The 288,358-nt window shown below is 38.4% G+C and overlaps 8 protein-coding genes and 1 long non-coding RNA gene across 16 annotated transcripts in view; 4 read left to right on the plus strand and 5 right to left on the minus strand.

Annotated features, from left to right (window-relative positions):
• ap3b1a (adaptor related protein complex 3 subunit beta 1a) overlaps positions 1-794 on the minus strand; it is a 96,857-nt gene extending 96,063 nt beyond the window's left edge. Inside the window, exon 1 of one of the 3 annotated variants that reach the window (XM_079834310.1) lies at positions 441-794. In XM_079834310.1, coding sequence (XP_079690436.1) covers positions 441-589 — 149 coding nt within the window. In that variant the 5' untranslated portion in view covers positions 590-794. The remainder of the gene's footprint in view (positions 1-440) is intronic. The other 2 variants (XM_079834312.1, XM_079834311.1) reach the window with 2 other exon arrangements.
• Positions 795-9,844: 9,050 nt separating this feature from the next.
• LOC307137960 (uncharacterized protein) lies at positions 9,845-223,170 on the plus strand. 3 transcript variants are annotated; one of them, XM_079836013.1, is made up of 5 exons: positions 9,845-9,921; positions 12,377-12,718; positions 215,457-215,615; positions 219,130-219,233; positions 222,393-223,170. In XM_079836013.1, exons 1-5 carry the CDS (start codon positions 9,864-9,866, stop codon positions 222,450-222,452), a joined length of 723 nt encoding a protein of 240 aa, XP_079692139.1. In that variant the 5' UTR covers positions 9,845-9,863; the 3' UTR covers positions 222,453-223,170. The 3 variants fall into 3 exon arrangements, with proteins under 3 accessions (XP_079692139.1, XP_079692141.1, XP_079692140.1); XM_079836014.1 differs by lacking the exons at positions 9,845-9,921; positions 12,377-12,718 and adding exons at positions 212,953-213,151; positions 215,003-215,332; XM_079836015.1 differs by lacking the exons at positions 215,457-215,615; positions 219,130-219,233; positions 222,393-223,170 and adding an exon at positions 12,843-13,224.
• egfl7 (EGF-like-domain, multiple 7) lies at positions 49,048-68,993 on the plus strand. Its single transcript, XM_079835275.1, has 9 exons — positions 49,048-49,222; positions 55,994-56,166; positions 57,948-58,073; positions 58,154-58,266; positions 58,364-58,459; positions 59,243-59,434; positions 66,544-66,620; positions 68,279-68,453; positions 68,544-68,993. The coding sequence occupies exons 2-9, from the start codon at positions 56,087-56,089 to the stop codon at positions 68,561-68,563; spliced, it is 879 nt and encodes a 292-aa protein (XP_079691401.1). The 5' UTR covers positions 49,048-49,222; positions 55,994-56,086; the 3' UTR covers positions 68,564-68,993.
• agpat2 (1-acylglycerol-3-phosphate O-acyltransferase 2 (lysophosphatidic acid acyltransferase, beta)) lies at positions 71,572-105,045 on the minus strand. Its single transcript, XM_079834852.1, has 6 exons — positions 104,586-105,045; positions 85,114-85,247; positions 84,461-84,636; positions 84,170-84,265; positions 74,731-74,803; positions 71,572-74,019 (listed from the first exon to the last, which is right to left on the minus strand). Exons 1-6 carry the CDS (start codon positions 104,762-104,764, stop codon positions 73,862-73,864), a joined length of 816 nt encoding a protein of 271 aa, XP_079690978.1. The 5' UTR covers positions 104,765-105,045; the 3' UTR covers positions 71,572-73,861.
• dipk1b (divergent protein kinase domain 1B) lies at positions 120,213-140,268 on the plus strand. Its single transcript, XM_079835179.1, has 6 exons — positions 120,213-120,288; positions 122,277-122,442; positions 129,620-129,754; positions 130,799-130,906; positions 132,149-132,325; positions 135,221-140,268. The coding sequence occupies exons 1-6, from the start codon at positions 120,260-120,262 to the stop codon at positions 136,031-136,033; spliced, it is 1,428 nt and encodes a 475-aa protein (XP_079691305.1). The 5' UTR covers positions 120,213-120,259; the 3' UTR covers positions 136,034-140,268.
• Positions 140,281-144,781, minus strand: LOC307137502. 2 transcript variants are annotated; one of them, XR_013817919.1, is made up of 4 exons: positions 144,726-144,781; positions 143,983-144,041; positions 142,251-142,697; positions 140,281-141,746 (listed from the first exon to the last, which is right to left on the minus strand). It is a non-coding gene; the product is annotated as an uncharacterized lncRNA (long non-coding RNA). The 2 variants fall into 2 exon arrangements; XR_013817920.1 differs by lacking the exon at positions 144,726-144,781 and having other exon boundaries at positions 143,983-144,115.
• On the minus strand, positions 146,832-151,898 carry mrps2 (mitochondrial ribosomal protein S2). 2 transcript variants are annotated; one of them, XR_013817921.1, is made up of 5 exons: positions 151,843-151,898; positions 151,486-151,599; positions 150,641-150,770; positions 148,626-149,562; positions 146,832-147,303 (listed from the first exon to the last, which is right to left on the minus strand). XR_013817921.1 is itself a non-coding variant. In XM_079835182.1 (4 exons), the coding sequence occupies exons 1-4, from the start codon at positions 151,865-151,867 to the stop codon at positions 149,028-149,030; spliced, it is 804 nt and encodes a 267-aa protein (XP_079691308.1). In that variant the 5' UTR covers positions 151,868-151,898; the 3' UTR covers positions 148,150-149,027. The 2 variants fall into 2 exon arrangements, 1 of the variants encoding a protein (XP_079691308.1); XM_079835182.1 differs by lacking the exon at positions 146,832-147,303 and having other exon boundaries at positions 148,150-149,562.
• ppp1r26 (protein phosphatase 1, regulatory subunit 26) lies at positions 152,013-166,336 on the minus strand. 2 transcript variants are annotated; one of them, XM_079835180.1, is made up of 6 exons: positions 166,194-166,336; positions 155,792-159,286; positions 153,607-153,691; positions 153,112-153,229; positions 152,507-152,556; positions 152,013-152,291 (listed from the first exon to the last, which is right to left on the minus strand). In XM_079835180.1, the coding sequence occupies exons 2-6, from the start codon at positions 159,220-159,222 to the stop codon at positions 152,283-152,285; spliced, it is 3,693 nt and encodes a 1,230-aa protein (XP_079691306.1). In that variant the 5' UTR covers positions 159,223-159,286; positions 166,194-166,336; the 3' UTR covers positions 152,013-152,282. The 2 variants fall into 2 exon arrangements, with proteins under 2 accessions (XP_079691306.1, XP_079691307.1); XM_079835181.1 differs by lacking the exon at positions 153,607-153,691 and having other exon boundaries at positions 152,014-152,291.
• LOC307137663 (uncharacterized protein) lies at positions 201,677-212,857 on the plus strand. The gene is made up of 6 exons (XM_079835476.1): positions 201,677-201,797; positions 205,036-205,404; positions 205,531-205,563; positions 205,642-205,719; positions 205,971-206,093; positions 212,375-212,857. The coding sequence occupies exons 1-6, from the start codon at positions 201,740-201,742 to the stop codon at positions 212,680-212,682; spliced, it is 969 nt and encodes a 322-aa protein (XP_079691602.1). The 5' UTR covers positions 201,677-201,739; the 3' UTR covers positions 212,683-212,857.
• Positions 223,171-288,358: the final 65,188 nt, after the last annotated feature.

Consider the following 288,358-nt stretch of genomic DNA (forward strand, 5'->3'; position numbering starts at 1 on the left):
ACATTTTCAGGTGTAAAATTGTGTGTGACTGCACAATAGCCTACTTACCTGGCAAATGACAGATCTGTCAAACTTACACTGGCCTGTCAATGATAACTCCGAGACTGGCAGGCCATGCAAATGTTACAGAGGCAGTTGATCTTACCAATCAAGTATAAGAATAATCTTTCTAACCAAACATATCAATCCACAATGCATCACCTGACAGCCAAACATGCGCTATACCATAAAACACATCAAACCTTCTTCATATGCTGCCTATACTAATAATAATACGTATCTGTGGAAACTGAAAGCCACAGTAAATAAAGATGACTCCTCAATAAAACAACGTAACTACGTTTACTAGTCATTTAAGCTGCATACAACATCAGTGTGATGCATTGATTCGTGCACATCTGCATGTGAGTGTGTGTGTTCCTGGTCACAGCGGCTCTTACTTCTTGCAGTCGGCGCTGAAGAGGCTGAAGGCGGCCCCGCCGCTGCTGATGCTCCCGGGGATGTTGCTGTTCTCCTGCGCCGCGTCCACGCCGGACTCCACCGAGCCCTGGTCATTATACGACACACTGTTGGCGGACATCCCGAGCATTTACCCCGATTTACACTGGTCACTACAGCAGCACACTCGTATTTGTCCTCCGGTAAAGGCAGCTGCGTTTAAACAATGCTTCGCTGCTATATTTCCACTGAATGAAACGAAAGAAAAAAACTTTTTTACTCCTGACGTACAACTTTTCCTCTCTTCCACGCAGAGTCGGAAGTGAGCTGGAGTCACATGACCGTCACATGACGGCAGCGTGACGAAGACCAAACACACACACGTCCCTCTTCTCTCCATGTTCACAAAATTACAAATTTCTCACTTTAAAAATAATGTTAAGCGTTATCCTCCAAAGACCAAGGAAAACAAAGTCTTTAGAATTTTTTTTCATGTCATTAGCTACATTTAGAGCATAAGAAACGAATAGGCTATATGTTTTAATTTTTTTCCGATAAATTCTATATTTCATTCATTATGCTATGTCCACTGGGACTCAATTGTTTAAAAAATAAAATGATATGAAATTACATGACATGTATAGGTAAAAACAATGGGATTTTTTTTCACCAATCAATTTTAAGGTTTCAGGATTTTTTTTTAACCAAACTTTAATTAAAGATGATTCTCAACTATGTTATGAAACAGACAACGGAATGAATTGATATACCATTTGACTTTATATGTGGGTAAAATGGCCATACATGGGTTTTCCAATTCCAATATCCATTTCTAGTTATACATATAAATCATGTGAAACTATAGTTATTTTTTTACAATTGTCTTCATTTTACTGTGTCCCTGAAGTTATCTTCCACCCTGTTAGTATGTATTTCTCGACTTCCAAAAAAGACCACAATTTCATTGAGACAATTTTCAGGAAATCACATAATTAGTTTTTCCTGCTGGAATTCAACTGTACAAAATTAAGTAGGCTTCAACTCTCACCTCTACCTTTTTTTTTTTTTTTTTTGCAATGTTATCCTGCTTGTCCCACTCTTAAAGTTCCACCCTGTTAGGCTCTGTTATGAAGAATATTTGTCCGGTCAAAAATTTTTTACAACATATCTGACATAGTTATAAAAGTTCTGTTTATCTGTAGAAGGTTAGCTAGCTAAACGTTGATCCCTCAAAGAGCTACGGCTAACTTATCTTAAAAATGTCCACCCTGTTAAATTCCGCCCTGTTAGATCTATAAACCTAACAGGGTGGAAATTCTAATAGAATAAATCGTAATTTAGTGTATATTGCAAATTCTATAAACACATATATGAATATATAAATATTATATATAAAACCATGTTATATAGGTGCAGTGCCACACATTACTGATGGCAAATCATGCAGGACAATGAGGGAAAACTCATCCACTGTTATGGTCTTCCACCCTGTTAGGCAAGTCATTTTTAAATAATAATTTGACAGCAACGTTAAATGTTTTGCATACTTATGTTTTATTTTGGGAGGTGAGGATCACTAACAGCATATACAATATATGTTTTTGAACACATTTTTTTATTATTTACCATCCTGTTGGCAAAAATGGGTACAAAAAGTACCTGTTCTTAATAATCAAGACATTCTATTCATCAATAATAGTTTTGTTATTGTTTCAAGAATGAAAAAAAATACCATGATGGCATTAGGGACATATACTATCCAAGAAAAACTTGTTATTGTTTAACATTTACATTATTAACATTTTGTGATAACTATGTATATGTCCCTAACAGGGTGGAACCTTGTCCAATATGTATTCCGACTAGTTAAACATGTCACCATTTTGGTAGAATGCTAAAAACATGAAAATCATGTACTTTTTTTTCCAACATTTATGAAGCCATACCGCATACCAGGAATGACCCAGCTGTTTCTAACTGTGTTGTTATTTGATTAGAAAAAAGAAAGACAAAAGTGAACATTGGCCTGCATGGTAGCCTAATGAGGTGCCGTCAATGGTCTTGCTTTGTAAGTAAACCCTTATTGTAACAAATTATATAGTTAAACAATTACAAGAACTATATGTTAGTTCTAAGGCTGAGAACAAGTTAGAAAGAGCTTTAAAATACGGACCTTCTTGAATTATTGACTAAACAATCCCCCCATAACCACGCCCCCAACAAAGCCCCGCCCCCTCTGGTGAGTACCGGCACTTTATTTTTTCCACTTCAAGCACTGATTATAAGTAATAAATAGGTTGCTTTTAATAGCTTCTGACTAAAAAATGAACTAATGAGAAATTAAGTCACCTTTTAAAAGCAATTTAATTCTTCCCTTCATGTCATATAACGATCGTTTACAATTTTAATGGTAATGCTTATGTCATAAACACATTGTGAAACTTGTAATTGGGTTGATATAATCTCTTAAAATTTGTGACAATATCTTGCAGTTGACCATGCTTGAGTCACAGACTTCAACATTCAGCATCAAAACACAACAATGGTAACAATAATGATAGCTTAGTCAAGAGTAAATCTAAAGTAAATGATCACGTAGGCTACTCTCTACTGTACTTTTTAAGTTACTATACCAACTAAGCATTTGTTAACACAACATACTATTTCTATTTCACTTTACTTTTTTAAGGCAATCATTTGCATGCTTTTTTTTAAGTAAGTCTAACTAATCAGATTTTACAGTGTAATTTGCATAATAATGTGTTCTTGGAGAAACACGTAATGAAAAAGAAGTGTAATAATGAGAGTAATAGTTGGCAACATTTTCATAATAATATCTAATATTTTATAGGAACATTGATATGTAATGTCTTTCCCTATTCACATGTTGTCTCCCAAAATGCCTGATAGCATGCTCCTCTATTGAGGACATAATATGAAATCAATGCCCTGTTTTGTAACAGAAAGTCATATTTGATTAGAAACCCCAAAACATTTTCCTGAGATGTTGATTTATAACAAACAATTTGAAAATGAGTCAGATTTAAATGATAATTACAACATATGATCATATTTCTAAGTGCTAAATTTGATCATTCAGTCATTTTTAAAGACCAAGGATAAGTTGTTGTCCTGGTGAAACCTCAAAACAAAAGCCCTGAATGTGTTCTTTACGGGACATCCAGACTTAAAACTGTGACATGGTGTCAGAGAAATTCACTATGATATAAAGTCCTCGTACGAGGACAGTGGCACCCAGGAGGTTATTGCACTGTTTTGCATGATTGCACAAGTACGAGTGCAAGTAGCTTATTACATTGTATGATGTTGTATAAAGATTTATACACCGATGTATTATCTTTTTGTTGTTGTTGATATTATTAGTGCTGTCAAATCGATTAATTGCGATTAATCGCATCCAAAATAAAAGTTTGTGTTAGTTTATATAGACATATAGAATATACATGCAAATATTTCTTAAATATATACATCAATGAGTGTGTATTTATTATATATACATAATAATTATACACAGTACACACACATATATTATGGAAACAAACTTTTATTTTGGACGCGATTAATCACGATTAATCGATTTGACAGCACTAATTATATACAGTATATATATATATATATATATATATATATATATATATATATATATATATATATATATATATATATATATATATATATATATATATATATATATATATATATATATATATATATATATATATATATATATATATATATATATATATATATATATATAATTATTTACTTCTGAATACATATTTCTCATTTTATTGTTCTTATGGCATTATGATTCACTCCTATTCTGTGACTAAGGCTATATTTTCCATAAACATTATTTTTTATTCATTTGTTTTATTCATTTGTATTTATCCATTGCATTTGTATCGCAGGTTATTCTCATTAATTATTAATTATGTTATACAAACTTTCAACCTCTTTCTGTTTTTAGATTTTCCTTTTTTATTATTAATAATCGTGTGTTATGATCCTGATTAATTATTAAGTAACGTTCTCTCTCTCTTTGTATCTGTATATTTTTCTTTATTAATTATTTAACAGAACATTTAACTTTCTTAAAAGACCAGATAATATTTTGTCAGCCCTAACACATATAAAGTAGCTACTGTGATGGTACTATGGTATAATGATGTACCAGATGGTAATACAGTGGCTCGTTTAACCCCTTGCTTTTAATCAACGAATTTCCATAATTTTTAAAAGACTTTTCAAGATATTCAGATTACTATATTTTTAAAAAACCAACAACAATTAAGATAATATCCAGAAAATCGTATATAGCCTATAATACATTATATGTATGGTTGTTTTGGTAATACCCGTAGTGATGCTCATAATAACCAGCAGAGGGCGACACATCCTGAATGTTGGTTTGGTTTTGCTCTGAAAGCCAGTGAAGGGTTAAATCCTCCATCTGCATGTCAACATAATGGCCCTTTTTACTCATGGTTTTGTAGTAGTACATGAACAAAAACTTTCTAACTTTACTATCAGCAAGTAGACAAAACTACGGAAGCCCATTTCTACCACTTATGAAAAAAAACCATTCTTAATACGTCATAATTAAATCATAATGGGCCAGTTGTTCAAAACATTTAATCTGGATCAAAATTATCTGGATTTAGAAATCCCATGTTTTGCTATCCAGGATCAGGTAATCCATTTTATTTTTGTGCCGGGTTTTCAAAGCAAAATTGGATTGGATCACCCTGATCCAGATACACACCTTTTCAGATGACCAAATCTGGATTACTTGTGCTCTACGGAGCCCCTAAAGGGACATGGTGATGGGGGAAAAAAAAATTCACCCGAGAAAACAAACACTTTAAATGTAATATCATATTTTTGTTTGATGTTTACAGCTGTTTGGGGATTATTTTATGGCGGCTAAATCTTTTTTTACTTTGACTATAGGCTACCGAAAGGCTTAATAGGTAGCCTGATGTCTACTTCTAATTTATTACTTTAACAATTAGCCTAATCAAGAGCTAAATAAAATAGTATGTGTTTGTGTATTACATGACACAAATGTTGTATTTTTTGACCAGTTTTAAAGTTAAACTACATTTTCTCCCTGGAATCCACCTTGAAATCCTACCCCCTGTTGGGATCCTGTTTTTTTGGATCAAAGTTATCCAAATGACAAGTTTTGAACAACACAAACTGAAGGTTTGATCCAGATTAAATAGGATTGGATTCTGTGATCTAATCTGATTTCAGATTCCTTCTTTCCCTTTTGAACAGTCCATTTTCAAGATTTGATCCGATCCGATAAACAAAATCCGATCAGATTACCTTTGAACAACTGGCCCAATGTGATAGTTATGACATAGGCTACTAAATCTTAGTTATGAGATGAAAAGTCCAAATTACTTGAAAAATCAACTGACATAAAAACTCGAAATTGATGGTCGAAGATGGCTTAAAAATGCAATTGTTATATAACAAGTCAACATTATGACATAAAAAGTCATAAATATGGCATAGAAATGTTTTATCTCATAATTTCGACTATATCTCTTAATTATGTCTGTTATAATTTCGACTATCTCACTCATAATTATGTCATAATTATGACTTTTAAAGTCAGAATGTCAACTTTTTGTCATAATTTTGACTTTTTATCTCAGAATTATGACTTAATTTGTCATAATTTCGACTTTATCTTTATACATTTATTTTGACTTAAGTCCGAATTTCAACGTTTATGTCACAATTTGACTTCATGTCATAATTATGACTTTTTAAGTCATAATTTTGATTTAGTTTGTCATAATTGCGACTTTGGACAAAACTATGGAAGCCTATTTCTGCCAAATATGAAAAAAATAATGATTTGGTAAATCATTGGACTTCGGATGTCTTATTTATGTTAGATCATAATTATGAGATAAAAAGTTATGACATACTAAGTCATAGTTATGAGATGAAATTCAAAATTATGACTTAAAACATCAATTGACATAAAAAGTTGAACTTGACAGTCGAAAATAGCTTAAGTCATAATTATTATATAACAAGAAAAATTATGACAAGTCACAAATGTGGCATAGAAAGTCATCATTTCAATGTTTTATCACATAATTTCGACTTTATCTTTATAAATTTATTTTGACTTAACTCAGAATTTCAACGTTTATGTCACAATTTGACTTCATGTCATAATTATGACTTTTTAAGTCATAATTTTGATTTAGTTTGTCATAATTGTGACTTTGGACAAAACTACGGAAGCCCATTTCTGCCAAATATGAAAAAAAATCATTCTTTGGTAAATCATTAGACTTAGTATGTCTTAATTATGTCATAATTAAATCACAATTATGAGATAAAAAGTCGAAGTTATGATATACTAAGTCATAGTTATGAGATGAAATTCAAAATTATGACTTAAAATGTCAATTGACATAAAAAGTTGAAATTGACGGTCGAAAATTGCTCATAAAAGTCATACAAATTATGACATAAGTCACAAATACAGTCATCATTTCGATGTTTTATCTCATAATTTCGACTTTATCTCACTTTCAACGTTTTGTCATATTTTGACTTTTTAATATCATAATTTTTTATCTCAGAATTATGACAATGTCATAATTTGACTTCTTTATTTCATAATTATTACTTTGTCATAATTTTCATTTAGTAGGCCTATGTCATAATTGCGACTATCTCACTTTTAACTTTTATGTCATAATTATGACTTCTAATAAGTAATTTTGTGTCATAATTTCGTTTAGTGCACCATAATTATGATTTACCAACGCATTTGTTTTTCAGCTATTTTTTTTCTCTACTTCACTTCTTTCATTTCTCCTCCCTTCCACATGTCTGACTCTACAGTCACCTTTACATTGTAAAGCTTTTGGAGAAGTTGAGAGTTACTCTTTAACCCAGAGCAATCAGATCACTGTTGACCGGGGCCGTATAGTGTCTCATTCATTGTAAAGGCATATGTTTAAGGTTCTGTGTGTGTGCCGCAGGATATCTGAAACAGGTAAGGCTGGTGTGGGGGATGTTTTTGTCTTGTAATGTTTATAGAGCAGAAGGCTAGAGGTCTAACAGTCAGGGTCAGTGAACAGGCACATTTACAGTGCTTAAGGGAAGACAGCATTGAGCCTTACATCAGGTCTTCAGGTTCACATTTCAGTGTGGGTCATCATGACATCATAGATTACCTCATCATAATTACTCCTGACTGTAAAATATTGGTGGTTTAAGGGTTCACAGACACAGGTTTATGGGGACTCTCTATAGACATAATGATTTTTATAACTGTATATTCAATATCATAAACTCCCAACTACCCCTAAACACAACCCTCACAGAAAACTTTCTGCTTTTCCAATTTCATTTTCATTCCAATTTATAAGCTGTTTTCCCCATGGGGACCGAAACATTTTGTCCCCACAATGTAGGGTTGACCACACACGCACGCATTTCAGAATGACCAAAACGAGACGTCCGCTGGTTGGTCCAGTTATGCTGCCCCATCGTAAAGTCACATGACTTTTTTGGTGTGCACCGAGAAATGTATTTGGTAAATGTATTTCCATCGTAGTTTATGCACATTTTCTTATTGGATAACAAATGTATCCGACTCAAAGGAGTGCATACGGTTTGTTGTGCATTTTTAGAATTGATGGGCATCTTGCCGTTTCCATCCAGTGTTTTTTTAATGCAATATACCATAATGTGCATAAAAATAGCTAATAGTTAAACCAAAAATATCTCACTCCTGCTAAACATTTACTTTGCACCCAAGAACCAAACAAGTTGACACCATTGTGACTAAAAGTTTGCTAAGAAGTATTTCCTACTCAAGCAAGGTGCTCTTTGACTCTGGTCAAGCCTATCCAATAGGACCAGACTGGGTGTGGCCTCGGATGTCAACAGTCCCAGTGCATTATGGGTGTTGAAGTTTTCTTACCTTTTTGGCAAAAGGGAAGACAACAGCCCCCGTTTTCTTTAGTAGCACCCATATACCCCCCGCCTTTCTACCACATAGACAGCCATGTTTTATTCTGTTTTTTACTTTTGTTAAGAAAGACCACTAAACCCTTGACATTATATTCAGATTTTAAAACCACAGCAGTGATGTATAAACTTGTGGTCAAAGGGTTGGTTTGAATATAGTCAGTGTCTAATAATCCCAGGATGTCCTTCGATAAAAGAGTAGGGGTGTAACCCCGGCATTCTGGCCAAATTTGCCCTTTGGCCCCTCTCCATCATGGCCTCCTAATCATCCCCATAAACTGATTGGCTTCATCACTCTCTGTCTCCTCTCCACCAATCAGCTGGTGTGTGTGGTGGGCGTTCTGGCGCAATATGGCTGCCGTCGCATCATCCAGGTGGATGCTGCACATTGGTGGTGGTTGATGAGATTCCCCCTTCCATATGTAAAGCACTTTGAGTGCCTAGAAAAGCGCTATATAAATGTAACAAATTATTATTATTATAACATCTCGTTGTAAACATTCATGTAGTTTGTTTTCGTGCATGAGCACCAATACACATCTTTTGTCTCTTTGTTATGACTCAGTGTGGTAAGCAAATTTAAATAATAGGTTTGGTACCACAGTTGAAGTAGTTAAAGTAAGTTTATACCCTTAGATCTTGCTGAGATCTTACTGATTTTCATATATACTGTATATTCATATTTCAATCCGAAACAGTTGAACGTGCTGTAGAATCAGGAGAAGGAGCGGATGAAGACCTGGAGGCCGGAAAGACACAAAGAAATAAAACTGAAGTTTCTGAACGGGAGAAAGGGAGGGACAACACAGAGAAACCTGAAGTCGCTGCTGCTGCATTAGAAGAGGAAAAGAATGAAGATAAAGAGACGGTTGTAGTTGTGGACTTTGAACAAGGTTCATCTCCAATGCATGACAATGAAAGCAAGACCATTTCTCTGGACACTGCTGAGAAGACTAATCTAATGGCTGATGTTGAAGGCGTGACTGTTTCTGTTACAGCTCTGTGAAACAGACAGGATATGGTGATTTGGGTGTGCTGTTCTGTTCGGGTCTATGATGTCACTTCCTGTATCATAGCTTGTTTGCAGACTCCTAAGGGTTTTCAATGACTGTGGCTAAATTCTTACAGTAGATTTTATTCAGTATTGAACTAATTTGAAATTATATAAAAATATATTTTTCAACTTCATGCATGAATCTTTCTGTGTTATTTGTGTGTGTTCATGGTTGTGTTCATTGTGGTCGAGTGCAAGATAAATGTTGTGGTTTACTCTGGGCTTCGTGCTGACAAAATTAGTTGCGTGGTTGTTTGGGGGGGGGGGGATTGGGGGGTGAAAGGTTGTGATGTGGGAGTAAAGTGGAGTTCAGATTCTCAGCAGATGCTCAGAAATGAAGTGTTCCTCCAGACTCCTGTGTGGGCTCCTCGTGTCATGCCTTTGTTTCAGAGGTAAGTACAACATAAAACTCCTTCCTGAGTGGAAAACCAGGACAGACATTCAAGGATACTATTCAATATTAGAAAATTAAAATAAAGTGAATCAAATGTGTATTATGCTGTGAGATGATGCTGCCTTCCTGCATTTAGCTTGAGACCTTATTTTGTTTGCACTATTTTGCGCTTACGATTTCGACTATAGATCTCATAACTATGACTGTTATAATTTCAACTATCTCACTCATTCATAATGATTATATGGAAAATTTGGCAGATATGAGCTTACATATTTAGACCAAAATGAGTCATATATGGGTCTTTATGATTATTAATGTACCACCAAGATAAAGTAATTATATATGACAATATATGTGTCATATATTATCATGTTTATATCATGTGGAAAAATGGTACATGTTGAAACCTCAGCAAAATGTAAAACTTTACAACGCACAGCAGAAAAAGAAAAAAAAGGCAAACTCCTTGGAAAAATCTTTAAGAATATTTGTCAATGTTAGCAAAAAAGCATTAGAAGAGAAAGACTTTGGTCTTTTACACTGTAAAAAATGTATAATCTTCCCAACTCAAAATTTTCTAGTGACTGGTCACATCTAATATTTTTAATTGGCCAAATTGAATTTCTGTGAATTGAATTTTATCCATTGTGGCAACAGTCTGTTAACATGGGCTCAATTAGAAATAATATGTTGAGCCATTGGAAAAATGTAATTTACCAACACTGTAAAAAATGTCAGGCCTCTCCAATTTAAAATTTTCTAGTGACCGATCACATCTAAATTTTTCAATTTGGCCAACTAAAAAATTTAGATGTGATCAGTCACTAGAAAATGTTGAATTGGAGAAATGTTTTACAGTGAAACTGTGTGGTTGGTCCAATTCAATATTTTATTTGTAGTAACAATTGTTTATTTCTCACTGTCCCAAAAGACAAAAATGGCTAAAAACATAAATATATTAAGCAAAATACAGAAACAGACAACAGGGTTGACATTTTATCACATTACTTTATTAACAAGTAAATTCCAACACAGGATATTTGGGTGAAAATACCTTATTTTCAATAAGGAAAAACTCTGAATACATTTTGGTGAAGAAAACACGGCACTGCAGGCTAAAAACCTGCAAATAAAAATAAAAACTAACATTAATGACAAAGCTCCCCTGCATCACATCTGGCAAGAGACAGAACAGAAGTTTCTTCATTATATAATGAGGATGAGACGAATGAATGGACATAAGAAAATCACGAGCTTGACGTTTGATATTAAAAGGCAATAACTTAAGCCCAGGAAGAGGCCGACGCCAAACGCACCGTGTTCAACAGTCGCATGCCGCACATATCACACAAACGACTTAATTTCCTTATTACCTATTGTTTTAGACATATAAGATATGAGGAAAATAAAACTATTGGCTACAGGCTACCATTAGATAATTATGTGGTAAACGAGAACACACTCATGAAACCAATGAATGCATGAACTCGTGATTCTACAAAATGTCTTTTAAACTTCATTCCCGGTCATAAAGCAAAACTCTGGAGAATAATTTCAGTGCTAAATACTCACCAATGCTCGCGCGCTCCGCATTTGAAATCTCCACACGAACGGTTTTCTTCAAGTGCATTTTGCGCATGCGTATACCGTTTTTCGTACGTAGAACTTGTTCAGCCAACATGGATTTTTCGCTTCGACTTCATAGATTGACTGAGCACAATTAAATATGTTCGGTGAATATACAATTTTAATTTTGAGTGAAGACCTTAAGCTAGTACAATGCATCTTTTTGCATGGCGATAATTATTTGGAAGTAATTTATTGGGCCAATATGTAATGATCAATTTGCACAATTTTTCCCCCAAATTGTTTTTTACAGTGTATTTATTTGTTTTATAATTATATATATATGTGTGTTAATTTCTCTTTAACTTGAAACAGTTTTTTTATTTTTTTTATCAGTGCCTTTACACCATTAGGATCTTATATATATATATATAAAGATCCTAATGGTGTAAAGGCACTGATAAAAAAAATTTAAAAAATGTTTCTGTTATATATATATAACAGATATATAAAACTGTTATATATATAGTGTGAAATATATATATATTCTTTTCTTTTCTTTTTTTTTTGTCCAATCAAAGATGTGTTTCCTCGTATGCTTTAACCTGGTCTTCAAATCCAATTTAGCCAATTCAAATTCTACATAACAGTCAGGATTGCATCCTGGAAAAATAATACATTTAAAAAGCAATTTAAAAAATAAATTAACATTTTTATATATGAAGTTACGCTTTTTTATGTTTCCTGTTTTATAAGGTTAAAAGGATTTATTACTATCAGTTTTAAGTCTTAGTAATGGAGAAGTCCCTAAAGATACAAACTACAACATCAAGAACAACAGCCATAAACATTCATGTATTTCTTTGTGTGTTGTTGTTTCTCAGTCACAGGTTCAGGTGAGAAGCTGACTGTGGATCAGAGCCCACCCAACATCACAGTGAATGAGGGAGATTCTGCTCGAATCACCTGCTGCTGGAAAAGCATATATGGAGAAAAATGTAAAGTTGCTTGGTACATCAATGGGACAAAACTTTCAGTAGTAGATGAGGAACTCCATGAGCATCAAAAACAGAACTGTTCAACGCTCCGCCTCACAAACATACTTAAAAACAATGTAGGTCGTTATGTTTGTAAAGTGACTCAAGACATACCATTCCTGCTGGATGTGAATGGAACTGGAACAGATCTATCTGTCTGTGTCACTCAGCTAAAAAATGCAACAACTGGTAAGATTTTACCGTCACAGTATAATTTTTTCTACACAGTCCAATACAGTTAAAGGACTAAAAGACCACCATAATTAAACTCATACAATATTTGATCTAATTCAGTCTATTTCTTCTATTGAAGTTTCTCCCTCGACTGAAACAACCCAGACTGCAGACCATACATCCCCAATCCCACCATCACATCTCAAATTGTATTTGTCCCTGGCGGCTGCCATCGGCCTGGTGGCCCTCTGCTTGGCCTTTAGTCTGTGCAAGATGAAGAAATCCTGTAAAAAATCAGGTAAACTTCAATTTAGTACTGAGACTCATTACACTCACGGTTGTATATACAGTAGAATCTTGAAGGATTCTGTCAGGCGCTTCATATAGCTACAGAACCTTTAAGATGCGTTTCATCATGGGATCGTTTTGTGAATTTAGTTTTAAAAATTTGATTACATTTATGAATTAGCTCGTAAACATACTTTATCACTAGAAGAAACTGAAATAACCCTTAAATAAACATTAAAGTACTATGCAATAATTTAAGACATTTCTCCTTTTGGCATAAAGGGTTCTTTAAAATTGAGCCATGTGGGTTCTTTATAGAAGATTTATCTTTTTATTTCAATGTGGCGTGTTGCAACCCGTTCTCACTCCCAAGGCGTCAAATTCCGAAGCATGGTCAAGTGCCGTCCGCGTCACATCGAAGACGCTAAAGTCACCCCTAGGCGTCACTATATCGACGCGCTGGGTGCTCCATTCATTTCAGTTGTTTACCCAATGCGTCAGATCAAGACGCATGTTATTCTTTGCATTTGTAAAAGCAGACATGATTTTATTCATATTTTATTCATATTTAAAGGTTACTTTTATATTTTGGAGCTGCTAACCCAACTCCTACCCTAAACCTACCCACTTCTAAACAATATAAAACACATAACAGGCAAATACAAGTACAGTCACATCTATTTATTGCAAAAACTGACCCAAAACAGTATAAAAGTATTAACTCATGTTGCATTCCAAGTCTTCTGAAGTCCCACGATGTCTTTATGTAAAGAACAGAGTTGATCTTAATGTTTTAATCGCTGAGATGATGATCCCGCCACTCCGTGAACGCACTCATTCATATCTCATTCAAATAATACACACGCCTCTTTAACATGACGCATTAGGTCACAAGACACACGAGAACCAATGACATTTTACAATCAAAGCTGACGTAATGACGCAATTGGTCATGAGACTTACGAGAGCCAATGCAATTTCACTATGAAAACTGACGTAACGGGCGGCAATATTTGAAATTTATAATTGAATGTGTTCGTGATCTTCTGCGGATGGAGACGCTAATCGCTTTTAGGGATTTCCTTTACACAAATCAATCGCTTGGCCTCGGAATATTTTGAATATTTGTACTTTTTGAATAAATTGTGCATGCAGTCGACTCTGCCTGTTATATCTGTGTTTTATACCACACAAATGGGTAGGTTTAGGGATGTAATGGGGTTGGGTTACATGTTAAAACGTGTCTAGATAGCGTAAATAAAATGATGCTGGCTGATTAAATTGAGAATCACAGTCCAACATGTCATAATGGCAAAATCATAACCCAATATAGATCATCATGACGATAACTTTCCCATGCCCAACGCGTCTGTTTCTGACGCCAAAGGTTTCTCATTTAAATGAATGGAGCACTCAGCACGTCGATATAGTGACGCCTAGGGGTACCTTTAGCGTCTTTATTGTGACGCGAAAAGCACTTGACCATGCGTCGGAATTTGACGCCTTGGGAGTGAGAACGGGTTGCGTTAAAATACTAGAAACGCATTAAAGCAATGCAAAGGCAGATTAATAGATTAATAGACAATTTGTTGCAAAATATTTTTGAAATTCCAATTATTGGTAAAATTGATGACTTGTAAATAAATAATCATAAATTTCTCACTGTACACTGCTATGGTGGAGCCGTTGCTTAGCCTATCTGCACTTTACTAGAGCACCCTCAGTGATTTGAGTCTGTAACTGGGCCTGCTGAGCGCTCTCTTCTCACAATCATTAGTAGACACGCCCCTTACTGCTGATTGGCAACAAGTTTGTTTTGGTACTCGGCCAGAGACAATTTTATAAAGCATTTTTGAAATATCACTTACCCCACCTTTAAGAGTTTTTTTTCACGACACTCCCTACAGCTTTCTTTAACCCGGCTAGTGTGAAAGGTTTTAAAGACATCTCACAGATAACCACAAGCCCACCAGCTCTGATCTTCACTCTCTGTCGACCCTTTTCTCTTCATAGGCCATGATGGATGTCCTATTTATCAAGACGGTGTCGTAACCACTTCCTGCCAATATACCCTGTGAGAAGATGCCCTGTGAGATCAAATGGATGAAGTTGAGGTGTAGTCCATCTTTAAAAATATTAAAGTAATAATAAAAAATTAAAAAAAATAATAAAATATTGGAATGCATTCAATGCATGTACAAATGTGTAAAGCGTCTTGATTTGTAGAAGAGGTTGTTTTTAAATGCTGTCTGCAGCTATAATTGTTCACAGTATATTTATATCTGTGGCCAATGATACAGCTCATATCATTCAGGACATCATTGCGTCTGCTGTTTCTTTTAAGAAGTACAGCAGTGGTCAAACCAGCACCGGAAAACAATCATTCTGCATCACAGGTGCATCAGAGATGACAGCAGAGCTGAAGGGCTCAAAGCAACCACAGCAGCTCCCGACCCCGTAATTAACACGTGAAGTCTGCAGGCGAATGTTAGCAAAGAGACAGGAGAACATAACGTCTTTAAAGAAGTGCCCAGCATGCATTTAGATGTTCAAAAGTCATTCAAAAGGTCAACATTAATGTGCCCCTATTATGCATTGTGCCTTTCAAATAGTGTCCAGTATAGCTGTCTGTGAATGTAAAAGAACCAATGCTGAACAGAATTCCAGTTTTACTTTACTTTTTGTTTTTTAATAAATGTGCATAATGCTAGCCTATGTTGTTCATCAGAGCAGAGTAGACTGAACACAACAGACTGGGCTATCTGACCAATCAGAACAGAGCAGACCAATTAAAACAAACCGGATCATCTGACCAATCAGACCAGAGTAGGCTCTCAGAAAAGAGGGGTTTAGAGAGACTGAATCTTTAATCAAACTGTTTCAGACACTGCGACAGGGGCGTAGCCATCATTTCAGAAGTGAGGGGGACAGAATGTCAAGTGTTATACCAGTTTTTTCTGACCTTTGTCTAATTGATGGTTTTATTTTTAATCATATAGGCCTACCTTTTTCTTAACTGGCTTAATATGCTATTTTTTGACCCCAAATGACGTTTGCTGAAATCTAAATGGCATGAGACTCGACACACTACCAGTCAAAAGTTTGTAAACATTAAAGTTTTTCAATGTTTTTGAAAGTACCAAGGCTGCATTATTAATTAAATGAATGCATGACATAGCAATTGGTTATGGCAGATCCAGAGTGGCTCTGGGCAGATCCAATAGTTTTAAACTTCAACAGAGTTCCTGCCTTCAAGGAAGTAAACGCTTGTCAATGGAGGGTGGCCAGACAAATGAAGTCTCTGTACAAATGAAATGTACGAGAGTCTGGTAGGACCAGGCTATAGCACAATAGAGGCACTTTAAGAACGTCAATTAGTTCAACTGATATGTAGAACTTTACAGTGGATGCCTGAATGTCATTGCATTAGAAAACAAAAAGCCAACTACCTTTGCATCCTTTATGTGTTTGGCAGGAGTGTTCAGTCGTTTGCAGTTGCATCCATTTATTGTGTCATGCTTATTTGTGCAATGAATTGAGTTGTAAAATAAAATTAAATAAAATTAAATAAAAAAAACTGAAAACTCTAATATATAACAATTATAAGATGTTGATGTTATAGTTTATGATTTGTATTTCATTCTGATGTTTAAAATTGTACTTTATTATTTATTTTTTTGTTATTTATTTCATTTGGTCAAACCAGTCACATATTGAGGTACACAGCAAAGAATTGTGTTTATTTGGATAAAGTTAGGACCATTTTGAGAATATTGATAAAAATTAAAAAGAGTATTTGGTAAATGTTAAAACTACACGCAGAAGACCTTTGGCACACACATACAGACAGCGCAGGAAGTTATGACTGTTCGTGTGTTTTAATGTGAGCGGGTGTGTCAGTGCTTTTGTTAGTTTGCATTTGTGATCAAATTAGAAATGAAGGGGGAGTGAATAACCAGCGCTCTCTTCCACCATCAATACCACGACTGAGGTTAGACCCAACAACTTGCCAACAAAAAATGCCTTTTATTTCTAAATTATGACATTTTATGATGTAAAAATCATACTAACAATATAAGTACACCTCATACTTTATAAAATAAAATAAAAAATCCATGCCATGGGACCTTTAACTTTATTTTGATGCTTGCCAAAAGACATTCTACTAACTACAACTAACTTTGCAACTACAACTTATTCTATTAATCTGAACCCTAACACCTAACCAGTGTTAATTTTGACAGCATATTTTGATTTAGTTTTAGTCATAGTCATAGTCTAAAATGCCATTTAGTTTTAGTCATATTTTAGTCACCTGAATTGTTTTTAGTTTATATATCATAAGATTTTAGTCGACTAAATCTACAGTAGATTTAGTCTCCTAAAATCTAATGAGTTTAGTTCAATTGTAATACATTACGCATTACATAACCTACTGTCACTTGAACTGACATTTTAACATCATTTTGTTTTTACATTAAAAATACACGAAAGAGCTCAATTCACTTTTTTGTTTGTTTTTTTAAAAACATCTATATAGTTTGTATAACTTTGTATTTCTGTTTTAGCTAGTAGGCCATATCAGGTTAAGCTAAAGCTTCAAATAAGTTTGTTTATTTTATTTTATTTTTCAGTTAACATTTATTTAATTTCAAGTAATGAAGTTTTTTTTAATGGTTTTAGTAAACTATTATAACCCTGATACTTTATTTAATATGTGTCAAATACTGGTCTTTCCTCCTGACTATGAATTAAATGGGAATTAAATTAAATATAGTTTATTGTGTAAGCGAAAACGAATATATATTATGCGTGACTTTAAAAAAAATAAAAAAATTTAAAAGCTGTAAATACACCGGGACTTCTATTTTGAAAGGTCTGCGCATTACTATTGCAGTTGCAGAATGCTTCAGGGAGATAAAATATGCATTGTTACAACCGTCTAAAACATATTATTATACAAACATGGTAAAGTAAACATTGTCATTAAAGGTGAACTATGTAGGATTTTTGCAGTAAAATATCCAGAAACCACTAGGCCAGTGTTATATATTTTGTTCAGTTGAGTACTTATATCCCAAATGTTTTAAACTATTTGTAAATCGTGAGAAAATTGCTATTTTAACCAAGGAACCGGGACGTGTGAGCTATGCGTGTGAGGGAGTCGCCTGTCGATTGCGTCATATCTGCGTCACCCTCGGTCTCCGGTTTTGTTCAGTTTAACACTTTACTCTCACTGCAGTGTGAACAAGTGTCATAGCAGCCGCAGAGCGAACGTCATAACTTCCTTTTCAACACACTCAGATATATCTAATACGATAAACAGAGTTGCGTTAGTTCATAAACTATTGCCTGGCATAAACGTGCGTTTTTCAGTGATTGTGAACCGCTCTGGAGCACGTGAGCCTGTAGAATGCGCAACAACGCCGTGTTTTCCAGCTGTTAGATCAGCACGTTCTAATCAAATGTGCGAATATGTTACACAGCTCTGTCAGAGTGACCATCGGGTTCTTGGTCACCTCCCTGACTAAAGGCCAATTTATACTTCTGCGTCGAGTGTACGCCGTAGTGTACGCCGTAGGCTACCCGCGTAGCCGACGCCGTCGTGAGCATTTATACTTCTGCGCTGTTGTCTGCGTCAATGTGCTCTTCTCCCCTGATTGCTCAGTTAGGCCAGACGGCCAGCTCTAGGAAGAGTCCTGGTGGTTCCAAACTTCTTCTATTTACGGATGATGGGGGCTACTGTGCTCATTGAGATCTTCAATCCTGCAGAAATTCTTCTGTACCTTTCCCCATCTGTGCCTCGATACAATCCTGTCTCAGAGGTCTACAGACAATTCCTTGGACTTCATGGCTTGGTTTGTGTTCTGACATGCTGTGGGACCGTACATGTGATTTTTTTTCTTTTCGTTTTTTAATTTTTATTTAATTTGCAAAGATTTCAAACAAACTTTTCACGTTGTCATTATGGGGTATTGTTTGTAGAATTTTGAGGAAAATAATTAATTTAATCCATTTTGGAATAAGGCTGTAACATAAAATGTGGAAAAAAAATTTAGTGCTTTGAATACTTTCTGGATGCACTGTATCTATATATATGCACACACACAAACGCATTTATTTTATAATAATATTTTATAACATTTTAAAATTTCACACTTTTAAGATTCTTCAAAAATAATCTGTCACTGGTTAAACATCTACAAGAATTCAATGAAACATGTCAAATCTTCATCATAAAAATTCTGAAAACAAGCATTCACTCACGGACTTTTTTTTTTCTCCTCTGGAAGAAACAGGAAACTGAGATGCCATTTCCTGATATTCCCGTTAATGCTTGGCAGTTTGTGCCACAGCGATCAGACTTCAGCAGAGCTGGAAATATAAACACATCGGTTTTTTGTTCTTTTCTCTTTCCCTTCATTTTGTTCTTTTCTGAAAGCAGGGGTTTTCTAGAAAACATGTGAAAGATTTCCTGTTGTCAAAGAAATGAAGAACCTCAAACGTTTTGATAGATTTAATGGTCACCACTAAATCACTGGAAAATGTAAGACTTCTGATCTCATTTTATTCTGTGGGATATTTTAGATTCAGTGTTTAAGTTTGATTTAAAAGTCTTGTTTGCAACACGTCTTGATTTAGTCGTTGGATTGATATGTAAGGATTAGATTAGTCTGTGTATGTGTGTGTATGTTAGTGAGGGCTGGTATTGTGTGTGGTTGTGTGCGCTGAAGTGTGTTTAAACAGTGATTAGCAGCTGAATGTTCATGAATCCCTGCTCAGAGATGTGGAGAAGAGAGAGCGAGACCTCAGCATTAACTCTTTATCTGTCCCTCTGTCCTCTGACCTCTGTCCTCCCTCTCTTCCTCTGTGGAATCTCAAGATTGTCCCGTCAGTTCATTCATTCTTCACCAGTCAACCTCTAGTGCTAAAAACCACACAGTGAACACTAAACACTTCATTATGCACACTAATTTTGACTACACAAAACACACTGCATACTTCAGCTTCAAACTAAATATTTACAACACACTTCACATTGGCGACACTATTAAGCATGACTATAATGAACAATTCTTGCAGCACACTTGCTCCACACACACTCAAATAAACCACTATACCCATATGACAAAAAAATATAATTTATATTTCAATATTTATATCTTTCAAAAATATAATTGATAGGTCAACAATATATAACATATACATAAATATATTTTAAATATGTTTTCGTTACTTAAATTTCCTCATCTTTGGGCAATTTTTATATAAAAAATACATATTAAATATTCAACATAAAAAATATCTAAACATTTATACTCTCCTAAAAAAACACACTAAAAAAAATATTTTGAGAAAGGAAATGTATTTTCTTGCCCCCTCGAGTACATTTTGCAATATTTTTTAGCATTTGAAATAAAATAAAACAGACAACATACATTTTGTATGGTACATATATCTTGGCAAGAAATTATATTTATTTATTTATTTTGCTGCATTGGTATCTATAGATGTACATACAGATGGCTTTGATGGGCATTCAAAATGTTATTTATTCTGATGTAATAAAAATATAAACTCTAAAGATTTCATTATGTTATAGTAGATGGGTCCTCATCACTATTTTATTTATCTGTTTATTTTGTTCTTTTTTGAAGACTCTGTACTGCATATTTAAATTTTCCACCAACAGAGGGAGCATTGAAAGTGATAGTTCACCCATAAATGAAAATCCTGTCATCATTTACTCACCCTCAATTTTTTTCCAAACCTGTGCGAGTTTCTTTCTTCTGTTAAACACAAAAGAAGATATTTTGAGAATGTCAGTAACAGTTTCTGGTCCCCATTGATTTCCATAGTATGAAAAAAGATACTATGGAAGTCAATGGGGACCAGAAATTAATGATGAATGATGGACAGGATTTAAATAACATTTTTGGGTAAACTATCCCTTTAAAACTCCTTTAAAAATTCTATGGGAGAAATCAAATGTATCATACACTCACCTAAAGGATTATTAGGAACACCTGTTCAATTTCTCATTAATGCAATTATCTAATCAACCAATCACATGGCAGTTGCTTCAATGCATTTAGGGGTGTGGTCCTGGTCAAGACAATCTCCTGAACTCCAAACTGAATGTCAGAATGGGAAATAAAGGTGATTCAAGCATTATTTCACAATCTGCTCAGTTACTGGGATTTTCACACACAACCATTTCTAGGGTTTACAAAGAATGGTGTGACAAGGGAAAAACATCCAGTATGCGGCAGTCCTGTGGGCGAAAATGCCTTGTTGATGCTAGAGGTCAGAGGAGAATGGGCCGACTGATTCAAGCTGATAGAAGAGCAACTTTGACTGAAATAACCACACGTTACAACCGAGGTATGCAGCAAAGCATTTTCTGAAGCCACAACACGCACAACCTTGAGGTGGATGGGCTACAACAGCAGAAGACCCCACCGGGTACCACTCATCTCCACTACAAATAGGAAAAAGAGGCTACAATTTGCACAAGCTCACCAAAATTGGACAGTTGAAGACTGGAAAAATGTTGCCTGGTCTGATGAGTCTCGTTTTCTGTTGAGACATTCAGATGGTAGAGTCAGAATTTGGCGTAAACAGAATGAGAACATGGATCCATCATGCCTTGTTACCACTGTGCAGGCTGGTGGTGGTGGTGTAATGGTGTGGGGGATGTTTTCTTGGCACACTTTAGGCCCCCTAGTGCCAATTGGGCATTGTTTAAATGCCACGGCCTACCTGAGAATTGTTTCTGACCATGTCCATCCCTTTATGACCACCATGTACCCATCCTCTGATGGCTACTTCCAGCAGGATAATGCACCATGTCACGAAGCTCGAATCATTTCAAATTGGTTTCTTGAACATGACAATGAGTTCACTGTACTAAAATGGCCCCCACAGTCACCAGATCTCAACCCAATAGAGCATCTTTGGGATGTGGTGGAACGGGAGCTTCGTGCCCTGGATGTGCATCCCACAAATCTCCATCAACTGCAAGATGCTATCCTATCAATATGGGCCAACATTTCTAAAGAATGCTTTCAGCACCTTGTTGAATCAATGCCACCTAGAATTAAGGCAGTTCTGAAGGCGAAAGGGGGTCAAACACAGTATTAGTATGGTGTTCCTAATAATCCTTTAGGTGAGTGTACAATCTCAATGCCATTCAAATAGATTCGCATCATAGGCCGTAAAAAAATATGGACGACTGGTCTTCACTACCTTCCACTGAAGAAAAGTGAAGCTCCGAATATGTCACTGACATCTTGCACAGTAGTGACCTCGGGACCGGAGTCTGCGCAGTAGAGAGCAGGAAGTAGAGGCGCGATATCAAAACCCCGCCCTCACTCTCACAGAATCAGAACAATTCATTATGTTGGTGTGAAATAAACAAATGTAGAAAATAAAGCTCCTGAAAAGAGTCTGCCTCAGTGACAACTTTACTCAGAGCAGCTGTCAATCATAGCGTCACGCCCCCCGTTTTTATTGAGAATGAGATGTCGTCACGACACAGCACCCCGCCCCCAAATATCACGGCATTCTCCCCTTTCCGCCATTTTGGGAGGACACCCCCGCCAGGTAATGGATTCGGACAGAGACTGGAGAAGAGATATTCTGATGATTATTATGTACATAGTTTTCCAAACTCAACTTAACATGAAGTTTTAATCCACCCAAGCCGATCTGAGAAAGCAGCGGCTGGTAAACGTACGCCATTATTTCACCACAGGGTGTCAGTCATGGTCTAAACTAATGATCGTGATGATGAAGTGTGAGACACTTGATGAATACGAACCTTTATTTATTTGTATTAAACATGTTGATCATTATTCTGTCATTTTTCATTGTCAGTCATTTTACTGTATGTTATAAACATGTTTATGCCCAAAACGCTTAATTAATATTCAAGGTAACGTTAGGCCTAGTTGACTGACATTTTCCTCTACTGTGTGCATCACTGTTTAAGATGAATTCAATATTTAACATTGTTAACGTTACATTCATTTAAGGCACGTACCGAGCATTCATTCTACTTAAGAAGGCTGGAATAAAAGCACCAGCGCACACAAACGATCATTTTAATTTTTAGTCAAATTCATTTAAAAATGTAAACTCAACAGGTATAAAATATGACCAGTAAATGAAAAACACTGCGAATGAAGACGAGCACTGGACTGCTGCAAGATAGTGGGGAGATTTATTTATTTGTTATTCAGAATGCACAGGAAATATATTTAGTTTAGTTCTACTGCAGCAGCTCGTCAACGTTTTTGATATCAGCCAGTTTCTCTAAATACCTCAGCTTGGTGCTGGTAAGTTTCTCCCTGTAAGAGACATCATCTTCTCCATTTCTTCTAAGTTTTCTCGTAATTTCTCTGCTTAAACACCGCGATGATAATTCCTCGAACCGTCTTTCCTGCTCTGATCTCTGTATCGCTCTTACAATGTTGCCCCTGGCAACCGATAGCGTGGGATCCCAAAATGGTGGACGGGCTCAGACTCTGCCCAATTTGTCACGTGACAGCAAGCGACCATGACGTATCTCCTCGTTCTCAATAGCATCAAATAACTAACTAAAACTAAACTTATTTAAAAAACGAACACTTGAAATGAAATCATCGTGATAAAAACTGCCTAAAATTACAGAAACCAACCGTAGGAAAAAATTATTTGAAGTGTAATTTGATTGTTTAGTTTGTCTCTTGTCCATTAGAATACATGAAGGGGCGGGGCTTATGAGCCATACTGGGACCAACCACCTGGGGGCGGCCGAGACGTTTTGGCTTCAGCTTTCAACACGGGTGCGGCAGGCGTGATTCGCACAGGTTTAAAATAAACATATTGTCTTTGAATTAAGTGTGTTTGGTTTAGGAATGACAGCCTCTTCTGATCTTAAATCTGCTCCTTTGGGGAAAAAGGATTTTCCTTTGGGAAAAAGGATCCTCTGCACCTGTCCTCTCTCTCACACACACACACACACTCGCTGACAGTGATTTATTGGGGGTCGACTGCTGTGTTTGTAAACACACTGAGGGTCAGGTAACCTCAGTGAGCCAGACTTCTTATCTACACCACACACACACACACACACACACACACACACACACACACACACACACACACACACACACACACACACACACACACACACACACACACAGAAACTCAATTGTTTTACCGTCTCAAAGTGGAACACAATCGAAGGGAGTTCACAGCACATGAAGACTTCAAGACAGCGCAGAGAAGCACATGAATCAGTGTGTCCTGATGATAAATGAAGCTCCGACTGTCGGAAGTGGACATTCGCTACAGATAACCGCACACACATGTTACACATTTGCACAGAAACACACAGGCAAGATCATGAAAATCTGCCCTGAAAGACTATGTTTTAGACAAACTGAAACATAACTGATTTGTTTAAAACAGCAGTTCTCAACTGGTTTTCCTTCAGGACTTTCACATTAGACTAGAAGTGCTGATCCATCACAGTATCAGAATAGTTCATTGTAGCAGCAAACAAAAAAAATTCAACACTGAAAGAGAGACTTGGAGGTGGGCTCTTCTTGATGAATAAGAAACCATCTATAACCACCCAGAACACACAAGCAACCACATACAGAGTTCAGGATGGTCCACTGACCCGGGGCCGAGGGAAAGAGTTTCAGGGCACTGCAAACTTAAACATTTGGATTTATGTTATGTATTTATATATACATTATTTTCAGAAATAACTCTTTGCTCTGTTTCTGTTGACTGATTCAAGAGTTCACTTCATTGCAAACTCTGCACTAGGGTACAGCTGTAATGTTCTTTTAGTACGTTTTTCATATAATCATCATCATGACTGCCTGGTCATTTATGATCTTTGATATTTTGATTTTGAACAATTCTCTCTTTTTTTAAATTCTGACTGCTAATAGTCTAATAAAATCAGCATGAAATGGAATCTGTGATTGTCGTTTCTTCTCTATTGTAACATATATCTAAGGCTGTGTTTACACCTGGTATTAAGATGTGTTTTGGTTGATCGGCTCACAAGTGGATGAGGGAGACACATTCCCATTTACACCTGGTGTTTTAATCCGTCTCTTTTGTCCACTTTCAACCACTTCTGTCCTTTCTTTTCTTCTAGGGGAGGGTCTATGGGCGGGTAAATGTATGGGCTTTTTCAGATCTTCCAATCGAATGGGTAAAATAAGCTTGCGCAATTTACATATGAACATGACAGGAGACGACGGAAAAGCTTACGGAGAGCAGCAGCTTTCATTTCTGCTCTGACAGCCGCAAGACCAGCCGAACGCTGTGAGTGTGTGTTAGAAATCAGGAATGGCGAGAGAACATTGTGCTTGGTGCGTTTTTTGTCTTCAAACAAAACGTGGATCTCCAGTCGACAAATGTATACTCATTATGTCAGTAGGCGGAGAGTAGTGTCAGCCTCAGATGTCACGCCCATGGGCCGTTGGCTGAACGTCTGATGCATAATGTACACTTGTCTGGAAACACTCTCGAAGTTGTCATTTGACTGGTTGAATTCTACAGGATGAGACGTGTGTCGCGTTCTGTAACGGTCCGCCTGGAAACAAATGCCGCAATGCCAAGCTCCCTCATAGAAGAAGAACGCTGTCGTGTTTACAACTGTGACAATGAGCGCTTACCAGGATCAGCTAAACACTGAAATTTCAAAAGTATGTGAAGTTCGTGGCACCATTGTTGCAGTAAACTTGCACAACGTTCTTGAATGAATAATTTATAGATACATGTCGGTCTATTATTGCAGGGACATCGACTTTACATTTTCACGCCGCTAAACATAATGCAGAACAAAATTAACTGTGATTGGTTGCGTATCATGTCAGTCAAACGTCCTCTTGGGCGGTCCTTGACCAATGAAAGCTGTGAAAAAGTCTGAAGGTCTGGCTGCGCAAGACTAGGTGGAGAGTAGACAGTCTTTTGTGGCTGTTTGAATGCATTCGACCGCATGAGCATCTATATGAAAGCAATCCGTTCTAATGTGTTTCCGACTACCTCTGGAAGTAGTCGAAAGCTCGAAACGTTTTAGACCCTGTTTCCACCTGTATTTAGCATCGTCCACTTGTGATCGACCAAAACGCATCTTAATAACAGGTGTAAACAGGGCCTGAGTGAAACGACTTCTCAAACAAGAATAAAAAATGTAGGCTGGGAGTTGATTTTGTCCTTGGGGAATTGATTGGATGGTTGTGGTTTGCTATTGGTGGATCTCATGTGAGTGACAGGTTGCCCCGCCCTCACGCCAGTAAACACGTCATCAGTGAAGAGATGTCGCCACAAGAGGGAAGAGAAGTTATTTTGATCAAACATTACGAGGGCACATTAATTTAAAGAAAGAATATGTGCGCAGATAAATCATTCATGATAAATACTAGCCTGACATCATCATACTCAGATTCTAGTCAGAATATGAGTCTGATACTGCTCCATTGGGCTGTGATTATGAGGCGTATTTCAACCAAGCCAGGGAAGAAAATGTCTCTGCACTCAATTGGATAGACCTACAACCCAATCAGAGCAACGGCGTAAGTGACGTGTTGAGCGACACATAGTTGTCAACAGAACTGAACTGCACGCACGCTGAAGAAGTAGAAGAAGAAGATGCGTGTAAATAATCTTTGCCGGTGTTGTAAAAAGAATTTAAGGGAACACATGCCGACTTTTGGGGGCTTTAGCTTATTCACCGTATCCCCCAGAGTTAGATAAGTCCATACACACCATTCTCATCTCCGTGCGTGCCATAACTCTGTCTGACGCACCCACTGCTAGCCTAGCTTAGCACAACGATTGGATGTAAAGGGCTCCAGCTAGCCTACTGCTCAATAAGAGACTAAATAACGTCAACATTTTCATCAAGGAACTTTGCTGTCATGCCAAACAGCAGGCGCAATGATATTACGCAGCGCCTGAAAATAGTCCCCAGCACGCTCTCTGTGCAAGCAGGTTGTCAAGTTGGTTATGTTGACGGAAGTTAGCCTATTTTCAGGCGCTGTGTAATATCATTGCGCCTCTGCACTCATGGTACGGCACAAAGTTCCTTGATTATTATTACGCAGGAATGAGAGAATAGTTCCTAGCCATATCGGTCTAAAAAATCCCAACTTTTCATTATTTCACGATGTAACTATACACATCACAACATGTAAATGGAAAATGTTGGCATTATTTTGTCACGTATTGAGCAGTAGGCTAGCTGGAGCCATTTACCTTCAGTCTTTGTGCTAAGCTAGGCTAGCGGTGGGTGCATCAGACAGAGTTATGGCACGCACGGAGATGAGAACGGTATGTAAGAACTTATCTAACTCTGGGGGATACGGTGAATAAGCTAAAGTCCCAAAAAGTTGGTGTGTTCCTTTAAGGATACTTACCAACACGATAATTTTTGAGAGAAATAGTGAAGGTGAATGCATATACGAACAAGTTCTCCGTATAGGATTAGAACGAATTCAACCGAAGCGCTCTTTGGTGACTTGGATGATGACGTTACTGTTGATCATCTGTCCATCACCGTATAAAGCCCGCCCTGACAATTTGATTGGTCCGAACAGCTCTGGTTCGAACATAGTTGCTACACAACGGATCAAGACCAGACCGAACTTCCAGACATCAAATGTTGTTGGCGGGGCTAAGTTCGGCTGGCACCCAGGCTAGATAAATATAACATTTCATTTTATAACTTAATTTTAAAAAGTGGACCTTTTTTTATAAAAAAGGTCCACTGTTGGAGCAATCATTAGAAAATGGAAGAAGCTAAACATGACTGTCAATCTCCTTCGGACTGGGGCTCCATGCAAGATCTCACCTCGTGGGGTCTCAATGATCCTAAGAAAGCTGAGAAATCAGCCCAGAACTACACGGAAGGAGCTGGTCAATGACCTGAAAAGAGCTGGGACCACTGTTTCCAAGGTTACTGTTGGTAATACACTAAGACGTCATGGTTTGAAATCATGCATGGCACGGAAGGTTCCCCTGCTTAAACCAGCACATGTCCAGGCCCGTCTTAAGTTTGCCATTGACCATTTGGATGATCCAGAGGAGTCATGGGAGAAAGTCATGTGGTCAGATGAGACCAAAATATAACTTTTTGGTCATAATTCCACTAAACGTGTTTGGAGGAAGAAGAATGATGAGTACCATCCCAAGAACACCATCCCTACTGTGAAGCATGGGGGTGGTAGCATCATGCTTTGGGGGTGTTTTTCTGCACATGGGACAGGGCGACTGCACTGTATTAAGGAGAGGATGACCGGGGCCATGTATTGCGAGATTTTGGGGAACAACCTCCTTCCCTCAGTTAGAGCATTGAAGATGGGTCGAGGCTGGGTCTTCCAACATGACAATGACCCGAAGCACACAGCCAGGATAACCAAGGAGTGGCTCTGTAAGAAGCATATTAAGGTTCTGGCGTGGCCTAGCCAGTCTCCAGACCTAAACCCAATAGAGAATCTTTGGAGGGAGCTCAAACTCCGTGTTTCATGGTGATTTGATCGTGAATATATTGCAAGTATTTGCTGAAGTGCGATTGCATTTTTTGACGCATTTTCCTCAGAAAACGTAAAAATGTAGTTAAATCACATCATAAAGCGATACGAGTGATATTAGCATAAATTCTAAAACAAAATCCTCTAAACAGACATGGAAAATCATTAATGAAGCCCATGTCACTGTTCAGGGCTGACTGACGGATGACTTTGGAACGATGATGTTACAGGAAGAAGTCACGCTTCCGCTGACAACATCCATTGTTGCCACCGACAAAATGAAATACATGCGCAAAAAAATGCGCCCATAAAATACATCCCAGAGTGCAGCAGGGAAATGATGTACGGTGGACAGGATGCGAGTAAGCCTGCATAGATACTCCTGAGGAAAGCGAGAGGAAACATTAGGGAGTGAGAGAGAGAGATGCCCACCAATAACTAACATCATCAACAGCCACCGGCTAAGTTTACACCTCGGCAGGAAGTGACCTCATGGCCTGCATCCGCTCCTGTCTCGCAGCTCTTTTACCCTGGACAGGAAAGAACCACCCAGCGCACATGACCTTTGTGTGACCTCCAGCGCCCTCCGTTCTCTCTCTGTAGACGTCGTGCTCATCCAGGCCACATGACCACACAATCTCAGGGTCAAGAGTGTGTGTGTGTGTGATTAGTTTTACATCCTGAGGGCCATCAGACAGGATTTCACAGCCCTGTACATCTTAAGAATGCATTAGGAGTCTCTTTTTCTCGTGATCTCGCTTCTCTGTTGCCTCTTTTCAAAATCAGCTGTATGAAAGTCCATGTAGATATTGAATGACAGGCTGATATTAAAACCCTCATTCACAGTTAGATGATTTTGACCCTGCAGGCTTAAAAGAAGAAGAAAAAGAAGATGGATGTGACAATGTGTAGAAAGAAACTCCATAAAGCAGCAACCGGAAACTACAGGGAGAAAGAAAGAAAGACAGACTTTGATGCATTTGTTTTAATATTTCAATCTGGTAAACATAAAAAAAACAGATCGTTCTGGTTCATAACTTTCCTAAGCTGAATGTGCAGGTCAGAGTTTACTAATCTTGAACTTTGATACGCAACAGAAGGAGAAAGAGCGTGCGTTTCTAGTCTCTCATGTTCACAAGCTTATCACAGAATCTTCTAGCATAAATAATTATCATGTTTAATTTATTTGCTTAATAAAATTTTCATGAAAGTTTGTTTCCTTTATATTTGTTTATATAATAATACATAAATATTTAATAGAGTTAATATAACATAATAATACACAAAATAATTTAAATAATTTTATTGTAATATTTATGTATATATTTTTTTAAATTTCATTTTATAATTTAAAAATAATAATACATATTTTTTATTTAATTCAATAAAAATATTTATATAATAAATTGCAATTCAAATTATTAATATTAACAGCTGTAATACATGTATTATTATTTAATATAATATCAAAATATAATTTACTGTTTTTTAAACTGTATGTTTATAATAAAAAAAAAATTATATTAAAGGCTAGAATTAAAAATTAGAAAGAAAGCTAGAATTGTTTTTATATTTAATATATTTCAAAATAAATTTAAGAAAATAGATGAAAGAAAGAAAGAAATGTTACACGAAAAGAATAATATATTAATTCTATCAATAATATATAAATTCTTTTAGATTATATTATTATATGTATACTTTTATATAAAATAAATATTTCAAAATTAAATTAAGAAAAGAAAAGAAAGAAATGTTAGATGAAAATAATATATAAATTCTATATAAATAATATATAAATTATTTTAGTTTATATCATTATATGTATACTTATTTTTACATAAACGAAATAAACGAAAAAGAAAGAAAGAAAGAAAGAAAGAAAGAAGGAAGGAAAGAAATGTTACATGAAAATAACATAAATGAACAGATATTACTCAATATGTATAATAATAACACACACACACACACACACACACACATATACTGTATATATATATACAGTATATATATAAACTAAGTATATAATGTACAATAATATATCTTATTATATTTATACTTATTTTATATTTAAAATAAAAATATTTTTTCAATATAAATCTTTCACAGTATAACATAATAACACGAGTAGATAAATCAGTCCACAGTTACACTGTATATGTACACCGAGGTGATTTTATGATGACTGGCATAAGTTAAATATTTTCTCAGTCACACATTATTAGCTAATAAAGCACATGGATTCGGTTCAGAGACAGCAAGAGAGTGTGTATCTGTGGGAATATGTCTGTTTTAAGGTCTTTGCCATCTGGGTCCACATGCTGAGAGCAGGAACAAAAGGCCAAGAGAAGGAAGGACAAGGAGAGGCGACCCAAAATAACGAGTGAAAAGAAAAACAGCAGGAGGGAGAGAAAGACAAATAAATAAATCACAGGTGGAGCTGAGAGTAGACACTACGACATACACCTGACAACACAGAGTCACATAAGAACATGAACACACACCCCTGTAAGTCCAGATCTGTTTTTGTGCTACTGTCACACGTCCCGTCAACACAGAGTAAATCAACCCACTCCCACACAAATACAAGCACACTGTACGGGAACAGAGGTCATTCATCCCGGCTAAAGCATTTGGGGTGGATGTGATCGTGTACAGTGGCCGTAAAAAGCATTTGGACACTTAAGCATGTCTGAATGTCATTGCATTAGATACAACATATCAGATACCAAGAGGCATTTCATTTTCAATAAAGATTGCAGAAGTATACTATTAGACGAAAATGTTCCGTGGGGTTCTATAGGGTTCTTGACTCAATTTAAAAGCTACACTGTGTAACTTTTTTAGTTTATTCAGCTAAAAACAATTCGTTCTTTCAAAAATATATGTGCTCATTAATGTATATTTACTTCTTTCAAGTAATAAAGTATTCTCGTAAGTTTATAATATGCCATTGAAAATACATACGGGTGAGGGGTTCGAATGCGGGTCGCCATGTTGCCCCTCCATCTTGAAAGTACATTAGCCAAAGAGGGACATACCCGTGAATTCAAGCTTCGCCTTTCGCGCTTTAACACTCGATGGCACCGTGTCGAATGTGGACGAGGTCGAACTGGAAGCCATATTAATCTTGGACTAAATCGGCCACCGTAGGAGTTAAAACGAAATCGGAATTGAGAGGAACAGAAACTAATATTCACTGGATGGTCATATACCTTTTAACCGCTAGATGGGGGAAAATATCACACAGTGTAGCTTTAAAGAACCCTTTATGCCAAAAAGGTTCTATATAAGGAGTCTTAAATGACTGCAACATACTCAATAAAAAATATAGTTCCATTACATTACACATTTTAGGTAATATAATCAGACTACTTTTGGATTACTTTTAGATTACTTCTTTATCACATTGAATTGAATAGGATAATATTGTACCATAACGATATAAAAATGCAAAAAGAAAGAAATTCTATTCCATTCTCTATCAATAACATGAAGTGTGTTAAACATTACATTACATCAGGGTTTCCCAAACTATGAGTTTAATGAAAAGCTAATCCTTTTAACATTAAAATTCATTATTTATAATAAATATGTGTTTAAAAGACAAAAGCCTTCCAAAGATAATAATCTGAAAGGAATGTTTTAAATGTTAGAAAGGAACATATAAAACATGAAAAAAAGAATTAGGGAGAATCAAACATTATGAATGATTTACTGCCATTATGTGAATGTGTATTCATGTAATCAATAAAAAAGTATTTTAAAACATAATATAACTTAATTATAAATACTTAATTTTTGGAATCTGATTACATAATCCAGATTACATGTAATCAGTTGCTACCTAGCCCTGCTAATAATTTCATGTTTAACAGGATATTACATTTATTTCTAGTGAAATAATATGTTTACTAACTGATAAAATGTCATTAAAATTAAAAATGAATCCATAAATCGATCCCATTATGGGAACCCCTAAAAGATTCTATAGTAACTAACTTTATGATGTATAACAAATATAAATACTATAAAAAAGTGAAATACTGTTCATCTTTGAGAACCTTAAAGATGAACAGATCATCAGACGAACGTGATCATCTCTGAGCTCAGCCATTAAGTGAGGTCAAAATACAAGCGTGGTCATAGATGTATACGTAGATGCCTCATTAGCGCCTGCACGGATCAGTAGAATGAGGCATCTACGATTGATCGTATTTTGACCTCACTTAGCGGAAGTTATGGCGGAGCTCAGAGATTATCAGGTTTGTCTGATAAGAGGTAAAATGATAGCATAAATACTGCTCGGTTTCTCACAGAAACTGATCGTTTCGCTAGATAAGACCTTTATTCATCGTCTGGTATCGTTTAAAGCCCTTTGAAGCTGCACTGAAACTGTCATTTGGACCTTGAACCGTTTGGAGCCCATTGAAGTCCATTATATGGAGAAATATCCTGGAATGTTTTCATCAAAAACCTTCATTTCTTTTCGATTGAAGAAAGAAAGACATGAACATCTTGGATGACATGGGGGTGAGTAAATTATCAGCAAAAGTTTATCTAAAAGTGAACTAATCCTTTAAGAAAAGTGACTTCATACACTATAAATCCCCAGCCGAATACATTAAGGGAGTCTAATGCTATTTCATGCATTCTGACTTAGTTACACTGTTACAGAGTTGGATCATGCTAAACATGGCCAAAAAAAAAATGAGTTGGACGTATGACAGAGTATTTCTGTGCCAAATACACTCCTTCAGGATTCAAACAAGTTTTGTTTTTTCCAAGTATGGCCCTGTATGATGTCATAAATGGCAGAATTCCTTGTATGGCCACTTCTCCCGGATGAGTGTGTGTGAGCACATCAACCAGAGCAAGAGCACGGCCATCAACGAGCTTTGTTCGGGTTAAGGGAGCCGTCGGCAGCGCTGTCATTTAGACCACGATATCAACAATGTCACTAAAGAAGTGTGTTTCTGGTTGTGAGGGAAAGATAACCTTATTCAGCTTCCCAAATAACCCAGTGTTAAGGAAACAGTGGATGCAATTTGTTTTTCCGGAGCAGCAACGGAGTTCTGCAAGTGTGCTTGCTTGTTCCCGGTCATGAGTCGAAACCGCAGACAGTGAGTGAAACTGCATCAAATGTGTGTTTTGTTGACAATCGGCGCTTAAGTGCATATAATGTAAACAACACGAATGTAAAGTGAATCAAAAGTTATCCAGGGATAATGCCATGATGTGTGTGTGTGTGTGTGTGTGTGTGTGTATGTGTGTGCACTCGCTCGTGACTCTTTAGCTCCGCCCACTGCACGCCTGCACGAGCTTGGGTGTTTTCAGAAAAAATCTGTACAGCGTATCTGTCTTTATAAATCTGATAAAACTAAAGACTCTTAAGAGATATGAAGGATGCAATACTACTCTATAGGTACTCAAGATTAACATGAGATTGGCAGAAACTGTGTGTGTTATGTAGCCTTTAAGCACAAATGATTCAAAAAATGTGTTAGTGATGAGAACATTTGAGCAATTAATACACACACACACACACACACACACACACACACACACACACACACACACACACACACACACACACACACACACACACACACACACACACACACACACACACACACACACACACACACACACACACACACACACACACACACACACACACACACACACACACACACACAGAGTATATAATGGATAGATGGATATATTTAGAACCATATGAAGCACATTTTTAGATCTGATTAGTTTCTGATTACTATGACATCACCGTCTTTCTGTGTGTTTGACTGCACCACAGACAGTCGTTTGCTTTTTGTGTAATGTTAGAAGCTGTGTTTTTCCGTCCAGAGTGAAATTCTATCCTGTGCACGCTGTCTGCACATTACTTCTTCAAATAAACTGCCTTCAGCTTCTTCCTCTACGCCTCATTGTTGGCTTGCTTAGTTGGGGACACATAATATTCAGCAATATTATTGATTTGACTGCACTGACACTATCGGATAAGAACTCAACTCAGCTGGATGATGACATCACTGTTTTCGGCAGAGCTGCTTTATAGAACTCCTTTCATGTTAATGATCTTTCTTGAAGTGAACTGAATCAACACTGAATGGACCTCAGCTGAACAATGACACTGTTGTCTTTTTAGAGCGGCTTGAACTCTGTTCGCATCGTTGAATCATTAATTTCCTGTTTATCACTGTAAAGCTGCTTTGAAACAATCTGTATTGTATAAAGGAAAAAATCCATTGACTTGGCTATGAGCAGTGGATAATCTCTCTTTTTTTAGTTATGAGAAAGAACCATATTCATCCCCACAGTCACAGCGAGCCAAAGCACAACCAAAACATTGTTCTTCCGCAAAATGAATGCGATTCGGTAGAGGGCCAAAAGTTAGTGTACCTATAATTTTTAAATATATAGTGGTGGCCAAAATTATTAGAACACTTGGCATCTGGGAGTCGTCTTATTGGGCCTGGATTTATTTTCCAAGAGGACAATGACCCGAAACATTCTTCTTGCCGGAACTACCTGCGACGGAAGGAATCTGCTGAAACACTGATGGACTGTCCCCCTCAAAGTCCGGACCTCAACCCCATCGAGCACTTTTGGGGCGAGTTGGAAAATAAACTGGACAGATCGATTGTACAAGCCTTTGGCTTCAGTTGCAGAAGACATGGGATAACATTAGTGTTGAAGTTCTCAGAGGAAATATTTCGACAGTATGCCAGAGAGATGTGCTGCTGTAATTGCTGCAAAAGGTGGACGTAAAAGCGGCATTTTAAAAAAAACGCCTCGGGTTCTTTTTTTTCATTTTGACGTGGCACGTTAAAAACTGGCCGACCAATGAGTTCAGCGCTTTTGTTCACGTGCCTGGAGCTGCTGAAGTGACAGTAAAACACGACTTGGTGGCGCTCAAGCACAAAACAGTCTTGCCGAGCACACATTGATACGACGAAGAAGTAGTAAGTAGACAAAGAAGATGAGCTGCTAATGCTGCTTGCCAGTTAGCAAAAAAGTGCGTGAATGGTTTTGGCCATAGACATATTGCAAGCACGTAAATACTGTCTCTCTTCTTCTTCTTCTGTGTGACAAGCGAGTGTCAGAAGCGTAAAGTGCAGCAGCACCACCTTGTGTACCGGGATTACTAGCTATTGAATTTGCACGTTCACTCTGCGCATCGTCAGTGAAAAATCGCTTTGGTGTGAATACTCAAGACGCGCCAAAAAACGTCACGAAAAACGCTGGCGATAAGCGCTCGCGATATTCGTCCCGGTGTGTACAGGCCTTTAGAGTCTCTACTTTCTGGAGATATGCATCACTTTGGCATTTGTTTTACACAAAGTAACTTATTTACACTAAATTACTCTGGTACCATTTCCGTATGGATTTGCCCTACCCAAATTGAAAAGCTTCCAATATCCACAAACAGTAGTCTAAATACACAATTTTGGTGCCATTTTACAGGAAACCCTTTGAAGTTACATAAACACTGATAAACATGTACATATATGTTGTCTGAGCTGTAATAACCCCTGAAAAAAGAGACGCTTTTTGATGTTTTGGTTATAAATTCATTTTTGAACGTGTGTAACTCTAGTGCCCTGCAGACAGTTTGGGCTGTTTCCACTAAATTCCAGAAAATACTGGAAAAAAGATTTTGGTCCCACCTGAAATGACTTAAAACACTTCTGAAAGTGATAAATATTATAGTATATGCTGTCTGTGATATAATAAACATATTAAATAAATAAAAAATTGTTATGGAGGGGTTAAGGGGGGTCCTCCCTTCAGAACCATTTGAATAAATCTTGCATACAACTATTTGCATACATACAATCTTTTTTCCACTATTTTCTGGAATCTAGTGGAAACAGCCCAAACTGTCTGCAGGGTGCTAGAGCACGCAGGGCCTGAGTTACACACGATCAAAACTGAATTTATAACAAATTTTTTTTTTAAAAAGCCTCTTTTTGGGGGAGGGGGTAATTACAGCTCAGACAACATATACATACATGTTTATCACTTTTAAGGCCTGTTCACACCGGGACGATTTTCGCACGCGTTTATCGCCGGCGTTTATCGCCGACGTTTAACGCCTCGGGACTAAACAATGGGCGCCAATGTGAGTGTTCACACCGACGCGCAAAACGCCAGGCGTAAAAGCGTCATTTTTAAAAAAACGCCTCGGGTTCGTTTTTTTATTTTGACGCGGCGCGTAAAAAACTGGCCGACCAATGAGATCAGCGCTTTTGTTCACGTACCTGGAGCTGCTGAAGTGACAGTAAAACACGACTTGGTGGCGCTCAAGCACAAAACGGTCTTGCCGAGCACACATTGATACGACGAAGAAGTAGTAAGAAGACAAAGAAGAAGATGAACTGCTAATGCTGCTTGCCAGTTAGCAAAAAGTGTGTGAATGGTTTTGTCCATATACATAATATGTCTATGGTTTTGGCAAGCACGTAAATACGGTCTCTCTTCTCCTTCTGTGTGACAAGCGAGTGTCAGAGGCTTAAAGGGGCTATATGCAACTTTTTCCCCAAAATAAACGTAACAATAGCCTTTTTATTTGACCATTTATGACTCAAACATCTCCTGATGAGCATACTGACACCTTGTCCGCTCACAGTGGGTGCACCTAAGTCTGTATCCTATTTTTCCTATTTTCTGGCGGGTCGTCTTTTCCCGCGCTGTCTGCGGATGTGACGTCACCACCGCTGCGAGAGCGAGCAGAAAATGAGAGCAGTTCTGTTTTTTGGCCACAGGTGTCAGTCGCGAGTTTAAATTTCAGAAAAACGCATATAGCCCCTTTAAAGTGCCGCAGCACCATCTTGTGTACCGGGAGCGCATCTACTGAATGTGCACGTTCACTCGGCGCAGCGCCAGTGAAAATCGCTTGGGTGTGAACACTAAAGACGCGCCGAAAAACGTCACGAAAAACACTGGCGATAAGCGCGCGCGATATTCGTCCCGGTGTGTACAGGCCTTTAGCAGTGGTTTATGAAACTTCAAAGGGTTTCCTTTAAAACGACACCAAAATTGCGTATTTAGAGACCACTGTATGTGGGTATGGGAAGCTTTTTCAATTTGGGTAGGCCAAATCTGTCAGGTGTTGTAATAATTTTGGCTACCACTGTATTTTATTTTATATTTTGCCTTTATTTAATTTTAGTTAAAGTTTTAGTATCTTTGCTGTATGCTTTTGTCATTTTTATTAGTTTTTTTAGTCTATAAAGGTTTTATCAAGGTTGCATTTCTTTTGTTATTTTTATATTATTTCAGTTAATGTTTATTTATTTCAAGAAATAATTTTTTTTAATGGTTTTAGTTTTAGTTAAACAACAAATCCACTTTTTTTAAACGGATAATGTCAAGTAAAAAGTGAGTGGCAGATCAGTGTGGGTGTGGTTTAGGGTGTGGCTTGAGAGCAGGGTGCTGTATTGTTGGCCACGCATGGGAGCTGTAAAGTTGACATCACTTCCCATCTTTGTTCCTGACGCTATTTTCAGGTTTTGGAATGTAATTCCTCAGAGACTGGATGTGAAGGCCCAGAACATAAAGAGTCTATGAACATCTTGTTTCATTCTTGTCTACTTCATTCAATGCATACAGTTGTCATGTAAGCATGAAATATGGTGTTTGAGCAGTTTTGGGTCAGCATGACTCCAGGATTTTCCGTATTCATAGTCTGCATATGTGTGTGTGTGTGTGTGTGTGTGTGTGTGTGTGTGTGTGTGTGTGTGTGTGTGTGTGTGTGTGTGTGTGATAGTTCTTTGTCTGTAGGAAACTTCTGTCAGCACTGAAGAGATTTGTGGGTTACTGCACATTTTCCACCCAACATCAAAAACTGTGTGTGTGTGTGTGTGTGTGTGTGTGTGTGTGTGTGTGTGTGTATGTGTGTGTGGTCCTGGTAACCCCTACGTTATGAGGACAAAATTTCCACACAAGAGGGACAAATGTTGTCCTTAGGGACAAATGTTGGTCCTCGTGAGGAAAACAGCTTATAAATCACACTAAGTGATGTAAAATGCAGAAAGTTTTCTGTGATGGGTAGGTTTAGGGTTAGTGTTAGGAGATATACACATACACTAGTTTGTACACAGTATAAAAATCATTATGTCTATGGAACGTCCCAACAAAACATGAAAACCTAGAGAAAAAAAGGTGTCAAAATTTAGGAGTACAACAGCTTGTCACTAGGGCAAGGACATCTTTGTACCTTTTTACTCTTAAAAGGTGCATATTAGTACCTTATAGTACAAAGACGTACCTTAAGGTACTGCTATGAACCTTTTTGTGGTAAAAAAGGTACAAATATGTCATTTTAAGGACACTGCCCCAGTGACAAGCTGTTGTACCCCTAAAGATACAGTTTTGACACCTTTTTTTCTCTGTGTGAGCGTGTGTGTGTGTGTTTGTGTGTGTGTGGGTGCGTGTGGGGTCCTGGTAAACCCTTCGTTATGATGACAAAATGTCCACACAAGAGGATAATCCTAAATCCTTGGGGCCAATTTTTGGTCCTCATGATAACAGCTCATAAATCACACTATAAGTGATGTTCAAATATGTAATTTTAAGGGTACTGCCTCAGTGACAAGCTGTTGTACCCTTAAAGGTACAGTTTTGACTCCTTTTTTCTCTGTGTGAACGCGTGTTGTGTGGTGTGTGTGAAAAACAAATGCACATACAGCACATAATGTTTTCGTATTGTGCAAGTGCAACACATATGCATTTAACAAATATGTATGTACGCTTATATATTTGGCCTTTTGAAGTGCTCGACACTATTTAAAATGCACATATTGGACAAATAATATTCTGCTTTAAATGTTCTTATATGAACAGGTTTGTGTGAGAGCTTCCAGCTTTGGTTTAGCCAATATGTTTCTCTCTTTTAAAAATTCGGTCACACACAAAATATATCACGAGAGAAGACATTGAAAAATAAGTATACGCCCAGCATGAGCTAATTTGTTATAACAACATGCTATTTGCTTTATTTCTTTATACAGTGATGCTATACAAAGGTGATAATACACAGGGCAACTTTTCTGAGCAATGTTGCCAGAATGAGAATGGGCAACACATTTACTTTAGATCGGTCATGGGCCCTGTGTCTCACCTGGATGCCCGTTGACGGCAACATTGCCCAGCAACAGAGCTCAAAAAGCTGCCCTGTGTATCATCACCTTTAGACTGATGTACTATATTAAACTCAACACTGACAGCTCAAACTGAAAGCACCTTAAGACCATCAATGCTAATGTCCCTGTAAAACACCTTCACACACTGTGCACCTCATGAAGTCACACATCCAGGGTGCAAGGGTCATTAAAAACGTGTCAGAGCTGTCACTATGTGTGCCTTTCTGTCAGCAGAACTATTAACTAAAATAACACGCATGCACTCACACCTGGGGTGAATTATGGTAATACATAACATACATCATACCCAAATACACAAATGTTAATATCAGTTGTTTAACTGAATAAAATGAATGACATTACAAGTCAGGTCAGGTCAAGCAGATATTTGCATAAGAACACTGATAAACCTCTGGTTCTTTATGGAACTCACAACAGCTCAGACAGCCAATCATCTGTGAGAGTTTGAGATGAAATGCCTGACCTCTGATTGGCTGTGTCAGCACCTGAGCTGCAGTAACACGCATGAATGAAAACTGAGCAGCCAAACACCAAACATATGTCTGGAACGAACGACACTGCCAATTTTAGCTATTTGAAAGAAACTTGTAGTATATACATACACTGTGTGGAGTTAGTAAGCAAACAGTTGTGCTATTTTAAGGGATAGTTCACCCAAAAAATTAAAATTTGCCCATGATTTATTCACCATCAAGTCATCCTAGGTTAATATGACATTCTTCTTTCAGCCAAACACAATCGGAGTTATATTAAAAAAGTCCAAGCTTTATAATGGGAGTGAATTCCATTCCAGTGCATCTACCCATAACTGAAAAATATGGATATTTTTCGTACACAAATGCGCCACTTGGCTTCAGAAGGCCTTTATTAACCCCCGGAGCCATGTGGAGCAGTTATGGATAGATGCACTTGTATGGACTTCATACACTAAGCACTGCCATTATAATTGCTTCTTTTTTTCATATAATTCCGATCATATACACCTAGGATGACTTGAGGGTGAGTGGGATAATTTTCTTCGTTTAGGGGTTGCATTGGTTGTCTTCCCGGTCATAAGTGACCGGACACCTAAAAATTAAACTTTCTCCACCCCAGTAAAACCAATGCAATTTATTTTTCTTCAATAATATTTTTTCTTTTTAATTTTGTATTTTGAGATGATTTGATGATATTTTTTTATATTTATGCAATAATTATGGTCTATTTTTGTCATTGAAAATTATACAAAAAAATTGCTTTGTAATTATTATTATTTTTTTGTATTATTATTATTATTGCAGTATTTCAGGTTAAAATAGAGACTAGGCCTTCAAAAATTTTTATTGAAGGCAGATTAGCACCCTCTTTTTGAATTATTTAAGAAATCATGCAACCATGGCTGTAATCACTAGAAGTCTCTATGGAGAGGCTTGAGAATTCACTAGTTCTCTTTTGAACACATTTAATTTTTTTTTTTTAATGGATTTGAATATATATATTTAAAAAATCTCAAAGACTATATATATTTTTTTTTGTTAGAAATATAGATTTTTTTTCTGTGAATTTGTGTTTTTGCAGATTTCCCATTCATTTCCTATGGTGTCATTTTTGACCGAAGAGCACAAGTGGGAGTATTTTTTTACGACCACTTAGCATGCTCGAATCATGCCCTCAATTTTTGTGTGTGTTTACATACCTAATGCTAGAAAAGTCACTAAGTTTCATATCATTCTGATAAAGCTGTGAAATGTGGTTCATTGGTTCAGTTTTTCATAGGTGTATGTGTGTGTATGTGTATAAGTGTGCGTGTGTGTGTGAGTGGATGTGTCAATATCACACTCTTGATGTTTTAGAGTGTCACCCCTTTACTGCGGTGTACTTTTTTTCAGCATTGTGGCCGATTTGCAGATTGTACACACAAATATTTGGAGAATTGTTGAGTTTTTGCCGATTTCCCATTCATTTCCTATGGTCGGTCATTTATGACCGAAGACAATGAACGCTAGTGTTGTTTTTGGCGGCCTGTTTTCATTTTAGTTTTAGTCTAGTCTTTGTGTCAAGCTGTCATTTTAGTTTTTATTAGTTTTAGTCATAGTCATACTCTTTTTAGTCTAGTCAAGTTTTAGTCGACTAAAAGTCTGAGCATTTTAGTCTTATTTTAGTCAGAATTATCTATGACTATTTTCGTCTAGTTTTAGTCGACGAAAACTGATGACATTTTAGTCAAGTTTTAGTCAATGCAAATTGTATTTTAGTCTCTTTTTAGTAATGCAATTCTATTTAACCCAGTCAATGTAGTATAAGTACGTATTATAGACAAAACCAAAATCTTCTTTTAGCCAAACCCATTTCAAACAAGGTTATCTTATTATATTATTGTTACCTTAGACTCAAGAATACATCCATTCCAGACACGGAAGACGCTCTGATTTGAAGTTACAACATATTTATTTTACCAACTAAACATGTTTAAAGTACACACACATACATTTAAATAAAATAAATAAAAACATTGAGATGTCTCTTAAGGTTTGTGGTGTTTTTTCCTGTGATTTTTGTGGCCACATTTTTCCCCATCTATTTCCACAACACCCGTTTTATTTTCCACTTCAATGTAATAAAAGTTTTTCCAAATGTCTTAATAAGAATAAATGCATATTTAATTTAATAATAGGAAAATAATATCCAAATTATTATTTAATTATTTAAATATGTTTAAAATTAGACCCACATTATAGTTAAAATGTTTTTCTGTCTTGTATCTCAAAATAAATGATGTAATTTTATTCCACATGGAAATGAGCGGAAATAAGTGAATATAGCCTCTTATTCGCTTATGAGGTATTCATAATGCTGCGGTTATTTTAACATATATAATTGCTGCCGTTATAACGGCACATTTCAAATGTTTACGTGCTTTTCTTTCTTTCTTTTTTTGAGCGGTGATGAAATATCTTGCTCTTGTAAATACTTACCAATATTTCAGTAATACAAGTCTAGATCTTTAAAATGCATCCAGATAACAGCGAAGCACAACCGCACGGTGCTCTGCAGTGGCCAAAAAGGATATAAACCGTGAATTCTGAAGTGATTGAAAACTCAGAGATGTGGATTCAGACGGCACCCCACGACCTTGGTGTTTGTCAAACAGTAATTCAGTTAGGTAATTCGGCCGGAGATTTTTACACGGGTGGTGGGAGAAAAACACTGATATTCTGCATTAAGACGACAATAAAATCACTGACTAGCCCCTGTAAATGATGAAGACACCTTACGACCGCAGGACAGACAATTACCGTCCGAATAGGGCTTACGAACCCCGACTGGCCGGCCATAGGACCCGTTCACTCACCGGAGACGCCGCGCGAGTGGGGTTTGAAGAGAGTGATGTCACCTGCGTCTGAGACGCACAGAAATACTGCAAAATAAAAACACGACTTTTCGTCTCGTCTCATTTTCGTCAACGAAAATGAAGAGACATTTTAGCATAGTTTTTATTTTGTGAACCACATTTAGTCTCGTTTTTATTCGTCATCGTCACATGACCAGCATTTACGTTGCGTCTCGTCTCGTTTTCGTCACGTTATAAAGGTTCGTTGACGAAGATATTTAGTCATACTTTTCGTTGACGAAAACAACACTAATGAACGCTACTTTTTTTTTTTTATGACCAATTAGCATTCTCGAATCATGACCCCAATTTTTTTGTGTGTTTACATACCTAATGCTAGAAAAGTCACAAAGTTTCATATCATTCTGATGAAGCAGTGATTTTTAAAATTTCAAAACAATAAATTATCCGGTCAGAAATGACCGAAGAGCACCAGAGGGTTAATATTTTTGTGGAAACAAAATATTTTTCTTTGATGAATAGAAAGTTCAGCATTTATTTGAAATCTAAATCTTTTGTAAAATTATAAATGTCTTCACTGCACTTTTGATCAATTTAATGCATCCTTTCTGAATAAAATGATTAATTTCTATATAAAGAAAAATCATACTGACCACAAACTTTGGAAAGGTAGTACTATTTCTGACTGCATGTAATTAATCTTCTATTTTAAGTGCTATGAATCATGAATCAGAAGTGGTATCAAATATGATTTTTAACATTACACTCTAAAAAATGCTGGGTTAAAAACAACCCAAGTTGGATTGAAAATGGACAAACCCAGCAATTGGGTTGTTTTAACCCACCAATTAGGTTATTTTAAGCAAACATTTAACCCAACCGCTGGTTTAATACAACCCATTCCTGGGTTAAAACAACCCAATTGCTGGGTTTGTCCATTTTCAACCCAACTTGGGTTGTTTTTAACCCAGCATTTATTAGAGTGTAACAACTTTTCCTTAACTTATTTTATCAGACTGCCAAGAGCAAAGACATCTTTACATAAAGTTGGATTAAAATTGCCAAATAAATTCAGTAGAGGCCAAAAGTACGGAGCCCCTAAAGGGACATGGTGAAGAAGAAAAAAATGAGATGGGAGGAAAAATTATTTGGCAATGCTTTTGCTTTCTCTTGCAAAATATTTGTTTGCGTTCTCCGAGAAACTTTACGTTCTCTTGCAAAGAACGCAAAAGTTTTTTTGCAAGGGACCCCAAAGGTTTTGCTAGTGAACGCAAACGTTTTTTTGCAAAGGACCCCAAAGGTTTTGCAAGTGATGAACGCAAAGGTTTTGCGAGTGCAAAGTTTGTCAGGGAAGAGTAAACATTTTGCGAGAGAACGCAAAAGCATTGACTTTATTTTTCCTCCCATCTCATATTTGTTTCCACCACCATGTCCCCTTAGGGGCTCTGTACAGAAGTGATGTCCGGCCTAGAAAAATTGGCATGTTCACCCTTTATTCAAATATTATTCATGTTTTTTAAAGATTTTGTAATGTAAACATACAGTGGAGTTGTGCTTGCAGTCCATTGTTTTATTTGTGATAACGCAATGAAACAAGTCACATTTTGGGCCAGACTGTCATACAAAGAAATGATGAACACATGCAAAAACAAGAGAGAACCAACAAAGTATTAATAAGTGCATTTATGCATTTATTTTAGTAAATTAAACCTGAAGCTGTAGTTTTCCTTTTTTTTCCAAATCAATTTGGCATAATGCCTCACATTTTGATGGTTTAATCGAACTTGTAGGGTCATTAAAAACAAGTACCCCCTCCAGACATCACTTTTGGCCACTGCTAGACCCAAGGGACGAAAACTGAACTAAACATGCAAAATTGTGAGATCACGTGACAACAATTCAGCACACTGTCTAAACACTTCTATACTAAATATTTAGTAGGCAGTAGGGAGCATATAGTAAGCACTATGTAGTATAAAGTACAGTAAATATGATGCAAGTATTTACTTCTGATTTACTTCTAAGTGAAAGAAACAATGAGAGAGTTCAAAAACCACACTTGTCACTGTGTGTGTGTGTGTGTGTGTGTGTGTGTGTGTGTGTGTGTGTGTGTGTGTGTGTGTGTGTGTGTGTGTGTGTGTGTGTGTGTGTGTGTGTGTGTGTGTGTGTGTGTGTGTGTGTGTGTGTGTGTGTGTGTGTGTGTGGCGTGTGTGTGTTATTCAAGGGAGTCAGTGTCCAAACAATATTCAGTGTCTCTGTCCAGGAGTCAATGTGAGTTCAGGAACACTAGACGCGTGTTCTTCTGTATTCGAACTTCTAACTTAGTTTATTTCTCTTTTCTTCTCTCCATTTCTCTTTTTCTACCGTTCTCTCCCAAAGGACCATTACTCAGATCTCGCTCTTAAATTTAGATAATGTTCTCAGTTATGATTCAGTAAAGTATGAACTTTGTCCCCTAAATGAACCAAGTAGAACTAAATGAAACAATTGTTAACATATAAAAGTATAGTGAATATAATTAATATAGATAGTATATATCAAATAAATTGTCCTTAGAAGAATTTTTGACTTTTGATTCTGTACTTGTCACCAGCTTTACCTTTTACCGTAGTAAATGAATGGTCATGCTGAGTGACTGACAGCCTCTGACATTGAGGAAAGTTCTCCATTCCTCTCTGAAAATTAAAGTTCAGACAGATATTTAGGTCATAATCTGAGGGTATCAGCCCTGTGTGTGTGTGTGTGTGTGTGTGTGTGTGTGTGGCTGCTGTTCCACTGCTTCCCTCAGCACTGAAGAATTTGGTTGCTATAATGAATGAGCCAATTTGACATCTCTCCACAAACACACTTACACATGCACTTACACATAAACCATATGTGCCATCACACACACCCACACACACACACACACACACACACACACACACACACACACACACACTCACACACACACACCCACACACACACACACACACACACACACACACACACACACACACACACACACACACACACACACACACACACACACACACACACACACACACACACACACACACACACACACACACACACACACACACACACACACACACACACACACACACACACACACACACACACACACACACACACAATGTTCTCTTTTCCAGCAGTGTACGTGTGACAGCAAGTTCCTGTTTGTTTCTGTTTGACGGGATTGTGCAAATCTGCTGAATCCTGGAGGATAATTAAGGAGTTTAAACTGTCAGATAATAATAATAATTAACCAACTGAGATCTAAATGACATCTGAATGCAGTCCAAGATCTATAAACATCATTTATAGACTATACTGTTCAAATGTTTGGCGTCAGTAAGGATTTTGACGTCTCTTCTGCTCACCAAGGCTGCATTTATTGTAATAGAAATACAGTCAAATTGTGAAATATAATTACAATTTAAAACAACGGTTTTCTATAGAATATATTTGATGAAATGATTATATTTAATTCATAATACTCACTGAAATAACCACTGAAAGACATCTTGGCAGAGAAGTAAATCATTGAAAAGTAAATGTAGTTATTATAATTTACCACAGCATGATCACACTGAACATTAAAATCTTTCTCTTCAGCTCTCACTCTCTAAATCCCCGTCCGCCACTTTCCCGCCCTGCTCTCACGTTGACGCATGACTCTTTCCTTTAAGTTCTTACTCTCATTGTTCCCTGTGACCCAAAGCACAATCTTCCTCTTCCACACACTTCCTGCTTCCTGATCCACAGGAAGTGCTGTGCAGAGCCATTTCCTCCACATATTTGGATAATACATTCAGAATCAGAGTCTTTCGTTCTCCAACACACACTTACTCACAAGAATAATGTGGATCAAATGAAAGCTGAAATCTTTTTAATACCGTCTAATGTTGTCAACGTTAGATACCAATTTTGTGCGTGTGAATCAAAACACGCACATCGTAAACTGATTTCCTATAATCCTGCCAAAGTATTTCCACGTTGATGGACTGGAAGCACGAATGCAATGTCTACTGCTCGTTTCTGGACTGATTTAATCTGATGGCTGGAATCACCAACCCATAACTCATAACCCCCACCCACATCCATTTAACCAGCCTGAAAGGAAGAGCTCGCGCAAAAATGGAAATGTTGTCATCATTTACTCAGCCCGTCCAGACCGGTATGACTTTCTTTCTTCTGAGGAACACAGCAGGAGAAATATAGCAGAATCATGGGGACTTTGTGGGGAATTATGTGGTCAAGCACCAAAAAAAGATAGTCCAAATGGCTTGTACATTATTTTCTGAAGCCATAACATATAGTTTTGTGTGAGAAGCGAAGATTTCTGTCCCTCCATTGAAAACTAACACTTTAACACTTCAAAAAGTTCATAAAGAGATCGCAAAACTAACCCATTTGAATTGAGCTGTTTATGAACCAATGAGGTTCATTCTCGTGTTACGCAGTACATTTGAGCTTTCTCAAGAACCAATGAGGTTCATTCTTGTTACGCATCACGTTTGAGCTTCCTCAAGAACCAATGAGGTTCATTCTCGTGTTACGCAGCACGTTTGAGCTTCCTCAAGAACCAATGAGGTTCATTCTTGTTACGCATCACATTTACGCTTCCTCAAGAACCAATGAGGTTCATTCTCGTGTTACGCAGCACATTTGAGCTTCCTCAAGAACCAATGAGGTTCATTCTCGTGTTACACAGCACGTTTGAGCTTCCTCAAGAACCAATGAGGTTCATTCTTGTTACGCATCACGTTTACGCTTCCTCAAGAACCAATGAGGTTCATTCTCGTGTTACGCAGCACGTTTGAGCTTCCTCAAGAACCAATGAGGTTCATTCTCGTGTTACGCATCATGTTTGAGCTTCCTCTAGAACCAATGAGGTTCATTCTCGTGTTACGCAGCACGTTTGAGCTTCCTCAAGAACCAATGAGGTTCATTCTCGTGTTACGCAGCACGTTTGAGCTTCCTCAAGAACCAATGAGGTTCATTCTCGTGTTACGCATCACGTTTGAGCTTCCTCTAGAACCAATGAGGTTCATTCTCGTGTTACGCAGCACGTTTGAGCTTCCTCAAGAACCAATGAGGTTCATTCTTGTTACGCATCACGTTTGAGCTTCCTCAAGAACCAATGAGGTTCATTCTTGTTACGCATCACGTTTGAGCTTCCTCAAGAACCAATGAGGTTCATTCTCGTGTTACGCAGCACGTTTGAGCTTCCTCAAGAACCAATGAGGTTCATTCTTGTTACGCATCACGTTTGAGCTTCCTCAAGGTTCCTCGAGGTTCATTGTCATGTGTAACACTTCTGTTTACGTTCGATGAAATGTGTGAATAAAAGAATAAATTCAATCTGTTCATCATATAAAGTGAATGTGTCTCTTCAGAAGATTTGGACTTAACTGCTTGATTCATATGGGTGTTTTCCGATCTCTTTATGAACTTTTTGAAGCATCAAAGTGGTAGTTGCATAGCTGTCAATGGAGGGACAGAAAGCTCTCAGATTCCATCAAAAAGATCTTCATTTTTGATCCAAAGATGAACGAAAGTCTTACGGGTTTGGAACAACATATATTTTTGGGTGAACTAACCCTTTAATATGACTAATCTACCAGACTACATTAATCAACAATAGTCATTTAAATAGTCAGATTAGATAAAAATCTCTCTTTAGGGTGACCTGCACTGCTTCACTTTCTATTTTTAGGTAAATAATCTAACTATATCCCTTATATTATAGTAGCTTAGTTAAAATCGCAGGGCCAAACTTGCGCTGTTTTTACAGATCATCACAGTGTGTTTGCAGTCCGTGATTACCCGTATTGGGACTTGAGGGGCATGAGGGGAGTGTTTGTGCAGGCCAAAGTGGTTTATCAGCTCCAAACACTTGCAGGATTTCCGGTTTGGGATTGTCCGTCCAATTCCTGAGTTCCACAGGAAGCGCGGAATAAAAAGCAGGAGAAAAACGCCCAAAACCATCTCATTCCTCGCCAGTCGGTTCACGGGGAGCATCGAGACGCTGACCACACGGCGCTCTTTATCAGAGAGAAGAAGAGTTTATAAGAAATGCTGGCGATGGAGAAGCGCGTCAGAGCGCGCGACAGGTGGATCGAATGGCCTCGAGCTCAGCGCGAGATCACGTGATTTTATTAACTGGGTGAGTGTGAACATTACTTACATTGGCATGGCAATTTTCTTTAAACTTCTGTAATAAGCCCTTAAATATTAAATAGGCTACCGAGTACTTCCCATACAATCAATTAAAATGTCTTGACATAACTATTTGAATGATGTAAATACAAATGAAATGTGCAATGCGTTCTGTCTTTCTGGAATTTTTTTTTTTGAATAATTAATTGTTTATAATAATGTCTTTTAAAAAAACGGACAACTTTTTACTGGTAGTGTAGGCTATTTATGTACTGATTTATTAACAGCAGATAATAATTGAATCAGGGTGATTTTAATTTGAACTACGGCGCGTTAAACACACAGGGTTCAGATTCATTACACTACTCTTTTTTTTCCTGCGATCTTTCATATTTCTCGGTGCGTGACCCGGTAAACTGAGCTGCTGCGCGTGAATTCCAGTAGCGATGACGTCATGCGGAGCGAGGGTCTCCCGAGTGTTTCTCCCGGGACGTCCCGGTGAAGGAGGGGCAGTAGTGGTGTGGTTACCCCCCTGCACGCTTTGACAGTTGTGAGGGAACTCAACTGAGTGTGCAAAAAACCCTCCTAAACGCGGAGAGCAGAGCTACGGGAAGCGCGCGCAGGAGTCTCGTGCCAGCGCAACTTTGGGCACATGCGTGTTTTTTGGACTATTTATATTATTCCACGTCTGTCCTCAAAGTTTGGTGGGAAACTTCGTTTTTGGGACGCGCTCTGGGACCACTCTCTTTCTTTCTCCATTTACATCCACGCAGCGGTTAATCTCGTGAACAGTGAGTCATTGCACAAATATATATTTTATACTGTTTATGTAAAGTCATGCATGCAGCATGCGTTTAATCATAATCTATTTGCTCATGCAACATCTTAGTGCAGGTCATTATGTGTGTGTGTGTGTGTGTGTGTATTACAATATAATTGTCATTAGATTAGACTGAACTGGACCAACATTGGAATCTGTGAATGGTCGCAAATAATGTTGTATGAAAACAGCGCCGCCTGCTGGTCATTTACCGTTAAAGCGACCAGACTGCAAACTGTAATTGCACCTCAGGTTCAGAATAGCATACTTTTACTATTACTGAATTATTTAGCATGCATAGGCCTACTGCATAGTTTGCGTAAAATACTCGAATAACCTACTTAGCCAAAATTTTTGGTCTTCAATTTCCAGTGTGATGAATAAAGTGGCTATTAATTGCTTTTTGAAATGGAATAGTTTACTATATACATGGAATAGTAAGGTTTTTTTTGCGCACCAACACTTAAAAAAAACAATATGCCAAATGTATTATCACTAGACATCACTTACTAAATTAAACATAGACTTTTCATTGTGGTGATAATGTTGCAAACTACTTTTATAAATGCGTATATTGCACATTGTTTCACATACTACTCAGTAGTGTGCAGTATATAGCTACTGCACACTAGGCAGTATGCTAGTATTCCATTCCAAACATAAACACACACACACACACACACACACACACACACACACACACACACACACACACACACACACACACTAAAGGCTGGCCCTCCAAACTGCTTCCGCTTCTAATTAGTGCCATTATTTGTGATTATATGCAGTGATTTGGATCTAAATGTCGGTGTGTGTTGACATATTCACTTTGAGGCTTTTTTGTGCTATGGTTTTTAAATGTACACTTTGAACTTATATATATAAATGTACCACGCTTTGCTTTGTGATTCAATGATTATTGTTGGGCAGAAAATGCTGAAAGTTTGGCACCATAATATCCTTTCTCTTATTCTTTATTTTGTCCTTAACCATAACTAATGGCTAATTATCTTCATGCAACATCACTAGCGAGTAAACCCAAGTTTATTTGCTCGGAGACCGTGAGTCAGAGATCTGGCAGCGTTTATATAAGACACGTGCTAAGTGTTTACATATGACGGCAATCAGATGAATTGTGAGAGACGCACACATATACAGTTTCTGTAACTCAAACAGCCTGCAGGTATGGACCTGTATAAACCATTAAGAGTTTGGCAGGAGATCAGTATAAAAAAAGTCATCCAGAAGTCCTAAACCACTTTACTGCCTCATTGTGGTGTCAGACGTTCTGCGGTGGGTCGTCCGACTCAAACTGGAGACACGTGAAAACATTATCTGACCCACAATCCTGAGGTGGAGATTTCAAAGCTCTCCGGCTGCTGTAGAGGGGCTCGGAGCTGTGGAAAGTTATGTTAACAAATCTGATATTAACCACCAGACGCACATACAGAAACACAGTAACACACCTGAGATGAGGAATCGCACTCGATTAGCTTAGCCAGTTGCACACACCTCAGTGCTGGAGGAGCTAAGCTAAGCTAACAAGACAATGCTCAAACAAACATTAAAGCATAAACAAACTTTTTTTATTTTATCTACAGGTTTATTCACAAATGATATTTCTCTTGCTTGGCTCGCCATCTTGGGTGGATTTCTTCCCCCACAGATCTTGATGCAATGCATTCTGGGCTTGTTTCCTGCGTAAATGATGACATCACAGGCAGTGTTTGCGCACGAAGGCACCTCACGAAACGATCTTTAATGATCTGCGGCTAAATAGCAAAAGCTTTAATGATAACTAAGGGAATATTTAATTACTATAATAGTAATTTCTCACTAGAAATGACATCAAAAGTGGAAAACGTTGGTCAAAAACATCCATTTACACACAAACTGACCACCAACCCTAACATTTAGGTGGCATCTTTTTTTTTTAGCTTAAATGTCTTAGCTTAACAGCATTGTGGGATATCAAAGGCAGTAAAAGATACATCTATGCTGCCAAAAAAATCATCAGTTGACGGTACCTCAGGGGACAGGAAGTGAGGCTAAAGGTCCATTCACACCAAGAACGATAACTATAAAGATAGCTATATTAGCGTCCACACCAACAGACAATATGGTTCTGTTTATTCTGAGTGCATGCTTGTCTGTCACTTTAAATGCTCGAGCTCTTTACTTCACAATGGATTCTGATTGGCTGTCAATGTTTTTTATTGGAATGCATCCTTTGAAGGCCACATTTTTAATCTTTCGTATGGAATATGGAAAATGGAAATATATTTGAATTTGTTTAAACTATTAAATACCCTTGTGGAAAAGTAGTACACGACTTTACCATACTTTTATACTAATACTTAAGTGCGAACTGAATGTAATGTTCGGACACTTATTTATATTAAATGCTATTAGTTGAACTTAAGAGTGTATATTGGCATATTTAAGAAGGACTTAAGTACACCTTTATTTGTAATTTCATAATTCTATTGTCTTTGAAATATGGTTAAAGTGTACTGGCGAACATACCGGTAAACTAAAATTGAATGTAATTTCCATTGAAACCTGTATGTCATGTATATAAATATGCTAGTAATTACACATTTTCAATGATTAAGTTGCATTTTGGTGCATTTAAAGGTCCCGTTTTTCGTGTTTTTTTGAAGCTTTGATTGTGTTAACAGTGTGCAATATAACATGTGTTCATGTTTCGCGTGTAAAAAAACACAGTATTTTTCACACAATTTACTTATCTGTATACTGCTGTTTTCACTGTCCTCAAAACGGCTTGAAAGATTTCCCTGTTCTATGAAGTCCCTCCTTCAGAAACACGTAAAGAGTTCTGATTGTGCCAGCGGTTCCCGTGTTGTGATTCGACAGCAGCTTAGTGCACGCAGAGCGCACGTTACCGGAAAGGTCACGCCTCTCACCATAACGGGGATGCATGCGCTCAATGATCTCTAAGTACAGCGTCCCTGGGAAAGCCAAACAAAGGTGACTTGACTCCGGGATGAAAATAACAGCATCTCGACGACATGGCAACAAACAAACTATACGAACGCAACACTTCCTATTCTCCACGCGGGAGCAACAAGACCACGCCCCCTTTTTTCGCGCGTTCTTGTGGGCGGAGGTTAGTCGACAAACTGCTCTACTGACGTAATTAAAGCAGGAAATACCAGGATGTAGTCCTAACCAGCCGTTCGCTGTAGGCTTTGAAAGGGAACTTCTGTTAAATAAAATATCTCGCTTGGCATTGAACTTTGAGCTTTATAATTTTACAGGTATTATAAATGCTCTAACAGCAACATTACACACTAACTAAAGTTTGAAAAATGGGATCACGAAGAACAGGACCTTTAAAATATATTTACATAATGTAATATTAGAGTTAAAATGATAATCAAGCACTTTACACATGCTTTAATGTTAGTCAACATATCAAAATAAGTGTACTTCTATAAACCATGGCAAAAATAAATGATTTGAAATGTACTTTAAAGTAAAACTTGAGCTTTTGCATTTTTTAAAAGTAAACTTTTAAGAGTACACTTAAAGGTGCAGTGTGTAATATTTACGAGGATCTATTGACAGAAATGCAATATAATATACAACTATTTTTCAGTGGTGTAGACCTTACATAATGAACCATTATGTTTTTATTACCTTAGAATGAGCCATTTCCATCTGAACACACCGCGGGTCCCCTTAGAGTGAAATCGGCATTTTGCACCGTCATGTTTCTACAGTAGCCCTAAACGGACAAACTGCTCTACAAAGAGTGCTAGCTACTCTCTGCTGTCTCAGGCAACGAAATTTTTGTCCTGTGTGGGCCACCGTAGCTTCTCTATGTGCTTCGAAAGGGAGGGGTGAGCGGTTGCAGTTCGCTACCTCACCACTAGATGCTGCTAACATTTACACACTGCACCTTTAAGTTAATATTATATTATCTGCATGTACAGTTTTTAAAAAAATATATACTTTAAGATTAAGTAAACTACAAGTACACATTCAATACAATTAAGTGCATGCTTGTTTTGGTATTTAATTAATTTTTTCATGTTTTATGGGGACCTTCCATAAAGATAATGATTTTTATACTGTACAATCTTTATCTTCTACCCCCTACCCCTAAACTTACCTATCCCAGAAACACATGCAGAACACTAGATTTAAATACAAACATGTTTCGGACAATTTATTAGCCTTTTTAACAGTGAGGACCGGTAAAATGTCCTCACTAGGCGGCTGTCATAATGTTTTACTATATAAGTGAGGAAATTTGTCTCTCACAAGTATAGCCAAAACTGTACACAACACACACACACAGGTGTGGTAGGTATAATGGCTGAGGCTTTAGGGTTGTTGTCAAAAGCTCTCTAGGGAAAACTGAGACCTGTTTTACTCCGCGCTCTAAACCTGAACTCATTAAACCAGCAATAACCTAATGATTACTGTAAGCTGTTCAAGATGAGAGAACACACGTGTGTGTACATGCGCATACAAGTTCAAATGAACTTCAGGAAGAAAAATGACTTTTAATATATCTGACTTTGTAAAGTCTCAGTTTCATCTGAAGCAGAGATTTGTTCATGCATGTGCGTGGCGGGACGACATGTTAAATGCTGTTTCAGTAATCAAAGCCATGTTTTCAATAACACGCTCTTATTAAAATAATATTTAAAACCACGTTACCGATGGAAATGTATCTTCATTACACCCAAATGAAAACAGCCAGTACTGTTATAAAGCATGCGAAAATGTGCGTACTTATGTAAACGCACATTTCTCAGAACCGTGTTTGATTCAATTAACTGTGATTTGTAACAAATGCACATCTTAATGATGATTAATTTTCTCTCATTTTCTGCCTTTAAAAGTGCATTAACTCTCTCATGTTTAAACATGAAACAGGTCATAACGGTGCGCTAGCTTATGGGAAATCGTTACAAATTGTAAGTTTTTTTTATTCTTAATGTCTACCTGAAGAACAGTTCTGTGTGTTGTATGTACAGTATGATGAGATCCAGCTGTTCAATAAGAAGGCATGGCAGAAATAACATTTTGTTAAGACTATAGTTCAGATCTGAGGTAAAAACAATACTGTACTCTGATGTGGACATAACACACACAGTTTCTGCCGTTCTCATGTGAATCTTGAGTACCTCTAGAGTAGTATTGCATCCTTCATATCTCCTAAGAGTCTTTAGTTTTTGTAGGCGTGTAGTGGGCGGAGCTAAAGAGTCATGAGCGCAAGCGCACACACACGACACATCCTGGCATTAACCCTGGATAACTTTCGATTCACTAAACATTCGTGTTGTTGACATTATATGCACTTGCGCGCTGATTCCCAACAAAACACAGACATTTGATGCAGTTTCGACTCATGACCGGGAACAAACAAACACACTTGCAGAACTCCATTGCTGCTTCGGAAAAACAGCATCCACTGTTTCCTTAACGCTGGGTTATTTGGGAAGCGGAACAAGGTTGTCTTTCCCTCACAACCAGAAACACACTTCTTTTGTGACATTGTTGATTTTGTGGTCTAAACGACAGCGCTGCCGACGGCTCCCATAACCCGACGAAACTCGTTGATGGCCATGCTCTTGCTCTCGCTCTGGTTGTCGTGCTCACACACTCATCCGGGAGAAGTGGCCATACAAGGAGTTCCACCCTTTATGACGTCATACAGGGCCATACTCGGAAAAATCCTTTCCAAAATTTGTTTGAATCCTGAAGGAGTGTACAAAATACTCCTTCATATGTCCAACTCGGGTTGAAAAAAAAAATTGCCATGTTTAGCATGAGAATCCAGCTCGTTAACAGTGTAAATAAGTCAGAATGCCTGAAAGAGCATTACAGGAGTCATAACCTTTATATTATTATCACATACTATTGCTATTGTACCTTCAAGACTGTATATAATGTTTTATCTATCTCTCTCTCTCTCAGGTAACTGCTTGACTGGGTGTACCTGAGGGGGACAGACGCACCTGAAGTCTCTCTTCCTGCTGTCAGACACACCTGAGAGAGAGCGAGAGAGAGATGTACACAGCGGTCCTGCTCTCCTCCTCTCTGTTTCTCCTGCATGTGACCTGCACGCCTCAGAGTCATGGCCACCACGGGTAACGCACACAGTAGTGACTTCTCTACTATATACACTCACCTAAAGGATTATTAGGAACACCATACGAATACTGTGTTTGACCCCCTTTCGCCTTCAGAACTGCCTTAATTCTACGTGGCATTGATTCAACAAGGTGCTGAAAGCATTCTTTAGAAATGTTGGCCCATATTGATAGGATAGCATCTTGCAGTTGATGGAGATTTGTGGGATGCACATCCAGGGCACGAAGCTCCCGTTCCACCACATCCCAAAGATGCTCTATTGGGTTGAGATCTGATGACTGTGGGGGCCATTTTAGTACAGTGAACTCATTGTCATGTTCAAGAAACCAATTTGAAATGATTCGAGCTTTGTGACATGGTGCATTATCCTGCTGGAAGTAGCCATCAGAGGATGGGTACATGGTGGTCATAAAGGGATGGACATGGTCAGAAACAATGCTCAGGTAGGCCGTGGCATTTAAACGATGCCCAATTGGCACTAAGGGGCCTAAAGTGTGTCAAGAAAACATCCCCCACACCATTACACCACCACCACCAGCCTGCACAGTGGTAACAAGGCATGATGGGTCCACATTCTCATTCTGTTTACGCCAAATTCTGACTCTACCATCTGAATGTCTCAACAGAAATCGAGACTCATCAGACCAGGCAACATTTTTCCAGTCTTCAACTGTCCAATTTTGGTGATCTCGTGCAAATTGTAGCCTCTTTTTCCTATTTGTAGTGGAGATGAGTGGTAGCCGGTGGGGTCTTCTGCTGTTGTAGCCCATCCGCCTCAAGGTTGTGCGTGTTGTGGCTTCACAAATGCTTTGCTGCATACCTCGGTTGTAACGAGTGGTTATTTCAGTCAAAGTTGCTCTTCTATCAGCTTGAATCAGTCGGCCCATTCTCCTCTGACCTCTAGCATCAACAAGGCATTTTCGCCCACAGCACTGCCGCATACTGGATGTTTTTCCCTTTTCACACCATTCTTTCTAAACCCTAGAAATGGTTGTGCGTGAAAATCCCAGTAACTGAGCAGATTGTGAAATACTCAGACCGGCCCGTCTGGCACCAACAACCATGCCACGCTCAAAATTGCTTAAATCACCTTTCTTTCCCATTCTGACATTCAGTTTGGAGTTCAGGAGATTGTCTTGACCAGGACCACACCCCTAAATGCATTGAAGCAACTGCCATGTGATTGGTTGATTAGATAATTGCATTAATGAGAAATTGAACAGGTGTTCCTAATAATCCTTTAGGTGAGTGTATATTCATACTATACAACATACTTTTTTTTAACGGTGGTGAAGTAAATTCAAATGTAGTAGCTACTCAGACAGTACCCAATTTCAGACACAGTGGTAGTGTCAGGAAATGTCAATTCACATGCTCTTGGGCCTCATGGGGTCATGGGTCACTATAAGGTTAAAGGTCAACGCATATAATAGCAGCTAATTACACCAGTCAGTCAAGTCCCGTTACAACTGATGGACAGCAATACACAAACAATAATGCAAATGTATTTCCCAGCATTATATAACACACACATTTCAATGCATAATATAATAAGATTATAATAAATATAATAAGAATACAATACATATAATACAATATGTTAGTTGTTATTAGTTATTAATAAAAAAAAAATGTAATAATTTATATAAATGTATATAAATATTATATAAATATAATATATTTTTATGTGAAGATTGATAATATTCAAGATGTGATTACGCAAGCTGTACACACCTTTGGGTCAGTAAGAAGTTTTTAAAGTTTTTTTGTGTTCCAGGAGGAGAGTGTGTGTTGGAGATGCGTGGAGTCGCCGTGTGTCCTACAGCACAGAGTCGTTCCTTCAGCCTGTACACAAACCCTACATCACCATGTGCCAAAACCACCGCATGTGTAGCACATACAAGTAAGAACACACAAAAACACAAGAAATATATATTATACGCCATAATGTATCAGCATTTCACTGGAATGTGTGTTTTACAGGACCATCTACAGGGTTTCTTACAGGCAGGTGAGCAGAGCAGCTCCTAATTTACACAGTTACCCAGAATGCTGTCCAGGATGGCGACGCATACATTCACACAACTGTAACCAAGGTAACCGGAGGTCTACAAGTCATATTGGGAAACTAGAGCTCAGAATGTGTTTTCACATTTGGATTCATTCATGCATATGTGTGTGTATTTCCTGTAGCGGTGTGTGAGCAGTCTTGTGCGAATGGCGGATCGTGTATAAGGCCTAATCACTGTGAGTGTCCGAGAGGATGGACGGGACGATACTGTCAGACAGGTACTCACAAACACACACTATTCATTTACTGTTATGTTCATGGCGCATGCTTTTAAGGATACGGGTGGTTTAATAGAACAAACCCAACTAAAACATCAATACAAATAAAATAAATCAATCTATCTATCTATTTATCTCACTGTTTGTCTGTCTACCTACCTGTCTATCTGTCTATCCATCAATATCAGTCAGTCTGTCTGTCTGTCTGTCTGTCTGTCTGTCTGTCTGTCTGTCTGTCTGTCTGTCTATCTATCTATCTATCTATCTATCTATCTATCTATCTGTCTATCTGTCTATCTGTCTATCTGTCTATCTGTCTCTGTCTATCTGTCTATCTGTCTATCCGTCTATCCGTCCATCCATCCGTCCGTCCATCCATCCATCCATCCATCAGTCTGTCTGTCTACCTATCTGTCTATCTATCCATCCATCCATCCATCCATCCATCCGTCCGTCCATCCATCCATCCATCCATCCGTCCGTCTGTCTATAATTACCTAATTGTACAAAATATGTATGAAATATATAATTATAGAAAGCAGTGTAAAGGTGGCATATGGATAGAAAGCACTTGCTTTGTACACTTATTGTAAAGGGCTCATATGGAAAACCTTTTCACTGCTCCTTATAATTATATATTTACAAAATGGTTTAAGACTGGAAAGTGGTCGTGAGAAACTTAATTTGGATGCTTTTGTTGCAAGAAAGCTTTACTAACAATATAAATGGGCTTTGGGGTGAAAAGACAGTGGTTCTTTTAAAAGACGTCTCTCTCTCTCTCAGATGTGGATGAGTGTAAGGAAGGTCATCGCTGCTCACAGAAGTGTGTGAATACGCTGGGGAGTTATCGGTGCGTGTGTCAGGAGGGATTCAGTCTGGCTGAAGATGAAATAACGTGTTCAAGAATTACTCCCCCCTCCCTGCCGCCCGTCGCCCCTCCAAAACCAGACGATCCCTCATCCAGTAGCGATGCTGGTAAGACATATATACATTATAATCAGCCGCAGACATGCTGATGTAGAAACTCATCATCCTCACTGGCTTAACACTCGAACTCAGAGGATCAGATACAAGAACGATAAATCTCCAGACAGATACCAGTCACACTTTTAAATAGTAAGACCATCAAAACCATGAAATAAAAATAATTATTGCTTTGATGCTAGAAATTTAATTTAGTTTGACAAGGGACAAATTGTGATGGCTAGACGACTGGGTCAGAGCATCTCCAAAACTGCAGCTCTTGTGGGGTGTTCCCGGTCTGCAGTGGTCAGTATCTATCAAAAGTGGTCCAAGGAAGGAACAGTGGTGAACCGGCGACAGGGTCATCAAGAGTGGCCAAGGCTCATTGATGCACGTTGGGAGCGAAGGCTGGCCCGTGTGGTCCGATCAAACAGACGAGCTACTGTAGCTCAGATTGCTCAAGAAGCTAATGCTGGTTCTGATAGAAAGGTGTCAGAATACACAGTGCATCGCAGTTTGTTGTGTATGGGGTGGCATAGCCGCAGACCAGTCAGGGTGCCCAAGCTGACCCCTGTCCACCGCCGAAAGCGACAACAGTGGGCACGTGAGCATTGGAACTGGACGGCAGAGAAATGGAAGAAGGTGGCATGGTCTGATGACGTTTTCTTTTACATCACGTGGATGGCCGGGTATGTGTGTGTTGCTTACCTGGGGAACACATGGCACCAGGATGCACTATGGGAAGAAGGCAAGCCGGCGGAGGCAGTGATGCTTTGGCCAATGTTCTGCTGGGAAACCTTGGGTCCTGCCATCCATGTGGATGTTACTTTGACACGTACCACCTAAGCATTGTTGCAGGCCATGTACACCCTTTCATGGAAACGGTATTCCCTGGTGGCTGTGGCTCTTTCAGCAGGATAATGCGTCCTGCCACAAAGCAAAAATGGTTCCAGAACGGTTTGAGGAGCACAACAACGAGTTTGAGGTGTTGACTTGGCCTCTGTGGGATGTGCTGAACAAACAAGTCCGATCCATGGAGGCCCCACCTCGCAACTTACAGGACTTAAAGGTTCTGCTGCTAACATCTTGGTGCCAGATACCACAGCACACCTTTAGGTGGAGTCAATGCCTCGACGGGTCAGGGCTGTTTTGGCAGCAAAAGGGGGACCAACAATATTAGTTCATAATGTTATACCTGATCGGTGTATATATACTGTATATATAATTTCTAGCATCAAAGCATAATCCTAATCCTACATAGAACAACCATTGTTTTAAAGATCATGTCAAGTTTGTCCAAATGTTTTTCTGGTAGCGTATACTGTACGTTTCACCCCAATGTGCTTATTTCTAAAACATACTAACATGATGTACTTTTTTGTGACATCAGGACAAACTACAACATTTTGAGTATACAGTAGAAGCATTGGACCACACTACTATATATTACAATTGAATTGTAATACCACAGAGCCCTGTTCATATTCATCTAAATTATTCAGCTTATAATTCATTATAAGTTCACACATTTATAAACTACTGTGGCAGTTTTGGTCTCGCATTCCTGACCACTTTTCTGCAACTGAAAATGTGGGAAGAGAACGGTCTCAGATTCCTCTTTTCCATTGCACAAGGGGTTGTGGGCAATATTAACCAAAAAAGCATGCGCACATGCATACTTCACAAATCCACTAGAAAAACCCGACACTTTTTGCATACTGCTTGCAAAGTACTATGAATAGAGTAAACATACTATTTAGGAAGACTAGTACACAAAAGCATTTAGAAAAGAAAACAAGTGAAAATGGCCATGAGAATGAGGTCATGCAACTACAGTGTGTCAAAATATGTCATATTATACTGTTATCCCGCAGTATATAAGTGTGTTTCCCCTCTAGCGCCGCCTGCAGGTGGGACCCTGACCAGCCTCACGGTTCATTATTACTTTTGGTACGCGCTATGCCACTCTCAACTCGTACCGTGAGTAATAGTGCACTGTGACTGGTGACCACAGCGACAACATACGGACCGACCACAGACCTGGACCACATCCTTCTGCCACCAAACAGACCACCTGAACAACCTTATTCAACAGAGACACATGGTTTCTATGAAAATACAAGTCTTGGCTGCAGTAGCTCTCATTGACCTTCTTTGTTAAAGGGATAGTTCACCCAAAAAGGAAAATTCTGTCATCGTTTACTTGCCCTCATGTCATTCCAAACCGAGTGGGTTTGTCCAAATTTGTCCACGATCACGTTATGATGAACAGATTGAATTTAGGCTTTTATTAAGCGCACAATATCAGTCCAAAGATATGTTGTCTTTTATTTCTTTAACGGATCTTGACAATAAATATTTCCCCCCAGATTTTTCCCTACCCTTTTTTATTAATTTTATAGATTTTTAATGTAATGTATATTTTAATTTTAATGAATTATAAATATTTCAAGACAAATATTTCTTTAGTATTAAATTATAATAAAAAAAACATGTAACTATGACAACTAAACAAATTATATTTATTTATTTACGAAACACCACTGATTTACTTATAATTTTATCCTAGTGACTCATGTAATAGTGTTATTTGTGTATTATTTATATACTATTATTGTTTTGTATATGAATATTTTGTATTATCTTTTTTTATTTCAGTTTTCATTTTCTTTTTGGTTTAAATTTAATTAATTTTGTTTATTTTATTTTATTTTTTTAAATATTAGGATTATATTATTTCTTATTTTAAGTTTCCGTTTTAGTTTAATTTTATTCATTTTTTTCCAGTTAGTTGCCTTTAAAAATAAATAAATTAATAAATTTATTTTTTTAAATATATATATATATATATATATATATATATATATATATATATATATATATATATATATATATATATATATATATATATATATATATATATATATATATATTATATTGAAATAAAGCTAAAAAAAATAATTTAATTAAAAAAAATAATAAATAATTATATATATATATATATATATATATATATATATATATATATATATAATTTTTTTTTTTTTTTTTTTAAAGCTTTATTTCAATTAACAAAAAAAAAAATAGTTTTAATGATAATTAAATTTGCTGAAAAAACAGCAAAAAAACAGCAAAAACAGCATTAAAGTCAAAGTCCCTTTAAGGCAAGTCATTTCACTCGGCGGCCATCTTTGAAACAAAATCAAATTCTCCAAAGCTGTTTTTCAAACTTAAGATTAAAATTCTTTTTTGAAATCACCAACGAAATCTGACAACTGTCTCATAAATTTAGTTTCTAAATGCTCAAAACATGACACAAAAATCAATTTTTCAGAGGAACCAATGCGATTCCAGACCAGTCAATGTGCCAGTGTCGCCACTTTCCAAATTGCCGATTGGCTCTTTTATTTAGAAGGCGGGGCTTATTCCGCCATATTGCGAGTTGCACTTTCTCCCATTCAACACGAGTGCACCATCTTTGTATATCCAAAGTCTTTGCTAAAGTTAAAGTTTGAGTACTTCAGTGAAGTTCCTATGAGAACCCACTGAACATTAAACTCTCCCTCTGTCTGTCTGTCTCTATACTATGCCAAAACTAGCTTGTGTTTTTAAGCCTGTTGGCAGCGTCTCCTCTCTATTCCTTTGTTTCTTCATCTTTTCTCTCCCTACACTATTTCATATCTGTCTGCGATTTAAAAATAACAGCACGAACAGAACCTCCTCTGGCCCTAAATAGTCATGTTTCCTAGCGACAGGCTAAAATCATCGCCACTCGCTCTCATTGTTGGCTGGAGCTCAAACACGCATTCCTGGAGTTTGCTGACTAGAAAGTACAAGAGGGCAGTACATTTTCACATCTGAGCAATAATGTCTGAATCCAGGCAGTTGAAAGCAAGTAGTAATCTAAACCTAGGTTTGTTGGAAACTGTTTCTGTGTGGGAATGTTTCATTTCTGTATTAATTTTTAGATATCATAGGGAAAGTATTTCAAAGTTAACCTTTAAGTGACCCCACACACTAGTTTCTCTGTTCCCACACTAGTCAAATCTGTTGAGTTTGACCCTGGCCCACCCGGAGGCACACGCACACATGTGTCTGGTGGGACGTCCACTGGGACTCAAGGTGTAGAAGCTCAGTTTACTCAACCTGTCATCAGACTCACTGACCAGCAAGAGGAGTTCCCTCACAAACATGTTCCATGAGAAACACAGTTTACACCAAATATGACTCTTCCTACAGAAATAAATAATGAAAAATAAGATTAATGTACAAAATACAACTTAATAAAATATTATTTGAACTAATAATAATTTGTTTTAAACTGAAAATGTATAGTTTAAACTATACTCCAAATAATAATTTATTTAAATATTATTTAAACTATAATAAGAGATTTTAATTATTTAAATTTTTTTTATTTAATTCTCACTGACCAGCAAAAGTAATTTGCTTGCACTTACACATTTTGTAAAAAAAAAAAAAACATTGAATGGAAATTAAATAAAAATAAGATTACTGTAAAAATAATAATAATAATAATAATTAAAATATATTTTTGAGATGAGATTTCTTTCAAACACTGAAAGCATGTTTTTCTTCAGCCTGACTGACCAGCAAGAGTAATTTGCTTACACTTAAACATTTAGTAAACATTTTTAAATGAAAATTAAATAAAAAATAAGATTAATGTAACAAAATATAAAAATATGAATTGTTTAAAGTATTTTAAAAAAATTATATGAGATGTGTTTCAGGCAGTGTAAGCTTCTAAATCTGTCATCTGTCTTACTGACCCTAAAGAATAGTTTGCTTACAAACATTTAGACCAAATGTTATTCACCAATTACTGTTGCAACAGTAAAAATATTCAAAAATCAATAAAAAAATTAAATGAATGTTAAAAAACATATTTATTTAATTAAATATTTAATAAAAACCTTTTAAAAGTATTTTTATTTTTGATGACAGTGATAGCTAATACCAGATTTGTTTTTTCTGTAGTATCAAAAACAATCTGTTATTTATGATATTATTTGAGATTTTCATAAATACATTTAAAAATGTATAATTTTAAAAAGTAATGTAAACATGTTTTTCTTGCATTAACTGTTTTTTAGTTTTCCATTCATGCATTTCTATGACTTGCTGGTTTTGCATATTTTCGAGAGCTCTGATAGTTATGTCATTTCGACCTCATCAACTATTGTACAAATACTTTGTTGAGTTTATGGGGCCCTAAGTCCCAGAAAGCTTGAGTTTAAAACGACATTAGTGTCATCAGACAGACGAACAGGAAGCTGAATGTTTAGCTGTATGATGAGGGTGATTTTGCACTGCTGTACAGGACTTGTAGCTGCTGTTGGCTCAGTCCGTAGCTCGCATTCCAGATCTATCAAACTCAGACTGCTGGGGGTCACTGTTTTCCCTCACACAAATCTCCTCTCGCTCTCTCCCACGTGTCTTCATAACACGCACATCTGGGACAAATTGACTGAGCTTCAGTGTGCGTCTGTGGAAGCAGCCAAATCAAACGCTGAGGAAAATATGCGTGTGTGTGTGTGCGCACAACCCATTGACTAAAGTGATAGAGCTCACAACCCAAAACATTCAGAACAACAGCCAACGGGCGGGACTTACTGAGCTCTAAAATGATTGGGTCTTATGTCCATTTACAAAAACAACTAATCATCGGTTACTCCTTATTGAAGCTTGTGATGAAATATGTCCTCATTTCATGTGGAGTGCAAAAGTCTGAAAACACTGGGATTTCTACATTTTAACCTGGAAATGAACAAAGTTGTTGGTTTTTTAATCATTTTAAGCAAAGAGATATGATATAAGGAAGAAATGTTTCCGTTTCTGCACTCTTTCTAGGTCACAATAAACAAGTTAGTGACTCATGACTCTTTGCAAAGACGGACAGATGTTCCTTTTGGACACAATTATGCTGAAAAATAAGATTTTGATTATTAGATTTTGTTTTGGCCAATCTGAGTGCTGCTGTCATTAAAGCAAAAGGGGACAAACAAAATGTCATATAAAAAAAGAATAAATTAAAACATTATTTATTTATTAAATAAATAGATTTAATTAAATGAATAAATATTTTTTAATAAAGAATGTATCAATACATTTTTTTAAATACATAATTTATTTAATAAATAATTTAATAAACAAAATAATGTATTTAATAAATGAATAATTTAAAATAATGTAATAAAATAAAAATAAACATAAAATATATAATTACATAATTTATGTAATAAATCATTTAAAATAAGTTAATAAAATAAATGAATGGCAAATTTAATAATAAACAATACTTATTTTAATAAATAGGTTTTTAATAAATATGTAATAAATAAATAAATAAATAAAATATTGTAATAAAATAAATGAAAAAAAAACGCAAATAAATCAAATACATAATGTGTTTAATAAATAATTTAATACATAAAATACATTATTCATTTAATAAATAAATAAGTTAAAATAAGTAAATAAAATAAATGAATAAATAAATGCAATACATTATTTATTTGTTTATTTATGCAATTATTTATTTAAAATAAAACTTAAAATGCTAAATACATTTTTAAGTTTATCTATGCCGATAATATAATTTGTAAAAAACAACAACAACAAAAAAACACTTTTTTAATTAAATAACAAATCAAAATTCACAAGGGGTCTCAGACTTTTGGACCCGAGTGCATATCCAAGTATTTGCATCATATACTTGCCAAACCTCAAAATTTCCTCCTCTGTCACCCCCTCCACTCATTCTCTTTCTTTCTATTTCTATTTCTGTTTCTGTCTGTCTTTCTATTCTTCTGTGGTCTTTGGTCTGCTCTGGGAGATCTTTGAATATTAATCACGGATTCATGCGAGCAGAAAACATGCAGTAAAACACTGCTTTCTGGAAGTCTTACAAAAGCTCACAGTCAGTTTGTGTGTTTGAACATAAATAACGCTTTTATTCAGAAAACACGCAAAGCCTGGATCTTAAAACATCAGAAATAGAGTTGTGCACTGCATTCTGGGTTTTAATGAAAGCTGAATGTCAGTGTGTGTGTGTGGTCTGTCTCTAATTTGTGTGTGTATTTCTTTTGTACTTAAAGGTGGAGGTTTGGGATTGGTGGAGAACGTTACTGAAGAAGTTCAGATGCTTAAAAACCGAGTGGAGCTCCTCGAGCAGGTCAGAAACGCGCACACACACACACACACACACACAAACCCCCTCAGGACACATCCTACTTCAAACGACAGGAAACTGTAGCACGTTTGCCAAGAGAGGTTATTGGTTCAAAGCCTTGCTAATGGTTTAATTAAAAGCAGTAGTCAACCTCACACATCACAGGTTCTCAAACATAAAACAGATTCAGGTCTTTACCGTCTTTGTAGGTCGGAAAACAGTGTGTTTGGCAGATATTGCTAGTAAATAATAGTTTGTTTAGTCAATACCACAGGAACAGTACGTATTACATAGTCACATTATTAACAACATTAGTTGCCAAAAAAAAGTTATATGAATTTCATTGCTTTTAAAATATTACATGTTTTCAGCACTAACAAAAGGTTTAAGACATAATTTATTAGATCTGCTACCCTGCTGCTGGCATGAGTGAAGACATGAACATAAACAGTGAATATGAATAGGTTAATAATGAATAGGCTATGAGCTGCTGCAAGGAAAGTAGGAAGAACCCCCTAGCAGATTTAGGCAGGTGGTGCTGGGGAAGGTGGAGGTCTAGGGAAATTCCCATGGCGCAAAACAATGAGTTGAGCCAGTTTGGGATGGAAATAAATAGGTTGCGTAGATAGAACAAACAGATCGATTGGCCAAAGCAGCTGGCTTTAAAGGGGTGGTTGAGAATGATTTCACTTTTTTAACTTTAGTTAGTGCGTGATGTTGCTGTTTGAGCATAAACAACATCTGCAAAGTTACGACGCTCAAAGTTCAAAGCAAAGGGAGATATTTCCTTTGAAAGAAATCGCTTTTTAAGGACTACAACAAATGGCTGGTAGGGACTACAACGAGCTTCCTCCCGGGTTAGTGACATCACTAACCCTGAAATTTACATAAACCCCACCCCCGTGAACACACAACAAAGGGGGTGAGGCCATGTTGAGAATTTATAGATTATCATGACAGATTATACCAATCAATGACTAAAAGGCTGAACAGTTTCATTGCCTGTCTGCATGAGGTAATCAGAGCTGCTAACACAAGCTCTTGAAGCTCCGCCTGTGAGCAGCAGCTCATTTGCATTTAAAGGGACACACACAAAAACGGCATGTTTTTGCTCACCCTTAAAAAATGACAATTTTAACATGCTATAAAAAAATTATCTGTGGAGTATTTTGAGCTAAGACTTCACATACACACTCTGGATACATCAGAGACTTATTTTACATCTTGTAAAAAGGGGCAATTAACCTTTAAGAGAACCAGTTAGCTGCTCGGAAGAGGAAACATGTATATTTTAAAATGTAATTTACTGATGGCAAAGCTGAATTTTCAGCATCATTACTCATTTACATTAAACATTTCTGATTATTATCAATGTTGAAAACACTTGTGCTGATTCATATTTTTTCTGTGGAAATCACTCTAAAAAATGCTGGGTTAAAAATAACCCAAGTTGGGTTGAAAATGGACTAACCCAGCAATTGGGTTGTTTTAACCCAGCGGTTGGGTTAAATGTTTGCTTAAAACAACCCAATTGCTGGGTTAAAACAACCCAATAGCATGATACGTTTTTCCAACCCTTGATTCTTTGATAAATAGAAAGTTTAAAATAGCAGCATTTACCTTATTCTCATGTAAGAATACCTTACACTCTCTCTCTGTAGAAACTCGAGATGGTTCTGGCTCCCTTCACCACGCTCTTCCCCTTGGATGGTATGGGAGACAGTAACGGCTTCCTGCCTGAGAGGACCAACTTCCTGTCGCATTCTCTGCAGCAACTAGACCGTATCGACTCGCTCAGCGAGCAGGTCGGGTTCCTGGAGGAGCGAATCGGAGCCTGTAAGCATATATTCATGTGTATGAAACTTGTCTGTACAATCCGTTTCAATAGATAAAATAACAAAAACTTCTTACATGTTTCTTTATCAGGTGCCTGTCAGGAAAACTAGATGATCACTCAAAGATGGGCTGGATCCAAGTGAAACCAATATCTGATGTCTAAATGAACAACTGCAGCACTGATCATGGGGTCTGAACCTTGCAAACATGTTCAATCCACTTAAAGAGCATGTAGGGAAGCACAATGTCAAACACACAAACATCTGTTTGGCCAAAATGGAGTTTTATGGTGGATGGCCGGGTGCTTTGATTGTTTCGTAATGTTTTTCAGTGTATTTCTCTCATTTAATCTTGGTGTACGTGCAGCTGTATGGTCGCTTCATGTGTAAGTTTGGGTCTGGAGATATGTAAATTTATATATTTATAATTCCATGTTCTTCTCCGGAGTAGTTCTATTGGGAAACAAACTACAAAATTGTATTCTTTTTTTAAAGTATAATTTTTATGTTTACATTTTTTAAATAAAATTGATTAAACATTAAATGTTTCTAGAGTTTGTTGTTCGCAAAGTTTACAATTTGTATTGTATATACGTTTTCTACATTTAACAACCTGCTTTTTATTATGGAGCTACAATTGTCTGAAAATGTTTGTTTACAAAATATGCAAACAGCAATTAAAAAAAGCATAATTAGGTTTTATTTATATATATATATATATAATATATATGTGTGTAAGTACATTTATTATGTATATAAATACACATGCATGTATATATTTAAGAATGTTTAAATATATACATGAATGAGTGTGTGATTAATCGATTTGACAGCACATATATATACACTATATATATGTATATGTGCTGTCAAATCGATTAATCACAATTCATTTCATCCAAAATAAAAGTTTGTTTACGTGTGTAATGTGTATAATTATTATGTATATATAAATACACACTCATTCATGTATATATTGGTATACATTTAAGAAAATATATAAAACATTCTTAAATATATACATGCATGTGTATTTATATACATATACATGCGAATGCGAATTAGCTTACACATTTGTGAATCATATTTTGTGAATGCATTCATTTTAGCTTCATACTTTACATGAATTTTGGAACATCCTCGATTGGAAAACGATCTACAAAATATACACATATATTTATCATACAAATGTAATGTTTTCTGTTAGGAGGAAGGATTAGCCTTCGGTCATTATATGTAAAAACATTCTACGCTCTACAAAATAAAAAATTCAATAAAATTAAACAAATTTTATAAATAATTTATAAACTTTATAAACATAATTATTTTCTCATTTGGATTTACCCAAAATGTGTGTGGTGGTGGCGGTGGGGACATTTATATTTGATTTGGCTATAAATCATACTAATTTAAGTTTTTTTTTATGTAAAAATGCATAATGTTTTCTGTGATGGTTTAGGGTTAAGAGATAGAATATACTTGTAAGGGGCAAATTTCCTCACTTACAGTATATACAGGGAGTGCAGAATTATTAGGCACGTTGATTTTCTGATCATATTTTTTTTCCAGGCACATATGACCAATTCCAAACCACAGTAATTCTAATAACTACTATTGATTTAGTATTTAATAATGTATAAGTGATATATAATTGTTCATGAAGGCTGGAAATGAAAATCACCTTATATTCAGGTGTGCAGAATTATTAGGCATGTTTTCTTTTACAGATAAATTGAGCCAAAAAAGAGATTTAACTCAGACTGAAAAGTCAAAAAGTATTAAATGCCCATGAGAAGGATGCAATACTAATGCAATACTAGACATTGCAGTTAAGGCGTGACCATTGGACAGTGAAATGCTCGTTGGGTCAGCAGGATCTGACAAAAACAGGTGGTGAAGAAAAGACACCTGTTAACTGCAAAAGAATTAAGAATTAAGGTGAAGAATTAAGGGTGAAACCATCAGGAACCCTTTAGTCTCCAGCGCCACCATTTTCCAAAGCTGCAACCTACCTGGAGTCTCCAGAAGTGCAAGGTGTCAGGATCTCAGAGACTTCAGTTAGGTAAAGAATCCTAAAAAATGACCCGCACTAAATAAGAATCATAAGCTGAAGTGTTGTAAAATACATGAAGAAGGTTTTTTTATTGGCTTTATGGACAGATAGGTTGAGAGTGACTCTTGAAGGACCAGCACCACATCCTCTAGTACCACTGTTTGAAGAATTCATCTTCCAGAATCTGGCAGTACGTTTTGGGAGTTCATTTTAGTCCATCCTGAAGTCCGTTTTGCAGAGATGGACTAAAAATGAACTCCCAAAACGTACTGATTCTGGAAGATGAATTCTTCAAACAGTGGTACTAGAGGAGGTAGGCTGCAGCTTTGGAAAATGGTGGCGCTGGAGACTAAAGGGTTCCTGATGGTTTCACCCTTAATTCTTCACCTTAATTCTTAATTCTTTTGCAGTTAACAGGTGTCTTTTCTTCACCACCTGTTTTTGTCTGACCCTGCTGACCCAACGAGCATTTCACTGTCCAATGGTCATGCCTTAACTGCAATGTCTAGTATTGCATCCTTCTCATGGGCATTTAATACTTTTTGACTTTTCAGTCTGAGTTAAATCTCTTTTTTGGCTCAATTTATCTGTAAAAGAAAACATGCCTAATAATTCTGCACACCTGAATATAAGGTGTTTTTCATTTCCAGCCTTCATGAACAATTATATATCACTTATACATTATTAAATACTAAATCAATAGTAGTTATTAGGATTACTGTGGTTTGGAATTGGTCAAATGTGCCTGGAAAAAAAATATGATCAGAAAATCAACGTGCCTAATAATTCTGCACTCCCTGTAGTGAAATATTATGACAACCGACTAGTGAGGACATTTTACTGGCCCTCCTCACTAGTTTAAAAGGCTTATAAATCGTCCAAAACATGTTTGTATTTAAATCGAGTGTTTCTATGATGGGTAGGTTTAGGGTAAGGCCATAGAAAATATCATTAACCTGATATAAAAACAACGGAATTCTATACAATGTGTGTGTGAAAAACGCTAAAGAAACATATAAAGAGATACACACACAGGTGACATCAAGAACAAATCCTAACATTCCTATTGGAAAAACAGACGATTTTATTGACTCTTTGTCCTAGATGTTCTTAACACAGGTCGCATCCAGATTCTACCACAATCAACATTTTTATATATAATCATCGTCTTATATGACTTTACAGATTTTACAATGGGCTTTAGCTCATTTGTGTGTCTGGTCACCATACAAACACATTCAGCACACACAATGGACCACTCACACACACAGACACACACACACACACACACACATACATTCGTACACACGCGTACACAAGGCTGCCCGTGAAATGTCTGACAGGTTCGTCTAACGGATCTTCTAATCAGAGCTTTTACAAGCTTCACCTGTTGCACATCCTTAATAGCTTTGGTGAAAATCCCACAACACCTTGTACACACTCCCGTACATTGATTCGTGTACGCAGCACGGTTTTCAGTCAACAGGTCAAAAATTACATTGAAAACAAAAGGAAAAAGGCCTTATAAAATCTGTGACCTAATACACAACATAAAAGGGTTCAATAATTGCATCAGTGTTTAAATTTGTACTACTGGTGGTAATAATAATAATAATAATAATAATAATCATCACTGGGTCTTATTTGGACATTTAGCATAACCAACTCAAACATTCGTTCAAATCAAGCTCTGAAAACGTCTTTCAGCTCAACGAGCCGTTATAATGTAATACGTACAGTTCAGTCCTCTTAAATAACATTGTACATATTTTATTAAGGATGTTATACATTCTTAAAACAATAAGAACCGCAACATCAAGCATTAAATAGAAGATTCAACAATGCAGCGCGATTAGAAATGTCTTTGAAATAATGACAAACATTTATATTAATAACCTGCCATAAGCTGGTGATACAGTCTGGTTTAATAAATAGATGTTAAATAATTGCTAATTTCGAGATTAAATTGTGAATATCATTTTCAAATATATTTCATCATTTTTCATATGGACTCCTCGGTATAAAAACGTAAGGTTTAAGATAAAGTTTAATATCTGATCTGCAAATTTCTAGAGTGCACTTTGGCGCCGTTTTATGATCATATTTTTCTATACGTCTGTTAAAAAATATTACAAACCTCAGTGATTTACATTATAATAATAATAATATCTTGGGATCATTTTATAGCACGTGTGGGATGAAAAAATCCAGATTTGGCTAACAAATATAAGTTCGTCCATCAAAAGTCTGAATAATAATGACTCTTAAACACATTTGAGTTAAGTTGGCTCCTTAGACAACGCCATAGTGTATATAATGTGTGTTAGATAATACTTCTTCCATCAGTTATTATAATAATAGTTCACTTGTAAATGGTTTCTATTTTAAACAATAGGATTGAACAATGTTACATACGTTTTTATGAATGAAAATCTGTTCTGTTGTTGCCTGAAAATAAAATGAAAACAAAAAGACACGAGCAAAGCCATGAACTTATGCCAACCGGAACATATTTCTAAACTTAAACGCTAATCAAACATCCTGATCACAGATCAATAATCAATAGTGTTTCTAACAATATTCTAGCATTACGCAGCCAACGGCTGAGACACTTTGGACACATGGCACAGGAAGAAGCCGCACTTCGTTACGAACTAACCTTTCGATGACAAATAAGGAAAGCGGCGCACAATCTCTTTGCATTTTCCGAAATCCTTGGTTGAGACGACGCAAAAAGCTTTACTCTGGAGTGTATAGGACATTTCCGAATTCACTTTTTGGTCAACAATCAAACGAATTTAAAACGATAAAGAGCATCTCGCACTATAAAAAAATACTCTGGCAACCAATAAGACTGGCATACGCAAAACAAAAGAAACTAACACAGATGTTTGTCACCGATTTCCCATAATGCAAGCAGAGTACCTCGAGAAAAAGCGACCTACACAAACCAATGAAACGAGTCCTTGTAGATCAGCGAAAGGAAGAGAAACAGAGAAAGTCAAAAGGCATGCATGTCGAACGCACATCCACGGTGTTCTCAGGGCGTCGCTCCAAAAACTCAACCCGTCGCCGACAAAAGCAGTCCGATGTCGGAAAAGGACACGGAACAAAGCGTCACACCAGGCGAGGCGAAAAGTCACTGCTTAGCGCCCCCTGGAGTCCAACGGGAGATCAAAACTAGGCTAAGATGACATCTTCAGTGTGAATGCTTGTGTGTTTTTTGTTTGTATGAATCCGTCGGAGAGGATACTAAAGCGCCTGGTTGTCGTGGTTACCGTCACCACGACGACGACGTAGTCTCGAGCCATCCTTGTTGTCGGAGCGAATGAAAGGGCGCGACAGCAGCAGAGCGCTCAGTGAGTGGACGGCCCGTTGCACTGGGCGGCTTGGCTGGAAATCTCCTGGAAGGCCGAATGCATGATGCCGAACGATTGGTCGGAGAGCGCTGACACATCATCTACCGTCATTCCCTTTGTATCAATCTTTGGAAGGATTTTCAGAGTAATGGTCCCTGTTAGAAACAGTGTGGAAATTGCAGTCAATAATTAAAATGTAGAAATTATGGCTATAATGAACATTTAGAAATTGCTTAACTTGCCAAACATTAATGAAATATATTTATATAAAATAAACAAATACACATTCAAATGCATTTTAAATGTTATAAATATGTGCCATATATTTCTATATTTCACATAAGTAGAACATTTTGAAAGGTTAAAAATATTTGTATAAATATTCAATAAATAAATAATATGAAAGAATCAACTACTTATTTATATTAATTACTGAATAAATATAAAATAGTTTAATTCAAGTCAAAAAAATATAGTTAAATATAACAATTTTTTTTTCAAATTAACTGCAGGATAATAATGTTTGCGCTACTATAAATTTACTGATGAAATCCTTTATTATTATTTATTTGCTTAATGAAAATATGTCTTGAATTCATTCAGTCGTGTAAAAACAAATCACTAAACTTTTGGCTGCCCGCTCCAAAAGCCATGAAAAACACTCTTGCTTGTACGATAAACTTATTCTTAGAAATTCACATTTTTAGATTGAAGAAATCAGAATAGGGGCAATAGTCTGGAAACACAAATACTTTCACACACTGTGTTGACATTTTTGCATACTTAGAGCTATAAATTACTCAAATCGCATTCCATACTTGTCCATACTGTGTTTCTCCATAACATACATTTGTAATGTGCATTACCTGATTTGAACTCTCTCTCTTTTCGTAGGTAGAAGTTACTGTAGGAAGAGAACACAATGGGTATGATGGGAGCCTGAGAGAGAGAGAGAGAGAGAGAGAGAGAGAGAGAGAGAGAGAGAGGGGGAGAGGGAGAGAGAGAGAGAGAGAGAGAGAGAGAGAGAGAGAGGGAGAGAGAGAGAGAGAGAGAGAGAGAGATGGTTGGTCTTTGTGCAGTGCAGCAGGCAGTAAATCAGCAGGGATTAGAAACGCTCTCACGCTAAAATATGATCAGACACAGACTCAACTATCCTCCCAGACTAATAATAGACACAGAGAAGTGATCGGTTCACATGACGACACAGCTGGACAAGTGTGTGTGAACGTGAAAGAATTAACTACTAATTTATATCTAAAAATTCTAAATAAATATAAAATTACATAAATATTTAAAAATTCATGTTTTACCCCCCAATTTTTTTTATTTAAGTTTATTTTATATATACATACATACATACATATATATATATACACATATACATATACATATATATATATATATATATATATATATATATATATATATATATATATATATATATATATATATATATATATATATATATATATATATATATATATATATATATATATATATATATATATATATATATATATATAAAAAACAAATATCGAAGTAAAACATGAATAAAACATTTTAAATATTTGTCAATTTATTTATCATTTTATTATTACATTTAACTACATTTTTAAACAATGTAAAATACTAAAATGTATTTGTCAAGTTATATGTATTTTTTCTAGTGTATATATACAAACAAATTAGGATAAATAAATTGACAAATATTTAACATTTTTAATTTATGTTTTATTTCAATATTTGTTATAATATATATATATGAGAAAAAAAACATATAAATTGAAAAATGCATTTTTAAAATGTTTTAATTCACGTTTAAAATGTAGTTAAATGTAACAATAAAATGAAAAATAAAGAAAATAAATATAAAATAGCATTTTGAGAGGTAAATATTTTGCATATATTTCACATATTTTATAAATGTTTACATTTAATAAATAAACAAAATAATAATGTGAATCAACTACTAACTGATTAAAAATGAATTAAAATAAATATAAAATAACACTGCAAAATAAATATTTTACTTCATGTTAAAAATGTAGTTAAAAATAACAATAAACTTATGAATTAAACATTTAAATATTAAATAGCATTCTAAAAGGTTAACGATATTTTGCATGTATTCCACATTCCTTATTCATATATATATGAATTTCTAAATCACACGAGGTCCCCAGATAATACTAATCCCGTGCGAATAGGGCTTTAAAGCTACACTATGTAACTTTTCCGTCCGCTAGAGGTCGCCTGTTCAAAACAAAGGCGTAGTTTGATGACGTCACGTTTGAGCGCAGAATCTTGGGACATGTGGTCTTCACCTCACAGCCGGTGTCTTGACATTTCATCCCACCCGTCAGATTGTCCTACCAAGGCTTACTGCGCATGCCCACATCAATATTTTTTATTTTTATTTTTTATATTTACATTTTAAGGGTAGGTTTAGGGTAGGGATAGGGGTAGGTATCGATATTAATGTATATTAATAAAGCAAATCACATTAATATGATTCTGGTAGCACAATCTGATAGGTAGCATTTTACATCCATATTTAATATTTATTTATTTGAAATATTTACATAGTTTTAAGGGTAGGTTCAGGGTAGGAGTAGGTATGGATATTAATAAAGCCTCAAATCAGATGAATATGATGCTGGTAGCACAATCTGATAGGCAGCATTTTTTGCTGTTGAATCGTGCTACCTACTGTTTTAATGGGCAGTAGCAAAATCTGACAAGGTAGGACAAATCGACAGAACACCGGCGGAAAAGAATCAGGATAGGACTCGGGCAGAAATCATGTTCATGGATGCGAATATTAACGTTACTGTAGTATAAAGCAGAGCAGGACAGAGTGTTGTGGAGCTGAGCAAGCCCGCAGGGGCGATTGAAGAGCGGGACTGTTATTATGGCATAGTCGCCGGCGGGACTTTTATTATGAATCGGTCGCTGGCGCCATTTCTTCTTTTCCAGTCATGAGTATGAGGTAACGTAACTCTGTTTATTGTATTAGATATATCTGAGTGTGTTGAAAAGGAAGTTATGACGTTCGCTCGGCGGCTGCTATGACACTTGTTCACACTGCAGTGAGAGTAAAGCGTTTCTGCTAAATAAAACCGGAAACCGAGGGTAACGCAGATATGACGCAATCGACAGGCGACTCCCTCACACGCATAGCTCACACGTCCCGGTTCCTTGGTTAAAATAACAATTTCTCACGATTTACAAATAGTTGGAAACATTTGGGATATTCTAAGTACTCAACTGAACAAAATATATAACACTGGCCTAGTGTTTTTTGGATATTTTACTGCAAAAATCTTACATAGTTCACTTTAAACTGCAATTCATCGACTGGCCACTAGGGACAGGCTCCAGAAGGGAGCAGAATCTCATTGAGCACCTTGTTAAAATGCCCAACTTTACAGCAGAAAAAAACATGTTTACAGCCTGGCACAAATTGTGGTTTTGGTCTATATGGCTAATTTTGCCCTTCATGACAACTGTGAGGGGGGAGAATTATTTTATGACTCATTCGTTTACATTATATAAAGCCTTAAATTTCTACACAATTAAGGGCGTGGCCACTTTAAGTGACAGGTGTATAGTCATTTGTCTGCTGTCTGTTAGTCATCGTGTCACCTCAGCTCCACCCATGTCCCGCCTCTTCGCCCATTTTCTGTTATCCGGGAGTGACGCGCTGCTAAGATGGCAACGGCCAGCTCGACCCTACTTTATGCATCAAAACTGCTCTTCAGAATCCTATGGGTGACATCACGGACACTATGTCCATATTTTTTTTACAGTCTATGATACCGTAAAACTTCAAATAATAGCCGAGTCCCAAATAGACGCCTGTCTCTTTTAAACGCCTGGTGTGACGACAGGTTTGGGTAAATAAAGGCCGGTCTCAAATAGACGCCGGGTCTGTTTTTTAGTATCGGGCTGTATTTGATCTTCTCAAACCCGTCAGATCGTCTGTTCTATGTTTTGATTAGATTTCACGTGACAGACGGAACCGTTCATGAACTATGAACTCATCACTATGGCAACATAAAGAGGTTAACAAACTTTCAGTCTTCAGTTTTTCTTAATTCTCTCAATACCACCATGGAGAAAAGTATAATTTGACATTTAAGCTGACAGTTGTCAAATTTCAAGCGTGGGTAAAGCTGGATACGGAGCAGCTGAAAAATTCCTTTAATGCTTGCGCGCAGACGTGCGCGTGTGTTTGTGTGTGCGAGGGAGAAGGAGGAGATATATTTCATTAACTTCGGGATGTTATCCTTAGGTATGTGGCCTGACAGTAGCTTCTGATGGAAGCGAGGATCACCTTATCCATTGTTTCAAGAGGGAGAGCCGTGCGCATCTGGGCGGGAGCTGTTAGTGCGAGCAAGGCAGGCAGAGTTAGCGGAGGCCGGAGAGGGAGAAGTGGAGGAAAGCGACGAGGAGGAGGAATTTGCCCATGAACTTGTAATAGAGAATCGCGGGGATGATGATAGTGATGAATAGAGTAATTTTCTATCACATGATTGCAGTTGTTTTACAGGGTAGCCTTCATTCTTTCTTGTTGATGTGTTTCGGGCAACAAGTTCATACGCTCAATGGATTTTAGCGGTAACTTATATTGTTCTGCCCATTGCCGTCACATCGTTTCGTTTTTTGAGCTGCCAATAATCTAAGACATTTCTTACATTAAATGATTTGTTAAACACATTTGAATTAATTATAAATAAAACGTAATATAATGTGGTAACCTCCTACCGTCATGCTTGAACATCTCAACCAGGGGCGCAGCTAAGGGGGGGAAAGTTAGGACGATTCTAAGGGCCCACACACTTTTGGGGCCCCCAGAGATCAGTTTTATTAGTAGTAACAGTACTAGTAGTAATGTATTATAAATGTATAATCTACCAAAGAGTTGCAAATATAAAAAAATTATGGTGCATTTCCGGCAAAATCCAGCAAAACGCTCCACTCATGAACCGCTCACACTCACCGGTACAACTATCACTCATATCCCACTCCGACATGAAAATTCTCTGTGCTTGTTGCAGCCCTTAAGGTATTTATTTTTATATTTATGTTTAAATATTATAATGTTGTTTTTTATGTCTATGCTGTCAATCTGTCGATCTATGCCGATTATGAGAAGTGAACAGCATGAGATAGGACACATCATAAGATGAATGGAGTTGATCAGACATGATTGTGACCACTTAATTAAGTTTTGTTTTGTATAAATTGTGTCTTAATTTTAATCAATGTTTCATCAGCCAATTGGGGCATTCTGGGTTGAGCGAGCGGAGCTTAATTGGTCAATATTATTAAATTGCAGACAAAGATTTGGGATAGCTAGATTGGTGTGGTAGAGGGCCCAACATCAAATTCTTTCATAGGGCCCAAAATTGCTAGCGGCGCCCCTGATCTCAACACTAAATTAAAGGCCTGTCTCTTATAGACGCCTGTTTCAAATACAAGCCGGTGCAGTTCGGTGATTTGGGTAAATAGAAGCACGGGCTATTATTTGAAGTTTTACGGTATATATATATATATATATATATATATTTGCTGAAAGCCTGAAACCCCAAATAAAGCAATTTCTACTAAACTTCTCAAAGTCTAGAGCAGGTATAAAACTCTTGTCAGGTCACACATGGAGCAGCTGCATAAGCCAAGATCCAAAACACAGATAAAAGATAAGAAAAGCATAGACTTTTCACATATTTTACCTTAACTAATGAGAACCATCAGGGCTCCATTACTCTGGTCTAGATTAAGTGATGTCTGTCCGCCTTAACTCACATGTTCATCTGGTTTTGATTATGTCGGCCTGCCATTTTGATATCAGTATGCATCATCTCACACACACACACACACACGTACACACACGTGTAGCTGCTTTAAGTTCAGAATGAAGTAAAATGAATATTTGCTACAACTACACACAAACTCACAGCCACATATGCATACATGCTTTTGGAAATATGTGTTTATTTGCACAAATTCATGTTACCTCAAATGAACTTGTTGTTTTCACATTTCTAATTCATTCCACCTGCTCAAAACCTCTTTAAACCAACTACAACTCTGAGGGGAAGTTGCTGTCATAAACCCTTTCCAGCCCTTCTTGTTTTGTCCGTGATCTCATCTGAATCTACAAGTCAGTCTCAAATATTTGGCTATTGACAAGGTTTGTGTCAACATTACAGCAATTATCCAAAATATTTTTTGTGGCCATAGAAATGTCGTTTTGGTATTTCACTTTTAACTGAGAGAGAGACATGAAAAACTGGAGTATTTAGATTAGCCTTAAGGCTTTGTTAGCCTAATCTATATGCTAGTGCACTCCTAAAATCTGATAAAATAACATATACAATGTACAGTCTTCCGCTTCTGAGAAAATAATTCAAAATATTGATCATATCTTGCGTTTAGAGCAGGGGTCTCCAAACTCGGTTCCGGAGAGCCGCTGTCCTGCAGAGTTTAGCTCCAACCCCAATTAAACACCTGAACCAGCTAATCAGTGTCTTAGGCCCTGTCCCAAATGGCACCCTAAACCCTCACGGTCTTCCTCTGAGTCCGCACTTTCCCGACATAATGCCGCTTTGACTGCAGGGAAGAAGTCCGCTGCGAACCAGTGTGGGCTCGGCAGGAGTGCGCATCGAGGGCGCGTATCGACCTCAAAGGGGGCGCTCGCGAGCACCCTTCTGAGACCTAAAATGACAAATGGGACACCCTGCGGTCTCGTGGACTTAATGGACACGCGCACGCAGCAGCCATTGTAAGTCCACAAGACCGAAAGTGCACATGAAGTGTGCCATTTGGGACAGGGCCTTACAAGGCCCTAGTTAGACACTGATTAGCGGGTTCAGGTGTGTTTATTTAGGGTTGGAGCTAAACTCTGCAGGACAGCGGCCCTCCAGGACCGAGTTTGGAGACCCCTGGTTTAGAGGCATGTACAATATTTTGTTCAATCAAAGGCTCTCTAGATTGCCAACATAATGGTTTAGCTATTACAAAACAAAAAGTTAAAACATTTCCAGCTCCTTAGGATGGCCATACGTCCGGATTTTAAGTCCCCTGTCCGCCGCAGCCTCAAGCCGGTCACTCATTTGTGTCAAACCCCAGCTCTAGAATCTTTATTGGGACGCAGCAGCATAGCATATAATGCCGTAAGATCTCTGGTCAAACAAATGATTGGCTGAAAGCGGTGTCAAATAAATATCTGATAGATCATTGGTTAAAAGCGTAAACAAGCCTCCACGTCCACGTGCTGGCTACGTCATATCATAACGTTAACATGCCAAAACGTCAGACCTCATTTAAACCGTAATGGACAAAAGAGCACAAATTTATATCAAAAAGCAGTAGAGACGCTTTACATGGATTTTGCACACTGTGTCGCTGTTGAATGTTATGTTTTATGGCACTGTGCTAGATTATTTGTTTATTTATGCATTTCTGTTATTTCCAGAAGCCCAGAAATGTTATGTTTTCAGGCACTGTGCACTTTGCAAGACAGGTTCCTCTCAGTGGTCAATTTTTGAATAAATACAAATACTGTGAACAAACACTTTTTTCTTCTGTTACACATAGGTCAACATCAAGAAGATATATCGTAGATCAAATTGTCTGGCAATGAATAGAGTAGGCTATTGCAGAATCACTGTATCATGATGCCATTGATATGATGGACATAATTGTATTGTAGTTGAGAGTACACCAGAGTCCTATGCAATTATTCTGGCCTCACTAAATGCCGCAAAGTGTCCTCCTTTCTGGTGTTATGGAAATGGCCACCCTACTCTAACTTCCTGTTTCGAAAGGCAGAAAAAAACAGGACGAAAACTTGCTTTCAAGCAATTTCAAGGGGTCTATAAAGTAGTACCCTTTAAAGTAGTAACTCAGTGGGAATTTAAAAAAAGACTTTGTACAAATAACACATTCATTGTTAACAATTAAGACAACTGGCAATTACCAGTGTTTAGAATCGCATAGCTAACAAGCACACCCACATTAATATATTTTAAAGGGATAGTTCACCCAAAAACGAAAATTAGCCTATGATTTACTCACCCTCAAGTCATGCGAGGTGTATATGACATTCTTCTTTCAGACAAATAAAATCTTAGTTATATTAAAAATGTTCAGGCTAATCCAAGCATTATAATAGCAGTAATAGTTGCTCTATTTTTGAAGTCCATAAAAAATGCATCTGTCCGTCAAATAACGTGCTCCACGCGGCTCCGGGGTGTTAATAAAGGCCTTCTGAAGCGAATCATAGATATATCATAGATATATACATAGATTCCTCAATAGTGCCTGCGCGGATCGGTCGAGTTAGGCATCTACATATATATACAGTATATATATATTATATCTTTGATTGCACCAGTATTTTGACCTTATTCGCCGGAAGTTATGGCGCTGGGAATACTAGATGACATTCGTCTGATAAGAGGTAAAAAAAATAACATAAATACTGTTCGGGTTCTCTTTTTTCTTTCTTTGTCTTAAGACATCAATGTGTCGCCACGAGCCACATGGTTTAATAAGGATTCGTATGTCTATGTGTTTTTACTCTCATTGCTCTCATACTCGAAAATATCCCCATTGACATGCATTATACGACTTTCACACTGCAACGGTTGAAGTTAAAAATCTTAATTTGTGTTCTACTGAAGAAACAAAGACACCTGCATCTTGGATGCCCTGGGGGTAAGCAGAAAAACATAAACATTTAGTTTTTGGGTGAACTATCCCTTTAAGATATATCTTAAAATATAATACTCGCATAAAAAAAAAAAATGCTTTCCGAAAGAATAAAAAAACATGTTTTCAACAAAAAATGTAAGCAGTAAATCATCATATTAGAATGATTTCTGAAGGATCATGTGACACTGAAGACTAAAGTAATGATGCGGAAAATTCAGCTTTTTGCATCACATAAATTACAATATATATTACAATAAATTACAAATTTCACAATATTACTGTTTTTACTGTATCAAATAAATGCAGCCTTGATGAGTACAATATATTTCTTTTAAAAAAATATTAAAACATATATTAATTAATATAAATATATAGTGAAACAGGAATTGCCAATAAAGTGAAACAGGAAGTATTTTAAGTAAACAAACTGCCAAGCGTTTCATTAGTCCAAAACCAATACAATCCAATTGGCTTGCTTCTCAACTTTATTTGCATGCCTCAAGAATGGAAGAAATGCTGAAGGAATGTTTCATGTGGCTTTGGAAATGAGTTTGTGCAGCTCAATTGCATAAGAGTTCAAGTTTCCATGTGGCTGCACTACAACAGGAGCCGAACATAAGAAACAACGGCTCCCTCTGTTGGGGAAGATGACACACAACACTACACGGGTAAAGCCAGTCTCCCTTACGACCTCTGACCCGTGACACAGGTTTCATGGTTTAATGAGGGACCTTTGAGCTCAAGCTTGTTCAGGTTGAGTCAGGTAAATTCCTTGAGCTTTGTACCTACATGTCAGGTTAGATCAGGTCAAGTAGTCTAGGAAGTTTTTGTGTGAAAGTCTGCCCCTGCAGTCAGCACTTTTATCCCTTAAATCTCATCTTTGATAATCAAAATGACATATTTCAACATCTTTTCCTGTGAATTTTTTAATGCCTTAAAATAGCTTGATTTGAACTCTACACCCTTGCTTCATTTAGTATACGTGGATCATGAATATGCAAATTAGCCCTGTCTCCACTCACATCTGCTAGGACAACTGTAGTAAACGCTAAACAATGGCAAGTGGATATACTGGTTTAATTCAGCCATTCAGAGTGAATTATACAGGCTCGTCTACAAGACGAAGTATCAGAATGGTAATGCGTTTTATGTACCGCTCTCTACAACGTCAGACACATAACAGTAATTAATATGATTAGCCTTTGGCTTGACTGTTATCAAACAGCTAATAATGTGTTGCTAACGTTACACAAACCATGTTCCCGGTCGCAATCTCAGAGTCAGCTGCCTTCTAAAAATCAGCATCCTTAGAAACGCTTTCAACATCACAGAACGTCAGTGGAGAAAATCCCTGCCCCACACGGTGACGGGATTGGTAACATGTTTGTGACGACAGAAAACAAGCGGTTTCAAACCGCGTTTTTGAGTCTGTCTTTGATACACTGCAGTTTTAAGGAGAAAATACTCGCAATGGTGTTGACTGATGAATTGACACATGGTTTGTATATTAAAAACACCATAGATATTAAGATTGATTTTCACCACACACACTTTAAATCACAGGTGTTCTGGGGTAACACTCACCTGTGCTTGAACTGCCAGATGAAACGCTCCCTTTTTAAAGGGCAGAAGCCCGCCGTTCTGATTCCGCGTGCCTTCTGGAAACACCCACAATCGGATCTACAAAGAGTTTAATGCAAACACAAAATGAGATTCTTTGCAGCACCCACTGAAAATGACTAACAACTAATATAGAGATGGATAAATGGATGCAAGAACAAAATACCGAACCACAATTTAGTATGCAAAATATAACATGGTTTGAGCTGAATGAATTGTCAGGGAGATAATTATTCTATCTTAGTAAAGACAGACCTTGTCAGCCAACATTGTTTTTGCAGCTTCACCCATGACGTTCTTGGCGTCGTTGGTCTTTTGGCGGTTGATGAAGACGATTCCTCCCAGCCAGCAAATCATGCCCACCGTCCCGGCCCATATCAGCTCCTTCTTAGCTATCATCGTGCAGCGGTCCGGCAGTATCTCCATCATGCCTGCAGATATGAGGAGAGAATCAGGACAGAAAGACTGGTTACACATGTACGATCATGTGACATGTGGGTGTGCATGTAGGAAGAAGTGAATTCATGCAGGTCTGGTCATGTTGGCATAGCTCTTTAAACAGGATTTTGACCCAGAGCTAAGGATTGCGACCCTAACCATGTTTTGATAGGTAAAAACGGAAGGAAATGATCCATTACTTATCGGCTTTAATATATCAGCCAAATTTTCTTAATCGGGCCATACCGATATGGTGGCCGATATATTGTGCATGCCTAATTATTATAATGTTATTATAACAACTGCCTTATGTGCAATTGAAATGTTTGCATACAAAACAGTTGTTCATTTTTAAGTTTATTTTTCTTCCTTAAGAAAAATAGATGTACTGTACCTGATATAAATCGATATTGAATCGAACTGAATCATAATCGTAATGTGTTAAGTGTTGATTGGTTGCGTATATTCACCTAGCACGTCGAGTGATGATTGGTGGTTGGAGATTATTACGTAGGGTCCTTCTGTCTGTAGATGCTCCCAACCGCTGACCTGATAGCGCAGACCCAGGAAGTACTTCACATGACGGACCATGAACCGGATTACCCTACAGGAAGTAAAAAGACATTACAATCCAGATTCTAGAGCGCACAAAAATCGGATTTGGACTGACAGTGTGAACATAGCCTAATAATAGTCACTCAATCCATTTTCACAAATATGGCTTCTATAGCTCTTTTTCAATGCAAGGAATTTTTTAGTAGGGCTGGGTAAATCGATTCTCATTTTTATTAACCAATATTGATTTTTAGTCTATCCTGTTTTCAGGATACTTTACTGAACACTTGCAGTGCGCCTCTTATCCAACAAATTGCTTTGAGCTTTGTTACTTCTGATATGAAACAGTCTCAGCTTTCAAATTCTGTCACTTTTATAACAGAATTCAAACAATATAGTTTTGGCATTCTTAAAGTGGCGTAACAGAACGCTTTAGCGCCTCAGTTTCAGCAAAGCGACATTGAACTAATAATCTCTTAAACGGCTTTACTACTAGTTATAGCACGAAATAAACATGAATCAACATCAGAAGGTATGTTGAAAGATACATTACAACTTACTGAAATGTATCAGGTCTCATGTAATCGCTTAATCAGTGTTTCAAGCACAGAAAGACGTCAATAAAACAGCTTGTAAACAATGTCACGTAACGTAACATTTACCTCAGAAACGCCATTCATTGGCCTTAGCTGAATAACTAGCTAGAAAAATTAACTCTAGGGAGGAGCATTTTGCTAAATATATGCACTTAATACATATTTATTTAATACATAACCTGTTCTTCAATATTTTTTATGTTTGTATAAATCTATCATGAAAACAAGTTATCAATAATTTAAACTGTTTACATGTTTATATTTCAAAAAACGAGTTTGAGTAGAAACATAAATAGTCATTATTATTATTATTATTATTTGGGATGTGCCAATATGAACGTTTTGGCCAAACCAATAATTCTTTATATTTGAAAGCCGATAACAGATATATTTAGCCTGGCTCCGCCCTCCTACGTACTTACGCTCAATATTCCTTTTCCTTCAGTACTCCGTCTGGGATTGCGGTATATTCTCTGATTTTCTCTGTTCAAATTTGAACCTGTCCAATCAGTGAACAGAGGGAGTGGACCAAACCACGACCAAACGTTAGCGATTGGTTATGGCAGATCCAGAGTGGATCTGGGCAGATCCAATAGTTTTAAACTTCAATAGAGTTTCAAGGAAATTAATGCTTGTCAATGGAGAGTGGCCAGACTCTGACAAAAAAAATAAACATCCTGATATATACCTGATACATATATCCAAATTAATCAATATTGAATCAAAATTGTAATTGAATCGAATTGTATCACAAGCTTGGGAATCAAATCACGAACTTTGTATCAATGCCCAGCCCTACATTTTAGTAATAAATGTAATAGCCCATCAAAAATGCACATTTGAGGTATTGATCATGTCCAAAACTTGTTTTTCAAATCACTAGCTTCAAGTACAAGCAGTGGTACAAAAGTAGACCCTTTAAAATCCATCAAGCACTTTGTAATTATACAGATTTTCTGCATTCCAAAATGGTTTGGTCAAAAAGTCTTGACATGTTCAGACAAAACTGAAAAACTAGTCACCAAGATGTTGTTTATCAGTGCAAGAATTATCCTAGCTAACATGTATGAATGCCCTCGTAGTGTGTAAAAGACAAGGTAATTATAGTTAATTTAAACTAAAACTACTTTGTTTATGGTAAAATAAAATATAAGATAAAATAAAATTAGAAAATTTCAATGAAAATTAGATTGCCAAACTGAAATTATGCCAAACAACAAACTGAAATTGAATAGATATTGAAGGACTAAAATTACTAATTGCAAATAAATAAGAATTAACAGTAAAACCGAATAAATTAAACCTAAATGGTAATAAATAAATAAAAATGACAAAAGCACAAAAAAACTGAAAGAAATTAAACAATTCTGAATATTAAAAGGGATCATTCACCATGAAATGAAAATAAAGCCATCTTTTACTCAGTCTGCTGTTGTTCCAGTGCCCTATGTCCTTCTGTTTTTTCGGACCTCAAAAGCAGACATTTAAAAAATAGTCCTGCACGCGCTCCTTCCTATAATAGCAGTTAATAGCGACCAGGCTAAAACATTACAAAAAATATATACAAAAGTATCACGCAATGATACAGAGATATATGGAAAGTGTTCCGGAGGCATACTGTAAGGTTTTGCGAGAAAGAAACCTTATCATTCAGTCAAAACACTGAATTCCTGGTCGCTATTCACTGGCATTATAGGAAGGAGCTCTATAATTTTTTCCGAAAAAGATAGAAGGACATAGGGCACTAGAACAACAGCAGGGTTAGTAAAAGACGGCTTTATTTTCATTTCAGGGTGAACTATCCCTTTTATAAAAATTATAATAGTATATAGATAACACTACTATTCTATAATCTTCTGAACTATTTGATGTTTACTGTGAAGTTGTGCGATAGAACTGAGAGATTTCAGATGCAGTATCTGTGAGACCTTTGAACACACAAGAGCTTCATATCAGTGATGTGAATAAGTGGAGCAAACGCGGCCAAAAGACATCTGTCGTTATGTAACACCGCACCGCAGCTGAAGAGAGTCAACAAAACACAGTCGGATCTGAGCATTCATTCAAACACTTCAGGATTCTGAAAAAACGATTCAGAGTTGAAATGAGATGGATTTATGACTTTGGTTTAGTACAACACTTCACCCACAGTATAAGGACCAAGTATACAAAGTATGAGCAATAGTAAAGCGATGCTTGACTTAGCAAACACTAAATATAAACATTTACTGTTAATTTGATTTTATTGAGCTCTGGTTCATCATTCGTCTGTTTCCTGAGTTTACAGGCATTACATTTCAGCAATGCTTTGACAAGAATCGTTGTGGCCATTACAAAAAATCATCCTGAGGGTTTGAGTTTTTTTTTGACATGTTGTGAATCGTAAACACAGAGATCTCGCGCTTAGCAGTCACTTCATGTGCGTTTGGTAACAAGAATCCGAGCATGTTCTGCAATAAAGAATAAGAAGAAAAACTATTACATTTCTTTGAAATCCATTAAAGTACACTACCATTCAAACATTTGGGGTCGGTAAGATTTTTTTAATGTTTTTGAGTCTCTTCTGCTCACTTAAGCTGCATTTATTTGATCAAAAAACTGGAATATTGTGCAAATATTATTACAATTTTAAATAAATGTTTTCTATGTTAATATATGTTAAAATTAGGGGTGTAAAAAGTACACAAAACTGATGGTTCGGTATGTACCTCATTTGTACCTGTACCGGCATTTGCATCTACTTTCATTGTACCACTGTGCACTATGTACTCTCAATATGTACTCTAACAAAAAGAAAAGTACCAAGATATTACCATAATAATATCATGCCATATACATTTGGTAAATCACACTACCAGGGTTTAAAGGTAGCTCAGTATAGAGGCAGGGCTCGAAAATAAGGACTGCCTGATGACCCATATGATGCTCTAAAGTAGACGGAACTGTCACTTGGCCAATTGGGTTAGTGCTGCATCAACACGAATGTTTATCATTTGTCCGTGTTTTTACATTTCAATTTTAAACCATTTGAGTGCCAGAGAGAACTCAATTCTGAACTCTGTTTTCTGTTCAATTCTGTTTTCTGTGCACAGTGCACACACACACACACACACAGCATGCGGACACCGAATTCCGTTCTCTAACTCGTCTGTTTGACCGGACACATACACGCAAAATGATGTCAAACGTGAACATAAACAAACGAGAAAGAAAACGTATGTATATCGTTATAAAGAATCCGTGCATTAGCTCTTAAAGTGACAGCAGTCTAATATAAACGCTGCTGCCCAAGTCATTAATGTCAATCAAATAATTTACAAAAAAATCACTTTTGTAGCTTTAGCAATGATTAATTTTATTTAATGTATACAGTGAAGACTATGCAGTGTTATTTTACATTTGATTATTCAATTTCTGTACCTGAAAACTCTTACTTACCTGAAAAACAGCCTAAAGCACTGTTTATTCAATTTGTGTGTTTCTTCTGTTGTATTTATCTATGTTTGTAATTTGTTTATTAGTTTCTATGCAGATTCACTCCCCTACAAAATTCATCATTCTAAAATGATTAATTCTTTCCAAATAGAGCTATTCATCTGGTCAAACCATTTTCATATCACAATATATAATCGCAGAAAAACAAATTATCGCAATGTCAGTTTTTTTTCCAATACTGTGCAGCCCTACACCACAAACTTTATTTCAAGCCTTTAACCAAAAACCCATTCAAAAATCCAGCCCACTACAGGACAATGGAACCAAAAGTGCTCAAATGCTAACTTGTTTCTAGATTTTGGCCTACAAAAATACGTCATCCCTGCATTCTCATGATCATCACCACTTTATTACCACCTGCTATGGAATCACACACATATTTTATTTGTTACTACACATCCTAAATAAACTCTGTTATCACAAATGTCACCCTGTGCTCTGACACGTTACCCTAGAACACAAGCACAAGAGTTTAAACCCTGCCAAGCTTGGCTGTTATCATAGATGATAAACTTCCAAGACCACACAACAACTGAAGGTTACTTTTGAGATATTATTTATTTTGTCATCATTTACCCTCATGTCATTTCAAACCCGTATTACTTTATTTCTATTGTGAAACATAAAAGGAGATATTATGGATAATGCACAGGCCAGGGCTTTTAGTTAAACTAAAACCATAAAAATAATCTTCTTTATCATAGATGATAAACTTCCAAGACCACACAACAACTGAAGGTTACTTTTGAGATATTATTTATTTTGTCATCATTTACCCTCATGTCATTTCAAACCCGTATTACTTTATTTATATTGTGAAACATAAAAGGAGATATTATGGATAATGCACAGGCCAGGGTTTTTAGTTAAACTAAAACCATAAAAATAATCTTCTTGTTTGAAATAAAATAAATGTTGACTAAAATATGAAAAAAAAAACGTATTTTATATCAGATAGCTGTAACATTTTCCTTTAGTTTAACTTGATGTAATAAAATAACTAAAACTAAAATTAAAATAATAATTAAATATAATTTTTTTTTTAAACAAAATTACTAAAATTCAAAAATAAAAATGAATTCAAAATATAAATAAAAAAAACACTGTAATAGTATTTTTGTGATACTAAAGTAAAACTGGCACAGGCCGGTTTTCAAAATAATTAATTACGATGAATGGGGACTGGAGCTTAAATCATTGAAGTAATATAGTATGACATGCACAATATATTCAAAGTTATAAAATGAAGATGTAGTAATCATTTTTCCAATGATTCTATTACAGTCATAAATCAAACTCATTTGATTCTCAAACTCGACAAACAACTTGCAAACCTATTAAATAAATAAAAATATAGCTGCGAGCAGCAATTATCTGGGTTCAAGCTCTTTAAGGCCTTTAAGCACATGCATTAAAAGATATGTTTTATTTAGCAAGCATGTAACCACTTAGATCATAGATGGAAAATACCATTTACAGCCAATACAGGAAACATATCGTTTTTAAAGCTTTTAAACAGTTATAGATCTCCATAAAAGTTTGCCGCATGTGCTCACGTAATGATGCGAAGTTCTGAGTTTTCGTTTAGGAATGATAGGCTTTTGGGTGGACTTGGCCACACCAGTTTTCTAAAGGACCTAGCTATAGCTATCCAAAGGCCAAACATTTTTTGATAATTATTGACCTAGAGAGTACCGAGAATTGTGGCGCAGTGGTTTTAATCGAAGTTGAGACAAAAATCTAGGACAAGTGTGCCAAAGTTTGTTTTTTAAATAATGTCCGATATTTAACAAATAAATCGATTGACAGCTTGTGGTCCTAGAGGCAAAGTTGCTCATGAGGAGTTCTACCATGTGTTATGAAGGTTGCATGCGAAGAATCGTGTGGTATACAATACTTTATGCACGTGAAAAATGCGAATGAGGCCCCCGGTGGCTGATTTCTTTCGAATTTCTCACAGTCTCTAAGGTCGTGAGTCAAACAGGCCCATTGAGTTTCGTTCTGATTAGCCTGTTAACCTCGTCTGATAGCTGCTCAAATATCATTGGCCACTGCCGGATGCATTTTCCAAGATATGTCAATTTCCTCAAAGGCTTGCTTGGCACATTGGACAAAGACACTGCATGCCAATTTTCAAGTCAATCAGACTTAGGGTTGCATAGATATAGCCATTTTTTATTCGTATAGCACCACCAAGTGGCCAGTTGCCGCATGAGTTTTCACGCGACCACAGAACGAGCTCTTACATATGTGCTTACAAATATCTCATTCCGTTCATGAGTTATAGCCATTTTAGTAAAAGTGGCTCAACCCACTTCAAACGTTTTGGCAGGCCTTAGACAGTGAATCGGAATTCCAACTTTTTTTAATAGATAATTACTGACATTCAGACTTCAGACAATCTTGCTGCATTGGTTTGGTTCAGAACTAGTTCGCAAAAGTAGGTTTTACAAAAAAATCCAAAATACCCAAAAATTTCACCCAGGTGACAATCCAATCTGAGGCATGCATTTTGTCCGTACTGAGCCAAGAATTCCAATGATATAAGAGACTTGAGCCTACGCCTAACAGTTAAAGAGTTTTGAGCAATTTCATACTTTTCACCGCTGTAGCGCCCCCATCAGGCGGATCGGGGCGTGCCTTGGTGACGTTGTAGTAGACGGTGTGAGTACTAGCAGTCCTCATAGTTTCAAGTCTCTACAACTTACGGTTTGGTCTGCCCGATGACTTTTAAGAGAGAATGTTGATCCTTGGTCATTTGAACAATTACAATAGGATTTCAGTAGGGGTGTCGAAATTAATCGTTTCTTCGATACATCGTGAATCAGACGAGGGCGATTCAGTTTCGGTTCAGTAATAGACCATAACCGATTATAATGTACTGATTCTTTTCTGAGGTCATTTGTCGCGTATGTGTTGTGTTGCGGTAGAATACAATGGCAGAAGGAGGCGAGTGCGAGTAATTAAAATGCTCCAACTACTTTAAAAGCCGACATCTGGGCACATTTCGGCTTTTATGAACAACCTGGTAAGCACGACCTGGAGAACCCACGCGCTGTGTGTAAATCAAAGCTATCTGATTTAGGGATTCACCGGTTGACCGGCCAAAAACCGGAACGGCTGGTTTTTGCTTCTAACGCGCGATCGGCAACCGGCCGGTTTTCTTTGTATTTTTCTGCCGATTTTTCCGGAAGTGCGCCCGCGTGCACATACGCCTATATCACAATCATTCGCGAACATGTCACTTGTGTGTTACAAATGGAAACTGGAGAACTGAGGGAAGAGACGAGATACGCTGAAGGGAATGAAGAGCCGTTTTCCTGCGCGAGCTGAAGTTGCGTGAGCTTACCTCTCCGCGCCCTGCACAAGCGTAGATAGTGAGCGTTTGTTCAGCTCAGCTTCTCATGTGTTGGATCCTGGTTGGATCGGATGAGAACGAAACAGACTAACTGGTGACAAAGCCGAAATACTTCTTTTTGTAACCTAAAGAAGAACATGCATGTTTCCCTTGTAGTGTAATAACAAAACCCTTGACCAAAATTTTTCTAATTGTGGTGAACAACAACGTTACTGAAATAATTTTTTTCCCCCTCATAGATAAATGTAGCTTTACGCAAATTGCCCACGCTAGTAACAGTCCTAATATGACTGCTAATGCTATTGCTAAACTGGTGGAGACTCGGTGTGAAACTCCATTCACCTTTGCAGCAAAGCAGGGGAAAATGCCAGCGGAGAAAGTGCCAAAACTACAACTCATTATTGAATCAAAATAAACATTTCCTCTGTGAAATGAGCCTGTGACATGTTTTGACTCCACCCCTCAAAGAATCGGAATCGAGAATCGAAAAGAACCGAAATCGAAAGTAAGAATCGGAATCGTTCAAATCAAAACGATGCTCAACCCTATTCAAGAAGCGTGTTTTCTTTGAACAGGTCAAATTAAAGGTTCAGTTCATAACTGACTGACAAAATGTATGAGGATGCAGTGCATCGTGATATCGAATTGAACCAAATCGATGGCATGATAATGGTAATCGAACCGAACCGTGAGACCAGTGTAGGTTCACACCCCTAGATTTCAGCACTACGTGCTTGAACCCCTAATGATCTGATCGCAGCGTATAACCGCTCACTAGAGGGAACAACAAATAAAAATAGTTCCTCATCACATGACTTGGAACATACTAGTGCTGGGCGGTATACCGGTTCATACCGAATACCGGTATTTATTTTTGTTATGATATGAATTTTGATGATACCGCAATACCGGTATGTCGCTTAAACAACGTTCGGAACGCAGCGCAGCACGTCATTGTTTGAGAGGGGACGCATTTCACTGTTGCACTGTACTAGTGAGAGCAGTCAGAGCACAGCTGAGATCGCATTAGAGAATCCGAGATCGCCTCCTATACCCCCATTCACTATTCCCTACGTTATCACTTTATTTGAAGGAGTGAATGAAAACGAGTGCGTGAAGTCGGACAACCGTTGTGTGTACAGCGGCTGTACACTCGTTGTTGCGGTGCGATGTGGGATAGAATGAGTGCACTCAATAACGTCCACTATGGTTTCGGACACCACTACAAAGCGCTGTCCCCTCCAAATAATGCCCTATTTGAGGTTATAAGGGGCGATTTCGGTTTCAGCGCTTGATTACAGTGGAGAATTCGAACTACACGCGGCGCGGGCGAGAGAGCCGCGATGAGTTTAACAACGCTCACCACATGGATCATATATCAGATATAGACCGGAGCGAGCGCGTTTACGTTTTTTTGGACATATTTCATATACTATAGTGCTCTAAACGTGAACCCGAAGCGTGTATGCGCACATATTTCATCACGTCTTTTTCAAATGAAATGGGCACCGATTAGGCTACAGTAAACCATAAGTCTGATCACGACCGCGATGACACGATGGATTATTCTGCTATACAAAAGACAATGAATGATGTAAGTTAATAAATAAACTGACAAATCAAAGAAGAATGGGCAAAAAAGTAACTGCTAATTCTTTCTGTGTTAAACTGATGTGTGTCATTTGTTTAGAGAGTGCTCTTAAATGTATTACAATAGACAAGATAGACAAGATTTTTTAAATGCTTACGATGCCCTCAACTCTGTTTTTTTCTCTCTCTGTGGTCATATTTTAATATCCATGTGTAATGAGTGTGTTGCAGGTCTGTGTTTTATTGGTGGTCTCTCCATAGCCTCATTTTGAGGGGCTTTGCAAACCTGTATTAATTCTAGTGTGGAATTTTTCTACAATATTCACTCATCATGACAGTAAAATATGGCATTCTAGTCAATCTACTGCAGTATTTCCTCTCTCAATCAGTAGAAAATGTGGTTAACACCCGGTCATGCATAAAGGGAAAAAATACCGTCATATACTGTGAAACCGATATAATTTAGAAAAATACCGTGATATATATTTTTGGTCATACCGCCCAGCACTAGAACATACTTCTTCAATTTTCATTTATTGCAAGCGCATATAAAATTATAAACTGATTTTCTCCTTTTGTGCTACAAGTGAGAAAGAAAACCATACAGGTTTGGGTTCACATGAGTGTGAGTAAATGACAAAATTTTCATTTTTGGGAAAACGTTTTAACACGACTTGATGAAATCTGTCCTCTATCACCCCTATCTCTATTAGCCATGTCAGTTCACTCTCCTTTCACCCAGTACGTTTGGCATCCTTGCATCAACTCCCCGTGTGGCTCAATCACTCTTTCCTATCACACTGATAAAGAGAGAGAGAGAGAGAGAGAGAGAGAGAGAGAGAGAGAGAGAGAGAGAGAGAGAGAGGAAGAAAGAAAGAGAGAGAGAGAGAGAGAGAGACAGATAACCCTAAAAGAAAAGAAAAGAACAACACTGATGCAACAAGACACCACCCATCGCCCCCACGTCATGTGGTCTGTTGGTTAATATGGGTGTTAGGTCACCCTGGTAAAACCTTAATAGCCATGACCAAAACACTTAAGCTTGAATAAATTAGTTTCCGCATGTTTGTCACGATCAGATTTTAGTATGTACAGTATTTTGCACGCATGACAAAGCGTCAATACTCGATAGGACCGGTTCACATGTGAACTACAAACCCTACACATGGCACACTGAAAGCTTGAATCACTAAACAGGCGGTATAAAATATCAGTCAACTTCCTCTTGAGATATATGATTGCATTAATAACTGCAATAAATGGATGTCTGCTGTTCTATGGCGCCCAGTGTGTTCCTTATACCCCGTGTGTGAATGAACCGACTGTTGTGAGGAGCAGAAATTGTCTAGTTTTTACGGAGCATGTGAAATAAACTTGAAATAAACTTTCAAACTTGTTTAAAGCTGCAGAACATCGGGACAGGCGCTGACGGGAACTTTTGTGCATATGCAGTCAGACCTCAGGTCTCTGATTTTCATATCCCATGCACACTATTAGGCCACAAACACAAGGCTGCTTTTCATATCACACAAGTGATCCTGTCTGTGCCAGTCTGGCTTGCTTAGTTGGGGACACTATTGGATGAGAACTCAACTTCGCTGGATGATGAGACAATGAACAATGACACTGTTGCCTTTTTAGAGCTGCTTTACAGCACAGTTGAACTCTGTTTGCATTATTGATCATACTTTCCCTGTTTATCACTGTAAAGCTGCTTTGAAACAATCTGTATTGTATAAAGCACTAAATGTGACTTGACTATGTGTGCAGTTGACATTAAAAACCGGATCTATAGTGTGACAAGGCATACTCAATATATTTTATTTTTTAATAATTAGCATGCATGCCGATTTTTATGGCCTCTTAAAGGGATAGTTCACCCAAAAAAAAAAAATGGGCCCATGATTTACTCACCCTCAAGTCTTCCTAGGTGTATATGACATTCTTCTTTCAGACAAATAAAACTGTTATATTAAAAATGTCCTGGCTAATCCAAGCTTTATAATGGCAGTGACTGTTGGGTCATTTTTGAAGTCTATAAAAGTGCATCTATCCATCATATAACTGCTCCACACGGCTCTGGGGGGTTAATAAAGGCCTTCTGAAGCGAATCGATGTGTTTGTGTAAGAAAAATATCCATTTTTAAAACTTTATAAAGTAAAGTTCCAGCCGATCGCCTTCCGTGGGAAAGTGTTGAAAGTGCCTTCTCGCAATTCAAGATGTGTCTGACGAGTGTCCCTGGCAGCGTAAGCCTTTTGAACGGCAGAGGCACTTTCAACACTTTGAATACGGAAGGCGACCAAAACTTCACTTTATAAAGTTTTAAATATTGATATTTTTCTTAGACAAACGCATCGCTTCAATTCAGAAGGCCTTTATTATCAAGCTTATAAAGCTTGGATTAGCCAGGACTTTTTTAATATAACTCAGATTTTATTCGTCTGAAAGAAGAATGTCATATACACCTAGGATGACTTGAGGGCGAGTAAATCATGGGCTACTTTTCATTTTTGGGTGAACTATCCCTTTAATTGAGACTACATGGAATATTTTTACTTTTATAAAAGGTCACACTCATGCAGGTTTATGTATAATTCCCAGAAAACATTCATATCAATTGTAATTTAACATCTTGATATTGATTATACACAATGATTTTACTATATCTGTGAGGGCCAAATTTTACTAAAACTTGCTCAAATCTCCAAACATACTTCTGTCAATGACCCCCACTTGTAAAAGTGCTTCAATAAAGCACTAAATGTCCTATTTAAAGAAATGTTCCAGTTTCAGTTCTAGATTAACCCTTAAACAGGCACGACTGGAAAATGATCAGCAAAAAATTTCATCTGGACTTAAAGGGGCACTTCAGCGCTGCGAAGATAAATGTGTATTTAAACTTGGTCATTTATGTAGTTGAAATGTGAAATTATTTTTGAATTTGGAGCCTTCTAGACTGAGAAAAGACAGAAAATGTATTGTCTCATGTGGATAAAAGACAACAACTCCCAGAATGCACTTGCTTCGCTGCCCAACGAGGCCACTCCCAAAGCCACGGCCACTGGTTATCACTTGCCCACCATGACACCGCCCCCACCGTGGTTTTGATTTTCATAGAAATCAAATTATTTTGTTTAGTTAAAGAAAAGACACTGCAATTAAAAACTGAACGTGTCTTTTCAATAAAGTGTGAGTGAGCCGAACGAAAGTCGAACAAACGCAGCTGCAGGAATCAGATTTCATTCATCACGAGAGAGAAGAGCTGAGCAGAGCTGAGGTAAGCGCGGCATCATTCTCACCGCGTGTCCAGTCTGGCGCGTTTTCAGATCATGCCTATGGAAGCTTAACTTTCATAGGAATACATTGAAAAGTTGAAACACCCACTTTGCTATGCACTGCTCCGTTATGAATGCCTGAGCCCGAGCCGAGTGCATTTACATTCTGTGCGTGAGATCCCTCCCCTGTGGGCAGGTTGATAACATGCGGAACAGCTCATTCTACTGGCTGTAGTTTCTAGGCTCTGGCCAAAAAATCCTCAGATGATGCAAAATGACGACAAGTGTACGGCACCAGAGATTAATATTGACGGCACTCGCAAGGAAATGGATAAGTACATAATCCAATTCACAAATATTATGCCATTTAAACATTACTAAAATACATATCGAGTCACTAAAACAATCTTTGTCATAAAATATACTTGTTTGTTCACAACAGTTTGAATGTTCTTGTTTCCATTTGTTTGATTTCAAGATCTGAGGTGAATTATCCATTGTTGCTTTTAGTACGACTACGTTACAAAGCTGGGAGCACTAAATGATATTCAAAGTCACATCACACGCGTTTAACATTAAATAAAGCACATAAACGTAAGAAATTATGTTTTGTGCTGTTGTTCCAGCCGCGACGTCGCAGAAATAGAAACCGTTTCTAAAATAGAATCATCGCGTGTCGCCGTCACGGCTGGTTAGGACAAAAACTCAAATTAACATGGAAAAGATACCTTTTATCGCGTGTCGCGGCGTTGCGTGTAGTTAGGACACAATGTAAATGCCTGTGCACACCGGGACGATTATCGCGCGCTAATCGCCAGCGTTTTTCGGCGCGTCTTTCTGTTCACACCCAAGTGATTTTCACTGGCGATGCGCAGAGTGAACATGCAAATTCAGTAGATGGCGCTCCCGGTACACAAGGTGGTGCTGCGCCACTTTACACTTCTGACACTCGCTTGTCACACAGAAGAAGAGAGACAGTATTTACATGCTTGCCAAAACCATTCATACACTTTTGCTAACTGGCAAAGCAGCATTAGCAGCTCATCTTCTTTGGCTCGGTCCCAAATGGCACCCTAAACCCTCACGGTCTTCCTCTGAGTCCGCACTTTCACAACGTAATGCCGCTTTGACTGCCGGGAAGAAGTCTGCAGCGGCCATTGTAAGTGCACAAGACCAAAAGTGCACATGAAGTGTGCAATTTGGGACAGGGCCTTTGTCTACTTACTTCCTCTTCATCGTATCAATGTGTGCTCGGCAAGACTGTTTTGTGCTTGAGCCCCACGAAGTCGTGTTTTACTGTAACTTCAGAAGCTCCAGACACGTGAACAAAAGCGTTAATCTCATTGGTCGACCAGTTTTTAACGCACCGCGTCAAAACAAAATGCGAACCCAAGGCGTTTTTTTTCAAAATTACACTTTACGCCTGCCGTTTTGCGCGTCGGTGTGCACACTCACATTGGCGCCCTTCGTTTAGTCACGAGGCGTTAAACGTCGGCATTAAACGCACACGAAAATCGTCCCGGTGTGAACAGGCCTTAACTCGTGGTTCACGTTGCCTGTTTTAGGGTTAAGGCCTGTACACACCGGGACGAATATCGCGCGGGCTTATCGCCAGCATTTTTCGTGACGTTTTTTGGCGCGTCTTGAGTGTTCACACCCAATAGGCCTTTATCACAGAGGAATTGAATACCGGAAGTGCGCGTCTAAGCAGTGCGCTGATTCTTCCGGTTATGCATGTTTTCAATGTGCTGTGAACACCTAGCTGAACAAACGACAATTAAAATAAGCATCTGCAGGATGATTTAAAAATCCGGACATTTTCCGAGACAGGAGAAGAGATAAACTGATCATTACCGTGTACAGGATTTTTCAAACTCTGTTGAACTTGTAGTTTTTTAATCCGACATAAGCCGAGGGTCGTAAACATACGTGATTATTTCACCACACGGTGACAGTGCACGTCTAAATAGTGTCCGCGATTAAGTGTGTGTAATGCTGCCTTCACGTGCTCTCGGAATTATCGTAAATACGAGTTTCCTAGGTAAACATTGCACATGAACGCCCTCACATTTTGAAACTTGAATGCAATGCGCTCGTAATCACGACTTCAGAAGTCGGAATCATCAAATTTCCGATAGCACGTGAAGGCAGCATGAGACCTGATGAATAAGATCTGAATGAACATATTGATTTGTATTAATATTTTAGTCATTTTTCTGTCACTTTTCAGTGACAATCATTTCACTGTAGCCTACAGTATATGTAATTCACACATTTATGCCAAAATTCAGTCATGCTGTTAACGTATTACTGTTTAAGATTAATTAAATGCTTAACATCGTTTACTTTCTTTAAGGCAGTTACCGCGCATTCATTCATCTATTTATTACATGAAAATGAACCATGGTTTTTATTACAAATAAAATAAAACATGGTTATTGTAGTTTATCATGGTATTTGTAGTAAAACTAATACAAATGGTAGTCAATCCACGAAAAAAAAAACATGGTTACTACATTCTTACTATAATAAAACCATGGTTAACTTTCGTAAGGGTGTTTATCAGTCAAATTAATTTAAAAATGTAACAACAGGTATGAAATATGATTAGTAAGAGACACACTGTTAATGAGAAGACTCAATCACTGGACTGCGGCAGGTTAGAAATGTATTTATTATTCAGAATGCACATTTGGATGGGAACATTTCCGCAGGCTGACGATATGAGACGTAAACATCCGCAGTTTGGAAATGCATACAACACACACACACACACACACACACACACACACACACACACACACACACACACACACACACACACACACACACACACACAACTTCATCCCACCATATCAGTCTCACCCATGCTCTCCTCTATTCTTTTAGTGTCAGGAAATGTTCAAATCTGAGGTAAGGATGTCATTATTTAGTATTAGAGCACTGGATCGCTGCAGTTACACCCGCGTTTTGATTGAGTCGCGATGGGACCGGAAGTAGAGGTGCACTGCTTCACCTACCGGAAATAGGAAGTGTGATAAAGGCCTATCGATTTTCACTGGCGAAGCGCTGAGTGAACGTGCACATTCAGTAGATAGCGCTCCCGGTACACAAGGTGGTGCTGCGGCACTTTTCGCTTCTGACACTCGCTTGTCACACAGAAGAAGAAGAGAGACAGTATTTACGTGCTTGCCAAAACCACAGATATCTTATGTCTATGACCAAAACCATTCACACACTTTTTGCTAACTAGCAGGCAGCATTATCATTATTTTCTTCTTTGTCTACTTACTACTTCTTCGTCGTATCAATGTGTTCTCGGCAAGACCGCTTTGTGCTTGAGCGCCACCAAGTCGTGTTTTACCGTCACTTCAGCAGCTCCAGGCACGTGAACAAAAGCGCTGATCTCATTGGTCGGACAGTTTTTAATGTGCCACGTCAAAACAAAACAAAAAACGAACCCGAGGCGTTTTTTTCTTCTTCTAATTGACGCTTTTACGCTTGCCGTTTTACACGTCGGTGTGCACACTCACATTGGCGCCCTTTGTTTAGTCACGAGGCGTTAAACGTCGGCGATAAACGCGCACAAAAATCGTCCCGGTGTGAACAGGCCTTTAAGCTCACCTCAGAAAATAACTTTGACCCACACCTCGGTTTGTAAATTACAATGGAACAAGGGGACAAGGCATGTATAGGCTAAAGCTCATCTTTTGTTAAAGAACTGATATAAATGGACATTTAAAATGTGCTTTATTTGAGCTACGCATTTCATCTTTCTTTTAGTGGGGGGGGTACTACTTTTCTTGGCGGATGAACATTTAGTTATAAAGGTTATTCCTGTTGGTGGATTTTCAACTTTGACGCAATAGACTGGTAAATTCTTCAGTAAATGTTTTATTCTTTCGTGAGGTAAATAACAGCAAGGGTGCGGTCGGTCACACATGCAGTTGTTCAGTGAATTTTCACAGACAAAATCCCTTAATTTCAGTAGGAATCCACATATCTGGAACACTATTGACAATGGAACTTTTTTGCTTGAAACAGTGTGCACCTAAACTATGCAACTCTAGAAAAGAAACTCTAGGAGTCATGTAGTCATTTTAACGTAATTAAATTAAGAACAGCTGCGGTCAAAAGACCTTATTCAGAGCAGCGCCATGACAGGCATGAAAGCGAGCCTGTGAGGAACGGACTTGCCATGTTTTCAATCTATGGGGGGTCCTCAAAATGCAAATATTTAAATAACTATACTTACATTATACTACATTCATATTTACTTTCCAAGGGTGGCACTCGCAATGCTATAGTAAAATAATTATTAATACAGTTAAATCAAGTAAAATAGCTAAAAATAACTTCTGCGGCATCAAGAAAACAATATCAGAATTACCTTTACAGGTACCAATTAATTATTAATTATTAATTTTAAAGGTCCCATGGCATAGCATTTTTCTATTATTTTATAGTGTTTCCTGAGGTGTACTTATATTGTTAGTATAATTTTTACATCATAAAATGTCATAATTTAGAAATAAAAGGCATTTTGTCTATACTGCTGTTTGCCCTGTGGCTGACTGCCCTGTTTCAAGAGGCGTGTCTGCTGTGAGACTTCAGTAAAAACGCCCACTGTTGTGATTGGCTGACATCTTTGCATTTGAAATGAGCGGAGGGGGCGTGGTTTAACGAGGTCTACGACGCACGAGCTGCTGCCAGAGAGACGGATGGACCTGAGTTCACTTCTCATCAGTTTTCTCAGCATGTCTCAGTTCAGGGTGAACTGTTGTAGTTACTAGAATATACTTCAGGTTATTAGTTTATTTCTAGTCTGAGGGACTGTCACTCATGTCAGAAAGTTAGTAACTTTAGTAAATTATGGATCAGCGCTGACTCGAGACGCGAACCGTTTAGAACGATTCAGTCCGATTTGGTGAACTGATTCGGTTCACTAAAAAGAACCGATTCAAAAGAATGATTCGTTCGCGAACCGGACATCACGGAGACGGAGCGATTGCTAACAAAGTTATTTATAGTAACTACTGAGTTGTTAGAGCGCTGTCTGTCAGCGCGAGTTTATTGTGTTTGTATCTGAGAGTTCTGAATAAACACGAGTCCCAGTCACGCCGAGTCCGTCTTCATCATTATTCTACCAACTTTGTAACACATGCAATGTACCATTACAGCGAGATGAACGAGTTAGTAAGTTTGATTAAAGCATTATTTCTAGATATGTTCCAATCATATCAAAAGCGTCACTGCTGTTGTGTCTTTGTTTGCGCTGTGTTAGTTACTCAATGCGCGTGCATTGAGTAACTTACACAGCGCAAACAAAGACACAACAGCAGTAATCGAATGTAATCCAGTTTATTGTGGGGAAAGCTGGCTAGCCTAGCCGGATACGCTCACGCTTACCCCCCTTCTGCTTAATCTCGCGCCGCGTTTGGTGCCTCCGCTGTGGGCCAGATGCAGTACTGGGGGTCGGGGATGTTGAAGGCCGAGCTTCAGCGTGCGTGAGGTTTATCTCTAAAGATGTGAGTCTGCCGATGTTGAGCAGAAACTCATGACTGTATGCACATTTAAGAACAGATAGACGCGACGAGGACGTACAAAAACACTGACTCACAAGATAGAAAACACGAAAACACCGTTCTGTCGGGAGAGAGAGAAGCCGCAGTGTGTGCACGAATAATAAATAATTAGCTACACATAAGAAATCACTGACCACAGATCAGAAGGAACTGAAAAAAGACTTCTGTTTTCATTTGTACATCCAAACACTGAGAAACTGCCAGCATTCACTCGTTCACAAGCCGAGGACAATAATATAGCGTTTGCATGGGCGTGTCAGATTCTCTGGGCGGAGGAAAGGGAGGTAACCGTTCCTGCTTGGACGTCAAACCAGGAGACTTCAGGATTGGCTCGTCTGGCCTGTCATTTTCTCAAAGGCAGAGAAAGACAGCCAGAACTCGGGTTTACACCGATCAACATTTCTATCCACTTTGGGACAATATTCAGGCTAGGGGAACTCATATTAATGTTGAAATACCTCATAAAATGAACATTTCATGCCATGGGACCTTTAATGTATTGAAAGTCCTCTCTCTGTTAATCCGTTTAAATGTTGACTAACTTTGACAGTTGGAGACCTCGGAGATAGAAATCCGCCGTTCTAGAACGTCCGTTACCATGGCAGCGACATTCTAGACCGTTACGGAAGGTTTCAAAATGATTTTCGGCGCGAACATTGGTTCTTAACTGATGGCCTGGAATCCGCAATTCCATCGATCAACTGTCCAATGTGTGGAAACGTGTGTGAGTCTGTTGGTTTAATCTAGCATAATCGACCAGGATGAACTCTGCACCAGCTGAGCCATGAAACCAATCCATCATGGCCTCATTAATACAACTAGGAAGTCTTGGAGCTTGACATGTGTAACTCGTGTGTAACTAGCAAAGCAACCCACATCCGTTTCACACACATTTCCAGCACATCATCCGAAAGCAAACACGCTCTGGTCGCCATCTCTGGCTTGCACGAGACGCTACAGCAGATAGCACGCGCTGCTTAAACACATACAAGTGGAACATGCACGCGCTCTAGCCGCATATATCGTGTGGATAAAACACACAGAGCTTAATTAATGCATGCATCGCTCTGATTCCGTGCTAAATATACGATACAGAGGCCTGTGCGTGCTCTCGCGTGCACTGTACTTAGCGAGCTGGCTAAAGATTCACTGCCGCGATCCGAACATCTGTCCGGGGTAAACAGATGCAATGCATTCCGTTACAAATGCATTCTCACTTCAGTCTTAAAAACACATGTGGGTACATAAACAAGCGATTTGATCCATGCACGTGCCATGTAAATTATAAAAAGAGGTGATTGCATGTGTATATATAGCAATATGTTCCAGTCTTAAAATCCAATTTGATCTATATTGTGTTTTTATTCTTAGCCAGATTTTTTGGTGTAACATTCAATAGCCACATATAATGACAGCCCAGTGTCCTCATGAATCAATGCATGGGTGTAAAGCGTAACATTGTGTGACTTGCGATGTTGACAACTCACCTCATATTCTCAATGTCCCTTCCGCCGCTTTTCAGAATGCACAACGGTATGGTGAAAACGGCCAGCACCATCATGTAAGCCACATAGAAGCACTTTTTGAAATAGTAAACGAACGTGCTGCTGGTCCATAACAGGAGCGGGAGCACCAGCAGCACAGGCAGCATCCACACGGCATCCATACCCGCGACCAGCGCCTCTTTCCCGGCTGTCGAGAAATGATAGAAGGCCAGCGGTGTGGAGCGGAGGGAAGACCGTGCGAGACCAACTCGGAACCGAGTCTACATCAGACACCACGTCCAAGTCGCACACTTGAGCAACTTCACCTATCCTCCTGCCTGTCGTTTACGTAATATCACGCGAATGAGGTGGGTGTCAACAAGAAGAGCCAGTCGCGGGTTATCCACTGTGAGAGAGAGATGAGTGTAACCTTTGGCCGCTTGCCGTGTGTGTCACTGGCTGTGTTCGATTCGCGAATGGTTCATCTGAACCGGTTCTTTGAGATGATTCTATCTGGCGTTTGTGAATGACTCCCATTCAACCAGTGTTGGGTGTTATTAAAGACGCAGTATGTAAGATTTTTTTTCATTTTTAAATATACCAAAAAACACTAGACTAACGTTTAAAAACATTATCCCAAATGTTTCCAATAATGTTTAAATCCAATGAAATAAGCCATTTTAACCAGAACACGGATCGTGTTCGTGCGTCGCCAATCAATGACATCATACCCGCGTTACCCTCGATTTCCGGTTTTATTTTGTAGAAACCAAAGATGCTTTAATATATTGTGTGTTTTACTAGAAAGGTGAGCAACTGTTTGGAGACATTCATCAACAGAAAACTAATCATTGTTATATAGCTCAACACAGTTAGTCTTAGGCCCAATCCCAATTCGAAGTGTGGTGTTGAAAAATCTTCATTTGAAGGGCGGTCTGGCCCTTCCCCTTACCCCATACCACTTCAGCCAAAAGAGAATCGAGACACCGAAAATGGGAAATGGGATTGGGCCTGCAGACAGTTTTTAATTTTTGATTGTGTGTAACTCAGGCCCTGTGTGCTCTAGCACCCTGCAGACAGTTTGGGCTGTTTCCACTAGATTCCAGAAAATACTGGAAGAAAGATTTTTGTCTGGATCATGTATGCAAGATCCGCTTTAAAACACTTCTGAAAGTGATACATACTATAGTATATGGTATGTGCATATAAAATATTTAAAAAAACAGACCAACAAAATAGGCGTTTTTGATTTTTTGGTTATAAATTCATTTTTGAAAGTGTATTTCTCAGGACTTGTGCGCTCTAGCACCCTGCAGACAGTTTTGGTTGTTTCCAGCAAATGTCAGCAAACACTGGAAAAATAATTTAATGACACTGGGATATTGCATTTATACCACTGCATATTGGTATCGTATAGATTGGTATGGTATGGATTTAATCAATCCATTTGAATAAATCTTGCATACACGACACAGACAAAATTCTTTTCCAGTATTTTCTGGAGTCTAGTGGAAACAGCCCAAACTGTCTGCAGTGTGTATTACAGCTCAGACAACATATACTTACATGTTTATCACTTTTAGCAGTGGTTTATGAAACTTCAAAGGGTTTCCTTTAAAACGACACCAAAATTGTGTATTTAGAGACCACTGTGGGTAAGGGAAGCTTTCGATTTGGGTAGGCCAAATCCAAAAATGGTCCCAGAGCGTAAGAGGTTAAATCTTAAAAATCAGTGTAAACAAGTGTCTCATAGCAGCCGCTGAGCGAACGCACAGAGTAGCATTATAACAGAACTTTAAACACACTCAAATAAATGTATCTAATATGATAAAACAGCGTTGCGTTACCCCACATACACATGACTGGAAGAGGTGGACGCGTTCGTCTTCGGCATTATAAAAGCTCTGCGAAATCAATGCTTCATCAAGCTACGCCTTTGTTTTGAATAAGCGACTCCTTGCAGCGAAAATGTACATATTGGGCCTTTTATTAATAAGTAACTACTGTAATTAGGGCCCAAGCCCTGAAAGGGCGCAGAGCCCTATTGTTCTTCCTCAGATTATTCTTTGTTTTTTTTATTTTTTATTTTTTTATTTTTTTTTTCGACTTCTCGGGTACTTTTGGGGCACTTAACATGCTCGAAAACTCTTGAAACTTCGCACGGGCGTCGGAATGCGCGGCCATCAGAGCCGGGCTGAAGCGGGTACCCGGGCGTGGCAGGGGGGCTCGACAGCGCCCCCTTAAGTGGGGTCTGAAAACTTGGTCCATATATCAAACACACTTGCACGTACATGTATGAAACTCGGTACACATATAGACCTCATCGGGCCAAACAACTTTCGTGCTCATAGTTATGCGTCAGCCCAACAGGAAGTGAGCTATAATCGGTTGTTCGGAAAACCCATGCTCTGGAATTTAATATACTCCTCCGAGGCCATTGTTTCGATCATCGCCAAACTCTGTCAGCATGAAGAGAACATATCCAGGATGCTAAATTGCGAGCGGATTTTTGATATCTCAAATGGTGTGGCCGTGGCGAAGCAACGAATTTATGGCGAGAAAAGGGAAACAGGAAGTGTGTTATAACTTGTGCAAACATTGACTGATTTGGATGAAACTTCAGCTGTGTGTTTGTTGTAAGAGGCCGATCACATGGATATGACTTTTGTGAGTCAAAGTTATAGCGCCACCAACTGGCAGCAGGAAGTGTGTCACTTTCAAAAATGCTTTGAATCACCATCTTATTTTCACCCCATTTACTTCAAACTTCATCAGTATAATGTGAAAACATGAGAGATAGAGACGTATGAAATGGATTCCTGAAATTTCAAATACTGTTGCCATGGCAACGTGTCAAAGTTTAATAATCTTTTGGCTGTTCTGAGGCTCTTAGCATGCTTGAAATTGCTTGAAACTGCTTGAAACTCAACACACACATCAGAGATGTCAGTCAGTACACATGGACAAAGCCTCAGAAACGGGCGGGGATGAGGGGCTCTCTAGCGCCACCTTTTGACAAAAGTGAAGGGCTTCGTTTCATCTACAATCACCAAACTCAGTATATATATTGACCTCATCGAGCCGGACAACTTTCTAATTTACAGTCATTAGCTCCGACCAACAGGAAGTCAGATATTTTGGTTTGAAGGTAAATTTTTGGTTAAATCGGGGTCTGAGTTTTTACGTTCTCCTCGTAGGCGTTTTATTCAATCTCCACCAAACTCGGTCAACATGAAACAAAGATACTGAAGATGCTAAAATGTGAACGGATATTGGATATCTCAAACGGTGTTTCCATGGCGAGGGATTAAATAAGGACAAAAAAGGGGAACAGAAATTCTCTGTCTGCTGCTCTCCCCTCAATGAACACAAGATGGCAGCATTGTATTAGTTTTGAAGCAGGATAAAAAAAAAACTTGTTTCTCTCTCTCTCTCTCTCTCTCTTGTTTGTGATTTATGAGGACACAAATTTGTATAATGACATGGGTATTACACTGGTATTACAACGTGTATGTGTGTGTGTTTAAAAACATACTAAAACAATGTTTTATTAAAATGTAACCAAATAGCTTTAAAATAATCATACTATTTTTCAGATCAATATATTTATTTTATTTAATATATTTCTTCTGAATATTTATTCTCTGTCTGCCCTCCCCTCACTAAAGGGTGGCAGTGTTGTGTTATTTTTTAAACTCTCTTTCTGTGTGTGTGTGTGTGTGTGTGTGTGTGTGTGTGTGTGTGTGTGTGTGTGTGTGTGTGTGTGTGTGTGTGTGTGTGTGTGTGTGTGTGTGTGTGTGTGTGTGTGTGTGTGTGTGTGTGTGTGTGTGTGTGTGTGTGTGTGTGTGTGTGTGTGTGTGTGTGCAGGCCCGTCGCGACAAGGCAGGCAAACCAAGCAATTGCTTGGGGCCTCGAGCTGGCCTGGGGCCCCAAGACAGCGACAGGTTAAGAATAAAATGAAACGACAAACTGTGTGAGCGCCCCATTGATAGTCAATGCAGTAAAGTGCAATGACGCTGTTATCGGGATCCCCCTTAAGGGGCCCCTCTCAGAAGTCGCTGACAGCAGCCAGCCAACCACGCGATCTCTGCTGCGGCAAAATACAAAATCTTCGGATTTTAAGCGGAATTTTATGCTTCAGGAAGCCAGAAAAGAAAATAGAGAAAGGAAGAGGAGGATAAGAAAAAACAAGATAGTGGTATGTGATAAATTACACTGGATAAAATAGCTCTACTTGTCTTGTACAAAAAAAGTGTAAGTTTGCAGCAGGTAGGCTAGCAAAAATATGTTTATGTTAGCTATCGTTACCTGCCTGACGGCAAATGCTGCTTGTAACGAACAGTTAGTGCAACTTTTTTTTCGAAAAGACGGAATGACATGAGATTGCTATAGCTTTGTAATAGGTTTTGATGAAAGTGGCATAGCATGCTCTACTAACTATTATTTATGCTATGCATAAATAACCTGGAATAGTTAATATAGCATGCTATATTAACAATTATAAACATTATTTAACCAGAAAGAGGCAGAGGAACATGATTTTTTTCATAGCTTATCTTAATGTGCTAGTGTCGGGATATATACGGTAGTGACAGTTTATGCAAATATGACATTATTTTTATGAGTTACCAATAGATCTTGAACAATTACTTTATTCTGTGGCAATTTTTACACTGTTACATTTTGAAGTACAGTATCAGGACAACCCACATGTTTGACTGGTACTGTTTACATGTTTTACTGGTACTGCCCACGTTTTACTGGTACTGTTTATTAACTATTTAACAAGGTATTATAGTCATCGGTTGCAACTTTATAATAACCATCCAGATAATGTTTATAGACAGTTTACAAAACAACTAGTAACCCTTAAGTATTCCCAAAGTGTTAGGAATATCTGGTCCGTCTATCTATGTAAAAGTAATGTTTATAGATGTTTAAAAAATGGTTACTTAAAGGTTTAAAAAAAATTTAATGATACAGTGGTGTTTTTTGCAAATGTTTTCAAATTTTATGCACAGTATATGCAACAACAGTATTTGCACTGTAAACCTTTTTATTAATATAAAGTGTAGGTGAACTTAAACTGTATGGCTATGCTGGTATGCTGTGTGTGTGTGTGTGTGTGTGTGTGTGTGTGTGTGTGTGTGTGTGTGTGTGTGTGTGAGTGTCCTATCTGTGTGGATGCGTCTCATGTCAGCTAATCAAGGGACACTGACACACACACACACACACACACACACACACACACACACACGACGCATAGATAGACTCGCGTCAGTTTCCTGCTCACATCGAGTTCTCTTTTGCTCTTGAACAAACAATAACACAGAGGATTGTGAGTATTCTCATATTCGAGTCTTAAATTAGTTAAATAACGTCTTAAATGAACTTAAAGAGTTGTGAGGAAATGAGATGCGCGGGACAGCGCGTGAGATCCACGGCTGTTCTTAAAGTGACAGTAGCACTGATGATGCCTGTCATTAATGTTCATCACTGTAAGGATGTCGCCCTTGGCTGGACTTGAACCCGGGTCTCTGGTGTTCTAAGTGTGGTGTGTTCTCCACTGAGCTAACTCCCAGACAATGGAACCCAAGAGTAGAAGAGTAAAGAGTCAAGAGACTTGAGTCTTCCAAAAAATAAAAATAGTCTTTACTTGAGAAACCAAAGCACAAAGTACAAATGAACTAGGAGAGCAGAGCTTCCATAAAACAGAGAAACAAAAATAGACACAAGGGTCAAAAAATGTACAATAAAGGCACAAAACTTATCTTGAGATCTGGAGACAGGAGAACATAGGTTCAAGACTGAACATAATGGCAAGGAACAAGCACACTTATAAAGGGCAAGACACAGGTGAAGGGAATCAGGGCTAATGAGGAGAGTTCTGAGTAACCATTAAACACACTGGCACCATCTGCAGGAGTGGAGAGCACTGAGCATGGGGTTAAAGTGCCATCTGGAGACCTGGAGGGAGCATAACATGGACGCTTAAGGAGGGCACCCCCTGCAGGCTAGGAGTGGAACGGCATCCTAGAGATTGGATCATTACAGGAGCCCCTTCCCTAGGAACGGCACCTGACGTTCTTCTAACGTTTCCCTTTGGCTTGGCGAAACTCTGAGATGAGAGTCGGGTCTAAAATATCTCGAGCAGGAATCCAGGACCGCTCCTCTGGGCCAAAGCCCTCCCAATCCACCAGATATTGAACTTTCCCACGAACCATGCGAGAATCCATCAGCCTGCGGACCGTGTAAGCTGGCTGGCCATCAATGATGCGAGGTGCTGGGGCGGGTTTCTTAGCTGGAGACAGAGTAGAACAAACAACGGGTTTTAAACGGGAAACATGAAAAGTGGGATGAATCTTCATGGACCTGGGCAGAAGAAGTCGATAGGAAACTGGGTTAATCTTCTTAAGGATTTTGAAAGGGCCAATGTATCGTGGGGCTAGCTTGCGGGACTCCACCCGCAATGGAAGGTCTCTGGTTGAGAGCCATACCCTTTGTCCCAGGCGAAGCGAGGGTCCTACCCTTCGGTGTCGGTTTGCCTGCCTCCGCTGTTGTCGGGCAGCCCTCAATAAGGCAACGCGTGCTCTTTGCCAGGAACGCCGGCACCGGCGGAAAAGCTGTGTGGCAGCTGGAACATCATCCTCTGGCTCCTGTCCGGGAAATAGAGGGGGAGGGAAACCATACTGACACTCAAAAGGGGACATACCTAGTGAGGAATGGTAAAGGGTATTATGTGCAAATTCAGCCCATATTAAATGGGAGCTCCATGTGGATTGGTTGTCTGCAACCAGGCACCTCAGTGTCTTTTCAATTTCTTGATTTACCCTCTCAGTTTGGCCATTTGACTGGGGGTGGAAGCCAGAGGACAGGCTGATGGAAGATCCGATGAGTCGGCCAAACGCCTTCCAGAACCGGGAAGTAAACTGCGGTCCCCGATCAGAAACCATATCCTGGGGAAAGCCGTGGATTCTGAACACATGCTTCATCAATAGTTCCGCAGTTTGGCTAGCTGTGGGGAGCTTGGACAAAGGTAGGAGGTGACAAGTCTTAGAAAATCTGTCTACCACTACAAGGATTACCGTGTTTCCTTGAGACTGTGGCAAGCCTGTAATGAAGTCCAAGGAAATGTGGGACCATGGGCGTCTTGGAATGGGCAGAGGGCGCAGCAGGCCATGAGGGTGGGTCCTTGGCTCCTTGTTCTGAGCACAGATGGAGCAAGCGGCAACAAAAGCCCGGACGTCCCTCTGCAATCTAGGCCACCAGAACTTCCTCTGGATGTGCTTGCATGTCTTTGTGATCCCAGGGTGTCCAGAAGGGAGGGAAGCATGAGCCCACTGCAAAACCTTAGAACGTAGAAGGTTAGGAACAAAGAGACACCCTGGAGGGCCATTACCTGGACCTGGCTGCTGCCGTTGAGCCCTCTTGACTGCCGTTTCAATATCCCATTGAATGGGAGCTACCACTCTGGAAGTGGGGAGAATGGGTTCTGGACAACACTCCACTTCTGGTGGTTCAAACTGCCTTGAGAGTGCGTCTGGCTTGAGATTCTTAGAACCTGGGCGATAGGAGAGAGTAAAGTTAAACCGATTAAAAAAGAGGGCCCATCGGGCTTGTCGGGCATTCAATCTCTTTGCCTGCTGGATGTAAGTGAGATTTTTATGGTCCGTCCAGATGAGGAATGGCTGTTTGGCCCCCTCCAGCCAGTGCCTCCACTCCTCTAAAGCCATCTTGACAGCCAGCAGCTCCCGGTTCCCAATATCATAATTCCTCTGTGTTGAGGTAAGCTGACGAGAGAAGAAAGCGCACGGGTGAAGCTTGTTATCGCACTTACTTCTCTGTGACAAGACAGCACCTACTCCTACGTCAGAGGCGTCCACCTCCAACACAAAAGGTAGCTCTGGATCAGGGAGGGTTAAGATTGGGGCAGATGTAAAGAGCTGTTTTAGTCTGTTGAAGGCATGATCTGCTCTGCTGGTCCACATAAATGGCCTAGTTGAATTCCTGGTCAATGCGGAAAGAGGCTCGGCAACAGAACTGAAGTTTCTAATGAATCTTCTATAAAAATTGGAAAAGCCCAGAAAGCGCTGTACCTGCTTCACTGAAGTTGGTTGTGGCCAATCCAAAACTGCTTGAATCTTGCCTGGATCCATCTGAAGGCTGCCTTTTGATACTGTGAAGCCGAGGAAGGAAACTTCTGGAACATGAAATTCACTCTTTTCCAACTTTACATAAAGCTTATGTTTCAGTAGCTGGGCCAGGACCTGTTTGACCTGCTGAACATGCTCTTCGTAATTTCGGGAGAAAATCAAAATATCATCCAGATAGACAAAAACAAATATATTCAGCATTTCTCTGAGAACATCATTAATAAAGGCTTGGAAGACAGCTGGTGCATTGACCAGGCCAAACGGCATTACCTGGTATTCGTAGTGGCCTGTCGGGGTGTTGAATGCCGTCTTCCACTCATCCCCCTCACGGATTCTAACTAGATGGTATGCATTACGAAGGTCAAGTTTCGTAAAGATGGTAGCCCCTTGCAGAATTTCAAAAGCTGTGGACATAAGAGGGAGAGGGTATCGGTTCTTGATGGTTATATGGTTTAAACCCCGATAGTCTATGCAGGGTCGGAGACCCCCGTCCTTCTTTTCAACAAAAAAAAAGCCGGCCCCTGCAGGTGAGGTGGATGGACGGATGAATCCACTGTCCAAGGCTTCTTTGAGATATTGGTCCATGGCTAATCTCTCAGGGCCAGAGAGGGAATAGAGCCTTCCACGTGGTGGGCAAGTACCAGGAACTAATTCAATAGTGCAGTCATAAGCTCTATGAGGTGGTAGTGTAGCAGCTTGGGACTTACTGAAGACTTCCTTGAGGTCTGCATACTCCTGGGGGACTCGGGATAACTCAGGATAATGAGCAAGAGACTTGGTAGCAGTTGGCTTCATTTCAGGAACGGCCATGACTTCTGTGGATTGTGTCTCAGAAATAAATGCAGATCTCCCCCTGGAGATGTCTAGTGAGGGTTCTGAAAATGTCTCTAATAACTTGGAAGAATGGCAGAAGGCATTATCTAAAATTTGGCAGTCAGATCCCCAGGTCCTAACGACCCCTTGGGACCAGTCAATGTGTGGGTTGTGTAAAGTCAGCCAAGGGAAGCCGAGGATTAGAGGAAGTTTAGGAGAATGAATCAGGAAGAACTGTATCCATTCCTGATGTTGGCCCACCTGTAGCTGGAGAGGTGGAGTACATTGATTAACTTCTCCTGAACCCAGAGGACTGCCATCCACTGCTGTGATGTTAAGGGGTTTCTGGAGAGTCGCTGGCTGGATAGTGAGTCTCTTAGCCATCTCATAGTCCATAAAACTCCCAGCAGCCCCAGAGTCAACAAAGGCACATACTTGGTGATGTTGGTTACCATGGGTGACAGTAGCTTGGATTGTCAGACCTGAGGTTGCTGAGCAGGGGAATGTTTCTATTCTCGCCCTGGCCCCCCTCCTCCTGGGCGAGAGTTGGCTTTTCCCGACAACTCAGGACAGGCAAAGCGAAAGTGACCTGGCTTGCCACAGTAGAGACAGCATTTCTCCCTTATCCGTCGGTTGCGCTCGGTTTGGGAAATTCTGGTTCCGCCCAGCTGCATGGGCTCCTCGGGGGCACTAGGAGATGAAGGCAGCTTAACAGCGCTGGCTGACTCGAAAAATCTAGTCTCCTGTTGTCGCTCCTGCTGGCGTTCCCTGAGCCGATGATCTACCCGGATAGCCACGTCAATGAGGGACTCGAGGTCAGGCGCAGTGTCTCGGAAGGCTAACTCATCCTTGATATCAGGAGACAAAGCATGGTGAAAGGTAGCCCTCAAGGCCCGTTGATCCCACCCACTCTCTGTGGCAAGAGTGCGAAACTCTATAGCGAACTCTGCTGCACTTCGAGTACCTTGAGAGAGGTGTAGCAGGCGGTGATCAACATCCCCCCTGCTGGCTGGATGGTGAAAAACTCTTTTCATCTCAGAAATGAATGTATGGCAGTTAGTTGTTACTGGAGAACTCTGGTCCCACAAAGCAGAGGCCCAGTCCAAAGCTTTACCCGTTAGGAGTGTAATAATGTAGGCCACCTTACTATTCTCTGTAGGAAAGCTGCTGGGTTGAAGCTGGAAGGCCAGGGTACACTGGGTAATAAACCCTCTGCATCTCTCGGGACTGCCATCGAACCTCTCTGGTGCTGGTAACTTGGGCTCTGATGGGAGTGGGAACATGGATCTGTCTGGAGGACCAGGGGGTGACTGAAGTTCTTGGGATGAAGCGGCTTGAGACTGGAGACTCAAAATCTGGAGAATCTCTGACAGCGCCTGGTCATGTCGCTGTATGGTTGTTGCTTGATCTGAGAGGGCTGCCAAAATACGGTCCACATTAGAGGGTGGTGAAGATCCTTCTGCTGGGCTCCCTTCCATGGTTCAGTCTTGCTGTAAGGATGTCGCCCTTGGCTGGACTTGAACCCGGGTCTCTGGTGTTCTAAGTGTGGTGTGTTCTCCACTGAGCTAACTCCCAGACAATGGAACCCAAGAGCAGAAGAGTAAAGAGTCAAGAGACTTGAGTCTTCCAAAAAATAAAAATAGTCTTTACTTGAGAAACCAAAGCACAAAGTACAAATGAACTAGGAGAGCAGAGCTTCCATAAAACAGAGAAACAAAAATAGACACAAGGGTCAAAAAATGTACAATAAAGGCACAAAACTTATCTTGAGATCTGGAGACAGGAGAACATAGGTTCAAGACTGAACATAATGGCAAGGAACAAGCACACTTATAAAGGGCAAGACACAGGTGAAGGGAATCAGGGCTAATGAGGAGAGTTCTGAGTAACCATTAAACACACTGGCACCATCTGCAGGAGTGGAGAGCACTGAGCATGGGGTTAAAGTGCCATCTGGAGACCTGGAGGGAGCATAACATGGACGCTTAAGGAGGGCACCCCCTGCAGGCTAGGAGTGGAACGGCATCCTAGAGATTGGATCATTACAATCACAGAACAACGGGAACAGAGAAAATTGTAGCTTTAATGATGATTCATCTATATTTCATTTATTATTTATGCAGTTAAGGAAGGTTTGATAACTATTACATTTCTGTATAACAGGGAAGGCCATGGGTAAATATAACATTTATTATTTTGGTGATTTAGGTAAAATGGTTTTAAAAAAACACAGCAGAACCACAGCGCATCTGATATGACTGGCATAACGCTGGCGAAGTTAGGGACCGTCTGCAAAGTTACATACAACATTGAAACGTGTATAACGTTACCAAACTTCACTAGCATTTAAAGAGAATGACAGTCATAAAACTGACTGTAAAGTGTTCATCTAGGTGTCAGGTATGATGCACACATTTTGATATTTAATAAAATAAACTGTCAAATCATATGGAAATATGGATATGCATTATTTCACTTGGATACTGTTTGGGCTCTAACACAAAATATGCTTGATTTAAATGCATCGTAGCTGAACACTGATGAGAATATTTATTGAGAATATATTTACAGAGATAATATTAGAGATTATATTTACGACAAATTATTATTATTTATGCGTTATGCGTTGCTATTGACGACGGCCATTAAGTAAAGAAATCCCACAGAATCTAGCTTAAAAAAGTGCTTAGAGCTGCTTTAGTTATTTGTTGTTTGTTTAATTTCAAATATAAAACTTGTTGAAATGTTTTAAGTGTGTGCATCTGTTCTTTTTGAACACTTTCATCTTGTTTGAACAAAACCGTGATAATATTGATAACCGTGATAATTTGGGTCACTATAATCGTGATGTTAAATTTCCATACCGTTTCATCCCTACTTTAGTGTGAATAAGTAAAAAAGAACTACAAACACCTTGAATTAAATACTGGCCTTCTGGACTTACAAAATTTTGAGCAGGAAAATATAACTTTTATTTATTTTATCCTATGATATTAAAATTAATCTAGATTTAAATTACATCATGGGTGTGGCTTGTGGTGATAGTGGCACCAGTTGCTGCGGTAAATGTGGCATATTCGAGCGATTCTAAAATATTCTCCTGTTTAAATGCATATTGCCTGCCGTGCACAGTTAAGCTGATGCCACCGGCGTGGCGGTGCCACCGGCTTGGGCCCGTCATCGCTGCTCGCAGCTTTAATTTAATTACTTTTCCCTTGAAAAAACAAAATAAGGGATTACTCTTGTTTTTGTAATTTAATAACAGTTACTTCTGATGTAATTGCTTTAAATACTGTATACTATAGCAATTGTGTTTACTGTATATAGAGTATGCAATTCTATATAAAACAATAGGGGATTTAACATCTAACAAAACTTAATGTTAGAATGTATGTTTTTAATGCCTTCTCCCTTTACACACTTTGGTCAGTTCAAGAATAATTTATGGAAATGTATATTGTTAATTTGAAAGATTTAAAAGAGCAGTTTCATGTATATTCTTGCATTGTTCAACTGGTCAAGGTTGATATGGGATTTAGAAAGTAATTAGTTATAAAATATGCAATATTTTTTAAAGAGTAAATAGTACAGTAATCTAACCACTCTGTTGAAGATGTGATAGTAGCTAGTAGGTAAAATTAATAACTTTTAAGTAAAGTAAATAAAAGTGTATTTGTTAACATTACGGGCACTTTCTTTTTTTTTGTCGCTATATTTATCCTTTGCAATACGCACAAAAAAAACCCAATATGCAATAATACACCGTTTTGCATACAAAATGTTATGTTACAACACTTAAATATTTTATGACTGACAAAAATGACGTATGACAACAATAATGTTTTGATTGTTGTAGTGAAATGATTAATAAGTTGTTATCATTGTGTCAAAAAGCAGAATTAAAACATTAGCTATGTTCAAGACACACTGTTAGTGTGAAAAAAATCTTATTCTGGGCTTCTAAACAATCTTTACTAGAACACTAGGCTACTGAGTGATGATTTGGTTGAATTGATCGAACCAGTGAACCATTTTCTTTGGACCAGTTCACTGAAGCGAACCGATTCGCTCAAATGAATCGGACTTCCCCACGCTCTGTCTTCTGCTCAAACGAACCTGCTGTAAGTTTGAATCCCTCCCGTCCCGTGTGTGTTTCCGGGTACTGGTTGCTTGTATTTCCCTGTCATGTGTGTTTGGTGCAAACTGAAGTTTATTCAACATATTAGATTGTGGCAACAGTTAGCGTGTGTGTGTATTCAATACCTCCTCCATGGAATGTTCTGGAACAGTGGAGAGTGTGCTGTGTTTTATGAAAATGTTCAGCACTGCTAACAGGACGATCCAGTTACTATAACAAGACATGAGCACGGATCCCATCGAACTAATATTTACATCTGATTTGATTATGTAAATTACTGCTGGGATAGACAAAGGTCTATCTTATAGGTTGTAGCCTTTTTTATAGGCTGTTTAATAAAGAGGAGGATAATTAAACATGTGCACAAAAATGAGTTATTCTATAGACCAGTCAGTGTTATCTTTTTATTCATATTTTAAATCAGTTTTTATTTGTATATTTTGTTTTCCTTCATTATTATTTTTTATTTTAGACAGTGCATTACATCCATCAACTCTGTCATAGACACACACACCTAGTACAGTACAGTTTGTGGATTAAAACAATATGCTGTTGCAAAACCATTTCCCATAAAATTTAGCTTCTTGTCATTGAAGAATGCTGGTAGGAAAAATCATGATGCCAAGAAGTGCCAAGAAGTGTTGAGAGGTGAATAGCGAGATCACCGATTATACAAGTTGCAGTTAACAAGATTAAATGGCTAATCAGGGTGTGTAATCTGAGACAGCAGATCTTCAGGGCATGTGGTCACAGAGTCATTTAGCTGTTTAAATGTGACCTGACCACAGTCGCAGCTCTGTGTCAGTGTGTGTGTGTGTGTGTGTGTGTGTGTGTGTGTATATCAGGGGTTTTCAAACTTTATGATGCCAAAGACCCCCCAAATACGATGAATATTTTATGAGGGACCCCCATCCTAAATTCCATCTATTTTTATGAAGAAAAAAAAAACATTTAAACTGTTAGATAAATTGTGTGATATTATAAATACAAAATATTGTTTCCAAACTTCATAAATTGGCTATACTTAATGTTGTACGGCAAGAAAGGAGAGAAACATTTAGAAAATAAACAGAATATTCGGTAGACTTGATCCATATTTGCTAGGATTTTTTTATTCTCTGAAATTTTCTAGGGACCCCTTAGGACCTTCTGGAGGATCCCCGGACCCCAGTTTGAAAACCCATGGTTTAAATCATGCTTTTACTGCCATTGCTTTAGTTTCAACATACTTGCATCAATGTGGAAAATATGTGGTCTATGATTATGTCAATATGAACATTTTGCTTAAAAATGACCACCATCTTCACTATCGATTAATATATGGAAAGAAGAGTTGTCATTTGATGTCACAAAAAGACTTTTTTCTTAGCTGAGCTAAGCAGCCAATCACAGTAGAGCCTCGGCTTCCCATCGTGACGTCAGAGAGTAATGGTCAAGGGAGCACATCATGTCACCACCAGCTACGGTGACAATTTTGAGCTAAACTTTGTCCCCAGAATAGATGTTGCCACACTGATGAGATACTGTGGCCTTTTACATAATGGAGGTTATCCAGAAATTTAACAAGATGTGTTGTTTTATTATTAAAGATATGGGCTATTTCTTGTGCATTCACTATTGCATTGGATTTATTTTTAGCACAATTCTCCATGAATCTGTATCGCCCTCTGTGGTCCATAACATGAATTGAAAGAATTTATTGCACAGTTAATTCTGAATTTAACTTGCTAAAACTTCCTTAGAAAGTAAGATAATGTGAAATATAAAAACTACTAAAATATAATTGCAAAGTAATGTATTTGTCACATAAGAACTAAACACACTTTGAGCATGCACACCTTTAACTCTAAAAAAAAAAGGTTCTATATTGCACCAAAAATGGTTCTTGGCTCGTAATCATAGGGGAACCTTTTTTAGTGCTATATAGCACCAATTTTGGTGCTTCAGTGGTTCTTCAGCGGTTCTTCAGAGGTTCTTCAGAGGTTCTTCAGCGGTTCTTCAGCGGTTCTTCAGAGGTTCTTCAGCGGTTCTTCAGAGGTTCTTCAGAGGTTCTTCAGAGGTTCTTCAGCGGTTCTTCAGAGGTTCTTCACCGGTTCTTTGACTAAGGTGCTATATAGCACCTCTGAAGAACCGCTGAAGAACCACTGAAGCACCAAAATTGGTGCTATATAGCACTAAAAAAGGTTCCCCTATGATTACGAGCCTTTTTTTTTAGAGTGTAGCTATATTTGCATTGCAGTGAATGTACTCTTTTGTCCACTGTCTCAGGATGTTACACTCTCAACGCGCTGCACGCAAGTAACCTTTTTTTGTCTCGGTTTAGTCTTTCCTTGATTCACTAAGTTAAGCCTTTTCTAAGTGTCTAAATGGGGATAAGCGGGATGGTTTTGCTGGAAATTGCTTTCATACATCACTCACCTTGTCATATCCGTAAACAGAGAAAAGTTGCTGACCAGAGAGAGACTGCTGGCAAAAAGAGAACACGACAGAGCTCATAATGAAACAAAAACCAACATTGGTTTGGCTTTTTGGAGATGGCGACAACTGAGTGGTTTGAACTGTTTTAAAAAGACATGGAGATGGTGTTGTTATTACTCAAAAGGTGAGTAAGTTTTTTTTAACAGATAAATTGCCATATGTAGCTCTTTAACAGAGTTCATTATTATTGTGAAGGGTCATTTCTCATTTCATTATGGGTTGTTTTGCTGGAATTTATTTTTAAGGAAGTAGGGGAGAGCGGGGCACGAAGTAACACTTTTTGACTTTCTCAGTTTGTGTAAATCCACTGGTTTAGAGTATTTATTTTCCCCCACATTAATTGCACACATGTCTAGTACAATTATGTGGTTTTGTTTCATTAATACAGTGTATACTTTTTTCTTGATTTACCCCGAAAGAATAGAAGTGAAATGTGACAACATGCCCCACACGGTGAGGGGCACATTGTAACATGACCAAATGAGAGCTTAAAGGGATAGTTCACCCAAAAACGAAATGTTTATGTTTATCTGCTTACCCCCAGGGCATCCAAGATGCTGGTGTCTTTGTTTCTTCAGCAAAACACAAATGAAGATTTTTAACTTCAACCGTTGCAGTGTGAAAGTCGTATAATGCATGTCAATGGGGATATTTTCGAGTATGAGAGCAATGAGAGTAAAAACACATAGACATACGAATCCTTATTAAACCATGTGGCTCGTGGCGACACATTGATGTCTTAAGACAAAGAAAGAAAAAAAGAGAACCCGAACAGTATTTATGTTATTTTTTTACCTCTTATCAGATAAATGTCATCTAGTATTCCCAGCGCCATAACTTCCGGCGAACAAGGTCAAAATACTGGCGCGATCAAAGATATATATACGTAGATGCCTCATTCGAACGATCCGCGCAGGCACTAATGAGGAATCTATGTATACATCTATGATCGCGCCTGTATTTTGCATGTATTTTAACTTTTTTCGCCGGAAGTGATGGCACGGGGACGGCTGATGCAGAGCCATAGAAAAAAATGAAATACATTTTTAAATATCCCTTTAAGCCCGCCCACCGACTCTATACACAATGTGATTGGCCTGACCAGAGTTTGGTTTTTCCAGCTCGCAAGCCAATGGAGAGTTGCTAGACGACCCTGGCTGCAAATTAGATTTGCTGCCGCTAGGGTGCGTCTAGATTTCTAGGCTAATAACTTGATATTTGAATAACTTAAAAATGAAAAAGTTTCATTTTCTAAGATGTTATTATTCATTCATGTTCTAGAATTATTCATAAATTCATTTGACAGTTCAATCACTTTTAGACGCCAAATCAGGCCTACCTAATGTGTATTCTATTTAGTCCCTATTAATTTCTGTTCTATCATAATATTGTTGATTATTTATTATATATTGGTTTTCTATTTAGCCTCATTTATGGTTTTAATATCCTTGCAGTATCCTACTGTCTTTCCTTCGTCACATTTAAGGGGTATTCTTATATTGTCTTTTAATTTAAAAAACAAAAGTAAAGGTATGTCATTTTTATTCTATTTAATCACATTTAAAGGGATATTTAACTGCATTATGTCCTATTGAATGTGTTCAAATGTAAGGGATATTTTATTAAAAAAACGATAATGTTCCTATTTAATTCGATTTTTAAATCTTATTTTATTCCAATCAGTCGTATTTAAAGGGACAGTATTGTTTTTTTTCTGTCGGAAGTGTAAATCAGGGTCTCTTCCCCTTTAAGGCGCTTTGTGGAGTCACAGAGAGGCCGAATCTCCAGCTGATCGTCAGTGATCCTCGTTCTCGCACCTTCTCATCCTTTGGGAGAATCAAACATCTGTCTAAATATCGCGCAGATGTCAGAGCTGGTATTCAAAGCGTCTTTGGTCGTGTCGCATCTCGTCGCGCGAGGATGATGCCTGGAGCTCGCGCGTCTCTGGATGCAGCGAGTGCAAATGGATGCGTGTGCGCGCGTGTCCTTGAGTTGAGCACCAGCAGCATGGGATGTTAGTCCATCGCACGGCCGATTGCGTCTTGAAACGAAAGCACAAGGCGATAAAATAATACGAGTAAATGATTATTTTTGCTCTTTGTTGTGCTGGAGAACACAGCTGGCGTGTCGTCTGCAAAGGAGAAAACGACATGAGAAAGTGACGGCGTGTTTGGAGAGCAATCTGTATTTGTGTTGCGCATCATCTGTGAAGATGCCGAGGAGTTTACGCAGGCTGGTGCACCTGGTGCTCTTCTGTCCCTTATCTAAGGGGTTACAGGTAACTTTCTTCACTCGAATGACAATGTTTGGGAGTAATGTTCCAACGGAAATCGTATAGTGAAATTGTGTGACCGTGATTTTGAGAATGGCACCATGGTAATATGGTTCCTGGGCATTGCATTAGCATGAATACTGTGTAAAAACCACGAGACATGAATGTGGAAGTCATTCAGCACCATGATAAGGTTACACTTTTTCACACATATCTCATGGCCGATTAAATTCTGAAAGTCAATTTCTGTTAGCTATTCAATATTTTTGCCCAGGAAAATATATAGACCTATGTTGACATTGTGTGACACCATGTCCCAGTTATAGGGAGGAACCTGCCATTAAATAACCTATTTTAGGCTTTTCAGCAAAGTAAATAAAATGCAAATATTCACACGAAACAGCAAATATGCTAAAGGAACCATATAAACACATAAAATAATTGCTGGTAATAAAAACTAACTTTTGCGTAATTATACTTCTTAAAGTTACTGAAGTAAAGTCCCAGTGTGCAACTATCACCCCTATTCTTTCATTTAGCATGGTATGACCATTTGATACCATCACTGAACCTCATGATTTATATTTATTGCATTCTTCATTTGTGCTTTAAAAGACAGGGTACATAAATCATAATCTGTCATTTTAAATGTTGCAGTTAAACACTGCTTTCCTTATCTTTAGCTAATCACATAAGCACATATACACACGACCGGTGCTTAATGCACACAGTATGCTGACAGTATTTCTGTAGATCTGCACTAAGAGCCCTTTTTCATAAGTGCACTCACCGTAAGTGCACACGGTGACCGTTTGAGACCGTGTAGGTCAACTCTGTCAGATTCATCGCCGAACCCTGCGCTGAAAGATGGCGCAGATGACAAACGCATTTTTTCCCCTCTCTTGTACAAGAGAATGAAAACAGCAGTGATTCAACCTGAAGTTAAACAAAAGCACTATTCCTCAAATTAAACAGTCCTGAAAATTCTCTCATTATTTACTCACTGTCACGCGTGGAACACAAAATGAAAAATGAAAGAGTTTTATTGGTATTTTTGTTCCATGCAATAACAATGGATGGGAACTGAGGCTTTCAGACTTCAAGAATGAGGCAAAAGCTTAATAAAATATAAAAGTGATCCTTATGCTATATTCCAAGTCTTTTGAAGCCATGTATTAGTTTTGTGTGAGGAGCAGACTATTAATTTGGTAACATTTTATTTTACAATGTCCTTTTTACACGTTACATGTAGTTACTATAGTAATAACTAGGGCTGCAACAAACAATTATTTTAATAATCAATTAATCTGTCGATTATTTCTTCGATTAATCGCTGAATCTGATTTTTTTTATATATAAAGAAATACTTATCAGAAAACTTAACAGGATGTTAGAACTTGTTCTCTGCTCTACACTCAGACGCACACATTCACAAACAAAATGATGGGTTTAGTTAAATTGTAATGCATTAAGAATTTCTCTAAAAATGTCCAAACCCATTATATACTCCTGGAGAAAACATCTACTGTATTAACCTATTAATATGAATGATATTAAATCCAGACACAGATTAAACTCCTGTGACATATTAAAAAATGTTATGTAACAATTAAATAAAACTACTCCTCCTAAAGAAGAACACAATGTCTTATTTTCAATGAATGATAGGCATTCTTTATAACAACTTGCATGCCACATTCATTATAGATTAAATATGGATTAAATAATTAATGTATAATAAATATAATGAATCCTTATTAAAACTAAAGAGGTGATTTTCTCTGTCTTTTGTTGTTTGATTAATATTAAGAGCACAAATGGAAGCAGGTTAATGGACTGCTGTCACTTTAAGACTGAATGCTGACCGAAAATGACAATAGATATTAGTCATAGTTTTTGTCATTCAAAGCTTGTTTTGATTTTTCGTCTCGTTTTTGTCTGTGAAAACTGTTGTTGATTAAAATACTGACAAATTATTTGTTAACGAAATTAGCATAGCAACAGATTGAAAAATGAATGGGCCAAAAAAGGCAAGTGAATAAAAACGTGTCTTTAGTCTTGCAAACTATACCACCCCTGCTTTACTACCGTTATTAACAAGCTAACGCTAATTTGTCATGCTTGTCAAGCTGGATAACGAGTAAACAAGCACCAGAAGAGCTACTGGAGGGACGTCACGCTCGGAAACGGAACAAAAGTGGGATTTTGTAGTGACTGAAGCTGCCTTCACGTGCTATCGGAAATTTGATGATTCCGACTTCTGAAGTCCTGATTACGAGCGCAATGCATTCAAGTTTCAAAATGTGAGGGCGTTCATGTGCAATGTTTACCTAGGAAACTCGTATAGGGCTCGGACGTTGCGTTGCATTCTGGGACGTGGCGGCCATGTTGATGGCCTCGCGAATGTAAACAAACAGCAAATCGAACGAGGAGAAGAAGCAGAGTAGGGAGAAAGAAAAGATAATTCCGAGAGCACGTGAAGGCAGCATTAACGTTACCCTGCTGTTGAACTCCCTTCCTCCTCATCAAGGACTCCAAGATGTTTTCGTTTTAGGTGCTGAATCACCACCGTGGTGCTCCCATGCCATGTTGCGTCGCTTTTGCTGCAATTAACACACTTTCTCGATTTATTAATGGTGCTTTTCGACTGGTACGCTCGGCCCGGTTTGCTTTTCCGCTGTGTGGTACGCCGGGTACAGCACGGCTCGCCCGCTTCCACTCTGCTTTGCGCTCAACCGTGCTTTTTTTATACTCAAACATCTCCGCGTCTTATTGACGGGCATTATAGTCGCGCGACACAACGAATCGAATTACGAATTATTAAAAACTCTTTTAATAATCGATTTTATCGATTCGTTGTTGCAGCCCTAGTAATAACTATAGTATAGTTAGCTTATGTGTACAGTTGCGAATGCAGGTGGTCGTCACATGCACTCTGGACAGTTCTAGAATCTTTGAAAAGTGTCTGCGCTTTTTTTTTCTCCAGAAGTTATAACCGATAAAAAATATCTTTGGTATTCTTTTAAACCAAACTTACAGCTCTCTCATAACCCCCTCACACAAGCTCTTGTCAGTGTTGGGCGCTTGTTGTTGTTGTTGTTGTTGTTGTAGTCTCCGGTATTTTGTTGTTTCGTCTCTTTAGTTTTGTTTTCTACTGTAAAATAAAGTCAGGGGCCTCCCTTAGCTTGAGTGGACACGCCCCCTACTGCTGATTGGCTACAAGTGTGTTTGCTTCTCAGAAATCACTACTGCACCTTTAATTAATTGAGTTGAATTTGAGAACTCAATCCGTTCAATTTGAGAACAAATCACTCGGGCTGATATTAAGAACTAGATCAGTAGATTCATTGAAAAGATTTGACTCAAAAGAATAAATCGTTCATGCATACGATATCTCTACTTTCATGAACGTGCAGGCCGGGTGAAATTTTTCAAGAATATGGTCATATTAACACTCTTTATGATACTTTTATAGTGCTTTTGCATGCTTGTTGAAAGACCCATTCATTGTATTTGCATGGCATTTTAATTGCAATGTGACAATTACTCACATGAGGATGAGTAAATGATTACATAATGTTTATTTTTCAATGAAAAATTCAGTGCATATTTTTACATAACATTACAAATGTATTTTAAAGTGCGCCACTGACAAAACAGCATTTTTTTGGATTGCGTGTTCAGGCCTTGTTTTCAGAGAGCACACACACACACACACACACACACACACACACACACACACACACACACACACACACACACACACACACACACACACACACACACACACACACACGAGTGAATTTAGGTATCTAATAACAGTTGTCTGTATCAACAGGCAGTAATCAGATATGTGTGCTTTCACTGAGTCACACACACTCACTTTCCCACTCAAGCACAGAGAACAGTTGCTGCCTTCGGCATTCAGTGCCCTTTTACACCTGAAAACTGTCCAAGAGAAGATGTTTAATCTAGTTAGGGCACATGCTAATGACCACTAATATCTTTCTCTGTTGATTTCTCTCTCTAACTCTCTCAAAGTAGTATAAGCGACGGTTACATCTCAAGCCAACATGCCCCATTCTGATTTTCTGCTCAAATCCCAAAAGAATTTGTGAGGTTTTTCAAATGACCTTTTAAATGTGGCACATATCCTGCATAAAACACTCCACCCTGGCATATTCATCATTATATCATCATCAAGTTTCAAAATGCAATTTAAGATAATTTATTATTATATGAAGAAAAAAAACCTTTCAGTCAACATTTCACTGGTCAAAGCAAAACATTTGAGACATAATGCATCATTTTAAATGCGTTTAAAAAAATTATATATTTAAATTAATATTACATTTTGCATCTGTATTTTTTACATATTTTTATATGCAGCTTTTTGTGTAATACCATGGAAGCTTGTTTCCACGCCAGAAAAAAATATAAAAAAGGTAATTCTGACTTTATATCATGGAATTCTGAGATAAAAAGTCAGAATTGTGTGATATTAAGTCAGAATTGTGTGATATTAAGTCAGAATTGCGTGAAATTAAGTCAGAATTGTGTGATATTAAGTCAGAATTGTGTGATATTAAGTCAGAATTGTGTGATATTAAGTCAGAATTGCGAGATATTAAGACAGAATTGCGTGATATTATGACAGAATTGCGTGAAATTAAGTCAGAATTGCGAGATATTAAGACAGAATTGCGAGATATTAAGACAGAATTGCGTGATATTAAGACAGAATTGCGTGATATTAAGTCAGAATTGCGAGATGTTAAGTCAGAATTGCGAGATATTAAGACAGAATTGCGTGATATTAAGTCAGAATTGCGAGATGTTAAGTCAGAATTGCGTGATATTAAGTCAGAATTGCGAGATGTTAAGTCAGAATTGCGAGATATTAAGACAGAATTGCGTGATATTAAGTCAGAATTGCGAGATGTTAAGTCAGAATTGCGAGATGTTAAGTCAGAATTGCGTGATATTAAGTCAGAATTGTGATATATTAAGACAGAATTGCGAGATATTAAGTCAGAATTGTGATATATTAAGACAGAATTGCGAGATGTTAAGACAGAATTGCGAGATATTAAGACAGAATTGCGTGATATTAAGTCAGAATTGCGAGATGATAAGTCAGAATTGCGAGATGTTAAGTCAGAATTGCGTGATATTAAGACAGAATTGCGTGATATTAAGTCAGAATTGTGATATATTAAGACAGAATTGCGAGATATTAAGTCAGAATTGTGAGATGTTAAGTCAGAATTGCGAGATATTAAGACAGAATTGCGTGATATTAAGTCAGAATTGTGTGATATTAAGTCAGAATTGCGAGATGATAAGTCGGAATTGCGTGATATTAAGTTGGAATTGCGAGATATTAAGACAGAATTGCAGGATATTAAGACAGAATTGCGGGATATTAAGAGATAATTGCGGGATATTAAGACAGAATTGCGGGATGATAAGTCAGAATTGCGTGATATTAAGTCGGAATTGCGAGATATTAAGACAGAATTGCGGGATATTAAGACAGAATTGTGGGATATTAAGTCAGAATTGCGAGATATTATATTAAGTGCATCTGTCCGTCAAATAACGTGCTCCACGCGGCTCCGGGGTGTTAATAAAGGCCTTCTGAACGATGCATTTGTGTTAGAAAAATATCCATATTTAAAACTTTGTTACTTAAACTTTCGACCGACCGCCTTCCATGGAAAAGTGTTGAATGTTGAAAGTGAAACTCAAGATGTGTTTGTGATGTCATGACGAGCGTACCTGGTCGCGTTAGTCTTGCAATTTTTCCATATATTGAATAGGGAAGGTGGTCGATCGAAAGTTTACTTGTTAAAGTTTTAAATATGGATATTTTTCTAACACAAACGCATCGATTCGCTTCAGAAGGCCTTTATTAACACCCCAGAGCCGCGTGGAGCATGTTATTTGATGGGCAGATGCACTTTTTATGGACTTCAAAAACAGAGCAACTATGAATCCAATTCTAATGCTTGGATTAGGCTGGACTTTTGTAATATAACTCAGATTTTATTCGTCTGAAAGAAGAATGTCGTATACACCTAGGATGACTTGAGGGTGAGTAAATTATGGGCTAATTTTCATTTTTGGGTGAACTATCCCTTAAGACAGAATTGCGGGATATTAAGACAGAATTGCGAGATATTAAGACAGAATTGCGAGATATTAAGACCGAATTGCGTGATATTAAGTCAGAATTGCGAGATATTAAGACAGAATTGCGGGATATTAAGACAGAATTGCGAGATATTAAGACAGAATTGCGAGATATTAAGACCGAATTGCGTGATATTAAGTCAGAATTGTGAGATATTATATCAGGTCAGAATCGTGAGATATTAAGACAGAATCGCGAGTGATAATAGTCGCAATTGCGAGGAAAAAAACTGTCAGAATTACGTGTTTATATCTCACAATTCTGAATTTGTCACGCAATTCTGAATTTATAACTCCCAATTCTGAAAATCTCAATTGTGTGTTAAAAAGTCGCAATTATCTTTTCAAATGTTTTATCCTGTGGTGGAAACAAGCTTCCATATAATACTCCATTTAGTTATTGTGTAAATAAATTATACTAAATAATTTGTCTGTATATCATAAAATAATGACAAAGGTTGAATTAAGATTGAAATAAAAATGTCATGATGGCAAAATTCTGATATGAAAGTCCACATTTGAAAGTGGCCCAGATCGGCATTAAAATGTAATATAAACAAGAACTTATACATGTCATTTGGCACATACATAATCCATATTCATTATGAAATTAGAACAACTTTGGACTTCTGATCAGCATTTCTACTTTTACTGTAAAACATTGGAGACATTATGTACATCAATAATTTAATATTAATTTACTTATTTTTAAAATATGTTTAATGTTTACATATTTAATATTTATTGTAAAGAAAGAAAGAAATTATTATAAATTATTGCATATTATATATAGTCAAAATACGTCAAGGGTTGAGTTAAGATTTATATAATAATAATGATTTTTACCTTGCACATTGAACAATTCTGATATTTATCCAATTTATTTCCACATATGAAAGTGAAAATAAGATTGCAATAATGTAATGTAAACCAAATGTTATATATGTCATGTGAAGTATTGTTGAGTGTATATTTATGTCTCTTTCAGTCCCGTTTACCTGCAGTAAAGGTCAAGTACCTGTTGGTGGCGTGGTTTGGGATTCTGGTGGCCAGCTGGGTGATTTACATGCAGTATTCCTCTTATTCAGAGCTCTGCAGAGGACACGTCTGTACCATGCTCATCGTAAGTCACTGCATCCTCCATAATGCTTGAGTTGAGCTGGACATCCCTTCCCATGAGCACCATTGCCTGCCACTTAGGTGGAATCAACGTGGAATAGAGAGGATTTGCCACTTAAGACAGAGAGTGAGAGTCTTATGATGATTGACAAACACCTCCGTGCGATCTCATGCAGTGCATACACACAGATGGTGTAATATTTATGCTGTTCTAGTATTTGTCACTGACAGGAAGTCATTGCATGCAGAAACTGGAAAATTAAAAGGGGGAAGCGAGAAAGTTGGCAGTTCGTAATTATGCTGTTATAAAAACCACATTTAAATATTCTCAGTTTTATTGTAATAGGCTAATTATGCTGTGTGATTGAGTTTAATCTCCAATTCTGTATTCAGCCACAGGATGTAAACTATTCATATATTCTTTAGTGGACAGATCAGGATGTGCTTTGCTTTTTCAGTGCAACAAAAGTGGTCAAGCTCCAAAATGACAGAAAAAAATGTCCATACAACTTGTGCACCATAGTCTTTTAAAGCCATACAATAGTATTATGTGAGGAACAGACCTACATTTAAAGTATTAGTTGCTGAAAACCTCACATTTTGCCATGTGCTGTCCCTTTAAAAACAAATTTGCTAGTCCTTTCAGAGCCTTAAAGTGATGTAAAAGGAATATATGTCTGCACATTTATATGTGTGTGTCACTCTTATAGTCTAGACTCTTAGTGAGGCCCAGAGAAAGGAAAGCCCTTTTCAGCTCTTGTTTTGCAACATGCGTGATGACAGCCACTTTTGATAGATATCAGAAATGAAAACGAGAAGGAAGAGAGAGCAGGAGAAGTAACACGCTGCCTTTAGACTGATCTGTGCATTTGTGGGTCATTATCTGGCCAAGCACCAATCCATCATAACGTCATGATCCCCGCTGTCCTCTAACTGGCAGGTTTGTCCTCCAGGTGCTCGCACAAGACTGTTAAATGGAGAACAGTTGGCAAGATTACTGTGTATAGCATTTGTGGTTATGCCTGTCCTTTTCCTGTGTGTGTTTTAGTGTGATCATTACCGCAGAGGCATCATCTCGGGGTCAGTGTGCAAGTCTCTCTGCGAGGAGAAAACGTTGTCTTTTCAACACTGTCTTTCAACGTCACCAACGCACCAGGTGAACTAACACACGGATGATCCCTAAAAAAATAACATTTTAATGAAAAACTAAAGAAAATAAATAAGAAATGATCATTTCATTTTTTTTGCATTACATTTTTTTTTTCAAAACAAAAAAGCACATTTTCCTCCCAAATTCCCATTGCATCTAGACATTTTACATTTTATATTTACCATTTTTTTTATTTAATATGCATTATTCTCAATACTGATTTTCCTATACTGCTATATGTATTTTTTTTACTGTACTTTTATGTATTAAATTATTGTTTATTTGATTTTATTAAAAAATTATTTCATTATTTATAATTAATTTTTTCTTTTCATTTAGTTTTTTGTCACAATGTGAAAAAAAAAGGTCCTAAATAGGCCTTTATATACAATAATCGATGATTCTTAAAAAAATATATGTTCAGGTCACATTTTAATATGCATTATTCTCAATGGGGATTTTCCTAAACTGCAATATCTTACTTTTTGTACTCTATTATAATTTTTTTTAAATATAGTTAATTCTTTTATTTGATTTATTTAAAAAATATATATATTATATTATATATATATTAATATATATATTTTTTCATTTTCACAATGTGAAAAAAATTAATTATGTGAAAAAAATTAAGTCCTAAATAGGCATGTATATACAATTATGGATGATTCTTACAAAATATGTTTTTAATGAAGAAAAATAAATAAATAAATTACATTTTGCATTTAGTAAAATGTAAATTTCCTGGTAATGTACTCACCCCAATGCCATCCAAGATGTTCATGTCTTTCTTTCTTCAGGGTATTTCATCATATACTGCTTTTCAATTGCAACCAAAATGCTGAAGGTCCAAATCAATGCCGTTTCAAAGCGTTTCGATGGGTTCCAGAGGCTCTGCGTAATCCCAGATGAAGAATAGGGTCTTATCTAGCGAAATCATCATTTAAAAAAATAAAAATAAAATGAATATACTTTTTAACCTAAATTGTTCATCGTGTGCAGCTCTGTGAGGTAAGACCCTATTCTTCATCTGGGATTACGCAGAGCCTCTGGAGCCCATCGAAGCGCTTTGAAACTGCATTGATTTGGACCTTCAGCATTTTGGTTGCAATTGAAAAGCATTATATAATGAAATAGCCTGAAGAAAGAAAGACATGAACATCTTGGATTACATTGGGGTGAGTAAATTATCAGGAAATGTTCATTTTGGGGTGAACTAATCCTTTAATATATATGTGTGTGTTGCAGGTGTACAGTGCTGTATGGAAGGAGAAAGCCGTGTTGGTGAAGTGTGGTATTGAAGAGAGCATGAGAGGAGAAACCGGTCCTGACAGTCCACTATGGCATGACAACAACCTCTATGATAAACCCACCCGTGGAACATCCATGGATGAATTCAGAGCGATGCTGCATTCTTTCCTTAAGGTTTCTTCATCTACTACACATCCTTTATTGTCAATTTTTAACATTTAAAGCTAATATCACTGTAAATCAGACCTGCAGTTGACAAAGAAACAAGTTTTATGCTCATAACCCCGGTTTCACAGACAAGGCTTAGGCTAGTCCCAGACTAAAATTAAAATATCCAAAAACCACTAGAACAATGTTATATATTTTGTTGACATGCGTACTTGCATTATCCCAAACGTTTCCAACAATGTTTAAATCCAGAGAAATCAGTCATTTTAACCAGGACACGGACCGTGTCATTGCGTCGCCTATCAATGACATCATATCCATGTTTCCCTCGATTTCCGGTTTCACTCTAGTAGAAACCATGGAATCACCAAAGACACTTTAATATATGATGTGTTTTATTAGACAGGTGAGCAACTGTTTGGAGACATTCATCGACAAAAAAAAACGAATCATTGTAATATAGCTCAACACAGTTAGTTTTATTGTTTAATATGCTTGTTTTCTTCATTTACCACAAGTATGTTTTTATCATGCCTCAGAGACAACACTAGTTTGTCAAGTGGCTAACATAGCATAATCAGAGAGAACTTTGAAAAATAATTGTCATTTAGCAACATGTCATCCAGTTTTTATTAATATTATATTCTAACATCGATCTAGTTTACTGCAAAGTGCAACAAGCCTCTCATACCAGCCACCGAGCACAGAGTAACGTTATAACTTAACTTTCAACACATATATTTAGAATGATTATTTTATCATTGTCATTAGCAATCGCTCCAGCTGCCTCGTTCCGCTCCCACAGCTCTCGGCCCGCCCTGCTTCATACTACAGTAACGTTAATACATTAAACTTTAATACATTAGCTCATCCTGTTGAGGTGAAGACGACAACTCTCATGATTCCACGCTCAATCACAGCGTCATCAAGCTACACTTTTGTTTTGAATAAGCGACCTCTAGTGGCGAAAATTACATATTGTGCCTTTAAAAAATAACATTTTAATACATGATAAGCAAAAAATGTAAGTGGTGACATAAATGAATCGTTAAATAAGTCAATTTTGTTTGGTTCTCTAACATGAATTGAACTTACACCTCCAATGCCATCTTTGTAAATTTTAAGTTTAACATTTATTGCCATGATTTTCAATGTTGAATAAGGGAAATTACCAGTCAAATGATCATGAATATGTGAAGAATATTCGCTATATCAGGGTTTTTCCGTTGTCAAAAATGGTCTTCGTGGTGACTGACAGACATGGTCATCCACACACACACACACACACACACACACACAGTAAAAAGTACCCTACCCACATGATCTGCAAGTGCAATACTGACAATACATTTTAAATAGATTCAAAGAAACAGTTAGTAATTTTTCTTATTTTGATACCTTGATGTGTGTTTTTCTTCCTCATTTTTTACACTATTTACAGATAATTGTTTTGGTATATAATCATATCAAAATAAAAAAAGGAACAAATAGCCTAATTTTCTGCCATATACAATTTAATACAATTATCGGCTAGCTAATAACATCTTTGTTCTGGTTTCACCTCACTCCAGTCTAAATGCTTTTAGGTTATTTATTTTACTACACATTGTCAACAGAAATAAGCTGAAATGCTGTGGATAATTAAAACTAATTCTTACTATCCACTCTTGCTAAATTGTGTAAGCACACTTGTGTTCTCATTTCAGATGTGTTCTGAGTAAATGAATAAACTGATTCATGAGTTCAGTGTTGGACAGATCAGTTGTTTTAAATGACGTTAAAATGACTCGGTTCAAAGGAGTCATTAGGTCGCGAATCGGACATTAGCGGACGCGTTGTGTGCGAATCCCGTCTGTTAGAACATCGCGAAAGATTTGTCAACACACAGAAAACACTGGATATAATTTGTTTCCTGTTAATTGAAAGTATGCTTTATGTCAGCTGATCAGAGAAGAGTCAACGTTTTTTTTGCGCAATTCACACCCAGCGGTAATTCAAGGAAAAAAATTTCCGAATGCGCCACGTGCAACATGGATTCGGTCTTCCGACCTTTTGATTTTGATTAACGTAATATGTGAAATATTAGAAAGCTAAGACAGTGCTTATTTTGAAGACAGAGAGTGCGTGCGGGGGAGGAGCTCTCTGCTCCTTCTCTCTGTCACTCATATGCGGCCTATCACAAGCACAGCAGTCGTCTACATCACTCATAAATCACAATAACTGATCAAAAGGCTTTGGCGGGACAAAAATTCTTTATGTAGGAAAAACCTTGTATATCACCCAGCCCTAATTGTGACTGATATTTGAGATGTTCATATCCTGCAGAGCAAAGCAAAAACAGAGCTAAAGACAGTCTAACCGTCTCTAAGCTTCCGGCTATTCCTCAATCTCCTGTAGGAGGGTGAAAATGGAGAGAGAGAGAGCAGGGGAGGGAGTGGGGTAACAGGGAAGAGAAGCCAAAAATAACTGAAGGAGCTTGAAAAGGTCACAGCTAGAACAATACACTCACTTTCAGTGTCACAGGGGAGAACAACAAACATACACACACTTAAACACAACCCACACGAAATGCTGTAAATGGCCATGCACACTTCAGTATACACGCATACATGTGTACTTGATAAAGACTGTATTTTAAGAATTTTGTGTTTTTTAGTCCATGTCTGTTAATGTTGAGAAGGCTAATCTGTTTGTTAGTGTACTTTTTTTTCTCCTAGGAAAACAATCCAATGATCTCGTACAGATAAACAGATTTTTCTTCAGTAAAATGAATACTTCCCCTACTCCTAAATTATAAATACCACCCACCCACCTCTGACTAGAAATAGAAAGTAGTAAATCATAGGTCATGGCTGTGACAAGATAAAGGTTATTGTTTCTCCTTCTCCCATTCCTTCACAGGACAGCGTTGGAGAGCAGTCGTCTCTTGGCACCCTTGTGACCCGTGTGATCTCCCTTGCTGACGTCAACGGCGATGGCAAAGTTTCATTAGCAGAGGCGAAATCCATGTGGGCTTTGCTTCAGATCAATGAGTTTGTTTTGATGGTGGCACTGCAGGATAAAGAACACGCTCCTCACCTGCTGGGCTTCTGTGGAGACCTTTACGTGACTGAACACGTCGCACACAGCGCCCTCTTCAGGCTGGAGGTTCCTGGCTGGCTGCAGCCAGTATTTCCTGAGGCGCTGGGTGTCGCTCTTAACCAGTGGCTCGCTCCCGCATGGCCCCGCAGGGCTCGGATAACCATCGGCCTGCTGGAGTTCGTGGAGGAGGTGTTCCACGGCGTTTACGGAAGCTTCTACATATGTGACGCAAGCCCGAGACGGGTTGGCTACAATGCAAAATATGACTTCAAAATGGCAGACCTTCAGAGCGTAGCATCGGAGGCAACCGTCAAGGGGTTCCTGCGAGGGAGAACTTGCGAGGCAAATGCCGACTGCACTTACGGGCGAGATTGTACCGCGACGTGCGACCGATTGGCAAGGCAGTGCAATGTGGAGGTGGTGCAGCCCAATTTGGCCAAGGTGTGCGCGCTACTGCAAGACTTCCTGCTCTTCGGAGCGCCGTCAGACCTGAGGGAGGACCTGGAGAAACAGCTACGTACCTGTGTGACTCTCAGCGGACTTGCCTCGCAGATGGAGGTGCATCATTCCCTTGTTCTGAACAACCTCAAAACACTTCTGTGGAAGAAGATCTCGAATACCAAGTACTCTTGAGACCAACATAGGGATGATCGAGAGAAAGTCCACGAAGAGCAGGAGAATGGGAGACTTCCTGAGAGCGAAAGTGGGGTCAGCACAACAGCCTCTGAATGGGCCAACAGAATAGCGGAACTCTGCCAGCCACTACGGACTTAAAATCTGTCGAACGTCAATCGTCTTTAAGAGAGAATATAGTGTATGCTCAGAAAGGGCGTACACTACATCCCCACCCACTATTTTAATCAAGCGACTCGACCATTTAATCCTATAGAAACGCCTTCAGAAGCTTTTTCCCCCTTTGCTCGAAAGTTCTACGGTGAAGTTAGACTGTCCAATTAGGAACAAAGACAATTGGAGGACATTTATTTGACAGTGCAACACCTTCCAAAATATTTCTTTGAGTCCGGCTTGGTCAACTTATGTTTAAGGATCTGGGCTGCAAGCACAATGTTAGTAGGGTCAATTCCAAGTAACCCAAGGAAAGGAGAGTTTCCGAGACAAGGTCTTGCTCTACATCCCCACCCTCTAGTTTACCTGATCCCCTTTGAAAACCCTTTAACGCTTTACAAAAACCATCGGAAGTGTCTCTGTCCTTTGGTTGAAATTTCCATGGAGTTAGAGTCTAATTAGGAACAAAGACAACTTGAGGACTTTCTTTGACCATGCAAAACCCCTTCCCAAATGAAACCGTGAGTCCTGCTTGGTGGACTTTTGCTTAAGGATTGGGGCTGCAAGTACAAAGATAAAAGGTCGATTCCAAGAAGTAGTAACCCAAGGAAAGAGTTTGCAAGAGGACGGTCTGGCTCTACAACTGATATAACCTTGAGCAAGACAAGCAACCTTTGGTTGCAAACATTTTTGTGAGTTGCTTCTTGAAGAGTAAACTACTGTACATCCACACCTGTTTTGACTTTCAACATGGACGGAGAGAGATCTTTAGCAATGTTTGGAAGCACCCTTAATTTTGAAGTCAGGAAATGTCAGGACCCTACGCCAAAACCTGCAACATAACCAAGACGTCAACACTGGAATATGGAGTATGCTTAAAGGAATGAGTAAATGTGTTATATATGTCTGTTTACAGAGTGTATGGTGTGTTAGTGTGTGTGCTTGTTCTAGGAGGATGCTAGCTCTCATGTTGTGGTTTCACAGGAAGGATGTTCCTTTTCTGTGCGGTCTGAAGCGTTTGTGATGGCTTTTGTTATTCTTGAACTGTGTTTCTCAGGGTATGTGGGTTTATGTCTGTGTTTGGAAAATGATTACCTTTAAAGGGATAGTTCACAAAAAAATTAAACATTCTGTCATCATTTATTCACCGTCATGTTGTTCCTAACCTGTATGAGTTTCTTTCTTCTGTTCAACGCAAAATTAGATATTTTAAAGAATGTTAGACAGTTGACAGTAGCCATTGACTTTCCATAGTATTTTTTTCCTACCATGGAAGGCAATGGCTGTGTCCGAAAACTGGAAACTGCTGCCTTCGGAGGACACATTTCAAGGTAGAAAGGCATAAAGGCACATCTGAAACCAATGTTAGCTTCACTTCCTGTCTTCTGAGAGAACTTCATCTGATCAATTTTTGAAGGCAGCATCGATTTATCCTTCTCTGCCTTTGATATCCCACAATACATTCCATTTAGTGACAGTTGAGCTAGAAAAAGAAAGATGGCATCTGAAAGTTGCGGATGCTGGTCAGTTTGTGTGTAATTGGACACTTTTGATGTAATTTCTAGCAAGAAAGTATTATTGTAGTAATTCAATATTTGTTTAGTTCTCTCCAAATCCTGCTTTATTTTACTGTAGATCATGAAACTGTTACACTGCCTCAGAAGTCTGTCCGAAATCAGTTTTGTGAGGTGCCTTTGTGCGCTTACGCTTACGCTGTCTTACAAGTCATTTCCTGATAAGGCAGGAAGGCAACCAGTCACTGCCTAGGTTTTCTGATGCAGTCAATGGCTACTGTCATCTTTGATAACCATCATTCTTTAAAATATCTTCTTTTGTGCTTAACAGAACAAAGAAACTCATACAGGTTTGGAACAAACATGAGGGCGAGTAAATTATTACATATTTATTTTTGGGTGAACTATCCCTTTAACTTTAAACACAGAATTATGGTGTTAAAAAGAAAGCGCACAGTTTGAGGAATCACGGTCTAGTGACTGTATGTGCAGGTATATAAAACATATTTGCATATAAAAAGTGCGTGTGCATACTGTAAACACTACTTGACTCACAGTAGCCACTTTTATAAACATCTCGCATCTCATTAATACTAAACAAGCGCACATTTCACGGATAACCAACAGGAAGTACATCTCTCATGAGTATTTACGTTAAAGGTCCCATGGCATGGCATTTTTCTATTATTTTATAGTGTTTTCTGAGGTGTACTTATATTATTAGTATGATTTTTACATCATAAAATGTCATAATTTAGAAATAAAAGGCATTTTGTCTATACTTATGTTTGCCCTCTGGCTGAATGCCCTGCTTCAAGAGGCGTGTCTGCTGTGAGACTTCAGTAAAAACGCCCACTGTTGTGATTGGCTAACATCTTTGCATTTTAAATGAGCGGAGGGGGCGTGGTTTAACGAGGCACGAGCAGGCACGAGTCTGCCAGAGAGACGGATGGACCTGTGTTCACTTCTCATCAGTTCTCTCAGCATGTCTCAGTTCAGGGTGAACTGTTGTAGTTACTAGCATATACTTCAGGTTATTAGTTTATTTCTAGTCGGAGGGGCTGTCACTCATGTCAGAAAGTTAGTAACTTTAGTAAATTATGGATCAGCGCTGACTCGAGACGCGAACCGTTTAGAACGATTCAGTCCGATTTGGTGAACTGGTTCGGTTCACTAAAAAGAACCGATTCAAAAGAATGATTCGTTCGCGAACCGGACATCACGGACCAGAGACGAAGCGATTGCTAACAAAGTTATTTATAGTAACTACTGAGTTATGAGAGCACTGTCAGTCAGCGCGAGTTTATTGTGTTTGTATCTGAGAGTTCTGAATAAACACAAGTCCCAGTCACACCGAGTCCTCTTCATCATTATTACCAACTTTGTAACACATGCAATGTACCATTACAGCGAGATGAACGAGTTAGTAAGTGTTGAGTATAGCATTATTTCTAGATATGTTCCAATCATATGAATAGCGTCATTGACGCGCATTGAGTAACGTTACACAGCGCAAACAAAGACACAACAGCTGTAATCGAATGTAATCCAGTTTATTGTGGGGGAAGCTTGCTAGCCTAGCCGGATACCCTCACGCTTACCCCCCTTCTGCTTAATCTCACGCCGCGTTTGGTGCCTCCGCTGTGGGCCAGATGCAGTACTGGGGTCGGGGATGTTGGAGGCCGAGCTTCGGCGTGCGTGAAGTTTATCTCTAAAGATGTGACTGCTGATGTTAAACAGAAAAGACTGTATGCACATTTTAGAACAGATAGACGCGACAAGGACGTACAAAAACACTGACTCACAAGATAGAAAACACGAAAACACCTTCTGTCGGGAGAGAGAGAAGCCGCTGCGTGTCCACAAATAATAAATAATAAGCTACACATAAGAAATCAATGATCACAGATCAGAAGGAACTGAAGAAAGACTTCTGTTTTCATTTGTACATCCAAACACTGAGAAACTGCCAGTGTTCACTCGTTCACAAGTAACGTTAATGATCTCGAGTGTTTGCATGGGTGTGGCAGATTCTCTGGGCGGAGGAAAGGGAGGAAACTGTTCCTGCTTGGACGTCAAACCAGGAGACTTCAGGATTGGCTAGTCTGGCCTGTCATTTTCTCAAAGGCAGAGAGAGACAGCCAGAACTCGGGTTTACACCGATCAACATTTCTATCCACTTGGGGACAATATTCAGGCTAGGGGAACTCATATTAATGTTGAAATGCCTCATAAAATGAAAATTTCATGCCATGGGACCTTTAAGGATCATATGACCCAGCGCACATTTACAAACTTCCGTTTTCTTTTTCTTTTCAAGATCAATCAGGGGACTTTGTGGGAACAATCCTATGCGAGAGAGGACGATGTCTTCTAGTGTGTGCTAGGCTTTTCATGTCGTTGAATGAAGTGATTGTATGTACTATTAAGTCATGTTTCTTATTTTATTCTGTGTCTCTGTATGGAGAGCAGCACAATTAGCATCTGGCCTTGTTCAGGCTCCTAAATACTTATTTATTTTACCTCCATCATTCTGTTCAACTATTATTCAGTGATTAGTAAATGTTTGAAGCTCAAATTGTGTGTAGTTGTGTTTTATTAAATGTGTTGTTGTGGTGAATCAGGCACACAAAGTACAGCACTTGGTGAGAGGTCAAACACAAACGCACGTATCCTTTTACCCGACCTTTCGAAGAAACAAGGAATCAGCATATATTAGTCAAGGACTCCCAAAACCTCACCTTTAAAAGGGTGTGTTACTAATGGGACCAAAACTTGCTGGACTGACAAAGACTGAAAACTTAAAACAAACATTTAAATGTATTTCATTAAATATTTTTATGGTAAAAGAATGATCACATCAGAAGATTTAGTCTAGAGTTTAGACTTGTTTTACTAGTTCCAAAAAATACAATAATTTAGCTCTAGATGGAGATACTGAATTATATTTCACTTGAATTATGAATGTAATTATAGCATATCATATTTAACCCTCATCCTTCCCTCGCGGGTCAAAATGACCCGAAGCCCTAAAATTTTCTTTTGTCTAGAATGCTTATTTCATTTCGATAATATTTTTCTATTTTTTAATGCAATGTTTTTGGATATTTTTTATTTTATTTACCTTGAAATTACTAGATTTTATCATTATATTTAAGTATTCTTCACATTCTTTCAACTTGAATTCAAAATAACACTATTTCATGCATAACCCTTTTAATTCAGATCAAAATATCTTACATTGGGTGTCAAAATTACCTTATAGGGAAGGGTCAGGGTAGTGAACATGCGCTGCTGTTCAAAAGTTTGGGGTTGGTGGGATTGCATTTATTTAAAATAACTCTTCTATTTTTAAATGTTTTATTTCTGTGATCAAAGCTGCATTTTCAGCATCATTACTCCAGTCTTCAGTGTCACATGATCCTTCATGATCCTTCAGAAATCATTCTAATATGAGGATTTGCTGCTCAAGAAACATTTATCAATGTTGAAAACAGAAAGCAGACCTTAAAAACTGCAACTAATATATATAATACAATATATAATAAAACAAAATCCAGGATTCTTTGAATAGAAAGGTTGAAAGAACAGCATCTATTTGAAATAGAATGTTTAAAACAATGCCTTTACTGTCACATTGATCAATTGAATGCATCCTTGCAGAATTAAACTTCATTTCTATCAACAACAAAACTACAAATATATTACTCACTCCAAACTTTTACTTTTTCATGATCAATTATGTAGAAAAAAACTGGTTTATTTTGTAATAATGACCAGTTCACAGTAAATTATCTCTATGACAGCTTTCAAAATAAACAAATAAGTAAATAAATTGACATTGGATTATTGAGGTGAGTGGAACAATTGTACAATTTATGGCTCGTTCAAAAATTGACCAATCAGAAGGAAGTATGTCGTGGGTGATGGTCAAGCGATCTTGTTCATCTGGCGGTCAACAACCTCCGTTGAGACAGATACATGCGGCACGCAGCAGATGTAAACTTTGCAATCAGCTGACTTGTTCCATATGGTTTGTCATGTTTCTGAAATTATTAAAGCAAAATAAAGATTAAAGTGAAGATCCATTTTTGAGAATGGACATAACATAAATCATGCGTGACTTTCATGTTGTTGCTGCACTGATTTCTTTTTGACCACATTTAATAATTCAAAATAGCTGATTATCTGAATTAGAATTAATATTTCAGATAACAGCATGATGGAAAAGATTAGAAAAAGAAACAGTTTTACAAACGAGTCTATTATTCAAACTCTTGATTGTCAGGTCTTTAAGATCATTTTAGGACCTTTCAGGATTCAAACCCCCTTGAAACAGGGACTCGGGCTGGTTTGTATGGGCTGTCACTCATTCTTTGCACTGTGGAATTATGGGTGCAAAGTGTAGTTTATAGCGCCCTTCTGCTCTGTGCTGCCTCATGACACAGACACGGCACATTCAGCTGTGCTGCAACGCCTCGAGGAGCAATACAAACTGTGTGTCTGACTGAGTGAGTGAGTGTGTGTGTGTTTAGAGGAGGAAAACTTACTAGTCCAGCTTTCTGCAGTCGACCTTTGACCTCTGTTCAGGGTTGGACTACTGTGTTAAAGTGCCCCTATTGTGCTATTTTAAAGGTTCCTAATTTTGGGGAGATCTCTTATAATAGATTTACAAGCGTCCAAAGTAAAAAAAAAAACCCGCAAATGTTCCCATACATTGCACCATCACCTCTTTTCTCACAGAGTGAGAAAACTTCACCCAGTCTGTCGTGATTGGTCTTTCTCAGCAGTTGATACACAGTGATACGAACAGTAATGGTGACAGTTTTATCGTATCAATTCGAGCCCAAGCACCTTGATCTTTGAAACTTTGATGAAAGGTAATATCCATAAAAAAGCATAATTGGGGCACTTTAAGTCACAACCCATGTAAAATGCAGCTCCGCTTCATCCATTTCTTGCGTCTTTCTTGAGTTCATGAAGAACATAATTAGAATCTAGAACATACAAAGACAATTTAGGGGGATTAATGGAGTATTCGGAAAGAGTAAACAGGCTGAACTGGGCACTAACACAACACACACAGAGGTCTGGGTTGGGTTATCCGGCCTCGTTCCAAGCCCCTGGTCCACAATGCAGGACAGCAGGGTCGATCACAAGCCAGTTTCTTTGTGCCCACTTTTGGCACAACAGTGGCATCACAGCCAGAGTTACGTCTCACAGGGCAAAACCCAGAGAACACAAACACACAACTACACTCACACACTTACACAAGACGCACACACTGATGGACTAGACTTAGGACAAAACGTTGGATTTTTTATTGTATATATATATATATATATATATATATATATATATATATATATATATATATATATATATATATATATATATATATATATATATATATATATATATATATATATATATATATATATATATATATATATATATATATATATATATATGTGTGTTGTATGCATTGCAATTATAATGTAGTTGTATTGTACTAATTAAGATATTATGTAAAATACTTTTATAAACTTTTAAAGTTTGAGGTCAGTAATATGTTTAAATGTTTTTGAAAGAAGTCTCTTCTCCTCGCCAAGACTGCATTTATTTGATCAAAAATACAGAAAAGGCTACTTTCGTTACTTTATACGAAATATTATTAACTTATAACAACTGTTTTCTATTTGAATACATTTGAATGTAATTTATTCCTGTGATCAAAGCTGAATTTTCATCATCATTACTCTTCATACAGTCTTCAGTGTCACATGATCCTTCAGAAATCATTCTGATATGGTTTATTATTTTATGAAACAATTATTATTATCAGTTGAAAACAGTTGTGCTGCTTACTATATATGTGGAAAAAGTGATACATTTATATTCAGGATTTCAATTAATTTATTCATTTTGTGACATTATTAACTATCTTTCCTGTCACTTTTAATCAGTTAAATGCATCCTTGCTGAATAAAAGTATTAATTTCTTTAGTACTAAACTATTAAGACCCCAAACTTTTATAAATGTTAATCTAAAATGTTCATTAAAAACAAATATTGGAAAAACTATGTTCAACTGTGCATTTTAAATGATTGGGTATACGTAACAGAATATTATTTACTTTTTTTCTTCTCTGATCATTTTGAAACGTCCTTAAGATTTAATCTTGGCAGAAGGCGGCTAGTAGCCTAAGTTAAATTCAACTTATCCAAGGCTAGCAAGTTAAATTCAACCATATATACTTAAAAATATATTATAATCTTTACCTGATGGTGGAAAATCATGGTGGTTTCCAAACAGGAAGAAAAGGATCTTCATGCAGTTTCTGTAGTGGAATTAAAACATATGTTTATAACTGTGCAACATTCTTTTCCGCAGACTTTCTGTTGAGGGTTCAGTGTGGTTACAGTGCACTACTTTGCAGAATTTGATTGACAGCAGAGAGTGTCACTTTGAATTGAAATCACGTGTCTTGAGCGCTCACGCCCTCTACGGACACGAGCACGCTACTGCAAGACGCGCTGCGTCGCCTCAAAAGGCAGCGTTTCTGCGTGTCCAAAAATAAAAAATACCTCAATGTAATAAAACATGACAGCACGGTTACAATTCAAGATTTTAACAGCATAATTCAAGATTTTGCACTGTAAAGCAACGTTTTCGTATTATACTACAGGCTGACGTATTTACATGCAACACGTGGGCGGTTACAGCCAGTTTTAAGCAGGAAGGGTGAGTTGTGTCTAAACGTTGCATAATGTAACAATCCACCATATTCATTGTAATTAATGCATCGTAAATACTATTATGCACGTTTTTATGACGCCACACTCATTACCATAACTAAACATTGTAATGCACAAAAATCTATGTACAGTCAAGCTATTATACAATAGCTATAATAATAATAATAATAATAAATAAAATGCCTATGTGATAAAACCGAATGTGCAAAGTACTTTGCTTTGTGAAATCAAGATATATGTATGCAATATGTAGTTGCTGTTCTCACCTTCATTGCGTCCCAGTGAGTAAGTCGAGAGGAGTGGCTAAAGATATTTATATATTAGATAGAAGAACTACGGCAGCCCGCTGGACCACAAAAGACGGTTTACACAGAATTAAAGGGATAGTTAACCCAAAAATGTAATTTAGCCCATGATTTACTCACCCTCAAGTCACCCTAGGTGTATATGACATTCTTCTTTCAGACGAATACAATCGGAGTTATATTAAAAATTCTGGCTCTTCCATGCTTTATAATGGCAGTGAATGGTTGTTTCTGTTTTGAAGTCCATAAAAGTGCATCCTTCCATCATATACCTGCTCCACACGGCTCCGGGTGGTTAATAAAGGCCTTCTGAAGCGAAGCGTTGTTTGTGTAAGAAAAATATCCATATTTAAAACATTACAAACTGTAATCTCTAACTTCTGCGAAATGTCGTATGTGTGTTCCAGCGTATGACGACAGGCGTAGCACAAGTTCCGGTGACGAACGCGGACGCGCAGAGGATAGAGCAAAACAAAACTTGGTTCTCGCGAGAACTAGCATATTCTCACCGGGGCATCCTACGTCATAATTAATCACAAGTTTTTTTCTGTAATTAATCGCTATTAATTGCGAGTTTTAATATTTTTATATTGCAATAGTTTCACAGTTACTCTCCAAATTAATGTAGAAACAACATAAAGAATATAGTATATATATTATATTATAAGTATATTTTAAATATTTGTTGTAATGGCATCTTTTTATGAATGAAGGCCAGTATCACCGAAACTAATACTGTTATTAGTAATACTGGTATTACTGAAACAACTTTAAGTTTAAGTGAACTTGATCTTCACATAAATCCAATATAATAAATGTCATATTTACCTGTGGCCTTCCTATCTGTCTAGATATAAAGAAATTGAATAAAGTTAGTCTGCACTGCATAAATAATAAATTAAATATAGATTACTTCATTATTAAACTCATTGTTACCTTTGTTCTTTGATTAACATTAATTATGTGTGATATTGTTCGTTCAAGGGCAAAAGAGAAATCGATTCGGGCACGCTGTCAATCCTCTTTTGTCTTGTTGCGCTTGAATGGTTTAACAGCATTTGCATGAATAAGAGCATGATCATTTAATGAAATGCTAGCCAAAGGATGACAGAAAAAAGAGATGTTGTGTTAGATATTTAACGCGTTAAACTGAAAAAAGACAGCACTAGTATTTCGCCAAAAAGTTGCTTCGTTCGCCAAAGAAGTCGCTACATCGATAAAGCAAGACAAGTGCAATCATTGTGTTCGACTCTGTTAAAAAGATCAGAGTGTCTATTTGCACTTGTTGGCAAGTACTATTCGCACTAGGTCCACTTTAGGAAAAACAATATTTAAAAATTACGTGGTTATTTCAATGTTTTCAGTGGCATAGTCAGTAAAATATAAAGACCTGTTCACACTGGGACAATTTTCGCACGCGTTTATCACCGACGTTTAACGCCTCGTGACTGAACAAAGGGAGCCAATGTGAGTGTGCACAGTGCCAGGCGTAAAAGCGTAATTTAAAAAAAAATGCCTCGGTTCGTTTTTTTCTTTTTAAATAATTAATTTTTAAGCACAAAACGGTCTTGCCGAGCACACATTGATACGACGAGGAAGTTGTAAGTAGACAAAGAAGATGATGAGCTGCTAATGCTGCTTTGCCAGTTAGTAAAAGTGTATGAATGGTTTTGGCAAGCATGTAAATACTGTCTCTTCTTCTTCTGTGTGACAAGCGAGTGTCAGAAGTGGCGCAGCACCACCTTGTGTACCGGGAGCGGCATCTACTGAATTTACACATTCACTCGGTGCATCGCCAGTGAAAATCGCTTGGATGTGGTGTGAACAGAAAGACACGTTGAAAAACGCTGGCGATAAGCGCACAGGATATTCGTCCCAGTGTGTAGTACAGGCCTTAAGGCTTAAAGATCTAGGTTTTGACGCGATCAACCCGGGTTTGAATCTGCCTTTTGCAGAGCTCGCTCTTCTCTCTTTTCCTATCACATATCACATCGGAAAGGCATTTACTTTCAATAAAAATTAAGAAAATGTTCTTAAAATGGAAATAAAGTGCCTAACGAAATGTTTAATAATAATAAAAGCATTTATTTGGTAGGGTTAGGGGTAGCTGTAGGGAGGGCTTTTATTAAGGCAGCATCCATTTAATAATTTTAATAAATATAATCATTTACACACTGTTATTATTGCATCCTGTTAATGTACGACAATACTGAGGTGCAAATAGTATGCATCCGTCAAAATAAAGTATAAATTGCATCCAATTACTATTTGCACATATTGCAAAGAACTAATTTTACATGCATAAAAAGAATGTATCACACTATTTTCACTTAGTAAATAGCATACAAAAAAAAAAAAGAAATTCGCCCAAAAAATGTTATAAATATATAACTTGGTATAAATAGCATCTATTGCTATTCGCACTTAGTGCAAATAGCCGCTGCCATTAAAGATTTACTTATCACAAATATTAAATATAACGAAAACAAAAAAACTGTAATATTTCGTTTTAAACGTATATTAAAGTACTGACATTTAGCTAGGGCTGTGCAATTAATCGAATTTCGATTTTGCCTCCCAACGATCACCAAAATAGTACAATCGAGAAAAAACGATTATTTTGCCTTGCGTTCTGAATGAAACGCGCACGCGCACATCCGCCCCTCCCGAACCCACAAATCTCTCTCAGGTCGTGAGTCTCGTGTGCATATCATCCGCTGGAATTTAAAAACTGGGCGCGAGTAAAGATGGCAGAAGGAGGGCAGTTAAAGCAGCGTTTGGTGAGCAAAAAAGGCAAAACCAACTCCGTTGTCTGGGAACAGTTTGGCTTCGAGGAATCAGACGACGAGCAGAAACATGTTACGTGCAAGATTTGCTACATGGTAGTGGCTGCAACGCAAGGGAACACCACGAATTTGTTTAACCACTTGAAAATTAAACAGAGTGACCTATGACAATCTAATAAAGAAACAAAAACTGACGAGAGCAGGGGAGCCGTGTAAACGTCCTTTTTTTCCTTCATATTTTTCAAATAATTTTCTCTTTGTAAACTTTGTTCAATGCATGCGAGATTGCGAGTGCTGCCATATTTTCGAATATGACCAGTCGTTTTCACCGTCATCACCCGGGTTTAGTGCTTTAGGGTTTAGGTTTAGAATGAGAAGCCGCGCGCGCTGTGAGAAAATGTGTCTGTGCGCTCATCCGAGAGCGCGCACACGTCTCTCAGCGCGCAAATATTGAGTTCTCTTTCAAGTCTTGCTCTTAAACGGACAAACTCACACAAAACGTATGTCAACATGTCCATCTTGATGAGTATCTTAGCAGACATAGTCTGTATATGCCTTAAGTGAACTTTATACAGTCGATAAAGAAGACGCGAGGTCTTAAAGGGGCAGTAGCCTTTACTGCTGTCTGTTTAATGTCAAACAACAAAAGACAAGGACATCACTCACCGCTCTTGATTGAATAGCTTTTGTAAGTTTAATAGGATTAATCTTTAATTTATGCACTCAAATATGCAATGTTATTTTACATTTGATACATTTCTGTACCTGAAAACTAATGTTAGACGTACATGAAAAGCATAGCCAAACCATATTGTTGATCTTATTTATTTGTGGTTATCATTTTTACGTGAATACTTTTATACTTTGATTCGAATATATGTTATATTATTTATTTTAATAGTTCAAAAAGTACAACAAATGTTACAATTTCAATTGAATTGTTGAAAGGTGTATTTTTAATAAATACAACACATTCCCAAAGTCATGTGAAATAATCGTGTGTTACATAATCGTGATTTCAATATTGACCAAAATAATCGTGATTATGATTTTTTCCATAATCGAGCAGCCCTACATTTAGCTAATGAGTGGCAACACAAGACAAAACTTATCGGATGGTTAAAATGATTAGTTTTTTTTATAAAAATTCGTAATTTGCAAACTGACAATTTTGTAAATAAACACGAAAGATAAACATTGCACTATGGACGTGTGAAACTTTATTGGGTTAAAGCAATGGAAATCAAAACAAAACAATAAATATTCAGTTCGAAGCCACTGGATTTTACATTGGCAAATTAAGTTGTTGGACGTCTTCAGTTCCGGGATGGTTAATTTTATGTATTGAACTTGAATACATGAATATGTCAGAATTTGAACTGCAGATCAAATTCATATTTGACTCATATTAGACTCATTTGACTCATATTTCCACTGAACTCTCTATATGTGGACAAACACTCGGATTGACCTTCCCTCATACGGAGGCTGAAATACCCTTGAGAAGCTCCATCTGTCTCCTCTTGTCCTTTGCCCTGTTAACTGTCATTTTGAATAGCCGGCAGTACATCTCCATCGCAACAGGAGTGTCATCGTTGCCTGGCACTGGGTACGTGATGAGGCTGGGGTTACAATTAGAGTCCACAATCCCGACCGTGGGAATATTCATTTTGGCTGCGTCCCGGATGCCGACGTGCTGCTGGAAAACGTTATTGAGCGTGGAGAAGAAGACGATGAGGTCTGGAAGTCGCACACCGGGGCTGTACTGGATTGGGGCGTTGGTGAGCAGTCCTCCCTTCCAGTAGCGCGTGTGAGCGTATTCGCCGCACTCCCTCGCAGTCGTCTCCACCAGGTGACCGAACTGCCGCCTGCGGGTGACGAACAGGACGATGCCACCGCGGTACGCCACGTGAGCCGTGAAGTTCAGCGCCCGCTGGAGGTGTTCTGCTGTCTGTTCCAGATCAATGACGTCAACATCCAGACGAGAGCCGAACAGATACGGTTCCATCAGCCTAGAGGGAGAAACATACCTTAGTGCTCTGAAATAAAGTTCAGATTTCGCCACATTATATATATTAAATACAGTAATGGCCAAAAGTGATGTCTAGCCAAGAAACATTGACATCTTAATCCTTTATTCAAATTATTAAAAACGTTTTGAAGATTTTGTAAGCATATTGTACATGTGCTGTAGATTGCTGATTACATGACAAAATTGTAGTTCGTAACGTAATTCATTACATTACAAATTTAAGGTAATATAATCAGACTGCTTTTCGATCACTTTTGACCATAATTGTTTATCACATTGATTTGAATAGGATAATCTTGTACCATATTGATATAACAATATTCTATAATGTTTTATCAATAACATGAAGTCCATTTAATATTGCATAACTGTACGCCAGGGTTTCCCACACTGGGGTTTGTGATGAAACTGCAGGGAGTTCTTGAGATGCCTGAAAAGCTAAATAAATCATAATTTAAAAGTAAATAATCAATGTAATCATAAATAAATTAAAATGTAATCTAATAATTACAAGCATTTAATTTTTTGGGAATCTGATTATGTAATCCAGATTACATGTAATCAGTTACTAAACAGCAGTAGTAACTGAAGAGCTCAGTGTGTGTGTGTGTGTGTGTGTGTGTGTGTGTGTGTGTGTGTGTGTGTGCATAAATATGCGTATATATATGTATAGGTGTGTATATACAGATAGACAGATAGATAGATACTGTAGTATAGATAGCTAGCTAGATAGATAGTTAGATACTGTAGTGCAGAAAGATAGATAGATAGATGGATAGATAGATAGATAGATAGATAGATAGATAGATAGATAGATAGATAGATAGATAGATAGATAGATAGATAGATAGATAGATAGATAGATAGATACTGTAGTATAGATAGCTAGCTAGATAGTTAGATACTGTAGTGTAGAAAGATAGATAGATGGATAATGTAGTGTCGATGGATGGATGGATGGATGGATGGATGGATGGATGGATGGATGGATGGATGGATGGATGGATGGATAGATAGATAGATAGATAGTACTTGAAAATGTCATGTCAATTACCCACCTATGTCGACAGCCTTTCTTGTGTCCAAGATGGACACGGGCCTCAAACAGGTCCTTTATGGTGAAGAGCTCAGACAAGCGGAAATAGTCTGGTTGAGTTAGTGGGAAGTTCTGGATTTTCTCTGTAGCAGCTGCATATGTAAGACTGTATATTAGTTATGAATAAATATTTCTCACACTCTCAATGTTTTTTTGCATAGTGCTTTTTACAGCTTTACAGAGAAAACTGCACATATTACTACGTACATATTTACAGTAAATTTGCTAAAGAGGAATAATTGTATATACAAGCTATATAGCTATAGCTTCATTATGAACATCTCATCTGTATTCATTTATGTAATTGTGGTTAAACGATAACGTAATGTAAAACATTTATTAGAGACAGATTTTGTGTCGGGAAACAAAGAATTTTTTTTTACCACAGACCCTTAATATGATCATACTCATACAAGGGACAACCATCCTAAAATGTAAAAGACTGCAGTGCATTTTTATGTATACAGACCCAATTTATACAGTGGAAATTAATGCTATATTATATATATATATATATATATATATATATATATATATATATATATATATATATAAACATACATACATATATTTGCATTTTAATCAATTACTATATTTTATATATCATAATTTATTATATTATTATTTATCTTTTAATTAATCATCAATATTTGTAATTTTTCATGACCACCTTAGGACTCCCTTGTGACCCCCAGTTTGAAAAGCCATGTTTTATAGCCTGCTATACACAGAAATTGTATCTCTAGTTCGCTGGGTTTCAGGTGTTCTGTATGCATGTGTCATAATCATAATAATAATCATAATCACCGGTGTCTCTCGCTGTTGGCGTTGATTTGACTGCAGCTGCCGCGGAGCTGAATGTCTGTCCGTGACACGAGAACACAGCAGCGACCGACCGAGGGCCCCGGAGAACCTGCGTTACTGAAACCCATCATATTACATGCATTAAATGTTAGATGTTGTTGTTTTTACCAAGTCTGTCGCAAGCCTGCTCAGAAACTCGATGGTCACAGAGTTTCACATGTAGTGTATGTGTCATTGCAAATCACAAGCAAGATTACAAAGTAATTATGTTGTTAATAACCATTCTTATTTTAATATGGTTTGTATTATAAAATACACTGAAAGAGCATTAACATTACATAAAAACACGTTTTATTTCACCTCTAGTTAAGACGCCCGCTGCCATGTTTCCGTTCGAGCTCCGCCCACCGAGCTTGTGAAAAAGCGCAAAGGATTGTGGATAGTGATGTTCCATACAGCACTTTGGTCTAATAAAAACCGTTCGCGTTACACAACACATGAACTACAAGTGCCACAATGGCCCCGTGATTTGAAATGAACAAAAAAAACTTTATTCAAGGAACCAGTGTCGATTTCATTACAATGAACAATTTAAATGATGGAACTTAAGAACGATGAATAAACCAGGAAAGTAAAAACAAATATGAATCCAGAACTAAATAATGTGTTGCAACAATTATTTTTTAAATATATATCTTTTTTTTTTCATTTAAATGCAATTCCGACATTTTAAATATACTTCATATTACAATATTCTGTTGAACATGAGAACCTCCTTTTCATTATATTTTCCAGTGGCTTCAGTTTACCTGTAATAAAACAAAACATCACTGACAGGTTCCACTAATGCAAAACAGCCAGAAAGCATACAAATCATTCCGAATATGAACACCTATAACATAAATCAGTATTTCTATACACAAAAACTTAATCAATGTATCTATTTATCGTGTCATGCGTTGTTTTATGTGTAATTTAGTGAGCAATTTGTCTTCATTATTATTTATTTAATTGGTGTATTTACCTGGGCACACTGACCACAAACTGCAGCCTTCGTTTCACTGTCTTGCTGCCCTACAAAACACACACACACACACACACACACACACACACACACACACACACACACACACACACACACACACACACACACACACACACACACACACACACACACACACACACACACACACACACACACACACACACACACACACACACACACACACACACACACACACACACACACACACACACACACACACACACACACACACACACACACACACACACACACACACACACTTAAAGTGAGGACATTGCACAGATTTCCATTGATTTTATACCAGCTTAATGGTATTTTCTATGGCCTAACCCAACACTACCCCTAAACCTACCTGTCACAGAAACATGTAAAACATAAAAACATATTTTGCCGAATATTGCCATCTTTGTGGGTACATTTTTGGGTAAACCAGGACCACACACACACACACACACACACACACACACACACACACACACACACACACACACACACACACACACACAAAAATGGCTATATATTCCCTTATATGTACTGAATGCATCAAATCTGTGTTACATTAGTGTGTGTACAATTCAAAGTACCTCTAGCTGCTTTTGAATATTGAGACGCCTGGTTTGAAATTTCAGACTCCTCTCCTCCGTGTCCAGGGCGATATATGGACTTAGTAAGAACCCTGGATCTATAGAGGTGGAGAGAGACCTGGAGCAAACAAAAGAAACATATTTACACATACTGTTGCATCCGTCATCTGCAGACACCAATAACCAATTTGATTACTGATACTATAAACAATCTGGATGTGTGTTCACTGGGAATTTACTTTAGCATTACAGTGTAGATAAATCAACACACCTAGAATGACATATTCAAGTGAAAACAAAACCTCAACATTTACAATAGAACACATGCAAAGTGTTTAAAACATAATTGGATAAAAGACAGCGAATTTACAGTTAAAATCTAAACAAATTTGATCTGCTTATCATGCATCAAGTTCATCCAACACAGCATTTGGACACACTAATGCAACTAAAATGTCTGTGACAAAGAATAAAATTAGTTATGTATTACATTACATTCTTAAGAAATCCTCCAATCTTCTTGTGTGAGGAAAAATTGACAGCCCATTCCTTTTTGTGTCTGGAAGAGTGTTTAATTACTCTAGAGTAAAAACATGAACATTCAGCAAGACAGAAATATAATAAAAAAAGAATATTCACCAGTTAGTTACACATTATGTAGATATAGTTTATTTTTAAGAAAGGAAGGAAACTGTCGCTTTTTTGACAGAATATCCGAGTGCGCACATAAACTGGCACTAGCTTTAGTTTCCTTAGACATCTGTGAGAAAGGAAGCTATACTTCATATAGAAATATAACAGAGGAAGATATGCAAGATACTGATTATAAACATGTACAGGAACTTGCACGTTCATGCGTGTTTGCACACACACTCAGTTAAGAACAATACAGCCTTGTGTCTCAAAGTCAATTTTTATTATACATCTTCAGAGATACAGTTTGAGTTTCTTTTCTCTGTGCAGAGCAGGGGACCAAAAAATTATTTTTTGCAAAATATTTATGAAAACTGGCAATGCCCAGCATAGTCAGCATGAGTCTTTACTTTCTTCTCTTCAATAAACAAAAATAAATAACATTCTTTTCACATAGGAAAACACCTACATATAATAAGCAACAGAAACAGGAACTAAGAAACAGGTGCGGAGAGAGGGATGAGAGAGAGGAGGGGGGTTGTGTGACTTGACAAGTGTGTTATGATAAGTAAGCAAACGTGCAAAAAGAGAAAGATGACCAATTTCCTCATTGTAATTTGTAGTCTGATATAAATCTCTGAATGTTGCAAGTCCAGTGGTACAAAAATAACCTAGTTATGACAAAAGAATATAAAGAATTCCTAACTAAATACAAAAAAGGAGGGGAAATGCATTTGTTGAGGGCAAGTTAGTAATTCAAAAGGCAAAGGATACAATAATTGCTACTGCCATGTTTCTGTAAAATGTTCATACCAAGTAAATGGCTGTTTTTCATACACATTCTATATACATATTGTATGTAAACTCAAAGGGGCTCATTATGGAACACAAGAAGAACATATTTCTTGGCAAATTGTTTGTAAAACTGTTCTTGCGTAGACTGTCACATTCAACTGAAGGGAACAATTTACACAAGAAGGGCTTTATGAACGATTTTACCAGAAATTAATTCTGCTTGTTTCACGAACGAGGCCCATTTTAGTCCTTCACTGTTGAACTGAGGAGATTTCCTCATTTAAAATCCTCAGGGAACATTTTAATGTTACTGAGAGGCGACTCAGACTTCCCTCTCAGAGGTCAGGGGGCAACATTATGTCGCTCTGTTATGGATGGAGACTAAATGACTCTGGAACATATCAAAATATTTACAAAAATGTTGTAGTTCTTAAGAACCATTGCAGATGAATAACAACTGAATATGCATTGATGCACACTTCAACGGTTTCATTCTGTTGGCCTCTATACATTCTGCAGTCCTTTTTACAGTTTAGTACTGGAAGATGCAATTTGCACAGTTTTGTTTCACGTTTAGCCATATTTTTGTGGGAAAAATTGATTTTCCTATGGACCTGTGGAACTCTTTAACATGTAAACTCACAAATGCTATTGTGATCTTTTCATAAACCTCCGGTGTTTTTTCATAGCAGTTACTTTTCATAGTCACAATTTCAAAACAACATGTATAAAGCAAAGTTTGTAAAGCAGGATTCATTCAGAAATGCTGCAGCTGCTGCAGAGAAAATCAACAACAAAAACAATAAAAAAAGTTTAATCTCTCTTTATGACATCGTGTCTGCTTTTAAATATATTTATAAATGTACAAACATACAAAAAAATGCTGTGGTACACTCAAATACTCCTACGTGACGTCCCTTGGAACCGAAATACAGTACAAAAAGACAGAAAAATGTTGAAATGGATGAGAGGCTGCAGTCCGTCAGGCTAAAGGCTAAAATAAAACACAACTAATGCTTAAAGCCGAAGGAAAATTTCGGCTGTATGGTTGGGAAACCTGTGGATCAGATTTGAATCCATAATTCCGCCCATTAATCATTCTAATTAAAGGCCGCAACAATTTGATGAAGTCGTCTTTCATATCCTAGATTGACAGAAGCATGGATAGGTAGTGGGCTTTTGGCGACCATGTTCCCTTAACTGATATGTGTGTGTGTGTGTGTGTGTTTGGAGAGAACGGGTAGGTACTCACTGACTAGCGGGCTGATTCCTCTTGTCTTGTGTCTTCTGATCTTTCCTTTCCTCATCTGACTCTACATCTGTCTCATCAACACATTTCTCCTCCTCATCTTCCTGCCTTTTCTCTTCCTTGCTAACACTTTCTCCCTCCCTTTGTTTTTCTCCTAAACTTGCAGCGGATTCTGTTGACTCAGCTTGGTTGACCTGCAGGTTTGTCTTTGCTGAGAGTGATGGGAAAGTAGCCTGGTCCTGTTGCACCTGGATTACGCCATCGCCCAGGTGGGGCTGCAGTACAGGTGAGGGCTGGCACAGATGTGAGGTGGCGGGGGATAAGTGTGGTCTATCAGAGAGGTGTCTGTCCCTTTTCAGGCGGTTATGCAAGTAATGTCCCTCTGTCCTGGCCCCAGGGGGTGCCGAGGTTGAGAGGTCACCAGTGATGATGGCATGGTTATCTGCAGGGGAACTAATTTGAGTTTTCAAAACAGGTGAGGGACAAAGAGAGCTAATGACATCCCTCAAAGGTATCCTAGGGGCTGTTCTACTCTGGCGGCTGACGGGAAGGTCAGTACAGTCTACCGGGGAAGGTTCCTTGACGTCGCTCTTACTGCTGTTAACAGGCCTCAACAGGAACAGGTTTTGGTGTTGATGACCTGACAAAAGGGGCGTTTCTGACCTCACAGAGGGTGATGTGAAGGAGTTGGGTTTGATGGCATGACTTGTCGGAGTGTCCTTTCCTGTCTGTGAGCTGCCGTTCTTTGGATCTCTTGGGGTCGAGATCTCAAATTTTTCACTTTCGGTCCTCCTGAAACCCATAATGCAAGTGCTGCCTGGTGTCAGGACTGGTCCCTTATCGAGTTCTGCAGGTGCCTCCATGGGTCTTGAGGGTGTGGATTCCTCTTGTGATTCCTCACATTTCCAAAGTCTACCAGAGGTTGACGTTGAAGCAGGCACTGAAGTTTCAGTGAGTATCTTTTGAGTTTCTGGTTTAACGTCAAACTCTGCAGATGAGGTCAAGGAGTTTACGGCCTCTTCCTGTTTGATGTTTGCGGCGAGAGGCGCGGACACCTTGGCCCTTTCAGCTAGAAATCTCCTGATCTCTTGCTCAATGCTATCATCGCTGTCAACAGAACTGTCATTGTCTTCTGCACGTGGACTGGAAGAAGGCATGTCCCCATCTGTGGCCTTGGAAACCCCACCATTCCCGGTCACCTTGTCAGTTTGCGCAGGGCTTTCAGATTGTTTGATGTTCTGGACTTCTGATTTGCCTTTAACAGCTCTGCTTTTAGAACCCTTGTCGCTTTTAGCCTGAACGTTTGGTATTTCTTTGCCCCCTTTCAAGATGCCAGACTTAACAAGCTTGGCAGGTGGGATACTCTTCTGGTCTATGAAAGGTTTCTGTTTTTTCATGACATCCAAAGATGATGCCTCTGAAGGTCTAGCATTTTTTCTCGCCTTCAAGTCCCTCACTTTCTTTTTGACTTTTTTCTTTGTCTTAAGCAAGTCCTTAATTGCAGCATCTAGATCCTCATCGCTGTCTAGGGAGCTGCTTTTGTCACTGCTGTCGTTTCTCTCAGAGCCAATCACGGCCTTTGGGCTGGATGTACTGTAAGTGGAACCTTTGTCTTTGGGTACACTACAATCTGAACCCTTGCCAGGTGGGGAGTTCTGCTTCGGTTTGCTATTTTTAATGGTGGTTAGCCTGCTTGAATGTGATGTCACAGTAGGAATGGTAGCAAGGTCAGATCTGGTGGAGTCACTATGAATCAAAGGTGTCCCCGGGGGCTCCTCTTTAACATTCAATACCAAGTCACCATCTCTGTCAACTTTGCTTTGTTCCTCTTTAAACTTGCGTTTTTTTGACAGGGAGAGCCTGACTGCTTTATTCGGCTGGGTTTCCTTCGTCTTCTTCTTTGGCTCCTTGCTTGCTGTAGGATCTCCTGAAGTTGGTGGAGGTGCACCTGCTGGTATTGGAAGCTCTTTGTTCATTTTTGCTTTATGCTCCAAAAATTTCCTTATCTCTTGTTCAATTCCGTCCTCACTGTCAACGGAGCTTTCGTCACTTTTATTTTCAGATGGTGCAACAGTGGGGAACGGTGGAGTCTGCAGCAAATTTTTGTTTGCAATGCTTAAGTTGGACTCAAACACCTCGGGCATGACAGTCTTGGAGATGTCTAGAATGGCTTCTGCACACATCAGCTCAGCAGTGTTGACCTTCAGGCTGGAGTGGATCTGATGTTCTGTGTGGGTTTGTTTTGGGTTTGAAGGGGGAGGTGTAAACCCTTTAACTTTAGAGCTCTGGGATGTACACTTGTTCAAACAGTGGCTTACAGCCAGTGGTGTAGGGAGATTAGACTTCTTGGTTGTCAATTTCTTCTTGTTGTTCTTCTTCGAAAGCGCTTTGAGTGGCTGTGTGCTTATGCGCTCGGGAGAAATGACGGATGGCTTGCTATGTTGCACAGGCAGGAGTTGGGCAGGTTTGAGAGGACTTTTCTTGTTCGTCTCCTTGTCTTTGTCTTCCTGGAAGCGACGGATGGCTTCCTCAATACCTTCATCACTGCTCGAATCAGAGTCCTTCCTTTGTTGCGAAGATTTCAGGGCATCTTTGTCACTTTCCTGTTTGTCTCTTTTCTCCTGCTGGAATCTCTGAATCTCCTCTTCGATTCCATCATCGCTGCTTGAATTGACCAATTCCTCTTCCTCTTTAATGACAAGACGAGGCGGAGTTCTGTCCATCTCAGAAGATGAGGAAGATCCTTTCTTAGCTCTGGGTAGAGGAAGACTTTTTACAGGCAAAACTTTACTTGAGTCTGCTTTCTTAAAGGGATTTTCTTTGCTCAGCTTCTTCTTCATGACTTTCTTCTTTAAGGCCAGTGTCCCACTCAAGGCTCTCTGGATATGATTGCTAGCGGTTAGCACCTTGGCACTACTGGAATGTGTTGGTTTTTTAGCAGCATCTGGGACAGTCGGTTCTCTCCGCTGAAGTTTGGGCGCTGGGGGCGAACTTGTCACCAGATCCCCTTTGCGCTTGTGGTCCACCCTCTCCTTCAAATACTCTTGAATAGCTTCCTCAATGCCCCTGTCCACAGAATCGTCACTGTCTGAATCATCGCCATTATTAACCCTGGCGGACTGTAGCTTAGTGTCCGCCCCCGCTCGCCGGGATCTTCCCGCCGTGTCCATACATCGCAATTGACCCTTGAAGCCAGCCTCGTGGCTGGAATGAGCAGCCTTTTCGGGCTGCCCGTTTTCACTCATGTCCGAAGACTGGGTGCAGTGAAGGCTCTCTATAATCATCTGGATCTTCTGTGGGATGGGGGTGCCACTGACAGAGGCAAGGTCGCTGTCGGATGCACTGTCATTGAAAAAGAGAGGCAGGCTGCAGCTCTTACTGGACCTCCATTCCGAGTGAATAGCCACCACCGGAGGAACCGTCTTCAGGAACATTCTAGAAGGTCGGAATGGAAGGGATGTAGGTGCATGGGGAATCTCCACCAGTGATCTTTACATTCTAAAATGGAAGAAACAGATTTTTAAATTTCATTTCAATTTCATAACATGACAATGTAAGCAGAGTGCTATATAAAATATCACATTTAAACTTGTAAGGTTTAATTTGTCAAAAATATAAACAGTAACAGGGACCAGAGAGAGTTGTAAAATTGTCACTTTTAACTACTTAGAAATTAGCTACATGCAGGGGGAAGTGAGGGGACAGAAATGTCAAGTGTGATACCTGTTTTTTTCTGACCTTTGTCTAATTGACAGGTTTTACTCTTTCCTTCTCTTGCTTTTAATTGTCTAAGGAATCAAATACACTGCTGAACAATACACTCTTCGATTTGTATTCTATAATATTTTTTCCTATATTTTCCTTGTGACCATTTTATGATTGGTTTATGTACTACAAACAGGTCATTATGTACTATCAAGGCTGTCAATTAGCACTGCATTATTCATATAAATTATTGTTATGAAAATACTAGGGGTGCTCCGATGAATCGGCAACCGATCTCGATCGGTCGATAATCGCTTTGGGATGATTGATCGGCGGTCTCCAAAAAGGCCGATCTCATGAACCGATCGCATGCTGACGACACATAAAACCCGCACCTGCCGTGAGAGCTAGGGCATGATACGCAGCGACACAGTCTCATTCTCTTTCCAGCACGGGTAAAATAATTATAATGCTGAAGGTGAGGTACAATTCATATTTCTATATTAAATAACTTACGCAGTCATTTGAAAACGTTCTGTGGGACGTAACTTAAGTTCACAAACAGCACGCGTGAATCACCGCATGCATGCTTTCTCTCTCCCTTTCAAAATGCTCAAATGGCTTCACATCAGCGCATCGCATGTGCTCTAAAATCGAGCTGCACAGTTGACACAGAATTTGCCACTTTGCACAATCGAGGCAGTGTCGCATCGTCACTAAAGTTTATCATTTGCATTTATTTTTAAGTCTTGCCAGTGTTCAAACCACACTCGCGTGCACGGTCTGGAGAGACACACACACACACACACACACACACACACACACACACACACACACACACACACACACACACACACACACACACACACACACACACACAGGCCATCTCACAAAAAGCTTGCGAGTACAAATTGTGCTGAAATGGTCAGATACACACAAATGTATGTACTAAATGACCGTCTTGACGAGTATGCACGTAAACCCCGTCGTGACTCGCGCTGATGCACTGCATGATCAAATATTTAGGTGAGATAATTATATACATTTATTATATACATTTATTTGGGAAAGATGGCCTACAGTAGCCTTAAAGGTGAACTATGTAGGATTTTTGCAGTAAAACATCCAGAAACCACTAGGCCAGTGTTATATATTTTGTTCAGTTGAGTACTTAGAATATCCCAAATGTTTTCAACTATTTGTAAATCGTGAGAAAATTGCTATTTTAACCAAGGAGCCGGGACGTGTGAGCTATGCGTGTGAGGGAGTCGCCTGTCGATTGCGTCATATCTGCGTCACCCTCGGTCTCCGGTTTTATTCAGTGAAACACTTTACTCTCACTGCAGTGTGAACAAGTGTCATAGCAGCCGCCGAGCGAACGTCATAACTTCCTTTTCAACACACTCAGATATATCTAATACGATAAACAGAGATGCGTTACCTCACACTCAGCACTGGAGAAGAGGAAGTGCCGCCGGCAACCGTGTCATAATAAAAGTCCCGCCAACGACTATGCCATAATAACAGTCCCGCTCTTCAATCGCTCCTGCGGCCTTGCTCAGCTCCACAACACTCGGTCCTGCTCTGCTTCAGACTACAGTAATGTTAATAATCGCATCCATGAACATGATTTCTGCCCGAGTCCTATCCTGACTGTTTCCCACCGGCTGTGAGGTGAAGACCACATGTCCCGAGATTCTGCGCTCAAACGTGGCGTCATCAAACTACGCCTTTGTTTTGAACAGGCGACCTCTAGTGGACGGAAAAGTTACATAGTGTAGCTTTAAGTTATCTCATTTCTAAAATAAACACTTGGTGGTTCTTCAAGATCTTGACTCAGTTAATTTAGAGTTAGTTTCATTTCTACAAATGGTGCAAACTCTGCAAGATTATAGATAAAAGATTGCCATTTCCCTGCCATTCTGTGATCGGCAGTAATCGGCAATCGGCAGATCATGATCTTGGTGATCGGCCCCAAAAATGCTGATCGGAGCATCTCTAGAAAATACCCAGAGATGGCTTGAAAAACACACAAACCATACATTGTAGCAATTGTATGTTCTTCACGTCTCAATTGACAAAACGTTTCTGCTTTTTATTCAGCTACAGGATTTCCTGGAACGTCAAAAGTTTTATGAGTCTCACTTGTGGACAAAAAACAAATAAAAAACAAAAAACACAAACATTTTTCCCCATATTGCGCCAGAACGCCAACCACAGACCAGCTTATGGTGGTGGAGAGGAGACAAGAGTGATGAAGCCAATCAGTATATGGGGATGATTAGGAGGCCATGATGGACAGAGGCCAATGGGCAAATTTGGCCAGGATGCCGGGGTTAAACCCCTACTCTTTTACGAAGGACATCCTGGGATTATTAATGACCACAGAGAGTCATGACCTCGGTTTAACGTCTCATCCGAAGGGCCGGATGAAACCTCTATGTGAACACACATGTACCAAAAAACTGTGGGGGACAAATTTACATTTTATTATTATTCTACACCAATGGCAATCATCATACAATGATTTTGTGGTAGAAAATGTAAGATAAGGTTAATGGATGTTAACTGACGGAACTAGTATCATTAAATTCAGCAGATTCTCTTCTTTAGTTTGATTCGATATACATAAAACTCTACAACAATCGCTGACCAGATTTTGACCAGAGTGTCAAATACTTACAATATTTTTTTTATTAGTTTTATGTATTTGTTAAATTTTCTCATCTTGTTTGGAATTTTAAAATACATTTTTTATTTGACCTTTTTTTAATTAAACTGCTTAAACCAGGGTTCATACAGATACTGTAAAATGAAATTCGAGGACTTTTCAAGGATTACAATCAGAGATCTCACTTCTCAAACAATATCTTTATCATCTTTCAAATTCTAAAAAAGTTAAATAGATAATAAATAGTTAAATAACTAATAAAACTAAATGGTACAAAATGGTTTTGGTTTGGGTTTGAGGGTGTGCACACCTTCTTTGTATTTTTAACTTTACATATGAGAACATTAACAAAAACCTAGAACTTTCAGTGCATAGAAGAGCAAATAGAAAGTGTGTATAAACTTATTTGATTCTTTCATGTTTGTTTGTTCTTAACGCCATGCCAGCTTCTGTGGCTAATTTCATGGCAAGAAAAAATTATTGTAAAACTACATCAGGTGTTTTATTTTTGCTAAAAACTCTATTGGTTTAACTTTGTTAAAGACTTCTTCAAAAGAGTTAAGTGAATAAAAACAGGTTTCTCACAGGGTTAAAAACAGCACAATCTAATAAAACATGCTTCAATGATAAAGAGTTTTGACAGAAAGAACATTTTGTTGGACCCTCTCCTAGTATTAAAAACTTGTGTCTTCCTGGAATGGCCTATTCTGCAACGGTTTGAGATTTAATAGAAACTTCTTCCGACAACGGGCTGATTCCATGAAGTTTGTTTATAGTATATAAATCCCATTCTGTTTGCCATTTGTTATTAATATAGAAATTAATTATTGGGTTTAGATCCATAGGAGGTACTGTGCAAATGTTCTGCTGATAATGCTTCTTTAGCAGCAGAGTCTGCTTCCTCTTTTTCTTCGATGCCCAGATACCCAACAAAACCAGATATTAAATTGATGACCCTCTAGTTCAAGCAGGGCTGGGTGAAAATTTTTAAGGGATGACATTGCTTGTAGACTTTGAATCTATAATAAGAACATTTCTCTGTTGTCTAGTCTTTAAGTAGCTAGTCCAATGCTAAAATGACAGCATATGCTTCTGCTGTAAAAATTATCCTATGTTTAGGGATGGATATTCCTCTTACAAACGCAGATGATACACAGTGCCCAGATTTTGATCCATCAGTATATATGTGATGGAAACATTTCTGTGATGTAGAGGAGTTGATGTTGAAAGTCATTTGTGTTTTTGTTTCCTAAATCTAATATTATTTTTGTTTTTTTTACAGAAGTGTTTGTTCCAGACAGGATTCTTTAGTATACTAGCCTAGAAATCTAGACGCACCCTTGCGGCAGAAAATGTATTTTGCCTCGAGTGTAGTCTCGAGGCAAGACCTGAGAGCTGGAAAAACCAAACTCTGGTCAGGCCAATCACAGCGTGTGTAGAGTCGGTGGGCGGGCTTAACAATGACGTCACGGCAGAGTTGCGGAGGTTCTGCGTGCTACTCGTAAACAAAGCTGGCGAACAGCGGCCTTTCGAATCGGCTTTGGCCGCGACTCTGGAAGACTTGGAGTTAAGCTTTTCTTTGAGAAAAGAACAAAGAACGGCACTGAAGTTATTCTTAAGAAAAGAAGATGTGTTCGGAGTTTTGCCGACCGGATACGGCAAAAGTCTATCAACTAACGTTAGCTCGGCTTCACCTTCTTCTTCGCTCTGGTTGGTTGTGGCGCTCATGGCGCTATCCAATTGCATGCAGAGGGAATTTGAAAGACAACCGTTTATCCCGGGTAAAAAACGGGCTTGGGCGGGTGGACAAAATTTGGGCTGGTTTGGGGTCAGTTCGGCGGTTTTCAAACATGTAAATTTTATAGTCTAATTGGTTAACAACAAACTCAAGTGTGCTTGTACACCATAAAATCAGTCATGGTTACACACACTGGCCCCGCATAGAGTCAGCTGGCAAGTGTTGAAGTCACTGACCAGCACGCACTTTCAGCCAATCAGCGATCAGCACGGAGACACGCTCATTCATGACAGGTTTTCAGCGCAAAATTGTAGCTGGATATCAAGTGATCTCTATGCCAAAGTGGCATAAATATACAGTAAGTTATCTACTGTAATGAGTGGGAGAGTGAACCAAAACGTGGATTACACCGGTGACTCAAAGACTCTTTATAAATATAACTAACTCTAAGAGCACAGTTGAATGACTTGAATTGAAATCGAATATATGACTCCTGTCCATCATCGTGTGCACACTGATCTGGACATCTGCACCTTTTAAACCGGCTAGACTACGCTGTACTCGTCCCGACAGCTGCTGAAAGAGGTTTGAATCAACGATTAATCCATTTTGACTGTTAAGTTCTACAAATATGTACTTTACGAAAGACATAACGCTACTGTCTGAAGTTAAAGCACAACACAAAGGTAAATGCATTCTTGTTGCTATTTTGTTGTTGTAGTACTATGGTACGATATCAGTGAATTACACATTTTGGCTGTGGTGTGTGCAGTAATGTGTGTGTAATGCCTGCTAATTACATTGTTTATTCCAATCACTTATATTGGGCACTTTTTGCACTTAAATTAGTTTATTCTTACTTTTGACATTTAAAAATTATTATTGGTTAATTTTGTGATTTTGACGGTTTCCACTTTCCACATTTTAGTCATGCATGACTGTATTTGAATGTATTTGCCCTGTTTGATATATTTTCCTGGGACATTTATTTATTTTATTTTGTTTTGAGGAGATACAATGGTGCTAATCATCCTTGATTGACATAGAATTATAATCACATTATTTTGGCAGTTCAAATTTTGGGCAGTGTTTTCTTGGATTGGGCGGGTTTTAGCAAGCTTTTGGGCTGGAAATCGTCGACCCAATCTGGCAACACTAACCAGTGCCGAATAAAGATTTATGAATCAGTTGGAGCGGTTGCTGAATGAATCTGAATAATTGAACAGTAAATTATTACTTTCGTTAGCTACTTCTCGAAATGGGCCAAGAACTGTCAGTGTGTTATGTTGTACTAGTGGTCCATATCATAACGTTAACAAAAAATAACATTTTATACGTTTTTATTCAGTGGCATGTGAGTAAAAATGCGTGAAGGAAAGTTAAACATGTGTTTTAATTTGTTTTTATTTTATAGTTAAAACAATTTATCGTAATACGTTCATATGTAACGAATCTGTGTGTAGACTAAAGTAGGCTATTTATGCTTTGTTACATTGTTACATTTGAGGGGAATGAATACATCCAGGGAAATAATACATTCTTATTTCAAATGTTTATTCGTTTAAAGTAGCCTAGTGAAAGAACCACGAATGAAACTGTCAATGAACCAGAATCGCTAAGATGGCAACATTAATTACGATTCCTATTCCTAATTTTATAGGTGCTAGGCTACAACGATCCCGAGCAGCGCATAGCCGAGGCCCCTCCACCGCCTTCATCTCCCGAGACAATAAACTCTCGTAAGTTATGACAAAAAAATTCCCTCCACTATGATGTTACCGTGAAACTCCAACCAAGTAGAGACATTGTATCCCTTTTGCACTTCCGTGCGAGAAACGTGTTGTGTTTATGTGTTTTAACCCGCCTTCAGAGCTCCGCCTCACCGCGCTGTCCCTCCGCACATCTCGCGGCTCTGCCTGCACCCGAGACCGGGGAGCGGAGCTAAGAGACACCGTAGAGGAACAAGCGTCTTCCGCCTGGCGGCCACGGTGTCTCCGGCCGTGTTTACACTCGTTTAGTGTCAAAAGAAGGTATGTTAGGAGGAAGTTCAGGGGTCGTGCGTCCAAATTGGACTATTACTAACATAGCCCCCCTAAAATGTAGCAAAGAAAGGGAAGGAGGAAAGCTAAAGTTCGCCTGGAGATGTATGCGGTGAGACACTCGCGGGGCCTCTTCACTTCTCGCCGGTTCATTTTTGCAAAAGCCTCTTTGTACTGTGTCTCTCTATCGTAAAACATCACAGTAGTAACAGCCCGCTGCATACAAGCGACAGATAACGGGATGAGACTCACCTTACGACTGATGAACAGCTGTTGCGTTGATCTTCCAGTGTAACAGATCCACCTTTTGTAATTCTTAACACATTTTTTGGAGTGTCCACATACGGGAGCGGGCGCGCGCAGCTGTCTCGTGCACCCCTTCTGCCTTTCGACTTACCTCCAGAAATCACTTAAAGACACAGTACTGCAGAGCAGACTCAATTTGTGTTGTGGAATGAATGATGTAGCCATATATACATTGTGAGTAGCCTACATAAGAATTTCTTTTCAAATTTATTTACTGAATGATGAAAAAAAGCAGCCAACAACAGGTGTCCAGTATCCTACTGGGTGCCACTGTCCTCGTTCGAGGACATTATAGTGAATTTCTCTGACACCATGTCACAATTTTAAATCTGGATGTCCCGTAAAGAAAACATTCAGGGCTTTTCGGAGATGGCATTTGTTTTGAGGGTTCACCAGGACAAAAACTTCTCCTTGGTCTTTAAAAATGACTGAATGATCAAGTTTAGCACTTAAATTATCATTTAAATCTGACTCATTTCCAAATAGTTTGTTATAAATCAACATCTCAGGAAAATGTTATGGGGTTTTTAATCAAAATATGACAACAAAACATGGCATTGATTTCATATTATGTCCTCAATAGAGGAGAATTGGGAGACAGCATGTAAATAGGGAAAGAAAACTTATTTTTTCATTACATGTTGCTCCAAGAACACATTAATATGCAAATTAGATAGTGTTTACATTGCATTGAATTGGGAAACCCATGTATGGCTATTTTACCCACATATTGCATCAAGTAAAATGGTATATCATTATTTCCATTATATCTTTCATAACATAGTTGAGAATCATCTTTAAACAAATATTAGTTAAAAAATCCTGAAACCTGAAAATTGATTGGTGAAAAAAATAATCCCATTGTTCTTGCCTACATGTCATTTCATATCATTTTATTTTTTAAAGTCCCAGTGTCGACTTACGAGGACATAGCATAACATATGAATAAGATATCACTTTTCAAAAAAAGAAATTTCTTATGCTCTAAACAATGTAATGACATGAAAGAAAGAAAAAACTAAACACAAAATACTTTGTTTTCCTGGGTCTTAGGAGGGTATACTGGACATGGGAAAAGCATCCCATAAAGTTGGTTGAGAATGTGCATGTCCAGACAAAAAAAATAAATAAAGCTCGGTGTTAATTATTTGTTTTATATTTTAAGTCACTGCTTGGTTTTAGGGACTATTCAAAAGTGTGGAAAATACTTGCTTGCTGTATTCCTCATTTGTAATTCACTTTGGATAAAAGCATCTGCAAAGTAAATAAATGTAAATGGCAGGCATTGTGAAAACCTTCACTATATTGTATTCAACGTGCCGCACAGTTGTGAATAAAAGGTTACCATGTGTTTAATTTAATTTATCATTTTGGCAACAACGATTGAAATGTTCAATAGCTTTTTTGTAGCTATTGAACATAAGCTTTGTTTTTGCTTAGCCAAGACTTAGATGTAAATCCAACCGCTCTTTAAAGAATAAACCTACTCTGAGTAAGCTGTTGATGTTACACTACAGATTTGCATTGAAGGTTGCTATTTTCAGTCGGCATGAAATGGAGGTTGCGATAGTCTTTTCTTCCATGTTGTGACATATATTTGGGTGAAACGGCTTCTCGAACAAGAAAAAAATGTTGGGGCGAGACTTGATTTTGTCCTTGGGGAATTGATTGGATGGTTGTGGTTTGCTATTGGTGGATCTCATGTGAGTGACAGGTTGCCCCGCCCTCACGCCAGTAAGTACGTCATCAGAGAAGAGAAGAGATGTTGCTGCAAGAGGGAAGGGGAGTTATTTTGTTAAAAAATTAAGAGGGATTGCATAGAAATGATATGCATGGATAAATCTCAATATTCCATAAAAAAACAGGAATTGTCCATTTTGATTCATGGTGACCATATTTTGGCTATTTTATTCATGGATTACTTTACCTTTTAATATGTCTATTATGTTTTGCAGACTCCAGCATAACACTGAGTGAGACTCATAACCCTGTATTATGTTTACAAGCATAATTTAATTGTTTTAGTATAACCAAAGGATCTCAGCGTTAATTTCAATAGAATTGAATTTAAATAGAATAGAATTTAAATTTAAATTGGGCTGGCAGGTCAGATAAATAGTCCATGAGATGATGTTGTAGTCTATATTTTGTGGATCAGTAACTTCAGTCCTGCAAGTCCTTCAACACTTTAATTTCTCACTCTTTCCTTCTGCTCTATCTATATTTCACACTTCTCCAGCTCGACCTCACTTCTGCTCAGCCATCAGAGAGACATGAAGCGCTGTTCCCTAGCTTTACACTGAACTCTTAGGCTGGATCCGATATCGCCCCCTATTCCCTCAATGCAATTAACTTGAAGGAGGGAATGAAAACAAGTGAGAGAATTTGGACAGTCGTTGAGTGTTCATTGGCTGTACACTCGTTATTGAGGTGTAATGTGGGATAGAATGAGCGCACTCAATAAAATCCACTATGGTTTCGGACACCATGCACTACAAATGGCAAATGTGCTATATAGGGGGCGATTTCGGATTCAACCTTATTTATGTTTAATAAATCTGAAAAATCACATGATTATTCAATTCAATTCAAATTTATTTGTATAGCGCTTTTCACAATACACATTGTTTCAAAGCAGCTTTACAGAAAGTGCATTTCATAAATGTACATTGAAAAATGTTAGAAAGAGAATGTTAAAGAAAAATGTTAGAATAAGTTAATCAATCATGTATTAATTTAGGCCATAACAACGCTGGCGTTGAGTCGTCTCTTCACAGGCGTCGAGTCGTCTCATCACAGGTGTTGGGGCATCTGAAGTCTCCATGAGAGGCTGGATACAAACTGGAGCTGACGAACTAGTGTCCCGAGATAACAGAAAAGCAGATGGGAAATAATTAGCATAGCTGCTGTTCAGAATATTAATGCTTTTGATCCGATTTAACTGTAGTATAAAAGGTAATTATAATGTGAATGCTTGGCTAAAGAGATGCGTCTTTAATCTAGTTTTAAACTGGGACAGCGAGTCTGAACCTCGAACAATATCAGGAAGACTATTCCAGAGTTTAGGAGCTAAATGTGAAAATGCCCTCCCTCCTTTAGTGGACTTAGATATCCTAGGAATGACCAGAAGCCTCGAGTTTAGTGATCTTAAAGAGCGCGATGGATTGTAGGGCGATAGAAGATCCGTTAAATACACTGGAGCTAAACCATTTAGGGCTTTATAGGTCAGTAGCAATACTTTGTAATTGATACGGAACTTAATAGGTAACCAGTGTAGAGATGATAAAATTGGTGTTATATGATCATATTTTCTTGACCTAGTAAGAACTCTAGCAGCTGCGTTTTGGACTAACTGTAGCTTGTTTATTGATGATGCAGGACAACCAGCTAATAAAGCATTACAGTAATCTAGTCTCGAGGTCATGAATGCATGAACTAACTTTTCTGCATCAGAAATAGATAGCATGTTACGTAGCTTAGCAATGTTTCTAAGGTGGAAAAATGCCGTTCTTGTAACATATGAAATATGATAAAGACAAGTTGCGGTCACCCAGGTCTTTTACTGTAGTGGATAAAGTGACAGGACATCCTTCCAAGTTAAAGTTGTATTGTGAGAGGTTTTGTGGGCAGTTTTTTGGACCAATAAGTAATACCTCTGTTTTATCTGAATTTAATAGCAGAAAATTACACGTCATCCAGTATTTAATATCTTCAACACACGCTGTCAGTTTAGATAATTTAGCGTTTTCATCTGGTCGTGATGAAATATATAATTGAGTGTCATCAGCATAACAGTGGAAATTAATTCCATGTTTTCTTATTATATTACCAAGTGGCAGCATATATATTGAGAATAGCAGAGGGCCTAGCACGGATCCTTGCGGCACCCCTAGTCTACTGACGTTATCTTTGATTTTTCCCCATTTAGACAGACAAAATGGTAGCGATCTGATAAGTACGATCTAAACCAGTTTAATGCCTGTCCCTGAACACCAGTGTAATTTTGAAGTCGATCTAATAGTATTTTATGATCTATAGTATCGAACGCAGCACTAAGATCGAGTAGAACTAGTATTGAGATACAGCCTTGGTCAGAAGCTAGAAGTAAATCATTTGTGATTTTAACGAGTGCGGTTTCTGTGCTATGATGCGGCCTGAATCCTGATTGAAATTTTTCATAGATATAATTTTCTTGCAAGAAAGAGCACAATTGAGCGGACACAACTTTTTCTAGTATTTTAGACATGAATGGAAGATTTGAAATTGGTCTGTAATTTGCTATGTTATTATGATCTAATTGTGGCTTCTTAATGAGAGGTTTTATGACTGCCAACTTGAATATTCTTGGAACATGACCTAAAGATAAAGACGAGTTAATAATATTGAGAAGAGGCTCTTCCACTACAGGTAACAACTCTTTCAGTAGTTTAGTGGGTATTGGATCTAATAAACATGTTGTTGGTTTTGATGCAATGATAAGTTTATTTAGCTCTTCCTGTCCTATAGTTGTAAAGCGGTGTAGTAGTTCTTGAGGGGCGATAATTGCAGTTGAATCATAAGACATCATTAAAGATTGTACATTTACAATTTTGTTTCTGATGCTTTCTATTTTCTCAGTGAAGAAGTTCATAAAATCATTACTACTAAACTGTGACGGAATATTTTGCTCAGGCGATGCTTGTTTATTTGTTAGTCTAGCCACAGTGTTAAATAAAAACCTTGGATTATTTTGGTTATTTTCTATTAGTTTGCGGAGATGCTCAGCCCTGGCTGCTTTTAGGGCCGTTTTTCATAACGTGACATCTTTCCACGCGATTCTAAAGACCTCTAAATTAGTTTGTTTCCATTTACGCTCTAAGTTACGAGTTTCTCTCTTGATAACACGTGTGGCACTGTTGTACCATGGTGCTTTAGTTTTCTCTCTAACCTTTTTTAATCTAATTGGTGCAACAATTTCTAATGTACTAGAGAAAATGGTGCTCATAATGCTAGTCATTTCCTCTAGTTCATCTGTTTATTTGGGTTCACTGAGCAGCTGAGACAGATCAGGTAAGGTATTTGAGAAACTATCTATAGTGGTTGGAAGGATTGTTCTGCCTGGCCGATAACGTGGCGCAACATGACAGATTTCAGCAGTACGCAGTATGCAAGTTACCTTGTAATGGTCAGTGACATCATCACTTTGCAGTATAATATCTATGTCGGTTGGGTTGGTTCCATGTGATATAATTAAATCTAGTGTGTGATTAAGACGATGAGTGGGACCAGTGACGTTTTGCTTGACCCCAAAGGAATTTAATAGATCTGTAAACGCAGCCCCTAACGCATCATTTGTGTTATCTACGTGTATGTTAAAATCTCCAACAATTAATGCTTTATCGATGTTGACCAATAGATCTGAGAGAAAGTCTGCAAACTCTTTTAGGAAATCAGCATAGGGCCCTGGAGGTCTATATACAGTAGCCAAGGCTAGAGATAATACGGATTTCTTTCTTACATCTAAGAGCGTAACATTTAGCACTAGTACTTCAAACAAATTAAACCTGTGACCTGTTTTCTGAGTAACATTAAGAATATCTCTATAGATTGTTGCAACACCGCCGCCACGACCAATCAGACGGGGCTCATGCTTATAACAGTATCCTGGCGGAGTAGACTCATTAAGACCAAAATAATCATTTGGCTTAAGCCAGGTTTCAGTAAGGCAAAGTACATCGAAACTATTATCTGTGACCATTTCATTTACAATAACCGCCTTACGTGTGAGCGATCTAATGTTTAGAAGACCTAGTTTTAGAAATTGTTTTTGTTCACTAATATTGAGATTTTCTGGTTTAATCACAATTAGATTTTTCCTAGATCCTACAGTAGATTTAATGTTTGACCTCACTAAACGAGGAATAGACACAGTTTTTACTTTTACCACAAAGCGACGTGGTTTATCTGCTTCACTATGCCCAACGCGCAATCCCCGAGCATTATATGACACAATATTAATATTAATTTATTTAAGTTTACCCGGGTACCCGCATGATTGCTGCTTTCCTGTAGGGCTACAGGTGTAACACTGAGCGCTGCTGCTGCAAATCAGCCCTCTCTCCTAATCCAAAATCACATAATTGTGTGAAATTAATGTGGCAAAAAATAAATACTCTGAACCCCACAAGCTGAGAAAGTCAAAAATTGTAAGGTTGTGCCCTGCTCTCCCCGACCTTTAAATGAACATATATCTTTTTTATTTTATTGTAATAATTGTTTTTAGTGAATGTTAAGAACACTTCTACAAAGCAGAGCATGTCCAGCTTGATCTGTATATCTTTTTTTCCCCCCGGTTCAATTTTGTGTTCAGTCCAAAAAGTATCAAATCAGAAAACGTAGAGATTCAAAACATCTCTCCCTGTTTTCTGATTTGATTCTTTGCCACTTCTTTTTCATAACTGCTTATGCTGTGTATTTCAACTAATTCAATTATATTTTCATTCACACTGCTTGCAAAGCTAACAGCCAAATTCATAATAAATTGTCTTAAATTGTTCATTCCTGCGAGTTAATTGAACATAAGGGATGAGAATGTAATGAGGCTGAATGAAGATATTATTTGTATTTATTACAATCATTATGAATAAGGTTTAGCAGGGCTATTGTTTGGATTGGATTGTGTGAATATTGCAGCAGTCTTTGGACACATGGTGGCGCTGTTTACTAGTGTGAGAATCAAGGCAGACTGGCTGTATTCGAAATGCCAGAAAAGGATTAGGTGATTTGGTATATTTTATGAAGTTTCTGAAAGCTTTTCTAATCCTTTACTCAGAACTAACTTCACTCATTTTGAGTTCAAACTGTTGTCTTAGCAGAGTAACCGCAGGTGTTTTTGTCCTAATGGATCTATTGTTTTATCATCTAAGAAGTTTCATATGTGTCTGAGACTTGTGCCTGTTTCATTGGGATCTTGCATGTGCGTGTGCCTCATTGTGAAGACAGTATTTTGCATGCGTGTGTGGGAGGAAAAGAGATGGAGACAGAATGGGTGTGATTTTCAGATTGATTTGGCGGATGATTCAGATGCGTTTCGCTGTCATTATAATTTTTTACCTGCATGCTGTCTCTCCTCGTCTGCGTATAACACCTACACAGTCCCAGACACACTGTCTCTTGTCTCCTCGTTTCTCTCTGATCATTTTGACTGAGTTATTTAGGGCTGTATGTGGCTTTATTCTCTATACAACCCCTGCAAATTCAAGAGTTCCTGCCGGATGACTGACAGTTGCACTGAATTTATTAACGAGGCACCAAACAAGCAAATCTGACCTAATATGCATATACTTTTTAACCCTCTGATGTATGAATTATGACAACCTGAGTCCGGTTTTATTTCCCTCCAGGCATGAGGGAAAAAACAATTAACTCCTTTTTTTTTTTTTTTTTTTTTAATCATGCATTTTTCTGGAAGTTATTCACATGTGGTGGACTGCATGCATTTGAGCTTTCAACTTTCAAAAATGTATTGGTTTAATGATGTTTAAAAAAAACTTTAATATTTGTATACTGTTCAGGCCTATGGCAAAACCAACAACATGGAACTGTATAGCCTATACGGTTTCAAAATACATACTGCATTGGTATCAGGGCATAACTTTGCATTGTTTGCTTTGGTGAGCTGAGGCCAGTGATTCCATAGCTAAACCTGACCTCAAGGGGTCCTCTGGTCTCTTCTCTGCATTTCAACAGAGATAGGGTCCCACTGTGGGTCACAATAGAACCAAGCTGCACAAGGTTTTTTTTTTACATGAATAGCTGCGAGATAAATAATGAAGCGCAAGCTCTAGTCTATCTGGTTTCACGAAACCATTCAGGCTCAGAGTCAGCACAGCATTTCTCATCCATCTTGCTTCGACAGATCACGTGTGCGGCCATAATTACTTAAGTTAGTTTAAATATTTCAATAGGTTTTTGGGTAGGTTTAGGGTAAGGGTTGGTCAGGACAACATATCAATTAAACGTAATCATAAGGGTCCTAGAACTGCGGCCCTGAAAATGCAGCCTCCGGGTTTGCAAGCATATTGCTACTCATCCTGTCGTCAACATTCACTGTCACTCGTGTCACTGGAAATCGCCGGCTCTCTATTGAAATTAATGGGATCGTGTCTCCCTGCACTGTTAGTGTGAACGCAGCCTTAAAGGTACATAACACACAGTTTCTGCTAGTCTCATGTTAATCTTGAGAACCTTTAGAGTAGTACTGCTCTGCATCCTTCATATCTTTATATCATATTTATAAAAGACAGATATGCTGTACCGATCCGTTCCGAAAACAGCTGAACTCGTAAAGGCGTGCAGTGGGCGGAGCTAAAGAGTCACAGGCACACATATACACACAATACATCCTGGCGTTATCCCTGGATAACTTTTGATTCACTATACGTTCTTGTTGTTTACATTATATGCACTTACGCGCCGATTGCCAACAAAACTCACCGCCTGCGGTTTCGACTCATGACCAGGAACAAACAAACACAATTGCAGAACTCCGTTGCTGCTCCGGAAAAACAAACTGCATCCACTGTTTCCTTAACGCTGGGTTATTTGGGAAGCTGAACAAGGTTATCTTTCCCTCACAACCAAAAACGCTACTTTTACATGTGCACCAATAATGCGATTATTTCTAATAATCAGAGTAAGGTCTTAATCGCAGTAAGATGTTTACAACATGACACGAGCAGAACTCCTCACAGTTTAAATGCAATTTTCATTATTCAGATTTTTCACTAATATGTGGATATACCACACTCAGATATAGGCATACAGTATGCATGTTACCGGCCATTGTTATAATCTACTCACACAAATTCAAAATACATTTTTATGGATGTACTGGATATTATTCGCTCCCGTTCTTCGCGCCGTCTGGATAAAGATAAGGAGCCGAGACTGTGCAGCGAGTTGTGTTGAGTTGACAGAGTTTAGTGATTTGGAGAAGAATGAACTTTTCTCATGAAGTTGTGTGAACAACACACGGCATCCATTTACGTCCGAGCACATGCACACTTTGGTCAGAGCGGTAATAATGTGATTAAGGTGTTTAAGTGCCTGTTTATTGCGATTAAAATTGACGTACGCCACCTAGTTTAATGCGACTATGGTTACTTCGATTATGCTTAATCGCATTAGTTTGATCGAAGTATTATGTTTACATGAGGTAAAGTTTAATCGCACTATTGCCAAAATCCCATTATAATCGCATTATGATTGTTGGTTTCGGGGTCTAAATGACCGCTCTGCCACCGACGGCTTCTGTAACCCAAACGAAGCTTGTTGATGGCCGTGCTCTTGCTCTGGTTGATGTGAGCACGTGCCCATACAAGGAATTCCGCCCTTTATGACGTCATACTGGGCCATACTCGAAAAAAAACTTTCCAAAAGTATTCGAATCCTGAAGGAGTGTATTTGGCACAGAAATTCCTCAAAGAACCTCAGAGAACACGGTTCTTAAAACAACCAATTTTTTTCTTAATGTGAAGAACATTTTAATAATCCAAAGAACACTTTTCTAGACTGGGTAAACCCAGCCTGATCTGCTGGCGATTTGATTTTGCCCTGAAACTCAGTCTGGAAACCTGCCTCTGTTACACTTTTGCGTGAACCAATCACAGACTGGCTTGGATTTAACACCATGACGGATAGAGAGATGGGTCATTGCCCGTTGCTCAAACCTCTTGTGGTCTGATTGGTTGAAGGACTATCCAATTGCATACAGAGTCATTTGAATTATGGTCGTTTATCACGCCTCTTGTGCTGTAGAAAATACAGAGCAGACTCCCCAGACCAATGTTCAATCTTAAAATTTGAAAAATTTTAAATTCTTAAAAATTTAGCTTGGTCTGGTGATAGCCAGACAAACACTTTTCCTCTATAAAGAACCTTTTGTGCAATTGAAGGGTTCCATTGATGTTAAAAGTTCTTAATGGAACCATCAATGACAATAAAGAACCTTGTCATTGGACTAAAAATGCATTTTACTAACTGAGATATAGTAACCAGGCTGTCAAAACATGCATTGCGTTTAAAATGAAAGATAAAATAGATTAAATTATGTGATGCAATCTGAATCTGAACAAAAAACATATAAATAAAAAGTTTAGAAACATTATAATAGACCCTTTTCACATTACAGGTTTCTCAGAAGCGGAAGTCGTCGTAGTTGGGTTTACTTTTATAGCGGTGAATGAGAGAATACATTAAATATATATTTTTGTGTCCCCATTTGCTCAAATAGCAAAAGAAAAACTCCACAATAGCGAATAGAAGTGAGATTGAAAACGGCAGTGAGAAAGAGAGAAAGATGTTAATTTTACCGTTAGTCCCATAGACGCTGTATTAGAAACACCTTCACAGCAGCGGTAACTTGTTTTTTTGTATTTTGATGCAAAAGTAATATAATACAAAGTATTAGTGTTATAAATGTATCTTTGCAGGATTTACAATATTGATGACCGTTAAAACACACGTCTTCACAGTCTGTGAAAAGGGTCTATTCTTTTCAGAATTGTTGACAGATGTAATTGATACAACATTATTCCTCAACATTATTTTGTAAGAAAATGTATAATTATGCACAATTATGGAATGTATTTCTAGCATAAATTAAGCCAACTTAATCTTGCCTTAAAAATTTTGCCCTACAACCGTGGTCACCATTCACTTTCACGGGATAGAAAAGAGCAGCTTGGACAGTCTGCGAAATAACTCCTTTTGAGCTCCACGAAAGAAAGTCACAACATGATGGTGAGTAAATGATCCTTTAACTTATACATCAAGGTTTATTTTGCAAGTTGGGTTTTCTTATGAGAGATATTCATCAAAGAAAGAAAATTGTCCCAACCAGCCCTGGTCTTTATCTGAATGTCAATCAGTGAAACAAGTGAGAGAGAGAGAGGAAGAGAGACATTTAAGCAGAAAGATGGAAGTGATGAGTATTTAAATGAACGTGTTAGTATTCAAGTGAGGTGTAAGTGTGAGAGAAATTCTAGGAAATTGCACAGGAGCATCATTACCAATGATTTACTGATGATAAGAAAAGAGTGGAAAGCGAGAGATTGGGAAGGAGAGAAAATAAGCGATGTCCGATGAACGAAATCAGATATGTTCCGCTAAACAAGTTTGTTTCCCTGTGGTTTGAGCTGCCAATTTCCTCTGATGAAATATGACCCAAAGTTTTCAACGGCGGCAGATTTATCTTGCTGATAACTGTCTTTAGATTATGGATGTTTTTGGAGTGATTTATTGCAGGCACAACGTCCCTGTAAACCCGGTTACAAGGGCACCTTTAACTCAGCAGAGATTTTGTTAATATGGCTTTTGAATAAATTAATCTATGTGTGTGTTTGACCCTGCAGTAGGGCACGCACACACACACACACACACACACACACACAGTAATCAAAGCCAACCTTGCCCCGCAAAGTTTGTTTTATTCAGACAAACTTCAAAACACACACACAAAACTTACTTTGTCCCCTTGAACAGACTTTGTTCTTCCTGAATATACACACCTAAAACATGGGAATATCTATTTTACCAGAGTACACCCTTAAAAATAAAGGTTCTTTATTGGCATCTATGGTTCTATGAAGAAATATTAACATCCATGAAACATTTCCATTGCAAAAAAAGTTTCTTTAAAGTGGGAAAAGTATTAAAATGGTCTTCACACTGTTCACTGAAAGGTTCTTTTGAAAATGGTTCTTCTATGGCATCACTGCAAAAAAAAAAAAAAGAACCGTTATTTTTAAGAGTGTAAAATAAGTAATATTTTGAATAGAAGGCAATAGTTATAGGCCTACTAAAAAGTCTTATGATCCCACAAGTAATTGAGGAGTAAAGGCCAGTTCACACCAAGGTCGATAACTATACCGATAAAGATATAGTTTAAAAAACGGTCTAAATGTAAGAGAAAGCAGAGTCCACACCACTGTCACACACTCACAATTGAAAACAATAGCTTGAAAACCATGTCAGTGGAGAGATTTGACTGATTACGTTTTTTCCATTTTCGTCAGTGAAGACAGTAAAACATATGTTTAACTGATATTTATATGTTTTATGAATAATTTTCGTAGACATATTAATTTACTGAAGGCTAACAGGAAAGCTAGGTAACTAAATGTATTAAATTAATTCACAAAATGCACACATTCATTGCTAATCTTATGCCCAATACAGGCTGAAACAAGCAGAGCTTTTTTATTTACTGAATGCTACAAATGGAATTATATTAATTTACAATATGCACACATTCATTAATATTAATCTTATGCCTAATCTGAAGAAAACGGCTTTGTTAATATTTCTTGTTTGTTAATTCAGTTATAAATGACATTACATAGGCCTATTTCAAATCAAAATGGCGAACTTAGTCAAAAGTTGATTAATTTGGCTGAATATTTTTGTCATTTGTTTAACATTTCTGATTAAAGAAGCAGCTCTCAAATATGAAATGTTTAGTTTAGCTACATATCTCGCACTTGACATTGAGTCGCGCTGCTAAAATTCGTGCTCAGCCTCAGCAGCTTCTGTGCACATAAAGCCCGCCTACTCTGATTTGATTGGTTTTCGCAAATATTTTGACATTGACGAGCGGTGACAGACCAATGAGAGCTTAGATGAACACACACACCTCTGCTTCTGACGTGCACTCTGCTCGGCGCCGCTGCAGGTTGAAGAACACGCTGATTAAAAGACGGGACGTAGCCGAAGCCTCCCACCAGTTTTATATGTTATAAAGGTTAATCACAACTTTTTTAGGGGGGCTGGGCAGAAGTTTAGGGGGGGCTGAAGCCCCCCTAAAAAGGGCCTAGTGACGCCCATGGTTGGAATCACTTTAGAGTGATTTGACTGTCAATTAGAATCCTTCCTGCTTTAAAGAGCTCTAGCATTTAAAGCTGCAGACGACAAAACTGCAGCATGTGCTTAACAGAACTGAAGTGCCCTCCACTAATATTGGCACTCTTGGTAAATATGAGCAAAGGCGGCTGTGAAAATAAATCTGCATTGTTAATCCTTTTGATCTTTCATTAAAAAAAATCACAAAATTCGGACCTTTCATTGAAGTAAAACAATTGAAAGTGTGGGGAAAATATCTTTATGAAATAAATGTTTTATTTCAATAATTAGAGATGGCCAAATTGCCCCCCCCCCCCCAATATTTAAAATTCTTCCACTGCTCTGCTGAACTTCATTATGCAGCGCTCTTTATGTTGTTGTTAGGATGACAAAAAGGTTTAAAAGTTACATTTTAGTGTGGTTTGCCTCAGCGGTCTAACAGCCTTGCCAATGTCAAAATGTTTGAGATGGCCAATCAAATCAAAGTAGGCGGGGTTTACGCTCTCTTTTGGCTCGTGCAGTCTTAACACACAGACGAGCGCGTCAATCTATCACTTAATGCCGTTGCGGCGAGAGACTCTATTCTTTCCGGTGAAATCACAAAAAATGCACACAAACGTGTCCCTGCTCTTAATATACAATCATTGATGAACATCTTTGATTTTAAACAAGAAGAAAAAACAAACTATGAGAGCAGATTAGAACCTTTGACACAGTTTACAAAAATTCTACCATCACACCACTGGCGAATTCAAATGTTGACAGCAGATCTATGTATTTATTCACTAATGCGAAGAATCTCCGGACTAATAATATATTTGAGGCAAATTAATTGATAGTCCCAAAAAGGATTATTTCCCAACTAGAATTAGACCTAGAATTTCGTTCACTGTTCTGTTTCTTTATGCTTTATAAAAAATACAAAAACTTGGTCCCCCCCAATGTTCAAGACATGGTTACGGCCTTGGTTTGGAGAACACCTGACAAGAGATCAGAGATCATTCCTCCATACAGAATCTCTCCAGATCCTTCAGATTCCCAGATCCATGTTGATGCTTCTTCTCTTCAGTTCACCCCACTCATTTTAAATTGGGTTCAGGTCAGGGGACAGGGACAGCCAATGCAGAAGCTTCATTTTGTGCTCAGTGACACACTTGTGTTGATTTTGATGTTTGTTTTGGATCATTGTCCTGATGGAAGATCCAACCACGGCCTATTATAAGATTTCTAGCAGAGGCCATCAGGTTTTGATTTTTTATCTGTTGGTATTTGCTAGAATCTATGATACCATGTATCTGAACAAGATGTCAGGACCTCCAGCAAAAAAATAGGCCCACAACATTAAACATCCAGCAGTATTTTTAACCGTGGGCATGGGGTACTTTTTATCCCTGTTTACACCAAATCCATCTGGTGAGTTTGCTGCCAAAAAGCTCTTTTTTATTTTATTTTATCTGGTCCCTTTTGAAATTTCAGTCGTGTCTGACAACTGAATATGCTTGAGTTTGTTTATGGATGAGTGTGGTGATGTAGGGGCTGTTTGATCATTTATTTAGGCTTTCTGACCCCAAGACTCAACTAATCTCTGCAATTCTCCATCTGTGATTCTTGGAGAGTCTTTGTCCACTCAAACTCTCCTCCTCACCGTGCATTAGGACGGAATGGACACACTTCCTCTTCCAGGCAGATTCGTAACATTTTAGTTGATTAGAACTTCTTAATTATTGCCCTGATGGTGAAAATGGGGATTTTCAAGTGTCACAAGCCGGGCTCAAACTCAGGTCTCTGGTGTGGTGAGTTAGAGATCTACGACTTAGCCACAGAGGCAGGAATGTTGGACCCAAACGAAACACTCCAGGCAACACTTCAGGCAAGGACGATTTATTAATTAAAAAAAGGAACTTTGCAAGTCACAAAAAATCCAACAAAAGTTCTTCTCAGACTGAGGTATTAATAAAAATAGTGATACTGCAAAGAATCACAGGAGAAAATAAAAACTCCATGTGGGGAGAAAAACAAAACCAGAGAACACCAATAACTAAGAACACATTACTTGAGATAGCTTGGAAGGACTCAGTGGGGACACAGCAGGACACACTTAGCCAAGACTCAAAAACTGAGTGAGGAACAAGTGAAAAAACACAGCTAAATACTCTAGGGGAAACAAGGCACAGGTGACCTGGATAACGTTAACAAGGACACACAAGGAAGAACTAAGGCAGAGGGAAACACAGGGGACCTCTAGAGGCCCGGAGACAAACAACAAGAGGCAGGATGCTGACATTTAGCTATTCTCTTACAGCCACTTTCTATTTCGTGAAGCTCTACAATCTTTTGCTGCACATCAGAACTGTATTCTTTGGTTTTACTCGTTGTGATGAATGATTTGGCCTTTGTGTTTCCTCATATTTATACTTCATGTGAAACAAAAAGTAGTGGCTGGACATTTTCACTTTCCTGGGCCTGGTGTGCTAAAAAAGTTAAATATGAATGGTAATATACTTCAGAGATATTTTACTCATAAGAATTTCTAGGGGTGCCAATAATTGTGGCCAACATGCATTGGAGAAAAGCATTCATTTCATAATGTGAGTTTCCCTCAACTTTTTCTTTTTTACTTCAATTAAAGATTTTGTGGATTCTTTGAATGAAAGATCAAAAGGATAAACAATGCAGATTTATTTCCACAGCCATCTTTGATCATATTTACCAAGGGTGCCAATATTAGTGGAGGGCAGGGCACTGTATACTGAGGTGTGGATGTTAATATAGTTATCATTATAATTATCTTTACAGTTATCGCTCTCGGGGTGAACGTTCCTGAAATCAGCTGCCCACCAGTGATCTCTCTCTAGAGTCATTTGTGCTGTTTCATAAAGTAATTTATATATTTAATAGTAATAATACAGTAAAGATGATTTTGTTAACATTACTTAATGTATTAGGTATGATTAAATAATAAACTGTAGGTTTATAGCATTTATTTTCTAGGTTGCATTTAAAAATGTATAATAAGTTCATGTTTAATGAACAAACATGAATTAGCAATGCACAGTAGTATAACTATTAACCTAGATTAATAAATTCTGTAAAAAAAATGTGTATTGCTAGTTCATGCATGATACTGCATTTACTAATGTTAATAATGGTAACTTGTGAGTTTGGATTAAATAAAAGGTTACACTTTATTTTACGGTGTCATTGTTACAGTGTAATTATATATTTAAGTACTGAGTAATATTTAGTAACTACATGTACTTACTATAGAGTTATGATAGGATTAGGGATTGATTGAGGGTTAGTTGCATGTAATTATGCATAATTTACTGTTATTCCTATGGTAAGTACATGTAAAATATGTAACAAGGACACTGTAAAATAAAGTGTTAACTATTAAAAAGCACATGGCATTTAAAATATGGTACTGCAGTGAAATAAAATATAAATAATATCCATATAAAATGTGAGAAAATAATAATTTGAAATAGTTTGGTAAATGCAATTCTGCTTGGTTGTAATGAAGATTTTCTAGAATACAGCAAACATGATTATTATTTGTGTAACAATTTTTGGTGTCTATCAAAGCATAACTTTTTTTACAGAAACTTGCAGCCACTGTGCAATGCCCCACATCTTGGCAAACAATAGCTGTATTGATTTTTTTTCTAAACAAATGTACAATTCAATAACATTTTCTTGTTGTTCTGTCTGCAAACACAGTATAACCTTACACACACACAGCAGGGAATTGTGAGGAAAAGTATTTTTGACATGGATGGTCAGCGTGTGCGTCGCAGCATTACTGAGGCGCAGCAGGACAGAGGTTAGCCAGCGTATCGCTGAGGACAGACATCCGGTCATCACACTGAGTTTTGACTGGAGGGATTTTAGATATCCTGCTCCTTCATGTGATGCAGAAAAGATCCAGCCATGGTTTTTAGTGTGTGTTACACGTCGATGAAGAACACTTGGTTAGTGCTGAGAAATGTGATACAGATCGTTTCAATGAACCGGTCAAAAGAAAGAGAAACAATTCACTGATTCGGTTAAGCCATCACTCGATGCTCTCAGAAGCACATTTTTAGTTATATTTTTAGCTGGGAGTGTTTGAGAATCTGGTATAGATTACTACATCCCACAATGCAATGCGCTCAAGTTGACCTTCTATTTATAGTGCGATGATCTGAGTTGTTCTCTGTTTTGACTCATTATTTAAACGTCAAAATATTTTACTTAATTTATTTTATTAAAGTAATTCTTGCTGTAATGCTATTTTAGTAGGCAGTACACAGTGTGTATCGCACAGTACAAAATTGTTTGTAAATATGACATACTGTAACTACACTTGGGGTCAGTAAGATGTATTAAAACAAATTAACACTTTTATTTATCTAGGAAGCATTAAATTGATCAAAAGTAACAAGACATTTCAAATAAATGCTGTTTCTATTTTCAAAGAATCCAAAATGTCAGGGTTTCCACAAATGTTTTCAACATTGATAATAATCAAAAATGTTTATTATAATGATTTCTGAAGGATCATGTGACACTGAGTAATGATGCTGAAAATTCAGCTTTGATCACAGGAATAAATTACATTTAAAAATATATACAAATAGAAAACGGTTATTTGAAAAAATTAATAATATTTCACAATATTACAGCTTTTACTGTATTTGTGATCAAATAAATGCAGCCTTGGTGCATGAGCATAAGAATTCTTCAAAAACATAAACATTTGAACAGCAGTGTACATCGTATTTGTATTTTTTTTTTAAGTATTATGCATTATGCATCAATAATACTCATACATGTGTAATCTCATAAATAAATATATGCCAAATGTAAATACAGTTAGCATTTATAACCTAATTTTTGTTCAAATGCTGGCAGACCAAATAAATAATAAGTCATAAAGGAGATGCTATAATATTACTGTCCTGTTCATTCATCACACTGGAAATGGAAAGCCAAGTTAAGTGCATTGCATTGTGGGAGGCAGTATCCCATGCAGTGTGTTTTGCCGTATATCACACAAACATTGTTGGTCAGCCAGGTATTCTGTGCGTAAAGAAAATGCAAAATAGTAAGACTTGTGTGATAGTATGCTAATCTAAACCTGTATGTTGAGTATAACAGGAGGCGTGCTGATTGGCCAACAGGGGGCACTGTTCTCCTATCCTTGAGTTGTATGGCGCTCAATAGGAAATCATTTACACATTAAAATCACCTTTCAGCTGCAAGATGGAACAAGCCTCTTTTGTTTCACTGATTATATTTCGCATTAAATTCACGATTCCGTATAAAATTCCACATTACGGGGAATCAATATATGGTTTTATGGTCTTATCCACACGCAGACCCCCTGGAGGCAGGGAAATGTAATCAGTGACAAAAGCAGGAAAGACAAGTGAGCATCTCAAAGCAATAAAGCCATTATCTGGCTCTCACATGTAATGATAGTAATGTTCTTATGCTAATAATAATTTAATGAGCAGTTTGCTCCTCTTCCTCTAGGTTAAAATCCTTCAGAGTTAATGTGAACGTGGGAGTTTCTGAGATGGATCAAATCAAACTCTCGAAGGACTAAATCCCAAAAGATGTTGCCCACATATGGGTCAGTGTGTATGTATGCACCATCCCAATGGGGAAAAATTGACCATTCTTTTTTTTGTGGAATATTGCATTTTTTAATTATTTATCCGTGCACATCATTATTTTTTTTAAACATATTTTATAACTTTTTTATATGTTCCCGTGTAATCCTTAATCAAAATATCGTCTCATCTCGTCTCTGATGTGTTTATTGGTGTGAGGGCGGGGCCAACTGCCACTCACATGAGCTCGACCAATAGCAAACCACAACTATCTAATCAATTCACATTGGACAAAATTAAGTCCCGTCCTATATTTATTCTTGTTCGAGAAGCACTCTGATAGAGAAAAAAACTTGAACAACTTTAACAGCTGTGTGTGTGTGTGTGTGTGTATGTGTGTGTGTGAGATTACAGGGTGAAAAGTGTAAATCTGTTATTTCGGTACACTGGAAACCCTAATGCTCAAAATAATTCATTTGTTTGTGTAGAGTCAACTCAAATTAAACAAATGTGTTCAATCAAATTAACTTTTATGAGTATTTAGAACTTTTTCTTTTCACTAAAAGAAAAAGTTTCACAGAACAGATGCATTTGAATCTGAATTGTTTCATTGTTTTGAGTTTTATGAACTTGTTTCTTCTAATTTAGACAAACTTAAATTTCCCTGAAACTGAGCTGGGATTTCTATTTCCCAGCATGCTTTGCCATGACACTCAAAAGGGAGAGTAAATGCTCAAATGAAATTATATTATGTTTTTGTGCAAGATTAAAGGCAAAATATGTAAGATTTTTGGATTAAAATATCCAAAAACCACTAGAACAGTTTGTTGGCTTGTGTACTTTTACATTCCCCTCGATATCCGGTTTCATTTTGTAGAAACCATGGAAACACCAAAGACACTTTAATATATTTTATGTTTTATTAGACAAGGGAACAACTGGAGGCATTTATAGACAGAATACGAATTATTATACAGTAATACAGCATTTTCTCGTTTAAAAATTAATTGCAAGCCATTTCGCAACACAAGCCATCCAGCATTTATTAATATGATATTCTAATATCAATCTTACTGCAATGTGCAACAAGTGTCTCATAGCAGTCGCGGAACGAACACACATAGTAATGTTATTACATAATTTTCAACATACTCAAATGTATCTAATATGATAAAACAGTGCTGCGTTACCACATATACGCATGACCAGAAGAAGCGGAAGCACCGACTGGCATAATAAAAGTTCTGCTGCTGTCGAACCGCGTGTCGCGCTCGTCTCTCATTAGCAAACGCTTCAGCGGCCTCGTTCAGCTCTCACAGCTCTCGTCCTGCTCTGCTTCATACTACAGTAACATTAATAATCTCATCCATGAACATGATTTCTGCCGGCGTCCCATCCCAATTATTTTCCAGCGGCTGTGAGGTGAAGACCACAGTTCCGCGCTCAATCTCTGCGTCATCAAGCTACGCCTTTGTTTTGAATAGGCGACCTGTAGTGACGAAAAACTACATAGTGTGCTTTTAATGTTAAGGTGGGGATTTAGTAGTGTTTAATGTTTTGTTATGCTAGTTTAGAAGAGTTTCTGTTATGCTGGGGTTTTTGTAGGGTTACCATCATGGTGACGAGTGGAGCATGGGCGCAGTTTGAGAATAGATATATGTTAAATGTATTATATTGCTGTCCTCATTCAGCATATGCTAATGCTATCAAAGCATTGTGTTACCAATTAGCAAGGTGGCATTTATTGAATTAGCTAGTTAAAGCTAGCCAAGTTTCCAATACCAGGGCTCCAGACTAACATTTGAGAGCAGTGGCACCAGCGCCACTAAGTTCTACAGATGGTGGCGCCAGCACCTGATTTGGTGGCGCTGGAGGAAAATGTATCATTAATGTGATTTGTTTTGTATTGTTTTGTTAATAAGTGCAGTTACTAATAATATTACATGTTTGTTTATTGGAAATTTAACTGTGAAGCGCTGAGCTTGAATTGTTATGCAGAAAAAAATTAACTTTTATTAACAACAGTAATGTGCAAAAACCTAATTTTTATAAGGAAAATTGTAATATTCCACTCTTATTAAATGTGCTATTGTTTTTCTATAGTATCATACACTGAACTAAAAGGAACACTCTTTACTTGTTTTCTGTGTAATCCAGTCACAATTTGAAGAAAAGTTTTTTTGTGACTTTTTTCCATATATTTTAAGGAGGGGAAATGTCTAATAAGTCAAATAAGTGCTCCTATGCCACCACCTACTGGTTATAGTGGTGTGTTTTTTGTGTGTGTTTTATTTTGCCATAAAGTGGTCAGCACCTTTAAACTTTTAGTTTTACAAATCATCACACTAAAAAGTAATATTAAAATGGGATAATATTTAGAGATTTGAAGTGCTGGAAAAAGTGTGAAACACTTGAAAAGTGCTTGAATTTCACTCTCAAAAGGTTGTACGAACCCTGAGATGAATAATGTAAAAAATTCGCACCATGTGCGACCTCAACCAAATTCAGTCACACCAGCAGGAAAAAAGATCGCAAAATGCGACCATTTAGTCGCAGTCTGAAGCCCTGACTACTAACAATATTTAAGTTGATAACTTTCATTTTAATGTATGAATTAGCTTACTCAACTATTTGAAGTTAAAAGCAATGAAAATGTATGAGTACAAAATAAATAAAAAAACTTAAAATTTCTTACTTCTAAACAATTTAGCTTTGCCAACTTCTTTGGGTTTACAGTGTTTTTATTTTTGATATTTGCGTTCTGGAGTGCAGATTTCAGTAATGAATATTAGTTGTTGCTGAATATGCCATATTAGTGTCCATGGCTACTGGAAGCATCATGTGATGTAGTGTGCGTGGCTGTTCAGTGATTAATGTTGTGACACTAAAAGGAGTACTTAGTGAGATCTAAATCACCTCATGTGGGAACATCTGTGTATGTGTGCGCGCTTAATGATATTTAGTATCTAATAGCCTTTTGCTTTAGTGTTTCTGCCCCATAGCACAGACACTGAGCGAGAGAGAAAATGAAAGTAAATATCAGGGAGTTCATCATATCACAGGTGGAAATTGTAGAGGAAGGAAGTTCATTCAGAGGGCAATATCAATCCTGTGCTATAAAGGACCTCAGCAATGACCTATATGTTTACTCACTCCTTAATAACACAATGGCAACAATATAGCATAATGGCATTTACATGGGTAAACGAAAAATTGAGTTTAGAAAGTCTAATATTGTCCAAATAATTGAAGTTCATCTCTGTGGAGTTTTGCATTGGGGATTAAGGACAAATGCACTTCCTTTGCCTATGTTGAATTTCTTTTTCCACACAATGTCCTTCAAGGGAGATGTTTATCCCTAAAGTTCTGTGAATAATTTATAAGCAGGTTCTCAAACAGCAGGACAGGGAAACAATTATACCAGGCGAAGAGACACATACAATCGACCTTACAGCAACTTTTGAGTCGCTCGTTTACACAATTTAAGCATGAAAGCATTCAAAACCCTTTTTATCTTCTGTGTTGTAAGATATTTCTGAATGAAACAGAATATTCATTGAGAAATAATGTAGGGAATTTGCATGTTCGCATGTGAGTAAGTTAAAAAATATTAGGTTGTGAAATTGTGTTGCTTAATATTATAAAATACTATTACTAATATTATGTTCCTTGATTACATAAGCAGAGAAAATAAGGATTTTAATGTTATTAATTTATTTTGTTTTTTAATTAAATATTGAATATTTTTTATAAGAACATGCACTTGAATTATGCGCAAATAAATCAAGGAACGTGTATTAAAAAATAAATAGGCTCAATTGAGATGAATGGAGACATTGAAACTTCTTGGATTGGCTGTGTAAAAAAGTCCACTGAAGGACTTTTGTGTGAGTACAAACCCAAATGTTGTTTATTACACAATGGTGAGAAAGTAAACAGTATAAAACGATGACGACTATGAACATAACAAACATAAACCTGAACATGACTTGACTAAACAAAACACATAGACTTAAGGTTGTAACAGCAAAGCTAGTCGGGAGAAAATGGGAACATGAATGCGCTATATATATATATATATATATATACAAAAGGTGTGATCGACTTCATGCAGACAGATCACATATAACTTGAAGCAGTGCATGCTGGTTAGAACTTTTGTCCGACTTGAGACAGCACAGACGCCACATGACGTATGGCATCAAAGTATCACGAGAGCGATTCGACGGCTGAGCTCTGATAACAACACAGCAGTTCCACGATTGGCCGAATCCACTGATGACAACAATGAGCTGTGTTCATCTGTGATAAAGTACGCAAACACAGTGCATGCGTCATTATGGGAAGCAGAAATTGTCTGACTTGACACACCTAAAGAGGTGCGTTCGACATTGGCTGTGGCTGGATGTAACCGATCGGCAAGAGTAGGGGAGGAGCTGAAAACGTAGACGTGAATTCGGACACTTACGCTCTGTTTGCAATTATTTATTTTTTTGGGGACTTTTTGGGCTGTCCCAGACAAAAGATTGCCATTGTAAAACAATCGTGACGATTTCTGTGATGATGGCTCCTAATCGGTGACAGAGGTGTAAAGAGTACCTGAAAACCATACTTGAGTAAAAGTACAGATTCCTTACAGCGAACATTACTCCATTACAAGTTACAAGTCACGAACAGGCCCTTTATGTAATGGAGATGCGGATGCACAGGTGGATGCTAGGGCTAACCCGATGGGACCAAGTAACGAATGAGGACGTCAGAAGAAGCACCGATTATGGAGAAGATGAGGGAAGCGCGACTTCGATGGACGACCGTCAAATCAAGAACCAATAGGAGCGCAGAACCTGATGACGCATTTCGTGCGACAACATCAAATCACAACAGGGAACGCGTCGAAAAGAGTCAGGTGAATGAAAAATGCCACCGCTTGTTTTTGTTGTTTGCTGAACGCTACCATTGTGTCTGTGAATGCGGCTCACCGTTACCGAACGTGTGTCACGGATTGATGACGTAAAACTCAGTCCGTACGAATCTCTTGCTTGCGTCCGTTTTTCGCGTCTGACTGTCGTACAGTCTGACATAATGACAACTGAGATCCTACAGTGTGACATGTATTACATCGGGGATCATGTTCGTACAGTCTGACAAGCAACATTCGCAGAGGATTTTGAGAAATCGCACAGTGTGCAGGACCCTTTAGAGTATCTGATTTTACTTAAGTATTTTACTCGCACTAGTGCTCAACTCCTAAGAGACATGCCAGTGAAAATAAGAAACTTGATTTGTAAGATGAGTAATCAGTAAAACTGAACACCTCAATATTGCAATAATTCAAGGTCGACACAACAGCCTCTTAAACGTCTAGAAACTCTCAAGTCTCAGTTAAGCTCAAGTGCACTAAAAGGACATGTGCAAATCAATATCCTTCAAAAAGGTCTTGCCAATATAGCGGATAAATAAAATAATTTAAAGTCAAATGAAATAGTCAAATTTACACTGGATGTGCTGGTTTCAGTCTCATCGCCGGCTGCAGTCATGACCTCAGCTCATAAATCAAACACCTGCTAATTCACTCGCATTCATGTAAAGTAGCCTTATTGGCATGTTTGCGTGAGTAAAGGCAAAACGCACAAGATATAGTACCTTCAGTGTCCTTAGATGGCGATATCGCTCCTTAATAGCAGAAATAAACTGCTGCAGAAAAAGTTAGATGCTATGCAAAATGTAATGTGTAACTCAACACTAAATTTTTACTCCAATACATTTTTGTTGAGTAATGTTTTCTTATTCAAAAATGTAGTCAAGTAGAGAGTAAAAGTTGCCAATATATTTGATACTCACTACAACTACAAAGATACTTAAAGGAACACTCCACTTTTTTTGAAAATAGGCTCATTTTACAAGTCCCCTAGAGTTAAATATTTGAGTTTTACCGTTTTTGAATCCATTCAGCCGATCTTTGTATCTGACGGTAGCACTTTTAGCATAGCTTAGCATACATCATTGATTCTGATCAGTCCATTTCCACTTTTCATTTTCAGTTGGTCTTAAGACCTTAAGTCTTTAGCACACGATGTAACTGTAGAAGAGTCAAGTTTTAAATAGGAAAAATATTGAAAGTGTCTTTGGTCATTTTTTGAATGGGATGCTAATGGACTGATTAGAATCAATGATGTATGCTAAGCTATGCTAAAAGCGCTACCGCCAGATACAAAGATCGGCTGAATGGATTCAAAAACGGTAAAACTCAACTATTTAACTCTAGGGGACTTGTAAAATGAGCCTATTTTCAAAAAGTGGAGTGTTCCTTTAAAGGGGTACTTCAGTGCTGGTAAGATGAATGTGTATTTAAACTGGATCATTTATGTAGTAGAAATGTGAAATTATTTTTGAATTTGGTGCCTTCTAGACCGAGAAAAGACAGAAAATGTATTTTTGTCTCATGTGGATGAAAGACAACAGAATTTGAAGGGTTAGTTCACCCAAAAATGAAAATTCTGTCATTAATTACTCACCCTCATGTCATTCCAAACCCATAGGGCTTAATATAATTTAAACGGATGAGTTATAAAAAAAAAAAACACCCCCCCTCACAGTTGTTATGAAGGCCAAAATTAGCTATATAGACCAGAATCACTTTTTGTACCAGGCTGTAAAAAAAAAAAATTCTGCTGTAAAGTTGGGCATTTTAACGTGGCGGAGAAACAGATTTGACTCCCTTTTGGAGCCTGTCCCTAGTGGCTAGTCGATGAAATGCAGTTTAAGTCACTTCCGTGTTGGCATGACGTTGCAATGACGTTGCTGAGGTCACAGAGCTCTTCGATTTCATCAAAAAAAATCTTAATTTGTGTTCCTAAAATGAACGAAGGTCTTTCGGGTTTTGGAACGACATGAGGGTGAGTAATTAATGACAGAATTGTCCTTTTTGGGTGAACTAACCCTTTAAGGACATGAATGTCTAAAATAGGTTACGGGAATGTTGTGGTTTGTTTATGTGTGTTTTATTTCTTTAGTTTGGTCACTTTTTTATTCATAAATATTATGTATGCTCTGTTACTTTATCATTCTGTTGAATGAAAGTCTGTGAGTATTATAGTAACACATTATCATTTTTCATATCGATAAGGCCTCTCAGAATGGAGCTGAATTGAATTAAACAGTCTTGGCTTAAGTGCTTGCGAGGATGGTGTTTGGGAACGCTCAAGCTGTGAGACGCGGGCACAAATGTGGCGTCTGCCTTGAAAGTGCTCGGCTAAAAAACACAATTCAATTAGCCACCATTTAACTGCCATGATCAGACACCCAATGCTCGTAAAGCGGCTCAAGAATCAATCTCTGTCTCTCTCTCTCTCTGGTTGCTAGGAGACAGTGGAAGAGCAGGTGCATACGGCTGTATGAAGGTTCTTGACTTGAAGATGAGATCATCATCTTTTTCTTGGAGTCTCCTGCTCTGGTGCTGTCAGGAATCTAAAGTCAAACCGCTGTGTGGTGCTGCATTGATGATTTCATGTCAAGATGATGTTGCCAGGAAGCCCAAGGATTTAAAAAACATAGAAAGGTATAATAATCATATGATATGTGGCGTAGAGTATGAGAGGAAAAAGCTTAATACTCATATACTCTACATAGAGTGGTGTTCAAAAGAATTGCATTGAAAATCTGCAATTTAACAATTACATTTCAAGTCAAATTATCAATACACATTGTTTAAAAGCAGCCTTACAGAAAATCATGCACTGTGTAAAAAGAGTAACCTGCAATTATGTTAAAGAGCTATTTCTACCTTATTTAACCCATAAAATGTAGTTTTGTGGGTATAAATTAATGTTAATCTAGCACAGAACACACACACAGGACAGTTTTTTTTTTTTTTTTTTTAAATTAATGTATATAGGTTATACATTATAGGTTATTACATAATGTTTACATAATGTGTATATACATTTGTATATTTGTATATACATATATGTGTATATACATATATATATATTACATAATGTGTGTATATAGGTTATTACATAATGTTTTTTTATTTTTATTTTTTAATGAATGTATATAGGTTGTTTCAGTCATGTTAAATATTATTTTAACTTGAATAAAACCAGGTCATTTATATGTTACTATATATTCAAGGTGATGATAATTTTAATATCTTTATTATCTATTGTTGCATCTAGCAGATTAAAGCTTGGTGATAATATAGTTTACATTTAGTGACTATACAAGCAATCAAGCAGTTGAGAGATGCCGTATACTGTATATCGCCCTATGCAATTATACTGTATGTATTTGGATGAAGTTGGAAATACTTATAAATCCAAATTTATATAAAGAGCTGGGTGATAATTAAAGGGGGGGGGGGGGGTCACACAGTGTCACATGTCTGTCTTGTCCTGTGTAGCACATGGTGTTTTGGTTGATTTCTGTGTCCTGTGTGCGCCTGTCATCTGTCTTGACCCCACCCCTCGTTATCCGATTATTGGTTAATTTGTCACACCTGCTTTTTTCCCATTACCTGCCTGATTTGTCACCCTTTATATTCTTGGTGTTTCCACAGTCCAGTGCTTGGTCGTTGTCTTCTGTTGTTGGTATGTTTTCCTGTTCTCTGGCTCCCTGTTCCCAACCCTGGCAATCTGTCTTTGTTATGTTTGGTTTTCCCCATTGTGGGCTTTGTTTTGTGCTTATTATTTTGTATTTATTAAACACTAATTTTCTCCTGCACTTGAGTCCTCGTCCCTTTTGCACATGCCGATCGTGACAGAACGACCAAGCCAACAGAGGAATCTGCAGGAGAAGGATGTCTTTCTTTGTCCATTTCCTCACATGGAACCTCTTACCCGACTGCAAGTTATGTGATATGTTAACTCCCATTACATACGCCAGCAGGGAGTTAACGTGAGAGAGTTTGCTCGTGCCTTCCTCATCAGGGTTGATCATTTGGACCTAAGTGAGGCAGAGAGCAAGGAGGTTTTTAATCTGTGTCTGGACATGCCCCTCAATCCAGAGAAGATGGGGAGGATGGGGGTTTTTGGCTTCTGGGAGTTCATAGACCATCTTGACCCCAGCCCTCCAGTGGTCCCTGTTCTGGTGGTTCCAAAACGGAGGAGGAGGAGAAAGGCTCCCTCCATGCCTGTTCCAGTAAATCGTGGTCCCTGTTCCGGCGGATCGTGTTCCGGTGGTCCCTGTTCCGGCGGATCGTGTTCCGGTGGTCCCTGTTCCGGCGGATCGTGTTCCGGCGGATCGTGTTCCGGCGGATCGTGTTCCGGTGGTCCCTGTTCCGGTGGATCGTGTTTCCGGTGGATCGTGTTCCGGTGGACCTTGTTCCGGGGGTCCATGTTTCGGTGATCCGTGTTCCGGTGGTCCCTGTTCCGAAACGGAGGAGGAGGAGGAGAAAGGCTCCTCCGCCAGCTCCAACCCGGCCCCCTGCTCTGCCAGCGCCGCCCAGGCGCCCTGCTCTGCCCGCGCCGTCCAGGCCGCCTGAACTCCGCGGGCCGCCCTGGCCGCCTAAACTTTTTGTTTCCCCCGTTCCTCCCTGGTCTGTTTCCCCCGTTCCTCCTTGGTTTGTCCCTCCCGTCCCGCCCTGGTCAGTCCCTCCAGTCCAGCCCTGGTCTGTCCCTCCCGCTCCGCCCTGGCCTGTTGGAGCGTCTGGTAGCCGTTCCGTAGGGAGGGGGTAATGTCACATGTCTGTCTTGTCCTGTGTAGCACATGGTGTTTTGGTTTATTTCTGTGTCCTGTGTGCGCCTGTCATCTGTCTTGACCCCACCCCTCGTTATCCGATTATTGGTTAATTTGTCACACCTGCTTTTTTCCCATTACCTGCCTGATTTGTCACCCTTTATATTCTTGGTGTTTCCACAGTCCAGTGCTTGGTCGTTGTCTTCTGTTGTTGGTATGTTTTCCTGTTCTCTGGCTCCCTGTTCCCAACCCTGGTAATCTGTCTTTGTTATGTTTGGTTTTCCCCATTGTGGGCTTTGTTTTGTGCTTATTATTTTGTATTTATTAAACACTAATTTTCTCCTGCACTTGAGTCCTCGTCCTCGTCCCTTTTGCACATGCCGATCGTGACACACAGTTTCTGTCAATCTCATTTCAATCTTGAGTAGTATTACATCCTTCATATCTCCGAAAAGTCTTAAGTTTTATCATATTTATAAGAGACAGATACGCTGTACCGAGTCTTTCCGAATAAAACCGAGTGGCTGGAGGCATATCGTGTGGGCAGAGCTAAAGAGTCACTTATGTGCCGATTGCCAACAACACACAGACATTTGAAGCTGTTTTACTCACCGCCTGCGGTTCCAACGCATGACGTGAACCTTTATCGTTGGGACCACTCCATCCTTAAGCATCAGACGATCTGCAAATTCGGAGTTGAACTGGGCCTTGTTTATAAAACAGTCATCGCCGAAATGCAGGGAACAAACAAAAACACTTGCGCAACTCCGTTGCTGCTCCGGAAAAATAAACTCCATCCACTGTCCCCTTAACACTGGGTTCTTTGGGAAGCTGAACAGGGTTGTCACAGAAAGTCCTGTGACCTGTGCAGCGCAGCCGACGACTTACCTAAAGCCGAGCAAAGCGCGTTGATGGGCGTGCTTTTGCTCTCTCGCTCTGGTCGACGTGCGCACGCGTCCCCTTACGGGAGAAGTGCTTTCCAAAACTTGTGACAAACTGGAAGCAAAAATACTCCATCAAACGTCCAACTTATTTTTGGAAGCTTTGACCATGTTTAGCATGGGAATCCAAGTCTTTAACAGTAGCGATATTCCGATACCCTTTTTCCCTTCCCGATTCCGATACCTGGGCTCAGGGTATCGGCCGATACAGAGTACTGATCCTTGGTGTGTATCTCTATATACAGCTGTATATACTACTAGCCCTGTATGAATTGCTAGAATTATTTTATGGTGTGCTTCAGACTTACCCCCCTAAATAAAACATGAACAAATACATGGTGAACTACTGTATTTATTACAGTATTTTTATTATCTGACGTGCATTTGACAGTAATATTATTTAGTTTTAAGCGAAAAAGAACTTCAAATGCAGCCACAAATCCAACACCGCAAACTTAAAAAGGTATTTTAGTTTTACAACATAACTGTATGAAAAACTAAATACTACAAATAAATGTAGGAATATAAAAAAGGATATATTAATCAGAAAATAATCTCTTTACAACCTTCTTGGCAAAATTATTACTATTAGTAGAGACGTATTATTATTATATAGAGACGTAGCTAAATCTACTGTAGGCTACAGCAGTAGCCTAATGTATTCTGAAAATGTCTTCATGTTAAACCAAACTTTTATTTTGACAGGTTGCCGTGAAGATCTTTGAGTGTCTGTGTTCATTATATGACAGTAAATTCTCATGAAGTGATGGTTTATGCGTTCGTGTCCTCATATAGTGACCATAGACTGTAAAAACGCACGTAGAGGTAGAGAAACTGGGGGAGGACAAAGACTGCGAGCGTGTGTCACGTGTGTGCGCGGACGCTCGCCATCCACACAGAGACGAAATACTGCAGCGGACATACTGCTAACGCTTTTTCATTTCTTCTTCGCTGCTCTAAACAGTGGTGGCTTGTGGCAACACAGCACAACTTCCTGTGTTTGCAATGCATTCTGAGCAGCGAAGAAGAACCGTGCAGCAGTTAGGCTAAGCTAGCAGTCATAATAACTAGGTCTTGTTTAAGAAATTGGTATCGGATCGGTACATGGGTTCAAGTACTCAACGATACCGATGCCAGAATTTGTTGTGGTATCGGTGATATTTCCGATACTAGTATCGGAATCGGAACAACTCTATTTAACAGTGTAAAAAGCTCAGAATGCATGAAATAGCATTATACCCCCCCTTTAATGTGGCGTTCACACCGGACGCGAATGACGCAAATAATTTGCGCTATTTGCGCGAAGTTGGACGCTTGAACATTTTGAGTTTACTCGCTTCATACACGCGTGAAATTCGCTTCATTCGCGCGTGACCTTCACTGCACAACAGGACGTGAATTTGCGTCATGGGAGGGGCTTCTGCCAGCCGGCTCGTCTCGTTGAGAAATGGCTGACATGGGCTGTGTTTACATGGCTTTTTTGTTAAAATCTACTGTTAATGTGTGACAAAACGTAGTTTTAAGACTTTTTCAGGCGATAATGTAGTTGTTTAAAGCTCAAATCTGTGGTTTATTTATAAAAAGAGTGCCTATTTGAACATTTTATCTGCCGTTTTCGGAGTTGTGAGCTCCAGTGGATCAGCGGCGCTCCGCGCTTGTTTACCCCAGCGAGAGTAGCCTTTCCTCAGCTAGTCCTTCTGCCATCTGCAGCTGGCTCTGATGTCTCTGTGATGTCTTGAGCTATAATTCGTCTTGTGTAGATGTAACGGCCGATCTTTGGTCTCATGGATCTATAATTTGTTCCCTGGCAAATCGTTTAGGCTGAGGGCAAAGTGAAGTTTCATTACTTTTTTATTTTTAGGCTATAACTTTAAGTTACAGTTGTAGCCTACTAGCACTGACTTTGAAAGTTTTACTGAATTGTTTGCTTTATTTCATGTATAGCTTATTATCCCTTTTACTTATACTTTTGTATTATTGATCAAACATAAACGTGCATTTAACAAAAAGAGACTGGGTTGTGTTTCATGTAATTTAATGTTATCACAGTGATAATCATATTGTCTGAACCAGATATTAATATACAGATTTTCTCCTCATTGTTGTCACTACTAGAGCAAGCTCCTGATTGGTTAACACGGCGCGAACATCCGCCAAAGTTCAGATTTTTCAACTTGAGCGATTCACGCAATTCCCGCGATTCGCGCGAATCACGTGTTCAAAACACTCAACTCGCGCCATTTGCGCGAATCGCGCCATTTGCGCCGCCGAATGCCATTTCGCGTCTCTGCATTGACTTAACATGTAAATCACTCGCGCATATCGCATCATTCGCATCCGGTGTGAACCCACCATTAGGATGGGCGATATACCGGTAGATTTTGGTGTATCGTCCCTATCGCGGTTACACTCATGTGAAGTTGCTGTGCTGTGCGGTCATGAAAGCTTATCGTTTACATGCATTTTTTAAGTATTGCGGTTTAAAAACAGGTCATTTTAAACCGTTGAAGAGTATTTAGCAGCAAAGGACAACTAATTTCAGTTTGAGAGACTGTTTCTCAGCGTTGTCTGAGAGATGCGCGTCATGAAGGCGCTGCTCATAAAGCGCGTGAGAACTGAGTGCTTTTTGCTGCCTAATTGGGCTTGACCGGTTAACTGCACATACCTGTGTCAAATGACCATGTATTTGCAAGTAAACAAAATAATTTGTCTTAAATGAATGTAAACAAAACGCATGAGTATATTAGATCTGTGAGGTCAGTCTTAAAGTGACAGCATCCAAGTTTACCTGCTGTCATTTATTAATGTTAATCAAGCAACAAAAAAGAGAGAAAATCTCTCACAGCTCTTGATTGAATCACTTTTATAACTTTAATAAGAATAAATGTGTATTTAATTTCCACAGTAAAGACTATGCATTGTTTTTTATACATTTACTTGTATTTACATTTGTACAGTATTTCTAGTGCTTAAAGTTTTTCAGGTAGGTCTGTTTCATGTGTCTTTGTTCTATTGTGGTTTGTTTTCTTTACTCTTGAGAGGTTTTTTTTAGGAAAATGGTGATGAGAATTATGAAATTCCAGTTGTATCAAAAATTGTGATATCATAATCTTATTTAAAGCAAAATTGAGATAAATTTAAATTTAATTATTTAAATCAATATAATTGATATATATATATATATATATATATATATATATATATATATATATATATATATATATATATATATATATATATATATATATATATATATATATATATTGTTATCGTGAAATAAAATTACTCATTTCGTGATAAAAGATTTTGGTCTATCGCCCACCTCTAGCGTTATTAAAGTTACATTTCACGACAAAATAAAAAAAAAATCAAGCAGTTGAGATTTACTTTATATTTGTATTGCTTTATGTGGGTATTATCAACCCATTCTCACTCCCAAGGCATCAAAAACTGAAGCACAATGAAGACACCAAAGGCGCCCCTCTGTGTCACTCTATGGATGAACTGGGAACTCCATTGTTTTTAATGGGAAAACCTGTAACGTCAAAAACAGACGCAAATTTTTTCGGCATGAAATTGCGCTGAAGAAGTCTCATTCAAAACACGATATTTGGCATCAGTTCATGTGTGCCTGATGTTGGTAAGTAATCGTAAATACAATGTCCTAAAGTTTGATAGTATAATGTCTTTTCTGTTTGTCGATATTAAATCTTAGCTCCCTCATGTTCAGTCACTGCATTATATCTGAGATGTCTTCAGCGCGATTTCATGCCGGAAAAATGTGTGTCTGTTTTTGACTCTACAGGTTTCCCACTGAAAGCAATGGAGTTCACAGTTGGCGTGTTCATTGTGACGCAGGGGGCGCTTGACCATGCTTCAGTTTTTGACGCCTTGGGAGTGAGAATGGGTTGGTATTATTATTTAAATCTGGAAATAATGTTTAAGGATTTAGCAAAGTTGGAAAAACAGTTATTGATATGTTTCGGATTAAGCATCATTTAAGCACCATTTAAGTCACTGATCATAATAACAATAATAATAGTTTTAAATAATTACATTTTTAAATCAGATTTCCTATGTCATGATCCTTAGGTTTTGTTAATTTCAGCTCCAAAAATAAAAACCAGATTAACTAAATACTAAGACATTCTGAAATACATTATGATAACATAATTTGTAATGAAAAAAAAACTGTATTAAATTTAAAAAGTGCAATTAGATGCATGTTTAAAAATTATTAATTTGAATCTCCCTCTACAAAATACTATTTATCAGTTAATCAGTTAATTTTCTTCTGACTATTATTGACAAACCACTTGGTTGTCCGATATCATGCTTGAAAAATTCCAGAGTACTGCATTCTTCTAAAAGGCTTTATACAATTTTTGACTTTTCAGCATCAGCTAAGTCTCTCATTTTTACCAGTATAGTAGGCAAAACATTTGCCTAATAATTATGCACATCTGAATTTAAAGTGTTTGCCACTTTAAGCCACACTTTCCCTCATTAACAATTACAAGTCCCCTGTAAATGATTATACTCAGTAATTATTAAGATTAATGTGGTAAGATTAATGTGGTTTGGAACTAGAAACGTGCTTGAAAAAAAATATGATTATGATATCCACTTGCCTAATAATTATGCATGCACTGCATATTATATTTGTCATATTTTTTTTTACTGTTTAGTTACTCTGGTTTGACCATGATCCTGTCAATCATTGCACTGGTGATTCCCATGGTAACGTGTGCTTATATGAGCACATTTGACATGAAGGAAATAAAATGAACCTTCACACACATCAATGCCCAGAGTAAAGGTGTGTAAAATCATACTCTCACCCGCTGTACTGTGGGAGGATGTACTTCTATCTCTCCATATGACCTGGTGAGGACAAATGGTTCCTAAAAGCAACAGAATGAACTTCATAATTAAACTGACCTAATAACAAAAAAAAAGCAAACAAAACAGAAAATCATAAAACCAAGAGAAAACAAAGACAACTGGAGACAAATGACTCTCCATACAGCTTTCTTTAACCCGGCTAGTGTGAAATGTTTTAAAGACATCTCACAGATAACCACAAGCCCACCAGCTCTGATCTTCACTCTCTGTCGACCCTTTTCTCTTCACAGGCCATGATGGACGTCCTGTTTATCAAGACGGTGTCGTAACCACTTCCTGCCAATATACCCTGTGAGAAGATGCCCTGTGAGATCAAATGGATGAAGTTGAGGTGTAGTCCATCTTTAAGATGATTTAGATATTTTGAAGATTTTGAGGTGTGTTTGAGTAAACAATATTGAAATGCATCCAATACATGCACAAATGTGTAAAGCGTCTTGATTTGTAGAAGAGGTTGTTTTTAAATGTTCTCTGCAGCTTTAATTGTTCACAGTATATTTATATCTGTGGCCAATGACTAGCTCATATCATTCAGGACATCATTGCGTCTGCTGTTTCTTTTAAGAAGTACAGCAGTGGTCAAACCAGCTCCGGAAAACAATCATTCTGCATCACAGGTGCATCAGAGATGACAGCAGAGCTGAAGGGCTCAAAGCAACCACAGCAGCTCCCGACCCCGTAATTAACACGTGAAGTCTGCAGGCGAATGTTAGCAAAGAGACAGGAGAACATAACGTCTTTAATGAAGTGCCCAGCATGCATTTAGATGTTCAAAAGTCATTCAAAAGGTCAACATTAATGTGCCCCTATTATGCATTGTGCCTTTCATATAGTGTCCAGTATAGCTGTCTGTGAATGTAAAAGAACCAATGCTGAACAGAATTCCAGTTTTACTTTACTTTTTGTTTGTAATAAATGTGCATAATGCTAGCCTATGTTATTCATCAGAGCAGAGTAGACCAATCAAAAAAGACTGGGCCATCTGAAAAATTATAGGAGATGGCCAAAATAAAATGAGGTGCCTTTAAAATAAACTGATGTAGAACTTTACAGTGGATGCCTGAATGTCACTGCATTAGAAAACAAAAAGCATTTGCATCCTTTATGTGTTTGGCAGGTAAAAAGAGTGTTCAGTCGTTTGCGGTTGCATCTATTTATTGTGTCATGCTTATTTTTGAGTTGTAAATTAATATAAAATAAATTCTATCAACATCAGAAAAAAATGTCATCAAACTAGTCACATATTGAGTTACACAGCAATGAATTGTGTGTATTTGGGTAAAGTTAGGTCCATTTTGAGAATATTGATAAAAATTAAAAAATGTTGTTGGTAAATGTTAAAACTATGATATGCCGCAGATTGACCAGAAGATAGACGAGAAAGGGGGGGGGGGGGGGGATTGAGATACAGACAGTCCAGGAAGTTATGACTGTTCGTGTGTTTTAATGTGAGCGGGTGTGTCAGTGATTTAGTTAGAATTTAGTTGAATTAGAAATGAAGTTTTCCTGCCCTCTTATCTGTGGTCTCATTTTGTCCTGCATTTGCTTCAGAGGTAAGAACACATTCACCCTAAACACCAGCTCCAAATGAATAAAAAAGAAAACTAAAAATGTTTGTAGGTTTGAGGAGACATTTAATTTTACATCGTTTTTATACTTCTGGAGAAAGTGTGAATCACCATATAATTTATTTTGAAATGTTGACAATACATGTATTTTAGTAAGAAAAACCTTTTAGACCCTGTGTTACTCAACACATTTGATATTAGTTTTTTCAATAATTTGTAATTCCTATTTTAGTTATATTAGGGCATTTATGTAGTTTATGCATTAGTTAATGTATTATTTTGGGCCCTTATGGCATTTGTCTGTGGGGTTTTGTGGCTATAGGGTTTATATGTTATTCACCTGGTTGCTATTATGAAAACATTGATGTTTTGTTCTACAGTTTACAACAGGTGTTGTTTGTTATGACAGATAAAAATGGGTAACACTTTATTTTGATGGTCCACTTTAGACATTCTACCAACTATTCTAGTTATTCAAGTAACTTTGCAACTGCATGTCAACTAACTCTCATTAGAGTATAAGCAGACTGTCTGCTTAATATCTGCTAACTTTACTTTAACTTTATTTTGATGCTTGCCAAAAGTCATTCTACTAACTATAACTAACTTTGCAACTACATGTCAACTAACTCTCATTAGAGTATAAGCAGACTGTCTGCTTAATATCTGCTAACTTTACTTTAACTTTATTTTGATGCTTGCCAAAAGTCATTCTACTAACTATCACTAACTTTGCAACTACATGTCAATTTATTCTATTAACCTGAACCCTAACCCTAACAGGCTACTAACAGTCTTCTACAGTCTACTAATACTACTACTGTCTACTAATGAGAGTTAGTAGACATGTAGTTGCAAAGTTACTTATAGTTAGTATCTAAAGTGTACCATCGAAATAAAGTGAAACCAAAAAATATGATTACAAAAATATTGATGGAACTGATTGGCTCAATTTTTTTGCCAACTTATATTTGGGTTTACAGTGTAGCATCTGTGACAGAACACATGCATGTTAAAGGGTTAGTTCACCCAATAATGAAAATTCTGTCATTAATTCCTTACCCTCATGTCATTCGACACCCGTAAGACCTCCGTTCATCTTCGGAACACAAATTAAGATATTTTAGTTGAAATCCGATGGCTCAGAAAGGCCTCTATTGGCACAATGTACTTTACACTCTCAAGACCCATAAAAGGTACTAAAGACGTCGTTACAAAGTCCATCTCACTACAGTGGTTCTTCGATAACTTTATGAAGCGACGAGAATAGTTAATGTGCACAAAAAACGTAAATAACGACTTATGGCCTGTTCACACCGCTTTTGACGTTTATCGCCGACGTTTAACGCCTCGGGACTAAACAAAGGGCGCCAATGTAAGTGTGCACACCGATGCGCAAAACGCCAGGCGTAAAAGCGTCATTTTTTTAAAAACGCCTCGGGTTAGTTTTTTATTTTGACACGGCGCGTAAAAAACTGGCCGACCAATGAGATCGGCGCTTTTGTTCACGTGCCTGGAGCTGCTGAAGTTACAGTAAAACACGACTGGGTGGCGCTCAAGCACAAAACGCTCTTGCCGAGAACACATCGATACGACGAAGAAGTAGTAAGTAGACAAAGAAGAAGATGAGCTGCTAATGCTGCTTGCCAGTTAGTAAAAAGTGTGTGAATGGTTTTGGCCATACACATAATATATCTGTGGTTTTGGCAAGCACGTAAATACTGTCTCTCTTCTCCTTCTGTGTGACAAGCGAGTGTCAGAAGCGCAAAGTGCCCCAGCACCACCTTGTGTACCGGGAGCGCATCTACTGAATGTGCACGTTCACTCGCCGCACCGCCAGTGAAAATCGCTTGGGTGTGAACACTCAAGACGCGCCGGAAAAAGCTGGCGATAAGCGCGCGATATTTGCCCGGCGTGTACAGGCCTTTATATAGTGATGACCGATTTCAAAACAATACATCATGAAGCTTCGAAGCGTTATGAAGATGAACGGACGTCTAACGGGTGTCGAACGACATGAGGGTAAGTAATTAATGACAGATTTTTCATTTTTGGGTGAACTAACCCTTTAACATGCATGTGTTCTGTCACAGATGCTACACTGTAAACTCAAACGTGCATATTTTTATTTTGTACTCATACATTTTAATTGCTCCTAACTTCAAATATTTGAGTAAGCTAATTCATTCATTTATATAAAAATTATCAACTCAAATATTTTTAGTAGTGGAAACTTGGCTAGCTTTAACTAGCTAATTCAATAAATGCTACCTTGCTAATTGGTAACAATGCTTTTAGCATTTACTCCCTTTGAGTGTCATGGCAAAGCATGCTGGGAAATAGAAATCCCATTTTTAAGTTTGTCTAAATTAAAAGAAACAACAAGTTCATAAAACTCAAACCAATTAAAAAATTCACATTACTTATTGTAATGAATTGCTAACTGGAGAGACTGAGAGAGAATCCAAATGCATGTACACTTTTAATTACAAGACTCATGAAAATACAAGAACATCTGACCCAGAACAAAATCACGATCCACATAGGAGAACAGCATAAACAAATACATACAACGAACGCAAACACATCAGAAACATCCAGATACATTTAACGACTAGCAAAACATAATTGAAAACCAAGACCTCACAACAATGAGTAACAACTGATTTGACAAGGAGGAGAGACAAACCAAACAGGAAGAGAACATGGAAACAATGAAAACACTTCAACATAAAAGTCCATAGAAAACAAAACACACCGAACTGGGATCGTGACACTTAAAATAAAAATTCTAAAAATAAAGTTCTAAATACTCATAAAATTTCATTTGATTGACCTAATTTGTTTAATTTGAGTTGGCTCTACTCAAACCAATTAATTATTTTGAGCGTTAGGGTTTAGAGTATAAGACTCATTTCATCTGTAAAACCTGAATCAGCCTGCATTTTCTTTTTTATTAAACAGTTTCATAAATGAAGCCCATTGAATACACTACATATTAAAATATTTTGTGGCTATCAACCTGTTTTTGTTCTTATTGATTATTTCTTCTCTAACATTATATTCAAAGCACCATTACAACTGCCATTCTTAAACTTTTCATCCATTGCTTGCTGGGACAAATCTCTTCATATATTTCTCCAAATGTACATCCCATGGACGTACAGCCCACAATGTTTCTAAATATTAAATATCTATGACCTGCTTGTTGTGTCTCTCACAGGTTCATATGAGCTTTCTGTAATTCAGAGCCCATCCACAATCACTGTGAATGAAGGAGAATCTGCTCAAATCAGCTGCTGCTGGAATAAAACAGAGGAAGATAATGAATTTAAAGTGGTTTGGTTAAAGAATGGGGCAAGAATACCAGCAGAAAAGAGGGTATTCCTAATGTCCCCAATGAAAAACTGTTCTGTTCTAAACATCACGAGTATAGATGAAAATGACACAGGAGATTATGTTTGTAAAGTGGTTAAAGACATACCGTACCTGATTGAAAAAGAGGGAATAAAAATAGCCCTGAATGTCATTGCCCATAAACACAGCCCTGAGACGACAACTCAGGGTGAGATTGTTTCATACTCAACTCAAGGTGAGATTGTTTCATACTAATTACATTTAAAAGATCACCATTTTCAAAGACATGCAATGTAATGTCACTTAAGCAATATCAGATTTAAGGACTGTAAGATAATCAGATTCTTCTGCTGTTTTACAGACAATGTTCATAGGGTTTCCAGCCCAGCAGCCAGTGAGTATTTACAGCAAAGAAGCAGGCTAAATGTCAAGTGTCAGAATTAATTATCATCATTAATATTTTTCATTGAAGGAAAGCCAGATGGACTTGAACATTCAAAGATAAGTCCAGAAGATGAGGAGTATAATTATTTGGATCCTAGAACAAAAGGTAAGATGTTATACAATGAATGCGGATCCTTTTTAGACATCAATTATAAATAAATCGGACCGTAAAAAACTGAAGAGTTCTAGGTTTACTAACTCCAGTGTTGTAGTTATGTAGAATTCCCTCAAATTTTCTCTAAAAAGTAGGATGTGCCACAAAGCAAACTAAAATCCCATACGTGCATTGGGTAGGTTTTATGATTTTATAAGATCTTAAAAAGACCAGCTGTTAAAAAGATCAATTGCTTTTCACAGGCAGTTCAACTTCACGTGAGGTAGTGATGATTTACATATTCAGAAGTCTGCCCTTCATCTGTCTGCTGATGGCGTTCTTTTACCTGAACAGGGACGACAAACAAGCCACAGTATCAAAACCAGGTAACTGTTAAACAAAAACAAAATTCACTATGTAGTTTAGTTGCTTGTTTAGTTTTAACCCCCCAAAAAACCCAGCTAAACAAAATTAAAAGATTTGGTTTGAGCCAAAAATATAACTTTATTGTTACATATTCTATTGTTATATTACAATGCTAGCATATTTTATGCAGGGAATTAGCTTATTTTGTTGTAAATAAAAAAGCCTGACAATCTCACTGCTAAATACCTTTACATTTTTGGTATTCTGCCATGTTGTTCACTGATAACCAAAAAAAAAAAAAAAAGTTTTATGATGTTTTGGTGGTGTTCATGTGTGTTTAACTCTTAAAGGTGTCATAAACTGGCTTTTAAAAAATTGTATACTGTTGTCTGAGGTCTACTTGTGACGTTTGCGTGGTTTTTACATTCAAAAACATCATAATGAATGAGTAATAGGCTATTTTCTGCCCTGGTTTTGGGCCTCTCTCAAGACACGCTCGGTTTTAATGGACGTGCCGCACTGAAGACTTGGAAGTAAACGCCCACTGTTATGATTGGATAAGCTTTGCATATTTAATGAGCTTCGGCTCCCCCATGAGTACGCGTGAGGCATTGTTTTGAAAGCGTGTGGCAACCAGAATGATTCATCCCTCAGGGCTCGCAAAACGTCTTTATCAAACAACCACAATGATTTATCGCTCATCCACCCGCAATTAATATGAATGTTATTTTATATTACTTGGCCTGCCCGATCGGTGGATATACGTGCACGCCAAGTACGTTGCAGACAGCTTGAACAAAACTTCCGCGATTGTATTTTTCCTTCAAATATCAAGTCAAGAGAGTGAACAACACACATCAATAAAAGAATGTTATTTCACTATATAAGATGATATGTATTGGTAGCTTGTCTGGAAAAAAACATAGCCCCGGGACATTGGGCTTTGCGAGCCCTGTGACAGTGGTAAGTTATGTTTAGTTAGACATGTACACAATGTAACATTGTTTTTGATCTGTAACAATGTAATGCTATCACATATAAAAACATTTTTTACTCACATTAGTTTGTTGCTTCATTCATTCATGTAATCTCATCCTGTCTGCAAATCCAGTCTCTTGTTTACAAATGAATCCGGTGAAATGAACATACGTGCAATGTCTTCCCCACGTGAGCTGGATATTCATTAAAAATAAAGTCCAACCACACATTTCCAATATTAGAATCCGAAGGAAGCTTATGCAGCGGCTGTGTTCTTCCACAACCAGGCACAGTGCAATATGCTAACTTCGGCATGTTTATTGCTCGGTAGCGTGATCCGCTTAGCTCCACGAGTCGGTGGGCGGGGCTACAGAATCAGGCGGACATATTTATCTGTTGAGGCAGCGTTTCACATATTCTGAGATCGAGTGTTTTCTGGGCCTGGTGTCAATAAAAGCTTTTCTTTGACTAACAAGGAAGTTTTCAGCTCCGAAATGTACAGGATATTCTTATATCATGGTGAACTTTTATATATCAAAAGCTCAGGGGAAAGTTGATTTCTCAATTCATCACCCCTTTAAAGACCACTGTAGTCAATAATTGTATCCCTTAAAACTCATCTTTGATCACCAAAATGACATTTTTTCAACATATTTTGCTGTGAAAAAAATGTTTATGCCTTAAAATACAGTAGCTTGAATGTAACTCTACACCTCTTGCTTCATTTAGTATACGTGGACTCATGAATATGCAAATTATCCCCACCTCCTAACCAGCTCCACTCGCTCAACTTTATGCTCCATGATGGCAAGTGGAAATACTGGTTAATTAATTCAGCCATATATGTTTGAACCAGAAACTGATTCAGAAGAAGAAGAGGAAGAGTGAATTATACAGGCTCGTCTACAAGTCGATGTATCAGAATGGTAATGTGTTTTATGTATCGCTCTCTACAACGTCAGACACATAACAGTAATTAATATGTAGCCTTTAGCTTGACTGTTATCAAACAGCTAATAATGTGTTGCTAATGCTACATAAACCATGTTCCTGGTCGCTATCTCAGAGTCAGCTGCCTTCTAAAAATCAGCATCCTTAGAAATGCTTTGAACATCACAGAACGTCAGTGGAGAAAGGCATATAGTTCATCATAACATCATAATATACATTATATACATAATCCACCCGCTATATTGCTACATGTACACGATTTTCCATATCAACAGAAAGATATACCAGGATAACCTGTCTTCTCTTGAGACTCCCCTGCTTCAGAGAATAGTTAATGATATGCTAAAGCCCACCCACACATTGACGGTATTGGTTACAAGGTAGTTTGTGAAGTCAGAAACATGATTTCAAACCGCGTTTTTGAGTCTGTCTTTGGTTCACTGCAGTTTTAAGGAAAAAATACTCAGCAATGGTGTTGACTTATGAATTTGCACATGCACTGAAAAAAAAGTGTTGGATTTACATGATTTAATTGTGTACATGGGTCCCACATGAATCAATTAAGTTAAACAAACATAATTTGTTCATGTAACTTCAACATCATGGAATGAATACATTTTAAGTGACCCAATTCAGTAGTCTCAAAGTGAATGGCTCCCTGACATGATTCAGGCATTCAATTCCATATATTCATTCATCCACTTAAATTTCATATAATTTAATGTTACACAACTGAATTATAATACTGCACTAGCTAGCTGACAAACCATTAGCTAGCAATAGCACACATTAGAATATTGAATACTAAGTAGCAAAGGTGTTAGGACATTAGTTATATTAGTCCATGTCCTAAGCAAATGTCCACTCGTCTCCACAATGGTAACCCACTGTAATTTAAATTGTTCTAATAATTCCAACATAATTGAATATTAAACACTATTAAACACAATCATCTCATCTAGCTAAAAAATACATAAAATAACACCTTAACATATAAAATAACAACATTTACTCTCTCTTGATTTAGCTAAATGCAAAGCATGCTGGGAACTAACAAGCCCCACCCAGTTTCAGTTAATGCAACACAAATCATTCATGCAATCTCAACACAAACAGATTAAGTACACTTCCATTCGACTTATATTTAAGTGGATTGAACACAATCAAATTAAGTTAGGACAAAATGTATAGCAATTGTGTGGCCTTAGCTCATTTTAATTAAGCAATTTGAACAAGCCGTAAAATATATATTTTTTTCAGTGTGGTTTGTCTTTAGCCTGACAAGCCAGAACTGTCTGGGAACTCACCATTGTCAGGGCTCAATCCGAGGGGCGGGATAAACGGTTGTCTTTCAAATTCCCTGCACGCAATAGGATAACGCTACAACCAACCAGAGCAATGAAGAAGGTGAAGCGGAGCTAGTTTGATCACTCAATCAGAAGGTGATCTGGGACGCATTTCAGACAAAACTGGTGTGTGAATGCATCTGGTTTTTTACACCAAATATAAACATTTTACTCCGGGCAAATTGTTAAAAAATAAACGCGTGAGTGTGTTATGCTATATATGACAGTCGGCGCTACTGCAACACGCATCACCGCAAATGATTATCATATCACTAAAGCATTAAGCCAGCAAATGGCCGCCAGTGAAAGTGAAAGTAGCCTAAGTCTCAGATGCTCAAAAACACAATCATCTTCATTAAAACTAATGAGACTAAATGCTCTTGCCAGTGCCTAGGTCACTCTTTCTCCTATTGCGGCCGTTGATCTTGAAATGAGCTGATGATAAATAAAATGCAGCTCTTTTGCTTTCGTTGACGTGAACTGAATTCGCATAGCCTATAGCGGGGCAATTGAATATTGGATTTATATTTATTTTGCAGATAGGTTTAAGGTAAGACAACCTGCATGTTTTTTTAACATTTTTATTTTGTTTATTAGTTTAGATTGTAGGCTATAGCCCTTTTTGTTTGCGAGCGCCGTTGCGAGCAGCATCAGTCTGCCTCAGCTTGTTAAAAATGCGTTTTTACTGTGGTGGTGATAGTAAACATTTAAACTAACATTGTGATATGCTTGAAGTGTTTTATATCTATAGATTCTATTATAGGCAAGACAAGTCAAGTGTTGATTTGAGAGGCTAAATTGATCAAACATGTGATTAACTCAGTGTCGGCCGCTGGCCACATGGTCGTTAGGCCTACTTTAAAAAACAAAAACTTTAATTTAACAAACAAAAATTGCTCCAAACATTTATTATAAATTAACTTAAAAAAGAAACGAAACAAAACATAACTACCTTGACATTAAAAACAAAGCTGAACTATTTTTATGGCTGCAACAATGTGTAATAGGGAGGGAGAAAAAAAACATGGGCTCCAGTCAGACTCGGGACACTGAAGTATTTACGTGTCATGCTATCTAAGAGTCCTATTAATTTTACATTTTGTGGTTATCGGTATATTGCCACACCCTAAATTAACATGATGCCGATATTTCGTGCTTTGAAAATCACGGTTATCGTCAATACCGGCCTACAATATACCATAATGCGCATAAAAAGAAGAAAACAAGTTGACACCATTGTGACAAAAATTTTGCTAAGAGGTATTTCCTACTTAAGCAAGGTGCTATTTGACTCTGGTCAAGCCTATCCAATAGGACCAGACTGAATGTGGCCTTGGATGGCAACATGCCCAGTGCATTATGGGTGTTGAAGTTTTCCTACCTATTTGACAAAAGCAAAGAACAGCCCCCGTTTTCTTTAGTTTTAGGTAGCACCATAATACCTCCCGCCTTTCTACCACATAGACAGCCAAGTTTTTTTTTAGTTTTTTTTACTTTTGTTAAGAAAGACCACTAAACCCTTGACATTAGGGATGTCACAATTCTCAATATAATATTGAGCCGTTCGGTATGGAATTCACAGTTCAATATGTGCTTGTGAATTGCATTTTTTTTCTTTCGGTTTTGCATTTAATTAATAATTTTTCTTCACATTCTATCATTTCCCTCCATCCTAATATACCGAACAACGCGACATCCATTCCCATCACACGTTAGTGGTAGAATATATTCACAGAACACTATAGTTATTCACAATCACGAAAGTCCATTATTTGCAAGCGTTTTAAAGCCTTGGCAGTTAAACATTTCATTCGCGTGCTTATGCATTGTTTTAAAATGCACTTCTCTGAGCGTGAGCACTAAAAGCCTGTCAAACACGTAATTACTGGACTAAGTAGTCTTACTGCGCTAATACTGTCAAATACACACAAGGTTAACATAAACACAGTTGGTTATGTCTAAAGTGAAAGTAAAATTAGCGTGTCTGTATATTAGATGCGTGCAGGTCTTACATTGACAGCAGGCAGCCTATAGTGAACACGCTGTCCTTAAAGGGACAGTTCACCTCTAAAATTATGTCATTATTTACTCACTCTAATGTTGTTCCAAACCTGTATTCATTTCTTCTGTTGAACACAGACAGTTGAATACCAGACAGTTGATGGTAGCCATTGACATCCATATTATTATTTCCTACAATAGGGACCAGCAACTGGTTGGTTTCCAACATTCTTCAAAGTATATTTTATTTCCAAAAGAAGAAAGAATTTTATTCAGATTTAAAACAACTTGAGCGCGAGTAATCGATGACAGAATTTTCATTTTTGAGGGAACTATTCCTTTAATGTTAATAAAACAACAAAAGACAAAACTTTAATACAGTAGCTTTAATAAGAATCAATGTATATTTTATAGTGAAGACTATGTAGTGTTTTATTTTTTACATTTATTCATTCAATCTCATACTTAAATGCTGTTGTACAGCTCTGAACTGTGTGTTTTAAAGTAAAGTTTTAAGTTTAAGTAAGGTTTTTCAAGTCTTTTAAGTAAAATAAAGAAAATTGCAATAAAAAAATAGTATTTTTTCTCCTTAACCTCTTGCTGTTCCGGTCGCCTAAGAATAGAATAGCAAAAAACTGATGAGACAAGCCATCAGAACCGAACCGAAAACCGTGGTTAAAAAAACGAGGTATGTATTGAACAGGGGACTAACTGTATTGTTGCATCCCTACTTGACATACCGGTAATATTCAGATTTTAAAACCACAGCAGTGATGTATAAACTTGTGGTCACAGGGTTGGTTTGAATATAGTCAGTGTCTAATACTCTCAGACAGTTTGTTTCCATGCATGAGCACCAATACACTTCTTTTGTCGCTTTGTTATGACTCAGTGTGGTAAGCAAATTTAAATAATAGGTTTGGTACCACAGTTGAAGTAGTTAAAGTAAGTTAATACCCTTAGATGTTGCTGAAATCTTACTGATTTTCATATATACTGTATATTCATATTTCAATCCAAAACAGTTAAACGTGCTGTAGAATCAGGAGAAGGAGCGGATGAAGACCTGGAGGCCGGAAAGACACAAAGAAATAAAACTGAAGTTTCTGAACGGGAGAAAGGGAGGGACAACACAGAGAAACCTGAAGTCGCTGCTGCTGCATCAGAAGAGGAAAAGAATGAAGATAAAGAGACGGTTGTAGTTGTGGACTTTGAACAAGATTCATCTCCAATGCATGACAATGAAAGCAAAACCATTTCTCTGGACACTGCTGAAAAGACTAATCTAATGGCTGATGTTGAAGACGTGACCGTTTCTGTTACAGCTCTGTGAAACAGACAGGAAATGGTGATTTGGGTGTGCTGTTCTGTTCGGGTCTATGATGTCACTTCCTGTATCATAGCTTGTTTGCAGACTCCTAAGGGTTTTCAATGACTGTGACTAAATTCTTACAGTAGATTGTAACCAAACTCATTTGAAATTATATTAAAAAAAAAATTTCAACTTCATGCATGAATCTTTCTGTGTTATTTGTGCGTGTTCATGGTTGTGTTCATTGTGTTCGAGTGCAAGATAAATGTTGTGGTTTACTCTGGGCTTCGCGCTGACAAAAATTAGTTGCGTGGTTGTTTAGGGGGGGTAGGGGATGTTCAGAGAAAATCTGAGAGCACGAGTGTCTCTTGCGTGTGAAAGGTTGTGATGTGGGAGTAAAGTGGAGTTCAGATTCTCAGCAGATGCTCAGAAATGAAGTGTTCCTCCAGACTCCTGTGTGGGATCCTCGTGTCATGCCTTTGTTTCAGAGGTAAGTACAACGCAAAACTCCTTCCTGAGTGGAAAACCAGGACAGACATTCAAGGATACTATTCAATATTAGTGCAAAATAAAGTGAATCAAATGTTTGCCTTCCTGAATTCAGCTTGAGACCTTATTTTGCGCTTACGATTTCATACTCACTTATTTATCATTTATTGCTGTCACATAGCTCTGTATAGAAACATCTGAATTGTATTCCTTTGTGTAACTTTTCATCTGGTTCGTTATATATCTTTGATATTTACAAATTAACTTGCATATTTTTTTATTTTTAAATGTACTTTTTATGAGGAAGAGCTGTATAGGCAGGGGAAAGATTTATACATTTAAATTGCGATTTTTAGTCACTCAACATTTGTAGACTTTATTATAAACATCCTGTGAACAACAAGCAGTTCATGTTTGGATATTTATTCAGTTCAGTTCAGTTCACATTTATTTGTATAGCACTTTTCACAATGCATCGTTTCAAAGCAGCTTTACAGAAAATGCATGTTTCTACATTACAATCAGTGCTGGGAAGATTACAAATTGTAGTCCATTACTGAATACAAATTACATAATAATAATTGTAGTTAGTAACATAATCCATTACATTACACTTTTTAGGTAATATAATCAGACTGCTTCTAGATTACTTTTGACATAATGCGTTTATAACATTGATTTGAATAATATAATTGATAAAAATACAAAGAGAATGAAAAGTGGTTACATTTTTCGGCTGGTCATATGTGCAATTCTAAAAAACAAAAAAAATCAGAAATTGAAATTTAAAAGATAAAAAAGAAGAATTCTGAATAATTTATTGGCATTTTGTGAATATTAAGAAATCATATAATCAATAAAAAACTAACCAAATTCTGATTAAGAGTATTTTAAAATATAATATAATATAATTACAAGTATTACATTTTTTTAATCTGATTACGTAATCCAGATTAAAAATAATCAGTTACTACCTGGTAACTGTCAAAGTAATGTCCATATTGTAGAAATGTACAGTTCTAAGATCATACAAATCATACAGTTAACCAACATCATGTATTCATTTAAGCAGAAACAATGAGCGTGTTAAAGCAATAATTACATCATAATGATTCTATGGAAAATTTGGCAGATACGAGCTGATTAGACCAAAATGAGTCATATATGGGTCTGTATGTTTATTAATGTACCTCCAAGATAAAGTAATTATGTGTCATATATTATCATGTATATATCATGTGGAAAAATGGTACACATGTTGAAACCTCAGCAAAATGTAGAACTTTACAACGCACAGCAGAAAAAGAAACATAAGCAAACTCCTTGGAAAAGGTCTTTAAGGATATTTGTACATATATTTGTATATTGTTTAGCCAAAAGCATTGGAAGAGAAAGACTTTGGTCTTTTATTTATTTATGTTTAATAATTTTTTACATAAAGTTTCATTAATGTTAATTTCTCTTTTCCACCTTTTTTTTATCAGTGTTTTTACACCATTATAATTTCCAATTATTTTTTTATACATATATACAGCTCTGGAAAAAATTAGTAACTTGGAGAGGTCTGTATTTTGTCCAATCAAACACGTGTTTCCTTGTATGCTTTATCCTGTCCTAGCAAATTAAAATTCAACATTGCATCCTGGAAAAATAATACATTTAAAAAGCAATTAAAAAATTTTTTAGATGTGAAATTACACTTTTTTATGTTTCCTGTTTTAAAAGGTTAAATTATTTATTACTATCAGTTTTAAGTCTTAGTAATGGAGAAGTCCCTAAAGATACAAACTACAACATCAAGAACAACAGCCAAAAACATTCATGTATTTCTTTGTGTGTTGTTGTTTCTCAGTCACAGGTTCAGGTGAGGAGCTGACTGTGGATCAGAGCCCACCCAACATCACTGTGAATGAGGGAGATTCTGCTCGAATCATCTGCTGCTGGAAAAGCATATATGGACAAAAGTGTAAAGTTGCTTGGTACATCAATGGGACAAAACTTTCAGTAGTAGATGAGGAACAAAAACAGAACTGTTCAACGCTCCGCCTCACAAACATTCTTAAAAACAATGCAGGTCGTTATGTTTGTAAAGTGACTCAAGACATACCATTCCTGCTGGAAGTGAATGGAACTGGAACAGATCTATCTGTCTGTGTCACTCAGCTAAAAAATGCAACAACTGGTAAGATTTTACCGTCACAGTATAATTTTTTCTACACATTCCAAAACCGTTAAAGGACTAAAAGACCACCATAATTAAACTCATACAATATTTGATCTAATTCAGTCTATTTCTTCTATTGAAGTTTCTCCCTCGCCTCCAACAACCCAGACTGCAGACCATACATCCCCAATCCCACCATCACATCTCAAATTGTATTTGTCCCTGGCGGCTGCCATCGGCCTGGTGGCCCTCTGCTTGGCCTTTAGTCTGTGCAAGATGAAGAAATCCTGTAAAAAATCAGGTAAACTTCAATTTAATACTGAGACTCATTACACTCACGGTTGTATATACAGTAGAATCTTGAAGGATTCTGTCAGGCGCTTCATATACAGAACCTTTAAGAGGCGTTTCATCATGGGATCGTTTTGTGAATTTAGTTTTAAAAATTGTTCATTACATTTATGAATTAGCTCGTAAACATAGTTTATCACTAGAAGAAACTCAAATAACCCTTAAATAAACATTAAAATATTAAGACATTTCTCCTTTTGGCATAAAGGGTTCTTTAAAATTGAGCCATGTGGGTTCTTTATAGAAGATTTATCTTTTTATTTTAGTGTACTAGCGTGTTTGTATGGAAGTCACGTGCACTGCATTCCTTTATCATCTGCTGTTTATTGACTGTACTTTTGTTTTTCCTGTAAAGCTGACATTACATTTTTTTAAGAATTATATATAAATTAAGAGGCTTTTTTGACCACTTATACTCAGCCCAAAACTGAAATCACAACCAGTGTCCGTTTATTATTGGACATTTTCTTCAGCTGACTAAACAACAGCACGTTGTCATGCAAACATCCAGACACTCTTACTGACTAACAGTACAGTGTGTGATGCAAGTGCATGTAATATGAAAAATAATATAGCCTATGTCACAAAGTTGCTGTGTGAGCAGGTCTTTTGTGTCAAAGCTTGTCAGATTTTGTAACGGTCTGGCCCCCCTGCACAGGAAGTGCAACTGTTGAGCTTATTCAAACACACCTTTAACTTTACTTTTAAAAGTAACAGTTATTATTGTGTTCTTTAAGGTAAAAAAAAAATAATATATAAAAATATTAATTTTATTTTACATATGTAACAAGGTTTGTGTTCAAGGAAGAGGGAGTCGGGAACCAGTGAAGGTTCAAACGTAATTTTAATATCATAAAATAAACAAACATAACATGAAAGTAAAGTGGCATCCCATCACGGCAACTGCCACATTAAAATATAATAAAACACAGCATAAACGTCCCAGGCTTGGTCCTCTCCTTTTATGTGTGAGTGTGAGTAACTCAAGGCCGGTGTGGCACACCGTTCCCACGGCTCTCAGCCCCGTACTGCTTTCCACAATACATAAATAATATTCAATTATATTTATATATATTGCATTGTTCTCAAATGGAGAGTTGCAACCCCCGAACAGTAATAATGTGTAATAATCCAAATAAATGTGGAAAGCAACTAAAAAACATATTTTGTATAAATAATATTATTTAAATATTTAGCATCAGTGTTTCAACTAATACACTTTGGCTGTCTATGCATTTATAAAATACTATTGGTACAATTTTCCTATTCAGCCAATGTCATATTATTCATTTTTATACCATTGGGCCTGTGCAGTTCATATTAATATAATTAATATCAATATATTTGATTGTGAGGACATTTCTGTTTACTTTTCTACAAGATCCAATGTAAAACCTGGTTCCTGAAGCAGAACCACTGCTTAAGTTCCCTGCATTACTATTTGAATCGGCTGAGGCTCTTTCTCAGATGTGCTGTGTTGGCTTGCAAGTGGTTATTTTTTTTGTTTTGTGTTGAGTTTTTTGTCATCTGGACAAAGTTTGCATGCAACGACTTTAACACCCCATATATATATATAATGTTGTTGTATGCAAACTTTGTCCACATTTTAACACCCCTGTGTATGCAATGCTATTTGCAGTATAGACAGCTTTGTTGATTTATAATGGGAACAGTCAATTTGTGTTGGTTCACATCACCTGCTTGCAGTGTAGACATGTTGTTGTCATATCCTCTGCAGACTTATGTGACTTATTTGGAAAGGAAATGTTTTTAGTTTGCGTGTCAGTAAATAAATAAAAAAAAAAACAGCATTGTAGGGTATTTACTTATTCTGATTTAAAAAAGTAATCAGTAATGGAGATTAGATCAGTCTGGAACTCATTTAGACCTGCACAAGCACACATTTACTATAGATAAGTTCTATAATCATATAAATCCAGGCCAGAATCAAAAAGTGCAGATAGGCTAAGCAACGGCTCCACCATAGCAGTGTACAGTGAGAAATGTATGATTATTTATTTACAAGTGATCACTTTTACCAATAATTGGAATTTCAAAAATATTTTGCTACAAATGGTCTGTTAATCTGCTTTTACATTGCTTTAATACTAGTATTTTAACGTGTCATCTTCCTGAGAACCAGAAAAAAAGGTTTTGTGAATTTAGATTTTTTTTCTTCCGGTCATTACATTGTTTGGAGCATAAAAAACCTTTGTTAATTCCTATGTTATATGCTACATCCTCTGCTCTGTAGAGGACACCAGAACCCATTTATTGAGAAAAAGACATGAATAGACAAACAATAGGATTTTTGTTTTCATTCACCAATCAATGTTTATGATTCAAGTTTTTTTTTTAATCCAAACTTTGTATAAAGATGATTCTCAATGTTATGAAAGATACAGAATCATTTGATATACCATTTTACTTTATGCAATATGTGTGTAAACATGGCCATGAATGCCATTCCCATTCTAGGCAATGCATCTATACCATCTATCGAATTTGTTTTGAGACAATATGTAATGTAAAAAGACGTGTAATAATATTTTCACAAGAATGTCTTCTATTTCATAAGAATATCCAGACTTAAAACTGTGTATGTTGTCAGAGAAATTCGCTAACATATAATGTCCTCTACAGAGGTAAAACCTCTATTCTGGGTCTCAGGAGGATATTTCTGTCTCGTGCAGAGTGGCATTTATATTTAGATGTCAATTCCGAAACTTTGCTGCATGCAATTGGCCGTCGGTCCTCTTAGCAACAATAGTTTTATTCAATGAATGTTATATAAAGTAGCCTCGAAAGCGAGCCAAGAATGCTGTTGCTTTGTCAGTTCATCGCAATCTCACAAAGTTCCATTATAAAAATGAAGTTGTCAACGATAAATCTCTTACTTACATCGTGTCTTGACGTTGTTTGTTAACAAGGTTTCGCGAGCCTGCATTAACTCAGCACTGAATAAATACTCTGGCGTTTTGAGCGGTGAGATTCTGATCGTGTTCAAGAGATCAACAACTATCTGTGATTGGCTACATTACTCATCGCTGCAAAAACACACTGTACATAGATGCATTTGATGCTCACCATAGGTGGGACACAAATGTGCAAATCTGTTTCACCAATATTATTACAGTGTCAACTGAGGGTGCATTTGAGGGTGCTCAGCATATATAAAGCTGGTTTGAAATTGTATTATGGTAGTTTCACACACAAATGGTAGTTAACAGTAAATGTTAACTGAAATAAAATATAAAAACCTTTATTTTACATATTATTTCAGATAGTTTTCAAAGTAAATTTTGTTTATTTTCATTTAGTTGAAAATGAACCGGCCTCGCTCTGTTCCCACGGTTCTTGGCCCCGCCCTGCTTGCCACAGTAAAATACATAAAAGAAAAACTATAATAGCATCTCAACGATATGTAACCCTAAATCCTAATGTCTCTATGTTTTTTTTTTCAGAACGAATGGTCATTCACCAGACGCCACCCAGTGAGGGTGAGGAGCATGAGCACATGGAAGAGGAGGACGGCAGCACAGGCTCCTCTCGAGGATCCGTCCAATGGGTAAGTGAGATCCTGCCTCATGAGAAGTTGTAATAATTCATACAAGATGGCAAAATTGTATATGTTGCATCATGCAAAAACATGCAACCCTAACCTATAGCCTATATCTATAAACCCTAACCACAGGAATAAGAAACAACTATAAAAGCTGAAAAAAGTAGTGAATTGTCATGAGAATGTGTAGGTCTTTGTTTCTGTTAGGAATAGATTACTAGCGTACTAAAATACTGCCAAGTGTGTACTGTGTATTATTTTGTAAAAACACAGTAGTAGTGCAACAGTCGATCTGTAGCATGCTATATGTAGCCTACATCACATGACCTAATAATACTGCAAGTTAATTTTATTCACTATGGACATTGTTTCAAAGCAGAGTATTTTTTATTTCTTTATTTTGGTGATCTGCATTCCATCAAATATATAGGGTTATGCACTTTTGTTCCATTTTTATTTAGGGCCAGATTTACTAAACAGGGCAAATTAGCAAAAAAGCGCAGAAGGGAGTGGAAAGCTCTGCGTGTGATCTACTGACGACGCACAAATTAACTCTTTCCCTGCATGTGCTTACATAGGATCGATTGTTTGTTGTGTGTCTTTCCCGCCTGTGTTTTGATCAAGAGATTCTGTACTCATTCAGAAGATGCGTAATAGCGCCCTCTAGCGTATATAACAGTGAAAACACTGAAAATTCCGTGTTTGGCAGGGAAGCGTTTTCTCACAAATAACGGAAAATTTCGTGTTTGGCTGGGAAAGAGTTAAAGAACACAGATTTAATGACCAACGCAATCTACCAGTTAGCGTCTGGTTTAAGACATGCTTTTTTTGGGCGGTAAATTATGGCGCAAACCTTAGTAAATCACCTTCTGTGATTCATTTAAATACTCTCCTCCCATACATTTTCAGTCTGAAATGGAAACACCTACAAATGCATATGCAATAAGGTCAGCCGCAAAAATAACCCTGTCTACGCCTTTTCAGTGCTAATTTCTTTCTGCGTGTCCAGTAAATCCTGACAGTAGTTTTTTGACGCCAAAAGAGGGTTTGCGCTTGTGCAAGCTGTTAGTTTGGGCGGCAGTGGCTCAGTGGTTCATGTAGGTTGTCTACTAACCGGAAGGTTGGTGGTTCTATCACCTGACCAAGTGTTGAGGTATTCATGAGCAAAACACCTAATCCCAGCTGCTCCTAACTGCCTTGCATAGCTGACACCGCCGTCTGTGTATGAATGGGTGAATGTGAGGCAATATGTAAAGCGCTTTGGTGGCCAGAGATGTATAAAGTACTAGAGACACATACTTGAGTAAAAGTACAAGTTCCTTATCAAAAAAGTGACTTGAGTAGAAGTTGAAGTGCTCTTTAAGCACCACACTTAAGTAGAAGTACTAAAGTATTCAACATTTTTTGTACTTAAGTATTAGTTTATTTTAAAATGTACTACTCAAGTACTGAAAGTAAAAGTACAAGTATTGTGTTATGAAGTTATTAAAGAAAGTAGTCAAAAGTTTGAACATCATATTGTTTTTATTATTTCAAATGATTAAGCTAAAGGACAATCACAATGTTGGTAGGTAATTTTTCTACATATTGTCATATAAATAACCTGATAATACTGTAGTTCATTAACATTAAATCTTACTATAACCACTCTTACAAAAAAAATGGGGTAAGCACACTTATATTCTCATTTCAAGAGGTGTTCTGAGTAAATGATTTGTTTGTAACACTTTACAATATGGTTTGATTTGTTAACATTACATTAGTTAATGTATTAGACCAATAACTAACATGAACTAACCATGATCAATACATTTGTTAATGTATTTATTAATCTTTGTTCATCTTAGTTAATAAAAATACAGCTGTTCATTGTTTGTATATGTTACTTCACAGTGCACATTAACTATGTAAACAAATAGAGAGCAATTTGAGCGCAAGACGCTCGTGTTGTTTTAAAGACAGTGAATGCGCGTTCGTGGGGCTCTCGCGCGCTCTCTCTCTCGCGCGCTCTGTCTCTCTCTCTCGCACTCTCGCGCGCGCTCTCTCTCTCTCATGTGCGGTAATGTGGGTTTGGAATGGAATGATTCGTAACATTTTTATAATTGTAACGAGTAACGATGCAGCACATAAAAAAAAATATCGGAGTAAAAGTATTAAACTCATCGAAAATATGTACTGAAGTAAAAGTGGAAGTAGGAGAAAAAAATAATACTCTAGTAAAGTACAGATACTGCCTTTTAGTACTTAAGTACAGTAGTGAAGTAGTTCTACTTCGTTACTATACATCTCTGTTGGTGGCCATGGGTCTGTTGAAAGCGCTATATAAATGCAGTCCATTTACCATTTAGTAAATCTTGCTTAGTTCTTATGAGGTCCATTGTATTGTGCGATACAGATGTGACACTGTCCCAGCAGCACTTGACTGACCTTCAGTGCTGAAAAGGCTGAAATAATGTCTGTTGTAGTTTCAAAAGGTAGTTAAAACGACATTTAATGCTACATAATTGTAAAAAGGTTAACAAATTACTTATAAATCAACATTAAAATTCATTCACCCATGTTGAAAAGACATTGAAACAATGTTGCAATATTAATGTTTAATCGACCTGCAAAATCAAAACACAATTTAACAATGAAATGTTGAAACGGTGTGTGTGTGTAATGTATCATTTTGTCAAATGTAGTAGGTCTGTCGGGTATTCACTGATAAGCATACAGAAATGTGTGCACTGCAAATTCTAAACGCTTCCCTTATAAAGGACCCTTGACCCAAATCAACAATAACACATTGCAATAAGGTGCACAATAAATTCAATATCTGTGATGTACGGATGCAAGTATACAGCTAGAGCTTAAAAGAACATGTACATTTTTTAAATTAGAATAAATTCAAACAAATATTTTCTCTGGATGGTTTTGCTTCCCACATTACTGTATGATGTCATAATGTACAATCTCTGAGCAACATCTGCAATTCCACCGAGTTCTCTGAGAGCGCGCGGCGAGATCTCACTCGTGTGTATCTGAGCCTTGTTGTGTGCCAAATCTGCCCTTTTATCAGAGCAGAACCATTTAAATTCTACAGGATTCTGATGAAATGATCCCATCCATATTTCAAATGACAAGGCTGTTTGTTTCATGTTCTCTCTCTCTCTCTCTCTACAGTACCAAGTACCAGTTTACTGGTCTTACTTTGATCTACAGAAGGGTGAAGAAGCGCAATGACAACCAGAAAGGAAAGACAAATGTGATGCTCTGTTCGGTGGACTGTATTTTGCATTTTTCTGTCTTTCGTGAGGATGTCTTTGTAAATAGTTTTAATCTTCAGATACTGTGGAAACCATTTGAGCTTTCGATTGCGGTATCAGATGTTAATCTCTCTGTTTGTAGCAGCTCAACTGTCAGATTGTTTTGTTCTTATTTACTTATTCTTATTATGTTGTTTTCTATATACGTTTTTTTTTTTTTGTTCTCTGAAAAAGATGTTTCAACCTGACATGAAAAACTAATTGATACTTTCATGCCCAAAGTGATGCAACTCAAACATGTATAAAAGTAGTACACACTGCACATTTAAAGGGATAGTTCACCCAAAAATTATTTTTTTTTATTATTTACTCACCCTCATGTTGTGGAAGTCAATGGGTGCTGTCAACTGTCTGGTTACCAACATTCTTTAAAATATCTTCTTTTGTGTTCAACAAAGCAAACTCATACAGGTTTGGAACAACTTGAGGGTGAGTAGCCTAAAGGATGACAAGAATTATCATTTTTGGGTGAACTATCCCTTTAAGTAGCTTTCTGTGTCTAACCATGAAAGGTTTGAGTTTTATGTTATACAGATGTCGGCCATGATGACTTTCAGCCTTCTTAGAAATGTTGATACTGGCACTTTCATACTGCGGTTTCTTTTGTCATTTGCAATAAAAGTGTGTGAAAACCATTGACTGTCTGTGACTGTTGTCATTACATGCAAAAAAGAAAGAAGGAGAGAGCGGTAGCGTAGATGTTCAGTTTCCGGGTGGAAACTGTGGTGACATTGACAGGTCAATGGCAGGAAATGGAAAGTGCCGTGCATTTGGTTTCCTTCGACCTTGTTTTCAACGTGATGCACTTGTGTGTACTTCTGTTGACCAAACAAATAAAACCGGTCACAGAAATCACATTTTAAAACAGAGTAAATACACCAGGTCATTGCTTATATAGGAAAATAAAACTAATTTTGTTGCTATATGTTCAGATTTTGGCTGAATTTAGAGAGATAAATGCACCTTCCGGCCGTACTGGTCCTCACCATGCACAACCACATGACCTAGATTCAGTTTTTCTCTCACTTAACAACATCATAAAACCAGCATCTGTCTATAATATATGTTTAAACCATACTATATTACACTGTGCATTAAGTTTTACCACAGGAAAGTTCTTTAAATTATTCATGAAATCTGTTTTCTAAAACACATTGATGACCACAATTGTTTTCTTTTCCACTCAGGTTTGCAAACATTCTTGTGCTGGTCCGTTTTGGTGTGAATAGATATTTAGGCTGATTTATTTGCCTCACCAAATAGCCAATCATTTTATTAAACACAATTTTATTTTCATTTTATTCCTATCCCTATACATATAACAGTAATTATCAGGCAGCATAAGCATTCTTAGAAGAAAACAACTGAAGCAGTGAAGTTCAAGCGCAAGTTAGGGAACACTTTGACTTTAGTTCACTTTATTCAGTGAATGTGAACATTAACATTTTTGCTCATTAAAACACATATAGCCAGTTTAGCTTTCAACTTTCAGTCCCTATTCAGACCTCGTCAATTGTGTACAGCTGTCATGAAAACTGCAGGCGTGTGCGTCATCATCATTATCTTATTAAAGGTCATGGTCTGTATGGTTGAACATTGAGGATAGAAACCACTATGAATCGCAGCGTTTTGTTTAGCACATGCTTGAAGGGACAGTCAAACTATACACTTTAATTTCCATTTGTTCCATTCATATGCATGCAAATGTGGGAGACTGGGAATATAAACTCATTTGACGAAGTTTCACATCATATTTGACCAATATCCATATGTCAAAGCATGACACCTTAATCACCATGAAATCAAAATGGACAGTTCTTGTTTTTAATGGAATATTGCTGTACACTCTAAAAACTATTACTTATATGATTTACTCAATTTTTTTGGTGAAACATTTTTACACTAAAAAAATTGAGTGAATTTTAAAGCAGTGAAATCAATTGCATAGTAAATGTAAGTAAAAAAAATTAAGTACAAACAAACAAATACAATTGAGTAGAAAAAAGTGGGTAAAAAACATTTAAAAACCAATATTTATGAGTAATATGAATTGTTTTTATTCATGAGTAATATTAACTTTTATTGTATAACTTTTGTATAAATTTCCTCTAAACGTTTGTAAAATACTCCACACAACACAACCACACATATGACATTGGCCTTTATTGTCGATGAGTACAGCAATAGCATATATTACTGTTTTGACATGTATAAAATATTTTACAACATATTTACAACATTTAAACTCATTTGACAAACATTTTAGAAGTAAAAAATAAACATTTTACAAGTAATTCAAGTGTGTTTTGAGCAGGGCACCAGGCGTTTCAAAGACAGACGCCACACTCGTTTAGGTGACTCACATTGCATCTGTGTATGTTGTTTTGCATTGAATGAAATTATTTTAAGCACAGCAATGATTTATAGATAAAATAAAACACACAAACCTGAATTTCACAGAGGAAATGCACCAATTCTGCTCTGGAGACTGAAGAGAATTCAAACAGCCCGCGCTCAATCAACCATTGAGTCGTTGTCACGTCAGTGGGCGGGGGAGGGGTGCATTTACTCAATTTCTTCATTAAATATTATTAATCTTGATTTGAATTAAGTAATATTTGTGACAGATTGAAACAGATCAATTTAATTCTCCCTTCTCAAATATTTTGATAGAAGTTTCAAAAATATATTAAGTATAATGTAAATAAATAATTGGTTATTCGAATACTAAATTCTTTTAGTGAAAAAAACTTAAATATAACAGTACATTTTATACAAAATTAACTGTTGGATTTTTAGTCAATTATTTTGGTATGTTGAACTCAAACCATCAAGTAAATGATATTCAGAGATTTTATTAAGTTAATAAAGTTAATTATTACTGTGATATTTACCAAGCCACTGAATTGTTTTTTTGAGTGTAATTATTATAAATGATTTATCTGTGCACATAATATTTTTTTAATCGTGTTTACTGGCGCAAGGGCGACAACCTGCCACTCACATGATGAGATCGACCAATAGCAAACCACAACGATCCAACAAATGATGGACCAAATCAAGTCCTGCCCTACATTTATTTCTTGCCCGAGAAGCGTTTCATATATTTAGAATGGAATAAATACATCACAATAAGGGGAGAAAAACTATTGCAACAAAACACAAACTTTAAAGCTGAGGGGTTTCAGCATTGTGGGAAAATGGAGTAGATTTACATTTTGGATTTATTATTATTTGTTTTTTTTGTGTTGAATTTCTGTTTTTAAAAAATGCACCACAGAGTGTGATGTCATATCGCAACCATTGCAGCAGTACCTGCATCCTACAAATTTCGCGCTACAAGCCCATAGACTGTTAAAAAAAGATGGACAACACACTTTCACTCTCTTCCATTGAAGTAAGTGAAGACCCCAGTGTTCAAATATGGCGCTGACACTTTGGGTCTCTGCTAAGTGGCAACCTCCCCCAATTTCTCTTGAAGCCAACATGGAAGGGACTTAAAGGTGCAGTATGTAATTTTTTTGCGGCATCTAGCGGTGAGGTTGTGAATTGCAATCGCCTACCGCTCACCCCTCTCTTTCGAAGCACATAGATAAGCTACGGTGGCTGACACAGGACAAAAATGTCATAGAGAGTAGCTAGCGCTCTGTAGAGAAGTTTGTCCGTTTAGGGCTACTGTAGAAACATGACGGCGCAAAATGGCGATTTCACCTGCGATGTATGTAGAGAGAAATGGTTCATTCTAAAGTAATAAAAACATAATGGTTCATAATGTAAGGTCTTTATACACCACTGAAAACATAGGTATGTATATTATATTGCATTTCCGTCAATAGATTCTCCTAAATACTGCACACTGCACCTTTAAACTGCATTTCATCAACTGGCTCCAAAAAGGAGCAGAATCTCATTGCCCCATGTTAAAATGCCACACTTTACAGCAGAAAAAAACATGTTTACAGCCTGGTACAAATTGTGGGCTTGGTCTCTATAGCTAATTTTGCCCTTCATGACAACTGTGAGGGGGGTGAATTTTTTTTATAACTCATCAGTTTAAATTATTTAAAGTTCTGCATAATTAAGGGGGTGGCCACTTTGAGTGACAGGTGGATTGTCGTTTGTCTGCTGTCTGTTAATCATCATGTCACCACCTCAGCTCCACCGACGTCCCGCCTCTTTGCCCATTTTCTGTTATCTGGGAGTGACGCGCAATGACGCGCTGCCAAGAAGGCAACGGCTGACTTTAGGCTTCAAAAATGCTCTTCAGAAACCTACGGGTGATGTCACGGACACTACATCCATATTTTTTTGTAAATCTATGGTCTCTGCACAGTAGCAACTTGGAGCCCGAGTCTGCACAGTATAGTCTCAAGTTCCCGCCCACACTCCTGCCTAATCAACAACGTTTTTGTGAAATAAACAGTTATGGAAATGTAGAAATAGAAGTTAAAGCTCAATCATTCTAGCCTGGATGCCAGCCGAACTTAGCCCCGCCCACAACAATTGTGCTCGGGCAGTTCGGTCTGGACTTGCTCCATGGAGAAGTAATTATGCCTGAACAGAATCTGTTCGGACCAATGAAATTGTCAGGGCGGGCTTTAGACGATGATGGACAGATGATAAACAGTAACGTAATCATCCACGTCATCAAAGGCACTTTCACCTTTACTATTTCTCTCAGAAATGATGATCGTGTTGGTAAGCACTCTGTGTATCCTTAAAGTTCCCATGGCATGGCATTTTTCTATTATTTTATAATGTTTCCTGAGGTGTACTTATATTGTTAGTATGATTTTTACATCAAAAAATGTCATAATTTAGAAATAAAAGGCATTTTTTTCTATACTGCTGTTTGCCCTGTGGCTTAATGCCCTGTTTCAAGAGGCGTGTCTGCTGTGAGACTTCAGTAAAAACGCCCACTGTTGTGATTGGCTGACATCTTTGCATTTGAAATGAGAGGAGGGGTTGTGGTTTAACAGGCACGAACAGGCGCGAGCTGCTGCCAGAGAGACGGATGGACCGGAGTTCACTTCACATCAGTTCTGTCAGTCTCAGTTCAGTGAACTGTTGTAGTTACAGCATATACTTCAGGTTATTAGTTTATTTCTAGTCGGAGGGATTGTCACTCATGTCAGAAAGTTAATAACTTTAGTTAATTATGGATCAGCGCTGACTCGAGACGCGAACCGTTTAGAACGATTCAGTCCGATTTGGTGAACTGATTCGGTTCACTAAAAAGAACCGGTTCAAAAGAAAGATTGTTCGCGAACCGGACATCACTAATGTACCAGAGCCTCAGCGATTGCTAACAAAGTTATTTATAGTAACTACTGAGTTGTGAGAGCGCTGTCAGTCAGCGCAAGTTTATTGTGTTTGTATCTGAGAGTTCTGAATAAACACGAGTCCCAGTCACACCGAGTCCGTCTTCATCATTATTACCAACTTTGTTACACATGCAATATACCATTACAGCTGTCGAGATGAACGAGTTACGAGTTAGTGATGATAATAGCATTATTTTTAGTGTTCCTATCATATGAAAAGCGTCAGTGAAGCGCATTGAGTACACAGCGCAAACAAAGACACAACAGCATTAATCGAATGTAATCCAGTTTATTTTGGGGAAAGCTGCCTAGCCCGGATCTGCTCACGCTTACCTCTTCTTACCCCTTCTGCTTAATCTCGCGCCGCGTTTGGTGCCTCCGCTGTGGGCCAGATGCAGTACTGGGGGTCGGTGATGTTGAAGGCCGACCGGCCAGTGCAGCCCGAGCTTCGGCGTGTGTGAGGTTTATCTCTAATGTTACTCTGCTGATGTTGAGCAGAAACGACTGTATGCACATTTTAGAACAGATAGACGCGACGAGGACATACAAAAACACTGACTCACAAGATAGAAAACACCGTTCTGTCTGGAGAGAGAGAAGCCGCAGCGTGTGCACGAATAATAAATAATTAGCTACACATCAGAAATCACTGATCACAGATCAGAAGGAACTGAAAAAGACTTCTGTTTTCATTTGTACAGCCAAACACTGAGAAACTGCCAGCGTTCACTCGTTCACAAGCAATGATCTCTCGAGCGCTTGCATGACGCTTGCCAGTCTGCCAGATTCTCTGGGTGGAGGAAAGGGAGGTAACCGTTCCTGCTTGGACGTCAAACCAGGAGACTTCAGGATTGGCTAGTCTGGCCTGTCATTTTCTCAAAGGCAGAGAAAGACAGCCAGAACTCGGGTTTACACCGATCAATATTTCTATCCACTTGGGGACAATATTCAGGCTAGGGGAACTCATATTAATGTTGAAAATTTCATGCCATGGGACCTTTAAATTCTTTTTTTTACAACACCGGCAAAGATCGTTTACACTCATCTTTTTCTTCTAACGTAACTTATTCCAGCGTGCATGCAGACAGAGTTGCCAAGTTTTTACAACAAAACCCCCCCAATTGCTTCTCAAAACTAGCCAAAAACAAGCCCAATAGCTTTCCGGGGGGGTTCTCCGGGGGGAAAAAATGGCATCTGGGGGGAAAATTTGTGTTATTTTGGCAGGGCTAAAATTCGCATTCCTGGGTCTATATCACATAATTGGGGTCGCTTCAACATGGAAGAAAACCCGCGGACTTGGCAACACAGTGCAGTTGAGTTCTGTTGACATTTGACAACTTACGTTATGTGTCGCTCCGTTGCTCTGATTGGTTGTAGGTCTATCCAATTGAGGTCTTTCCTGGCTCGGTTGAAACACGCCCCATAATCACAGCCCAACGGAGCAGTATCAGACTCAAATTCTGACTAGAATTGAGTATGACAACGTCAGGCTATACAATCCTCCTGAAGTTCCTGAAAATGACCAGTTCCATTACCCTTCAAAATGCGCAAATTTCAATTGCGAATTGAAAATATGACCAATGGAAACGCGCCAATTTCGCAAAAACTCCCATGTATCACAAAAAAGCTTTTATGTTCGCATGAGGTGGTTTTTCAGGTAATTCAAAAAAGGAAATGTTATCAAAACTGCATTTACAGGTCACCTGGCGTATGTAAAAGTCGATCATTCGGTATGTGTGTACAAAAGACGAGACCCCTCCCAAAGGGGCTTTCCTTGCCATTAATGCTTGGATAACATGCCTACGTCTCCTTCCATTAAAATAACGGCCAGTGCGGTGGCTGGGATATAGCTAAATAAAACCAATATACGTGGCATCATTTTTGGAATTACTTATATCGCGAGAGGAAAAACATACGTCGCATTACATCGGTTAATGGAAATGCTGTCATTTCACAATAGTTTTTTATCGACATTTAGGAAATATTGCAAACGTTTTGCGCAAATCAGCTGTCAATTATAACATCGAAATTATGCACAAACTGCAGTGAGAGTAACGTTAAAGCATTTCTGCAAAATAAAAACGGAAACCGAGGGTAACACAGATATGACGCCATTGACAGGTGACTCCCTCACACATCCCGGTTCCTTGGTTAAAATAGCACTTTTCTCACGATTTACAAATAGCCTAGTTGGAAACATTTGGGATATTGTAAGTACTCAACTGAACAAAATATAGTATAACTCTGGCCTTGTGGTTTTTGGATATTTGACTGAAAATGTTTTACATAGGGCACCTTTAAGCATAGCCGATTTAATTTTGGTAACAATGTTATTTGTAATGTCACACTACTACTTATCTAACAGTTAAAATGTTTTTTTCATACATAAAAATATAGGCTATAGATGGATTTTAGGAAGAGGGTCATAAAAGGTTCATCAAACTTTATTTTATCATAAAGTTTGAAAAACCCTGGTTTAGTTTGTCTATGTTCATTGTCCAGCCACCTGGAGCGATCGAAACCAACGCGAACGCATTCGCATCACTTTTCAGGACTCCAGTGGCCTGTACCAGCCTCATTTGCATAAAAAGAAAGGAATTATATTAAATTAAATTCAAGGAATAAAACTAAAGTTGTAATGGCAGTGATATATGAATAATAACACATGGGCTCGCGTAAAAATGTGTGTTGTTTTGCCAATCAGACCTTTTCATCAGTCTAATCTCGTCTCCTGTTCTCAATGCACGCGACACGCAAACATCCTCTGAGCGCCGCCATTTCATTTCACCTGACAGACTGCAGGAGGCCGTAACTGGATTATCACACAGCAAAAACCGCATGTAAGTCAATAATTTTGTCTTCACCTGCGTCTGGGACAATGGCAAACACCTGCATATTGATTGTCTGTCATCACGGGGTTTAATAATAAATGTCTCCCTCAGTCTTGCATTTGTCACTCAGACTAATAGAAACTCGCGTCCAATAACAGATTCACTCAATAAACATCTCTATGCCTATATGACAGATGTGTTTGTGTATTGTAATATTGAGCTGAATTATATTTGCCTGAGCTGTATTACAAAGTCTCTCTGTATACATACACAAACACAGACACAAATATATAAAGTAGGCTATATAATAAATATCAGTCAAAAGTTTGAACACAAAGGCAGGCCTTTTCTGCAACATTGTACAATAGTATTCATGTTCTCAATACATTTTACAACAAAGCTATAATATAATAAATACAATTATTGGAATTATATAGTGACCTTTTTTTAAAATTTCTTTAATTTGTTTAATAACATCCATTTATTTATTAAATCAATCAATTAAAATTGTCTTATATTTGAGCTTTAATTCTAAAGCTAGGCACACTTTATATATTTCTGCAGAATAATTTTTAAAGGGTACATAACAAACACAGTTTCTGTCAATCTCATGTTAATGTTGATATATTGAACTTAATACGGATACCGGCTTACCTTTGTTTTTGACTTGATTAAATATTCACATTCTTCTTGGTATCATTTGCAGGGAAGAGAAGCTATTTATAGCGTTCTTTGTTGGAAAGGTGTAAATGTTAAGTTTTATTGTTGTCATTGTAAATATTCACTTTCACAATATTACTAGATTTGCTATATCCAGTAGCTTCCCGTCACCTCCTCAACCTGCTTCCCTTAGTGTTTTTACACGTAGAAAAGGCGAAAAAGTGTATTACATTGTCCAGTTTTCTCCCTGAACAATGATGTGAGTTCTTATGGCAATTCTTGATGCAGCTTGAATGAGCTGCAATGGTGACATTTTTCACAATTATGACTAAATCTAAATCTAAATCTAAATATTACCCTAAACTCACTAGCAGAAATACAGTGAGATATTTTCTGTTTATAGCTTTTTAAACCAGCAAAGTACGGACTTTCCTCCATCTCATCCATTCTGTTTTTCACTTCCTTCCCTCCATCTGAATTTTGAGCATCATCAGAACCATGTGAGTGCAAACAAGCTATTGCTGAATACAATCACACCGGTGTGATTAGAACGTTCAATGCATCACTGATATATCACAACTATTCAGTGTTTTCAACCACATTTTTATTTGAGGATTCATTGATTTAAATAGACATTTAAATCAAATAATGGTTTAATAGTTTTTAAATTCAAATTCCATATGATGCCTTTGGAAGCTGCAATAATAATCATTTCAGTTATAATTTGACAAAGTGTTTTATTAATATCAGATACACATTGTTTATGAAACAATAAAGATAAAAATAAAGGGAGAAAAGCATAAAAGTATACATTTTATATACTTTAAAATATAAAAAAAGAAATAGTCCTTTCCATGTGGTCAATATAAATTATTAATTGATTGAATTTACAGAAAAGGTACTATATCGTGATATATCTGCAATTTTGCGGTATTTTTCCTGTTCTTCTCGGGTCTGTTCGCACAGAACAGTTGTGCCTTTACATCGTACACCCGCGCTGAGCTTTTGGATATTGGTTTGCGAATTTCCGACAGTTTTATGGACAATCTACAACTCCTTCCTGAGATCGCTAAGACACCGGTGACTCTGCACTCTACCCGGCCGGGCGGAAGTGCACGCAGACGGCGGCGTGATCGTAAACAAAGGCGAGGGAGACGTGGAGGAACGCGTGCTAAGCTAACGCTTACTCCTCATCGGCTCTCTTTACCCAGCATTTTCCTTGCCAATGTACGGTCGCTAGTGAACAAAATGGAGGAGATTCGACTCAGCATCACACACAGTAAGAAACTTTTGAACTGTAACGTCCTAATATTCACGGAAACCTGGTTAAACAGCGGAATACCGGACACCGCTATCGAGCTAGCGGGACGCCACACACTCCGGGCGGATAGAACATTAGATGGCTCTGGGAAGAGCAGAGGGGGTGGATTGTGCATTTATATTAACAAAGCTTGGTGCACAAACTCTGCTATTGTTGGGAGTCATTGTTCAGCTAACCTGGAGTTTCTCATGGTTAAATGTAGACCGTTTTATCTACCGCGGGAGTTCACCTCCACTATTATCACAGCAGCTTATATTCCACCCGATGCTGATGCCAAGCTTGCTATGAAAGAACTTCACGCAGCCATCAGTAAACAACAGACTGATCACCCGGAAGCTGCGTTTATTGTTGCAGGTGACTTTAATCACTCAAACTTAAAGTCAGTGCTACCCAAGTTTCACCAGCATGTTTCCTGCCACACCAGAGGAAACAAAACCTTAGACCATGTCTACACAAACATGGCCGGAGCTTACGTTGCGACACCCCTCCCCCACCTGGGACAGTCAGACCACCTCTCTTTGTTTCTCAGACCCAAATATTCACCCCTCATCAACCGTGTGAAGCCATCAGTAAAAACCATCAAGGTGTGGCCTGCGGGGGCAGACTCCACACTCCAGGAAAGGTTTCTAAACACAGACTGGAGTATGTTTGCTTCTCAAGCCACCAGTGGCGCTCACACGGACATTGACTCCTACACCTCCTCAGTATTGGATCATATCAATACCACCATCGACAGTGTTACAACCCAGAAACAGATCACCACATACCCAAATCAGAAGCCTTGGATGAACAGGGAAGTACGACTCCTGCTGAAGTCACGCAATACTGCCTTCAGATCAGGAGATGCACAAGCCTACAGCGCATCCAGGGCAAACCTGAAGAGGGGCATCAAAAAGGCCAAGCACTGCTACAAGCTTAAGATTGAGGGTCACTTTTCCAACTCTGACCCTCGACGCATGTGGCAGGGCATCCAGGCCATCAGTGACTACAAACCCCCCCACTCCACCCCCGCAGCCACTGATGTCAACTTCCTGAATGAGCTAAATTACTTTTATGCTCGTTTTGAAAGAGACAACAGAGAAACTGCCACCAAGCTCAAACCCTCAGCTGACCACCCACCAACCACACTCTCCACCACAGATGTCTGCAAGGCACTGAGCCGGATCAGCGCGCACAAGGCTGCTGGACCAGACAACATCCCTGGACGTGTGCTCAGGGCATGTGCGGAGCAGCTCGCTGGGGTTTTTACAGACATTTTCAACCTGTCTCTCGCCCAAGCAGCTGTACCATCATGCTTTAAACGCACTTCCATTGTGCCAGTGCCGAAACACTCCAGCCCGAGGTGCCCTAATGACTACCGCCCTGTAGCACTCACACCCATCATTATGAAGTGCTTTGAGCGGCTGGTCCTGGAACACCTAAAAGACTCTATACCATCCACATTGGACTCACACCAGTTTGCCTACCGCAGCAATAGGAGCACAGAGGATGCCGTTTCCATGGCACTGCACTCTGTGCTCACCCATCTGGACAGTAAAAACACTTATGCACGCATGCTGTTTGTTGACTTCAGCTCAGCATTCAACACTGTCATCCCATCCAAGTTAATTGCCAAACTTGGAGACCTGGGCATCAACACTTCAATGTGTAACTGGATTTTGGACTTCCTAACTGACAGACCCCAGAATGTTCGATCAGGATCCACCTGCTCCACATCCATCACACTCAACACTGGTGTACCACAGGGCTGTGTGCTAAGTCCGTTTCTCTACTCCCTCTTCACCTCCGACTGCAAGCCTGTGTATGGAACTAATTCCATCGTCAAGTTTGCGGACGACACTACGGTGATTGGTCTCATCAGCAACAACGATGAGACTGCCTACAGGGAAGAGATCCAGCACCTGGCCACATGGTGCGCTGATAATAACCTGCTCCTCAACACCACCAAAACGAAGGAGCTCATCGTGGACTTCAGGAAGGAGTCAAGAGGCACACACGACACCATCCACATCAATGGAATGGCTGTTGAGCGTGTCTCCAGTTTCAAGTTCCTGGGGATCCACATCTCGGCGGACATGTCGTGGACGACCAACACCTCCAGCCTGGTCAAGAAGGCTCACCAGCGCCTCTTCTTCCTGAGGACACTGAGGAAGAATCAGCTCTCCTCGGCCATCCTGGTGAACTTCTACCGCTGCGCAATAGAAAGCATCCTGACCAACTGTGTGGCAGTGTGGTATGGGAGCTGCTCTGTTGCGGAGCGCAAGGCACTGCAGCGGGTGGTGAAAACTGCCCAGCGCATCACAGGGACTCCACTGCCTGCCATCGAACACATCCAGAGGAAACGCTGTCTGCATCGAGCTCGCAGCATCCTCAAGGACTCCTCTCACCCAGCCCACAGACTGTTTTCTCTCCTGCCCTCCGGCAGGCGTTTCAGGATCCTCCGGACCAGGACCAGCAGACTAAAGAACAGTTTTTTCCCCAGAGCTGTCTCTTTATTGAACTCAAACCCCCGTTGATCCACTTCCCTCATAAACTGATAACTCTCCTACCTCACATCTGCCTTCACTTTGTTATTTGCACTACTGACTGTTTATTACAGTAACAACTGTTTACTTATGCATTCTGCACCACCATACCGTAACTGGATAATGCTCATCTGCACTGCCGACTGTATTTACAGTAACAATGTTTACATTTGCATTTTGCACCGTACTTCTAACTGGAATATGCAACCACTTTCCACTGCACTTTTACACTTTCTTTCGGATAGCTCTGTCCATAATTTATTGTACTAACTTAATCCACTGCTATATTCCTCATATTAGCCTAACATATTATTGTATACCTCTAACTGTAAATTCTGTTCAAGTAATAACCGTCTGTATATTTATTCATAGTACATAGTCACCTGTAAATTCTGTTTATAGTAATAGCCATCTGTATATTTATTCATAGTACATATTCACCTGTAAATTCTGTTTATAGTAATAGCCATCTGTATATTTATTCACTGTATATATTCATCTGTAAATTCAGTTCTACTTATAGTAATAACCATCTCTCTACTTATACATATTTATATATATTCAGAACATTTTTATGTCCTGCACTTACGCAACCATTGTATATATCCTGCACTTGCTGCTATTGCACTTCTGGTTAGACCTAAACTGCATTTCGTTGCCTTGTACTTGTACTTGTGTAATGACAATAAAGTTGAATCTAATCTAATCTAATCTTTATCGGGATATGAGATTACTTATATCGTGATATGACATTTTGGTCATATCGCCCAGCCCTAACGTCATACAGGGCCATACTTGAAAAAAACTTTCCGAAACTTGTTCGAATCCTGAAGGAGTGTACTGTATTTGGCACAGAAATACTCTGTCATACGTCCAACTAATTTTTTTAAATTTTGGCCATGTGTAGCATGATAATCCAACTCTTTAACAGTGTAAATAAGTCTGAATGCATGAAATAGCATTAGACCCCTCCTTTAAGCAGTTAATAAACCTTCAGATCAAAAGGTTTTAGAACGAGAAACATACATTTAGTCAAGTGTGTCCAAAATGGTGTTGTTTTGTTTCTCTTTATATCACCTTATGAGCATCCTTTTCTTTTTTTCTCAAGCTGTCATATCAAATGTGGATTTGCTTGTATTGTTCTTTTGTAAAGCTAAAGGCTGGAGACCCCTGCTCTCAGCTGTCAGATCAACACAATGGTAATTACTATCAGTGTGTCTTGGTGGCAGATGCAAACTCAGACACCTCTGGTAGTGTGTGTGTGTGTGTGTGTGTGTGTGTGGGTGAGCTATATTTCAGAGATACATTTTTACCATGCAGTGAATTTAGCTTGACAAAACCTCCCTTTGGGGACATGCAGAAGACATGCATTCTTAATTGTAAAAATTACGCTTAGTTCTAAGGAATTTCAAAACACAGGTAGATCAAAAGGCAAATAGAGCCCGACTGATATGGGTTTTTGGGGACTGATGCCGATACCGATATTAGGGAGTAAAAAATTGTCAGATATCGATATATCGGTCGATATTCTTTATGTGTATATTATAGTTGACTACAAGTCAAAAGTTTGGACACCCTTTCCCATTGGTGTGTCCAAAGTTTTGACTGGTACTGTATAGTGGTGGGGGAAAAATCGATACAGCATAGTATCGCAATATTTTCTGTGGGGATATTGTATCGATACAAGGACGGAAAGTAATGATATTTTCAGGGACTGAATTTCAACTATTTGTGCAAAATTTTACCTCCGCGCTTATAACGTGGGACATAATAATATTAATTTCAGACTGTAATATCGCAAACTCTTGCCCACACACACATGCACAGTGAGCTGTGTGTGCAGGAAGCGTATTCTCGCATATTTCTGAACGTGGACCATTCTGTCCATGTTTATTTTTTAGTTACGTGTTGATTTGCAAGCCAGCTGTGCACTCCAATGCAACAGAACTTCGCTCGCAATTACAATCAAAGAAGCAGTCTATATTATGCCATATCTACACTGTTAGACTTTACCGCAATTTTACAGTTACTTACCGCAAAAAAGCCCAGTAAAATACCATTTATATTATTTACGGTTAGCTACTGTAATATGCACTGCATTATGGGTATTTTTAATGAAATTTACAGTAACTTACTGTATATGGGAATTTGCAGTATTTTACTGTTTACGTAAAAGCAGTAGTGCTACTGTAAACGAAGAATACACACGCACACACACTGGATGTTTAAAAGTTAAATAAAAACATGTGGATGGAAGGATGTAAAATTAGTTCTTTGTGGGAGACAAAGAAGTAATTTTTATATTTAGTATTTTCTCCTACCCTTTTCACATTTTCGGGTTTCTCAGAGCGGAAGTCGTCATAGTTGGGTTAAATTTTATAGCGGTGAATGAGAGAATACAATAATTATATATTTTTGTGCGCCCATTTGCTCAAATAGCAAAAGAAAAACTCAACAATAGTGATTTCACAACTTTCAAGAGGAAAAAAATGAGTATAGAATAAATAGAGTAAAGTATTAGTGTTATAAATGTATTTCGAATTCGCCTCAATGTATTTCGAATTCGCCTCATAGGAGGAGCTTCTGCCAGCGGCTCGTCTCGTTGAGAAATGACTGACATGGGCTGTGTTTACACGTCTTTTTGTGTTAAAACTGTTAATGTGTGACAAAACGTAGTTTTAAGACTTTTTCAGTCGGTAATGTAGTTGTTTAAAGCTCAAATCTGTGGTTTATTTATAAGAAGAGTGCCTATTTTAAAATTTTATCAGGTGTTTTCGGAGTTGTGAGCTCCAGTGGGTCAGCGGCGGTCAGCGCTTGTTTACCGGCGAGAGTAGACTTTCCTCGGCCAGTCCTTCTGACGTCTGCCGCTGGCTCTGATGTCTCTGTGGCGTCTCCAGCTATAATTAGACTTGTGGAGATTTAACGGCCCATATTTGCTCTCATGGATCTATAATTTGTTCCCTGGCAAATCGTTTAGGCTGAGGGCAAAGTGAAGTTTCATTACTTGTTTATTTTTCGGCTATAACTGTACGTTGCAAAATAAAATGACGGATCATGAGATATAAAATGCTAACGGTAGGCTACACACACACACACACACACACACACACACACACACACACACACACACACACACACACACACACACACACACCTACTGTTAGCATTTTATATCTCATGATCCGTGATTTTATTTTATTTATTATTATTTTAATGCCAGAGTAATACAAGTACAAGTGTGGTGATATAAATGTAATTTTTAAATGTTTAAAAAATATATTTATAAACTTTGCTTACACCTCACACAATTTAAATTGTTTACTCGCGTGCCAAGCCCGCGCAAATGAGGTTTGTGTCGAGTGCGCGCATAACGGACGTCCCTGCCTGTGGATCGGATCGCCAGACACCAGCTGCGAGCTTTCCTGAGGTAAGAAGTTTTTATTTGACAAATTTGTCACAAATGTCTTTGATACTTTTAAAACGTAAACCAATATCCATTAAATATAGCTACATATATGAAGAAAGTAAATTATAATATCGAATTGCTATTACTATATGACAGTCTCGGGGAACTGTTCGTTTTCCTCAAGAACCGCTTTCATAACCCATTAAATTTGCATACAATTGACTAACTGTTACCTGCATTGTACATTATGTACCAAATGTTGTATTTACGCGAACGGCCAGTTATAGTTACATATTTTCGTTGACAGTTAAATGTGTGTGACGCCATTTGAAGTAACGTTATAGCGCCTGAGCGGTGTCAAAGGCTGTCTCGCTCTCTCTCTCTCTCTCTCTCTCTCTCTCTCTCTCTCTCTCTCTCTCTCTCTCTCTCGAAAATAGAACATTTACGCCAGTGTATACACCAGAGGATTAATATATATTCAAGTAAAATAATAATTAGTTCAAGTATGTTCATTGTGGCTTCTTATTTATTATATTATTTCATATGAATTCATTTTTACATGCCACTGAAGGCTCTATTATTGTCTTCTCTATTTTTTCAGTGTTGATAGTCATTTGATTGTGTAAGTGGTCAATCTAGCAGTCATCCTATATCTGTGAATTATCATGTGCATAACATTTAGGCACCATTAGTCAATAAACATTAATGAAAATTTCTTCTTTTTCTCTCTTGTGTCAACAGGAGCTAACAACACCCCAGAAAGAGCGACAGCACTGAGCATCTTTGGCTTTGTAAGTATATATTTTGACTAACATTATGTGATTAACGTCTTTTAATGCATAACATTTTATTATTTCAAAAATACTTGTTGCCTACATTTCCTACTTGGCATCTATTTGTTATCTTGTTGTGACTGTTTAGTCTCATGTGGGATATGTCACTGCATAACATGACAAAGTAATTAAAAATGATTCATTGTATGCACTTAAAAATTTGTGTAACACTTTACAATACGGTTCATTAGTTAACTACATTAGTTAACATTAACTAATAATGAACTGCACTTATAAAGCATTTATTTATCTTTGTTAATGTTAATTTCAACATTTACTAATGCATTATTAAAATCTTGCTAACATTAGTTAATGCACTGTGAACTAATATGAACAGCTGGATTTTTATGAACTAACGTTAACAAAGATTAACTAATGCTGAACAGAGGTGTTGTTCATGGTTAGTTCATGTTAACTAATGCATTAAAGGGTTAGTTCACCCAAAAATGAAAATTCTGTCATTAATTACTCACCCTTATGTCGTTCGACACCCGTAAGACCTCCGTTCATATTCGGAACACAAATGAAGATATTTTAGTATAAAGCTGATGGCTGAGAAAGGCTTCAGATAGGCCTCCATTGGCATTCAGTACATTGACACTTCCAAGATCCATGAAAGGCACTTAAAACGTCGTTACAAAGTCCATCTCACCACAGTGACTCTACAATAATTTTACGATGCGACGACAATAGTTTTTGTGCGCAAAAAAAATCAAAATAACACCTTTATCCAACTTGTTCTCGACTTCCGTGTGTGCCTCCACGACGCATGCGCGAGAATATGACGTAGCGCCGGCGTTCGGGAATCCATGAAATACACACTTAAAGGGTAACTAAACCCTAAACCAACTTTTTTTAGTTAATGATCTGTAATACTGAGGCTTTATTAATGCTGTTCATTGATTCGAGTAAATGTTTTGACATTTGAGTATAAAGTGTTTTAATTCTATAAAATATGGTGTAAAACCGCCAAAGTGCTGCCCTCTTAAGGTTGAACGGTGGCTACTGCAGTTGAATTTTCCTATTGGACGTTGTGGTACATCGTGACGTAGGATGGTACCTCCAACGGCTCACTATCCGCGCCCCTAGCACGAGCTCACCACGCCCTCAGAAATGTTTCCCCCAATCACATGATGAGAACGGCTTTACTCCAGTATGAACTGTCATATTACATGAAGTGGAAACATTATGAATGAAACTCACTTGACACTTGCTTTAACATTGTATTGAAGAAAATACGGTTAAATAATGAAGTTGTCAGTACACGTCAGGCTTTTCTTGCGATTTTATTGCCGCCCGTCATGTGTACAGATAATTTTCATACATGAGACGCGCTTTCAAACCCTGACACGCAAGTGGTTGCCACGGACGCAGATAGATTAGGTCGGTTCTCTTGCGCGGCTGCTTCACTGGCATCGTCGGCATCGGGAGTTAACGCAGTTTGAGCAGCGGCTCGCATTGATAAGGCTCCGGGTTTATGTCTACAGACAATCCACCCTCCTCCACTTCAGGTGAAGGTAGGAGAAATGACCGCTCTGTTGCAAAGCTGGCGTCACTCCAGTCATTCTCCATCTTTGCGACTCGCGAGTCTGACAGCTGTCAATCAACCCGTCCCTGCGGGTCTCAGGTGCACGCCCTCCGCTCAGCCCCGCCCCCGGTTCATCCCCTCTGTGTCCGCCGGGCTCTGCCCACTTTTCCAGCATTTTTTGAAAATTGCCAGTGGGTGGAGTTAAGCTCTGAGCAGGGGTTTAGTTACCCTTTAAGCCCCATTTTGAGCACTACGCCGAGACCTAAAGCACGATCAATGTAGAATTCAACAGCTTAGATACACGCGTCTTCTTCTGCTCGTAAACAAATCGCTTCTGGGTCATATGTCCGAACGCCGGATCTACGTCTTATTCTCGCGCATGCGTCGTGGAGGCACACACGGAAGTCGAGAACAAGTTGGATAAAGATGTTATTTAGATTTTTTTTTGCGCACAAAAACTATTGTCGTCGCATCGTAAAATTATTGTAGAGCCACTGTGGTGAGATAGACTTTGTAACGACGTTTTAAGTGCCTTTCATGGATATTGGAAGTGTCAATGTACTGAATGCCAATGGAGGCCTATCTGAAGCCTTTCTCAGCCATCAGCTTTCAACTAAAATATCTTCATTTGTGTTCCGAATATGAACGGAGGTCTTACAGGTGTCCAACGACATGAGGGTGAGTAATTAATGACAGAATTTTCATTTTTGGGTGAACTAACCCTTTAACTAATGTTAACTAATACAACCTTATTGTAAAGTGTTACCAAAATATGTATACATTATTTTATATGCAGATCATATCCAACCAGTGACCAGAAAACAGAGAGACTGAGGAATAGACGGAGAAACGGACAAAGCTGGACTACAACTAAAACCTGAACTAAAAACTAATCATGCAAGTATGTACAGGTGCAAGTATTTAATTATTTGCAATTTCTGAGAGACTTTTATCTTTTAATTTTCAGCCAACCTCGTCTTATGCTGCCTTCATGTGCTAGAAATTTCCTACTTCCCACTTCTGAAGTTGTGATTACGAGCTCATCACATTCAGATTTTGACTTGAGAAGGCGAATGTCCAATTTTTTAACTAGGAAACTAGTTCAGTAATTCCTATAGCACGTGAAGGCAGCATAAGATGTCAGTTGAGCAGGAGGTGACGTTTGCCTACCACACCACAGGTGATATGAAGTATATCATATGAAATTGCTCTTATAGTCAGGGTGTCCGCGGGGTTGTAAAAGGTAGTAAATGAAATTAGCCAAAATTAAGGGCATTAAAAAGTAGTAAAAAGTACTAAACGTCATCTGACGAGGTATTACATTTTCGAGCCCAATTTTTTTTAGATAAATTTTCAATTTGTGTTAAGTACAGGCCTTTTTTTTCTAAAATTCGCGTGGATTTATTTATATGTTTAGAGTAGGACCTGCGCGATATCGTGTGAGGTGGTGTTCGTTCGCGCGCGCTGAAACAAACTGGGTCCGCGGCTGGCTTGCTGACAAACATGTACGCGAGCTCACTTCCATTCAGTAATTAAAGCATGGGGAAATGCAAGTTTTCGGACCTCTGGCTGGAGGACTCACGATTTAAAGACTGGCTTAGGCCAGTAGTTTGCACAAGCCGCCAGGCTTATTGCCACGTCTGCAAGAAGACAATTAATATAACCTGGGTGGGGGTGAATGGCGTCAAATCGCATATGTAATCAAATAGCCACCAAGCTAGGATGCGCGGACGTAGCGAGCAGCTTCCCATACCAATGTTCTGCGCTACAGATGCATTAACGACCTCAACCTCCACTGCTTTGCCCTCAACCCCCACTGCTCTCCCGATTCAAACCACTGCCAGTAGCCTAACGTTAGTCTAGCAGCATCATCAACAGGTGCGTGACAGACATCAGACAGCAGACGCTATGCCCCATCACCACCGCTACATTGCGAGCTGAGGTGCTGTGGTGTTTAGACCTTGCAACTAAACACCACTCTTTCAATTTGAATCTATGGCATTGAAGAGCTGTTTCGAAATATGCAAGTTGCTTAAAGCTTGGCATACACTGTGTGATTTCTGTGCGATTTCAGCAAGGTTATCTACTCACACTGTACGAGTAGATCGCATGCGATGTAAAGCCAAAGTTCACGGTTTATATGCTCACACCATGGCTCGGATCGTCGAGCGCGACTTGTCTGCTCACTTTATGAGTGAAGATTTAGCATTTACTATTTTTAGATTAGATTAGATTCAACTTTATTGTCATTACACAAGTACAAGTACAAGGCAACGAAATGCAGTTTAGGTCTAACCAGAAGTGCAATAGCAGCAAGTGCAGGATATATACAATGGTTGCGTAAGTGCTGGGCATAAAAATGTACTGAATATATATAAATATGTATAAGTAGAGAGATGGTTATTACTATAAACAGAACTGAATTTACAGATGAATATATACAGTGAATAAATATAAATATACAGATGGCTATTACTATAAACAGAATGTAAACAGAATGTACAGGTGAATATGTACTATGAATATAATATACCGATGGCTATTACTATAAACAGAATTTTACAGATAGAGGTATACAATAATATGTTAGGCTAATATGAGGAATATAGCAGTGGATTAAGGTAGTGCAATAAATTATGGACAGAGCTATCCGAAAGAAAGTGCAAAAGTGCAGTGGAAAGTGGTTGCATATTACAGTTAGAAGTACGGTGCAAAATGCAAATGTAAACATGGTTACTATAAATACAGTCGGCAGTGCAAATGAGCATATTCCAGTTAAGATATGGTGGTGCAAAATGCATAAGTAAACAGTTGTTACTGTGATAAACAGTCGGTAGTGCAAATAACAAAGTGAATGTAGGTGTGAGGTAGGAGAGTTTGCAGTTTATGAGGGAAGTGGATCAACGGGGGTTTGAGTTCAGTAAAGAGACAGCTCTGGGGAAAAAACTGTTCTTTAGTCTGCTGGTCCTGGTCCGGTGGATCCTGAAACGCCTGCCGGAGGGCAGGAGAGAAAACAGTCTGTGGGCTGGGTGAGAGGAGTCCTTGAGGATGCTGCGAGCTCGATGCAGGCAGCGTTTCCTCTGGATGTGCTCGATGGCAGGCAGTGGAGTCCCTGTGATGCGCTGGGCAGTTTTCACCACCCGCTGCAGTGCCTTGCGCTCCGCAACAGAGCAGCTCCCATACCACACTGCCACACAGTTGGTCAGGATGCTTTCTATTGCGCAGCGATAGAAGTTCACCAGGATGGCCGAGGAGAGCTGATTCTTCCTCAGTGTCCTCAGGAAGAAGAGGCGCTGGTGAGCCTTCTTGACCAGGCTGGAGGTGTTGGTCGTCCACGACATGTCCGCCGAGATGTGGATCCCCAGGAACTTGAAACTGGAGACACGCTCAACAGCCATTCCATTGATGTGGATGGTGTCGTGTGTGCCTCTTGACTCCTTCCTGAAGTCCACGATGAGCTCCTTCGTTTGGGTGGTGTTGAGGAGCAGGTTATTATCAGCGCACCATGTGGCCAGGTGCTGGATCTCTTCCCTGTAGGCAGTCTCATCGTTGTTGCTGATGAGACCAATCACCGTAGTGTCGTCCGCAAACTTGACGATGGAATTAGTTCCATACACAGGCTTGCAGTCGGAGGTGAAGAGGGAGTAGAGAAACGGACTTAGCACACAGCCCTGTGGTACACCAGTGTTAAGAGTGATGGATGTGGAGCAGGTGAGTCCTTATCGAACATTCTGGGGTCTGTCAGTTAGGAAGTCCAAAATCCAGTTACACATTGAAGTGTTGATGCCCAGGTCTCCAAGTTTGGCAATTAACTTGGATGGGATGACAGTGTTGAATGCTGAGCTGAAGTCAACAAACAGCATGCGTGCATAGGTGTTTTTACTGTCCAGATGGGTGATTTATGTATATAAATGATTATTATTATTATTAGGGTAGGCCTACTTTTATTATTAAATTGACAATACATTTAATTTGCCCCCGTGATAATTTCATAATGCATCAATGCACAACCGACATGTTGCATAATAAAAGAATAGATAGATTAGCTTACTCCTCATTATTTAAATACATTTTGCACAATTAAACAAGGAATTATAGGCCTATAATTAAAATGATTATCAGTCTATAATATGTCAGAACACTACAATAATATCAGTATTATCAGAAAGTAAGAGCAGCTTTATTTAAAAAAAAACTTGTTTAACACGAAATGGGCCTATACTTCTCTTCTAATTTGTTTCACAATATGGGCCAAAAGAGAAATATTAAGAATATAAATTCAGACAGTTATAGGCTATACGTTATCAGCATATGTTAAAGCAGATTTATATAAATAAAGGGATATCTCTTGTCTCTGTGAGAATATGCGCCGAAAGCTTGTCAGATTTTACGTTCACTTTCAGTAGTAAATAATTGACCAGGTTTGAGACTTCACCGACTCTCGCACACATTGCGTTTTTGTGTGATATCCACTGACTCGCCTTCATGATTTAAAACGAAAAAGAAAAAAAATCTATATTGCGCCGTGAAAATTGCTCTTGTTTCCCTCTGTACACTGCACGAACTATGAAGAAGATGTCTCCTTCCACTTCTGTCTTTATTTCTATTCTCATCTCTGTGGGCAGTTGATGTTAAGTTAAAATGATCTCGTTACATTGTGATGCAATATGTTATTCCATTTGGAAAGATATTTAATTTACGCTACTATAGTTGCAGCTTGAAGTCGCGCTGGTATTAAAAAATATTTTGAAGGTATTAAAAAAGGTAGTAAAAGGTATTAAATTCAACTTAAGAAGTTCTGTATATACCCTGATAGTGTATGGAATGCTTTTTAAAGAAAATTTGCGGGGGGGAAAAGGAAAATGTTTAGATGAAGTAATGGAGATGGTGTGAACATGGCCTTTACATGTTCCAGCGTGAGCTGGAGGGAGGTGTCTTCCGTCAGCAGCTTGCTTTCTGATTGGGTATTGTTGCGTTTCACATGATAATCTCCAGAGCGCGCACGCTTGTCCTCGGGATAGAGATATATAATATAAGTATAACTATGAATAATAATAATATAACAAGTATAACTATGAATAACTGCTGTTGCACAAGTTGTTACCTCATCTGTCCATGAACAAATTTAGATGAGATAAACCATTTCTCACACATTTTCCCTCTGTTTTGTTTCAGATCAGCCATCAGTAGTTTACCAGTAGGGAGGCCAGCCAAGACCAACTGGGGTATTTTGTTCATACTTTTTGTTGCCATATCGTCATGATCTCTGCTTTGATTTGTTGTAATGAATTCAGTTCTCTATTTTTTTTTTGTTTTTTGTAATTGATTGTGACGGTGAATAAAAAATATACTGATGTACATGGACTCAAGTCTCTTATTTGGAATTTATTAAATGTATTATTTATTTTCTTGCATTCATGTAAAATATTCAAAATAAAGTAATAACATATTAACATATGCATATTTTGTAAAATAAAAAGTAAAATAAATGACAGTAAAATTACTGTAAAAATTATTATACTGTAAAAAAAATTTGCGGTAAGGGCATCATACTGTAAAATGAAATTGCGGTAAGGGCATCGTACTGTAAAATTAAATTACGGTAAGGGCATCATACTGTAAAATGAAATTACAGTAAGGGCATCATACTGTAAAACACATTTACAGGTAAGCTACTGTAAAGGGGCAATTACAGTAACTTACTGGCAATAGTGCTGCCAGTAAGTTACCGCAAAAATACAATAAAATGTCTAACAGTGTACACTGTCAGCACATTATCATTATATACACACAATAGGCTTGCTGCTATAGTCGGTGTTGTCGGTGTTCAGCCGCAACACCGGTTACATCACTTGCCGCGGCACCGGCCCCACCGTCGTTTAGATTTTTTTATAATAGAAAAATTGTTTAGTTCAGTTAGAGAACAGACACTACAATTAAAAACTGAACGGGCAGCATGAGCTGAACGAGAGTCGCAGTAGGAGTCAGATCTCATTCATCACGATAGTGAGGAGCTGACTGACAAGACGACAGTGGATGATTTGGTTTCAACGCGAAATGTAAAAGCCCCTATTTAAGTGAGTTTCTCATTGTACTGTTTTGTTGTTGTGTTTTTTATTAAGAATAACAACAAACCCACCATTCAAGTAACTGCCACCCCCGAATTGGCGCTAATTCTAAAGTGAAAGTAAAATTCATAATGGCCATATTAATATGTTATTGCAATACTTGGCATATCGCATTTTTTTTTAAATCATGATAATATCGCATTTTGGCTTAAGTATCACGATAATATCGTATCGTGGGGCCTCTGGCGATTCCCACCCCTAGTACTGTATAATAGAGTATATAATATACAGACATTGTACATAAATACAACAGAACAAACATACAAAGGAAAAACTGTTCTTTTCAGGTTTTTCATGTAGGTCTAAACTAGATTTTCAGGTAGGCTCCAGAAATAGTAATCAAATGTAAAATTTCACTTCATAGTCTTCACTGTATAGATATAGATTAACCCTATATATTAATTAGAGCAGTGAGTGATTTTCTTCTGTCTTTTGTTATCTTGTCTTTTATGAGAAAACGCTTCCCTGCCATTTACAATATTTTCCGGCTTTCCATGTTTTCACTGTTATACGTAGGCGGCGCTATTACACATCTCCTGAACGAGTACAGACCAAAACAGAGGCAAAAAAGAAGCAGAAACGAGTGATCTCATATAAGCAGATACATATGTAAAATAGCACGATCATCAACATTAAACAGCATATAAATCAAAACGGCTATGTTATTGAATGAAATGTTGTTCCAGGACAAGCTATAGGACTCTGAAGCTCAATCTACTCCATCTGTGTTTTCATCGTTCTGAATCCCATCTGTATGTTTTAGAGCTGCAACTAACGATTATTTTTTCTGTCGACTAATCTAACGATTATTTTTTTTTTTTTTGATTAGTCGACTAATCTAACGATTATTTGTCCAGATTAATTTTATAATTCTTTTTTTACTGATTATTGTATTTCAAAGAGGGTAGTTAATTTGTATATTATTTTAACAATATTAATTGTATTTCAGGAAGGGTAGTGTACATAGTATGCCATTTTATAATGAAATATAGGGACACAAGAAGCATTTTAAACATCATGTATAATGATACTATTCATCATAAAATGTATACAGAGTAGGCCTAATTAGGAAAAGTTGTTTACTATAGTAGTTGAGTATGATTTACTTATTGATTTGTGTCAATAGTAAACGAAAATGCACTTGTATTTATCTGCAAAAGGTTCACATACACGAGCTTTCAGCATAGTTTTAATGTATAACTAGTCGTCTACATGTGCATAAACAACGACTAAAGCTGCCAGAAGTTTTTGCCCAAATTTCAAAGACATATTTAAATTATTAAAGCTAGAGGCATATCTTAACTTTAATATTACTTTAATCATGTAAACTACCTATATACAGCATGTTATTATGCATTTGTGTTTGGGACAGTGGTGAACCAGGTCGCATTTACAGCAGATATATGCAGCCCATAATAAATAAAAGCACGAGACGTAACGTACTGGGGTCGGAGAAGAACACCGGAAAATGTGACCGTCTGTTGCAATACACGCGCCACGGTTCAACTGCGCGAGACGAACACTGGCAGCTGGGTTGCCAGGTTTTCACAACAAAACCCACCCATTTGTTACTCAAAACTAGCTCAAAACAAGCCCAAGCCCAAAAAGTACTCCCACACTTTTGAATGTCGCGGTCTGGCTTTATATGATAAATTATCATTTTCACTATGCCCGGGAGCAGAAGCCAGAGTCCTGCACGGGTCCGATTTTGAAAACCCGCACCCGCCCGTACCCGCAGTGCTTAAACCCGCATCCGACCCGTTCCCTTTCGAAAGGGAACTCTCGCTGCGTCTAGCTGACGCTATGGGGAACGCCCTCGGCGTGACTGGTGTCTGAAGCTACTATCGAATCACGGCAAAGTCTTTGACCGACGTCAGCCCATGACGTCATCAACGTGCGACCCGGAAGTATAAAAGGGCGCCGTGCCAACACATACACATCTTTTTCGTCTTCAGGGACTGTTTGTTTGAAGCGGTAATCTGCAGATCTGGTAAAGTATTACTAAACTAGGAAAAGGATGAAACGCACAGAGAAGAGGCAGAGCTTTAGGAAGTGTGTTGACCCGTGTCAGAGATTTCTGACACCGGGAGACACACATTCTCTGTGCGTTTATTGCCTGGGCGAAGAGCATGCACAGGCAGTTCTCGAGGGAGCTGCCTGTGCAAACTGTGAGCAATTTCCAGTTAGAACGCTCCGTTCTCGTCTGGCCCTCTTCTCGAGGGAAGAGGGTGCAACATCTGGGGCTGCTGATGTGAGTTCCGCTCTCGCTGAGGCGGAGCGGCGGCGCACTTCATGGGGTTCCCAGATGGAGCTCGCTGATCGTCTGGAGAGAGGTGTGGTACTCTCGGACGATCAAACGGCTGACGAGAGCGACCTGCAGGTCGATGTGGTGAACGATGGTTCTCCGCTGAGACCTGCAGCGGGTGCTCTTCGGGACGGGCAGGAGATGGCTGAGGAGGATGATGAGAGCGACCAGGACCTGCCTGGACCCTCTCAGCCACCCTGTCCCGCGTATGCCGAGTTGCTGGATGCTATGGAGCGCGCCACGGACAGGCTGAGGCTGCCCTGGCGGCGCGCTGGGGGAGAGGTCGCTCGTGGACGGCTCGACGATCGATTTCTCCCCGGTCATACACCAGCACCTCAGATGAGCCTTCCATTCCTACCGGACCTCCATACTGAGGTCCAGGCGGCATGGAAGAACCCGTTCTCTGCCCGCATTCACCGACATCAGCGGGCGAGCTTTGCTGATGTCGAGGGAGTGGGTAAGCACGGGTATGTGTCGATGCCTCCCATAGACGAGACGTTTGCGAACTATCTCGTCTCTGGGCAGGTGTCGACACTGAGAGCTCCATCTCTGCCATCCAAACCGCTGAAAACTACCTCGCGGTTGAATGGCAGGGCATACGCGGCAGCAGGTCAGGCTGGTGCGACCCTGCACACGATGGCGGTGTTGCAGGCGTACCAGGCGGACCTGCTGGAGGATCTCGACCAGGGGGCCGGGCTGTCCCCTGAGGCGGTTGCTGAGCTGCGCCGCACCACAGATCTGTCTCTCCGGGCCACCAAGCAGACTGCTGCTGCTATCGGCCGCTCTATGGCGGCTATGGTGGTTACGGAGAGGCATCTGTGGTTGGGCCTGGCTGATATCGGGGAGAAAGAAAAGGGTTTTCTCCTCGATTCACCGGTTTCGCCTACTGAGCTTTTCGGCACCTCCGTGGAGGCGGTGGTTGGAAAGTTCAGGGAGGCGAAGGCGCGCTCAGCGGCATTTAAAACATGCATACCGCTGAGATCCGCGCCCCCACCCAGGCAGGCGGGACCTGGTCCTTCACGGTCTGAGGACCGTAGGCAGGACCAGAGGGCTAGCGTCTCCTCTCGTGCCCCCCCTCCTTGGAGGAGCAGGGCACAGAGGAGACGGGACTCCCGCGGGGGGAAAAAGGATTTAAGGGAGGTGATCCAGGACAAACGTTCCCAACGAAGGCGTTGGTAATGGGTCACTTCCCTTGAGGGCGGTTACATCATAGCCCTCTCCTTTTTCCTTTCTATGTCTTTTTATGACTTTTTACCCAGGCGCTTCTTACATCAGGCCTGAGGCGGGCCTATGATGAGTAGTACTATGTTCTGATGGCCCGCCCGGAGAGTGAGAACGCCCCTTTCAGGCATTCATGGGCGGTAGAACATGGTGGTGAGAACTGCACAATGAGTCTTCGCTCAGCATGCCGCAGGTGAAAGTGGTCTTTTTTGTATGTAATACTAAAAATATGTATTTCTTACAGACCCCAGGTTCCTGTATAGAGTTGGGTATTCATCAGAGAGAACTGTCTTTCCCCTGTTTAGTTAGGCTTGAACACAGCACCATTATCTGGGCTATGTGTGTGAGCGTGTGTTGGCTTTCCCTGGTTGGTCAAGATGGCGCCAGATAGGCCACCGCTTATGGTTATCAGAAGATGGGCCTCCTCTCATTTGAGAGTATTGTTAGGCCGCCGCTCTTTTCTTTGAAATATTTGCGGATTACTAGGCGGTAGCACACTTTTCTGTTAGAATGTAGTGGTTGTCTACCGCCTAGGGTTATTATGTGTCTTCGGTCCCCTAAGCCACTGCAGGTTGGATTAGTTTGTCTCTGTTACGACTGAGCGCTACGGCGTCAGTTGGTATGTGGTAAAGGAGGCGCGTTGCTGAGGCACCGTCACCTTTTTTGTTGTACTTAGATCAGAGCCTCCTCTCATTGAGAGTCGTTGGGTTTAATAGCAGTCAGTTTGTTTGTCTGGCAGTTATTTCTCGTTTTTGCGAAACTCGTACAGCTTGTAGGCTTCTACAAGCCTCCCTGGAACGGGTCCCCATTGTAATGGGTAGCTATCATGTGTTAGGCCTCAGCAGGCCTCCATGAAAACGAGCCGTTGGGTCTAATATTACTACAACCCACATTTTTCAAACATGGCGGTCCCAGTTAGCAGGAAGGATTGCACCGTTCTCAAGAATAACGGTGATAGTGGTAGGCCTTATCAGGCCTCTAGTAAGGCAGGTGACAATGCTTAAGCATCAAGGTACTACTAGCCTAGCTGGCTATCAGGTTAAATAGGGGTGAATACGCTCTCCTGAAGGTCGGCTGTCAATTGTAGGCCTCAGTAGGCCTCTTGAACAAGGCGCATTTTCAGTTGGAAGGCCTCAAACAGGCCTCACTGGAGGTATGTACCGATGTGCGCATCAGGACAGCTAGCCTGGAGGCTATCAGGTTGTAGGCCTCATCAGGCCTCCCCGAAGGCCCGCTGGTAGGTGTAAGGCCTTACTAGGCCTCCTTGAGAGTGAGCTCTCAGGTTGTGATCACTACCAGAAGCAGGTTGTAGGCCTCATCAGGCCTCCCTGAAAGGCCTGCTGTTAACTCTAAGACCTTACTAGGCTTTCCTGAGGGTGAGTTCCCGGATTGTGGTCACTCTCAGAGGCAGGTTGTAGGCCTCATCAGGCCTCCCTGAGAGCCTGCTGTTAATTCTAGGCCTTAATAGGCCTCCCTGACTCGAACAAGGTAGTAGGCCCCATCAGGCCTCCCTAAGGTGTTCCTGGGGTCCAGTCATCTGAAAACAGTTAGCACGCATTGCATACAGGTAGCAGGCCTCTCCAGGCCTCCCTGAAGGCTGCTTATCAGGTAGTAGGCCTTAATAGGCCTCCCTTGAGGGCGAGTTCCTTAATCAGGATGCTCGAAAAGCCTGCGTAGCTTGACTGTCGAGTCCCAGATGGTGGTCACTCGAACGAGGTAGTAGGCCCCATCAGGCCTCCCTGAGGTGTTCCTGGGACCCAGTCATTTGGCACGTATTGCAATCAGGTAGTAGGCCTCTCCAGGCCTCCCTAAAGGCTGGTTATCAGGTAGTAGGCCTTAATAGGCCTCCCTTGAGGACGGGTTCCTTAAACAGGATGCCCGACTAGCCTGCGTAGCTTGACTGTCAAGTAGTAGGCCTCCATTAGGCCTCCTTGAGAAAACAAGGGTAACCTCAGCAGGCGGTATTGCTGTCAGGTAGTAGGCCTCACTAAGGCCTCCCTGAGGACGGAGTCCCGAGCCTGGATGCTTGGGTTTCCAGCATGGCTTGCGGTTAGGTAGTAGGCCTCTATAGGCCTCCCTGGAATACCCGCTATCAAGTAGTAGGCCCACAGGGCCTCCTTGAAGTTGAAGTTCCTGAGCTAGGCACTTTAATTACCAGTTCTCTGTGAGAACTTGTGGTAGTTGGGCCTACAGCTGGAGGTTACTCGCCAGGCAGGCTCAGCTGCTCCCCTCAATGAGGGTCGTCTATGAGTGCTCAGCCGCCTGAGCCTGGTCAGACGGTCGTAGGCCTCTCATGAGGCCTCCCTGTTAGATCAGTCATTAAGGCCCTTTCGGCCTCCCTACTGCTTTGAAACACAAGCACCTGGTAGATCCTTGATTTGAGCAGGCAGACTCCCCTCGATAGCAAGGGTTGAAAAGCACTACGCTGAGTGTTGCTCTCTTGGATAACCCGTCTCTGAGTTCCGGGCTAAGTAAGACTGCCTGTGTTTCAGTCCCTTAGCTTGGACGCCCCTTGGGCACCATCCAGAGGCTCTGTTTGAACAGACAGGGTTGGCTAAACCGAAGTGTCCATAACACTTAGGGCACCAGGTCAGGCCTCCCTGGTGGCACTCGGGAGAACATTTCCCGAGTAGTGACTGGCTGGGGTTCCTTCGGGTCCCCTAGCCACATTCCCTTGAAGGGACCCCTTCTTTGGAAGTAGTGGTCCCGGGCCTTCGAGCTGTCTAGATGGAACTCCACGCAGTGCGTTAGGGTTCCGTTTAGTTGTATAGCTTGGGCTATGACCGTAGGGAGTGCTGTCACTGTCAGCCCAGGACCTGAGGGGGAATCGCTCAGGTTTTTCTATGAATTACTTGAGTTGACAGTTGTCACTGCCAATGGCAGACACTCCCCTCAGCATGGCGGCGTTGGTATATCGTTCCCCATAGCGTCAGCTAGACGCAGCGAGAGTTCCCTTTCGAAAGGGAACGTCTAAGGTTACGTATGTAACCTCTGTTCCCTGAGAACAGGGAACGAGCGCTGCGTCGCGTTGCCATGCTTCAGGGCCTATCTGCCATACAGTCCCTTCAGACGAGAAGATGTGTATGTGTTGGCACGGCGCCCTTTTATACTTCCGGGTCGCACGTTGATGACGTCATGGGCTGACGTCGGTCAAAGACTTTGCCGTGATTCGATAGTAGCTTCAGACACCAGTCACGCCGAGGGCGTTCCCCATAGCGTCAGCTAGACGCAGCGCTCGTTCCCTGTTCTCAGGGAACAGAGGTTACATACGTAACCTTAGACGTTTTCTGACAACAGCACTAATTAAAATCCGCACCCGACCCGACCCGCTTAAAATAGAACCGACACCCGACCCGCACCCGCAATAAAATCAGTTTAGCATATCACATTATTGACACACTTACAAAAATGTTTATTGCCAGCATACAGAAGTTATTACACGACCATTAACACAAGGACAAATTCTGCCGGGAGCTTAACGTGGCTTAATGTACTGTTATTAAGAGACCAAACTCAGTAAACATAATACTAATAACGTATACTATGTACAAAAAATCAGATGAGCCCAGAATATGAACGCAACGCGCATAATTACACGTTAAACGTTTTCCTACCATAGAAAACCATTATAAAAAAACACTTAACGTGGCTTATATGTAGGCCTACTAAGACAGTGTTATTAAGAGACCAAACTCAGGAAATATTACACAAATACTGTTCGATAGAACTGCTTGTGCTTGGTTTGTTACCACAGTTATCTGCGTGCTTCCTCAGCGATGAAGTTTCACATTTGCGGCTATCTTTTCTTCAACTCCTCATGATTCATCTTGACAGCTGCAGTGCAGGCAGAGCGCGCGCGCGGTTGTGATTCTTCTGTGAGGGCACGCGCGCGCCGCACGGCCACAGATGAACTGATATGGATTTGAAATTATTTTATCAACTTGGAATACAGGCAAGGCATATTTTTTTTAGGAACACATCTACAATATACATGTATATATTGTTTATATATAGGCCTATATTCGTTTGCACGTGACTGTTTAAAAACCGTGTTTAGACCCGTGTTTCTCCCTTGTCCGACCCGACCCGCATCCGACACAGTAGGATGTTTTTCACCCGTTTCAGCAATACACCCGTGCAGGACTCTGGCAGAAGCTGCCATTATTCTAGATCTTCTGTTCTATTCTCGAACGTAAATAATGTGTCGCCGACACGTTGACGCATTTCACGCACGTCGACGTATTTTCGTAGTCGACGTTGCAGCCCTGGTATGTTGTCTTTGACAAAGACGTGATTTTCTCAGCTTTTTGCTCAAAATGTTGCTTTTTTCATGAAACTTACCCACATTCAAGTGTTGATAAAAGAATGCATGAAGTTAGAATAAAACAGAAGGTCTGTTCTTTCTTTTGATATATTGCATGTTCATATATTCACATAAAATATTCTGTGGGCCATAAAACTTGTGAAAATGACAAAAAACGCTGGCGGTGACTGGCAAATTTCATGTTTACGTGACATAAGATATAACCGACTAGTTTATGATGATACTCGACAAGACAGGCATTTTGACATCATTTTGTGTGAATATTCCTGCAATGTGAGACGCGTGGGCATATACGCCGATGCCGATATATCTGCGACAGGCTAAATCGGTCAGGCTCTAATAGCAAACAAAACAGCACATAGACACAAACAATAACGGACAATGAAGGAAACAAACTGAGGTACTTAAATACACAATGATAATGAACTGAATGTAGACAGCTGTGTTCGTTAAATGAATAACCATGATAATGGCAGGAAACTTGAACAAAGGAAACAGGAAACTGAAAATGAACAAACTAAAAGTCCATTAAAATGAAACTAACTAAACATAACTGTTACAGAATGCCCCCCTCCGGCAAGGCACAGCCTTGTGCCATAAAATGGCTGAGGAGGTTGTTCAGGAGGCAGATGATGGATTGGTGAAGAAAGCTCCAGTGGGAGGAACCGGTTGCGGAGCAAACAGCGGATGGACCACTGGAGGAGCTGAAGGTAGACACAGCCAAGGAGTATCTAAGAGTGGAAGGAACCAGGGAGGAGCCAATGGCAGGATGGAAAAGGTGGACGCCCAGAGCACTGGTGGTACAAGGGCCTACGGTGTAATCGGGGGTGGAAGGAGCTGCACCAGTGTTAGTGGTCCGACCAGCGGAGTAGCCAAGAGGCAACAATGGAGGTCCTGGAGGGCAGTGAGCTGAGGCGTAACCTGGGCGCCGGAGGATCAAGGAGGAGGCAAATCGACTGAGGACCCTGGTGAAGCTGCAGGGACGGCGGTGCCAGATGGAGCCAAATGGGTGAAGAGCCAAAGCGCAGCAGAAGGCACGAAAGCCCGCGCCGCAGGCAGGGTGTTGTCTGACCAAGGTGAAGCCAGTGGGACGAGGAAGCATGGTGGAGCCGATGGGACGACGGTCCCAGGTGGAGCCGAGGAAGGGAGGAGCCAAGACAGAGTCAACTTGATGGGCCGAGTTGGAGCTACGGCCCTGGAGGTCTGCGTTGGAATATAGGAGTCGACACACCTTGGCTGAGTTGGCGAACTAAAAGTCCATAGCGGATCCGAACAGGTAAGAGCCAAAAGAGGAGCAGAGGAACTGAAGGGTGACAGCGAAGGCAGGGCCAAGGGATTAAATAGCTTGGGCAGAGGAGGTGGGAGAGGGAGACAGGGTGGGTGTATTTTCAAAGGCATAGCAGTCTTTGAGCTGGTCAAGCCCATTGGTGATGTTGGTTTAGGACTGGGTAAACTCAACAGAGGGAGGCTGTCATCCTCATCCAGCTCTTCTCTATTTCCCATCGGCTCAAAGATAGAAGTCAGCACAAACACCTGGTCAGACTGGGCAGCTACTTTCAGCTCCGGGACAGACGTGGCTTCACGCTCAGGCTCCGTTGTGGGGATTGGGTCTGTGGCGGGCATCAGTGTGGTCTCCAACTCTGCGGTGGGCTTGGGCTCCTTTCCTGCCATAGGCGAGTGCTCTGGCCCTGCAGGCACACTGCAGACTTCGCAGGATCGCCTCTCTCCAGGTTCCTTCACTCATACCAGGTAGGTCAAGGGTGGAATAATAGTTGGCTCCAGTCCAAAACAGAGACTTTAGAGTTTCATCATTAAGGTTATTTTTCATAGCCAGTTGACAGAATTGCACAGTGTACTCCAAGATAGCAAGTTTCTCTCGAGCGAGATTGATAAACTGGGCTGCGATATCCATTTGAATTCTTTTGGTCCGGTATTCTGTCACGCTTAATTCCAAGGAAGACAAAGAAGGATTAAGTAGCAACAGTCTTTAACCCTCTGGGGGTCTTCATTTATGGGTCACACTCAGATTTGAGATTTGAGTAAAATCAATGAAATATATTTTTGTTCAATAATATTTTTTCTTTTCTTTTTTGGTGTTTTGAGATAATTTTATGATTAATAATTAATATTTATGCAATAGTTATGACCCATCTTTTCCTATTGAATGTAAAAAAAAATTTATGTATGTATATATATGTATATATATGTGTATATATATATATATATATATATATATATATATATATATATATATATATATATATATATATATATATATATATATATATATATATATATATATATATCTATATTTTTTTTATATTAAAGCTGTATTTCATTTTAGAGTCAAGCCTAGGCCTCATGAAAGCAATTTTTTTAATGAGATCGCTGCCATCCGGTGGACACATTGAGCATTTTTATCACGCAATAGCACAATTTTACCACTATAGTGGATCTTGCGTTTTATACATTTTTTTTAGAAAATCGTAGCTTCATCGGAATCGAAACTTGGTGACTTTATTGGTACTTGGTATATGAACACCCAAAAAAATTGGGGACAGGATTTGAAAAGTCTAAGTGGTCGTAAATTTTTTTTTTTTTCCCACATTCAGGACCTTCGGGTCAAAAATGACCCCCATAGGAAATTAATGGGAAAAAAGAACTCAACAGTGAAGGGGTGAATCTCTAAAACATCAAGAGTGCAAAACAGACAAAAAAAACTCACACTCACACACACACTTATACACACTAAAACACACATGATACGCGTGCCATTCCAAAAGCTAATTGTGTTTTTGTGTGTGTGTGAGTTTTTTTGTCTGTTTTTGTCCCTCTTGATGTTTTAGAGATTCAACCCTTCAATGTTGAGTCCTTTTTTTCTGCATCCTGGCTGATTTGTAGATTGTATGCACAAAAAAACTCTGTATTTTCATATTTTTGCCAATTTCCCATTCATTTACTATGGGGGTCATTTTTGACCCGAAGATCCTATATCCAAAGGTAATACAGGGCTCGACATTAAGCTTGTTTACGTGCTTGTCCTTTGGACAAGTAAATCTTCAGTAAAAAATTTGCTTGTCCGGAATAAAATCAATTTTTTTGTGTTTGTTGTAAATAAAATTTATTCTGAAGCAATATTCTCACCAGTGTTCAATCAGCTTTGACATATTTAAATCTGCATATTTGTGATATTTTTACCTTTTATAAAGGGCATTTCCCCCCTAATCTTATTAAATACAGGCTATGCTTCAGGTTTCCTTTTATATTCTTACATTTGATCAATAAATTAAATTAGAAGACCACACTGGCTGTTACCAGTCAAATTAAATAATTTACACTGAAAAATTACAACTGCATTAAATAATGTATGAGATAGTTTTTTAAATATTTTTTGAATATACAAATAAGAAAAGTTTGAAAGAATGTTTAAACTAAAGCGCCAGTAGCAGTGACGGCTGGTGATAATTATTTTTTTTTGGGGGGGGGGGGCAGTATCAAGATGCACGTTGACTAAATTCAAGCATTAAAGAGAAAACAGTGTCTTCACTCTTATCTTTTTACACATTCATTTCCCACATATAATTGAATGAGGAAAGGAAAAACAAAAGAAAACATTAACAACAGACTAGCATGTTGACTACTTGAACATACATTTTGCTCTCCTTTCTTTCTGGCCAGCAAATTTCTCAATGACTCTCTGATTAAAGTCAGTCATCTCAGTAGTGTCATGACGTTTGCATTTTTCAGTTAGATATTTGAGGTCTCTTATCCCCGTTGTTGTCCACAAAACTTCAGTACCGACACTTTGAAATAAAAGACAGGGAAAGCAATAAAGGGCATTGCTAACAACACATTCAGCCAGCCACCTACGTTTCTCATAACAAGCGCGTGAAGCTCCGAGTGCAGCCTCATCCTCTGTCACTGGCCTGCTGCTGGATTTGTAAACCGCGTTGTAAATCTTTATCCTTTTTTTTTCTTCCAGCGAACGCCTTGTGGAAGAATTTGGTTTAACTGCTGCCATCTCTACGAAAGTGATCATCCTAACAAGGTTTTGGCGGAATCGGAGTGACGGTGTCGCCCGCGCACTTTCGCCTTAGTGGCCAAGAGCGTAAAGTTGAATGACAGGTGACGAGAACCAATCAGATTGGATTAAATAATACGTATCCAATTCTGATTCGCCAGGGACGCAGCGACCTGCATCCGGAGGAGGATCTTTAAGAAACCAATTAGAGACCAGCTTCAGATTACTTGCTGCCCGTAGATTTTTGGACTCAGATAGACATCCATTTGTCCGGCGTCCCTCGCCCAGGAAACCGCATGAAACATATTGAAGAACATATAAAATAGTTAACCGATTAAAGCCAGTTTTTATTAAAGGTCCCATGGCATGGCATTTTTTTGTTTTCTGAGGTGTACTTATATTATTAGTATGATTTTTACATCATAAAATGTCATAATTTAGAAATAAAAGGCATTTTTTCTATACTGCTGTTTGCCCTGTGGCTGAATGCCCTGCTTCAAGAGGCGTGTCTGCTGTGAGACTTCAGTAAAAACGCCCACTGTTGTGATTGGCTGACATCTTTGCATTTTAAATGAGCGGAGGGGGCGTGGTTTAACGAGGCACGAGCAGGCACGAGTCTGCCAGAGAGACGGATGGACCTGTGTTCACTTCTCATCAGTTCTCTCAGCATGTCTCAGTTCAGGGTGATCTGTTGTAGTTACTAGCATATACTATGGCTGCAACGACGCGTCGACGTCGTCGATGACGTCGACTACGAAAATACGTCGACGTGCGTGAAATGCGTCGACGCGTCGGCGGCACATTATTTACGTTCTAGAATGGAACAGAAGATCTAGAATAATGGCAGCTTCTGCTCCCGGGCATAGTGAAAATGATCATTTATCATATAAAGCCAGACCGCGACATTCAAAAGTGTGGGAGTACTTTAAACAGAAGCCGAATAAAACTGTGCTTTGTTCGCTCTGTAATGCCGGTTTCACATTGCGCGCGGTGGCAGAGCAGAAGCTATGCGCGTGGAGAGCGGGAGCTTTCACACTGCCAGTCAGTGTTGCCAAGTCCCGGTTTTTTCCGCGGAATTGGGCTACTTCTACACTGTTGCCGCGGGCTGTGTCTCATGTCCGCGGGTTGAAGCGATCCCAATTATGTGATATTTAGCCCCGGGAATGAGAATTTTAGCCGGCAGCCCTGCAAAAAAACACACATATTTAACCCCCCGAACGCGATGTTTACCAGAGAACCTCCCCGAAACGCGATTGGGCTTGTTTTGGACTAGTTTTGAGTAACGAATGGGTGGGTTTTGTTGTGTAAACCTGGCAACCCTGCTGCCAGTGTTCTCTCGCGCAGCTGAACCGTGGCGCGTGTATTGCAACAGACGGTCACATTTTCCGGGGTTCTTCTCCGACCCCAGTACGTCTCGTGCTTTTATTTATTATGGGCTGCATATATCTCCTGTTAATGCGACCTGGTTCCGCTCTGTCCCAAACACATATACATAATAACATGCTGTATATAGGTAGTTTGCATGATTAAAGTAACATTAAAGTTAAGATATGCCTCTAGCTTTAATAATTTAAATGTGTCTTTGAAGTTTGGGCAAAAACTTCTGGCAGCTTTAGTCGTTGTTTATGCACATGTATCTTCAAAATAGACAACTAGTTATACATTAAAACTATGCTGAAAGCTCCTGTATGTGAACCATTTGCAGATAAATACAAGTGCATTTTCGTTTACTATTGACACAAATCAATAAGTAAATCATACTCAACTACTATAGTAAACAACTTTTCCTAATTAGGCCTACTCTGTATACATTTTATGATGAATAGTATCATTATATATTATGTTTAAAAAGCTTCTTGTGTTCATATATTTCTTTATAAAATGGCATAGCCTACTATGTACACTACCCTTCCTGAAATACAATTAATATTGTCATCATTCATTGATTTCATGTTAAAATAATATACAAATTCACTACCCTCTTTGAAGTACAATAATCAGTAAAAAAGAATCATAAGATTAATCCGGAAAAATAATCGTTAGATTAGTCGACTAATCGAAAAAATAATTGTTAGATTAGTCGACTGAAAAAATAATCGTTAGTTGCAGCTCTAGCATATACTTCAGGTTATTAGTTTATTTCTAGTCGGAGGGGCTGTAACTCATGTCAGAAAGTTAGTAACTTTAGTAAATTATGGATCAGCGCTGACTCGAGACGCGAACCGTTTAGAACGATTCAGTCCGATTTGGTGAACTGGTTCGGTTCACTAAAAAGAACCGATTCAAAAGAATGATTCGTTCGCGAACCGGACATCACGGAGACGAAGCGATTGCTAACAAAGTTATTTATAGTAACTACTGAGTTATGAGAGCGCTGTCAGTCAGCGCGAGTTTATTGTGTTTGGATCTGAGAGTTCTGAATAAACACGAGTCCCAGTCACGCCGAGTCCGTCTTCATCATTATTCTACCAACTTTGTAACACATGCAATGTACCATTACAGCGAGATGAACGAGTTAGTAAGTGTTGAGTATAGCATTATTTCTAGATATGGTCCAATCATATGAATAGCGTCATTGACGCGCATTGAGTAACGTTACACAGCGCAAACAAAGACACAACAGCTGTAATCGAATGTAGTCCAGTTTATTGTGGGGAAAGCTGGCTAGCCTAGCCGGATACCCTCACGCTTACCCCCCTTCTGCTTAATCTCACGCCGCGTTTGGTGCCTCCGCTGTGGGCCAGATGCAGTACTGGGGGTCGGGGATGTTGGAGGCCGAGCTTCGGCGTGCGTGAAGTTTATCTCTAAAGATGTGACTGCTGATGTTAAACAGAAAAGACTGTATGCACATTTTAGAACAGATAGACGCGACAAGGACGTACAAAAACACTGACTCACAAGATAGAAAACACCGTTCTGTCGGGAGAGAGAGAAGCCGCTGCGTGTCCACAAATAATAAATAATAAGCTACACATAAGAAATCAATGATCACAGATCAGAAGGAACTGAAGAAAGACTTCTGTTTTCATTTGTACATCCAAACACTGAGAAACTGCCAGTGTTCACTCGTTCACAAGTAACGTTAATGATCTCGAGTGTTTGCATGGGTGTGGCAGGCAGATTCTCTGGGCGGGGGAAAGGGAGGAAACCGCTCCTGCTTGGACATCAAACCAGGAGACTTCAGGATTGGCTCGTCTGGCCTGTCATTTTCTCAAAGGCAGAGAGAGACAGCAAGAACTCGGGTTTACACCGATCAACATTTCTATCCACTTGGGGACAATATTCAGGCTAGGGGAACTCATATTAATGTTGAAATACCTCATAAAATGAAAATTTCATGCCATGGGACCTTTAAATGCTGAGGCTCTTACTAACAGCCGGCACGTCGTATGAGTAAACTATTTTATTTTTATTTCATTTTTATATAATTTTTGTATACATGTATATTTCTGGAATTTTGATGGGTGTGGGGCCCCAGCGCCCTCTATTGACAAACCGCCACTGGCCAGTAGGTGGCGGCAGGTGACCGTCTTAATGAGTGAGTCATTGAGTCGTTTCGTTCAAACGGCTGATTCATTCAAGAATGAGGCCGTCGTTTACGAATAGGTCATTGAATGTTTGATTCAACCGATTCATTCAAAACGCTGAATCATTCACTAACACGCTGTTGCGGTGACGTTCTGCTGTGATCTTTGTTTGGAACTATTTTAGCTGCTGAAATACAAGAAATACACTCAATATTGACTTAGGTTCAATCCCAATTCTGTTTTACACCCCTTCGCCTTCCCCTACCCCTACACCTGCTTGTTCCCCTTGCCCCTTGAAACAGAGTGTCAAGGCGTAGGGGTGAAAATATTCCCCTAAGAAATGGGACACCACTACTATACCATTACACGTCATCATACCCCGTTTTATTTATTAAAATGTCCTGTGACATTTAACCAGTATGAACAGCAATGAAGTGCGTAGGCTATATCTAACAGAAATCAGGCGCGAGCACGTTTAACAAAATATTCACTCCCAACAGAGTTTTGCACTGTATTTGGACTTAATAAAATTGCGCTCGTTTTCAGTTCAAAACGAGACAGAGTTTCCTAAGATGATACAGAATGATACAGAACATACAAGACTGGTGAAGCCGCTTTTCCATTGGACCAAACTGTTCTCTTTGTTTATTAACCGTTCCATTCCGTGCTGATCCGAGCCGGCCGGTACGGATATGGTTTCGTTATCCACTGTGGTGCTGCGATAATGTTCATAAGTTATACGTAAAGTCAGTCGTTGCCTTGGTAACGCGAGCGTTTACAGACAATATGTGATGTAAATATCGACTGCGTTATGAAGGATGACCAGATATATCTTTTTAAACTATTATTAATATGTGTTCAAATCACCCAAATAGTGCGTTTAGCAAGCTACGGAGAAAACGGCAGCCAGGCGACACGCAAGTGATCGATCCCGAGTGGCGACACACACACATTCTATGCAGCACGGTAGTCGGTGGAGGGAAACTCCTCATACCCCTTCGTTCGAAGTGTGGTCCTGAAAAATCTTCGTTTGAAGGGCTATCTGGCCCTTCCCCTTACCCCTACCACTCCAGCCAAAAAAGAATCGAGACACCCCTACCCCTTCACGTGAACGCGCAAAGCGAAGGGGTAGGGGAAAGAGAAAGGCTAAGGGGTAGAAATGGGATTGGGCCTTAATGTTAATAATTGTTTATAGAACTGTCATATGAAATCAGTGTCATTTTCAGTCTGATAGTATTCAGGAAAACAGCACTCTTGGAAATGTGACGTTGCAACTGTATCATATGTTATAAATATAAATAAATTCCACATTCTACATTTTTACGGCAGTGTGTTAACTAAGTTTCTCTGTGTGAGCGGTGCTCATGTGTTTCGATTTCTCCTCGAGAGGCTGCGCGAGCGTCAACAGTTCCTGTCAGTTCATTATTCATTATATATTATTATCCACTATCGATCGCCACTTACACTAATGATTGCAGAATCATTCTTGCATTTTGGTGATTCCCTAGTAATTTTTTGTTAATGACGTTTTATCAGGCTACTTGTCCGTCGGGCAAGTAAAATTCTCTTTCACTTGCCCCTTCAAAAAATCCACTTGTCCCGGACAAGCGGACAAGCGTTAATGTCGAGCCCTGTAATAGCAAACAAAACAGCACGTAGACACAAACAATACCAGACAATGAAGGAAACCGAGGGACTTAAATACACACTGATAATGAACTGAATGCAGACAGCTTGTTAAGTGAATCATCATGACCACAGATAATGGCGGGAAACAAGAGAAAAATGAAACTGAAGATATTTAAACTAAAAGTCCATGAAAATTAAACTGTCAGGCCGTAAACAGCAAAAAATATAACACAAAGTGTTTTAAACCAACATGCAAAAATCACTGCATGAGAAAACAAGCATTTGGTTTATATTTTTTTAATCAAAACTAGCCCCTGTCTCCTCTAAATGTATAGCAACATCTCAGCTGTCATTCTGAGGTTGTTTACGTGACCGTTTGTACAGCAGCATCAACTTTAGTGGTAAAACAAGGAAACGTGTGAGCATGCAAGTGGTCACATTGCTCACAGACGATGGTTGTGTTCACCCGCACCGCTGCTGTTTGTGGGAGTTCTGGCAGGAACGCAGAGTCCTGATAGTCTGCTAATAGAGCTGCTTTCTATCTGAATTGGCAGAAATTACACCGCATTGGTCTATCTCTCTTTCCCTTATTACTGCTGTCCTCATTAAGTACAGAATGAGATCTCACTCTCATGCACACACGCTCTCACAAATGGGATGTCAAAGTATATTTCTCTTTCCATTCATCTCATCTTCAACCTCACCTGCTACCAGCTACAACCTTTTATTCTCTCTGCCTCTGATGTAGCTCCATATGTTGGACGTCGGCCTGGTTTCCTCTTTGAGCTCAATGTTCGCAGGGTTTAAGTGTCATTTAGACCCGTTTAAGACCAGTTGTGCATCTTATTTTTCATTAAGTGCTGGGTAGACTGAGGAGGAAGCTTTGTGTATTAGAATATGTTTAGTATCTAACTATGTTACTTTTTATTTAAAATTTTTGCCAATATATACTACCAACCAAATGTTTGGAATGTATTTGAAAGAAGTCTTTACGCTCACCATCACCAAGGCTGCATTTATTTGATCAATAATACAGTAAAACAGTAATATTGTGAAATATTATTACAATACATTTAAAAGAACTGTTTTCTGTTTGAATATATTTAAAAATGTAGTTTATTCCTGTGATGCAAAGCTGAATTTTCAGCATCATTACTCCAGTCTTCAGTGTCTTCCTGTCATTTGGAAGACAATTAAAACTAGCTCTGTGGTCCTTTTTGTTTTTTGTTTTTTACAAGTGGTTACATAAAGTAAAACCTGTCATAAATGTGGTTGATACATTTCTGTTCTTCTGCACTTCCTGTTGCAAAGGTCACAAATTTGTTGTTTGATGTGCCTCGAGCAAACACAGAACTCGTCAAAGTCTCGCTCTGAGTATATTAACGCCTTTGGTAATTCACACAGAACATTCTGCCCTTTCCCCTGATTTTGTTTATTTCCAATTAGCTTCTTATGGCATTTATGTCATGTGAGCTGCCCACAGGCAGGCAGAGAGATTTTCAAGGCATCGGAGTCTATAGCGCTCTGGGGCCGTTTGATGGAGTGGGTTGAGACTGCGGTAAAGGGAAAGATAGAGGGTGGAAGAGAAAGAGTCAGACAGGAAACCCCAAACCACTCATTGAGTTCAGCTTCTATTCACTCACCCCTCCACCTGGGCGTTCAGAAGAGTGCATGTGGCCTAATACCCCTTTCATTTCACAAGCAATTTGGAGAATTAACTTTTGAAGATAAATACCATGTTAAAACTAGATGACTTGCAGATGTGTGTTTGGCATTTTAAATGTTAACAGTTAAAAAAAATTTTTTTTTGTAAATTTGTCATTGTTGAACACAAAAAGTTATTTTGCTGATTATCATTGCTGCTCTTTTCCAGTGGAAATAGATGGGGACTGGGGCTTTAAAGGTCCAAAAAAAAAAAAAAGCATCATTAAAGTAGTCCATATTGACCAAACAGGGCAAATTAGCGTGAGAGCGTAATTCCAAAAATGCGCAGATGGGAGTGGAAAGTTTTGCGCGTGATCTACTGACGATGCGCAAATTAAAGAACACACATTTCTGGATCATTTCCATAATGACCAACACGATCTAACAAGAGCAGCGCAAATTAATGTTTGGTTTAAGACATGCTTTTTTGAGGCGGTAAATAATGGTGCAAATACCAGTAAACTGACGAGCGCAAACCTTAGTGAATCACCTTCAAATATAGCCTGACAAGCCAGACCCACATCAAGATGTTGGGTCTGGAAACTCACCATTGGCAGGGCTCAATCCGAGGGGCGGGATAAACTGTTGTCTTTCAAATTCCCTCTGCACGCAATTGGATAGCGCTACAACCAACCAGAGCAAAGAAAAAGGTGAAGCCGAGCTAACGTTAGTTGATAGACTTTCACCGTATCCGGTAGGCAAAACTTCGAACATATCTTCCTTTTCTAAAGAATGACTTCAGTGCTGTTCTTTGTTTTTTTCTCAAAGAAAAGCTTAATTCCAAGTCTTCCAGAGTCGCGGCCAAAGCCAATTCAAAAGACTTCATTATGTTAAGCCTGCCCACAGACTCTACACACGCTGTGATTGGCCTGACCAGAGTTTGTTTTTTCCAGCTCTCAGGTCTACCGAGAGTTGCTAGATTAAAATATTAAAATAAATTTTCTGCCACTAGGATGCGTCTAGATTTCTAGGCTACTTCAAATACTCTCCTCCCATAAATTTTGCATCTGAAAGGGAAACTCCTACAAATGCATATGCAATAAGGTCAACTGCAAAAATAACCCTGTCCACGTTAGTGTTGTCAAAAGTACCGGCCGCAAGTCGGTACTGAAATTTAAAAAATGTGACGCTTTGAGCGATGTTGAGCGGAATCGTAAACACCTCTGACTAGCCTCACACGCTCCTCAAATATGTCTGTGATTGGCTACAATGACCAGCGCTTCAAAAACATGTTATAAATATACATCAATGACGCTTTTCACAGAGCGCTTACACAGATACACACAGGACCGTTTGAATGCAGGTGTAGTGATTTTACTTTCGTCCATCCAAGGACGCTAAGGAAGGTAGTGATTGGTACTCACATCACCGCTGACGTTGTGATTTTTGGATCACGTTACTTAAAGGGCACCTATTATGCCCCTTTTTACAAGATGTCATATTGGTCTTGGGTGTCCCCAAAATCTGTGCAGTTTCAGCACAAAATACCCCACAGATAATTTATTATAACGTGTTGAAAATGTCATTTTGAGGCCTGTCTATAAAAAGCGCTGTTTTGGTGTGTACCCCGTCTTTAGAAGAGGGCATAGCATATACATCTCTCCTGTGCATGGCAGATTGCATACAGGTCTCACAGGGCGGGTCTGTGTTAAAATGGCAGTGTCAGTCAAACCTTGTGGGCGGGCCTTTGCAGTGTGTTGTCACACTGCAGAGAATCTGAGAACGGCTTGTTCTGAAACACTGATTATGATTTTTGGAGATTAAAAAAAAATACTGGGTGGATTTTTATCGTTATAGGGTGGTTGTTTACGCACACTGTCAACACACATTTATGTTCAAACATCATGTAAAAGTGGATTTTGCATAATAGGTGCCTTTTAAGATGTGATTATGAGTACATCAGATGACCACCATCCCCCTCTCTTAGTTTGGGACACTAGTCAAGGTCTTTTACATTGGCTGTATGAGAACACTCCAAACAGGAGGCTGTTCAATCATTTTCGATTGAATGTAAAGTGGGGAGAGTTGATTTATCTGAAAGATTGGTGAGATTTCTAATTTGTAGAGCCTTTTCTGTATTATCAGCACAAGTAAGACACAATCGTAATAAAATAGATTTTATTAACAAAATATATACAAGAATAACTAACACAACTACTAAATGAATACAATCAATGATAAAGGAATAAACCCTAACCCAAGATGCATAAAATACATGTGATTAAGTTGAGTGTGGCTTTGGAAGAGTTGCGTTATCTTATGGAAAGATAAACTGTTGTTTCTCTGAGAATAAGGTGAAAAACCTTATTATACATCAAACAAATAAACGAAAGATTATTTGTTATTAACTAGCATCAGTTATATTACCTCTAATTTAAAGGAGAAAATCATATACTGATAATATACAACAATGCCAAGGTCTCTGGAAAGAGGTTTGGTTAAGTGATATTTACATTCCACTTGAATTGGTTGAGTAAGCAGTCTGATGGCGGTGACTTCATCCACTGGTTGGGTGACATTGCAGTGGGGAAAGGAGCCGGAATCTGTTTCAACAGCCTTGAACACGAACTGTGGGATGCTGATCTCCTGGAGCACCAAAGAAAGAAATATAAAACTACTCATTAAAAAAAACCCGATAACTATATAAAAACAATATATTTGAAGTTATAAAATATGCATATATATTCAAATATTTAAGTATTTTGAGAGTGTAGAGAGATCAACTTGGTAACGCCATTTGTGGTGCTTCATCTTTTGGCATGTTTTGCTTGTTTCGACTCTGATTGGTGGAATTTTCTGTACAGTATCATGGCAAATGTTTGTCTGGCTATCAACAGACCAAGCTCAATCTTTTAAGATTGAACATTGGTCTGGGGAGTCTGCTCTGTATTTTCTACTGCACAAGACGCGTGATCAACGAGCATAATTCAAATGATTCTGTACGCAATTGGATAGTCCTTCAACCAATCAGACCACAAGAGGCGTGATCAACGAGCATAATTCAAATGACTCTGTACGCAATTGGATAGTCCTTCTACCAACCAGACCACAAGAGGTGTGATCAACGGGCATAATTCAAATGACTCTGTACGCAATTGGATAGTCCTTCAACCAATCAGACCACAAGAGGTGTGATCAACGGGCATAATTCAAATGACTCTGTAAGCAATTGGATAGTCCTTCAACCAACCAGACCACAAGAGGTGTGATCAACGAACATAATTCAAATGACTCAGTACGCAATTGGATAGTCCTTCAACCAATCAGACCACAAGAGGCGTGATCAACGGGCATAATTCAAATTACTCTGTACGCAATTGGATAGTCCTTCAACCAATCAGACCACAAGAGGCGTGATCAACGGGCATAATTCAAATTACTCTGTACGCAATTGGATAGTCCTTCAACCAATCAGACCACAAGAGGTGTGATCAACGGGCATAATTCAAATGACTCTGTAAGCAATTGGATAGTCCTTCAACCAACCAGACCACAAGAGGTGTGATCAACGAGCATAATTCAAATGACTCAGTACGCAATTGGATAGTCCTTCAACCAACCAGACCACATGAGGCGTGATCAACGAGCATAATTCAAATGACTCAGTACGCAGTTGGATAGTCCTTCAACCAATCAGACCACAAGAGGAATGATCAACGGGCAACGACCCATTGCTTTTCTATCCGTCATTGTGTTAAACCCGCCAATAGCACGCCAGGTGGATAAGCCGGTCTGTGATTGGTTCCCGCAAATGTGTAACAGAAGCAGGATAAATTAATGTACAGGTTTCCAGACTGAGTTGCAGGGCGAAATCAAATTGCCGGCAGATCAGGCTGGGTTTACCCATCTAGGGTAATGTAGTTTTCGCCACAAATTCTGCTGTTAAACACGATTAAACACCAGTTTCCAGAAACAGTCATAGATAATAACCCAGAATATTCCTTTTAAAACAGTAACTTGTTAAAGTGTGACAGCAGAGAGACAGGGACAGAAAGAGTCAGCCGGGAAAACACTTATTTTAAAGGACCCGAAGGAAAACAAAGTGAGATTCAGATTTGTCTTTACACTGCGGTTTGTAAATTAGCCGTTTTTCAAAGTGGTAGAACTGCGTGTAAACACTTACTTGATGAAAAAGAGTTTTCCAATTTCCAATATGAAATAGAAAACAGTAGAAAAGTGTGAGGTACAAAACATATAATTTGTAAACAGCAAGAGAGAAATAAATGGTTTGGGGAGAGGCAAAGAGAAAAGTGTGTTTGGAGCTGTTTGAACTTGAGATTGCATTAGTCTGCTGAGATGCGATTCTGTTTGTCTTTGTAATGAAACGTTGCAACTGGGTGTTGAAAACAAAGCAAAAGGTCACAGTATAACTGTCTCGAGTCGAGTCAGATGTGTGTATCAGGATGCGAGTAAACACTCCACCTGCAATGCATGCTGAGTAGTACAGATAGACTAGAGAACAAAAGTGCTTAAATAATAGTTATATTATTAGATAATGTGAGTTTGACTTCTCAAAAAAATAACGTGTTTTGGAGAAAAACTTTTATTTCATAATGTGATTTCCCCCCCACTTTCAATTCTTTTACTTCAGTGAAAGGTTCGATTTTTGCCAAAAAAAATTAATGAAAGATCAAATAGATAAACGTTGACTGTGCCGTCGGTATATGAATGAGTGTATGAATGGGTGAATGTGAGGCAATATGTAAAGTGCTTTGGTGGCCATGGGTCTGTTAAAGCGCTATATAAATGCAGTCCATTTACCATTTTTACCATTTTAAACAATGCAGATTTATTTTTTACAGCCATCTTTGATCATATTTACCAGGGGTGCCAAAAATTCTGACCACAGCGGTACCATATTTGTTGAAAATAGTCTTTGTGTGTGCATTTATGTGTCAACAGAAGGGGAGAAACTGGAAAAGCTCAAGAGGGAAACACTAGGGCAAAATGACAGGATACAGTAGCATGTGAATGGCTTTGAAGTGATGTTTTGAGAGCAGAAAGTCTCTTTCTTCCAATTTTTTTTCACGTCTTTCGTTTCCTCTGAAGCTGAGGGGACACGATGACATTGAGTGTCAGGTTGTGTTTTGCACTTTAGCTACTTTGACAGTCCCGCGGTTTATCATAAACACTGTGAACACTCATCTCTTTATAATTTCAGCCGCTGCCTGTGCCTGACTGACAGAGGCATAATTATGGAAGTAAAATAATGCCAAACGTTTTTGAAATAAAAAAAGCTTGTTGAATTGCACTACTTGAAGAAAAAAAAGGCATTGCATTAACCATGCTTGCATTTTAATGCATTGAATTTTTAGGGCTTGCATTTTTATGGGCTGAAATATTTCAATTCAAAACATTTCACGCACATTTTAATTATTAAAAATTCAATAATCCATATTCACCTCTCAGATTTCCCTTCCAAAATATTAATTCCGTTTCAAAATACAACCTATAATATTCGACAGGCAATTTTCGGTCCATTTTATTTCGCTTTACAATTCTCAAATTCAAATTCGACAGAAAATGTACCAGTTCGCATCCGGGAACTGCAGGAATAGCAGTAGATTACAGAGCATAATCTCCATCTGCTGTGAGTCGACCTCACCACCAATAGGTGGTGCAAGCGGATGTTGACGAAGCCCAGAGCATTCATTCATTAAATTAATTTTACAGAAAGCGATACTAGGTATTTGTGATGATTATCAGGGCCAGTATATATTCGGAAAAGCTGATAAAGACACAAAAGCTGCGTTTACATTTAAGTCTTCATGGTTGCTTTTGTACATGTAAGCAGCTTTCTCTACTGTGAACGAGATAATGTTATCCCCTGATGCTGACGTACAGATCAAACGTTACATCTGAGGTAAACATATATTTCTCTCGGTTGTTTAGTTTCCTTTATATCGCTGAGCTGTGCTGCAGTACTGGGGGTTCCCTCAATACGTCATACTCCAGGACTCCCCTGTCGTTGGGAGGCTTAACGTAGCTTAAAGGGATAGTTCACCCAAAAAATAATCATTTACTCACCCTCAAGTTGTTCCAAACCTGTATGAGTTTCTTTGTTCTGCTGAACACAAAAGAAGATATTTAGGAGAATGTTTGTAACCAAGCAGATAGAGCAACCATTGACTACCATAGTATTTTCCCCCCTACTATGGTAGTCAATGGTTGCTCTCTCTGCTTGCCAAATATCTTCTTTTGTGTTCAGCAGAACAAAGAAACTCATACAGGTTTGGAACAACTTGAGGGTGAGTTAATGATGACAGAATTTTCATTTTTGGGTGAACTGTCCCTTTAATACAGTGATGTAAAAGATCAAACTCGCACCTTATTGGGGATGTAGGCTATACTATATACAGCTACAGCCAAAAAGGTGGAGCGGAATATGAACTTAACGCACAAAGTTACGCACGCTAAGCGTTTCCCAGTGACTTAGCTTGACAATGACATTGGAAGATACTAGTTGCACATTTAGCGACCGTCTCTAAAATTACATATGACGTGTATATACGTTTATAATTTCTATAATATTAAAAGGTGTGCATCATGCCTGACACCTACATGAACACTTTACCATTGGTTGTATGACTAATTCATTCTCTTCAAATGCTAGTGAAGTTGGGAACGTGTGTACACAATGTCGTATGTAACTTAAGAGACAGTCCCTAAATATCTATATGCAGTAGAGAAAGCTGCTTCCATGTACAAAAGTAACCGCGAAGACTTAAATATAAACACAGTCTTTATCAGCTTTTACATATGTACACTGGCCCTGATAATCATCACAAATACGTATCGCTTTCTGTAAATCCATTTAACGAATGTATTATTCTCTCTGGTCTTCGTCAACAGTCGCTTGCACCACCTGCCTCACTTTCTGACCCCAAGACTCAACTAATCTCTGCAATTCTCCATCTGTGATTCTTGGAGAGTCTTTGTCCACTCAAACTCTCCTCCTCACCGTGCATTAGGACGATATGGACACACTTCCTCTTCCAGGCAGATTTGTAACCTCTTTAGTTGATTAGAACTTCTCAATTATTGCCTTGATGGAGAAAATGGGGATTTTCAATGGTTTAGCGATTCTCTTACAGCCACTTTCTATTTTGTGAAGCTCAACAATCTTTTGCTCGTTGTGATGAATGATTTGGCCTTTGTGTTTCTTCATATATATACTCCTGTGAAACAAAAAGTAGTGGCTGGACAATTTCATGTTCCTGGGCCTGGTGTGCTAAAAAAGTTAATTATGAATGGGAATGTACTTCAGAGATATTTTACTCATAAGAATTTCTAGGGGTGCCAATACTTGTGGCCAACATGCATTGGAGAAAAGCATTTATTTCATAATGTGAGTTTCCCCACTTTCAATTGTTTTACTTCAATGAAAGGTTAGAATTTTGTGGATTCTTTGAATGAAAGATCAAAAGGATAAACAATGCAGATTTATTTCCACAGCCATCTTTGATCATATTTACCAAGGGTGCCAATATTAGTGGAGGGCAGGGCACTGTACTGTACTGTGGTGTGGATGTTAATATAGTTATCAGAATAATTATCTTTATAGTTATCGCTCTTGGTGTGAACATTCCTGAAATCAGCTGCCCACCAGTGATCTCTCTCTAGAGTCATTTGTGCTGTTTCATAAAGTAATTTATATATTTAATAGTAATAATGCACTCTAAAAAAAAAGGCTCGTAATCATAGGGTAACCTTTTTTAGTGCTATATAGCACCAATTTTGGTGCTTCAGTGGTTCTTCAGCGGTTCTTCAGAGGTGCTATATAGCACCTTAGTCAAAGAACCGGTGAAGAACCTCTGAAGAACCGCTGAAGAACCTCTGAAGAACCGCTGAAGAACCTCTGAAGAACCGCTGAAGAACCTCTGAAGAACCGCTGAAGAACCACTGAAGCACCAAAATTGGTGCTATATAGCACTAAAAAAGGTTCCCCTATGATTACGAGCCAAGAACCATTTTTAGTGCAATATAGAACCTTTTTTTTAGAGTGTACAGTAAAGATGGGCGTGGAGTGCCAAAAAAAATGCTTCTAAAAGAAAATACTTCAATGAAAGGTTCGATTTTGTTTAATTTTTTTTACATTTTTATATACATTTCCACCATATTTTAATATATACTCAAATGATAAACTCAAACTGCTACAATAAAACCCCCAAAAATATCTCAAATAAAAAACAAATCTCTAATTATTATAATTATTTGTTGACAACTACTGTAGGGACTTAGAAATCCATATAAGCCTTGAAGCATGTTCAGGAAAACCCGTTTGAAAACACTCATTATTTTTGAAATTCCGTTTGATGCCACTAGAGGCTGAGAAATGATCGCAGAAGCTATAAAAATGTTTGATTTATATAAACAAAGCTGATATTATTTTCAGAAGACTTAAGAGATAATCATTAGCAAATGTTGGTGTCTAAAGAATGTGTACTAATGCTCCTGTGAGCTCTGACACCAGCGCTGCAGGGATATGCATGCACACACACGCACACACACGTGCTCGTCCCTCCATACACTCACTCACAAGTTCATGTGCCTTTCTGTCTCCATAGCAAATGAGTCTCCAGGAGCATGAATTATACATAAGTCTCTCTCTCTCTCTCTTTCTCTCTCTCTCTCTCTCTCTCTTCAGCTGCTTCTAGACAGAGAAAGAGCGAGAGGAGAGACCGACAGACATAGACACTGTCTTAGAGGTGGCAGCTGTGTGTGTGTGTGTTTTCTCATCATACTTGGCTTGACAACTCACTGTTATTTCATGCCACCTGTTGCTGACTTCCTGTCCCCCAGGAAGTGCCTCTTCACCTTAATGAGCATTCAGCCACTCTCAGCTACAAAAAGAAAAATAAATAAAGAATAGATAGATGTGCTATTTCAAAAATATTTTAATTAAAATACTTGCATGGCTATTAAATTGAGCAGTTTGTGCAGATCAGTGTGTCCATACAGCTCATAATAACTAAATGAAACAGATAAAATGATGAGGAATCACAAGTGCAAATGGAAGTCAGGCTTTCAAAAGCAAGTGGTGCTCACTGCAGACAGCCAAATGTCCAGCTCCACCTCTGTGGACACCATGGATTGAGCTTGACCTAGTCCTCTGTGTATCTAATAGGTGAAGGGACGGAGGGTCAGGGTTAGGATGTGATTGGACCTTCTAGCACCATCCATTACACCCAAATTACATTCAGAGAGGGGTGGCTAGACATCACGCTCTACCCATGGCTCTGCAGTGAGCAGCCTCTCTACCAGACAATCTCTTGCATGCCAATGGGTGCTGCATTTCCCTATTTTATGGGGACTTTCCAGAGTAATAATATTTTTGTACTGTATATATTCTATTCCTCCAACCATAAACCTACCTATTACAGAAAACTATAAATACATCATTCTGTATGAATTTTTCTCAGGAGGACCAGAAATGTTAAAGGTATTCCCACCCTTGAGGAGACACAGCCCCCCCCCCCCCCACACACACACACACTCGGTAATTTTTTCACTTTAAAGTGAAAAGAAAACAACAGTGGATTCGTTTAACTCTCCCAGCAGACATCACAAGCTGACCCAGTTAAAAGTGTGTGTGTGTGTGTGTGTGTGTGTGTGAGAGATACCTGGAGAATTGTAGGAAGTGAAATATCTAGAGCTCTACTTCAACCAATTAACATAAATGAGGTTTATGCTGAATTCTGTTTTTATTTTTGGAATTCCTTGATATAATTTATTTTTGTGCAGTATTATGTGCACTGTACAGTTTATATAAAAGTACAGTTTATATTTGATAGGATTCAGCATTCCTTATGGTGTATCTTATGGCTGTTTTACTTACAGTCAATCACAGTGTGTTCCAGTGTTTTAACATGCGTTTCAGAATCTCCCCCAGGGTATTCTGGGATGTCAGGCTGGAGGGTTTCTGGCTCAGAGCGGCTCCAGGAGCGTCCAGCAGAGAGCTGGATTGAGACCAGTGAACAGAACGATAGATAGGAATAAAATATTGAAACTGAGCGCTTGTGGCATTTTCATGCAGTATATACGAGTTTTTTCAAACATGGGCACTTTTGTCCCTGTGGACTTTTAGAAAACAAACTCTCTTAAAACACTTAACCACCACATACATAATATGAAATGTGGTAGAAATTACATGTAAAAAATTTTTGGAATAAAATGTCTGACTCCTTTGTCTTGCTAAAGCTCATTTATAGCTAGCATTTTATGTAAATAGACAGTTAAATCATATTTAAAAATTTAAAGTTAAATAATAACACTTTTTGCATGGTAACAAATTACAGCTTTATTGGAAATTATGTACAAAAAACATGTATCTAGGACAATACATAACAAAATCTATAAATAAAAGCACTAATAAATGACGTCGGGCCGTTCTTGAGCATCGGTAGACTTTGTTTTTCCGGTGTGTTACACACAGTGGGCTCTAGTAGGACGCCGCCTGGGTTTTTTGGGCCGATTCAGTGCTTTAAGTGGGCCGGTACGCGCCGGTACTCAGTACCGCCACTTCCAAATATAGCTCTTGAGCGTACCGGCACCTCTCCGTGCGCCCAGAACGTGCTTTTAGTGTACCGGACCGGTACGCTCATTTGCGAGCAGAGACTACATTACCCATACACCCTTGAGTTTTACAAGTGAAAAGCGCATGCGTCGCTTTTGTCGCTGTCAGTGTCAACAACTCAAAGTGGCCCGGAGAGGGTGTGTGAAACGCACAACCATAGCTGCTCGTTTAAAATCTATGTTTAAAATACAAAGCACTAGTGCCGCGGTCGCGGTCACAAGTGGTGACGAGGACGAGAGTGGCACCACTTCTACCGATGACAACAGCCGCATGTTGTAGCTGGGTCGTTCCTGTTATACAGCGACTTTTCTGTCTTTATGATTTACTTACCCATATTTTCTATAAAATGAGTCACATAAGAAATGGCTTAAATTATAAATGTAGGTCTTCTTTATCACTTAAACAGATATAATAGGTATTAAAAATACTATTTTGTATTTTACACACCTTTTTATTGATATATGCATTCAATTTGATCATGTCCTCAGTGCAAAGTAATCAACTTCCACAAGAACTATAAACCATGAAATGATGAAAATCTCAAAATATTTTTAGATTATGTTATAGAATAGGCTAAACTACCTCTAGTTATACATATAAATCATGTGAAACTATAGTTATTTTTTTTACAATTGTCTTCATTTACTGTGTCCCTTCAATTCCACCCTGTTAGTATGTATTTTTCGACTTCCAAAAAAGACCACAGTTTCATTGAGACAATTTTCAGGAAATTACATAAATAGTTTTTCCTGCTGGAATTCAACCATACAAAATTAAGTAAGCTTCAACTCTCACCTCTACCTTTTTTTTAGTTTTTGAAATGTTATCCTGCTGGTCCCACTCTTAAAGTTCCACCCTGTTAGGCTCTGTTATGAAGAATGTTTGTCCGGTCAAAAAAATGTTAAAACATATCTGACATAGTTATAAAAGTTCTGTTTATCTGTAGAAGGTTAGCTAGCTAAACGTTGATCCCTCAAAGAGCTACGGCTAACTTATCTTAAAATTTTCCACCCTATTGATTCCACCCTGTTAGATCTATAAACCTAACAGGGTGGAAATTCTAATAGAATAAATCGTATTTAGTGTATATTCAAATTCTATAAACACATATGTGCATATATAAATATTATATATAAAACCATGTTATATAGGTGCAATGCCACACATTACTGATGGCAAATCATGCAGGACAATGACGGAAAACTCGTCCACTGTTATGGTCTTCCACCCTGTTAAGCAAGTCATTTTTAAATGATAATTTGACAGCAACGTTAAATGTTTTGCATACTTATGTTTTATTTTGGGAGGTGAGGATCATTAACAGCATATACAATATATGTTTTTGAACACATTGTTTTATTATTTACCATTCTGTTGGCAAAAATAGGTACAAAAAGTACCTGTTCTTAATAATCAAGACATTCTATTCATCAATAATAGTTTTGTTATTGTTTCAAGAATTAAAAAAAAAATACCATGATGGCATAAGGGACATATACTATCCAAGAAAAACTTGTTATTGTTTAATATTTACATTATTAACATTTTGTGATAACTATGTAGTCCCTAACAGGGTGGAACACCTTCACGGCCCGTGTCTGAACAATGAATCTACCCATAATTATTATTTTTTTAGTCCCTGAGCTTGACCAATATGTATTCCGACTAGTTAAACATGTCACCATTTTTGTAGAATGCTAAAAACATGAAAATCATGTTTTTTTTTTTTAAATATTCATGAAGCCAAAATGTTACCGCATACCAGGAATGACCCAGCTATAGTTTCTAACTGTGTTGTTATTTGATTAGAAAAAAGAAAGACAAAAGTGAACATTGGCCTGCATGGTAGCCTAATGAGGTGCCGTCAATGGTCTTGCTTTGTATGTAAACCCTTATTGTAACAAATTATATAGTTAAACAATTACAAGAACTATATGTTAGTTCTAAGGCTGAGAACAAGTTAGAAAGAGCTTTAAAATACGGACCTTCTTGAATTATTGACTAAACAATCCCCCCATAACCACGCCCCCAACAAAGCCCCGCCCCCTCTGGTGAGTACCGGCACTTTATTTTTTCCACTTCAAGCACTGGGCCGATTCAACATGTAGAATCACAGTCGGGCCGTCGGTGAGAGAGAGAACTCTGATTGGCTGTTCAGCTCAGTGAACACGAGAATAATAGCAAAATAGTGAGCAAAGAAGTGAAACAGTACAGATAGAAAGCTGTTCTAATTTTACAGAATCTTGCCGAGTGTTCCTGGGCGAATATTTTAACATTAACATGAGTGGAGTGGATTAAAGAAAGTGTAAAATCAAATCCAGCCCTGGAGGGCCACAGTCCTGCAAAGTTTAGCTCAAACCAGGATCAAACTCCCCTACCTGCAATTTTCTAGTAAATCTGAAGACCTTGACTAGCTTGCTCAGGTGTGTTTGATTAAGGTTGGAACTAAACTCTGCAAGGCAGTGGCCCTCCAGGACGGGAATTGAGGAACCCTAAACCCTTGCTTCATTTAGTATACGTGGACTTATGAATGTGCAAATTAGCCCTGCCTCCACTCACTCACACCAGCTCAGAATAGAGGGTATGCACGTGACGTCACCGTCAGCCGGAGTGACTGCGGTTACGCCCACTGAGTGGCAAAAAGACTGAGAGGCAGCATTGGATTTCGGTTTTGTCCAAGGACCTCATGGACATCCTTGTGCCCCTCTTCGGACCGAGGGAGACGGACTTGATAATAGCGTGTAATTTTCTCACTCAGACCACTGCCGTCTGCTGCTTCTACTACTGATTGCTTTTAGAGGGAAAATCTGCCCATAACTGCTGGTCTAGGATCTGTTATCCTCGTAATCCTCTGTAAGAATATGTAATAATAAAATATTATTAGCGAAAAAGATTTGGCAAAAGATCCAGTGCTTTTCTGTATTTGCACTTGTCAAAATATTCAATTTCCAACGTGTTTTCGCTTCGGTCAGTAATGTAGCCAATCACAGACATGTTTGTTAATTTCTACAATGCAATTGGCCAGTCACAGGTGTTGAAGTTAGAATCCACTCACGGCTGGAGTTTTTGTCCAGTGTTGAGTTCTGCACATGTTATTTACATATTATGTAAATAAAAGATTTGTTGTGCATTCAGCTTCACTGATTAAATAACGGGACTTTGTGAGATTACGTTCATTGAAAGAGTGACAACTTTTAGTGATTATAAAGGGAGTGCTCTTTGCGCGCTGTCTAGGCGATATAAAAATAATGAATAGGCCTATAATATATTCAGAATTTGAATAAAACTTTTGTTTTCCATTCGTGACACGCAGCCACATACACGCTTCAATACATAGGCCAATCCGTATATACATGCGGGATTCACTCTTGAAATTGTGATGACTGACAGTGATAAATATTTATGTATCGAAATCAGACTTGTATAAATGTCAGGAAAACACGATTCCTGGCTGCATGTCAATATCCATGGATCTCTGGATCTTTGGTAAGTTGTAAGGAACACAATGTCGAGTCCAACCTTTAGTTTAAACCGATAACTGTTTGTTTTACTCGTGTTTTCCCCTATTAACCCCAGTCATGCAGCAGCTCTTCTGCCACTCAGCCCCGGCTGAGGGGGTGTGTTCCGGCGGGAAATTGACGTTGATGCACACCCTCTATACCTGATCCACTTGGTCAACTGTAGTAAACTTTAAACAATGGCAAGTGGAAGTATATGTTTGAACCAACTGTTTTAGAAGAAGAAGAAGATTATTGTGAATTATACAGGCTCGTCTACAAGTCAATTTATCAGAATGTTAATGCGTTTTATGTATCGCTCTCTACAACATCAGACACATAACAGTAATTAATATGATTAGCCTTTGGCTTGACTATTATCAAACAGCTAATAATGTGCTGCTAATGCTACACAAACCATGTTCCCGTTTGCCATATCAGAGTCAGACAGCTGCCTTTGCTTTGAACATCACAGAACATCAGTGGAGACAGTCATATAGTTCATTATATAACATCGTAATATACATAATACGCCCACTATGTTGCTATATTTCCCAATTTTTCCTATTCTTTTTAAAGGTGTTCTTGTGCTCACTGTGGAAAAGCACGCTGATGGGATTGGTTACAAGTGTGACGGCATTTTCAAAAGTCTTTGATACACTGCAGTTTTAAGAAGAAAATACTCTGTAATGGTGTTGATTGATGAATTTGCAAAGCATAAAGCATATTAAGAACACCACACAGACATATAAACAACAATAAACACTTTGATTTTCTTTAAGGCATTATAATACAGGTTGAACTCTGTAGTGATCAGTAAACCGTTTTGCTGAGGCTAGTCGTTCTGCAATTATACACTTCACCTTTAAATGCACTTAAAACCACCTTAGATGTATTATACCATTCGATTTATCATGCTAAAGCATTCTTTAGAACATTTTGCATCTACAGTATATATAAACATCCTAATGATTAAATGAGGACGGAGAAAGTCATTGTCAACATAAGAGGTGGAGAGGTAACTCACACCTTCATAATGATGAATGTGAGAGCAATTATACAGACCTTTCCTCTCTCTGACACACACACACACACACACACAATCTCATACTCGCTCCATTCTGTGTGTGTGTGTGTGTGTGTGTGTGAGAGAGAGAGAGAGAGAGCAGAACTAAACGCCTGCTCTGCTGTGCCCTGCAGTCTTTAATTGGCTTCTCCAGCCTGTCAGAGGAGGAAAAGAGAATAGAGAGAATAAAAGAGAACAAGAGAACCGCATGCCACCTTATAGAGGGGGGAAAAAACTAAGAGAAAGAGACTAAGACAAATTGCAGGTGGTTTATATAAATGCATTCATTGTGTGTGTGTGTGTGTGTGTGTGTGTGTGTGTGTCCCCTTTTAAATAGCCACTAAAAAAGATCCTCAAAGGACAAAGAAAATAATATTTCTCTCTAAAGGTGAATGCACAAAATGTAAAGGAATGGAAATGATGAACAATGAGAATGACAAATTGTACTATTATTAATGCTCCCTCTTGTGAGCGTTCCAGCGAAAGTTTGGGAGGAATATGGTTGTATATTTATTCAATAACACATGTTGCGATGGAACATCACTTTGGCAATCGGATCGGATTTAGCTGTTGAACTAACTGTTGTATAATCATAATTGGATCCCTAAAGATACTGTATATAAACATCTTTCCTCCATCATTATTTGTCTGTTTCTCTCTTTATTTAATTCACAGGGGATCTCTGAGTCTCAACCCCTTTCAAAATCTGAGCACATATGAGCGCTAAACCCACAGATATGTCTGCGGAGAAAAACCCCAGTAAAAACTGGGAAAAAAAAGGGGAAAAAATGGATTCTGTTCAAATGAACAAAGCTTTGAATGCCTTGCAGTTTAGAAGATATAATAGGAGTAATAGTTGCAATGCTTGCATGTAATGATTATGTTTAACTTGCTTTTAAAATGAAAAATATATATTTTCAGTCTAAAGCTGTTTACATTTTAAGCAAATAATATGACGAGTAAAATTGTAATCGATTGTAATCAACAACATGGTCTACAAGCTGCAATCTATTACCCTAGAAATCGATGTCATGTCCACACTAATACGTTTTCGTTTGAAAACATATATTTTTCTCTCCGTTTTGTCCTTCAGTCCACACTGAGAAAACGTAAAAACCTAGCTCTCCAAAGCGGATACATTTGAAAACGCCGTCTTCCAATTGTAGTATGGACTGTGAAAACGGAGGTATTTGAAAACAATGACGCATGTTTAGTCATGTGACGCATATTGCACCAATAGGTATACATGTCTATACCGCTCTATCGTTCCTGTGATGTGCTATGTATAAAATGTTACTTTGCGCACTCTTCATATCACAGTCCTGCAAAGATGACACACAATTTACTCGCAATTGCTGTCCTGTGGCAAAACATGACAGCAGTTGCGTTTTAGACCAAACATATAATGATGAGTGAGTGGGACCTGGATGCAAGGTGAAGGTGAGATATGTTGCTTGATAAAAATGATCCTGCCAGAAGAATTGTGTGATAACGTGATAATGTCTTGTTCTGTCTGTCATCTCGGTGAGCTTTTATGAGGTTTAACGCATGCACAGTAAGGTGAATTTAGCGGTTTCCAACGGGGATGAATTTCAAACGGCCAGCAGCTTGTCTATTAAAATATATTATATGTGGCCCGCCACGCATAATTTACAAATCGTGCAGTTTCACAATGTCAACGCAAGATGGCAGTACTAGATTTTAGGCCAGGGAAACAGCGCCAAAAGCTAGATGAAGCAGCGCAAAAATGTGTTTAACGTTACTTGCCGAGTGTCTTGATCACGCGACCACTAAACAGCCCGTGAGAAGTGTTTGAGTTCGGCGCAGAGGTCTCCGGTAAAAGCTGCAAATCTCTCTGTGATTTAATTTAGTTTAAAGCCAGTTAAACAGCGCTGACTTAATCAACAACACTTACGTGCAAATCAGAAGAAACACTGAGCCGATTCAGTTCAAATACTTTTCAAACAACAATTCACCAACATTTATCATGGGTTTACTGTGGTAACACTAACTGTAACCGTGGTAATTTGTCAGAAATGTAGGTTAATATTATTTTATTAAATTATTAAAGGGTTAGTTCACCCAAAAATGAAAATTCTGTCATTAATTACTTACCCTCACGTCATTCGACACCCGTAAGACCTCCGTTCATCTTCGGAACACAAATGAAGATATTTTAGTTGAAATCCGATGGCTCAGAAAGGCCTCCATTGGCACAATGCACTTTACACTCTCAAGACCCATAAAAGGTACTAAAGACGTCGTTACAAAGTCCATCTCACTACAGTGGTTCTAAAATAACTTTATAAAGTGACGAGAATAGTTTTTGTGCGCAAAAAAACCCTAAATAACGACTTATATAGTGATGACCGATTTCAAAATAATGCATCATGAAGCTTCAAAGCGTTATGAATCAGCGAGACGAATCATGATTCGGATCGCGTGTCAAACCTCCAAACTGCTGAAATCAGTTGACTTTGGCGATTCAAACCGCTGAATCGACTCACTGATTCATAACGCTTCGAAGCTTCATGATGCATTATTTTGAAATCGGTCTACATTAAAATATCTTCATTTGTGTTCCGAAGATGAACGGAGGTCTTACGGGTGTCGAACGACATGAGGGTAAGTAATTAATGACAGAATTTTCATTTTTGGGTGAACTAACCCTTTAATGTAGACATGTATTAAATGAGTAATAAAGGCCAAATTACAGACTATTTTTGTCATAAACTTGCAGTTTTGTCTTTATATGTTTATAGACTAAATACCATAACGCCAGATTTAGAAATAATATGAGGTGCCATGTGTGCACTGCAATTTTTTTTTCTTATTTTGTATTTTTGTCTAAATATATATATATATATATATATATATATATATATATATATATATATATATATATATATATAAAATTCTTAAATCAAGATGCATTTACTAGATAAGTTAAATGACATAAGATATTTTTCTTGTTTTCTGGAAAATAAAATGAAATTGAAGTGAGTTTTTGCTTAAAAAAAGCATATTTATCTGCCAATGGGGTAAGAAAAATAATATTGTTTCCGTTTGCATTCTTTTTTCTGTCCCAAACTGAAACAAGATTATTTTTCTCACCCCATTGGTAGATAACTTTGCTTGTTTTAAGGAAAAACTCAATTCATTTTTGATACATATATATATACATACATACATCGAATCTGGCCCCCTTTAAAAAAAGTTTGGCCACCCCTGCCCTAGACACTACAATGTAATTTGCAGCCAGGGTCGTCTAGCAACTCTCCGTTGGCTTGCGAGCTTGAAAAACCAAACTCTAGTCAGGCCAATCACATTGTGTATAGAGTCGGTGGGCGGGCTTAGCATAATGACGGCAAAGTTGCGACGGTTCCGCGTGAATTCCCTGCTACTTGAAAACAAAGAGGATGACTGATGCTGCTGGCGAACAGTGGTCTTTCGAATCGGCTTTGGCCGTTACTCTGGAAGACTCTGTTAAGCTTTTCTTTGAGAAAAGAACAAAGAACGGCACTGAATCATTCTTAAAAAAGGAAGATTAGTTTAAAAGTTTAATCTATCAACTAGCTTCGTTGCTCTGGTTGGTTGTAGCGCTATCCCATTGCGTGCAGAGGGAATTTGAAAGACAACCGTTTATCCCGATTCCCGCCTCTCGGATTGATCTGGTCTGGCCTGTCAGGCTAGCAAGCTATATGCAATGCAACAAAACTGTATACATTGCAAGGGTAGCAAACATAATTAGAACACTTCCTTTACAGAGAATAAAAACTTTATATTGCAAAAGTGAAACGTGATGCAAGAAAACTAGAATATTTTAGTTACATTGCATGGTACACAAAAACTATAAATACTCTCATGATAATCAATAAGTCTGTCTACACTGCAAGCATGCATGACAAAACTAGAACGCCCATGTTAAAAACAATAAAATTGTCTATATTGCAAGCACGCAACACTAAACATTTCAATATCTCTTAATAATCCACGAAACCATCAAGGAAGCAACGTGATCAAACAAAGTCGCGCACTTGCAGAGTAGGCCGTGCTGTTTATTGAAACTAAAGCGTTGTGAGTGTGAATCTGAGAAAGTGGGCAAATTAGCAGCAGAAAGAGACAGAAAAGAGGGAGACAAACAAGAGAGTTGTAATGAGTCTAAAAATAAACCGAGCGAAGAATGAGCGAACACTTGCTGCTGCTGCGAAATGTCTCTCGTCAACGTCTCCCATGAGCTACACGATGACACAAAGGGAACAGTGTGAAATAAAACACTCATTTTCTCTTCTATCATTTCCCCTTTCTCTTTTCCCCTACTTAAGCCGCACTGCTGTTATTGATCGTAATCTGTCCATGTGTTTTGTGAGGTCTCTCCTGTTTTTTAACTCTTACAGTAAATATACTTTGACTCAAGCTACTAATTTGTTCCCTGGAGATGTTTGCGTAACTTTCCCTTCTTGCTGCTGTTGCTTGTCAGTGTGAGAGGTGATATTTTCAGTGGGTTATGAGACTAGGGCTGTAAATTTAATAGCAAAACTCTGCGTGAGATCTTAATGACTACAGAACACACATAGAGAGACAGAGCCAGTCTCACTGACGTACAAATCCCGGCGGCTGCAGGATTCTTTAGTGGCATTAGGAAACAAATACTGTGGGGTAGAGAAGAGTTGTAGATCTGCTATTTCTTATAAATAACAACAGAATGGTGCATTGAATGTTAATGTTACCTAGTTTTGGAGCTCAATGGTTCACCACAGTCCATATTGAATGTGTTTTTAATGCGTTCTGTATACAGTGGGGCAAAAAAGTATTTAGTCAGCCACCAATTGTGCAAGTTCTCCCACTTAAAAAGATGAGAGAGGCCTGTAATTTTCATCATAGGTACACTTCAACTATGAGAGACAGAAAGAGAAAAAGAAATCCAGAATATCACAGACTGCAAGAAACTCATTTTTAAAGAATTATGGTGGAAAATAAGTATTTGGTCAATAAGAAAAGTTAATCTCAATACTTTGTTATATACCCTTTGTTGGCAATGACAGAGGTCAAACGTTTTCTGTAAGTCTCCACAAGGTTTTTACACACTGTTGCTGGTAGTTAGTCCGTGCAGATCTCCTCTAGAGCAGTGATGTTTTGGGGCTGTCGCTGGGCAACACGGATTTTCAACTCCCTCCAAAGATTTTCTATGGGGTTGAGATCTGGAGACTGGCTAGGACACTCCAGAACCCTGAAATGCTTCTTACAAAGCCACTCATTCGTTGCCTGGGGATCATTGTCATGCTGAAAGACAGCCACGTTTCATCTTCAATGCCCTTGCTGATGGAAGGAGGTTTTTACTCAAAATCTCACAATACATGGCCCCATTCATTCTTTCCTTTACACGGTCGTCCTGGTCCCTTTGCAGAAAAACAGCCCCAAAGCATGATGTTTCCACCCCCATGCTTCACAGTAGGTATGGTGTTCTTTGGATGCAACTCAGCATTCTTTCTCCTCCAAACACGGCAAGTTTAGTTTTTACTAAAAAGTTCTAATTTGGTTTCATCTGACCATATGACATTCTCCCAATCCTCTTCTGGATCATCCAAATGCTCTCTAGCAAACTTCAGATGGGCCCGGACATGCACTGGCTTAGGCAGGGGGACACGTCTGGCACTGCAGGATTTGAGTCCCTGGCGGTGTAGTGTGTTACTGATGGTAGCCTTTGTTACTTTGGTCCCAGCTCTCTGCAGGTCATTCACTAGGTCCCCCCGTGTGGTTCTGGGATTGTTGCTCACAGTTCTTGTGATCATTTTGACCCCACGGGGTAAGATCTTGCGTCGAGCCCCAGATCGAGGGAGATTATCAGGGGTCTTGTATGTCTTCCATTTTCTAATAATTGCTCCCACAGTTGATTTCTTCACACCAAGATGCTTACTTATTGCAGATTCAGTCTACAATTTTGTTTCTGGTGTCCTTTGACAGCTCTTTGGTCTTGGCCATAGTGGAGTTTGGAGTCTGACTGTTTGAGGTTGTGGACAGGTGTCTTTTATACTGATAACGAGTTCAAACTTTTTATGTGGGAGAACTTGCACAATTGGTGGCTGACTAAATAATTGTTTTTTGCCCCACTGTATATGCACTACCGTTCAGAAGTTTGGAGTCAGTAAGATTTGTTTTTGAAAGAAATGAATGGCTTGTTTCTACTGAGCAGTACGGTTCAGTTCAATTTTAGTTGTTTCCATTGTCATAAGTTATGAATGGTACCTTAATTCCGAACTGTACCGTACCACTTTTTTGGCACCCATCCACACGGAGACGTGTTTAGCTGTATACGTAAAAATGTTGTACCGTATCAGCATTTTGTCCACACAGATCCGCCGTTTTGGGAGCATGAAACAACATTATATTTTTTTTAACTGGGTCCCAACGTGGATAAATCTGAAAACGACACCCTTATTTTCGTGTGTACAGCCAATAAGTATATTTTGTGAAACAGTGATGTCATCACACCACGTCCCGCATGGGAAAGACTAGAAAGGGACTCAACTAAGGGCACTGGGCATGCGCACATCAATATTGCGTCATTTAATTACTGTATTTACATTGTTGTAAGGGTAGGTTTAGGGTGTAGGCGTTAATAAAACACATCTGGTAAGTAGCAAATTGATTTATTGTTATTTTATCGTGAGATTTTGCCTCACTTCCTACCATTGCTACCCTTCTAGCCACAACTCTTCTTCTCCGATTTTAGTGTATTTCTGTGGCAGAATTACAGCGCCACACACTGGCCTGGCATGTATACTACACCGTTTTCAGTGCTCTCGTGTGTACGCAGATATTTTTTAAACGAGGAAAAAAAAAAGTTTGGATAGGGAAAGCTCTGGCTTCCTGTGGACGGAGCCTTAAACATTTTCATTATCTCCATGACGGACATGCCCCGTCCCCCTGCACACGCCCCGCCCTGCCCCTGAGTACTAAAGTACTCTTTTTTGAGACCTATCAATGATCGAAATGAGAAATAGGCAAAATTGCCCATCCCTACTTTCAAGACGCTCTGAAGGGAGGTTGGGATCTTGTGCTTTCAAAGCTAGCTCGCTATATTGCTAGCCTCTCTGAAAATAGCCTACCCTACCTTTAACTTTTAAATGCATCATTATGCAAACCCACGAGAAGAGTTCTCTGCATTAAAGGACCCATAAATGGCACATTAACGTGCTACTACATTTCTCTCCGATGACAGGATGCACGTTGGTAAAGCGACAGAGCAGTCCATTAAAGATGCAATTATGACAAAGTAGTATGTCCCAAAGCTTGCCAACAGTACATATTTTTAGGGCATAGTATAAGTGGATGAATTAGGATGCAGAGTATATTTCAAAGATTTAATGCTACTAACCTGGTAAATCCAGTGATGC

The sequence above is a fragment of the Gobio gobio genome (assembly GCF_949357685.1).
Source record: "Gobio gobio genome assembly, chromosome: 14".
Classification (NCBI taxonomy): Eukaryota; Metazoa; Chordata; class Actinopteri; order Cypriniformes; family Gobionidae; genus Gobio; species Gobio gobio.

Excerpts from the sequence above, each read along its gene's own strand:
- LOC307137960 (XM_079836013.1), top strand. The coding sequence starts at position 9,864 with ATGAAGTGTTCCTCCAGACTCCTGTGTGGGCTCCTCGTGTCATGCCTT. Across the intron at positions 215,616-219,129 it reads GAAATCCTGTAAAAAATCAG|AACGAATGGTCATTCACCAG; the intron begins GTAAACTTCAAT and ends TTTTTTTTTCAG. Across the intron at positions 219,234-222,392 it reads CTCGAGGATCCGTCCAATGG|TACCAAGTACCAGTTTACTG; the intron begins GTAAGTGAGATC and ends CTCTCTCTACAG.
- egfl7 (XM_079835275.1), top strand. The coding sequence starts at position 56,087 with ATGTACACAGCGGTCCTGCTCTCCTCCTCTCTGTTTCTCCTGCATGTG. Across the intron at positions 56,167-57,947 it reads CAGAGTCATGGCCACCACGG|GAGGAGAGTGTGTGTTGGAG; the intron begins GTAACGCACACA and ends TTTGTGTTCCAG. Across the intron at positions 59,435-66,543 it reads CTCATCCAGTAGCGATGCTG|GTGGAGGTTTGGGATTGGTG; the intron begins GTAAGACATATA and ends TTGTACTTAAAG.
- agpat2 (XM_079834852.1), bottom strand. The coding sequence starts at position 104,764 with ATGGATGCCGTGTGGATGCTGCCTGTGCTGCTGGTGCTCCCGCTCCTG. Across the intron at positions 85,248-104,585 it reads AGGGACATTGAGAATATGAG|GGTAATCCGGTTCATGGTCC; the intron begins GTGAGTTGTCAA and ends TACTTCCTGTAG. Across the intron at positions 84,266-84,460 it reads AAACAATGTTGGCTGACAAG|ATCCGATTGTGGGTGTTTCC; the intron begins GTCTGTCTTTAC and ends AACTCTTTGTAG.
- dipk1b (XM_079835179.1), top strand. The coding sequence starts at position 120,260 with ATGGAGATGGTGTTGTTATTACTCAAAAG. Across the intron at positions 120,289-122,276 it reads GTGTTGTTATTACTCAAAAG|AACACAGCTGGCGTGTCGTC; the intron begins GTGAGTAAGTTT and ends GTTGTGCTGGAG. Across the intron at positions 132,326-135,220 it reads TGCTGCATTCTTTCCTTAAG|GACAGCGTTGGAGAGCAGTC; the intron begins GTTTCTTCATCT and ends ATTCCTTCACAG.
- mrps2 (XM_079835182.1), bottom strand. The coding sequence starts at position 151,867 with ATGGCAGCGGGCGTCTTAACTAGAG. Across the intron at positions 151,600-151,842 it reads AGCGGGCGTCTTAACTAGAG|TAACGCAGGTTCTCCGGGGC; the intron begins GTGAAATAAAAC and ends GATGGGTTTCAG. Across the intron at positions 150,771-151,485 it reads GCCAACAGCGAGAGACACCG|CTGCTACAGAGAAAATCCAG; the intron begins GTGATTATGATT and ends TTACATATGCAG.
- ppp1r26 (XM_079835180.1), bottom strand. The coding sequence starts at position 159,222 with ATGTTCCTGAAGACGGTTCCTCCGGTGGTGGCTATTCACTCGGAATGG. Across the intron at positions 153,692-155,791 it reads AGGAATCAGCCCGCTAGTCA|AGTAATTAAACACTCTTCCA; the intron begins GTGAGTACCTAC and ends TTTTTACTCTAG. Across the intron at positions 152,557-153,111 it reads ATATTCAAAAGCAGCTAGAG|GGCAGCAAGACAGTGAAACG; the intron begins GTACTTTGAATT and ends TGTGTTTTGTAG.
- LOC307137663 (XM_079835476.1), top strand. The coding sequence starts at position 201,740 with ATGAAGTTTTCCTGCCCTCTTATCTGTGGTCTCATTTTGTCCTGCATT. Across the intron at positions 205,564-205,641 it reads GGTTTCCAGCCCAGCAGCCA|GAAAGCCAGATGGACTTGAA; the intron begins GTGAGTATTTAC and ends TTTTCATTGAAG. Across the intron at positions 206,094-212,374 it reads AGCCACAGTATCAAAACCAG|TTAAACGTGCTGTAGAATCA; the intron begins GTAACTGTTAAA and ends AATCCAAAACAG.